Below are 255,976 nucleotides of genomic sequence, written 5' to 3' on the forward strand. Positions count from 1 at the left end.
TTTGTTGAGTATTGAAGAAGTTATGAACGTTTAAAGTTTACTCAGTTTCCGGCGAATTTTCTAGTTTTCGTTTGGACCAGTCAACTTTGAGGCTATTTTCCGGCTATCTCCAGTAGCCATTGGGCTTTCAAATAGGTATAATCTTATTCTACACTTTCCTATATTCATTTTGATATATTATGGGTCGAATTTGGTTAAGAAACAATTGAGTTATGAAACTTTAAAAATTGTCCAAACTTCTGACCAAGATCTTCGGAACACTTAACGAAGTTTTTAACGGAATGACCAAAATGATGGTTGGTGGACAATCTCAGGGACCACCTTTATCAATTTGAAATGTTAGGGACCAAAGTGATGAGTTATGCAAATTTCACTGACTATTTTAGTTATTTAGCCTATTTTTTATTGGGAGCAACTTCGAATGATATAATTAAATTAATATTTTGATACCATGTTATTAATTGTAAGATATATTCTAAAATCATAACAACAAGACATTAGGATCACAAATATAATGAATCGAATCAATATAAAATAGAGATGAACTAATTATATTGAGGTTAAATTGCCAAAATGATCCATAAGATTTGCATAACTCATCACTTTGGTCCCTGAGATTGTCCACCATCCATCATTTTGGTACTTCCGTTAAAAACTCCGTTAAGTGTCCCAGAGCTCTTGACCGCAAGTTTAGGCAATTTTCAAAGCTTCGTAACTCAATCATTTCTTAACCAAATTCGACCCATAATATATCAAAATGAAGATAGGAAAGTTTAGAATAAGATCATACCTATTTCAAAGCCCAATGGTTGCTGGAGATAGCCAGAATATAGCATCAAAGATGACTGGTCCGAGTGAAAAACTTGAAAACTCGCCGGAAACTGGGTAAATTTTAAATGTTCATAACTTCTTCAATACTCAATGAAATCAAGTGATTCAAAAATGAAAATCATACTTCTCAACGAGACGAAGAGAATGGTATATTTTTCAAAGGCTAAATTTCCGTGGTTTGGCCGAAAAATGGCTCGAAAGTGGCTGTCTTGGTCTCGAGTTAGCCACTATCAAGCCGTTTTCCGGCCAAACCACGACGATCTAGTAGTCGAAAAAGGTACCATTCTCTTTGTGTCATCGAGAAGTATGATTTTAATTTTTAAATCACTTGATCTCATTGAGTATTGAAGAAGTTATAAACGTTTATAGTTTACCTAGTTTCCAGCGAGTTTTCCAGTTTTCACTCGGACCAGTCAACTTGGAGGCTATTTTCTGGCGATCTTCGGCAACCATTGGGCTTCCAAATAGGTATAATCTTATTCTACACTTTCCTATATTCATTTTGATACATTATGGGTCGAATTTGGTTAAGAAACGATTGAGTTACGAAACTTTAAAAATTGTCCAAACTTCTGACCAAGATCTTCGGGACACTTAACGGAGTTTTTAACGGAAGGACCAAAATGATGGTTGGTGGACAATCTCAGGGACCACCTTTATCAATTTGAAATGTTAGGGACCAAAGTGATGAGTTATGTAAATTTCACGGACCATTTTAGCTATTTAGCCTATTTTTTACTGGGAGCAACTTCGAATGATATAATTAAATTAATATTTTGATACCATGTTATTAATTGTAAGATATATTCTAAAATCATAACAACAAGACATTAGGATCACAAATATAATGAATCGAATTAATATAAAATAGAGATGTGTTGTAGTCTATTTTTATCTAACAGAGAGACTAGGGTCGGCGGCACAGAGAGAGAGGAGAGGGATGTGTGTTTGTAGAATTGTAGGGGAATGTATGTGTTGTTATCCCTCCTACATTGTGCCTTTATTTATAGTAGTAAAGGGAGAGAAGATATTCCTTCTCCTCCAAGTAATACAAGTTGTAATAGGAAATGATAACTAGAATCAAATCTAATCTAGGATTTACACAATCACACTTATTCTAGGAATGTTTACAACACTCCCCCTTGTGTGTGCAAATACTTAAGGTAGATTCAGCATCATGCAGAAGTTGAGGAAGTCGACTCGTCGGCATTGATTCCAAGGAACAACGCTTATTCTCAATAAGGTAGGAACTTGCATAAGTAGTAAGTCTCACTAAAAAAACCCTAAGGCTATGGCAAAAACCCGAGTAGGGACAAAATCCATAGTCTAAGGAAAAATGCGTGAGAAATGCAAAGTCAAAAGAAACGTCTACAGGACGTCATCAGGGATATGACCAGCCCAATGTGGGTGCCTCGTTAAAACCTAGTTAGGTAGCAAAAACCTAGTGGGAAAAATGCTCCTAATCGTAGGGAAAAAGAGTACATTAAGATCAAGCAAGTATCCAGAAGATACTCCCCCTGAGTTTGACATAATTCCAAAGAGAAATAGCAAAGTTACAACTCAGAAAGTTTACGCATACCAATTCCATGAACAAGCTTCTGAAACGTCGCCTTCGGTAGTGATTTGGTGAAGAGGTCAGCCAGATTGTCTTGTGATCGGATTTGCGTGACTTCAATCTTCTGCTGCTCTTGTTGTTGATGTGTAAAGAAGAACTTCAGCGCAATATGCTTGGTGTTGTCTCATTTGATGTAACCCTTCTTGAGCTGTTCGATGCAAGCTGTGTTGTCTTAAAAATCGTCGTCGGGGCATTAACGGCGTGATGAAGATCACATGAGCTTCGAATATGGCCCATTACTGCTCTCAACCAAAAGCATTCCCGAGTTGCTTCATGTAAGGCGATAATTTCAGCATGGTTAGACGAAGTGGCAACTAAGGTCTGTTTAGTTGACCTCCAAGATATTGCGGTGCCTCTAACGGTAAAGACATAACCCATTTGAGAACGCGCCTTGTGCGGATCAGATAAGTATCCAACGTCGGCATAACCAACAAGGCGAGAGATGAGCATAGGGTGCGGTATCACTCGAGGATTCGTAGGGATAGAATAAGCCCAAATCCATAGTACCCTTAAGGTAACGGAATATGTCTTTCACGCCAGTCCAATGTCTGCGTGTTGGTGTATTGCTGTATCTTGCCAAAAGATTAACAGCGAAGGAGATGTCGGGTCTAGTGCATTGAGCTAAGTACAATAAAGCGCCTATCACACTTAGATAAGGAACTTCAGGTTCCAAAATCTCTTCATCATCCTCCTTTGGACAGAAGGGATCTCGCTTTGCATCTAGCGTACGAACGACCATAGGAGTACTTGAAGACTTCGCTTTATCCTCATTAAAATGGCGCAGCACCTTCTGGGTGTAGTTCGATTGATGTACTAAGATTCCATCCGAACAATGCTCTATCTCGAGACCGAGACAGTATCGAGTCTTACCTAGATCTTTCATCTCAAATTCCGACTTCAGGTGCGAAACAGTTCTCGCGAGCTCTTCAGGAGTTCCGATGAGATTCATGTCATCGACATATACTGCAACAATCGCAAATCCAGAATGTGACTTCTTAATGAACACACAAGGGCATAGTTCGTTGTTCATATATCCCTGACTAGTCAAATACTCACTCAGACGGTTATACCATATTCTTCCGGATTGTTTCAAACCGTATAGTGAACGCCTCAGCCAAATTGAGAGCGTGTTCCGGGGTTTTGAAATATTTGAACTAGTCAATGTAAGTCCTTCGGGAACTTTCATATAAATTTCCGTATCAAGATCCCCATAGAGATACGTGGTTACTACGTCCATCAGCTGCATATCCAGTTTTTCGGAAACTACCAAACTGATAAGGTATCGAAAAGTAATCACATCCATAACGGGTGAGTAAGTTTTGTCATAGTTAATCCCGAGGCGTTGTGATAAACCTTGTGCTACAAGACGAGCTTTGTAACGCACAATTTCGTTCTTCTCATTACGCTTCCGAACCCACTTGTAGCCAACGGGCTTCACATGTGGAGAAGTAGGAACTACAGGTCCAAACACCTTACGTTTCGCAAGTGAATCAAGTTCGACTTGGATTGCTTATTTCCAGTTTAACCAATCAGCTCTACGTCGACATTCATCAACGAAACGTAGTTCAATGTCATCACTCAACATGATCTCAGTAGCTACTGCAAATGCTAATGCATCGTCGACAATCATCTCATTTCTACGCCATACATCATCTAAGCTAGCATAATAGACCAAAATCTCACGATTCTCGGGATGAGGATTCGTCTATTCAAGGGCGCTTCCATAATCTAGAATTTCCTCATGAGTTGGGTAAAATGAGTAAGCGATGGTTGGATTCACGATAGGCTCTTCAGGACCTTGTGCCGTGGTTTTCCTATTTCGGGGGTGTGAATCCTTTAAACCAAGGGGTCTGCCACGCTTTTGTGTAGGGGCAGAGGATTGGCTAGCCGCTAATGTACGTGGATCACCAGAATTGGCATCCCGGGCTTCCAGGAGGGTAGTCTGTCGTACATTTGGTACATCTATCTTTGCAGGCGTATTCGCAGCTGGAATATGTGATCTTGTCACACGCGCTAGATCGGTGAAAGCATCTGGCATGCTCTGAGCTATGCTCTGGAGATCTAATATGCACTGCATTTCAGCTTCAGACTGAGCGGTGCGGGGATCTAAATGAGACAAAGTGGGAGTCGTCCACGATAATTCACGTCGTTCATTAGGAACGTTGACGTTCTTATCTCCCCCTAACGACAGGAAGATTGTCTCATAGAAGTGACAATCCGCAAAACGAGCGGTAAACAGATCGCCTGTCAAAGGTTCTAAGTAACGAAAAATCGAAGGAGAATCATATCCGACATAGATTCCCATCATTCGCTGAGGCCCCATTTTTGTACGTAAGGGCGGCGAGATCGGCACATAGATCGCACAACCAAAAACGCGCAGATGCAATATGTCGGGTTCGCATCCGGTGACCAACTGAAGGGCACTAAATGGTTGTGTCGCAACAGGCCTCAGGCGGACCAACTTTGCTGCGTGCAATATTGCATGGCCCCAAGAAGCGATCGGGAGCTTGGTACGTATGACCAACGATCGAGCAATCATTTGTAAACGCTTAATGAAAGCCTCTGCCAGGCCGTTCTGGGTGTGAACATGGGGTACAGGATGTTCAACTTGAACCCCAACCGACATGCAATAGTCATCAAAAGTTTTAGATGTGAATTCTCCAGCATTATCCAATCGAATAGATTTGATCGGATAATCAGGGTGGTGAGCCCTAAGCTTGATAACCTGAGCCAACAGTTTAGAGAATGCAGCATTCCTTGTGGACAACAAGCACACGTGTGACCAACGTGTAGAAGCGTCAACCAAAACCATAAAATATCTAAATGGTTCGCAGGGAGGTTAAATCGGTCCACAAATGTCCCCCTGAATCCGTTGTAGAAAAATGGGAGGATTCGAACGAATCTTGTCATAAGAAGGCTTAGTAATAAGCTTTCCCATAGAACATGTTTGACATGCAATTTCATGGATCGAACCTAAGGTTCAGGTTAGTGGATGCCTGTGTGAAGTTTTGAGGATACGGTGCATCGCTATTCGTTTAGGATGTCCCAAACGATCATGCCAAAGTGTAATTTCGTGCGCGGTCCATGTGGTAGGGCCGGCCACATAGTGGCATTCTATGGGGCGTATGGTCGTAGTATACAGACCACTCGGGTTACGCTCCATCTTCTCTAGAATACGCTTCTGGCCATATTCGGAGGAAGTTACACACAGAAATTCAACTCCGTTTTCTACGTGGGTTTCAGAGTGGTAATGGTTTTCTCTAATGTCCTTGAAACTTAGTAACGTTCTTCCGGAACGTGGAGAATAGAGTGCCTCAGTAATGGTCAAGATTGTACCATTGGACAACATTATACGTGCCTTACCGTATCCTTCGATCAGGTTGGATGTGCCTGAGAGGGTTGTCAGAGGTGCATTCTTAGGTACGAAGTTAGTGAAATAGATGCGTTCACGCAAAACAGTATGTGTGGTTGCACTATCTGCCATACAACTAACTTTCCCACTAGTCATACCTAGAATGAAAAATTAATTTGAATCGGTCACATGAATAAAAGTTTATAAAAACAAGTATCAATTCAAAGTAATTTCATTTATTCAAAAAAACTTAATATCCAAAATAAATCGCCAACTAATAATCCAAAACATAAAGGAAAATTGTTCAAAATCAACTAAAAAACAAGGTGGGGTCCGGCCACTAGGTGGAATTCGGCCCCAATTGTCTTATTTTAACTGAAAAATAAGTCTATGTCTAAGATTCTAATCTTCCATAGGAGTGGTATCCTCCTGAAAGTCAGAAACCTCCATCTTTGTAGTCTCTGGTTCGTCCACTTGCATGAAGTTTGATTCAAACTTCGTACGACGAGAATGATATTCATCTACAACCTTCTTGGGAGCACGGCAAATACGGGACCAATGGTCATTTGAACCACAACGATAGCACATATCGTCATTCATTGTGGCAGGTGCTTTGCCCTTATTCTTGAAGTTCGGGGCCTTGGGAGCGAGGTTTGGGCGCTTCGGGGCTTTGTTTCCTCCCTTGGATGGGCCTTGGCTCTGTTGACCTTGGTGGGATGGCTTCTGGCCGCCCTTACCACGCCTCTTTTGGCGTTTTGGGTGCTGATGAGTGCTATAATGTGCTTCAGGCACAACAGTAGCCCCAGTAGGTCGAGCTTGATGATTCTTCATCAACAGCTGGTTCTGCTTTTCAGCAAGAAGTAAAACAGAGATCAAATCCGAGAACTTAGTGAACTTCTGAGCTCTTTATTATTGCTGCATGACAATATTAGAAGCAGAGAAGGTCGAGTAGGTCTTCTCCAGGAGATCCTTTTCAGTCAAAGTTTCATTGCAAAACTTGAGAAGTGATCGGATTTGACAAACTTCAGAATTATATTCATTCACAGACTTAAAGTCTTGGAAGCGCAAGTGCTGCCAGTCGTGTCTTGCTTCAGGCAAGAATATGTCTTTTTGGTGATCGAAACGATAAGCCAAAGCGACCCATAATGCACGTGGATCCTCCTCAGCAAGGTACTCAGTTTGCAGAGCGTCATGAATATGTCTTCGGATGAAGATCATAGCAGTGGCTTTTTCAGCTTCGCCAACAGGTTTATCTGTTGCTTCTTCAATAGCAGGACGCAAGTTCTTTGCAGTGAGGTGGAGCTTCACATCTTGAACCCACTTGAGGTAGTTCCTCCCAGAGACCTCCAAAGCGGTGAAGTCGAGTTTGTTCAAATTCGACATGTTCATATCACAAAATAGATGGACAAGATGTGGTTAGTGTAATGGAGAAAAAAACAATCCATTCACATAGGAGTAGAACATACAGGTTCTAATAGACATGTATTGGTTTAAATTTGCATGAAAAACTTCGGGTTTCATGGGTGATATGTTTAAGTGAAAACTTCAGGTTTTCAAATAAGGCATGTTTATAAGAAACTTCGGGTTTCAAAGTAATTATGAACTTCAGGTTCATATATTCCTGCAGGCAAACACAAATATATATGCAAACAAATATGCAACAAATATTGTATGCAAAAATATTGTATAATGATAATTGAATTAATTTATGTAGTCTTCAGGGCCTAAAAACATAGGCAAAGCCCACATGTGGCTCATGGAGCTCACGGGGAGACATAGGCAAGGGGAATGGGCTGCTGTGTGCAGTACCAAAAAAAAAAAATTCTTGTCGGGCTGGGCCGCTGCAAGCAAGCCCAGAAAACAAAAAAATTTGTTTTTTTTTCTTTTGGCACGGGCTGGGCCGTGACATTGCAGAGCAACAGCAAGCCCAAAAGGGCGCTGATGCAGGCCGAGGGACAGGAGCCCACTGGGGCTCGAGTTTTTGGGATCAAACACCCCAGCGAGTGCTGGGTGTGTGTCGCCGGAGGAGAACACCGGACTTGGCGCTTCTGGCGTCGGTCGGGGTTTTGTGGAAGACTCGATTTGAGTCATGGTGACCATGGGGGTGAACGGAGATTTAAAAAATCTCGATATTCATTGCCAAAACCCTAGAAATTCGATTGTAATTTAAAAAAAAAATCGAATTTGCAGACAAAAAATTCGTCGGGGATGACTGCAGGTTGTCGGGGGTAACTGGGCATGGCTGCAGGCCATGTTGGTTGACGATTTCAAGGGTGGCGACGCCTGCTGGGCGTCGGGTCTGGGTGTTGGGCCTGGAGTTGTGGCTCCAGGATTGGTTCTCGGCTCGGGAAAAGCATGGGTTCGAAGAACCCTAATTCCCCAATCGCAAAAAAAAAATTTAATGCAATTATATTATATGCATGTATAATTCTAATGAATCACATATTTACGTTGATGCATATGCAAATAATAGTTTCAATGCATGTACATATGTAAGATTCAGTTCATTACAAATATCAAATTCACGTAATTGTAGCAATTTTGGTGATGAAGCATACACAATTTATGTAGAATCTAAAATACGTTAAATGTAAAGTTGGGTCATGCATCATGGTGAATGTTCATGCTATCAGGGCTTGCAAAATATCGAGTTAAAAACCGTTGTTTGGAAAGAACCTGATTGCGTGATGATATGGATGAACTGGTTTGATGCAGAAAAAAAAATCTCCAACGTCAGATTCCTAAGCGCAGCGGTAGGAGCGTGCTGATAACGTGTTGTAGTCTATTTTTATCTGACAGAGAGACTAGGGCCGGCGGCTGAGAGAGAGGAGAGGGATGTGTGTTTGTAGAATTGTAGGGGAATGTATGTGTTGTTATCCCTCCTACATTGTGCCTTTATTTATAGTAGTAAAGGGAGAGAAGATATTCCTTCTCCTCCAAGTAATACAAGTTGTAATAGGAAAGGATAACTAGAATCAAATCTAATCTAGGATTTACACAATCACACTTATTCTAGGAATGTTTACAACAAGATGAACTAATTATATTGAGGTTAAATCGTCAAAATGATCCATGAGATTTGCATAACTCATCACTTTGGTCCCTGAGATTGTCCACCATCCATCATTTTGGTACTTCCGTTAAAAACTCTGTTAAGTGTCCCAGAGCTCTTGACCGGAAGTTTGGGCAATTTTCAAAGCTTCGTAACTCAATCATTTCTTAACCAAATTCGACCCATAATATATCAAAATGAAGATAAGAAAGTGTAGAATAAGATCATACCTATTTTGAAGCCCAATGGTTCCTGGATATGGCCAGAATATAGCCTCAAAAATGACTGGTCCGAGTGAAAAACTTGAAAACTCGCCGGAAACTGGGTAAATTTTAAATGTTCATAACTTCTTCAATACTCAATGAAATCAAGTGATTCAAAAATGAAAAGCATACTCCTCAACGAGACGAAGATAATGGTATATTTTTCAAAGGCTAAATTACTGTGGTTTGGCCGGAAAATGGCTCGAAAGTGGCTATCTTGGTCTCTAGTTAGCCACTATCAAGCCGTTTTTCGGTCAAACCACGATGATCTAGTAGTAAAAAAAAGGTACCATTCTCTTTGTGTCGTCGAGAAGTATGATTTTAATTTTTAAATCACTTGATCTCATTGAGTATTGAAGAAGTTATAAACGTTTAAAGTTTACCTAGTTTCCAGTGAGTTTTCCAATTTTCGCTCGAACCAGTCAACTTGGAGGCTATTTTCCGGCCATCTCCGGCAACCATTGGGCTTCCAAATATGTATAATATTATTATAAACTTTCCTATCTTCATTTTGATATATTATGGGTCGAATTTGGTTAGGAACGATTGAGTTGTGAAGCTTTGAAAATTGCCCAAACTTCCGGCCAAGAGTTGTGGGACACTTAACGGAGTTTTTTACGGAATGACCAAAATGATGGAAGGTGGACAATCTCAGGGACCACTTTTATCGATTTGGAATATCAGAGACCAAAGTGATGAGTTATGCAAATCTTAGGGACCATTTTAGAGATTTACCCTTATATTGAACTTATCTGTAGACTACGGAAGACGTGACTCTAGCGGATTACAAAGAAATCAATGTATTCATAAGAATGTCTTCTACTCTCTCCAAACTACATGTTCTTGCTATGAATTGGGTTTAGCACATAATAGAACGATTATTGTGAAGCAGGGACAATCCTTATATAGTTGCTAGGATATCTTTTAATTAAGCCTACTACTAAATGAGAAATACTCTCTCACCATTATAAGTCTTTACTAAATGCGGATCACATAAAAGGATAATTAGATGTTAAGACTCTATTATTCTAATCATAGGTCACTTCGACAATCAAGTCATCTAAATAATAAGTTACTCAAGAATCAAGTGATTGATTGATAAGTAATTGATACTCACAATTATGTTTACATTAACTTGTTGTCTAACAATATGATTGTGGGTAATTGGTATTTAGAAGAGTAAAATTGTAAACCGTAAGCTAATGAAAAAATTAGATGGCTTCGATGGGTAAGAGGGTAAAAAAGTATATAACGTGAGAGAGTATCTTGAATTGAGTGTTTTGATTAAGACTTTATTCCTCAATATGAAGATAATATTTTATAGTTTAGTTCAACCATTTTTTATGGCAAAAAGAGTTAAATAGGGTAGCTGCCCTTAAGGGTGCGTTTGTTGTACTAGACTATTTCGGACTAGCTTCAGGGACTAAATTGGACTGGCTTAGACTAGACTAAGCTGGACTAGCTTAGTCAAGCGTTTGGTGCAGTGTCGGACTAAGAAATAGGATAATAACAAATTTTTATACAAATACAAAAAATCCAAATCCTAACATCCAAATTCTAGAAAAATCATAACTAGATGATCACCACTCCGGAAAAATCAAATCTTTCACTTGTATGTGCATGACCAAAAAATCAAATTGAAAACCTCAAATTACATTTTACAACCCAGAATTAAATCTTTCCAATGAATCAAGAGAACCCAAATACCCCATAGAACAGAAAATTCAACCCAGCAAAAACAGAATGTAGTCGGCAGTAAGCAAACCTCAAATTTGCATGTTTGAATTGAATTTGGGGATTTGAGTACTAGGTAAATTTGAATATGTCAAGCTCTCTTTCTTTGTCTAATTGCGAGGGCCCAGGCAAGCTCTGAGGAATCGAACGGCGACGAGAGCAGGACCTTCCCCAGAGGTTTGCAACACAAAAGTCATTGTTGGAGCTCTATGCAACTGCAATTTGGTCGGGTCGTCGAGAATATCGCCGTAGTTCTCTCGGATTTGAAACGAGGGAATGGTCTTGGTGTGGTGTTGTGATCTCGTTGGAGAGAGGACGCAACGCAGACGAAACAAGGTCTTCGCAGAGGGAGGATGCCAAGTGACGCAAATGAGACAAAGCAGGTCTTAGCAGTCCCGTGGTTTTCGTGTATAGGCCCCTAGTCCACACAAGTCTGGACTAGTCTCACTTAAGTTAGTCCCCAAGCCTACCAAATATGGGACAATAATCTTAGCTAGTCCAATCCCACTTAAGAAAGTGAAACAAACACACCCTAATAGTATACGTGGTCTCCGTCCATGCATGGGGTGCGTAGGACCAAAAATATATATTATTTTTGCAATATAACTCACCTCGAATCTTTTTTTTTTTTTTCATGAGATAGGACCAAAAATTTTACATATAAACATTGCCAGACATAATTTATATGAGGTCATAGGGGCCTATACAAAGTTCATCAAAATCTTTTATGAGGTTATGGGGCCTATAGTACTCGGTTTAGTGGTTTCTTCTTCACTTGTAAGTGAGAGGTCTAAAGTTCGATTATCGCTAAAGACGAATTTGAATCATATTATAGCTAGCCTACTCTCCCACCCATCGTTTGTTAAAAAAAAAAAATATATCATATTTTGATGTGCATCAATTTTTGCTGTATCAAGACAAAAATCATTTTACAAGGAAATTAATATTTGGACCTACAAAACAAAACAAGAATATCATTATATCTTCTCACTGGATGGCGGTCTTAAACCTCCAAAAAGTCCACTTTAGAAGGCCCTTTAGTCTCTATCAAAACCTCCAAGAAGGGTCGTTGAAAGGGTTAATTTTAATTCAGTGCTTAGCTAGCCTCTTTATCCTCCTACACTTAGCTCACATTCTGTGAGCAAAAACGTGATTAAAAGAGTGAACGAACCAGTTGCATATACCCTCTCGTCCATCCACGATGTCGTTTCCCGTAGTCGAATCATTGAAACCATTTAATTTTTCCCTCGAAAATGGATTGTTTTGTTTATTTCTATGTTCGTTCAATCAGAGAGTTCATCATCCTTCAACCTAAATCATTCATTCAGTAAAATTAATTAACAGATCACCAATACATATACACTTTCGTTTTCGGATGTGATTTATACACATTAATATTTTTTGTGTTGGAATCAATTATTCGTATTTTTGATATATATAAAAAACACCATCTTTGGACCAATTAAGTCCTAGATGCTGACTAAAATGAAGTAAAAGAAATGGGCGCCAACCAGTTCAGACTAAAGAGGGTTGCTCAAATGTCTTAAGAGACAAGAGCTCGTAGACTTTGCTCAAATGTCTTTTATATTTCTATTTATAAAGGGAATTGTTATTGGCACGCCAAAAATCTTATTTTACATTCTTCACTTTTTATAATTAGAAAGAAAAATACAATTGTAAAAAATGTAGAATGAAAATTTTGAAGTGCTAATAACAATTTCTTATATTAAATGCTAGATTAAAGAGCCGACGAGGTATGAACTCAGACAATAGTGCAAGGGCAATACTTATCTTCATTACTGTGGTAAAGGACCACTTGCACATATGTTTTAGATTTTTGTTTTTTTTTTTTTTTGAGAACCTCGGCGGTACGAGGGAAATTTATTGATAAGAAAAAAGAAGATACACCTAGACAGGGGGGACATAAACCTAACCCCTCATAAAACAAGAGAAAAGAAATACAAAAAAGGGGGGGACATGCACCTTACCCCTTTTGAGAAAGGAAATACAAAAGAGGGGGGGACATAAGCCCAAACCCCTCAATAAACCTAAAAGGTAATAACCTGCAAGACAAGCTGCAAAACAAAAGGGAATCCAAAAAGGTTAGGAAAAGAAAGGAGAACACACATCAAGAAGAGGAGACAAACCTGTAGGTTGGCATGCCCAAGAAATCTGAGTGTAGAGGAGGAAGGATCTCTATAGGGGGAGTGGAGTGCCAAACAAGTGAAGATGATAGAAGCCCTAAATTGGCTAATTTGTCAGTAACAACATTCCCTTCTCGAAAAATATGAGAGCAACGAAAAACCATGTTCTGCAAATGGAGTGTTTTAGATTTTTTAATTGGACTTTGTGAATCTTTCAGATTATGATAAATTAATTGAAGGAGTCCCAAGCGTTTACGAAAAGAGGGAGAGAGGGCCATAGATAGACGGACCAGGTTGAGCTAACGACTCTTACAACGATGACAACCAAATTAAATAAGTCGAGAAGCCAACCATGAAAAACAAGTGGAGTAAGCGACCACAGTTTTGCTTTCTCCTTTTTAAATTAAAAAAAAAATTAGTTGGTGATTTTGTCACGAAAATCCATTTTTTGGAGATTGAGAAAACTCATAGAAGCATTTCAACTTCTTAAGAAAGAGTCCCATAAATAAAATACAGAGATATAGAAAAATGAGAAACCAGATATATAAATTAACTAATTAAGGACGGTCAAAAAATAAAATGGGAATGTTAGCTGTCTTCTTATTGGATTTTTTCATTGTATCTTTTCGGTTTTGTAATGTTGTATGATTATTTAAAAGGAAAACTAATGAAAATGGCTTGAAAACTTTGAGTTTTAATGATAAGGACAAAATAAAGGGTAAAGTGAATAGTACCAGGATTGACTTTTTAGTGTAAAAATATGGTTTTTCGTTAAAGTGAACAGTACCAGGTGCTTTTCGTTAAAGTTCCCTTATTTAAATTGTTTATTTTTTAGGTCATCAAAAATTATTATTGCAAAAAATTTACCAAGTCTAGAACGTTTAGTCATATAAAAACTATTTAATAAATAAACAAATCAAGTTTCCCACTAAACACTTTTGACAATGTTAATTAGACGAGTAAACTATTTCTAATTTGGTTGCTATTTCAAAGTTGATATTTAAGAGTAATATGTAAACTAGACAATTTAAATCATCAAGCAATATTGCGTAATGAAAAAAAAAATTGAGAAAGAAAAACAAGAAGGTCAAAGTGCAAAAGTTGCTAACATCCCCGAAATAAAAGATAATAATTTACAAAAGCTGAGTATTTAGAATTTAAGGTTTAGGTGTTGATACTATTACTATATATCATCCCTGCTTCACACTTCCAATCCTTCGATTATTATCTATTACGAGAGTCGAACACTTTCGGCTCTAGTAACTAATTATTATGGTGTGTCTAAGAATTAGCATCCTTTTTATACATATACAAGTGATAATTCTATTTTGAACTACTTTAAAGAGAGATAAGAAAGTTTGAAACTTTAAATTCGGATGCAATAAATTGAAGATTAAGACACTAGCTAAGCACTATGGTAATCCACCATTTGCAAAGAAAAATAAATCCATGCAATTGAGTAGCATATATAATTCCAACAAAAAAAAACTTTTGGAATAAACTGACTTTTATATGCATGCACACCTCAACAACCATGCAAGAAAGGACAGCATATGCATACAACTAACTATGCAAGAACCAAGAAGTTAAGGAGACATGAGAATAATTCAGACATTACTTTCCAAATATGCTGAGATCACAACTGTTATTTTATTTTTGTTATTTTGTTTATTATGAACAATATTCAATACTAATACTCTAAAAATATGGAAAATAAGGACTCAAAATTCTGTAAATTAAATATAAAAACTGTAATCAATAAGAGAATCCACCGTTTGATTTATTTTATCTTACATCATAATCCATCAACATCTAAAGGTTTCTTTTATGTGAAATGTGTGTGAGAAGCATTTTAGGAAGCTAGGTCATGATATGCATACATATCATTATCAATGAATATGTGTTTTTGTGTATGATTTTTGTATACGCGTGAAACTCGTTTCACACTCGGTCCAAAATACCAAGCTCCTTTCTCCACCAACTTCTCTATATATCTCTAATTAGTAGAAAAAACTTTTAAGCATTTTACACAATGAAATCTTCTTGTGTCATGTTATCGTGTTTTATACCAATAATTTGAACCGTCAATTGAATAAATTTGTACCTCGACGTGTAATGTTAGATTAATATTCTAATAACTTGGCATATTAGGCCATCTTCATCGGCTAGAGTGTAGGTTTATGTATTAGCCTTCTAAAGTATCATATTTTAATGTGTAGTATTGTTTCCATCTCTAGCATTATACACTATTTGTTTTTTTAAGAGTAGAACGATATACTAACACTAAAGTTTGGGAGAATAAATTAGTTTCAAACTCCTCATTCAAGATATTCGAACTTAAAAACTATCAATCATAAGTGAAGAAGAATACAACCAGACTGTAATATTATGTGGTTCTAGCAAAAATACACAATATTACTTACTTGACAGAAAGATAGAAGAATAGATAACTAGGGCTCCACAAAATGCTTTGTCAAAGGGTTAAATGCAACCCGTTTGAGGCTACAAGATGACTATTTGTAGCCAGCCCTGTTTGTTGATTAGGATATAACCTTCTTGGAGAAAAAAATGCTTGTTTCCAGTTAAAAATGACCTATAGTCCTGAATTAGGGACATATAGCGTATACATGATTAACAAAAGCAAACTATAATTACTTGTACGTAAACATTATTAACAACAACAACAACAACAACAACAAAGCCTTTTCCCACTAAGTGGGGTCGGCTATATGAATCCTAGAACGCCATTGCGCTCGGTTTTGTGTCATGTCCTCCGTTAGATCCAAGTACTCTAAGTCTTTTCTTAGAGTCTCTTCCAAAGTTGTCCTAGGTCTTCCTCTACCCCTTCGGCCCTGAACCTCTGTCCCGTAGTCACATCTTCGAACCGGAGCGTCAGTCGGCCTTCTTTGCACATGTTCAAAATCACCGGAGCCGATTTTCTCTCATCTTTCCTACAATTTCGGCTACTCCTACTTTACCTCGGATATCCTCATTCCCAATCTTATCCTTTCTCGTGTGCCCACACATCCCACGAAGCATCCTCATCTCCGCTACACCCATTTTGTGTACGTGTTGATGCTTCACCACCCAACATTCTGTGCCATACAACATCGCTAGCCTTATTGCCGTCCTATAAAATTTTCCCTTGAGCTTCAGTGGCCTACGACGGTCACACAACACGCCGGATGCACTCTTTCCATCCAGCTCGTATTCTATGGTTGAGATCTCCATCTAATTCTCCGTTCTCTTGCAAGATAGATCCTAGGTAGCGAAAACGATCGCTTTTTGTGATCTTCGCTAGATTGCTCCGGTCATTAGTGTGGATAAGTATATAAATGGATAGAGATAGGAAAGCAAACACAAGATGTACGTGGTTCACCCAGATTGGCTACGTCCACGGAATAGAAGAGTTCTCATTAATTGTGAAGGGTTTACACAAGTACATAGGTTCAAGCTCTCATTTAGTGAGTACAAGTGAATGATTTAGTACAAATGACATTAGGAAATATTGTGGGAGAATGATCTCGTAATCACGAAACTTCTAAGTATCGGAGTGTGGTGTCGTCTTGACTTGCCTTATCTGTCTCATAGGTAGATGTGGCATCTTCTCTGGAAGTACTCTTCCTCCATCCAGGGGTGGTATCTTTAACTGGTGGAGATGCACAAGGTAATGTATCAATTTCACTTGAAGCTTACTTGTAGTTTCAGGCTTGGTCAAGCGCGATACAAACCATGTAGTAGGAGTCCCCCAAGTCGCCGAGCTAGGGGGTTTGCTGAAAGAGGTGACAGACAAGGTAAGCAATCAGAGCTCCGACTGATTGTTCACCTTCTCCCCATCTTGCAGCAGCATGAAGGATAAAGAGAAGAAAAATGAGAAGAGATGATATGAGATACTTTTGCTTTTGAAGAAGTAACTTTCCACAGGCTTATTCTTGAACTGAGCTGGAGGGTTTTCTGGTTTCCTCCAGAGTATAAGGCCGACTGAAGAATTTGAGGGTCAAAACAAGTCCATCAAATCTAGAGTACGTTCCACCCTGCTGATATGGGATACTTTTGCTTTTGACAGAGTAATGAATGTATCGGCACGTGTGCTGTTACGCTTGTCTCCACATGCTTCCTTGTATCCTTCGTACTTGCCCTATCTGTTCCTCAAGCAGATGCAGAATCTTCCCTGGAAACATAAGATGTTGAAGATGAGTACTCGAGAGCAATGCCAGGTAAGTAATCAGGTAAGGGGTTCCAGGCAGTCAGTTCCTGGCTGGAAGCTTGATTCCAAGTGCTGACTGATTGCTCTCTTTCTCCTTGTCTTGCAGGTAAAAACAAGGCCAAAAGAAAAGACAGGAAAAAAGCATGATATGGGATACTCTTGCTTTTAACCCTGATGATATGAGATATTCTTGCTCTAGTATAGCTTGTTTGCAGAGGTATTATCGGGGGGAAAGAAAGCTGAATATTTCGAAAGGCTTCGTTGGGAGTGCCCTCTCAGATATGATGAAGGGTTGAGCATTTTTGCAGGTCTGCCTGTCCGTTGGGGATGGAGGTCGACATATATAGGAGTCTCCCTAACAACAAGTAGTAATGCTATTCCTTTACCCTGCTTGGTCATAGCACGGTAGTGGGAGCTGCCAGTTTCACATGTTTTAACTCTGTCAGAGCACTTTGAAAAAGTGGTCTGTGGTATCTGGCTCTCGAGATTCGGAGAACGATGCCTCTTCGATTTTTGAGAAAGCAATCATGCTGGGGGTATGACTCTCGAGATTCGGAGAGCAGTGTCTCTTCGATTTTTGAGGAAGTAATCATGTTGGGAGTCTGGCTCTCGAGATTCGGAGGGTGGTGCCTCTTCGATTTTGGAGCAAGCAATCTTGTTGGGAGTGTTGTCTCGAATGTGAGTATAGGTTGGGCATGTTTGCTAGTCTACCTTGCCACGAAGCACAAAGGTTGACACACAGGGACTTTCTAATTATCCAGCAATGGTACTGTTCCTTTACCCTCTCTTCGATTTTGAGAAAGTAGTCATGTTGGGAGTCTGGCTCTCGAGATTCGGAGGACGGTGCCTCTTCGATTTTGGAGCAAGCAATCTTATTGGGAGTGTTTTCTCGAATGTGAGTAAAGGTTGGGCATGTTTGCTAGTCTACCTTGCCACGAAGCACAGAGGTTGACACACAGGGACTTTCCAATTATCCAGCAGTGGTACTGTTCCTTTACAGTTGTGGGTAATAATATGGTAGCTAGACCTTCAAAATTTATGTGTCTAAACTTTTGTTAGTGCTGTTTCTTTGCTATTCTTTTACCTTTCTTGGTCAGAGCGATGTAGTGGGAGCTGCAAGCTTCACGTGCTCAACTTTGGCAGAGAACTTTGGCAAAGTTATTTGTGGTACCCATGAGCTATTGTTGCGTGTGGGAAGTGGGTGATTGAACAGTAAGATTCATGTGCTTTCTACTTCACCAGAAGTCTTCGACAGAATGCCCATAATTTCTGCAAAGCTGAGTGTGCGTGTGACAGGTGTTGACAAGGCTAGAAAAGTAGGTGCCTCTTCGATTTCTGAGATCGGCCCTCGTGGTCTCTGAGCAGCCCAACTTTTGAGAAAGCGAGCGCCTCTTCGATTGATTCAGAGAACGATGCCTCATCAATTTTTGAGAAAGCAATCATGCTGGGGGTCTGGCTCTCGAGATTCGGGGAGCAGTGTCTCTTCGATTTTTGAGAAAGTAATCATGTTGGGAGTCTGGCTCTCGAGATTCGGAGGGCGGTGCCTCTTCGATTTTGGAGCAAGCAATCTTGTTGGGAGTGTTTTCTCGAATGTGAGTAAAGGTTGGGCATGTTTGCTAGTCTACCTTGCCACGAAGCACAGAGGTTGACACACAGGAACTTTCCAATTATCCAGCAATGGTACTGTTCCTTTACCCTCTCTTCGATTTTTAAGAAAGTAGTCATGTTGGGAGTCTGGCTCTCGAGATTCGGAGGACGGTGCCTCTTCGATTTTGGAGCAAGCAATCTTATTGGGAGTGTTTTCTCGAATGTGAGTAAAGGTTGGGCATGTTTGCTAGTCTACCTTGCCACGAAGCACAGAGGTTGACACACAGGGACTTTCCAATTATCCAGCAGTGGTACTGTTCCTTTACCCTTGTGGGTAATAATATGGTAGCTAGACCTTCAAAATTTATGGGTCTAAACTTTGTTAGTGCTGTTTCTTTGCTATTCTTTTACCCTTCTTGGTCAGAGCGATGTAGTGGGAGCTGCAAGCTTCACGTGCTCAACTTTGGCAGAGAACTTTGGCAAAGTTATCTGTGGTACCCATGAGCTATTGTTGCGTGTGGGAAGTGGGTGATTGAACAGTAAGATTCATGTGTTTTCTACTTCCCCAGAAGTCTTTGACAGAATGCCCATAATTTCCGCAAAACTGAGTGTGCGTGTGACAGGTGCTGACAAGGCTGGAAAAGGCTGGAAAAGTAGGTGCCTCTTCGATTTCTGATATCGGCCCTCGTGGTCTCTGGGGAGCCCAGCTTTTGAGAAAGCGAGCGCCTCTTCTATTTTTGAGATCGGCCTTCGTGGTCTTTGAGCAACCCAACTTTTGAGAAAGCAAACGCCTCTTCGATTTCTGAGATCAACCCTCGTGATCTCTAAGCAGCCCAGCTTTTGAGAAAGCAAACGCCTCTTCGATTTCTGAGCAGGCGCCTCTTCGATTTCTGAAGCTTCGTCGAGTGCAGATTTTTATAGGGGCTGGCATTAAGTTCCAAAGCACACTTGAATCTCCACCAGTAGAAGCTTCATTCTTGCACTTCTAAGATCTTGATTTGTCCGACCTCTTCTCTCTTCAACACCTTTGAAAATGTCTGGCCCCTCCGACCGTCGTTTTGACTTGAACCTTGTTGAAGAGGCAGCCCCGCCTTCTCCAGACAACATATGGCGCCCATCCTTCGTCTCCCCTACTGGTCCTCTTACCGTTGGGGATTCCGTGATGAAGAATGATATGACCGCTGCGGTGGTGGCCAGGAACCTTCTCACTCCCAAAGATAACAGACTACTTTCCAAACGGTCTGATGAGTTAGCTGTTAAGGATTCGCTGGCTCTCAGTGTTCAGTGTGCAGGTTCTGTGTCTAATATGGCCCAACGCCTATTTGCTCGAACCCGCCAAGTTGAATCATTGGCGGCTGAAGTGATGAGTCTCAAACAGGAGATTAGAGGGCTCAAGCATGAGAATAAACAGTTGCACCGGCTCGCACATGACTATGCTACAAACATGAAGAGGAAGCTTGACCAGATGAAGGAAACTGATGGTCAGGTTTTACTTGATCATCAGAGATTTGTGGGTTTGTTCCAAAGGCATTTATTGCCTTCGTCTTCTGGGGCTGTACCGCGTAATGAAGCTCCAAATGATCAACCTCTGATGCCTCCTCCTTCTAGGGTTCTGTCCAGTACTGAGGCTCCAAATGATCCCCCTCCGGTGCCTTCTCTTTCTGGGGCTCTACCGACTGCTGAGACTTCTCCTAAGCAACCTTTGTGAAGGCTCCCTCTTGTGTGCTTATTTTGACTCATGTATATGTACATATTTGTAGCTTATCGGGGATATCAATAAATAAGTTTTCCTTCATTTCAACGTATTGTGTTAAATACACCAAAGCCTTCTTCGCTAAGTTCTTTGAATTTTCTTTTGTTAAAGCTTGTATGTTGAAGCTTTCTGAGTGGAGCATGTAGGTTGGGGTAGTGTTCTCTTAATTTCCCGAATGAGGAAAACTTCTCGGTTGGAGACTTGGAAAATCCAAGTCACTGAGTGGGATCGGCTATATGAATCTTAGAACGCCATTGTGCTCGATCCTGTGTCATGTCCTTCGTTAGATCCAAGTACTCTAAGTCTTTTCTTAGAGTCTCTTCCAAAGTTTTCCTAGGTCTTCCTCTACCCCTTCGGCCCTGCACCTCTGTCCCATAGTCGCATCTTCTAATCGGAACGTCAGTAGGCCTTCTTTGCACATGTCCAAACCACCGTAACCGATTTTCTCTCATCTTTCCTTCAATTTCGGCTACTCCTACTTTACCCCGGATATCCTCATTCCTAATCTTATCCTTTCTCGTGTGCCCACACATCCAACGAAGCATCCTCATCTCCGCTACACCCATTTTGTGTACGTGTTGATGTTTCACCGCCCAACATTCTGTGCCATACAGCATCGCCGGCCTTATTGCCGTCCTATAAAATTTTCCCTTGAGCTTCAGTGGCATACGGCGGTCACACAACACGCCGGATGCACTCTTCCACTTCATCCATCCAGCTTGTATTCTATGGTTAAGATCTCCATCTAATTCTCCGTTCTTTTGCAAGATAGATCCTAGGTAACGAAAACGGTCGCTCTTTGGTATTTCTTGATCTCCGATCCTCACCCCTAACTCGTTTTGGCCTCCATTTGCACTGAACTTGCACTCCATATATTCTGTCTTTGATCGGCTTAGGCGAAGACCTTTAGATTCCAACACTTCTCTCCAAAGGTTAAGCTTTGCATTTACCCCTTCCTGAGTTTCATCTATCAACACTATATCGTCTGCGAAAAGCATACACCAAGGAATATCATCTTGAATATGTCGTGTTAACTCATCCATTACCAACGCAAAAAGGTAAGGACTTAAGGATGAGCCTTGATGTAATCCTACAGTTATGGGAAAGCTTTCGGTTTGTCCTTCATGAGTTCTTACGGCAGTCTTTGCTCCTTCATACATATCCTTTATAGCTTGGATATATGCTACTCGTACTCCTTTCTTCTCTAAAATCCTCCAAAGAATGTCTCTTGGGACCCTATCATACGCTTTTTCCAAATCTATAAAGACCATGTGTAAATCCTTTTTCCCATCTCTATATCTTTCCATCAATCTTCGTAAGAGATAGATTGCCTCCATGGTTGAGCGCCCTGGCATGAACCCGAATTGGTTGTCCGAAACCCGTGTCTCTTGCCTTAATCTATGCTCAATGACTCTCTCCCAGAGCTTCATTGTATGACTCATTAGCTTAATACCCCTATAGTTCATGCAATTTTGTACGTCGCCCTTATTCTTGTAGATAGGCACCAAAGTGCTCATTCGCCACTCATTTGGCATCTTCTTCGTTTTCAAAATCCTATTGAAAAGGTCAGTGAGCCATGTTATACCTGTCTCTCCCAAAAGTTTCCACACTTCGATTGGTATATCGTCTGGGCCTATTGCTTTTTTATGCTTCATCTTCTTCAAAGCTACAACCACTTCTTCCTTCCGGATTCGACGATAAAAAGAGTAGTTTCTACACTCTTCTGAGTTACTCAACTCCCCTAAAGAAGCACTCATTTCATGTCCTTCATTGAAAAGATTATGAAAATAACCTCTCCATCTGTCTTTAACCGCGTTCTCTGTAGCAAGAACCTTTCCATCCTCATCCTTGATGCACCTCACTTGGTTTAGGTCCCTTGTCTTCTTTTCCCTTGCTCTAGATAGTTTATAGATATCCAACTCTCCTTCTTTGGTATCTAGTCGTTTATACATATCGTCGTAAGCCGCTAACTTAGCTTCTCTGACAGCTTTCTTCGCCTCTTGCTTCGCTTTTCTATACCTTTCACCATTTTCATCAGTCCTCTCCTTGTATAAGGCTTTACAACATTCCTTTTTAGCCTTCACCTTTGTTTGTACCTCCTCATTCCACCACCAAGATTCCTTTTGGTGTGGGGCAAAGCCCTTGGACTCTCCTAATACCTCTTTTGCTACTTTTCGGATACAACTAGCCATGGAATCCCACATTTGGCTAGCTTCCCCCTCTCTATCCCACACACATTGGGTGATTACCTTCTCTTTGAAAATGGCTTGTTTTTCTTCTTTTAGATTCCACCATCTAGTCCTTGGGCACTTCCAAGTCTTGTTCTTTTGTCTTACTCTTTTGATATGTACATCCATCACCAACAAGCGATGTTGATTAGCCACGCTCTCTCCTGGTATAACTTTGCAATCCTTACAAGTTATACGATCCCCTTTCCTCATTAGAAGAAAATCTATTTGTGTTTTTGACGACCCACTCTTGTAGGTGATCACATGTTCTTCTCTCTTCTTAAAGAAGGTGTTGGCTAAGAAGAGATCATATGCCATTGCAAAATCCAAGATAGCTTCCCCATCCTCGTTTCTCTCCCCAAAACCATGGCCACCATGAAAACCTCCATAGTTGCCTGTCTCCCTGCCCACGTGTCCATTTAAATCTCCTCCTATAAATAACTTCTCCGTCTGAGCAATTCCTTGCACCAAGTCTCCAAGATCTTCCCAAAATTTCTCCTTCGAACTCGTATCCAACCCTACTTGAGGTGCGTACGCACTAATCACATTAATAAGTTCTTGTCCTATTACAATCTTGATTGTCATGATTCTATCTCCTACCCTCTTGACATCTACAACATCTTGTACCAAGGTCTTGTCCACGATGATGCCAACACCGTTTCTCGTTCTATTTGTGCCCGAATACCAAAGTTTAAACCCTGAGTTTTCTAGATCCTTTGCCTTACTACCAACCCACTTAGTTTCTTGTAGGCACATAATATTTATCCTTCTCCTCACCATAACTTCCACTACTTCCATAGATTTTCCCGTTAAGGTTCCTATATTCCACGTTCCTAAACGCATTTTGCTCTCTTGAACTCTACCCTTCTGTCCTAGCTTCTTCACCCTCCCCCGTCTAATAGGATCAAAGTACTTCTTTTGTGTGTCCCGGGTAAAGTTGATAGGAGCATATGCTCCCAAACAACTTTGAGTGGAGTCGTTCGAAAAGAAGTTTCTATGGCCCCCTTGCTCATTTAACACTGCATCCGGGTGCCGATGGAGATACAGCGACCCTTGCTCACTTATCACTGTGCTCAGGCCACACAGCGCGCCACTTACGGGTGACGCCCTAGCTTTAGCGCGATTTTGTTCTGGATTCATTTTCATAAGGATTCGACGTGATCATGGAGTGCCGGCTGTCGACTACCTGACGCCCTCCCCCTCCTCCTTTATCCGGGCTTGGGACCGGCCATGTAAGACATAGGCGGAGTTGTAAACATTATTAACAAAAGAAGTTAAAAACCTTGTGCTTGTTTGACCTTGAGTTTGCGAACCAGTGAATGCCACTTCTTAGTTCAAACTATTCTCCTTTGGTTGGCCGCTCCATAACATAAAAAAGCCAAGAACTATTTGAATATCTTTTTGAAGTAATGAACTATCTTTGACATTTTTGCTTGATTACTAGCACATGGGCCCCTGTGCCCTATGAAATTAAAAAACAAAATAGAAAAAAGGAAGATAATCGAATTATATGATTATTACGTAATACTCACCTAAGGTCATCGAGGTCATGTGAGGTCGTCTATTATTTAAATCCTTGGGTTAATTTGCCGGTAAATTAATTAATTAACCTTATATCATATTTGTTCCACCATAACAAAATAATAATCTCAATTAAAAAAAAAAAGAAAAAAACGGTTCATGCGTGAAACCCTTTCGTCTTCTTCCCCTACCGGTCTCTCTCCTCCATCCCCTCTCTCTCCCTCCTTCGTCTAAGCTTTTTGTGTGAGCAGCAGTACAAATGGATTGTGTGTTTACAATGGAAGTTTCTTTTCAAATTATTGATTGCAAATTTTATGGAAGAGGAATTTGAAACAGAACCTGTACCTTAGAATGACCTAGGGAAAGCACATAACATTCCATTCGTTCCTACAGAGGAGGATCTGGATAGTGAAGAATTTGAAAAAAAATGATGGAAGAACAATAGGTTCGAGCTGTGTAACCTATGTGGAAGATAATTATGAGAACAAAAGGCTGGTTGATGTCACCATCTTGCCTACTGTTAAGGATCCAATCGCATGGAAAGTGATATGCATGGTGTGACATTGAATGTTATGTTACATATTTTTCCTTGGTAAAAAATTTAGACAGAGAGGGAAGGCGATGAAGAGAGGGGGATGAAGGAGAGAGAGACGGGTAGGGTAAGAAGACGGAAGGGTTTAAATTTCTCTAATGTCATTATTATTATTATTGTTTTCCTTTTATACTTAGATTTCTTCTTTCTCGTTTGTGTAGGGCTCTATCCAAAAAAATTATTTTCAAACACTAATATTAGTAATCACAAGTTCACAACCTGTCATTTAGATTATATTATATATCAACCAACGAACTTGTTTCTATAATTTTAAACTTGCAATCTTATCCTAATTTTTTTTCTTCATTATATCCTATAAACATGTAGGTCTAAACAAAAGAAATAACTTCTTTCTTATTAGTTGTAACGTGTGATCTAAACATCTATGTTTCTTCTAAATTTATATCTTTTTCACAAGTTAATGTATACGGTTTATGAGACATAGGTTGAATTATATAATTATATTAAGGATAAATTCGGTTTTTATTTCTTATTTTTCTATTTCAATTATTGAAACTAGATTCTTTTTTTTTTCAATTTTTGATCTAGGTCATTTGACTTTTATCCATGTCATTATTTCAATAATAAGAAATTTACATATTAGCATATTTAAATTTTAGTATTAATAATTATTTCCATATATATATATTTAAGGTTAGAAACGTTACATTTGGTGTGTGTGTGTGTATGGCTAAATATTGTATCATATATTTCTATTTTTAATTTTTACACATTTTTTTAATATGTACCAAAATTTATTTTGAAGTTTTAATTTGTACCCATATATTTAATTTATTTTTATGTCAATACTTTTAAGCTTTTATTTATAGCAATAATTTTTAATCTTTTATTTATAGCAATAATGGTTTAATCTTTTATTTATACCCATAATTTATATATTATGTACCCATTTTTTTTATCAAAATTGGACTACTTTGTTATATGTAAAATGTACCTAATTTTTTATGTAAAATTTATTCACCCTTTTTATCTACAATGTACCCATATTTAAAAATAAAAATAAACCATTGTATTTTAAAAAATAGAAAATAAAAAATTGATCAGACTTCACACAATTCCAATTTGAGGAAACAAATTAAAAATCCCTATTTGCTATTAATCTTTGCATAATTTTATGAATTTTTTTCCTTCTAATTTTCGTTATTAAATTTCTTAATTAATATCTAAGATTTGATCAACCAGAACTAGATCCAAAGTTTTCCTTATAATAATTACATTTAAAAATTAAAATATAACTTGTACTTCATATAGTTGTCAAATTGTAACTTATTTAGTTGGTTGATGCAAGGGTGTCTTCGAGTGAGATAGATTTGAGCTGGTGAAGCTTTTTTTCTTTGAACAAATGATGTTATCTACACTAACGGGGTGGGGAGTGGGTAAGCTTCACAATAGGCTAGCGATAATATGATTCAAATTTATCTTTGATAAGAATCGAACATAAGACCTCTCACTTACAAATGAAAAAGAATATCATTAGACCGTAATACTAAGTGGCCGATGAAGCTTTTTAATCTTCTTGTTGAAGATGTCAATGTATGGTTCACATTAACAAATTATAAATAGTGATTATCATTTGAGGAAAAAAAACATGTATGAGAATATTGTGTGTATTTTACCTAGTAAATTAATAGAGATAAGAACACGAGAGATTACTTTTAAGAAAAGATCTTATTTTTGGGCAAATAAGAGGAAAAAATAGGATTTCCACTTCTACATCACATAGTAAAAGACGAAAATTATAAATGTATACAGGATATTAATATTTAATACTCAAAATGCTTTTTTGGTTCGCAGATTTTACAAATCTGGCTTTCGATGAAATCTTGTTTCCAAAACCATGGGCATGAATCAAGATTTAATAGAAAGTTGGCATGCTTACTATCTTTCACCAAAGAAAGAAAATTGGCATGCTAAACTTTAGGCCAATTATTGTAAGTTTAGTCATTTATGCACACATGTAATCATATAACGAAATGCCTCCTAAAAAAGCACTTCGATATTAAGATCCGTTAAACTTGCTAAATTCAATTGCTGTAAGTAGCGTTCGAGTCATTCCTCCTTACCAATACATCCAATCCATAATTACGTTGATAACCGTGCTATGTTATGCTCAACGCATCTATGACTTACAGTCCCAAAAATAACTCAAGCAGATAAAGACAAACAACCAACCAACCAATATAGAAATTAAAAAAAAAACTATTTTCTTACCAAAAATTAAAAGAATTTGTAAAAAAAAATAAAATCTAAAATCTAAAATTAATGAGAGAGCAAAGCAAGAAAGAAAGTGGTAGGAAAGAGACAAAAAGAGGTGCATTCCTTTGACTGTTTATTATATGCCATGTAAGTCCTACACGTGGTCGTCGCTTCGAACGCGTACGCCAGCCCACCTCCTATATAAACCCCGCCTATGCACTCGCTCCACCATTCAAATCAACCCACCAACAAATTAAAAACAAATATTTATTCAATCATTTTTTGTGAGTTTCCGGTTTTGCCCACAGAAGCCTCAGTCCCCGCTGTCCTTTCCTCTTCTCTCCTCCGCCGCTCGATCGCCGCCGGCGCATTTTAGCATCACCAACCGCGTCAACACATACGATGGACGTCCGAAGGCGATCGACGATGGATACACCTGCCACCAAGGCCAGAAGTGGGCCGATGAAGGTGAAAGTGGTGGACCACGAGGGCGACGTTGGTGTCGTCGGGGCCAAGGCCTCCGACGCGCTGCCGCTGCCGTTGTACCTGACTAACGCCGTCTTCTTCACTCTCTTCTTCTCCGTCGTCTACTTCCTCCTTACTCGTTGGCGCGAGAAGATCAGGACCTCGACGCCGCTCCACGTCGTGAACCTTTCCGAGATCGTCGCGATACTCGCGTTCGTCGCCTCCTTCATCTACTTGCTCGGATTCTTCGGGATCGATTTCGTGCAGTCGCTCATTCTCCGCCCCAGCAATGACGTCTGGGCCGCCGACGATGACGAGGAGGAGCACGAGCGCTTGATATTGAAGGACGACGCCCGGAAAGTGCCGTGTGGGGCCGGACTCGACTGCAGCCCAATTCCCCAAATTGCCCCTGTTGCTGCTGCCGCCCCCAAAGCTGTTGCACAGAAGGTGTTTGATAAAGAGGTAGTCCTCTCCACTCCCTGCGATTTCACCGCCCAGCCGTTGACGGAGGAAGATGAGGAGGTGGTCAAGTCCGTGGTGGCGGGAACCATCCCTTCCTACTCTCTGGAGTCAAAGCTCGGAGATTGCAGGAGGGCGGCGGCTATCAGGCGCGAGGCGCTTCAGAGGATCACAGGAAAGTCTCTGGGTGGTCTGCCATTGGAGGGGTTCGATTACGAGTCAATTCTGGGTCAGTGCTGCGAGATGCCAGTTGGGTATGTTCAGATTCCAGTTGGGATTGCTGGGCCTCTTATGCTCGATGGCAGAGAGTTTTCCGTACCAATGGCCACCACCGAAGGTTGCTTGGTTGCCAGCACCAACCGTGGCTTCAAAGCTATCAACTTGTCCGGCGGAGCCACCAGTGTGTTGCTGAGAGATGGGATGACCAGAGCACCTTGTGTGAGGTTCAACTCTGCTAAGAGAGCTGCCGAGTTGAAGTTCTACTTGGAAGAACCCAACAATTATGACACCTTGTCCACGGTTTTCAACAGGTAATTTCAACTTTTCTGTACTGATTTGTTTGATTACTTTGATGGGTTTGTTTCAGTAAAGCTTAAAGTTTGTTGCTTTTTATAATTTTTTGGGTTTTAAACTCTTAATTAATTCGGACTTGGGTTTGATTATTCAGGTCAAGCAGATTCGGTAGGCTTCAGACAATTAAGTGTGCCATTGCTGGGAAGAACTTGTACATGAGATTCACCTGCAGCACCGGTGATGCTATGGGGATGAACATGGTCTCCAAAGGTGTGCAAAACGTCTTGGATTTCCTCCAGAACGACTTCCCTGACATGGATGTGATTGGAATTTCCGGCAACTACTGCTCTGACAAGAAGCCCGCTGCGGTGAACTGGATTGAAGGCCGCGGAAAATCGGTGGTCTGTGAGGCTGTGATCAAGGGTGATGTGGTGCAGAAGGTGTTGAAAACCAATGTGGCGTCCCTGTGCGAGCTTAACATGCTCAAGAACCTTACTGGGTCTGCAATGGCTGGAGCCCTCGGTGGATTCAACGCACATGCCAGCAACATCGTCTCCGCCATCTACATCGCTACCGGCCAAGACCCAGCTCAGAATGTGGAGAGTTCTCACTGCATTACCATGATGGAACCCATCAATGATGGACAGGACCTTCACGTGTCTGTCACCATGCCTTCAATTGAGGTAATTTGATTGTCCCTTGATGTTTTTTACAGTGCTTGGGAATTGGAATATTGGGTTGTTCTTACATCGAGGTAATTTGATAGTACTAGTAAACATGAAGTCTTACATTGGTGTTTGATTATTTTGTCCAGGTTGGTACTGTTGGAGGTGGGACCCAACTTGCATCTCAATCAGCTTGTCTGAACCTTCTTGGAGTGAAGGGTGCTAACAGGGAGGCACCAGGATCAAACGCAAGATTGTTGGCCACTGTTGTGGCTGGTTCTGTTCTTGCTGGAGAGCTTTCTCTCATGTCTGCTATCTCAGCTGGACAGCTTGTGAATAGTCACATGAAATACAACAGATCAAGCAAAGATGTCTCAGCTGTTGCATCCGCTTAAGAACTTGAAGGGCTCTAACTTCTGAGGCTTGAAGAAGCCGAAGGTATGGCCGGAATATGTCTGAAAGAATAACGCTGACATGAATCAGTTGTTGATTTGGCATGGAGAGAAGAGGATAGGGAAATAATGAACAGAACAAACATACAGAAGGGCTTAGGAATGAAAGATTGTACTATTTGTATTTTTTTTTTCCTTTGTTTACCTTTTTTTTCTTTGTTAATCTGTAAGTTTTCATGCCTTGTATGGAACTCTTATGAGAAATTGTGTAAGATGATGATGAAAAGTTTTAGTAGCAATTTATATACTGCCGAAAGTTCTTCATATGGTGTCCACTTCTTTAATCTCTTCTGTTAAATTTCATACGGATTCAGATGCTAAAATTCAGAAAGAGAATTGTGTTCTTCATGTGAGTTGAAGTTTCTTGTGATGCTTGCTGGTGAAGTAAGACTTCTTGTTATTAACTCCCAGCCAAATGAACTCGTGACTCTTCCCGGCCCCAGGAGGTGTACTGTCGTGACTAAGCCTAAGCCATCAATTGGTTCATTTTTTTTTTAAAGAAAAAATGAACTCATGTAAGTTTTTTTTCTTTTGATTTTTTTAAGAAAATGACTTGCCTACACCCATCAGGACGCTAATATGATGTGTCGGACCTGTAATACAACGGTGTATTTTAACTTAGCGACCTCCGGAGGTGTATGCAAGTCTTTCTTCTGTTTATGCGATCTCTTTTATGATTGGTGTGTTATGTGCATTGCTATTTTCACGTGCTTGTTAAAAAAATGGTTTCTCTTTTTTGTGTTTGCTTTAATACGGATTTGGATCAACATCAATGACGATGATGCTTTCTGGTTGATTGTTATGTCTTTGTTTTCCCTCTATTTTTAGGCTGTCAACTATGCATGCATGTTGATTACTTTTTTTTGTTCAAATGCAGATGGCTTGTGAATAATCTTTTTTTTTTTACTACTAACTTTTTTAGGCTTTTTTCTTTTGAAGTATTCATTTTCTTTTGTCCAAAACGAGATTATAGTGGCATTTTAGGATTCATTCAGCCACCCCACTTAGTAAGATAAGGCTTTGTTGCTGTTGTTGTTCATTTTCTTTTGTCGGTTTAGCATACGGAGAGTACAAGACAGCAAATATTTTGAAGAACAAGGAGAGAGAGATTAGTGGCCTAATAATAATTTAGGTAACCAATAATCGAGATTAGCGGGGAAGCTCACATGTGTGGAGTCTTTGAGTATCTTGGAAGTTAGGATCTTCAAGGTTTAGTTTTGTGGTAGATTTTTATGCAATATTATATTTCAGCTGCATTATATTTATATATGAATCTTTGATGAAGCTTTCCTGGATCCAGATCATTGTTATGCTGCATATAATTTGCTTTTTCACTTTATGATGTGTTCGCATGTGTTCATGCTGAAGCCAACCTGAGTTCGAATGATTTTGTTCGATCTTCAATCTCCTGTTGTTGCAGGAATATAATTATAGTCTTTTGGTGAACTTTAGATGAAAGATCAGGTATGCAGCACTTGATTTTAGATAATAGTAAGGAGGAAGTGATTTTCGCTTACTTTTTTCTGGAGTTGATTTCACATTATTTTTGGCATCTCACATACTTTGCTTTAATATTTACTATTGGATTGAATAAGTCAAATGAAAATAGCGAACAAAATTAAAATAGAGTATAGAAAAGGTGGAAAAAAATGTGTTTTATCAAATTTCTTTTATTTTTTTATATTTTTTTATGTTTTCTCTTATTATATATCGCATTAGATTAAATATATCAAAAGAGAATTTAAGAATATAAACTCATTTTACTGGTAAGACAATCTTTTGCAATATTCTCATTTTTGTTGGCTTTTTGTGGAGATTTTGGGATTGAAACCTCTAAGACGTAGACTAGGATGCATGCATGCATCTATTTGCCTCCTCCCTGTGTATGAACACGAGGAAGAAAGAATCAAGTGACCAATTAGAATTAGAATTTGGTTACCAACAGCTGTCTGCACATGTTAGTCACTGTCAGTCCTTATTATACACACAAGACAATTGTCAGCCGCTAATACATTACGAGACTCGTCTGTGCATCAATAATGCGTGTAATGTTCATTGTTAGCATCATTTTAATAAGAGTAGTGCTATCTAAACACTAATTTTTACTTTTGATAAGTTAGTAGACGGTCTCTAGTTACTAATGTTTATTGTTTAAGACCTTATCACTTTTTAGATTTTGATTGAAGTTCCTAACATTAAAGTATTAATGAATTACATGTCACTTACATAATTTTTAAAAATAAAAATTGGTAATTGATTTAAGATTCTAATACTCACTGTCACATCCCAGCCTGGACTCCCACCACATCCTGGGCTCGACTCTACCGTAGCACGATATTGTCCGTTTTAGGCCTTAACCACGCCCTCACGGTTTTGTTTCTGGGAAGTTCTGGACTCCCACCACATCCTGGGCTCGACTCTACCGTAGCACGGTTTTGTTTCTGGGAAGTTTTGGACTCCCACCACATCCTGGGCTCGACTCTACCGTAGCACGATATTGTCTGTTTTAGGCCCTGACCATGCCCTCACGGTTTTGTTTCTGGGAAGTCACGCGAGCAGAACTTCCCAGTGGGTCATCCATCCTGGGAATGCTCTGGCCCATTTCTTGCTTAACTTCGGAGTTCCTACGGAACCCAAAGCCAGTGAGCTCCCAAAAGGTCTCGTGCCAGGTAAAGATGAAAATATACATATAAGGCTTACATGATCCACTCCCCTAGACGATGTGGGATGTTACACTCACACTCTTATTAAAAACTCCTAATTAATTTTCAATTCAAAACATTTCCAAAATTAAAAATAATAATAATTAGAATAAGTTTGTACCCATTAATTTTTGGGAAGTTTTATTTGAACCCATACTATCTCTTTCTACACCCAACTTACTTTTTACACCCATATTATTTTTAATTAAAGAATCAATCTCTCCTTAAACTCAAATTTACCATCTAAACTACCCTCACAAACTTAATTCAATATATAAAAATTCATCTTTACACCCATTTATAAAATAAAATCCGAAATAAGTGAATGAAGAATTAAGATTTTGTCATGGCAACAAATGGTTATAGATGAATTAATCAGCAGCATCAATTTGTATTTTAAACTTTTTTGACGTCAGTTTGGAGTGCAGTTGTTAGGAAATGATCTTCGCCAAGCTCTTAATAAAGTAGTCCAAGTAGCTAGCATGAATGTGATTCATGGAATTGAGTGATGAATTTGTAATTTAAGATTAAACAGTTCAGTAGCTGCTAGGTAAGCAATTGAGCTAGTACTTTTGGAATTTGAATCATGTAAAATTATGTGGACACCTTTGTGAAAGTAAATTTTAGTAGAACTTATATTATTTTCTTAAAGGATCATGGCAATAATTTTTATTTGAGCAATATATGCTGCTTTTACAAGCATACATAGTTGAATGAAGTAGAACTAAACAAATAGCGAGAAGAGAACTCATACTTTAAACATGCACTTGTAATGGCATGGAAAACATTTCGATGTGTTCAAAGCTTTTTGACTCTTTTGTTTCTTGTGGTGATATTGCTTGTAATTATTGCTCTTCCTGAATGAGTTAACATGAAGCTAGAGAGGAAACAAAAAGCAACCAAATTTGATTATTAAGTGATCGTAGGGTTTTATGGCAGCTCTTAGGAATTTAGTCATAATGAACGTAGAATAAAGATTGTGTGATGATAGAACTTGATTATTGAGTATGGGTTTATTGATAAATTTTAGTTTTATTCTTAATTTCATCTTGTACTTGATGGTAATTATGCAATAGGATAAAATAGACAATTCACATTTATAATTTAAGTTGGGGGTAGAAAGAGATTAGATGTGTTCAAATAAAATTTCCCTTAATTTTTTTATAAAAAGAATTTTCAATTTTCAATCTTAAATGTACCCATTCATATAATTTTTCAATTTTTTCTAATATTAAATGTACCTTTTCTTAAATATACCAATTTGTTATATCTAAAATGTACCATTTTTAAAATATAAAATGTACTCATTTTTTTAATATAAAATCCATTCAATTTTTAAACTTATATGGGTACATTCTATGTCGTTGATTTGAGAATGTATCCGTGTCAAGTTTAATGGAAGAAATTTAATAATGTTATTAAGCTTAATATCTATCAGCTTTTTTTATTTATTTTTATTTTAATTTTTTTGTGTTTTGCGTTTTTTGAAAAATGTACCCATGTTTTGGTACAATAATTTTGTTGGTTAGTTTTGATGAACGTACCCATATATATATATATTGGAGCCTTGTAATTTATTCTTAATATTTTTAATCCCATAAATCATGAGTTTTATTTAAAATCTCATTAATATAAACAACTACAAATTTTATTTATTAACTTGAAAATATAATAACCAACATGCAAACACATTATTACTTTAATGTCAAGGACTTCGATCGAAAACTGAAAACCACCAAGGTTTCAGTCAAAGAACGTTGGTAGTTAGAGACTGCATCCAAAGTGTCCCTTTTACTTTTTACCCCTTTCAATTTTCGGCTATCAGATTAGATGAAATGAAAAAGATCAATAGACAAACATTAACAAAATTGTGTGAGACATAAAAATAAGTACGTGAATAAAACTATCCTTCTAACCATTATTAAGTAGTGCAATAAGATTGTTGTTGGGATTGTTGGAAATGTCAGCCGTGGCTGCTGCGGGCGAGAAAGTTGACTTGATTAAATCATCGAAGTAGGTTGGCTTGCCAATTTAGACCAAAACCTAATTGCAGTTTGTTTATGCAGGCAATATATCGGCAACCACCGTTAAGGCATTGACTACAACTTCATCTACTCTGTGCCTTTCACTTTTTAAAATGATCAATCTTTCGTTTTCATTGTGCTTGCGTAGTGATGTTGCATTGTTACCTCTTTGTTAGGGACAAGTAATGAGACAAGAGGAGGACTTTAATTGCAGTCTGAACATATGGTTGCATATATATTCAGCATCTATATATTCAATATATATGGACTGGTCTATTCTGAGCTTATGGTGGTTGGTGAAGATTATAAAAATCTGCATTTCACATCTCAATTATTTGAAGTTCTGCATACGACTAGTACAGTACGTATATTGTTCAATCATCGCTTGACAGGTTGATCACGTCATTCGTTATTTTAAGATATAATTATTTTCGTATATGCAAGGATTTCTCCTCAAATACTTCATTTGCTTGGAAATTAGGTGTTTAATTACTAGCATCAGAAGAAGCTAGCCACACGAAAACCTAGATCTGATTTTATCATGTCTGATATGTGATCTTGTAGTTGGATCCTAAGATTTTTATGCTTATTTTCTTGTAAGTGATACCCACAAACAATTAGCATCACAGAACTAAATATCTTGAATCATTATCCTTTTATAAATATTGGAATCTGGAGGAATCAGTAGTGGGTTGCATGATGAACAGCTTCCAGTACTTGATCCATGAAAAGTGCTTTTATTATTTCTTCTGACAAATCATATATTAAAGTCAAGATTTACTAGGTTGGTGCATTTTAGACTCAAGAGGCAAGATTTGTTAGGTTGATATGCATAATAAATTGCACATGACATAAAATTATAGGCATTTTAACTAAAATAGTATTTTAAGATTGACATAACTCATCATTTTGGTCTTTGAGATTTGAAATCAACATGAGTTGTCCTTGAGTTTGTCTACTGTCAATCGTTTTGGTCATTCCATGAAAAATCTTTGTTAAATAAAGACTAAAATGATTGATGATGGACAAACTTAGAGACCAATTCTTTCGAATTTAAATCTTAGGGATCAAAGTAAAGAATTATGTCAATCTCAATGATCATTTTTAACAAAATCTCTCTTCAACTTTCACTCAAGTGTAGAGAACAGTAACTTTTATTAAACTGAACGCTCTTACAACCACCAATGTTTTTGTTACAAGCCTAAAACCTCTTTGTCAACCAAAAGATAGCGAAAAATCATTTTTGTCTTCTATCACAAAATAAAATTATAGACAACAAAGTAATTTTGCACAAACTAAATTCTACAGTTTTTTTAAAACTTCACCTATATGATCTTAACAAACTCTAATTTAAAAAATAAAGATAAAAATAAAAACTCATCATCTTTTCCACGTTCTCTCTTTCTTTCCGTCTCTCCTCAGTTTTTTTAGAACAGAAGATATTATCTACACTAAGAGAGTAAAATGGTGGACTAAGCCTTACATTAGGCTAGCAATAATGTAATTGAAAATCGCATTTGACAGAAACTAAACCTAGAACCTCTCATTCTCAATTTAAAAACAACATAAAAAAATATCCACCCGCAAAGTGTAGGGACATCAGCTAGTAGTAACTAATACAACCAGTAAAGCAACAAACCCAATAGCTCAATTAAATCTCACAAATAATTGGCACATGTCAGTTAGGATGATGCCATATGACATCATATTACTCATGAAATTATCTTTTTTTTTTTTTTAAGGGTAAGGCTGGTGGCAGGTAATCCTTGCGTGGCTGAGGCTGAGGGCACTATCTTGCCTTATGAGACTTTTAAACATTCGCTTAGTTTCTCCCTGTCTAGCAAGTTACATGCACCAAAAGATACATGCTATATGCAAATGTTGCTTTCCCGTAGTGATGAAAAATAAAATTACGTTTATACACTTTATGTGGGTTCGATTCTCATCGATATTTCTTCCTCCTAATAACTAATAATTTAACTCACTAACGTTGTGATTTATGGAAAAAAGAAAAAGAAAAAAAACTAGGTGCTATACATCCAATAATTAAAGGATAACTAATGAAACTAGTTTCAAAACTTTGAATCTTAACCAAAAACCAGATAATAAGTTTATTTAATGATTAGGACAAAGTACAACATCAAACCAACCCAATAAGACTAGCCCAAGGAATGAGTTTCCAGTTATACCCCAAACAGCAAACCCCTTCACGTCAGATCCTCTCTCTATTTCTCAATCTTTCCACCTAATCCCTATTTCTCGATTTTCATTCTCAATCTCTCTGCCTAAGTCAGAAAATAAATTTAATGTCATTAACTTGTGTAATAAATACCTCATTGGGATTTTTGATATCCACCTTGTTTCATGCTACAAATTGCATCTGCATTCGTGATTGATCACCGCACCGGCATATATCATACTTCCACAGTGGGTGGCTTAATGGATACGATCTGGTTTTTTGTTGATTCGCTTTTCGTTTGTAGTTATGGCATGTAATCTCTTTATTAATATATTTTGTCTCCGCTCCTACATTGTTCTACTCGAAAGCCTCATCCAATCCTTCATCGTTAAAAATGAAAAATTGTTGTGAACCGTGTGGTAGGAGGAAGAAAGGCACATGGAATGACATAAAATGTTAACCAAGACAAGGAAAAAGACAACCTATTTAAAATTATTTAGCTTTGTTTTCATGTTGTGTACGATTCCATCTGCATTTGTTCCGTATCCTTCCCATCACCTTTTCTATATCCTTATTCATCCCTCTTGTTTCATGTAAGTCTCTATTTCTAGCAAGAAAATAAAAACCAAAAACTAAAAATCTATGTTAGGTTTTAGTTTCATTTTCCTTACAGCTTAATTGACTTTACCCATCACATTTCCTATATTATTGAGATGGCCCACACTATTTCTAGAACTATAACAAAATAACCCACACTGTTTATGAAACTTAACCAAAATAACTCACATTATTTTTGGAATTAAAGCAAACTAACTCAAACTATTTCTGGAATTAAACAAAATAACCCACTCTATTTATGAAACTGAATCAAAATAACCCACATTATTTCTGAAACTATAATAAAATAACCCACATTATTTATGAAATTGAATCAAAATAAGGCACATTATTTTTGGAACTAAAACAAAATAACCCACACTGTTTATGAAATTGAACCAAAATAACTCATACTATTTATGGAACTATCGCAAACTAACCCACATTATTTCTAGAACTGTAATAAAATAACCCACACTATTTATGAAACTGAATCAAAATAACTCACACTAATTTTGAAACTATAACAAAACAACCCACACTATATATGAAACTAAATCAAAATAACCTACACTATTTCTGGAACTATAACAAAATAATCCACATTGTTTATGGAACTGAAATAAAATAACTCACACTATTTTGGAACTATCGCAAAATAACCCACACTATTTCTGGAACTATAACAAAATAAACCACACTATTTATAAAACTAAATAAAAATAACTCACACTATTTTTGGAATTATAACAAAATTACCCCCACTGTTTATGAAACTGAATCAAAATAACCCCCACTATTTATAAAACTGAATCAAAGTAACCCACACTATTTTTGGAACTATAAGGTACCGTTTGGTACGCAGACGGGACGGGATGGAACAAAATGGGATGGGATAGGACGGCACGGAGGTTCCGTGTTATGTTTGGTACGCGCAGGATGAAACGAGACGATTGTTCCGTTTTGCGTTTGGTTCCCGCTCGACGGAACTGAACCCAAAGATTGAATGAATAACTTACCCTTGTTCTGTCTGTTGTTTGGTACAATGTTTATGCGTGGGACGGGACAAGACTTTTTTTTTTTTTTTTGAACTTGTTCATATTTGAACACATATAACAATACCATGATTATCTTTTGGAGATTGTTGAAGAAGCAAAACGAAAAACAATGGCAGAGAATTTAGAGAGAGAAAGTGAATGACTAAAAATTGTATTCCTTGAACAATGAATGAATTACAGAGGGAGAGAGGTGTTTGTTATTTATACAAGTATTCTTTGCTTCACTCATAAGCTACTAACCAACTAACTTATCCCTACAATCCTAACAGAACTAATGTGCTGCAACAACATACATGGAGACCCATAAAACGAAAAGCAAAAAGCATTGGTAAGTAATAATAAACAGAAAAACTACACAAATCACAATCAGAAAAGTTTGCTTCTATTTCCCTTTCAAACCAGTTCTCCAAAGCTCTTTCATATTGCCTAAAGAACAAAGGTAATGTGGTTTGTTGATTCACATAGCCTTCAAAAAAGGAGCCATCGTACTCTTGATTGGGAGATATAGCAACAAAAAAGGAATCCCGGAAATACACAGGTACCCATTGAGCATGAGCATTGTATAATTGTATAGTCTACGAGTTCAAGTTGAGGCATATAAGCTCAGTAAACATGCAACTTCCACAAGATTTCTCAATTCATTCAGGCAAATTTTCAAACACAAATTGCCCACATGGAGCTGCAAAGATTTCTCAAATATGGTCAAGCCTCTAGCTGGAAATAAAATGCATGCAAGCCAGATTGTATTAGAAATTAAAGTTGGTATATGACCAATTCAGAACATCTGCCTCGTACAGAAAACCTAATTTCCCAACTTGGCTTATTTAATTCCTCAAATAAGGTTAAAAACCTTAAATTCTTCAAATAGATGAATAGACAAGAGAAATTAAAATGCAAGGTAGCTTATGAGGTGTCCATTATTTGGAAACTGCTGCAAGCCTTAGCAAGATCAAGTGCAGAAAGACTAATGGTCTATGAAGAGATGTACTAACCAAAACACCACAACTTGAGAAATTCGTTAACTTGAGCCCAGAATGGATTCAATATATAGGAGAAACAACCATTATGGATCAGATTTATGAAAACTAGGGGGCTAAGGTCACATCACACCAGATTCAAGATAGTAATAAAATGAAACCTTGCACATGGTCAAAAGTGCTTAATTTTAACATTTTAATACCTTTTCAAGAACTTAGAGCCTTCAAATTCTTCCATTTGACAATCTTTTGGCTGCCATGAAACCTTCTCATATGAAAAATCCGTGCGCTGTGTCATTCGGCAAGACCACATACTTGACAGTCATTACTTATAGCCATGCCCAGAATACAGCGGCTTCTTATGGTCCAATAACCCATTTTCCTTTCACATAATTGCAAACTGAAGCTATTATCAGATAAATAACAATCATTTCCCACAAACATTGAAATTTTCCATGGAAGAAAACGAAAAAGTAAAACCCAATCGAAAAAGCAAAATTAAAAGATCTATAGAGATCAAGATCGAACCTGGAAGATGCAGCGGCTACAGAAGAAGATCGAGATCGAACCTGGAGATGCAGCTGTTACGGGAGAAGATCGAGACCAAACCTGGAGATGCAGCTGCTATGGGAGAGGATGAGGGGGAAGGCTAAGGGAAAAGGCAGCGGCAGAGAAAAAAGATGGGACAAAGATAAAGAGGAACCGCCGCGAACTCCCCAGAACGTGGGTCTGTGGTGGAGGGAGTGTTGAGGTCGAGGAAGATGCAGCTGGGTTTGTGGTGGAGGAGAAGGAGGCTACCGAAGAGAGAGAGAGGGTAGAAGAGAGAAAGGATACGGAGAGAGAGAGGGAGTGTGATAGTGGAATTAAAGAAAAACAGTAAGGGTATTGTTGTCCAAAAAAATTATAATTTTGTGTTCTACTAGTGTGGAACGAGTCGTTTCAAAGGGAAGGTAGAACGAAAAAGTAATCAAATTTCGTTTCGCGGAACAGCGCGTTCCATTGTTTTTTGAGCACCAAATGTGAGGCGGAACAACTTGTCTCATTGCGTTCCGTCCCGTCCCACGTACCAAACGGTACCTAACAAATAATCCACACTATTTATGAAATTGAACCAAAGTAACCCACACTATTTCTGGAACTAAACCAAAATAGCCTACACTATTTAAAACTGAACCAAAATAACTCACTATTTCTAGAACTATAGCAAAATAACTCACACTATTTATGAAACTAAACCAAAATAACCCACATTATTTCTGGAACTATGGCAAAATAACCCATATTATTTGTGAAACTAAACCAAAATAATTCACATTTAAAAAAAAAAATTATATAATATAATTAATTCCAAAACAAACTTTGATTTGAATTGAGAAAGTTATTGAACTAGATATAAGAGTGATCTTAAAAATGACCAACAGCCGCGGAACCTCTGCAACCATATTCACTTTTTGACGAATTTGGTGAAGAAGATGCCAAATGTCTTGTATGACTGAAGCAAATCTCTAAGGAATCTAAACATGTTTCTTTATGGCCTGGACAATGATCTTGTAATCTCTTCGAATTAAAAGGAAATCACCCAGCTATAATAGTGTGACCATTTAAATTTCTAATTAGGAAACCCCAAGCTGCCTCACCATTAAAATTAGTTTTGACATTAACGCCAACAAACAGTAAAGACTTTTTCCAGCAAAGGGAAAAAACAATAAAGACTTTCTAAAATAATAAAGGAGAAACATTGTTCCATATTTGAATAACCCAAAAATGAAATCAGTTTGATTTTACTTCCCTTTTTCCTTCACCCATGTTCGGTTTTACTTCCCTTTCATGAGGAAGGGGGGATGACAAGAAGGAAAAGAAAAAAAAAAAAAAGACACACAAAAAATAAGAGAGAAGGAATTGGCTGATAGAATGACATACTTGTAAATAAAGAGAAGTTTACTTCTAACAGAAATGGTTGATAGGATGAGATTTCTGCTAGGGGCAAGGGTGGAAAAATTATTTATTTTGTTTTGGGCTTTTAATTCAGCCCATGTATGTTAAATGTTTGTGAGACACCCTAAAATCGATTAGTTTTGTCCTTACGATTAAATGTGAAACCTTTTTAATTAAATAATAGTATAGGATGATTTTTGGTTAAATTAAACTTAATCCAAACCCTTTTTATTATGGCTCCCAATAATTAAACCACGACCTAGCTATTCTTTTTCTTCTTACAGAGGAGATGGACTTACATCAAATGAGTTCATTGTTACTGTACTGTCCTAATCCATTAATCTAGACCATGTACAAGTCTCCTGTTACAGAGTGTTGCATTATTGGACTAATATGTCATGGTATCGATTGACTTGTTTCACATAAGTTGCCATTTTTATAGAAAAAGTAATGTATATCATGTACCATATTGCAGGTAGGGCAACATGTGAAAGTATTTCGTTATTGATAGTGTTGTCTAACGACTTTATGGATCTTGTTGTCGATGGATGAATACACGAACAACTAATCTTCTGCACAGAAAACGACCAAACAACTACAACAAATTTGGCTGGATTTTGTGGGGATTTTTAGCTCATCCGAGGGTGAGGTACTTGGTGCTATTGCATCAAACACAAAATCTGTAAGGCGACGTCTGTTGATTATTTTAATTATTTTTATTTTAAAGATTCAAAATTTATTTTTATTTTATTTTATTTATTTTTAATATTTAAGAGTTGTGTTTTATTTGAAGAGTCATAATCATTTTCTAAAAGGGTATGGGAAGTTCTTTAAATATGAAATCTCATACACAAAACAAATATGCTTAAAACTTTTCTGTCTCCCTCAATTCTCACATCTCTGTCAGTCTATTTACATTCATACTTCATAATTCTTGGGCAATTGATCACTACTTGGTAATCTCATTTGCCGTTGACGTGCATATCGAATCAGACATTCTGTGAGGCTTTGGGTTGTATCTTAGAGTTGTAGGCATTGCCATAACCTGCACTTAGGGAGGCGTCTACGACTTTAGGACAGCGACATCGCGCCTCTCTTTGGTTCACATGCCAAATTTTCTTATTCCTTTTTCCCAATTTAAATTTCATAAGTTTGATAGTGATTATACATTTGATTTGATATATTTGATCATATAAATAATTGATATATTTCTGCAATATATTTCACAATCTAAAGCTGTGATAATATAATTGCAAATTTTACATTCAGTTTTCACAATGCTCTGAAAGCCTAATAATTATAGTGTTTCATGCCGTTGAACTTTCTGGGAATGCGTCTTTGACTGTCTACATTTTTTTAAAAAAAATTATTGGGTCCTGTCGCTGAAAGCCTGGGAAGGCTAACCTTTCCCTTCTTTTCATTGTTTTTCTGACCGTGCCCTTCTTTCATTATTTTTTTACTTTTTGCATTTTTTATTTTTTATTTTATTCAATACAAAAACGTTTTTGGATACAGTTTCTAAAGGACACAGCTGATCAATTTAAAATAGGGAACTTTAACAAAAAGCATCCGGTACTGTTCACTTTAACGAAAAACCATATTTTTACACTAAAAAGTCAATCCAGGTACTATTCACTTTACCCTTTATTTTGTCCTTATCATTAAAACTCAAAGTTTTCAAGCCCTTTTCATTAGTTTTCCTTTTAAAATACCAGTTAATAACCCACAAAACCCAACGTGATCTGAAAAAAAAAAAAATTGCATACTGATATATATATATATATATTAATTGTTCCTTGGTCTTTATGTGTTAATCAAATCTGTTTGTTATATTTTATTTGTAATTGGATATTGACATATAACTTGCTCAGTGATAATCAAGTATGTTTGTTATATTTGATTTACAATTGAATATTGATATATTATTTGCTCTAAGGTGCTTTTATCAAATCTGTTTGTAGTTATTACTATTAATTGATGTAAGGATATTATACAATAGTATAGTTCATACTATATGTGTTGAAACCTTTGAGTGACAAACTTGTTTTAATTTCTACAGTGTTGTAGCAATCTTATTTCTCTCTCACTTATTAATGGCAAGTCTAGAAGAAGCCAATAGTGTTAAACCTGAAAAGTTTAGTGGGCATAATTTTCGTAGGTGACAAAAACAAGTGAAATATTGGTTAACTGTCTTAGAACTTGTATCCGCACTTGAAGAAACTCAATCAAACAAAGATTCCTCTTCTAAACTAACCCCTAACCTAATAGAATACCATTGTCATAACATAATCTTAAGTGCCCTTTCTGATCACCTCTATGATGTGTATCATGCTACTACATCCACCGCCAAAGAACTTTGGGAAACTTTAGAAGCGGAATATGGAATTGTAGATGCTGGGATGGATAGGTTCACGGTCTCAAACTTTAATGATTAAAAGATGGTTAATAATAAGTCTGTGGGGGAACAAATACATGAGTATCAAAAGCTATTAAGAGGTGTTGAAAAGAAAGGAACGAAGTTCAGTGAGGATTTTAAAGTCTCCTGCCTTATTGATAAATTGCCTCAATCTTGGAATGACTTTGCTAGAACCTTAAGGCATAAACAAGGAGAATTTACTTTGGTTCAAGTCATAAATTCAATTAGAATTGAAGAGAAACATAGGTCAAGCCAAAAGAAGGAAACGGAAAAACAAACAATTGTGAACTTAGTTGAGAATGACACCAACAAATATGGAAAAAAACAAAATCAAGTTCACCATAAATAATAAGAGGAATTTCAAACCTAGAAGAACAAATTTTAAATTTAAACCACCCAACCAAAATAAGAACTTTCACAAGACTAAGGATCAAGGGAGAGAGAAGGGGGTTTGCTTTGTTTGCAGAAGAACCAATCATAAGGCTAAGGATTGTTTCTACAAGAAGATTGAGGAGAACAAGTATAAGTCAAATCATAATGATCCAAAAGCCCAAGTGAATATGCTGATGGAGCAACAATCTTCTCAAACACATTTTAAGTATGATTCCTTTGTCAATTTTACTTATGAAAATAAGGATTGGTGGGTAGATTCTGAAGCTAACGTACATGTCTGTTTTGATTGTGAATTTTTTAAAACCTATCAGAAATCAGGTGGAGGACGTGTAACTCTAGGAAATGACTCAATTTCACAAGTGCTTGGAATTGGAGACATTGAACTAAAGATGACATCTGGAAAGGTCTTAACTTTGAAGGACGTGCGACATGTACCTGATATTAGAAGAAATTTAATTAGTGGATCATGCTTAGTAAAGCAAGGCTACAAAGTTGTAATGGAATCAAATAAGGTTGTAATAACCAAGAATAATGTATTTATTGGAAAAGGTTTTATCAGTGAAGGATTATTTAAGTTAAGTGTTTCTTCCGAGTGCAATAATATTCCAAAAGTTCTTAATGTTGAATCTAGTAATGTTTGGCATGGATGTTTGGGACATGTAAACTTGTTCAAAATTAAGAAAATGATGGATTTGGATCTAGTCCCAAAGTCAAACATGAATCTCAAGCATAAGTGTGAAATTTGTGTACAAGCAAAACAACCCAAGAAACCTTTTAAGTCCCTCAAAAGAAATACACAAATTTTAGAGCTTATACATAGTGAGGTTTGTGACTCAAATAGATTACCTATTAGAGCTGGTAATAAGTATTTTGTCACATTTATAGATGATTGTTTGAAGTATTGTTATATTTATTTTATAAGGACCAAGGATGAAGTCTTTGGTAAATTCAAGATTTACAAGACAGAAGTGGAAAATCAATTAGAGAAAATGATAAAGAGACTAAGGTATGATGGAGGTGGTGAGTACACTCTTACCGATCTTAGTGTTTTTTGTGAAGAGCAGGGTATTATACATGAAGTAACAGCACCCTATTCTCCACAATCAAATGGAGTTGCAGAAAGGAAGAATAGGACCTTATTGGACATAGTGAATGCAATGCTTTTGAGTTCTGGATTACCGGAAAATTTATAGAGGGAAGCAATTTTGAGTGCATGTTTTATATTAAATAGAGTAATCATTAAGGACAACACTACTACTCCATATGAAATGTGGAAAAAGAGAACACCAAATCTCCAAGTCTTGAAGGTGTGGGTGTGTTTGGCTAAAGTTGCAATCCCAGAACCTAAAAGAAAGAAGATAGGACCTAAAACCGTGGATACTGTTTTCTTAGGTTATGCTCATAATAGTAGTGTCAATAGATTTTTAGTCATCAACTCTAAAATAAATGAAATTTCGAATAACACTATATTGGAGTCTAGGGATGCAACATATTTTGAAGACATATTTCCTTTCAAGACTAGAATGCAAAAGCAAGTGGTAGATAGATCATGCACTAGTATTGACAAAGCCTCCACAAGTATTAGCCATCAAGTTTCAAATGAAGAAGAACCTTTAGCTGAACTTAGAAGGAGTAAGAGACCTATAGTGGAGAAGAACTTTGGTGATGATTTTTATACTTTTTTAATTGAAGGTGATCCAACAACATATAAGGAAGCCATGATCTCCGTCGATGCTTCATTTTGGATAGAAGCTATAAATAGTGAAGTTGAGTCTATTTTACAAAACAACACTTGGGTGTTAACAGGTTTATCACCCGGTACTACACCAATTGGTTGTAAGTGGGTATTTAGGAAGAAACTAAAGCCTGATGGAAGTATAGACAAGTACAAAGCTAGGCTAGTAGCCAAGGAATTCACTCAAAAGAAAGGAATTGATAATTTTGACACTTACTCTCCTGTGTCTAGGATTACTACAATTAGGATCCTTATAGCATTAGCTTCTATACACAATTTAGTAGTACATCAAATGGATGTTAAAACAACATTTTTGAATGGAGATTTAGATGAAGAAATTTACATGGAGCAACCCGAAGGATTTATAGTGAAAGGCAAAGAACATAAAGTGTGTAAGTTGGTTAAATCGTTATATGGACTCAAGCAAGCTCATAAGCAATAGCATGAGAAGTTTGATAAAGTCATTTTAGAATATAATTTTGAAATTAATGAGCATGAAAAGTGTGTCTACTATAAGGAATGCAATGGACAGTGTGTTATTTTATGTTTTTACGTTGATGATATATTACTATTTGGAACAAGTCTGGAAATTGTGAAAGATGTAAAGTCTTATCTATCAAGGAGATTTGATATGAAGGATCAAGGAGAAGCCAATATTATTTTGGGAATGAAAGTAGAAAGAACACAAGGAAGTTTTATTATAAACCAAGCTAGTTCAATTGAGAAAATGCTTAAGAAGTTCAATTTTTTTTCAATTGAAATCCTGTATCGACACCATATGAACCAAGTGTGTGCTTACTTAAAAATAGTGGTGAACCCGTGTGTCAATTTGAGTATTCTCAAATGATTGGGTCTTTGATGTATATAGCAAATAAAACTAGACCCGATTTAGCTTATGCGGTTAGAAGGCTAAGTATATACACTCATAATCCAAGTAAAGAACACTGTAATGCTTTAAGGCGAGTGTTTAAGTATCTAAGAGGAACTATGGATTATTCTATACACTATAAAGGATTTCCTTATGTAGTAGAAGGGTATAGTGATGCAAATTGGATCACCGATAGCTCCGAAGTGAAATCTACTTCAGGTTATGTATTTTTATTGAGAGGAGGAGCTATATCTTGGGGATCTAAGAAACAAACAATAATTTCTAGAAGTACAATGGAATCTGAACTCATAACTCTTGATACTGCATGTGTAGAGGCTGAATGGATTAAGAATTTTTTGCTTGATATCCCATTAGTGAGCAAGCCTATACCTGCCATCTCCATACATTGTGATAATAAGGTTGTGATAGATTTAGTGAGATAGACACATACAAATAAAAAATTAAATAGACATATTAATGTTAGATACAAATCTATGAGAAGCTTATTAAATAAAGAAGTTGTTTCTTTAGACTATGTGAAGTCGGACAAGAACATTGCCGATCAATTGACCAAAGGTCTATCTAGGAATGGAGTCATAGATTTGTCGAGGGGGATGAGCTTAAACCCATAAGGAAGTCACCTAGGGAAGAAACCCAACCTTTGTGATTGGAGATCCCATGAAGAAGGTTCAATGGGTAGAAACAATCCATATTGCGTGACTTATATTCCGGCACTCTAAAATAGGAGATTTGAAATAAAATCCCATGCGTATCCCTATGACATTGGTGCTGATGATATGTGATGTTAATGAAGGACATTGTCCTGAATGAGTTCCAAGGCGGGCAATCTCCCGCTGAGTACAGGTCACATGTACTCTTGGAGGACTCACCTAAGTGAGAGTGGTCGTGAGGCCGCGACTGTGAGAATTGGGTCGTTCTCTAAAAACACTCATGAGAATCAAGATTAAGCACATGGCCATTAATAATGCTAACCCGCGCTAAGTTTTTGATCAATACTATGTGTGTCATATGTTGTAATCTGAATTAGATGAATCTAGTTCAAGACTTAGTTCACTATGATTCCTTCAGATGAAAACTATGAATACTAAGTGTAGGTTCAAGTCCAAAAGACACCTACACTCATTGCATGGTATACAAATTGCCCAAACTTCCGTTTCTTCAATTGTGTCTATTTTATTCCTCATAGAGTTTTGAATCTTGTGGGGGATTGTTGATTATTTTAATTATTTTTATTTTAAAGATTCAAAACTTATTATTATTTTATTTTATTTATTTTTAATATTTAAGAGTTGTGTTTTATTTGAAGAGTCATAATCCTTTTCTAAAAGGGTATGAGAAGTTCTTTAAATATGAAACCTCAGACACAAAACAAATACGCTTAAAACTTTTCTGTCTCCCTCAATTCTCACATCTCTGTCAGTCTATTTACATTCATACTTCATAATTCATGGGCAATTGATCACTACTTGGTAATCCTGCCTGTCGTTGACGTGCAAATCGGATCAGACATCCTATGAGGCTTTGGGTTGTATCTTGGAGTTGTAGGCACCGCCATAACCTGCACGTAGGGAGGCGTCTACGACTTTAGGGCAGTGACATTGCGTCTCTCTTTGGTTCACAGGCCAGATTTTTTTATTCTTTTTTCCCAATTTAAATTTCATAAGTTTGATAGTGATTATACATTTGATTTGATATATTTGATTATATAAATAGTTGATATATTTCTGCAATATATTTCACAACTTCGTCATATGCGATTTACGTGTACACATATTTAAAGAAAATGAAATCAGGTTGCAGATACTTTAACTTCCTTTGGGACAGATAGTTATTTTTAGTACAAGAGGTCTACAGTTCTAGATATTGTAGCCTCTGACCATGCTCATGACATTTTGTTTTATCCTCGTTATCGTTTTCATTAATCGCCTTGTCTTTGTAGGTCTTGGCATAATCCCTGCTTGTTTCTTTATCATTTACTTGTATCTATATCTTCATCAAAAAAATATTCAGAAAACTAAAAAAACAAAAAAATCACTTGAAATAGGCACACTCTGGAAATTGAAAATCTAGAAACCCGCTCGAGCGGACAAAAGTTGTTATTATTTAATCAACTCATGCAAGTAGTAAAAACAAAAATAAAAAACTAAAACGAAATCGTTATCAAATGTTTCTTTAATTTCCATGAAATGGAATAGTAAGGTTGTCGGCAGCCCAAAAAACAAAACAAAAGTGGGTGAATACCGAATAATGTTGAGATGTGACATGCAGGCATGCAACAGAACAAAACGAAAGCTGAGGAAGAAGACAAATGGAGTGATAACATGGCCTTGCTCTTTCCATGTCTGTCTGTCTGTGTGCTATGCATATGCTATCAACTGGATCATCTTCCATCTTCGATATGTCTATTAATCTAATCTGCACTTTGATTCATGCTTATCTATATAATTACCAATCATTTAATTTAATTCAATTAGCGAGTCATGGGAGATCGTCATCATTTGTGCCCTTTACTTAATTTTAGCGGCCATTTGCTCCCTTATCTTAAAAGCTTTCTCATTATATGATGAAATTACAAAGATTCTTAAGTCCAAGGTTTAGGTTCCATCCAAGTTTTCACCCACAAAACCAATGAACAAGTATATAGAAAATATTGGGAGTTCTATTCAAAAAAAATATATATATATATTGGGAGTTCTATTTGTTCCCGTTAAAATAATAATTTCGGATGAGATCCAGTCGTTTGATATGTTATTGACTTAGATACAAGGTTTAAAGTTTCAATGAACTAAAAGATATCGTGTATTTGGCGCTTAGTACTCGATTATCCTTCCACAATATCGCTTTACAAAAAATTGCAATTTGCGTACAAACCTTTTATTTGTCATCGATGTGAAACTTTTTTTATCCTAGAGGATGATCATGTTTCCACCTAACTTAGCATGTTTTTACTTAATCGTTTAATTTTCCTTGGTTAAGAATCTAAGATAGTTAGATGTGTTTTCATTGCTTAAGATTCTCTCTTGCAATTATTTCATAGTTCTAGTGACGTTGCTTAGCCAATTTATGATTACCATGTGTTTAAAAAGTAAACTAGTAGTCCAACAGGAGCTTACCACGTAATAAAATGATTGCAGAAGAGAAACTTGGCCCACCTCCCAACCACCCATCCAAAGAGTTTGAGATCAAATATTCAGCACTTAAAATAGATATTGACTCTCTAATCTCAATAATTGACTAATAATTGACTGACATATGTTTATAAATTTAAATTTTCTTAATTTTGTTGTTATAAACTTAATATATGTTAGTTAATGATTGGGCCCGCATAGCGACCACCTTCATTTTGAGTGCAAAATATTTGATCTCAAAGTTTATAGTTGAAATGTCAAAGTTAATAGTTGCCAATAAAGTAGGTAGATAGGACATAATCTCATCTCACCTAGAAATTGAGTGTATACATTAAATTGACAATATGATGTTGAACAGATTTTGCAGTGTATATGAAATACGGATGATACACTATATATTAATATACAAGTGGTTGAGATATTTGTGTTTAAAAAAAACTTAAAACAATGGAATCTCCCTCCACTTATATAATGATATACGATGTATCATCCGTATTATGGACAGAGTGAAAATTTTCTCATGATGTTGAGTCGTTTATGAGTCCTCTTTTGCTTCTGCAAACTCATAAACTGTGCGGGGTATCTGATTAAAAACTCTACACCCTACAACCAACCAAACAAACTAACGACGCAGAATATTTCCAGTATGGAAGTGTTTTTAGGTATTCTCACTCATATCTCAGGCTACTACTTGTTTTCTTTCCATAAACCCAAAGCTTTTTGGTCACCTCTTCATCATCATATCAATCTATAGGTCCTTCAAATAATACCATAACTTATCTTGTATTTTTGGTGGCTCAAAGGGGCCAATAAAGGGGTGGTTCTATAAATAATTCACTAGAATTTTGATCAGAGCATTTTCAATGCTTGTCCTTATCCACCGTATAATTCTTACAATTAGGGACAATTGGCCTCCAATGCATCAGACTTTTAGTCTTTAAGTATATGACTCATCAGATACACGAGACAAGTTCTCACAAATAGGGACTGTATAGAGACATAAGTGGTGGAGCCCAATGGTTATCTTGAAAGGAAAATCAGGCCCACGCACGTGAAAGCTGCACCTCAGCCATTTCCCAACTCTCAATACTCGCGGGTACCCATTACTCACTGGACAGTTGTTGATGTAGTTGTAGGCGTGGATCTCGTAGCACATGCTACTTAGTTTTTTCCTTCTTATTTCTAACTATTGCAAATCAATGGTCGAGATTTAGTCTAGGTTTATTTATTTATTTATTTTATTTACTGTTGGAGATCAACGATTGGAATTGAAATAGATTATTACCGTTGGAATTCAATGATGGAGAAGAAGTCTAAGCCTAAATGTAGAAATATAAAAAAAGAAAACTAATGAAAATGGTTTGAAAACTTTGAATTTTAACGATAAAAACAAAATAAAGGATAAAGTGAATAGTACAAAGATTGACTTTTTAGTGTAAAAATATGGTTTTTCGTTAAAATGAACAGTACCGCAGACTTTTCGTTAAAACTTCCATATAAAAAAGGTAGATCCCTTCTCCATCGAAAGAAATGGTATAACATTTTCGCACATACACCTCATAAAATAAAGAATTAACCAAATTTGCCCGATGTAGAGGCAATCAAGAAAGCTGCACGAGTCAATATGTACCCAACAAATAAGTGGGCAAATACAACCGATCTTACTTGCCCAAGTAAAGAGCCACCGGTTTAGGTTACCGTTGGAAATCAATAATCCTCTTCAACCTGCCATCTTTAGAGCTAGTTTGGTATGTTGTGCTTTAAAAAAAAAATTGCTTCTGCTGTATTGTGAGAATAAACAGCTGTAAAATAAAGTTGTTGAGTATTTAGTAAACTTTTTTTTCTTCCTAAAAGTGCTTTTGATAAAAAAAAAAAAGTGTTTGAGTGCTTATTAAAATTTTATATAAATTGTTTTGAATATGTTAAATGAATAAAAATGATATGGTATTTAATGTGATATAATATTGTCAAAAACAATAATGTAGGGCAACGATTGTAATTTTGTAAAACATGTGATGGTATACTTGTCATTTAAAAATTTCATTAATGAGCACTAATTACTATGTTTTGAAAAAAAAACCACTTTTTTAGAAGCATGGTAGACCATGCTTTTGATTTTCTACTATCATTGACAACAATTATTATTATTATTATTATTATTTTTTACCAAAAACATTTAATATTCCAAATTTTTTAATAAACTGCTTTCTTTTAAAGCATCACAATTCCAAACTAGTTCTTATTGTGTATTGTTACCGTTGGAGGGGCTCAACGACTAATTTTGTTTTTTTTTTTTTTTTTTTTGGAAAACTGAATAATTTAGAAAATTCCACATATTGTACTCTAATTGGCAGACAATTACCAATTTCATACCATTACACTAATTGCATCAACTTCATCTACTAAACTCAAATTTAGGTTTTCTACTAAAGGGGATATTCCACTACGGACATAAAGATTCTCTTAAAGTCTCAAAATGAGTAATCCAAAGTGGTGGTGGAGACTCTAAAATATGGCCTTCAATTGGTGATGCTCTAAATAATTTCAAAAATATCACTCTCTAAAGTTTTTGTAAGAGCTCTTGTTGATCCTTGAAAACAACAATTTTGTACTCTTTCATTTAGGCCCTGTTTGGCACACCGTATAAGGCACCGGATAGTACTAATAATACAGTATATGGTGTTTGGTGCCGTTTGGATTAAATAGGCACCGGATTAAATAATCCGGGCCCACCTTTTTTACCCGGTGTTTACCTGCTTCGTTATACTGTCGAAATTCACTGTATTACTTAGTCGGCCTCGTCTCTTCCTTTCCGCTCGCTCTCGCTCTCCACTCGCGAACTCGAGCCACTCTTTCTCACCTTTCCTTGGCGTCATCGTCCTCCCTGTCACCTCCTCTCGCCATCGCCGTCCCCATCACCTTCTGCCATCGCCGTCGTCCTCCCCGTCACCTTCTCTAGCCATCGCCATCCCGTCGCCTTCTGTCATCGCCTGCAACTTCCGTCACCTGCAACTGTCGTCGCTTTCTTTCTGCCATTGCTTGCAATTGCCGTCGCCTTCTGTCATCGTCTTCCCTGTCACCTGCAACTGCCTTCGAGGAAGAAGAATAAGAGAGAGAAAGGGAGGGAGTTTGGGGGGTGCGGTGGAGAGATCTGGGTTTCATTATTTGGGATTCTTCGTAGTCGAGGAAGAAGAAGGGAGAGAGAGGGAGGGAGTTTGGGGGGCGCGAAGAGATCTGGGAACCAGATTTTCAGTTTTTTTTTTTTTTTTTTTAAGTTTAATTTTATTTTAAGTTTTCCTCCTATCCGATATAATACCAAATACTGTATAAATAATACGATTATTAATCCGATACTGCACCAAACGGCAGACTAATTTAGTCAGTACTGTCCGGTGACTATTTATCCTATCCGACAGAAATAGTCAGTACAATCCGAGCTGCCAAACGAGGCCTTAAAGTTATAAAGAAAGATGAAGTGCATGATGATTTTTGTTTTCTCCAAAGATAAATGAAGTCAATATTTAAACTTGTTTACATCATAAATGATACATCAAAATTATCGAGTACGGATTTGCTAAGACACTCATGCCGAAGCACGTGAACCAACCCCAAACAAATGGGGCCCACGACACAAGGTTGCTACATATTGGCTATCACATAAACAATGGGAGATGGCTCTCCAACTTACACAAGTGTCATCGCCACATTAAACCTTCAATCCACTATTGGTCAATTCCATGATGTTGACCCAACTTCATCTCTAGAAAGAGTAATGTTAGGAAGACCAAATTTACAGACTAAATTTGCAAACTAAATGACATGTCACAAATAAGAATAAGAATGTGTTCGGGCTTGACCAAAACGCAAGTTAGCCCACAAGGTTTAGTTTGACAAACTAAGCCCAAGAAAAGCTAAGGTGGAAAATCTAAACCCAAATCCAAACTCAAACTCAAACCTAAACGGTAACTTAGGCATCTTCAATGGAGAGGTCTAAAGGTCCAAAAACAAAAAAATGACTTAATTTACTAAAAAACTCAACTCTAACGGATGGTTGGGGTATAATCTATGGAGCTGCTATTTGGCCAAAGGAGAGCGTTAGGCTAGCCAACAATAACCCTCGGCTTAGCCTTTTTATGGGAGCCAGCTCCTAAATTGCAATAATTAATTCAAATTCAATGATTAGATTTAAAAACATACAACAGTGGTTTATAATTAAACTAACTAATAAATTTAAAGTATAAATTTAAAACCAATAAATTATAGAGGGGTCTATACTTAGCCGATTCAATTAAAGATGATATATGAGTATGATCTGACACTGTTTATTTAAAAATAATATTTTTAAAAACTATAGTCTAAACGGAACTATATTTAATCTTTTTTATTGAACATGACCTTATACATTTAGTAGGGAGTAGGGACAATCCCCACGTGCTCGTCATCAGCTGATATTCACGGCCACGCAAAAGTCGCTTGTACAAGTAAATGCTCCTTAGTTCAAGTCTTGTAATAGGCCACATTTTACCATTACGTCATTAGCTTCACAAGGTTGTACAAATAAAAGGTCATCATTATCGACTGATTAAAAGTCACAAATGGTCTTTACAATCCGTCTAATTTTATGATAATGTGCTAAAGTGACATACAAGTGGAATCCGTTACTCCAATAATACGATGTATGTGGATTATATTTTAGGTCAATTTCAATGATAATTTATAATAAAGATTTTTGTTGAATAAAACAAAAAGTTTTACATTGGTCATCTTATAAAATAAATCACAACTTATATCAAATGTTTATACTTCTAATGATATCAAGACATTTTGCATAAAGCCCCATAGTTATTGGTTGCACTAGTAATTAAATAGGAACGATATCAATGCTATGGGCATAAAATTTTAATGTCTTTATTATGAAAAATAGTCATCCAGCTCAATGATACACTGTTTTTTTTTTAATAGTTTAAACGATGCATTGCTATGTAGATAAAGTGTTGCACATAATAATAATAATATAGGGAGATTATATTCACATGCTCTAAGTTACTTCTTCCATGCCTTTTTAATTTTGTAATATTTTTCTATCAAATGTTAGTGGTGTGTAGAAAATATTAAAAAATTAAAAAGGTGTGTGAAAAGTAATTTGGGATGTGTGAATATAATCTCTCATAATATATTATTATATCCAATTGGAAATGAATCTTCTCCGGATTCCTTCCACCTAATTCTACTCATCAAACAATTCGGACCCTTGAAATTTGATCAAATGACTAAAGTTATTATAACTTTTAGAGTGGACCCTTGTTTGTAGCCGTTGGATCAAATTTCAAGAGCCCAAATTATTTGATAAGAATGATTAGCTGGAAGGGATCCGAAGATGATACATTTCCATTGATTGTAACACCATGACATGTTCTTTGAATTTTTTTATTCAACTCTCTCTATGGTTTTCACCGGATGTTTCAAAGCAAGTTTGTCTCTTCGAAGGATAGCTTCTCAGTCCCTGTAAGTGTTAGTATGATAAGGTCATATTTTTAGACCACATTTTATACCGCGTAAGATGTTGAATAGTTGGATTATTTCTTTAATGATTTAAATAATGAATATCAACAATCATGTCATGATCTGAAAAATATAATTTAAATATATGATTTCTCATCATAAGTCGGACAATTTCTTCATGACTTTGTTAAACTGACACAAAACGGAACGAAGTTAACTAGTTTCAGGTCAACACTTTAATGAATCTGGTTGTTATCGAGTAATCTGATAAATACATCTTAACGTTCAATCCAAATATACATGTGGATAACATGTTACACGATAAAAAAAATATTAATTAATAATTTTAAACTACTTAAAAAAATATTATAATTAATAACAGTAGTGTTGTACGACACATATCTCAGCCCGTCTCAATCTTAATTGCAAATTACACAAATTATTATTAATTAATTTACTAATTAAATCCAATGGATAACAAATTCCTAAAATCTTGCAAAAGAAGATATTGTTAATTTATGTCCCATTAACACTAAAACATAAAACGTATCAGTATGTTTCAAGTCAATATGGGTATATTTTAATTTAGTGAGTATACATTTTAAATTTGTATGAATACATTTTAATTTAGTTTAGGTATGTGTTAGTATGAGAATAAATTATTTGGGTACATGTCAATATTCTTTTAAGTTTTAGTTTGTACCCATAATTTTTAAATTTTAATATGTACTAATTTGTACCCATCTTTTTTTTGGTGAGTGTACCCATATTAATTATATGTATTGATTTTATGTTTTAAATATATCAGTAATTATTTCTAAAAATATATTAATAATTACGTGGGTATTGTTGTTGTCCTATCAGATTAGGAATGTAATTGTGTAAATCTTAGTGTATCTAGGAGTATCTTGTATATTCCCTTTAGTAGTTTAATTTCTATTAGAGATGTAATCCTATTAGGTTAAGGATTCTACCTATCCTACTACTATAAATAAAGGCATAAAGGATTGATACATTACACACCTTAGAATTAAATCTCTCTCTTTTCTCTTTGTGCTACCTGCCTCTCTCCCTTTCTGTCCTTTATACATTTCAGTCAAATAGGCCTACAACACGTTATTAGCACGCTTTTGCCAAAAACTAAGGAACTGAAGGATCGTAAAAGGAGGCTATCTTTTACAAATTCAAAGGCTTTCAATTGTTTTATGCCAATCAGGTTCTTCTAAAATAAATTAAGATATTTGAAAAAAACTTGAAGCATGAAAACATTCCCCATGATGCATGAACCCCTTATATTTATATTTTCCTTCCAATTATATATATGTTCATATATTTTTGTCAATATATATAATTGTTCATGAATTACGCATATAGAATCAAAATAAATTTAGAAGCAATTAGGGTTTTTTAACTAGAAAACTTCATTTTAATCCTTAAAAAATATGAGTTTTAGATTATAACCATATGTAAGATTAAAATCCAATTTTAGTCCCTAGCACATTTAATCATATCATTTATTAGTTGTATTTTGATGTTTTATTTTATCCTTTTATTTTTATTTTAATGTATTAATTACATTTAAATTTAATTTTTATTTCATTCATCATAATATATTTTAATGTCTACATTTGGGCAACTAATTTTTTTATAATATATATTCCGATAACAATTTTGTATGTTCTTTATTTAGGTACATTAATACATTTGAATATTTTGGTATATGTATCGGTACAAACATGTAGTTACATTGATTAAATATAATGCATTTCGGTCAATATAATGTATTTCGTTACATACACTTTGGTACACACATTTGAGTATCGACTTTTAAGTACATTAATTCAATTATTATATTTCGGTAAATACATTTAGGTACATACATTTTGGTATTGATATTTAGGTACATACATTTTCGGTATTGACATTTAGGTACATTAATTCAATATAATACACTTCGGTACATACATTTAGGTTTATTATAATATATTTCAGTAAAATCATGTAGGTACAAATATTTCGGTACAAAAAAGTTAATTTTATATATTTTGGCACAATCATTTTTTGAACACTTATGTATTTATATATTTTTGTATCACAATTTTTTTTAATATTTTCTCATTTACATTCATTTCTAATTAAAAAAAAAAACTAAATATGTGCATATTAATAAAATTAAAATTTAATATGGAGAGATTAAATAAAATTACACATTAAATAACAAAAATTGAATGTAAATTTTGATAAAAGTACATTCAAGGGATTAAATTGAATATTTAACCTAGCACCAGGTTTTTTTTTAAATTTTAATCTTTTGCAAGGATTAATGTTCAAAAACCCTGTTTTTTAACCCTAGAATTCGAAAAAAAAAAAACAAACAAAATTGGGAATTTTTTGCGGCACCACCGTGCTGGGCTTGACAAACCTTAGGATGGCATTGTTCCGACGCCCTGGACCTTGCATGCAGTCATTCTAGGCTTGCTACCTCTCTCGGATCCAACCAAGCTTCGGACTGAGTTGCCTGCTCCACAGGCCTCAAGACCCAGGTTCAAACCCGAGCCCAAACCTGCATACTTTAAGCCATGCTGGGCTTACCCATGTCTTGGCCCAATCTGCCAGCACAACTCGCAACTTGCTGGGCTGGTTCTTCATCTCGGCCTATGCCAGTAGCTTTGCTCATGGGCTTAGCCTTAGCCACGACCCGCAATACCATTAGCTAGCCCATGGGGCTGGGCTTGTCCTTGTGCATCTGCCCCGGTCCAAAACGCCAGCAGCCTTGTTGCTGGCCTTCCAAACCCTCGGCCCGTGGCCTATAGCCACGCATTGGGCTGCTCCTAGTAGCCACTCTAGCCCATTAAACCCTATAAAGCTTTTCCTTACTCACGGCACCCATGCCCACAGTATGTAAGCTATGGTTTTTCATACCCAATGCTAATGTTTGGCATTTTAAATAATTTTAACTTGCATGTTATAATTATTTTTGCTTTTACGATCAACCTCGAATGGTCTCAATCTATTGAATTAATTTAAGTGACCAGCAGTCCATTAATCTGACAATTAATCCAACATTATTGGCCTAAAGCTCATTTTTTGGCATTAATGATTCAATAAATTATTTCGTTTTCTTTGAACCGTTGACTGTCTTTCGTAGTCCCAAAGCACTCACACTTGGGTTCCTGAAGCAATCCACAAATCCATTACACTTTATTGTATATTGTGTTTCGTGTTATTGTAGGTACCTCTATATATGAACTAAACGTTCATAACTAAATCGAACATGTAGTTTCGAATTTAGTACCTTTGAAACCCAAAGTTTTCATTCAAAACTTACCACATGAAACCTATGGTTTTCATGCATAAATTAAATCAATACATGTCGAAAAAACCCGAATGTTCTACGATGTATGTCTATGGTTTTCCATATGACTAACCACGTTTTGTTGTAGCCTCTATTTAGGGACATGTCGAACTTAAAGAAACTTGATTTCACAGCTCTGGAAGTCTCCGAAAGAAACTACCTGAAGTGGATTCAAGACGTGAAGCTCCATCTTACTGCAAAGAGTCTTAGAGCTATCATTGAAGAACCAACCGACGATGCACCCATCGACGAAGCTCGAAAAGCTACTGCTATGATCTTCATCTGAAGACACATCCATGATGCACTGCAAACCGAGTACCTCGCAGAGGAGGATCCCCATACCTTCTGGCTCGCCTTGGATGATCGCTTTGATCACTAGAAAGACATCTTCTTGCCTGAAGCAAGACACGACTAGCAACATTTAAGTTTTGTAACCAGAAAGACAAATTCTAGCAACCATAACCAACGGAGATCCCTTCGTGGCCGTGGAAAAGGGCGGCAAGCCCCACCATAGGCCTAAGCTCCACCAAACAAAGGCCCATCTAAGGGAGGAAATTCAACCCAGAAGCGCCAACCTTTTGCCCTGAAGGCCCCAAACTTCAAGAAAAAGGGAAAAACTAACATTCAATCGGATTCCACTGAACTGGAAATGTGTTTTCGCTGTGGATCAAAGGATCATTGGTCACGCGTATGCCGAGCTACCCTTGAGGCCATTGCCATGTATCATTCTCGTCATGAGTCTAACTTTACGCATGTGCAACATCCTGAAGATGCTACCACATCCATGGAGGTTTCAAACTTTCAGAAGGCATCCCGTCCTATGGAAGAATAATTTTAGACATGTTTTAGGGTGTTTGACCCCTAATGGCCGAACACACTAGGAGTGGCCGCACATCCTTCCTAATTTTCTAGGTTTATGGTTTAATTTTGAACAATTTTTTTAAGTTCTTGTAATTATTTGTTTAGTTTGGTTTGTTTTGAATTTTGGATATTATTTGATGGATATTATTTCTCGAATTGATTAATTGAATGAATGGAATTATATTTATGCATGTGACCGATTCAATTAATTTATTTCTAGGTATGACTAGTGGGGAAGTTAGTTGTCTGGCTAATAGTGCAACCACACACACCATATTGCTTGAGAAACACTATTTTACTAACTTCATACCTAAGAATGCATCTCTGATAACCCTCTTAGGCCCATCCAACTTGATAGGAGGATACGAAAATGCCCGTATAATGTTGTCCAATGGTACTGAATTAACCATTAAAGAGGCACTCTATTCTCCATGTTTTGGAAGAACGTTGCTAGTTTTAGAGATATTCAAGATAATCAATATCATGTTGAAACCACTGAAGAGAGTGGTTCTGAATTTCTTTGTATCACTTCTTGCTTCATGGTGTTCGTTGATGCATCAACACAATGGTCACATGTTTGCTTATTGTCCACACGTAATATTGCATTTGTAAAACTCCTAGCACAAATTATTAAGTTTAGGGCTCACCACCCTAATTATTCAATCAAGTTGATTCGACTGGATAATGCTAGAGAGTTTACGTCACAAACCTTTTGATGTGAAATATTCTAACACTCAAATTAAAACCCTATAATTGTAGTATATGAAAGTATGGATCGTTTTAGGCCGGGGATTAGAAGGGCTGCTAATCTACACAAATTAAACTCTAAAACACTAAACTAGACTCAAAAACACAAAACTAGACTTAGAAACACTCCACCAGACACAAAAACTCTAAACACACTAAACAAGCTCTAAACAACACAATACTAGCAAACAGACTCAAAATAGACTCTAGGGAGTTATTTGGACGAAATTAAGACTAGTAAGACTCAAAACACTGAAGTGGACAAATTTGAACACGTTTCTAACTAATCTAACACACTTAATCATAAGCATTAACAAGGCATTCGTAACTATGAACTGCATGATACTCCTGCTAAGAATTCACTTAACACAATTGTGACTAGCAATCTCCACTACTTATAAATATAAGTTCATAACGATTAGGTGAAATTCCCTTATATTCTAGCATCAAGTCCCTGCATGCAAACTAAGTATGCATCCTTAACAAACACACAAGAATAAGTTCTCAATAACGTAGATAAGTAAATCACATTCATGTTTTACGAAACAATAACTAGATGTAATCAATTCATATAAAACATATGTCCATGGCTTCGAATTCAGCTCTAACTAAAAAGGAATTAGTTCCTCATGTTCATAATAATTGAAAAGCAAAGTAAAATAAACATGGAAACTAAACGAGGGAAGAAAAAACTTTGAAAGTCTCCAATGGTTGCAGGTGGCTTGAGGAACAACCCTCTTATTCTTCAATGGAAGCCATGCCAAAGTCTTATCTCCTCCAAGGCTGTGGCACAAGGCATGAATTTCTGATTTTAGGCTCTTATGTGTGTGTTCGAAAATAGAGGCAGAATTATGTATTTATAGGCTAGGGTTTGTGGCACCAATTCCTAAGAGGACAAGGATAGGGCTCGGCCCAATCCAAGAGGGAAAATGGTTAGGGTTTTGGCAGATTTTAGGGCTTCTAAAAGAAGAGGGTGCGGCACCTTTCTAGGGATTCTAGAAGGAATGTGTTGTGGCAGGTTCTTAAGCTTCTAGAAGAAGGAAGAGGCGCCACCTTTCTAATGGTTCTAGAAAGGATGGTGCGGCATAAGTTTAGGGCAGGGATAAGCTTTCTAGAAGGGATGCTTCTAGAAAGGGCTTCTAGAAATCATGGATAATGCTCATTCCTTCTAGCTGATTCCTCATCTTCCAAGTCTTGAATTAATTTCTCCATCTCTTTAGCACATTCCTAGACTCATTTGATCTTCAAAAACGTCAATTCCTTATGCTCCACATGCATGCAATCCATTCCAGCCCTAAAATGCTCCAAAATGCACTTTCTTGCCAACTTTTCCAATTGGACCTACAAACACACGAAAATAACTTAAAACACTCTAATAAGCAGAAAGTAACTAAATAAAGGCACAGTTATGTTGGTCCGCCTAAGGCCCACTGCTACCCAACCTTATTCACCGTTATAGTTGGTGACTAGATACAAGTCTGACGTTTCACAGGTATTTTTTACTCGCATGGGTTGTCTCCCAAGAAGCGCTTGCTTTAACGTTTTCCAGCTGGACGATACCTCCGTTTAAGCTTCAATAAGGCCCACGACCTGGAGGGGTATATCCTCCAAGGCATGCTCCTCTAAACACTTCATACTTTGGATCATTGAATGGAAAAAGATAGTGATCCTTCCTGATTGTGGTGTTTTGCTTCCTTAAGTCAATGTGAACTTTTCCCACTACCTTGAATTCGATTAGGTACCTGCACCAAAGAAGGTAACAACCTATTATTTGAAATGGGAATTAGAATTAGCGTAGATGGCTTCCCAATGTATTGCAATGAAATGGTAGCACTGTCAGCAGAAGCATAAGGGTTGCTCTCGACCAGATTTGATGGTTTGATGGTTGGGGCATGTTCCTTATGCTTTACTCCAATTCCCTCTTCGTTGGTGGTTCAAAATTCATCATTCTTAATTGGTGCTGAACGTTCTTGCCTTACAATGGCAAAATAAGAATGAACATCATTAGGATTCTCAATAGATTCAGGAATTTTAAAGTTAATCATATCGCCACCAAACGCCATTGTTAAGGCTCCCTTGGCCACATCAATCTTGGTTTGGGCTGTTTTCATGAAAGGTCGCCCCCAAGTAAGATTGGCGATGGTAGAGAGTGGGCTGAATCTTCCATGTCAAGCACATAGAAATATGCAGGAAAAATCAAGTGGTCTACCTGCACCAAAACATCCTCCAAAACTCCTTTCGGGTATGCATTAGATCGATTGGCTAATTTAATAATAACACCATCATTTTTAAGCATTCCTAAATTCATATATGCATAAACAGAATATGACATGACATTAATTGATTAACCTAAATCTAGCATAGCATGTTCAAACCTTGTATTACCAATTACACAAGGGATAGTGAAACTACCTGGATCTTTGCATTTAGGTGGCAGCTTTCTTTACACCATTGCAGAGACATTCTCACTCACATGTACCACCTTTTTCTCCCGAATCCATTTCCTTGTTGTACAAAGCTTCTTCAAAAACTTAGCGTACTTCGGGATTTGCTTTATAGCATCAAGAAGCGGGATATTGATGTGCACCTTCCTAAATGACTCAAGAATGTCTTTTTCATCCTCTTCTTTCTTGGTTTGCATAAATCTGCTAGGAAAGGGCACATTCAGTGGAATAGAACTAGAAAAACTCGAATTTGGAATTACCTTGATGGTTTGGGATGGTTTGGAGGCGGTAAGGATTTGTCCTCCCTTGCCGTGGGCCTTGCTTCCTATTCTTCCTCTTGCAGCAGCTTGTCATCCTCGTTGAGGCTTTGTTTGGCTGGTTTTTTTATGGTTTCCAAGCTCCTTACCACTTCTCAACGTGATAGCCTTGGTGGACTCAAAGGATTAGGCTAAGTTTCTGAAATCAAATTGGGACAAGGATTGTGTAACCAAAACCCAAGTGGAATGGGTTAAAACAATCAGAAACCATTAGGTTAGAAAGGTGTGGCACAGATTCCTACAAGGAAAGGGATAAATTTGGCCTAATTCAAGAGGGAAAAGGATTAGGGTTGCAGGTTCTAGAGCTTCTAGAAGAGCTTAAAGGATGCGGCACCTAAATAGGGGTTCTAGAAGGAATGAGGCACCACTTTTTTAGGAGATAAGGCTTCTAGAATCATATTTTTATGTGTCCAAGTCTGAAAATAATCCCCCCTTGCAGCTGGAATTAAGGCAAGAAAGGATTATGATAGGATAAAATAAGATAAGGTTAGTTTGGATAAGATAAGGTTGGATAAAGTTTTGGATAATATCCCCTTCTTCTGAACTGATTCCTTATCTTCTTTGTCTTGGATTTATTTTCTTTATCTTTTCAGCACATTCCTAACCTCTTGAACTTCAAATTCGTCCGTCCATCCATCTTGCTCCACTCATAAGCTATCCATTTTATGCCCAAAACTGCCTCAAAATGCTCCAAATTGCACTTTCTTGCCAATTTTGTTATTTGGACCTACAAACACACGAAAATAGTTTAAAACACTATAATAAACACAAACTAACTATGGAAATGCAAGGAAACAAACTAACTAAGTCGCATAAATATGCTCTTATTAACTATGCCCATGCGTGTTCATTAAGAAGTCACATTCCAGATTTGTAATCGTTGCAATTTATGTCATCGACATGAACCTCATCGGAACTTCCACTTAGCCTAAGGAAATTGCCACGCACTTGAAATCGAAATTTGAGATGAAAGATCTTGGGAAAACTCGATATTGTCTCGGCTTGGAGATCGAGCATTGTTCGAATGGAATCCTAGTACATCAATCGAACTACACCCATAAGGTGTTGCGACATTTTAATGAGGATAAAGCGAAGAATTAAATCTCTCTCTTTTCTCTCTGTGCCGCCGGCCCCTCTCCCTCTCTATCCTTATACAGTTCAGTCAAACAAACCTACAACAGATACATTATTTTTACTATAATTATGTGAAGAATTATATTACTCTACTGTTGATTTTTAAGTAATTGTTATATTGTAAAATATTATTTGAATTTGTTTAAATTTCATAATTTGTGAGATATTGAATGCATAAATGCAGGAGTTAAACTCCTTAAATAATGCTAGGGACTTTGAACAAATTATTTAATTAAATAAGTTTTTATTCTAACAATTTGGTTGACTAGGGACTGGAACCAAAATGACCCTTATATTAATCTCAACCTTTACTAGATATAATTGAATCCTTAAATTGAGGAAGGGATGAGATTCCATAAAAATGGCAATAAATGAATTACTATTATTCAAGTGCGTTTTTGACATAGAAATGAATTGAAAATGAATGTGAAAAACACTTAAATTAAGACTAAACTTTTTTAACAAATTAATTAAGATACTTGGAAGCACTTTAATTTAAAGTTGGAAAGTAACAAATATATAGTAATTATAATTTTCTCACTTCTTAACGGGTTGTGTCATTTTACTTGTTAATTTTAACGGGTAAATGACGCGTCCTATTAAGAATCCATTACCATAATGGGTATGGCACAACATGACCCGTTAAGATAACAAGTAATACACTAAAACGACACAAACATTGCAAACACGACCTGAACACGGAAAATTCCTGAAACGAAAGAGACAAGAACAACGTGCACAAACAAATATTTGTATTTGATGATTTTGGGTTACAATCTCTCTCTATTTTGATCCTCTGATTCGATCTCCGTAAGGTGTGTATTTGTGGATGTGCGATTGATCCAAAGGGCCGTTGGGCTTGATCTAAGGATGAACGTTCTTCAAGGGCCGTGGACTTGATCTTGAAGGTGGATTTGAGTGGATCTTCAAAGGGGCTTTTGGGCTTGATCTTTGAAAAACAGTGATGAACGGATCTCCAAGGGCTTTTGGGCTTGATCTTGAAGAACAGTGATGAACGGATCTTCAAGGGCTTTTGGGCTTGATCTTGAAGAACGGTTGGATGCGTGGATTTGTCGACGTTGTTGATCCAAAGGGCCGTTGGGGCTTGATCTTGGATGAATGGATGATGAACGATGGTGCTTTCTTCAAGGGCCGTCAGGGCTTGATCTTGAATTGGTGGATGGTTGATCCAAGGGCCGTCGGGGCTTGATCTTGGAAGAACGATGAACGAAGAACGAAGAACACTTTCTTCAAGGGCCGTCGGGGCTTGATCTTGAATTGGTGGATGATTGTTGATCCAAGGGCCGTCGAGGCTTGATCTTGGAAGAACGATGAACGAAGAACGAAGAACACTTTCTTCAAGGGCCGTCGGGGCTTGATCTTGAATTGGTGGATGATTGTTGATCCAAGGGCCGTCGAGGCTTGATCTTGGAAGAACGATGAACGAAGGACGAAGCACAGTTTCTTGATTCTTCGGGAACCTGGATGCTTGAGAGCTTCGGAGTTTCAGAGCTTCAGAGCTTCAAGGTGTAATATGAATTGGTCTCCCCCAATGAATGAAATGGGCTTGTATTTATAGAAATTTCCAAGGCCTAATTTTGAATATAATATTCCAGATGAAATAAGTCGTTTCTGCCAGGTGTTGACACGTGTCCTATTTGATGACTTTTCCAACTCATTTCAATTTTCGTTAAGTCACACGCTACGTGTAAAATTTAGGTAATACATGAGCGTTGACACTTTGATTTATCGGTCAACACTTATTTACCGAAATTTCGATGTCTACAAATGCCCCCACTTCAAGGCACGTCGTATACATGTGCTTGTCACGTGTAGGAGATGCGTTTTGAAGTCCCTTACTGTAGATGTCGATCCAAGGGCCGTTGAGGCTTGATCTTGAATTGGGCTGGAGATTTCTTCAAGGGCCGTTGAGGCTTGATCTTGAACTTTTGTTTGAAATTTCTTCAAGGGCCGTCGAGGCTTGATCTTGAATGTTGAAATTGGGCCACAAGGAGCTTCATGTGGTAGATGATATTTCGCTTTGGTAGTGGATGAATCGGCACATATTTTGTTGCGCTTGTTGAATTTCCACAGCTTTGATCTTGAACTGGGTTGGAGGATTTTCTGGATTCCTCCAAATGTTGATTTTCCACAGCTTGTTCTTGAACTGGATTTGATTCAAATATGGTGAACGCTTGATCTTGAATCGGACTTGTGATTTCCTCAAGGGCCGTCGAGGCTTGATCTTGAATTTGGCTGGAAACTTCTTCAAGGGCCGTTGAGGCTTGATTCTTGAAGGTTGACTCGAACACATGGCAAGCAGGCACGAGGTAAAGGTGACAACCTGTTTCTTTGTTCAATCTTTCTAATTCACACCTGAGCGGTTTGGTCAACGGTATGATCTTCAAGATTGATGGGCTTTTCTTCCAGTCGGTGACTTGATCTTTAAGGATTCGATTCAAGGGTGGTGAATCGACACGTGCAGCTCACAACGCCTAGTAAGCCGACCCAAGAATTTGAGGGTCAAAACAAGTTCACCGTCTTCAGGCAGATGCGGCATCTTCTTGAGTTCTTCATCTCAGACTCTTTCTGCTGAGTTGATTGTGCATGCTGCATTCTTCTCTGCTTGTTTCTTCAGGTAGATGTGGCAGCTTCTTGAGTTCCTCAGTTCGGACTCCTTCTGCTGAGTTGACTGTGCAGACTGCATTCTTCTCTGCTTGTTCCTTCTGCACCTTGTCTCCACATGCTGCAAGGTATCATTTTCACTTGCCTTATCTGTTCTCCAGGCAGATGTGGCAGCTTCTTTGAAAGTACAGCAGCAGTGGGAAACGAGTACTCGAGAGCAATGCTAGGTAGGCAATCAGGGAAGGGCTCCAAGCAGTTGGTTCCTTACCCGAGTTTGAGTGGAAGTTCCGGCATATTGTTTTCTTTATCCTTGTCTTTGTAAGTAAGAACAAGGACAAAGGAAAGGACAGGGAGAACGCATGATATGAGATACTCTTGCTTTCTACCCTAGTGATATGAGATACTTTTGCTTTGGTGTCATTTGTTTGCCGAGGTACCCCAAGGAATAAGGAACACTGAGTGACTCGAGAGGCTTCGTTGGGAAGGCATTCTCGGAGATGAAGAAAGGCTCTGTATGTCTGCCTTGCTATGGAAGGTGAAGGTGGACAGTTATAGGAAGTTCTTTAATACCTGTAGAGGTACTATTCTTTTACTCGTGTCGGCAACCGTTGGATGATTGAACAGTAAACTTCACGTGCTTTCTCCTTCACCCAAAAATCTTTCGACAAATTGTCCGTGTTGCGCAAAGTTGAGTGTGCATATGACAGGTGATGACACGGCTGAAAAAGACTGGCGCCTCTTCGATATCTGGGATTGGCGCTTCGACAAATTACCCGTGATTTCCGCAAAGCTGAGTTTACGTGTGACAGGTGCCGACGGGTCTGGAAAAGCAAGATGCTTTTTCGATTTCTGAGCTTGCCTCTTCGATTTTTGAATAGCCGCTTCGAATTCTGAGCTCGCCTCTTCGATCTCTGAAATCCCGTCGAGTGCTGATTTTTTATAGAGGCACGCTGTTCGTTTCAAAGCACACTTGAATTTTCACTTGTGAAAACTCCCTTCTTGCACTTCTAAGATCTTGATTTGTCCGATCTCTTCCTCCTTCAACACTTTGAAAATGTCTGGACCCTCCGACCATCGTTTTGACTTGAATCTTGGTGAAGAGGCAGTTCCGCCTTCTCCAGACAACATATGGCGCCCATCCTTCATATCCCCCACTGGTCCTCTTACCGTTGGGGATTCAGTGGTGAAGAATGATATGACCGCTGCGGTGGTGGCCCGGAACCTTGTCACTCCCAGAGATAACAGACTACTTTCCAAACGGTCTGATGAGTTGGCTGTTAAGGATTCTCTGGCTCTCAGTGTGCAGTGTGCAGGTTCTGTGTCCAACATGGCCCAACGCCTATTTGCTCGAACCCGTCAAGTTGAATCGTTGGCGGCTGAAGTGATGAGTCTCAAACAGGAGATTAGGGGGCTCAAGCATGAGAATAAACAGTTGCACAAGCTCGCACACAACTATGCCACAAACATGAAAAGGAAGATTGACCAGATGCAGGAATCTGATGGTCAGATTTTACTTGATCATCGGAGGTTTGTGGGTTTGTTCCAACAACATTTGCCTTCGTCTTCTAGGGCTGTACCGCGTAGTGAAGCTCCGAATGATCAACTTTTGGTTCCTCTTCTTCCTGGAGTTCCGCCGAGTGGCGAGGCTTCAAACAATCAACCTCCAGCGCTTCTCATTTCTGGAGCTCTGCCGAGTGGTGAGGTGGCACCTGATCGTCTTTGAAGATCCCCTCTTGTAAATTTGATTTGATTTGATTTTTTTTTTTTTTTTTTTTTTTTGTATGTACAATGCAAATTTATGTAAAAAATTCCAGAAATAAATAAATAAAAACGGAATTTATTTCTCTCGATGTTTTTTTTTTTTTTTTTTTTTTTTGCTATATACATACATATCATGCACATACATGTATATGTATATTTACATGGTGCAATCCGCACCATCCCACCTTCCTACTTGCTTTCCCCTTTTTTTATTCTTTAATTTTTTTTATTTTTTAGGTATGGTGCCAGATCAATCCAGATTTCCTTTTTATTTTCACATGGTGCCAGAGCACCAAAGACTCCACCATCCCTTCTTTATTCACGTGGTGCCAGACGCACCACCACCCTTTTTTTTTTTTTTTTTTTTTTTTTTTTGTATTTCTTTCTGTATAAATTAGGATGGTGGTTAGAGGAATTTGCAGGGAGCGGACGAAGACGGACGGAGAGCTGGAGTTTGAGGAAGCGCTTCTCGGCCGGCTAGTCGTTTGACAGCGGTCTTTGAAGTTGTTGGCTATCATGGTGGTCATAGTGACGAGCTCGAGGGAATCTCTCAAGACACCCTACTCTCCCAACGAGAGCCTCGCTGAAGATCTCTGCCCATCACGAGCTCCACCATCCGTCAATCAACATCGTCGTCAAAAGCCCAGCCACGAACTTCATTGTCCTGCAAGCTTCAGGGAGCACGACCATCCTCACTACCTGCTTCGACTTCAGCCTCCCTTTCTCAGTCGCTGGCTTCGCTGGCTCTACTAGCCCCGCCGCTTCGGTCAGCCCATATCCGCCGTCAGAGATGAGTAGCAAGAAAAGAGGACTTACAACTGCACGCAATCTGATTTATCTCTTCTTTGTTATAATCAAAGCTCTCCAGGAGCTTCCATGAGCATGGACTTCCCAGACGGACATCAAAGCTCTCGACTTGTTTCCCGGATGCAGTATATATCATATTTTCATTTCCCGGCCTGAAACGTAAGGATAAAATGGGATCCTCTCCTACCTCCATGATATCAATCGCATCTTTGCATCGCTTATCGAACCAGCAAACGCAGCCATCCTCGCCGGAGGTGGCGATGAGGCCGGGTGTAGCGGCTGAGGCGATGCAGCACGTGGCGGTGGCAAATAGACCCTGATCTCGTCGACGTGTGGCTGGTTTGGAGGCTCACTAGCTCCGGGTGTGCACACCATGTGTAGAGGTGGGGTTTGGGTGGAGTGAGGACGAAGGAGACTGGCGGAGACGAAGGCTTAGGGCCAAGTGAGGATGGGCAGAGAGCTGTTCTGCTGGTGCTATGGAGGGAGTAGTGGCTGAGAGTCCGCTTCAGCGACCCCGTGGAGAACTGCCACGATATCCCCCGCTTTAGCTGCGCTGCTATCAACTTTTCGATCAACTTTTACTGCAGATATATATATGGTGGTGACGGTGGTGGTGTTTCAGAATTTGGAAACTGCAACTGCAATCTTTGTGATAATTCAAGTGCAGCAATCGTAATTGCAATTCAATGGAAGAAGTATGCGCATGCAGCAGCAGCTGTTATACAACTACAGATACAAGATCATCTTTGTCATCTTCTTCGAACACGCACCTATACACCTTGTCATCGGCTCCCTTGTGTGTCCTTACTACGTGGACCAATCGGTATTTCGTGTGGCGGTGCTCGGACCCCCTGTTTGATAAAAGCAAGGCGGCGCCGCCCATCCGGAAGAGGCAGTTTGGGAGGAGCATCGCCCTCTCGTTGCCTTGGTAATAGTTTGGGGTGATGATCTCGGTGCTGACGACCACAGCGTGGGAGTTGGGATGCACCTGGAGGAGGTCGCGCGCCAAATCGATCGAAATGAGGCCGGCGATGCAGCCCATGCTGGAGAGTTTTAAGCTCTTGATGTTGCTTCGGAGCTTGTACTTGTTGATCACCATCGCCGAGAGCAACGGCGTCGGCGAGAAGAGGCTACAGTTAACAATGAGAATATCGATGTCTTTGGGCTTGAGCCCAGTCTTCTTGACGAGCTCTGCCTCGCCCCTAGCGGCCTCCATGGTGGGGTTGGGCGGAATGTAGTGAATCGCCGGAGGGAGGCATGTCTCATCCCCGAGGCCCGAGCGCTCGAGGATCCTCATCTGGAATTCGACGCTCTTGGGGTTGTCGCTGAGGTTGAGGCAGGAGTGCTCCATGAAGGTGGAGAAGGGGACGCGGCAGGTGACCGGAGGCTTGAAACAGGCGTAGTCGACGAGGTACTGGTAGCCGAGCTTGACATACTTGAGCTTGACGGAGTTGGAGAAGTCCTGCAAGATTGGAGGCATGGTGTTTGCTGGGTTCTTTTGTGGGTTTGAAGGATGATGCAGGTCCAATGACGAGGTTGCAAGCTTGCCGATGTTGTTGAGGAAGCGAATAAACTTGCAAATACACCACTGCTTGTACTGTCATTGCTGCTTGAGCTGTTGCTACCATTTCCCTTTCTACCTGCCACACCGGCACTGCTTCCACAACTTGAGTGGAATTTTCTGGCAACTCTCTTACTGGACTTTGTGTAGGCGGGGGAGATGACGAATTGGGCTTGGAGGCTGCCACTTGGGCCTGGATGGCCTCTTTTTGAGAAGCTTGCTGCTGATGGATATACATACATATATATATATATATTTGTATGTATATGTATGTAAAAGAAATCTTTTTTTTTTTTTTTTTTTTTTTTTTGTAAATACATAATAACATAAGTATTCATTTTTTTCTTTTTTTTTTTGTAATAAAATTGACTCTATTTAATAAAACATTTATTTTTTTATTTTTTTTATTTTGATGTGACTGAACTTGAAATTGAATATTCAAGCTGCCTACGTACCCTTCCAAAGAAAGAGATCAAGTCAAAACGTAGTTCAAATAGAGAGATTTTTTTTTTTTTGGTATTTTCTTTTGGTGCCGTTTGCAGTTTCAACTCGTGCAGACAATGAGCATTTGGTGCCGTGTTGCAATTTCAGCTTGTGCAGGCAAGGAGCGTTGGTGTTGCCTTTTATGCTCGTGCAGACCAGGAGCGTTGTGCCATGCAGTTTAGGCTCGTGCAGGCAAGGAGCCTTGTGTCTTGCAGTTTAGGCTCTTGCAGACAAGGAGCTTTGGTGCCGTGTTGCAGTTTCAGCTCGTGCAGGCAAGGAGCGTTGGTGTCGTTTGCAGTTTCAACTCGTGCAGACAATGAGCATTTGGTGCCGTGTTGCAGTTTCAGCTCGTGCAGGCAAGGAGCGTTGTTTCATGCAGTTTAGGCTCATGCGAACAAGGAGCATTGGTTCGTGCAGTTTAGGCTCGTGCGAACAAGGAGCATTGGTTCGTGCAGTTTAGGCTCGTGCGAACAAGGAGCATTGGTGAATTTGTCAAGCAATTTTGGAGAAGCGTTCCTCACAATCTTCATAGCAAGGAGCCTTGACCGAGTGATTGAAGAAGTCTTCGGGCAAGAAATCGCGCATTGTGATGGGGACGGACGATCTTCGTGTCGAAGTTTCATCATCTTCAACACGTTCACGTTGCTTTGGAGGTTGACCAGAGCTGCTTTGCCCCCTTTCCGATTGGCGAACATGTGGAGGAGACGTATGCTTCTTGTGCAATTTCTTAGGAGTGACTTGAGTCCATCCTTCAACTTTGCTTGTCTTGGAGGATGCCCCCAGCGGTTGAGGTGAAAACTTTGAGTCGGAAGAGCCAGAAGTGAAAGTGGTATAGTTTGACTTCACCACATCGTCAAGATCTAGCTCGATGATTCCTTTTTGAGCCAGCTTCATGATGAGATCTTTCAGCACGAAGCACTTTTCTGTCGGATGACTGATGAAGCGGTGGAATTTACAGTATCTTGGACTGTCGGTACGATTCATCTCTTCTGGCCGTCTGCACTCAGGCAAGCCGATCACCTTCTTTTCCAACAAGTCTTCTAACATGACAACCACATCAGAGTCGGGGAATGGATAAGTTTTCTCCTCAAGCTCCTTCAAAGTGCGTCTACGCATCTCTTGATCACGAAAGCCTTCGGCTTGAATCGCCTTGCCTCGTGTGGAGATTTTGACGGGAGCTGTGTTGACCGTCATCGCTTCCTTGGTGGGTTTCCATGCAGCCTTTTCCACCTTTGTCCCAAGAACTTTGTCGTTCTTGTAGTTGGCGTTTTTTCATGATGGGCGATGCTCAACTCCATGTCATGGGCGCGAGTGGCCAATTCCTCGAAGGTCCGCGGTTTAATGCCTTGAAGGATGTATTGCAAACCCCATTGCATGCCTTGGATGCACATCTCGATTGAAGAGGTTTCCGAGAGCCTGTCTTTACAGTCGAGGCTTAGAGTGCGCCATCTGTTGATGTAGTCAATGACTGGCTCGTCCTTCCACTGCTTTGTGCTCGTTAGCTCTAGCATGCTCACAGTGCGGCGAGTGCTGTAGAAGCGGTTGAGGAATTCCCGTTCTAATTGCTCCCAGCTGTTGATGGACTCAGGATCTAGGTCCGTGTACCACTCAAAGGCATTTCCTTTCAGCGAGCGCACAAACTGCTTGGCGAGGTAATCTCCCTCCGTCCCCGCGTTGTTGCAAGTTTCGACGAAATGTGCAACGTGCTGCTTTGGGTTTCCTTTTCCATCAAACTGCATGAACTTTGGTGGTTGATAACCCCTTGGCATCCTTAGGGTATCAATCTTCTTGGAATAGGGCTTCGAGTAGAACAAGGAGGTATGTGAGCTCCCTTCGTACTGTGCCTTGATGGTGTTGGTGATCATCTCCTGCAGCTGCTGGATAGAAAGAGATCCCATGAGTGCCGCTGCTTGGTCTGGCTCCGGCTTCCCATCGATTTTCTTCACCGGGGGTTCTTCGTCTCCGCCAGCTCCTCCCTTTAGTGGATCATCCTCTGGGTCGGGTTTATCGCCGTCCTGCGCCTCCAGTCGGTTGACTAGTGCTGCAATTTGCAAGTCTTTTTCTTCCACAGTTCGGGTTAGCCTTGCGATTGCTTCATTCATTTGAGCCAGCTGCTCATCGATTGAAGTTGCTCCAATGGTCATGACTTGCATGGCTGAACTGTCGCTTGAATCGGCATCGGAGAGCATGGATTCGGAGTATTTCCTTGGGCTTTCCCCCCTTGGTGCCCTTAGTGAGGCTAAGGTGATCAAAGGCTCGTGCCTTGGGTGTTTTTGTTCCCTTGGCAGAGTTGATGCAGAGGTGAAAGAGGCAGCAGAAGTAGCTTTTGCCATGCTTCGAGTCGTGATGCCCAAAGTGACACCAGTTGCGACGAGGACGCTTTTGTTCTTTGTGCCGGTTGGGGGAACAGTTTGAGCCTTCCTTGATGCCATTAATTTCGGAAGTGCGCTTGAATTTCCTGAACGGAGAAAGAGATGAGAGGCAGAGATGGTCCCACTGGGCGTGCCAATTTGTGAACACGGAAAATTCCTGAAACGAAAGAGACAAGAACAACGTGCACAAACAATAATTTGTATTTGATGATTTTGGGTTACAATCTCTCTCTATTTTGATCCTCTGATTCGATCTCCGTAAGGTGTGTATTTGTGGATGTGCGATTGATCCAAAGGGCCGTTGGGCTTGATCTAAGGATGAACGTTCTTCAAGGGCCGTGGACTTGATCTTGAAGGTGGATTTGAGTGGATCTTCAAAGGGGCTTTTGGGCTTGATCTTTGAAAAACAGTGATGAACGGATCTCCAAGGGCTTTTGGGCTTGATCTTGAAGAACAGTGATGAACGGATCTTCAAGGGCTTTTGGGCTTGATCTTGAAGAACGGTTGGATGCGTGGATTTGTCGACGTTGTTGATCCAAAGGGCCGTTGGGGCTTGATCTTGGATGAACGGATGATGAACGATGGTGCTTTCTTCAAGGGCCGTCGGGGCTTGATCTTGAATTGGTGGATGGTTGATCCAAGGGCCGTCGGGGCTTGATCTTGGAAGAACAATGAACGAAGAACGAAGAACACTTTCTTCAAGGGCCGTCGGGGCTTGATCTTGAATTGGTGGATGATTGTTGATCCAAGGGCCGTCGAGGCTTGATCTTGGAAGAACGATGAACGAAGAACGAAGAACACTTTCTTCAAGGGCCGTCGGGGCTTGATCTTGAATTGGTGGATGATTGTTGATCCAAGGGCCGTCGAGGCTTGATCTTGGAAGAACGATGAACGAAGAACGAAGAACAGTTTCTTGATTCTTCGGGAACCTGGATGCTTGAGAGCTTCGGAGTTTCAGAGCTTCAGAGCTTCAAGGTGTAATATGAATTGGTCTCCCCCAATGAATGAAATGGGCTTGTATTTATAGAAATTTCAAAGGCCTAATTTTGAATATAATATTCCAGATGAAATAAGTCGTTTCTGCCAGGTGTTGACACGTGTCCTATTTGATGACTTTTCCAACTCATTTCAATTTTCGTTGAGTCACACGCTACGTGTAAAATTTAGGTAATACATGAGCGTTGACACTTTGATTTATCGGTCAACACTTATTTACCGAAATTTCGATGTCTACAAGATACATTATTTTTACTATAATTATGTGAAGAATTATATTACTCTACTGTTGATTTTTAAGTAATTGTTATATTGTAAAATATTATTTGAATTTGTTTAAATTTCATAATTTGTGAGATATTGAATGCATAAATGCAGGAGTTAAACTCCTTAAATAATGCTAGGGACTTTGAACAAATTATTTAATTAAATAAGTTTTTATTCTAACAATTTGGTTGACTAGGGACTGGAACCAAAATGACCCTTATATTAATCTCAACCTTTACTAGATATAATTGAATCCTTAAATTGAGGAAGGGATGAGATTCCATAAAAATGGCAATAAATGAATTACTATTATTCAAGTGCGTTTTTGACATAGAAATGAATTGAAAATGAATGTGAAAAACACTTAAATTAAGACTAAACTTTTTTAACAAATTAATTAAGATACTTGGAAGCACTTTAATTTAAAGTTGGAAAGTAACAAATATATAGTAATTATAATTTTCTCACTTCTTAACGGGTTGTGTCATTTTACTTGTTAATTTTAACGGGTAAATGACGCGTCCTATTAAGAATCCATTACCATAATGGGTATGGCACAACATGACCCTTTAAGATAACAAGTAATACACTAAAACGACACAAACATTGCAAACACGACCTGTTCGCCACGCCACCCCACCATATAACCTCTCTTTTCTACTCTTCTTTTGGACATTTTTGGAAAGATTTCATATTCCTCGTGCATCTGTTCCTTTCTCATGATATATATATATATATATATATATGAGGATAGAGAATTAAGGGACAAATATTTTGACATTGTTTTTAAACCTTTAGATTGCAAAACATCCAAAGGTTCATATTCATTCATTAAATGACATGGATGCTTAAGTGGATTTTAACTAATATTAAACATAAAAATAAAATTAAAAAGGAAGAAACCCTAGTTTTAAGCGTGCAAACAAGAAAGGAGGTAGAACTCCATTGATTCGAAGTATTGTAACCTCCCTCTTTGTTGATGAGGTCTGCAACTTTCATAGGATTGGTATGAAATTTTGATGCCTTCTACAATGAATCAAGCTATTAGTCTCTTGAATCTTCATTACATAAGCAAAATGTACAAAACACTAAACCGTATATTATTGTTCATATATGTAGGGTGATTAAATTAGGTTTTGCAAAATCTTTTTAGTTTTGTTGATTTAGATCATTGATGATTTTTCTATTTTTTTAGCTTTTCGAATAAAACAAACAACTTGATTTCATTCGTCTGCACTTTTAATTTTTAATTTTTAAATTTTATTATTATAGCAGTTTCATTTCTGTTGAGTATTAATCTTATCCTTGGTATCACTTTTTTTTTTAAAATCATTCCTTTTTTGTTATTTATTACGGTTCATTTTGTATAAAATGAAAGAGGAGATTTCATCCAAGGCATTGCAAGGAGGGAGATTGTCACATCCCGGCCCGGGCCCCCATCATATCCCGGGCTCAACTCCACCGTAGCACGATATTATCCGCTTTGGCCCCCGACCACCCCCTTACGGTTTTGTTTCTGAGAATTCACATGAGAACTTCCCAGTAGGTCACCCATCACGGGATTGTTTTCGTGCGAACTAGCTTAACTTCAAAGTTCCGATGGAACCCGAAACCAGTGAGCTCCCAAAAGGTCTCGTGCTAGGAAGAGGTGGGCATGTACATATAAAGCTTAGAGGATCCATTCCCCTAGGTGATAAGGGATGTTACAATCCACTCTCCTTATGACTTCCTTGTCGGCACATTTCCGGTAAGGGATTGGCTAGGATACTAAATTGTCACATCCCGAGCCGGGCTCCCATCACATCCCAGGCTCGACTCCACCGTACCACGATATTGTCTGCTTTGGGCCCCGATCACCCCCTCACGGTTTTGTTTCTGGGAACTCATACGAGAACTTCTCAGTGGGTCACCCATCATGGGATTGCTCTTGTGCGAACTCGCTTAACTTTGGAGTTCTGATGGAACCCGAAGCCAGTGAGCTGTCAAAAGGCCTTGTGTTAGGAAGAGGTGGGCATGTACATATAAGGCTTAGATGATCCATTCCCCCGGGCGATGTGGGATGTTACAGAGATAGAGGTTACAATATTTTCATATATTTTTTTTATTTTCTACTTTTTTACACTAGGTTCGAAGTTTGATTATTGGTTTTTTCAATTTTATTGTATTAGAAATTAATTTTCAATTTAGATTAGTGTTTTTTATCAGTTATAATCCACATCATCATCCAAGTCATTTAATGTTTAAAACTCTCCACATCACTCTTAATCTAGACCGTTGAATGTTATAAAATCTAAAGGCTACAAGGAAGTGTAAAAATGAAAAAACCAATAATCAAACTTTGAACATGGTGTAAAAAAAATCAGAAAATAAGAAAAACAAAAACATGAAAAATACTTTAACCTCCATCTCCCTCCCAGCAATGCCTTAGATGATATCTCCTCTTTCATTTTATAAAAAAATGAACCCCAATAAATAACAAAAAATGAATGATTTCAAAAAAAAAAAAAAAAAAGGTGATACCAAGGATAGGATTAATAATCAGCAGAAATGAAACTGGTATAATAATAAAAAAAAATTGAAAGCGCAGACGAATGAAATCAAGTTGTTTGTTTGATTCAAAAAGCTAAAAAAAGTAGAAAAATCATCAATGACCTAAATCGACAAAACTAAAAAGATTTTGCAAAACCTAATTTAATCACCCTATATATCTGAACAATAATATACGGTTTAGGGTTTTGTACGTTTTGTTTACGTAATGAAGATTCAAAGACTAATAGCTTGATTCGTTGTAGAAGGCATCAAAATTTCATATCAATCCTATGAAAGTTGCAGACCCCATCAGCAAAGAGGGAGATGGAGGTTACAATACTTCGAATCAATGGAGTTCTACCTCCTTTCTTGTTTGCACTCTTAAAACTAGAGTTTCTTCATTTTTAATTTTATTTTTAATTACCTTCCATATTTTATGCTTTTTGAATTTTATTTTTATGTTTAATATTAGTTAAAATCCACTTAAGCATTCATGTCATTTAATGAATGAATATGAACATTTGGATGTTTTGTAATCTAAAGGTTTAAAAAATGTGTAAAAATATTTGTCAAAATGTTTATCCCTTGATCATGTCCCATATCTATACTATTATTAAGAGAACCCTCCTTGTCAACTTTTAACCACTTTTTTCCTATTTTGCCCTCACTTTTGATACACAATACTTACATAAGGAGAACAAAATAGTAATTTTGTATCTTTTGAAAAAATGACAATCATATCCCTATTTTTCCTAATTTACCCTCACTTTTGATACACAATATTTACATAAGGAGGACAAAATAATAATTATGTAATATTAAGATAAAATATGCACTTATTAAGAGAAATTGTCCCATCATCATTTTTTCATACTCTTTTTAAAATTTTAAAAACTAATCACACTCCTTAATAAAAAACAAAAAACAAAATAAAATTATTCACATACACAGAATGTGTGTTCATCGGTGTGTGTGTGTCTATATATATAAACATTCGGTCTCTAACCATTGATACTCATTAAATGAAACTTTATTTGGTTTTAAATTATGATCAAAGTCTGTTGACATTGACATTGTAAACGTCAACATTTTTGCATTTAAAACATGACACAATTTTGTTTTGTTTTGTTTTTTTTTTTATGTTTAATTATCGGTCAGATTTTATATCACCCGTTAAGTATAATTAATTCATTTACTTTCCGGATTTGATAAGATTAGTGAGGTCTAATCAATTCTTAATTATTTTGTAGGAAAAAAACAAACTATGATTAGTTAAACCAAAGAGTCTATTTAAAACCTATTTTGTGCAACTGAAGTCAGACTCGTCTTCCTGGTCGTCATCTTGTTCCTCTTTAGCTGGTGTCACATATTTGAAGGGGAAAAAAAAAATCAGTTTTTGAGTTATATAACTAGCTTCTTCATCAGTGGATTAATCAGGTTTGGCATAAATTAATGTCATCAGGCGGCGATCCTGATCCTGATGATGCACCAACCAACACAATTCCAGGCGCGTCATCCTCCGCCGCTAGCCGGCCTCGAGGCCGTCCTCGCGGAGCAAAGAGCAAGCCCAAGCCACCCATCATAATCACACAAGATACTCCAAACGCGCTCACATCTCATATTTTTGAAGTTTCCTCCGGTTCAGACATTGTTGACTCGGTGAAGACCTACGCCACCCGCCGTGGCCGAGGCGTTTGCGTGCTGAGCGGCAGCGGTGCCGTAACTAATGTCAACCTGCGCCAGCCAGCCACAGCAGTACTACCCTTAGGAAGTAGTAGTCCTGTCATGGCGATGCACGGTCGGTTTGAAATTCTATCTCTCACCGGCACGTGCCTGCCTCCGCCGGCCCCACCTGAAGCCAGTGGCTTGGCCTTATTTTTGGCTGGTGGGCAAGGACAGATTGTTGGAGGGAGTGTCGTAGGGCCCTTGAGGGCTTCAGGGCCTGTAATCTTGATTGTGGTTTCTTTTGCTAATGCAGCTTGTGATAGGTTGCCGCTGGAGGAGGAGGAGTAGGAGGCTCCACCGCCGCCATTGCAAGCGGCGGCTTTGCAATCTTTCGAAGTGACAGTCAGTGGCATTGGTGGGGATGATTATAGTTTGGGGGGCTTGAGAACTTTTCCTGGTGATGTGTGTGGTTAGAATAGTGGGAGTAGTTAGATCTTGTGCCTCAAAGGACAAGAATGCATGGATTGTTCTTCAACGAGTTCATCTAATCTGTAAATCCATGTTCATATTGTAAAATCCATGCAGCTGACATTGAATAATTAATTTCTCATCTTTAATTTTCTAATTCTGTGAGATTTATAGAAGCTTAATTTTCTATATAATGCATATAATGTTTCCATTGAACTATTTTTCTTTCTAAAATCTAAGTAACAAAAGCATTTCCCATCTGTTTTATTTTTGGAGAAGCTGCAGCATTGAACCTTGAAGTTCGGTCCTATAGGGGTTTTGGTTATTAAACTAAAAATATGTGATTGTTGATTCCTAAACTTGTTAATGCACGTGTTCAAAAAAAAAAAAAACTTGTTATCTTTTTGGGCTTTGTTAGAACTTCTGTCTTTTAATTGCCCTTAATCCTTTATTTATAGAGCCAAAGTCTAAAAACTAACGGTTCAATTTGTTTAATTTTTAACGCTCATTGTTGTTGTTGTTGTTGTTTAGATAATGGTGGTGTTTGGTGTGTTTAATTAAATCATTTTGAAAATATCTTGAAACCGGACAAGGTACATGCTACATGCACATGGCGCTTTACCGCAATGGTGAAAAACAATTGACGCTTATACATTTGAGTGCGGGGTTTGATCCCCACCATCTATCATTCTGATCCTTTCTTTAAAAAGATTAAAGACCACTTAACGGAGTTTTTTAATAGAATAACCAAAATAATGGATGGTGGAAAATCTCAGGAACCACTTCTATTGATTTTAAATCTTAGGGACCAAAGTTATGTGTTATGAAAATCTCAGGGATCATTTTGGCTAAAAAGCATAATATATATCATGTGTAAGTCTCTCTAAGCATAGCATTGCATTGTTGAACCGAAACATCATGATAGCTATGAACCCGTTTCATGTAAGTTGATTTCAAATCAAACTAACTTATAGAAGGTGATGTATGTCATGTACTATATTGTAGATAAGGCAACACGTGAAGGCATTTAGTTGTTGAAAGTATTGTCTAAACGACTTTCTGGACCTTGCCATCGATGGGTGAACACTCAAACAATTAATCTTCTGCAAAGAAAATGACCAAACTACACAATAGCAAACGCACAACAAAAAACACAGGAATTTATAGAGGTTCGGCAATGTGTCATTCCGTGATCCCACACCCTCCATAGACACAGGGGCACAAATTTTCATTAGAAGCAAATAACAAGTTTTGTTGACTAGAAAGTTCTCAAACTTTTAGGTTTTGATCTCTCTCACATTCTCCAAGTGTTTCCCTCGTATTTGTAATAATTTCTTTTAAGGTCCTATCATGTGTCATAGGCCCTAGTTATTTTTTACGCGTAATATGCGGGAGATTATCTATTTAAATTATATTTTGTATATCATATGACGTGGTTGTTGATGATTAAGTTATTATTTAAGTGTTTATTAACTTGTTTATTTTCTATTATTGGTAACACATTACATAATTTGCAAATTTGACGTAAAAACTTGGTTTACCTAACATTATCCTTTACAATATGAATCACAAAATATTCAAAAAACTAAAAAGAAACAAAAAAAATAATGTGAATTAGGCACTCTAGAAATTGAAAATCTAGACACTCAAGCGGACAAAAATGTACTCATCTTATAATAAGGTCATGTAATGAGTGAAAACAAAAATTAAAAATTAAAAACGAAACGGTAACCAAACGTTTGTTTAATTTACATGGAATGGAATAGTAAGGTTGTTCGCAGCAACAAAAATGGGTGAATAGACTGAATAATGGTGAGATATCTGCCAGGCATTCAATGAACAAAACGAAAGCTGATGAAGAAGATAAATGGAGTGATCACATGGCCTTGCTCTCTCCATGTCTGTCTGTCTGTGTGCTACGCGTATGCTATCATTGGCTCATCTTCCATCTTCCATCGATAAGTATTAATCTAATCTGCAATATGATTCGGGCTTATCTATATAATTAATTAATTAATTAACTTAATTAGTGAGGCAAACGTATGGGAGCAAGTCATCGTTTGTGCCCTTAATTCTAGCGGCCATTTGCCCCCTTTTCTTTAAGCGTTCACTTTATATGATGGCATTATAAAGATTCTTAGGTCCAAGTTTTAGGTTCCATCCAAGTTTTCACCACAAAACCAATGAACAAGTACATAGAAAATGTTGGGAGTTCTATTTGTTCCTGTTAAAAATAATAATTTCGGATGGGATCCAATCATTTAATATGTTATTGGTTTAGATACGAGGTTTAAAGCTTAAGTGATTGAAAATATTTCTTGTATTTGACATTCAATATTTAATTATCCAACCACATTATCGCTTGTATAAAAAGGTTCAATTACAAACAAACCTTTTATTTGTCATGGATTTGAATTTTCCTTTATCCTAGAGTGTGATCATGTTTCCACACCCAACATAGCATGTTTTTAATTAATCGTTTGATTTTCCTTGGGTTAGATAGCTAGATGTGTGTTTCATAGTTCTAATGACCAATTTAAAATTGCTACGTATTTAAAGCATGATCTAAGTTTGCCTCGTAATAAAATGGTTAAGAGGAACTTGACCCACCTCCACCCACCCACCCAAAGAATTTATAGTCGAATGTCAAGTCAATACCACTTGTTTGCTTCCCACTCCTTCAATATGACCATACAATATGAAAAACGTGTTATCTTTTCTCTTTCAAATATTAAAAATACAGTATAGGTAACAACTACTAAAAGTGTCAATTGCGAATAAAGTAGGACATATATCTCCTCTCACCTAGAAATTAGTATACATTAAATCGGCATGTGATGTTGAAATTGTCTATCAGAATTCTGTACATTCAATGCTTGTTCCTATTCACCGTTTAATTCCTACAATTAGAGTCAACTGGCCTCGAATACACTAGATTTTGAGTCCCTTAAATATAGAGACACATGATAGGATTTTTAGTATCTGCACGAATATGATTAAAATCACTTAAAATACTTACAAGAATACAAGATAACAGTACGTAATATAATTGCTCATGTAAGGTTGTTATCCCCAAAGATTGTTTGACTAATTTGTAATTAAATTAACTCTTAATTAATTATTAAAACAGATTTTTATCAAAGATTTGAGATTTTGGAATTTTAAAAGATTAAATTAACAATAAAAGAAATTTGAAAGTTTGAAAATAATGGCAACAAAAAGAAAAACGTTTTTAGAATTAAAATAATTATGAGAAAGACTAGGATTTAGCCGTCACCGTTAACAATCATATGCAATTCTATCAACTACTTATGAATTTCCACATACATGCTTTGAAGGTTAGGTTCTCCTAATGCATATTTTCCTCGTGATGTTCAAGCAAAAACGAATATCTAACATGTACTCCATCTGTGATGTTCAGATCAAATATAAACATGCAAGACTCCTTAAGTTTTGTGAAAACTCTTTGAAAAAAAACCATGTAACTCTTAAGAGTGTGATGTTCACCTGTGAACTTACAATTACTAATCACAAGAAGCCTTCCTCAATTTCAAGGTGATGTTCCAACATAAATTGAATCAAATTACTTGTCTAATTACCCTAATGGTGGCCAATCATTAAGTCAATTAGATAGTTTATACCGGTGATTAATAATTCAAAGCAAGCATGCATCCATTCACAAGCAAATTAATAAAATCACATATTCATGATAAGGCTTATTGTCTAACCCTAGCAAAATAAAATTAGTTACGCATACTCATAATAAATACTAGAGAAAATATTATTACTAAGAAAAAGATCGAAAACACCTTAAAGTTAAAGTCTGGAAATCTTCAAGAATCCTAGCCAATGTTCTTTTCTCGCAAATGCGTATAAAGGAACCCCCCTTATGGCCGGCTAAAAACCTTATTAGTAAGCATTCCAATTATCCCTAATAAAAGTCTTAGGGTTGAGTATTTATCAAATATAGCCAAAAATTAACTCTTAATTTCATAAATGTCACTTTTTATAAAAACTTTCAAATATATCCAAAATTTCACTTAAATAGACACAAATACCCTCAAATTTAACAATTAAATAAATTAAAGGCTTTTTAGCTACTATCGCCTCAAGTTCCGGTCCAACTTCACCTTCGCTTCTACACTCCAACACCACAACTGACACGCCCCGACCCTGATGTTCTCGGGACATCGGGATGGTCACGTGCTGGCCAACACCCGAAGGGTGACCAAAGCCATTTAATTTAAGTAAAAGTTATGAAATAAGCTAAAACAGGCAATAGGAACTAATAACATAATACTAAAGTTCAACTACTAATTAATAAAATTAAGGTCATACACATAATCTCAGAGCATACGTCTAAAACAGAGTACAAACATAATTTAAGATAGAGAAGTGCTATATTACAATAGATGTCGAAGCAAGGAAAATATAGCACTGGATCACTGGTAGGGAAATGCCTCGTAGCTTAAATCGTAATCCTCGTTCGTAAGTCCTGAAGGGGGCGCAAAACAAACTTGAGTGGACCAATTTGATATATATAATAAAGCAGTTATCAACATACTAACCAGGTTTTATGAAAACACATATATAATGATAAACATAGGTTTTCCGAAACCTAGTATACCGTGCAATGTCTCAAATCATAACTTGTATATATAATAATCTCTAGTGAATTGTCCGATAACCCCCAAGCCCTATGCCGGCTCCACGTCTCTGAGCTGACAGTCAGAGGAAAATACACTTCAAGCCCCATGCCGGCTTCCCATCCCTGTGCTAAATAGCCAGAGGAAACACACTCAAGGCCCTATGCCAACACCAAACCATCGCCCGGGACGGACCATAATCTATCCCTACGTCCCGTAGCGGAAAGGACCACTAGGTAAGTACAAAACCATTGAACATATATATATTGAAAAGCAACTTCATAGTATAAAGTCATCCATCACCTATACTATAAAGAGGTGTTCTAAACATGTCCTAAATATCATATCGTCATCCATCAGATATTCTATAAGAACACGGGTTATAGGAAAAATAGTAATAATTCAATTTAGCCTCAATAAGCATGTTATCACACAAAACATTTCATAAAACATAATCATTAAATCATACTTTTCATGTATGCATTTTTATTATTAAAACATGCTTTTGAAGGGGTCCACTCACCGTACATCGATGGTGCAAAGCTGTACCAAGAAAGAATAACGGAATCACCATTAACAATTGCACTTATTCACATAAAGGAGTACCTTTAGTCAAACTCTATTCAAACGATTGAATTTGGGAAAACGGACTTCAGAAACATGTCCATGACGTCGAAATTAGCCTATGAGAGGTTCTGAACGAAACCCCGAAAAGTCAATTGAAAAAGTCAACGTTGACCGTTGACCGGTCAAAGTCAAAGTCGAATTCAACGTCAAAGTCAACTCTGACAGTTAACCGATTCAACACTGACAGTTGACCGAGTCAACAGTCAAAGTCAACTGGTCAAAGGGTCAAAGTCAGACTGGGCTTAGATTGGGTTGGGCCGAATGGGCCCTAAGGGTTTGGGTTTGGGAAAGGGCTAAAAGCCCAATTTCTAATTGGCCCAAAGGCCTTAATTTCTAAAACAGAAATAAACAAAACCTAAAAAGGTTTTGGATTAGGTCAAGGGGCCACAAGCCCTAAAGGACACGGCTCGAAGGCCTTTGGGTCTTAACAATTAAATAAAAACAAATAAAAACAAAATAGGTTCAGGGAATTGGGCTAGGCTCACCACGGGCCTAAGGCCCGAGTGCCTTAGAAACGGCCTGAAAGGCCTGGGTGCGCCGGGCAAGAACACCGGAGCTTCTACAGCTCCGGCCGACCACAAACCATAACCCTAGACTCCGATCTAGGTACCAAAACGAAGTATAAAAGGAGGGGAGTGTTTTTATACCTTCATTTCGCCGTAGAACGGCCAGAGATGAACGGAAAGTTCCTCGACACTCTCGAGTTCGCCGGAGATGGGTGTGCCCTCACCCGAGTTGATTTCGTCCTAAAACCTCCATAATCACTCAATAAAACCCATTTAGACCACATTCCAACAAGATTCAAAGACGAAAAAGGAAGGATTCGAGGCTTACCTAACCGGAGAATAGAAAAATCTCGCCGAAGTTCCTTTCCGGGTTTCTGGGTTCGTCCTCGTAGCACGGGAAAGAGGGAGAGAGAAGGACGAAGAGATGATGACGATGATCTTCCTCAAGCACAAATGCTTCTGCGTACGTGCGTGCGCGATCTAGATGAAGAGAGGGAAAGAAATGAGAGATCCGAGAGGGAGAGAAAGGAAATACAGATAGAAGAAGAAGAAGATGGGGTTCACGGAGGGGGGGGCAGAGAGAGAAGTGAGATGAGTGATGGGGTGCTGCCAAGTGGCAGCTTGAGAAAAGAAAGGAATCCAAAGTTTTAAATCCTAATTGGTAGTCAAAATAGGACCAAAATGATAGATTCATAATATTTAGGGGATAATTACATAAATATATTTTATAAATGGGGGTGGGTGTTACAATCTACCTCCCTTATAAAAATTTCGTCCCCGAAATGACAACCTTAAGCAAATAAAAACGGATACTGACTCCTCATCAGATCTTTCGTTTCCCACATCGCTTCCTCAACAACGTGGTTCCTCCACAGCACCTTTACCAATGGAATAACCTTGTTCCTCAACACTTTATCCTGTCGATCAAGAATAGCCATTGGTTCTTCGACATAACTAACATCATGACTTACTTCCAGCGGCTCTAGTTGAATGATATGAGAAGAATCGATACATATTTCTGAAGCATAGAAACATGAAAAATATTGTGAATCAGAGACAACTCTGGTGGCAACTTCAATCTATAGGCAACTGCACCAATTCTCTTCGTAATCTGATAAGGACCAACGTATCGAGGACTCAACTTTCCTCGCTTACCAAAACGAACAATACCCTTCCAGGGAGACAACTTCAAGAAAACATAGTCACCAATCTTATCTCACGATCCCTAGAATGTTTGTCCAAGATGTTTTTCTGTCGGTCTTGAGCTGCCTTGAGGTTTCTCTTTATCAGTTGGATGTTCACATTGGTAGTGTCCATAATCTCTGGTCCCAACAATACTCGTTCGCCAGCCTCTGCCTAACACAACAGCGTCCGACACACTCTCCCATATAGAGTTTCATAAGGTGCCATACCAATACTCAAATGATAGTTGTTATTGTATGCAAACTCAACCAACAGCAGATAGTTATCCCAACTACCCTTCCACTAGAGAACAGACACTCTCAACATGTCCTCCAATGTTTGAATTGTCCTCTCAGACTGACTATCAGTCTGTGGATGATAGGCAGTACTGAACAGCAACTGAGTACCCATGGCAGTATTAAAAGCTTTCCAAAACCTGGAAGTAAATCTGGGATCTCTGTCTAAAACAATAAAGACAGGTACACCATGAAGTCTAACAATATTATCGATGAACAACTTCGATAATTTCTCCAGTGAATAGGTCTATCGAACATGCAAAAAGTGAGCGGTCTTAGTGAGTCGATCAACAATTACCCAAATGTCGTCCAATCTCGACTGTGTCCTCGGCAGACCATACACAAAATCCATGGTAATGTCTTCCCATTTCCACGCTGGTATCGGAAGATTCTGCATCAATCCTCCAGGTCTTTGCCTCTCAGCCTTCACTTGTTGACAAATGATGCATCTACTCACATAATCCGCCACATCCTGCTTCATTCCTAACCAGAAATAGAACAGACGGATATTGCGATATAATTTTGTGCTTCTCGAATGCATGGCATATGCTGACATGTGTGCTTCATCCAGAATTTCCCTTTTCACTGCTTCGTTATCATGAGGCATATACAATCTGTTTTCCCACATCAAGGCTTCATCCTTTCGGATAATAAAATGTTTCTCTTTTCCTTTTTCCATCAAAATCTTTATGTCGGCACATTCCTGATCAAGCTCTTGTGCTTCTAGGACCATATCCACCAAAACAGGTCTAACATGGAAATGTACCAACCAAGCTCCCTGTTCACCCGGTCTCACCGACAAACCCATTTCTCAAAGAGAAAAGAGTAGCGGAACATGAATAGCTTGAAGAGATGCAAGCTGTCTGTGATATTTCCGACTAAGTGCATCCGCCACTACATTGGCATGTCCGGGATGATATTCGATCGTGCAGTTATAGTCAGTGATAAGTTCCATCCATCTTCTCTGCCTCAAATTCAAGTCTCTCTGCGTAAAGATATACTTGAGGCTCTTATGATCAGTAAAGATGCGACACTTCTCATTGTACAAATAATGTCTCAAAATCTTCAAAGCGAACACCACTGCACCAAGTTCCAAATCATGAGTGGGGTAGTTTCTCTCGTGAATCTTGAGCTGTCTGGAAGCATAAGCAATGATTTTATCATGCTGCATCAGTACACAACCCAAACCTAACAGAGATGCATCTGTGTAGATCTCAAACTCACCGCTATCGTCTGGAAGAGTAAGAACGAGAGCTTGAGTGAGACATTGCTTTAGCTCCTGAAAACTCCGCTCACAATCTTCATCCCACTTAAACTCAACTTTCTTTCGAGTCAACTTATTCAAATGTAAGGCAATGGCTGAGAAACCTTTAACAAATCTTCGGTAATAGCCAGCCAGACCTAGAAAACTCTTCACTTCTGTAACATTCCTCGGTTGCTCCCACGTAGTTATTGCCGACACCTTCTGATGATCCACACTAATTCCCTCAACAGATACTACATGACCGAGAAAGCTGATTTGGTTTAGCCAGAACTGACACTTGCTAAACTTAGCATACAGCTGTTGACTTTTTAACCTTTCTAGCACCAACCTTAAGTGTTTCCTCTGCTCACCTACACTCTTGGAAAAGATCATAATATCGTCGATGAACACAATTACAAACCGGTCTAGATACGATCTGAAAACTCTGTTCATCAAATCCATAAAAGTTGCAGGTGCATTCGTCAATTCGAAAGGCATGATAACCTAGTGCGGAAGGCAGTCTTCGGTACATTTTCCTCCCAAATTAGGAGTTGATGATAACTTGAGTGAAGATCGATCTTAGAGAACACCTGAGCACCCTTCAGTTGGTCAAACAGGTTATCTATCCGAGGCAGAGGATAACGATTCTTCACCGTCACCCAATTTAGCTGCCGGTAATCGATGCAAAGTCTCATCGATCCATCATTCTTCTTAACAAATAAAACAAGAGCACCCTAGGGAGACATGTTAGGTTGGATGTAAACTTTATCCACTAACTCCTGAAGTTGAATCTTCAATTCCCTTAATTCCGTTGGTGCCATTCGATAAGGTGGTAAAAATATATGTCCCTGGAAGTAAATCGATGGTAAATTCAATTTCCCTAGCAGGCGGTAACCCTGGTAAATCCTCCGGAAAGACATCCGTAAATTGCTTCACCACTGGCACATCCTTAGGACGCAACGAAGGTTTATCCCTCGTCACTACATGGGCTAAGAATCCCAGGCATCCCCTACTCATCAATTTAGTTGCTTGTATAGCGGAAATAATACTACTAGGAAGGATTCGTCGCTCACCTGAAATATGATCGACGGTCGTCCAGGCCGATTAAACGTCACAGATTTCTCCCAAATGCGACATAAGCACGGTGCCTAGATAGCGAATCCATCCCCAAAATAACATCGAACTTCGCCAAGTTAAAAAGGACCAGATTAGCCTCCCTCATTTCCCCTTCCACTATTATCGGGCAACCTTTATACTCTCACTGAGCACAAAACAGATCTCCTTACGGCATTTGCACAAGCATATCATAACAAGAGGTGTAGGTGGTGCATTTAAATTCGGTGCAAATGATGAAGACACAAATGAAAAAGTAGCACCCGGATCAATTAGAACCATCACCCAATTACCACAAATAAGTAACATACCAGTAATAACTTGAGGATCCAGATCCGCTTCCTGCTGAGTCATGGCGTTGATACGTCCATGAAATTGACGTCCTACACCACCGTTACGGCTACCACGAGCCCTAAAACCTTGATTATTACGACCTACTTGATTCCCCTGAGAGCGGCTACTTGAAGCTGCACCAAACTGTTACGGCTGTCTCTGAGTGGAAAATTGAGTATTCTGACTTCCATTTCCACTCCCACCATAGTTCTGAGTGTGATTGTCGTTATAACTAGAACTCGGGTTACCTCCTCCACCATAACTCGGCACAGATGCATAACTCTAAGCAGGCTGTCCTGAAGGGAAAAATCTGGCAATATGCCCCGTGCCTCCACACATGTGACACGTAATCTATGATCTGAAGTGACTGAAAGATCACCTCCTAGATTCATTACCTAAACTCTCACTAGAAGAACCTGAACCCTGACCCTGACGTTTAAAGGAAGTGAGAGTGTCTAGGGCCAACAAAATTAGATGAGCTACCAGATTCCCTCACACTCCGAGATCGAAAACCACGACCTCTATGGTTCTGGTTCCGAGGTTGTTCCTGATATCTGGGTGGTTCCTGAAACTGTGCCTGCTCCTGGTTATGAGTCTCCCACCTAGATTGCTCAATTCTCAAACAGGTCTCGATCATTTCCTCGTAACTTCTATGCCTTATGGCTGCCACTCGTTCACGATAGTCTGGATTCAAGCAAATCAATAACTGAACCATCATCTCGTTCGGGTTTCCATAAGTCCCTGCATGATGTCTCGATAGGCGTCGAAAAGTATTATCCACCTCCATGATACTCAGAACGCCTTGACGAAACTCCAGAAATTGTTGTCTCATCCTCATCTGATAACTGGGACTCAGAAAATGGGCACTGAAAGCTTTCCGGAATGCTACCCAAGTCATCGTAGTACCTGGTGAACAAGATTGCTTCACTGTTTTCCACCAAATCTTAGCACCTCCCTTAAGAAAATAACCTGCAATCTCCGCCCACTCACCTGGTGGACATTTCATACCCTCCAGAGTGTCTTCCACCTGCTCTAACCATTCCTCGGCCTACGGACATGCTCCCACTACTCGAAGATCTGGAATACCATGACTGGTAGCAATCTCAATATAGGTGCGATTAGATCTATTAGTCAATTGCTCGATCCCTCCCCTTATACCAGAACGAGCTCGACGAGGTACATTCCCACCAGCGAGATCCATAATTCTGATAAGAAACAAGAAAAATTTAAAACAACTGGGAATTAAGGATATAATGAGAATTATAATTACCAAATGGTGGAAAGAAATCCTAAGTATGCTCTGAATGAATCATGCTCTGATACCAATCTGACACCACCCGACCCTAATGTTCTCGGAACATCGGGATGGTCACGTGCTGGCCGACACCCGAAAGGTGACGAAAGCCATTTAATTTAAGTAAAAGCTATGAAATAAGCTAAAACAGGCAATGGGAACTAATAACATAATACTAAAGTTCAACTACTAATTAATAAAATTAAGGTCATACACATAATCTCAGAGCATACGTCTAAAACAGAGTACAAATAGAATTTAAGATAGAGAAATGCTATATTACAATAGATGTCGAAGCAAGGGAAATATAGCACTGGATCACTGGTAGGGAAATGCCTCGTAGCTTAAATCGTAATCCTCGTTCGTAGGTCCTGAAGGGGGCCCAAAACAAATATGAGTGGACCAATTTGATATATATATATATATATATATATATATATATATATAAAATAAAACAGTTATCAACATACTAACCCCCAGGTTTTATGAAAACACATATATAATGATAAACATAGGTTTTCCGAAACCTAGTATGCCGTGCAATGTCTCAAATCATAACTTGTATATATAATAATCACTAGTGAATTGTCCGATAACCCTCAGGCCCTATGCCGGCTCCCCGTCTCTGAGCAGACAGTCAGAGGAAAATACACTTCAAGCCCCATGCCGGCTTCCCATCCCTGTGCTAAATAGCCAGAGGAAACACACTCAAGGCCCTATGCCAACACCAAACCATCGCCCGGGACGAACCATAATCTATCCCTACGTCCCGTAGCGGAAAGAACCACTAGGTAAGTACAAAACCATTGAACATATATATATTGAAAAGCAACTTCATAGTATAAAGTCATCCATCATCTATACTATAAAGAGGTGTCCTAAACATGTTCTAAATATCATATCGTCATCCATCAGATATTCTATAAGAACACGGGTTATAGGAAAAATAGTAATAATTCAAACTAGCCTCAATAAGCATGTTATCTCACAAAACATTTCATAAAACATAATCATTAAATCATACTTTTCATGTATGCATTTCTATTATTAAAACATGCTTTTGAAGGGGTCCACTCACCGTACACCGATGGTGCAAAGCTGTACCAAGAAGGAATAACGGAATCACCATTAATAATTGCACCTATTCACATAAAGGAGTACCTTTAGTCAAACTCTATTCAAACGATTGAATTTAGGAAAACGGACTTCAGAATTGGGTCTAGGACATCAAAATTAGCCTAGGAGAGGTCCTGAACAAAACCCCAAAAGTCAACTCAAAAGTCAACGTTGACTGGTCAAAGTCAACGTCAAAGTCAACTTTGACAATTGACCGAGTCAACTGGTCAAAAGGTCAAAGTCAGACTGAGCTTGGATTGGGTTGGGCCAAATGGGCCCTAAGGGTTTGGGTTTGGGAAAGGGCTGAAAGCCCAATTTCTAATTGGCCCAAAGGCCTTAATTTCTAAAACAAAAATAAACAAAACCTAAAAAGGTTTTGGGTTGGGTCAACGGGCCATAGGCCCTAAAAGAAACGGCCTGAAGGCCTTTGGGTCTTAACAATTAAATAAAAATAAAATGGGTTAAGGGAATTGGGCTAGGCTCACCACGGGCCTAAGGCCCGAGTGCCTTAGAAACGGCCTGAAAGGCCTGGGCGCGCCGGGGAAGAACACCGGAGCTTCTATAGCTCCGGCCGACCATAAACCACAACCCTAGACTCTGATCTAGGTACCAAAATGAAGTACAAGACGAGGGGAGTGTTTTTATACCTTCATTTCGCCATAGAACGGCCGGAGATGGACGGAAAGTTCCTCGACACTCCCGAGTTCGCCGGAGATGGGTGTGCCCTTACCCGAGTTGATTTCGTCCTAAAACCTCCACAATCACGCAATAAAACACATTTAGACCACATTCCAACAAGATTCTAAGACGAAAAAGGAAGGATTCGAGGCTTACCTAACCGGAGAATAGAAAAATCTTGCCGGAGTTCCTTTCCAACAAGATTCTAAGACAAAAAAGGAAGGATTCGAGTGCTTCTGCGTACATGCGTGCACGATCTAGATGAAGAGAGGGAAAGAAATGAGAGATCCAAGAGGGAGAGAAAGGAAATACAGAAAGAAGAATAAGAAGAAGATGGGGTTCACGGGGGGGGGGGAACAGAGATAGAAGTGTGAGGAATGATGGCGTGCTACCACGCGACAGCTTGAGAAAGGAAAGGAATCCAAAGTTTTGAATCCTGAATGGTAGTCAAAATAGGACCAAAATGATAGATTCATAATATTTAGGGGATAATTACATAAATATATTTTATAAATGGGGGTGGGTGTTACAACAACCTTATCCCCTTCGACCCCCTCATCACCGACATTGAGCGCCGTCGCGATTACCGTAAGTGAAAGTAGCAGAATTTCAATCATGCCTTCAACGCCTTTTTTCTTACTAATATCATTTTTAGTTTTAATTATAAAAATAGTTTTTGAAGTTAATCCACATGTCATTATATGATTGTATTTGTGAGACCCACGTGACGCCACATCATCACACTAACAGAGTAATTGACAATTTTTTCACAAAAAAAACTAAAATGATCACGATTGACAAATTCAAAGACTAAAATGATTCACGATAGACAAATTCAAGAACACTACTATTGATTATCATTAATTGTTAAGGACCAGATTAAGGAGTTATGTCAATGTCAAAAATCATTTTGGCTAAAAAGCCTTTAATATATTTGATTTTTAAATTTGAGGGTATTTGTGTCTATTTAGGTGGAATTTTGAATATATTTGAAAGATTTTATAAAAAGTGACATTTTTTAAATTAAAGATTATTTTTTGGCTGTATTTGATAAATACTCCTTAGGATTTGACTAGGAAACCAAATAATAATAAACTAAACTAGAAATAAATTAGGATAGGAAAATATGTACTATAATTGTCCAGCCACGTTTTGACCCTTAAACTTCTCCAAATCAGGCCCATGATAGTTTTTTTAAAGATTAGAACAATTTGAACACATCTCCATAAGGGGCCGAATTCAAAATAGGTCTTCTTGGGCTCCAAAACTTGCAATCAAGCCCAAAATGTCACTTTTCCAGCACTGCGCACTGCTCCTTCATTTTGTCTCCATAAAATAACCGTATGGTGGAAAATTTTGATATTTTGACACAATCAAGCTTAGTGACTCATAAACATCCTCCAACTAGTATTATTCCAAAATTCATCCATTTGATTGCGTTCCGCCCCAGAGGAAGTTGAAAGTCCTATATTGAAAATACACTTCAAAGTATCAAAATTCTTCCAAAATAATAACCAAAATAAACTAAGATTAGGGAAAAATATATGATATAAAAGTGACTCATCAACTCACTAGGTACTGAAGGCAAGTTCCTACAAATAGGGATTGTATAGAGACAAAAGTGGTTAAGCTCAAGGGGTATTTTGAGTGGGAAATCAGGCCCACGCATGTGAAAGTCGTACATCGGCCGTTTCTTAACTCTCACAATACTCACGAGTACCCATTCTCGCTAGACAGTTATTAATGCAGTTGTAGATGTGGGTCTTGTTTGCATCATAAATGATGCACCGATTACCTGATGAGGCATTCCTGCAGAAGCATGTGAACCAACCCTAAACAAGTGAGGGCCACAACACACGGCGGCTACTTATTGGCTATTCACAATGTAGGACTTTCAACTTCATCTTGAGCAAAAAGTGGCCAAATGAATGAATTTCGGAGTGGTTCCAATTGGAGGATGTTTGTTATTTTTTTAGCTTGATTGTGTCAAAGTTTTATATTTTTCTACCAAGTCGATAATTTATGGCTATGAAATAAAGGAATAGCGTGTAGTGTTGTCAAAGTGATGTTTTGGGCTTTTTGGCGTCCAAGATGATGTCTTTTTGGTTAAAGGCCTTCTGCAATTATGTTTGAGACATCTCTTTAATTGAAGTCATTTTCAGAACATCTCTTTAATCCAAGATGATGTCTTTTGGGTTTGCGGCCTTCTGCAATGTCAAACGGTACCTCCAAGTAAGGTTCTAAAAAACGATAAGCGCTAGTTGGGCGGCGGGCTAAGGCCTAGCACCTAGGCGGCTAAGCGGGGTCTAGGCAAGCGCCTAGATGAACTAAGCATATTTAATTAAATCTATTATATTTTGTGTAAATAAGTGTATGTTTATACTTAAAATATATATAATTTCATCATAAACTACAAAATAGAGTGACATATATATTATGAGCTAAAGAACTTTATGAAAACATGAGAAACAAACATATAATGTGTGTTCATTTAAGTATTTAACAAGTCTCCTACAATTTATTGGAAAAAATAAAATGCAAAATGAAAGTTATCTATTTTCTGTTTAAATGAGTCGCAACCTAAGCGGGTGCCTGGGCGAGCTAGGCAAGTGCCTATGCGGTCTAGGTGGGCACCTCAGCAGGTCTAGGTGTCATTTCTTAATTTTCAAATGCCTAGGCATTAATCGGAGCGGTGGCCAGCTGCCTAGCGCCTAGGCGGGGTCTAGGCGGTGGTAGGCGAGAATTTTTAGAACAATGCCTCCAAGTGTGTCTGAGTCGATAGCCATTTACTTTAAACTCGAAACATGTCTCCCCATTTTTAATAGCCACAGCTTCGTGTAGATAAACTTTAGTAGGGACCCTACCATCCAGATTTTAATTTTCCAGGGAACAACTTCAACCTTGAATTCAAAAACATGAACCTTCTGACTTGGTTGAAACTGTTTTCAAATAATTGTGCTATCGTGGAATGCTTTTGTTTTTTCTTTGTATTTCTTTGCACTCTCATATGCATCATTCCGGAGTTCTTCCAACTCATTCAACTGCAATTCTCATTTTTCCCCACATTCATCATACATATAATTAAACTCCTTAATAGCCCAATAAGCCTTATGTTCAAGCTCCATAGGTAGATGGCATGCCTTACCATAAATGAGCCGAAAGGGAGACATCTTAATCAGCATTTTAAATGTTGTTCTATAAGCCCATAAAGCATCATTCAACTTAAAGCTCTAGTCTTTGCGTGTGGCATTGACTGTTTTCTCTAAAATGCACTTAATCTTCCTGTTAGAAACTTCAACCTACCTAGAAGTTTGAGGGTGGTATGCAGTGGCCACCCGATGAGTAATCCCATATTTAAAAAGTAGTGCAGCAAACTGTTTATTTAAAAAGTGTTTTCCCCCATCATTTATAATCTCCCCAGGTGTCCCAAAACGTGGAAAAATAATGCCTTTGAAGAATTTCAGTACCACGAATCCTTGATTTGTTGGTGCTGAGATGGCCTCAACCCACTTAGAAACATATTCAATTGCCACCAATATGTACTAATTTCCATTGGATGATGGGAATGGTCCTATAAATTCAATGCCCCAAACATCAAATAATTCAACCACCAAAATACTTTGTTGTGGCATTTCATTCCTCTTAGACTGATTTCCCACTCGTTGGCATCTATCACAAGCATGGCCCCAAACATGGGCATCTTTGAAAATAGTAGGTTAATACATTGTAATATTTTAGCTGTTGTCTATTTTACCCCAAAATAACCACCATAAGCATGCTGATGCACAAACGTCAAAACATTTTCCTGTTCTTCTGCAGGAATGCACCTATGAATAATATGGTCTGGGTGATACTAGTATAAGTAAGGCTCGACCCAAAAATAATACTTAACGATAGCTAAAAAGTTTTTCTTTTGCTGGAAAGTCATATCTGGGTGCAAAATACCCTTAGCCAAATAATTTCCAGTATCTACAAATCACAGAGTACTGTTGCTAATGGCTATAAGCTGTTCATCAGGAAAACTCTCATTGAAGGGAAGTAAATCTTCCTTTACTGTGTTGGTGTTGACCAGCCTGGATAAATGATTAGCCACAACATTTTCGCTGTCATTTTTATCGCGAATTTCTAAAACAAATTATTTCATAAGCAAAACCCAACAAATTAACCTTGGCTTAACATCTTTTTTAGACAACAAATATTTCAATGCAACGCGGTCTATGTAAATTATAACCTTAGCCCCAACCAAGTAGAATCGAAACTTTTCCAATGCAAATACAACTGTTAGTAACTCTTTTTTAGTGGTTGCATAATTCAATTGCGAATCATTTAGGGTTCTGCTAACATAGTAGATCACTTGAGGAAGCTTATCTTTTCTCTATCCAAGAACTACCCCAATTGCATAATCAGAAGCATCACAAATTAACTCAAATGACAAACTCCAATTAAGTGCGACAATGATAGGAGCTGAAGTTAAGAGTGTCTTCAACTTGTTGAATGCCTCTAAACAATCTACATCAAAATTAAATGGGGCATCCTTTGCAAGAAGGTTGCACAAATGATGACTAGTCTCGGAGAATCCTTGATAAACTATCGATAAAATCCAACATGTCCCAAGAATGATCGAATGCTCTTCATTGTAGTGGGGGGCGGCAACTTAGCAATAACATCAATCTTCGCCTTGTCAACGTCAACTCCTTTATTTGAAACTAGGTGTCCCAAAACAATGCCTTACTTTACCATGAAGTAACACTTTTTCCAATTTAAAACTAAGTTTGTTTCTTGACACCTTTCAAGAACGTGAGATAAATTTTGTAGACAAAGATCAAAACAATCCCCAAAAACAGAGAAGTCATCCATGAATACTTCAACAATTTTTTCAACCAAGCCCGAAAATATGCTCATCATGCACCATTGAAATGTTGCGGCCGCATTACATAACCCAATAGACATTCTCCTATACGCAAAAGTAACAAAGGGACGAATGAAACTGTTTTTTCTTGATCCTCGGGTGCAATTGGAATCTGATTATACCCAGAATACCCATCTAGAAAACAATAAATGCATGCCTAACTAATCTTTCCAACATTTGATCAATGAAAGGCAATGAAAAATGGTCTTTTCTAGTCCTTACATTAGGCTTCCTGTAGTCCACACACATTCTCCAATCCCTAGTCAATAGTGTAAAAGCTAACTCATTATTATCATTTTTCACCACTGTAAGTCATGTACGCTTAGGCACAATTTGTGTAGGACTAACCCATTTACTGTCAGAAATTAGATAAATCATACATGCATTAAGGAGTTTCATTACTTCATTGCGCACCACTTCCTTCATAATAGGATTTAACCGTCTTTGAGTATCAACTACAGGCTTAACATGATCCTCCATCGATATTATGTGCATGCAAAATTATTGGACTTATGCCTTTAATATCAGCAATAGTCCACCTCAATGCATCTTGGTATTTTCTCAAAACACGCTGCAACTTTTCCTCTTGTGTACCTGTCAAATCTGAAGCAATAATAACTATCATCAGCTCCAAGATGTGCATATTTTAAATGTTCTGGCAATGGTTTTAGCTCCAGCTTTGGTGGCTGCAATTTAGAAGGCTTTAGGGGCATTTTTGGCTCTCTAAGGCTTTTGTAAACATGCCTCCAACATGGTAATTAGGCTGGTATGTTGTCCAATGTTGTCATATACTTGAAAATGTCCTCATTTTCTGTTTCTACTATATCTAAGCCATGTAAAACACTTAATAATGGATCAGATGACAATTTGGTCATAATTTCTGCACGAATAACACATTCTAACACATATGCCCGCACATACTCTTGATGGCCTTCTGGGCGTTTTGCAGCTTCAAATAGGCTAAAAACCACAGATTGGTCTTGAACCCTCAACGTTAAAGTGCTTGCTTCCACGTCAATCAATGTTCAGGCTGTAGCCATAAATGGTCTTCCCAAAATAATTGGTGTTTGCAAGTCTTCATTAGACTTGGCAGTTTTTGACACGACACGATGACACGACACGAAAACGACACGAAAATAATGGGTTTCGGGTCAACACGATAACTTATCGGGTCACTATCGGGTGACCCGTTAAGAAAAAAATTATTTTAATAATTTTAAAGTTTAATTACTAAAAGATTTATTATAAAATACAATAGTCATATTAATATATACAATATATTCTATATTAAATATATAGTTTTGTATTATTGTTCTATATAAATTATAAAAAAAATAAAAAAAAGTTTTAGTCATTATTTATTTTTATTATGAGAGTTCCTTATTATCATTACTAGGATAAATTTTACATAACATATTCTTGTCCAAAATTAAAATATACTGGTATAGTATTTGTATATGCAAGAACTAAGAAGACATACATACAAGTATGAAAAATGTGAAAGAATATATAAACACTCGTGATTTATCATTATTCCTCCAAGAATAGATAATTGTTACACTTATATTATCGTTTAGATTTTTAAAATCCTTCAAACCCTCATGAATAATGTTTTTTATTTGAGGGAAAAATTAATAAAATTAATAATAATTATTGTATAAGTGTAAAAAATGTAAAAATATATATATACAATCACTCATATATAAAAAAATGTAAATGCTTTAAATTAAAGATCAAATTTATTCATTACATTCTTATAGGGTCGAGGAGTGTATCTGTAAAAAATCATCAAAATTAGAGATAAAATAACCGTTAAATTGTGATTTTTCGTTTATAACCGCCGAAAACTTTTGTTCCATTACGTAATCTCTGAATGTTTGTTTTTTACGATTTTTTACATATGCGATCTCGGAATGTGTACAAATAAGTTTGACGGTTGGATCGTTGAAAAAAGTTTCATAGAATGCATATTGCGTCAAAACAGTAGATTAAGCAAACACTTAGAGTTAATATTATACTTCTATTAAGTATACACTAGTGTAAATACTTTAAATTAAAGATCAAATTTATCCATTACATTCTTATAGGGTCGAGGAGTGTATCTGTAAAAAATCATCAAAATCAAAGATAAAATGACCGTTAAATTGTGATTTTTCGTTTATAACCGCCGAAAACTTTTGTTCCATTACGTAATCTCTGAATGTTTGTTTTTTACGATTTTTTACGTATGCGATCTCGGAATGTGTACAAATAAGTTTGACGGTTGGATCGTTGAAAAAAGTTTCATAGAATGCATATTGCGTCAAAACGGTAGATTAAGCAAACACTTAAGAGTTAATATTATATTTCTATTAAGTATAAAATAAGTTTTTGTGGTATCCACTAGTGTAAATACTTTAAATTAAAGATCAAATTTATTCATTACATTCTTATAGGGTCGAGGAATGTATCTATAAAAAATCATCAAAATCGTAGCTAAAATAACCGTTAAATTGTGATTTTTCGTTTATAACCGTCGAAAACCTTTGTTCTGTTACGTAATCTCTGAACGTTTGTTTTTTATGTTCTTTTACGTATGCGATCTTGAAATGTGTACAAATAAGTTTGACGGTTGGATCGTTGAAAAAAGTTTTGTAGAATGCATATTGCGTCAAAACAGTACATTAAACAAACACTTAGAGTTAATATTATACTTCTATTAAGTATAAAATCAGTTTTTGTGGTATCCACTAGTGTAAATACTTTAAATTAAAGATCAAATTTATTCATTACATTCTTATAGGGTCGAGGAGTGTATCTGTAAAAAATCATCAAAATCGGAGCTAAAATAACCGTTAAATTGTGATTTTTCGTTTATAACCGTCGAAAACTTTTGTTCAGTTACGTAATCTCTGAATGTTTGTTTTTTATGATTTTTTACGTATGCGATCTCGAAATGTGTACAAATAAGTTTGATGGTTGGATCGTTGAAAAAAATTTTGTAGAATGCATATTGCATCAAAACAGTACATTAAACAAACACTTAGAGTTAATATTATACTTCTATTAAGTATAAAATAAGTTTTTGTGGTATCCACTAGTGTAAATACTTTAAATTAAAGATCAAATTTATTCATTACATTCTTATAGGGTCGAGGAGTATCTATAAAAAAATCATCAAAATCAGAGATAAAATAACCGTTAAATTGTGATTTTTCGTTTATAACCGTCGAAAACCTTTGTTCCGTTACGTAATCTCTGAATGTTTGTTTTTTATGATTTTTTACGTATGCGATCTTGAAATGTGTACAAATAAGTTTGACGGTTGGATTGTTGAAAAAAGTTTTGTAGAATGCATATTGCGTCAAAACAGTACATTAAACAAACACTTAGTGTTAATATTATACTTCTATTAAGTATAAAATCAGTTTTTGTGGTATCCACTAGTGTAAATACTTTAAATTAAAGATCAAATTTATTTATTACATTCTTATAGGGTCGAGGAGTGTATCTGTAAAAAATCATCAAAATCGGAGCTAAAATAACCGTTAAATTGTGATTTTTCGTTTATAACCGTCAAAAGCTTTTGTTCCGTTATGTAATCTCTGAATGTTTGTTTTTTTATGATTTTTTACGTATGCGATCTCGAAATGTGTACAAATAAGTTTGACGGTTGGATCGTTGGAAAACGTTTTGTAGAATGCATATTGCATCAAAACAGTACATTAAACAAACACTTAGAGTTAATATTATACTTCTACTAAGTATAAAATAAGTTTTTGTGGTATCCACTAGTGTAAATACTTTAAATTAAAGATCAAATTTATTCATTACATTCTTATAGGGTCGAGGAGTGTATCTATAAAAAATCATCAAAATCAGAGATAAAATAACCGTTAAATTGTGATTTTTCGTTTATAACCGTCGAAAACTTTTGTTCCATTACGTAATCTCTGAATGTTTGTTTTTTACGTATGCGATCTTGGAACGTGTACAAATAATTTTGACGGTTGGATCGTTGAAAAAAGCTTCGTAGAATGCATATTGCATCAAAACGGTAGATTAAACAAACACTTAGAGTTAATATTATATTTCTATTAAGTATAAAATAAGTTTTTGTGGTATCCACTAGTGTAAATACTTTAAATTAAAGATCAAATTTATTCATTACATTCTTATAGGGTCGAGGAGTGTTTTTGTAAAAAATCATCAAAATCGGAGCTCAAATTACCGTTAAATTGTGATTTTTCGTTTATAACCGTTGAAAGCTTTTGTTCCGTTACGTAATCTCTGATTGTTTATGTTTTACGATTTTTTACGTATGCGATCTCGAAATGTGTACAAATAAGTTTGACGGTTGGATCGTTGAAAAAAGTTTCGTAGAATGCATATTGCGTCAAAACGGTAGAATAAACAAACACTTAGAGTTAATATTATACTTCTATTAAGTATAAAATAAGTTTTTGTGGTATCCACTAGTGTAAATACTTTAAATTAAAGATCAAATTTATTCATTACATTCTTATAGGGTCGAGGAGTGTATTTGTAAAAAATCATCAAGATCGGAGCTAAAATAACCGTTAAATTGTGATTTTTCGTTTATAACCGTCAAAAACTTTTGTTCCGTTACGTAATCTCTGAATGTTTGTTTTTTAAAAGATTTTTTACGTATGCAATCTTGGAATGTGTACAAATAAGTTTGACGGTTGGATCGTTGAAAAAAGTTTTTGGACCGCCAGCAATAGATAATTTTGTAGTAGTGAAACCTTAAATTTATTTAACCGTCAATTGTTATTTACACTTTATTCTTCTGACTGAATTTCATTTTTAAAATTTTATTTTTTGAAAACATCATCTGGTGGATGTAAGAAAATGATATCACGTTTCGATATTTACGATTAACTGAAATATGAGTCAATGTCATATAATTTGTAGAAACTTTATAAACATCAAGCAATATTTTCACTAACCGTAGAACTCTAATCCAAACCATTCATCTACCTACACCCTCTAATAGATCTTGTTTTCAAAAAAGAAAATCTAAAAAAACGAAATTTGATGAGAACAATGAAGCATAAATGTAAACAACAATCAACGGTTAAATTTTGATCTATGATTTATATGATTATAGTGGCGAATTTCGAAGTTAAGCTCTTCATGAAAGTTATAAAGCTTGTCATTACGAGTGTTTATATATTTTTTTCTATATTTTTTTACACTTCTACATTAATTAAAAAACTATTAAAGACTTTAGGTAAGCGAAAATATACTTAAAACAAAATTGCGTTTTTATGTTTTGGATGTGATAATATGGAATGTATATACTTATTTAGTATTATGTTTTTCATTTGATTATTTATTGGTTTAAAATATATTTTCCTTAACGGGTAACGGGTCGGGTCATATTACCTGTTAATATTATCGGGTCGATTTCGGGTCGGGTCATTTTACCCGTTTATTTTAACGGGTGTTACACGACACGACCCGTTAAGATATCGGGTATGACACGAAAATGACACGAACACGGAAAACACGACACGAATGCCAAGTCTAGTCTTCATCCATGTCCAAAACCACAAAATCTATTGAAGATCTGATCATTAAATCATCAATGATTCGCTTTGGATAAGTAATAGAACGATCCGCTAGCTGTAGAATAACTGATGTAGGCTTTAGATATTCTTGTCCTAATCTCTGAAAAACAGAATAATGCATTAAATTAATACTAGCACCTAAATCAATTAATGCACATTTAAAATCAAAATATCCAATAGTACAAGAAATTGTAAAACTTCTTGGATCCTTCTTTGTAGGTGGCAGTTTGTGCTACAGAACTGCACTGCATTGTTCAGTAAGAACAACTTTTTCAAAATCAACCAGCTTCTTTTTGTGTGTGTAAACATCCTTCACAAATTTGGCATATGATGAAATGTTTTTTATTGCATCAAGTAATGGAAGGTTAATTTGAACTTTAGCTAAAGTCTGCATGAAATCCAGTAATTGCTAGTCATTTGCTTTAGGTTTCAAATGTTTTGAATATGGAATCGGTGCCTCTGGGTGTTTTTCTGGTGATGTACTGTGTTTGGCAGCCTGTTGTGATGTGCAGTAACAGATTATGCAAGCTTTGCTCAAGATACTGCAGAATTTTCTGCATATTTTGCAACAAATTATGCATACTTTTTTGCATAATTTTCTTCAGTTTTTGCATTTTCACAATTATCATAACTTTCACCACAATGCAACATTCTGACAACACTGCATTGTTCAGAACCTCGTGGATTAGGGACTGTTTGGCTAGGAAATTTCCCTTTCTCTCTTTCTGTGATGTGACTTGCTAACTAGCCAAATTGTTTTTCTAGATTTTGAATTAAAGCTTGTACATTCTGCATATTCTGATCATTTTGTATGTGTATGCTTTTGTAGACTATATAAACATTTGAAATGTATCCTCCAATGACTGTTTGGGCTGCACAACTGGCTGATGCTGCTGATTTCCTCCCCATTTCATACTTGGGTGATTCCTCCAACCTAGGTTATAAAAATTTGAATATGGGTCATTTCTGGTCATTTGGTAATTATTAAATGCTTTAACTTGCTCTGCTACAAGCTATGGATATGCATTCTTATGTGGGCATCTCAATTATTTAGTGTGGGTAAGTTACAAATGTTGCAAACTGCTGCAGTAAGTGGTTGTTGTTGCATAGGTGCACTGCTGCATAAGCAAGTCAAATCTTGCATCAAATTTTTTGTTCCATTAGAACCTCTTCAACTCTAACTCAGTAACTCTATTCGACTATCTCCTCTCCTTCTCGACTCGACACTTCAGACTTCACTCTTTAGTAAGTTGTTTTCTCTCTGCCACCATGTGATTCTTCCTCCAAATTCTTTTCTCCATTCGTGTTCAGCATTGTTTAACTTCCAACTCCTAACGGCACCCCCACTCATCAGAAGCACTGTTCTTCCTATTTTATGTAGGACAAACGGATTTGATACAAAAAAAAATTTATTTTGGTTTTGTTTACAGGTAGTAAAAACTAACATTTGCATGAGCCCAGCTTTTCCTAAATTTTATACCTGATTGATTTTCTTCTTAGTATATTGATCATGAAATTTTTTTTTCCTAGAATATTCTTGGAATGTTCCCTTGTTGACCTTTGTTGACTTTTCAGAAATTTAACCGGGACCCTTGTTAGGGTAATTCGACGTCCTGAATTTGTTTCTGACGTCTGTTTTCCCAAATTCAATTGTTATAATAGAGTTTTATTAATTGGACTCTTTATGTGCATAGGTGCAATTAATAGTGGCGTTTCCATTATTCCTTTTGGCATGGTTTTGCACCAACGGTGTACGGTGAGTGGACCCCTTCCAAAATGCATGTTTTAATAGTAGAAATGCATACATGAAAAGCATGATTTAATGATTACATTTTATGAAACATTTTATGAGATAACATGCTTATTAAGGCTAGTTTGAATTATTAGTATTTTTCCTATAACTCGTGTTCTTTATAGAATATCCGATGAATGACGATATAATATTTAGAACATGTTTCAAACACATCTTTATAGTATAGATGATGGATGACTTTATACTATGAAGTTGCTTTTCAAAAATATGTATGTTAATGGTTTTGTACTTACCTAGTGGTCCCTATTCCGCTACGGGGCGAGGGATAGATTTCGTCACGGGCGAGGTTACGGTGTTGGCATAGGGGCTGAAGAAATAATCTCTAGCTACGGGCTGAGAGACACAGGAAACTGGCAAGGGGCCTGAAGGTGATTTTCGTCTGGCAATTGGCACAGGGACGAGGAGCTGGCACGGGGCCTAGAGTGAGATTGGACATTCACTAGCGATTACTATATATACGAGATATGTTTTGAGACATTGCACGGCATGCTAGGTTTCGGAAAACCTATTTTGTTTATCATGTTATATGTGTTTTTCATAAAACTTGGGGGTTAGTATGTTGATAACTGTTTTATTGTATCTATATCAACTTGGTCCACTCATGTTTGTTTTATGCCCCTTCAGGACTTAGAACCGAGGCATACAATCTCAGCATCAAGGCACTTCCGCATCGGCATCTATGTGTCCTCTCGGTGTAGGACCCATTCTTTTATTCATTCAATTTTATATTATTTCTTTTAGCATTCTAGTTTGTTGTATTCTCTAAACACATTCCTCATTTGCAAATTAATTATATTTAAATTTCTTTTATCTTATTCATATTTTAGTTCTCATGCATTCAATAAATGGCTTTTGTCACCCTCGGGTGTCAGCCAGTACGTGCCTATCCTGATGTTCGGGGAATATCAAGATCGGGGCATGTCAGGTTGTGGCAGTATTAGGGCTAATTTTGATGTGGGGTTGAATTAATTTGAAATTTGAGGAGTTGGTGATTCGAGGTTGAGAGCTTCGAAGTGAGGGAGAAAAAGTAGAGTTGAGGGGGAAAGAGGAAGGATAAGAGATTTTGGCCGTTGGATTTCTATCAATGGATGAGATCCATCGGTCCAAAGGATCTCACAAAATTTATCCGAAGAGGATCTAAGTTCGTATTTATAATAGCTTAAGCCGATATAACATTAATAGAGAGAGAATGATATAATATGTCATTGATATATGGCTTAATAGAATTTTTATTGACTTTTGGCTAAATTACCTTTTTTTTTTTTTTTTTTTGGAGAACCTCGGCGGTACGAGGGAATTTTATTGACAAGAAAAAAGAAGTTACACCTAAACAGGGGGGGACATAAACCTAACCCCTCATAGAACAAGAGAAAAGAAATACAAGAGAAGGGGGGACATGCACCTTACCCCTTTTGTTTTGGCTAAATTACCTTAAAATTTAATGCCTTCAATATGAAAAGTGGGCATCCAATTCAATAATGCATTGCTATGTAGACAAAGTCTTACACATAAATGTTATTAAAAATAAAAACTAATGAAAAATCCAAAAAAAAAATATTTTTAATGAAAAATGACAAATAAAGGTGTAGTGAATAGTACCAGGGAAAGGTAAAAATGTGGTTTTTCGTTAAAAATGAACAGTACTATGAGTGTTTCGTTAAAACTCCCTTATTAAAAAGGATAATGCTAGGAAGATCAAATTTTTTAAACCAAATTTACAAACCAATGATGTGGTTGTTGATGATTGAATATTATTTAAGCGTTGATTAACGTGCTTATTTCATATTGCTAACACATCGTTTAGTTTGTAAATTTAGTTTAAAAGTTTGATCTCTCTAACATTATTCTATTAAAAAAAATCCAACTATTGATTGCTGCATGATGTGATATATAAAAAAATAATCTCTAGCATATTTTTATTACTACATATAGCTTACCAAAGGGAAAAATGTAAAACAAATAGTCATTTACTCATCAACTTGTCTCAAATTTGTGTGGTATTTGATTGTCTCCGGGGCCTACTTCAGCTTTCTCTCTATATATCTTTCTCTCTATGTATCTTTCTCCACCCCATGTAGTTTGTATTTAATCTAGTTTCTAATTACATTCCACTTGAGCTCACACGTTCGTAACGACAAGTACTATCCAAATATGCCAAGATATGGGGAAAACACGAAAGGATCTAAAACATCCACTTAAAGCTCCGCATAGCCCAACAGGGGCATTTTCGTCCTTTTACAAATTTCTAAAAAAAAATTATGTTGTATATACAAACACGTCGTAACTACGAGATACGAAATATAGATAGTCACATTCGGGGACGGAATTTCATACGAAGTGTATTCAACAATATATAGAGTGCTAATAAATAAAAAAACCCTTAAAAACATAAAAAGACAACAAAGAAAAAGTTGAGTAAATGGGAGTAAGAGATCAAACTGAGCGGTTCACTTACCTTCTTGGTTATCTTATGGGAAAAATCTTCTTGGTTCTCTTCTAGAGAAAATTATCATATATAATCTTAGCTCCTTTATTGAAGCCTAGAAAATTCTGCCTTCCAGTAGACGACTACAGAGAGCGTGCGAAGAGATTGAATCATTTTGCGTCAATAACTCTTAAGATGTGTTACGTTAATTGTTTCCTCTAATCTGCAAAGAGCCTGAAATCTGAAATTCCAGTAATTGTGCACATTTACAGATGTTCATAACAATTGAACAACTACAAATAAAACCATAAGCAAATAAAACATTTATTGGAATTCAGTCGAAATCATCAGAAGATCAAAATTATGCAAAAGAAACGAGCAGTTTTGGCATTGAAATTGAAGTACCTGTTGTGGCATAACTGCCCCAGCAAAATGAATTCTAAGAAGCACAAAAAACAGACGATGTGAGTGAGGGGTCTGTGCGTTGGAGTTGGTTTCTCCCTTTTGTATGAACAGTGGGGACTGAGTAACCCGTAGTGGCGCTCTAATCATGTGGTAGGTTGCGGTTTCTATCGTGCAAACTCTGCAACCGTACAGTTGCTTGTGGGGAGTCGCTGGTTTTAGAGTGGTTTCAATCTGGAGTGCTTCTCTATATTTTTTTTTTTTTTTTTTTTTGGAAAGAAAGAATGTGATCAGCATTTGTGGGTTAAGTAATCAAAGGGTCAGAATTAATCTAAAAGTATTGGTGCCTTTCATCTGAATCTTGTAACCTCTCATTCTTGATGTGCATATACATTGCTCGCAATTTATTTTGTGTGATAGAAAAGGCAATAAGATTAAAAAGAATGACCACGAGTACAATCCGTTTGAATACAATCAAATAGAAGAGCTCTATGAGCTGAACTCGGAATAGAATCATATCTAAATATTCTATTTTCCGAATTACGATTTTAACACTTTTATTTGTGTATTACGAATATAAGTTAAACCTTTTATATTGGGATAGTTTTGTGCTGTTTTTTTTGTGAAGTGAGCATTTTTGGCATCCAAGAAAGCTTCACCATTTTTATGCTCTCACTATATATATATAGATATAGATAATATAAGACCTCAGCTGCTAGCTCTCTCCTTTTCCCTCCACAAACACACTCCTCAAAACTCGTAACGCAATTCTCTAAAAACGGCATATCAGCAAAGATCGGTCTCTCTCTCTCTCTCTCTCTCTCTCTCTAAACACCCCCCATCTCATGAAACATTCGACCACAACCTTCTTCCTGTAGCAATAAAACAATGTCTCTTCCCATTTCATCCAATTCTTTGGGCACACTTCAGCCTTTCCCAATTCAACAGAGTAACATTACATTACTATTTTCTTAAGAAACCATTTCATTTCGCTACATTGAATACAACGTTGATCGAAAATTGTAAAAAGGGATCGAAGAATTTGGTAATCGAAAAGAACAGGAACTAGAGAGATTGGTATAGCTAGACAATGTCAACTTCCCAGAATGGAGAGCCGTCAAAGAAGGCGATAAAAACCCCAGGTGGTTCTGGTAGCTCTCAAGACAAAGCTAATTTGAGTGGCCAAACTGTTAAGTTTGCGCGAAGAACTTCAAGTGGACGGTATGTGAATCTGTCGAGAGAAGACCTTGATATGTCTGACGAATTATCCGGGGACTATATGAACTACACAGTTCATATTCCTCCCACCCCGGATAACCAGCCCATGGACACATCCGTAGCTGTCAAGGCAGAGGAGCAATATGTTTCAAATTCCTTGTTTACCGGAGGGTTCAATAGCGTGACTCGTGCGCATCTCATGGATAAGGTGATTGATTCAGAGGTGACTCATCCTCAGATGGCTGGAGCCAAAGGCTCTGCATGCATGATGCCTTCTTGTGATGGTAAAGTGATGAAGGATGAGAGAGGAGTTGATATAACCCCTTGTGATTGCCGGTATGAGCTACGATACTCAAATTAATTACTAGTTTTATTACTATGCTAATAAGATCTTAAAATCTTCGGGTACTAAAGCGAAGCTCAGAAATCCAAAACAAATAATATCAACTAGTACTTTTGGGTAGGATTTTCAGTCACTTTTTCTCCCCCTGTACTACTCCTATTATTACAATCAAGGGAGCAGAAAACGTGAAGTGAGTGCAGAAATCGGTTCCCTTTTGGACGAGGGCTAGATTTTGCGTTGTGTAATTTTAACGAGTCTTAAACGTCTATGTTTTTTTTTTATCGTGTTCGAATTGTGTTTTGTAGGTTCAAAATCTGTAGAGATTGTTATCTGGATGCACAGAACGACACTGGCCTTTGTCCGGGCTGCAAGGAGCAATACAAAGTAGGAGACGATTATGATGAGCCATCAGATTACAACAGTGGAACGCTGCAATTGCCTGGTCCTGACGGAAAAAGGGATAACATGTCTGTGATGAAGAGGAACCAAACGGGAGAATTTGATCACAATAGGTGGTTGTTTGAGACCAACGGGACGTATGGCATTGGCAATGCTTTCTATCCCAAAGATGACGGGTATGGTGATGGAGGTGGTGATTGTTTTGCAGGGGGCTCGCTGGATGCAGATGACAAGCCTTGGAAGCCCCTCAGCAGGGTATTGCCGATCCCAGCTGCCATTATCAGCCCCTACAGGTTCGTATATAAATTTTTTCGCTCAGTACATAGTTTTGTACATGTTGCATTTGTTCACGCAAACAAAAATGTGTTATGCATTAATCGTACTTTCGCAATAAAAAAAGCTTCGCGTAAGTAATAAAACAAAAGAACAATGTTAGATGACACAAGAAGAATGTAAGATGAAGTGATTATGTGTTCATATTCTATGATTATGCAATATAATTAAGATGACTTGACGAACAATTAATATATATTATGTGTTGATCATCGTCTTCTAGGTTACTGATCTTCGTTCGATTAATCGTGCTATGTTTGTTCCTGCATTGGAGAATAGTCAATCCAAACAACGATGCAAGATGGCTGTGGCTCATGTCGATTATCTGCGAAATATGGTTCGCCTTCGCTTGGATTCTTGATCAGACTCCTAAGTTTTTCCCCATTAATCGTCTGACCGATCTTGAAGTCCTCCACGACAAGTTTGACATGCCAACACCATCCAATCCAATGGGCCGGTCTGACCTCCCTGGCATTGACATCTTTGTATCCACTGCTGATCCTGACGTGGAGCCACCTCTCACCACTGCCAACACCATCCTTTCAATCCTAGCCGTTGATTACCCGGTTGAAAAGATAGCTTGCTACGTCTCTGATGATGGAGCTGCCCTCCTCACCTTCGAGGCAATGGCGGAGGCTGCTAGTTTCGCGGACTTGTGGGTCCCCTTCTGCCGGAAGCACAACATTGAGCCGAGGAATCCTGACAGTTACTTCGCGAGGAAAGTTGACCCAACAAAGAACAAGAGTAGTCTGGACTTTGTGAAGGATAGGAGGAAGATCAAGAGGGAGTATGATGAGTTCAAGGTGAGGATCAACGGGCTTCCCGATTCGATCAGGAGGCGGTCCGATGCTTTCCATGCCAGGGAGGAAATGAAGCAGTTGAAGCATATGAGGGAGAATGCAACTGACCCTCTGGAGCAAGTCAAAGTCACCAGGGCTACATGGATGGCTGATGGCACACACTGGCCTGGTGCTTGGGCTGTTCCTTCCCATGACCATGCCAAAGCTGACCATTCAGCAGTTCTTCAGGTAAACATTAGCTCGTCTCGAATTTGAATAAAACTATTTGCCCGTTTACCGATCACCTCTCAAATTCTTAATCATATAGCACAGAAGTGCAAACGATTTAGTAAATTAATACAACTCTAGCTGTTTGCTTGTGCGCACTTCACTATTTGGTCATGGCTTGAAAAGTTCATTTTGTAGTTCTTCATTCAAAAATCAACCTTAAAAAAATTCAACCTAATCGAAAATTGAATTAGATTGAATTTTTTAATAGGATACTCTCAATGATGACCGATTATCGGTTCATATCATGGGAATATTGTGGATTGAAGTCAAATGAATAATTAGCATAATATTAGCTTACTAACTCGTTAGCGCTTGAGTGTTGTCGATAAGCATCCGGTTAGTAAATGCGGCAGAAACAATATTACTCAAAACTTAGATGCTGCATTGTGGATAGGTGATGTTGAAGCCTCCTAGTCCTGACCCCCTATTGGGAAGTGCCGATGATGACAAGCTCATAGATTTCACAGATGTGGATATACGCCTCCCAATGTTTGTCTACATGTCGCGAGAAAAGCGGCCAGGCTATGATCCCAACAAGAAAGCTGGCGCCATGAATGCGCTGGTGAGAGCATCCGCCATCTTGTCGAACGGCCCTTTTATTCTCAACCTTGACTGTGATCACTACATCAACAACTGCAAAGCTATCCGTGAAGGGATGTGCTTCATGATGGACAGAGGCGGTGAAAACATCTGCTACATTCAGTTTCCTCAAAGATTCGATGGCATCGATCCCTCTGATCGCTATGCCAATCACAACACCGTGTTTTTCGATGGCACAATGCGCGCGCTTGATGGTTTGCAGGTACCTTAATCAATTCGAAGCTAAGAAAATTTCTATGGTACAAACTCATGTAACAAACGAACATTTTTTAAAGGTTCACTTTTCTATACTCGGATATGGAAATTGCGAACAGTTAGATTAGTGCGTATATGATACAAGTTCGTAACTTTGAGATTGAGTTACACACATTACATATATACAATCAGTGTGCATGAATCATGGGTTTGCAGGGTCCGCTGTATGTGGGAACCGGGACCATGTTCCGGCGTTTTGCGTTGTACGGTTTTGATCCACCAAATTCTAAGAAATTGCCAGTGAAGAAGGATGCCGTGAAACAAGGAGAGCCTTTGACACAGTCGAATACCCAACCTTTGACAGCCAATGACTTCGATCCAGATCTTGACACCAATCTACTTCCAAAGCGTTTTGGAAATTCGAAAATGCTGGCGGAATCCATACCAGTTGCTGAGTACCAAGGACGACCCCTAGCTGATCATCCTGCAGTGAAATTTGGACGGCCTCCTGGCATTCTCAGAGTTCCTCGTGATCCGCTCGATGCCACTGCTGTTGCTGAAGCTGTCTCGGCCATTTCTTGCTGGTACGTATATAATTAGCTAACAACTTGACGTGGCAGTTGATGTATCAGTTGAAATATGATGGATCAAAATAATTAAATCTAAGTACTAGCTATGCATTTGCTTCAAATTAACATTGCATGACAGGTACGAGGACAAGACCGAATGGGGAGACCATTTGGGGTGGATTTACGGGCCAGTGACAGAAGATGTGGTGACAGGGTACAAAATGCACAACCGAGGATGGCGTTCGGTGTACTGTGTTACCAAGCGTGATGCATTTCGAGGATCAGCGTCCATTAATCTCACTGATCGACTCCACCAAGTACTCCGTTGGGCAACAGGCTCTGTCGAAATTTTCTACTCTCGGAACAATGCCTTCCTCGCCTCATTGCGCCTCAAGTTCCTACAGCGTATTGCCTACATCAATCTCGGTGTCTACCCTTTCACCTCGATCTTTCTCGTCGTGTACTGCTTCCTGCCTGCGCTCTGTCTCTTCACAGGACAGTTCATCGTGGTGAATCTCAGCATCACGTTTTTGATCTACTTGCTAATCATCACCGTATGCCTCATTGCTCTGGCCATCCTGGAGGTGAAGTGGTCAGGGATCGAGTTGGAAGAGTGGTGGCGAAACGAGCAGTTTTGGCTCATCTCCGGAACCAGCTCTCACTTGGCTGCTGTTGTGGCAGGGCTTCTAAAAGTGATTGGAGGGATTGAAATTTACTCTACCTCGACTTCCAAGCCAGCTGGAGAGGACAACGATGATATATATGCTGACCTCTACCTTGTGAAGTGGACTTCCCTCATGATCCCTCCAATTGTGATTGGAATGGTGAACCTAATTGCCATTGCCGTTGCGATTTCAAGGGAGATTTATGCTCTGAATCCTGAGTGGGCGAAGCTGATCCGCGGTGTGTTCTTCAGCTTTTGGGTTTTGGCTCACTTGTATCCTTTTGCCAAGGGTTTGATGGGAAGAAGAAGGAAGACGCCTACCATTGTGTTTGTTTGGTCAGGTCTCATTGCCATTACACTTTCCTTGCTCTGGGTCGCCATTAACCCGCCAGCTCCTGGTGCTGCTGGCGTTGCAGGAGCCGGTTTCCAATTTCCGTGAGCTGGTCTGGCATTTTAATGACTTTGATTTTCATATCTTTGACACCACGTAAAAAGAAAAGAACACTTGGACGACGTAGCCGATCGGATTGGATTTAGAGTTTTAGGGTCAAGAAACTGTAGAAATATCAACTAGAAGGATTTACAGGTACCTTTCGATTTAGTCCTCCGCCGTTTGAGGGAGAAGATTGTTTTGTTCTAAGATTATACTTGGTGGTAAAACTATACGATAGTTTTACGGTTAGAATTGTTGTGTTGTGTGTATATACGTGTTAGATTATTGTTAATTAATTCCGAATTCTGTCCGTTGTAACATGTATTATAAAAATGTAATTTTTATTTGTAATTAGTATAAGATTCTTATTTGAATAGGAATTTGTATAACCCAATATATGGTAATATTTTTCACAAATCAATACAATGTGTTATAAATTTATGTTGCATCACTTGTCTATGTGTTCTCTATATGTATCTCTTTCTTCTTTTATTTCAATGACTGTTTGGTGGGCTGGTTGAGATCGGTTATGACTAATAAATTGAACTTGAGTTCAATTCGTTGTTTGTTGAGTCAAAATATGAGATGGACTAAACTGGACATGATGAGTTATAAATCCACAATAGATAAATTATCTTTGTACATGAGTTACAAGTCGTCCTACATATCTCTGTCAATCCAATTCCTAAAATCTAATCCCATCCACCTCACCGTACAGCCCTTAGAATTTTCCTATCTTCTATGTTGCATCAGCCCTTTTTCTTCTTCCTTGCTGTCCCATCGTCAACAAAAGAAAAAGGGCACACGTCCACCTTTTAGGTTTTGTCTTCTGTTGCCGTCATAATTCTATAGGCTTTTCAATTTCTTCTCTTGCTTCTCCCCCTTTTCTTATGGCGTCATTTCGGCCCAATTATCCATCTTACCCAGTTCCCTCCTACCAGCCCCATGCCACCAGTATCTCTTCTGCCAGCCCCTGGCTCACATCCCTGCCCCAGCAGCCTGCACAGCGGTTCAAGTTCGTCCCGTTCTCTACGTGGTCCAGCTTGGTTTTACAACTGTAACACCTCTCAACACACCCAACACGCTTGCCCGCATCGCTACAGCGTGTCTGATCAGGCACCACCCTCTGTTAGTGCCCAATTTTTACGGCAACCAGATTCCATTTGGTATCTGATACTGGTGCTACTCATCACATGACGTGTCAATCGTCTTTGGTTCTTCATATGCAGCCCTATGCCGGCCCCTCTACTGTCTATTTGAGTAATGGTGATACTATGAATATTACCCATACTAGTACCATCCCTATTTCTCTTAGTTCTTCTAATTTTAATTAGCGCAATACTTTTTATCTTCCTGACCTTCCTAAAATCTTTTGTCTATTGAGCGTTTACACAAGACAATTTAGTGCTATTTGTCTCTGTTTCTCATTTTTAATCAAATGTATGACTTACTTACTGATGTGTTACTATTTTAGAGCCCTGTAAAGATGAGCTTTATCCTCTGTCCTTGTCCTCCACAGTTTCTACCGTCCTTCAAGCCTATGCTGCTATCTCTACCACAACTTGGCATCAACGTCTTCTAGTCTCAATCCCACTGTCAAGGTCGATAAATCCTTTTGTACGAATTGTGCCCAGCAAGTTCACTCAATTACCTTTTTATTCCAATCATAACATTTGTGGTTCTTCCCTTTTTTATATTATTCATTCCGATATGTGGATGTCTCCGGTTACATCTGTCAGTGGTTTTCGTTGTAATGTACTTTTGATTGACGAATTTTCCCGTTATTCTTGGATTTATCTTATGAAACAAAAATATGAGGTCTTTGATCACTTTAAAAACTTTGTTTCCATAATTCAAAACATGTTTCATGCTACTATTATGGTACTCCAAAGTGACAATGGTGCTGAATATGTCAATCAATCCTTCTTTACCTTTTGTCATGAACATGACATTGAATAACGTTGTACTTGCAGCCACACTCCACAACAAAATGGCCTTGCCAAATGGCATTGCCACCCTTATTCGTTCCATTCTCCAGACAATCGGCTTACCTCACGCATTGTGCCTCTTACCTTATTAATATCCTTCCCACACCCATTTTAGATTGGATCACTCCTTATCGGGTTCTTTTGGTTATCTTCCCACTTATTCTCACCTTTGTGTTTTTGGTTGTCTTTGTTTTCCTCACTGTATTGTGATTTTGGTTGTCTTTGTTTTTCTCATCTTGAACCGTATGTTGCTCACGAGTTAGAGGATCGTTCTAAACCCTGTGTCTTTCTATATTAGAGTCCTCTAATCTACTTGTGTAAAAAATGTTGATATTCGTCATTGATTGTTCTGCAACATGTCGCTATATCTCCAATGTGATTGTTGATTATTTGCTTGAAGTTTTCACCATTGTTTTTGGAATTGGTTGATTATTAATACTTAATAATGTTTACTCGATTGAATAATGAGCTTAATCGAAATTGAGTTTTTTTGTTCTTTTTGTAAGTTGTTATCTCGTTATTCTGCTTCTTAGTCTGACACTGCACCAAACTCTTTACTAAGTCAATCCAGTTTAATCCTGAAGTTAATTCAATCCAAAATAATCAGGTGCAACAAACGCACTCTAAGCTTAATGTTGAAAAATTAACTCATGAGGAAGTAGAATTCTGTATGAAAAATATCCTCTGTTTTCATTGAAAAGAAAAGTATTTTAAAGGTCTTTTTTGTGTAAAAGGAATTACTTTTGCTGAATGTACAAGGATTGGGAGATTATGAGCCTAGATTTCAAGCCTTGGACCCAAGGCTCCTTTCATGGAGGGGGTATGGATATGATGCCAAGTGGCATCATCCTAACAGTACATGTGTCAATTGTTTGTAACAGATTTGGTTGAGCTATTGGGTTTGTAGTTTTATTAGTTATTACAAGGGTTTGTAGAAGAAAGGTTGGTGGTTGTAAAAGTCGTTCAGTTTAATAAAAGTTACTGTTCTTTACACTTGAGTGAAAGTGGAAGAGGGATCCTATCAGAAGCAACTTAATGAAACTATCAAGATTAACAATTACCGTTTTGAATTTTACATTTCGAAGCAGAGACATCAAGGTGTTATTTTCACAAACTAATCATGCGACTTCACATTATACAGAACAATTAAAAAGTTAGACGGCACACGTGATAAGTTTGAAACACTGCGATATTGGTGTCTCGTAATATATAATCACTCTTATAAAAGAGAATTGGTTTAAGCATATTCCTTTTCTCTTCTTGCACAACTCTTTTTATTTTATTCAATCAAATGGCTAAAAATAAATACAAGTGTGCTTTCATAAAAATAAAAAATAAAAAAACCAATCAACAATATGATAAATAGTTCAACCACTTATAAATGTATAAATATTCAAATATTTATACCTAAACGAAGCATTATTGAATTATGTATCAGTGTATAAATGCTCAAATATTTAGAGAAATATCTTTGTTAATTAGAGGGTATGAAATGTCAATGGTAACTAACCAACCATATTACCAGTAACATCGAACGTAATGGGTAGTTCTTACAATATGATAACGCGTGTTGTACATATGAACATATATAAATAGAATATTGGTAATACTATATAACGATGTTATAGTCACACCACGTAGACATGAAGAAAGTTATATGGTTATAACTTATAATATAATACCTCAGCAGCTAGCTCCCTCCTTTACCCTCCACAAACACACTCCTCAAAACTCGTAACGCGATTCTCTTAAAACGGCATATCAGCAACGACCCGGTCTCTCTCTCTCTCTAAAACCATCTGTTCATTCTAACTAATTGGAGTAAAAAAACACCTCCCCATCTCATGAGACATTCGATCACAGCCTTCTTCGTGTACCAATAACAATGTCTCCCACCATTTCATCCAGTTCTTTGGGCACACTTGTGCCTTTCCCAATTCACTGGAGGCATATTACATTAATATTTTCCTGAGAAACCATTTCGTTTCGCTACATTGTATACGACGGCGATCGAAAACTCTAAAAGGGGTTCGAAGAATTTGGTAATCGAAAAGAAAAGGAAGTAGAGAGATTGGTATAGCGAGACAATGGCAACTTCCCAGAATAAAGAACCGTCGAAGAAGGCGATAAAAAGCCCTGGGGGTTCTGGTAGCTCTCAAGGCAAAACTAATTCGAGTGGCCAAACTGTTAAGTTTGCGCGAAGAACTTCAAGTGGACGGTATGTGAGTCTGTCGAGAGAAGACCTTGATATGTCCGGGGAATTATCCGGGGACTATATGAACTACACAGTTCATATTCCACCCACCCCGGATAACCAGCCCATGGACACATCCGTGGCTGTCAAGGCAGAGGAGCAATATGTTTCGAATTCTTTATTTACCGGCGGGTTCAATAGCGTGACACGTGCACATCTCATGGACAAGGTGATTGATTCGGAGGTGACTCATCCTCAGATGGCTGGAGCCAAAGGCTCTGCATGCATGATGCCTGCTTGTGATGGTAAGGTGATGAAGGATGAGAGAGGAGTTGATATAACCCCTTGTGATTGCAGGTATGAGCTACGATACTCGAATTAATTACTAGTTTGATTACTATGCTTATAATATCTTGAGATCTTCGGGTACTAAGTGAAGCTCAGAAATCCAAAAAAAAAATATTTTCAACTAGTACTTTTGGATAGGATTTCCGCATTCACTTTTTCTTCGAATTGTGTTTTGTAGGTTCAAAATCTGCAGAGATTGCTATTTGGATGCACAGAAGGACACTGGCCTTTGTCCAGGCTGCAAGGAGCAATACAGAGTAGGAGACGAATATGATGAGCCATCGGATTACAACAGTGGAACGCTGCAATTGCCTGGTCCTGACGGAAAAAGGGATAACATGTCTGTGATGAAGAGGAACCAAACGGGAGAATTTGATCACAATAGGTGGTTGTTTGAGACCAAGGGGACTTATGGTGTTGGCAATGCTTTCAATCCCCAAGATGACGGGTATGGTGATGGCGGTGGTGATGGCTTCCCAGGGGGCTCGCTGGATGCAGATGACAAGCCCTGGAAGCCCCTCAGCAGGATATTGCCAATCCCTGCTGCCATTATCAGCCCCTACAGGTCAGCATAAAAATTCTTTCGCCCAGTACTTAGTTTGTAGATGTTGCATTTGTTCACGCAAACAAAACATGTTATGCATAAATCGTACTTCCGCAATAGAACAAGCTTCGCAAAAGTTATAAAACAATAAGAACATTGTAAGATGAAGTGATAATGTTCATTTTGTATTATTATGCACTATAATTAAGATGACTAACAATTAATATATATTTTATGCTGATCATCGTCTTGTAGGTTACTGATCTTCGTTAGATTAATCGTGCTATCATTCTTCCTGCATTGGAGAGTAGTCAATCCAAACAATGATGCAAGATGGCTGTGGCTCATGTCGATTATCTGCGAAATATGGTTCGCCTTCTCTTGGATTCTTGATCAGACTCCAAAGTTTTTCCCCATTAATCGTCAGACCGATCTTGAAGTCCTCCACGACAAGTTTGACATGCCATCACCATCCAATCCAACGGGCCGGTCTGACCTCCCTGGCATTGACTTCTATGTATCGACTGCTGATCCTGACAAAGAGCCACCTCTCACCACTGCCAATACCATCCTTTCAATCCTAGCCGTTGATTACCCGGTTGAAAAGATAGCATGCTACATCTCTGATGATGGAGGTGCCCTCCTCACCTTCGAGGCAATGGCGGAGGCTGCTAGTTTCGCGGACTTGTGGGTCCCCTTCTGCCGGAAGCACGACATTGAGCCGAGGAATCCTGAGAGTTACTTCGCGTTGAAAGTTGACCCAACAAAGAACAAGAGTAGTCTGGACTTTGTGAAGGATAGGAGGAAGATCAAGAGGGAGTATGATGAGTTCAAGGTGAGGATCAACGGGCTTCCGGATTCGATCAGGAGGCGGTCTGATGCTTTCCATGCCAGGGAGGAAATGAAGCAGTTGAAGAATATGAGGGAGAATGGAACTGACCCTCTGGAGCAAGTCAAAGTCCCCAAGGCTACATGGATGGCTGATGGCACACATTGGCCTGGTACTTGGGCTGTTCCTTCCCATGACCATGCCAAAGGTGACCATTCCGGAATTCTTCAGGTAACATTAGCTTCTCACGAATTCGAATAAACTATTTGCATGGTTACCGATTGCCTCTCAAATTCTCTATCATATAGCGCACAAGCGCTAACCATTTAGTAAGTTAATACAACTCTAACCATCGTTTGGGTGCACTCCACTATTCGGCTTGAACAGTTGATTTTGTATTTCTTCGTTCGAGATCCACAAAATTAATTCCACCTAATCGAAAATTGTTTTAAAAGGGCTAAACGATTTTCAACTAGAGTGAATTTTTTGTTAGGATAATCTCAATGATGACCTATGAACAGTTCATATCATGGGAATATTGTGGAATGGACTCAAACGAATAGTTAGCATTATATTAACTTACTGTCGCATTACTCAAAACTTTGATGCTGCATTGTGCATAGGTGATGTTGAAGCCTCCTAGTCCTGACTCACTATTGGGAAGTGCCGATGATGACAAGCTCATAGATTTCACAGATGTGGATATACGCCTCCCGATGTTTGTCTACATGTCGCGAGAAAAGCGGCCGGGCTATGATCACAACAAGAAAGCTGGCGCCATGAATGCGCTGGTGAGAGCATCCGCCATCTTGTCGAACGGCCCTTTCATTCTCAACCTTGACTGTGATCACTACATCAACAACTGCAAAGCTATCCGTGAAGGGATGTGCTTCATGATGGACAGAGGTGGTGAAAACATCTGCTACATTCAGTTTCCTCAGAGATTCGAAGGAATTGATCCCTCTGATCGCTATGCCAATCACAACACCGTGTTTTTCGACGGCAATATGCGTGCGCTTGATGGTTTGCAGGTACCTTAATCAATTCGAAACTAAGAAAATTTCTATGTTACAAACTCGTGTGACAGTTCGATTTGTGCGCATGTGATACAATTTGTAACTTGGAGATTAAGTTACACACATATTATGTACTTACAATCAGTATGCATGAATCATTGGTTTGCAGGGTCCGATGTATGTGGGAACCGGGACCATGTTCCGGCGTTTTGCCTTGTACGGTTTTGATCCACCAAATCCTGACAAGCTGCCGGTGAAGAAGGATACTGAGACACCAGGAGAGCCTTTGACACAGTCGACTACAGAACCTTTGACAGCCTGTGACTTTGACCCGGATCTTGACACCAATCTACTTCCCAAGCGTTTTGGAAATTCGACAATGCTGGCGGAATCCATACCAGTTGCTGAGTACCAAGGCCGACCCCTAGCTGATCATCCTGCAGTGAAATTTGGACGGCCTCCGGGCGTTCTCAGAGCTCCTCGTGATCCGCTCGATGCCACAAGTGTTGCTGAAGCCGTGTCTTCCATTTCTTGCTGGTATGTATATAACTAACTGACAACATGATGTGATCACTCAATAATTTAATCTTACTAGCAATGTATTTTTGCATCAAATTAACATTCCGTGACAGGTACGAGGACAAGACCGAATGGGGAGACCGTGTGGGGTGGATTTACGGGTCGGTGACAGAAGACGTGGTGACAGGGTACAGAATGCACAACCGAGGATGGCGCTCAGTGTACTGCGTTACCAAGCGTGATGCATTTCGAGGTTCAGCTCCCATTAATCTCACTGATCGACTCCACCAAGTGCTCCGTTGGGCAACAGGTTCTGTCGAAATTTTCTTCTCTCGGAACAATGCCTTCCTCGCTTCAATGCGCCTCAAATTACTACAGCGCCTTTCCTACGTCAATGTCGGTGTCTACCCTTTCACCTCGATATTTCTCATCGTGTACTGCTTCCTCCCAGCGCTCTCGCTCTTCACTGGACAGTTCATCGTGGCGAATCTCAACGTCACGTTTTTGATCTACTTGCTAACCATAACCATATGCCTCATTGCTCTGGCCCTCCTGGAGGTGAGGTGGTCGGGGGTCGCGTTGGAAGACTGGTGGCGAAACGAGCAGTTTTGGCTCATCTCCGGAACCAGCGCTCACTTGGCTGCTGTGGTGCAAGGGCTTCTAAAAGTGATGGCAGGGATTGAAATTTCCTTTACCTTGACAGCCAAGTCAGCTGGAGACGACAATGATGATATATATGCTGACCTCTACCTTGTGAAGTGGACTTCCCTCATGATCCCTCCAATTGTGATTGGAATGGTGAACATAATAGCCATTATCGTCGCATTTTCAAGGGAGGTTTATGCTCCGAATCCTCAGTGGGCGAGGTTTATCGGCGGTGCCTTCTTCAGCTTTTGGGTTTTGGCTCACTTGTATCCTTTTGCCAAGGGTTTGATGGGAAGAAGAAGGAAGACGCCTACCATTGTGTTTGTTTGGTCAGGTCTCATTGCCATTACACTTTCCTTGCTCTGGGTCGCCATTAACCCTCCAGCTCCTGGTGCTGTCGCTGGCGCTGCAGGAGGCGGGTTCCAATTTCCGTGAGCTGGTCTGGTTACTGAGTACATTTTAACGACTTTGATTTTCAAATCTTTGATATGAAAGTAAAATGAAAAGAAAAGAACACTTGAACTACGTAGCCTATCGGATTGGATTAGAGAGTTTTAGGGTCAAGAAACTGTAGAAATATAAACTAGAAGGATTCACAGGTACCTTTCGATTTCGTCCTCCGCCGTTTGAGGGAGAATGTTGTTTTGTTCTATGATTGTACTGGGCGGAGTTTGTATATCTTTTACTGGAGTTATGCTGAAATGTCTGTAAACTGACCGTATTTTTTCCTCTTGTAAACATTCACCGTGTGTCTGATATAATCAACCCGCGTCGTTCTGGTGTACAGGGCATGTAATGTACGGATTCAGAGGATATACGTAAGCAAAAGAGTAAAACTTTCATGTCACGAGTGCATCCATCTGTCGTTCATATCTCACTCGTCATTTGACTTAGCAGGCAACGAGTGAGAAATGCTAATCGAACATCGTTTCATTCCTTTATGTATAAAATCGGAAGGAGAATTCACTTCTAAGCTCTTATGTTTAAAACAGAAAGCGGGAAGCCGTAAAGTCGAGGATCAAATCTTTATAACAGGAGACCCAAAATGTTTGCATTACACGAGTCTCATCATTTTAACTATAACTGCTGACAACAATAATTATTGGTTGGTCGATCAGAGATCCGTCCAACTGCATAGGCTGGAGCTACAAGTGTAAGTATGAACAAACCAAAACTATCAGTATTCTATCTTCTCAAGACTAACCGTTGTTCACTGTACGTCTGGGACACATGATATTCGTCGCTACAGTTTAGAAATCTGACTGTTCAAATGGAACGCGCACAAACAACTGCCCGTTCAAGGTCACGACAGCAGATGTCTGATGTGGATCAATTCTCGACGGTAGGCTGACAACCTATAAAGAAAACCACTTTAATAATCCTGCAGCTATACTTTGATAGTGTCACACTACATAACAAAAGTTTGATTTGAACATGAAGGTGTGAGAATTTAACACAACCAGAAATCAGCCTGATGCTTACACTTAGGTATGAGACACAAAGAACCTCTAGGGAACGCTCCCGAAGCAAAAAGAAAAACAAAACTACTTTTTAAGGATTCTTTTTCCCTCCATATCTAATAACTATCGTCACTAACCCTAAACGTATTGTAGCTCCATCAACTGAACAGAAACAAATTGATACAACTGCAAGGGTAATCTATGCAAGAGTTCAGATAGGTTATCTATATGTCATTAATAATTAACATGAACTGTGTTAAGGTCCATTAAATATGACAGTACCACCGACTAAGTGGCTTAAACATGCTGCAAAAATTGCAAAGAACCACAGATGTAGGTAATATAGGGCTCGTTTGGTAACTAGGATTAGATTGGAGCGGATAAATCATAAAATTCAATGAATGTTGAGGGTCGAGGTGAATGATTTTCACTTGGAGGGGATTAAAATGGGATTAGGCATGAAGGAAATTCCCCCCTTCAAATTGGAAGGGATAAGTTTCCTTAATAAGCAATCCCCTTCTAATCCCCTCCAAATGAAAAATCATTAACCTCTTAACTTTAACATATCTTGAATTTTATGATTTATCCACTCCAGTCCTAGTTACGAAACGATCTCATAATTATAAAGTTATGCCAACCTTCTTAAAGGGTGTGACACCCCAAGGATTATCCAGTTGTGTTGGTTGACCAGATATAATCAAGCGTCCGGCTGGATCAGATTGCACATGCACCTGAATCATAATCATTGTTAATGACAAAAACACACAGAGAATATAACTAGCAGAATCAGTATATAATTTCTTGGAAACCGTAAAAGCAGCATGCCTATTTGAAACCCATGGAAAAGAGCTACCGACCTTAGCTATGAAACCAAAATGACAAACTTATAAACAACAATGATAACATAATTAGTTCATGGACTAACCTCCTCGCGCAGAAGCCCTGGAACTAAGGCATATACCTCAAAGCAGTCATTCTGTATACGGTCAAGTTTCAGTTCTAATTAGATTAATAAGTAGAAATATGTTAAGTCCGAACAGTGAGATGAGAGGAACATACAAATTTTTTCACATTAATCTTTACCCAATCTGCTGGGGGTCCAATATCAAATACCATTGTATCCATTCTGTAAACAAGGTGAAAACAAAAATGTTGAGCTGGAATAATATCAAAGGTACTCTTTATTATCACGGATTCACAGGAAAATCACTAGGGGACCAAGAGAAAGTAGTAACCGTGGTTTTGTAGCTTTCATGTCAGCAACTTGGATACCAGAATCCATATGAGATGGCTTTTTCCGCTTTAGTAAACCTGAGTTAACTAAACATTTTTAAGATAGAGAAGATCACTATGGCAGCAAAAATGTCAAAAATTTAAGCTCATCAGTCATCATACCAGAATTTTTTAGTTGCTTGTCACTTTTGGGCATGGTACTCAGGTGCTTATCCTAACACATGAACAAAAGAAATATCATCAGGGCGGGAAAATGGCCAAAGAAACAGAGAATAAAAACAAATAAACATAAAGAGGTTAAAATTTCTCCAGACCTTATTAATTGCATCTCCAACCTCACCATTATTACCATGATGGCGGTGAGAGTGCCAACCCTGCATGGCACGAGCTGCAGCATCCCTTAGCGCCCTGCCTGAACCTAAAGTCTGGCCGCCATCAGCCTGCATTCAAACCCAAGAAGATGACTTAACCAAGAAACAAAAGAACAAAAGAGAAAAAGAACCAAAATTCTGTGTCTGTGCAGGTCCAGTGCCAGAAACTAATATTACTCATGCAACATTGAGCATCATTTCCAATTCCTTATACAGAACCGCAGCTAGCAGCATATATGATCGGTTAAGTCTAATTACCCGATTCTCAACTCTAGTAGGCTCTGCAGGAAGAGGAAGTTCACCACCATTCAGTCTATCCCTTTCAAATTCAAGTAATGCCTGTAGAAAATAATAATTAGGGACTCCAAAACCCGCAGGTAAACAGACCAAACACAAAGACGACAATAAAAAGTAAAAACTCAAAAATTATATGTAGAGAATAACCTTCTCATAAAAATTTCGAAAAGTCCAAGAGACGGTAGTACAGGTTCTGTGCACCATGAAAAAAACAGCCATTGGAATGTAAGTTTATAAAAGAATAATAAACTCAAAACAAATGGAATTTCTGTTTGGTGAGTGGGTGGTGTGTTTTGTAATTATATACATAATAACTTTGGATAACCACCACAAAATAAGTTGCCTTCCTCTTTTATTTTATTTTCTGGGCCTGGTAAATCATTCAGATAGCTTAAAGAGAGATATCAAGTAAAGAAAAACAGTATTGCTTACTTTGGGGGATTGAATGATTCTCCAACCTGCCGCCACAACTTGCACGTAGTAACCTACACGTTCCCACAGAAACACTAAGCGGAGTAAACCAATAGAACAATATAGTAAAACCAGTCTACCAAAAGATAATCATTATGCAAGTGCATCAGCCAGCTTGCTTTCTCTCTCTTTCTTTCTCTTCTTCCTTTTTGATAAGTTTTCATATTTGCATAGAGAAACAAATAATGCAGTTGTTTGCTTTAGGTAACTAAGTGTATACACATACAAGAGAGGTCGGGTGAAGTAGGTGTGCCACCAAACTTGTGAATATAGTACCCTTGGCATAGGAATTTGTAATAATCCTTATATATGTGGAGTTGTGTTTTATGCTATTTAACCAATATGGGAATTCAGGGATTCTTTCTCAGCTGTGCATAATACTACCTAATCTACAAATCCTTATTCAAAACTATTCAGGATTCAGAGATAAAAAATCCCACACAAACCTTGTCGTAGCCACCAAGTTTGATCACAGCTCTCCATAACCTGATTTTAAGAAGAAACAACAAAGTGAACATCGAGCCAAAATGTTTTCTAACTAATTAATTTACGCAAATTCAACAGAGATATAATCACCAAGAATTTACTTGAGCAAATTTAATTCCTCTTTGTAGAACTTTGGGGCTTTGAATTCCAAGTTCTTCTCTTTATATAAATTTATCACCTCCTTCGTGAATGACGCTTGCTCCTCCTCAGTCCCTGACTCACCACCCTCATCAGCACCTGGATCCAAGAGAAAGGTTTTCTTTGGTTCTAAGCTCTTCATCCCAACCTTACGCCCAACATAAAATATGGGTTTCTGCAGTTGCTCGTTTATGTCAGTATGAAAAGAAAACTTTGTTTTGTTGCTCACCCCACCATTCAGTCGCTCAACTTTATCACCATCGTCATCAGATTCAGTCTCCATTTCGACTTGATTATCACAAGGCATATCAGGCTCCACCTTACTAACAACATTATCAGTTTCAGCACTGTTATGGGGTTCGCTGGAGGGGTTGGCCTTGATGTTCAACCCACCTATCAGTTTCTTCATACCAACCCCACTATCATGAGACATTTTATCAGTTTCCGCCTTACAAATAGCATTATCAGCTTCAGCACTGATGTGCAGTTCACTGGAGGGATTGACTTCGCTGCTCACCTTATCGGTCAGTTTCTCCATTGCAAACTCACTGTCAGAAGGCATATCAGGCTCCACCTTACGAGCTGCAATATCAGCTTCAGCTCTAATATTTGGTTCGCCAGAGGGGTTGGCCTCACTGCTCACCTCATCTATCAGTTTCTCCGTTGTAACCCCATTATCACGAGAAATATCGAGTTCCACCCTTCCAACAACATTACCAGTTTCAGCACTACTATCTGGTTCATTGGATGATTTGGCTTTGTTGCTTGCCCGTTCTATCAGTTTTTCTGTTGCAACTTCACTATCACAAGGCATACCAGGCTCCACCTTATGAGCAGCATTATCATCTTCAGCAATGATATTGGGGACCTCACTGGTCGCCCCATCTTTCAGTTTCTCTGGTTCAACCTCACTATCATGTGTATCAAGCTCCGCCTTACAAATAACATTATCAGTTTCAGCAGTCCTATCTGGCTCATCGGAGGATTTGCCCTTGTTGCTCTCCCCATCTATCAGATTTTCTGTTGCAACTTCACTATCACAAGGCATACCAGGCTCCACTGTAGAAACAATATTATCAATTTCATCACTGATACGTGTTTCGCTGAAGGGGTTGGCCTCACTGGTCGCCCCATCTGTAAGTTTCTCCATTGCAACCTCACTATCATGAGGCATATCAAGCTCCATCTCACAAGCAACATCATCAGTTTTATAACTTATATCTGCTTCATTGGAAGGGTTGGCCTCACTGCTTACCCCATCTTTCAGAGCTTTTTCTTCCTCAACACCATCACCTTCCTTTTCGATCTCTATGGGGTCCTCAGTGTGAGGCGACCCACCGTCACCAACAAGACTATCAGTCTTGTCACTGGCACCCAATTCAATAGACGGGTTAACTTTGCTGCCCAAATCATCCTTCAGTGCCTCCCCTTTCACACCACCACTCTCCTCACTCACAATCTTCACAGAAACCTCACTCTCACTATGCACACCAGAATCCACATTACTCGCAACCTTATCAGTTTCATTACCGGAATCCAGTTCATTGCACGGTTTGTCAGCAATGTTAGCATCTTCAGGAGTCTCAGGGATAGAGGGAACCGAATCAACTGCACCCGAAATGTCATCACCAGGCAATTCAACACCATTTTCATCAACGCTCTTCAGGGTCTCTATTTCTACACCATCAAAGGTCTTGGGGTTTGGTTCTTCTCCCCCTTCCACATGTGCAGGAACATGGGTACCTGCCCCCCTTTTGTTTTCTCCATCCTCCACCATTTTTCCCTCCTCTTTCTCTACATCCTCCATTTTTTTCCCTATATTTTTCTTTCCTTCTTCAAACATTCAAACAAAAACACACAAAATAAAATAAAAATCCAAACTTTAAACAAAATCCAACCTAATAAATACTCGGAAACAAAAGGAAAGCACGGATTTTGAAGAAAATGAAAACAAATAGAAAGTGGGAATGTTATGAAAAACAACAAAAACGAGTATCATATGTAATGGTTTAACCTCTGCTTGTATTATAACGAGGAGGGAGAAAAACAACAACTTGAAACGACGTGGAGAGAGGCTTACCCAGTTGCCGTTTTTTGGTGACAGGGATGGTGAAGTGGAGGTGGGTGCCGGAGTTGTGCCTTTTCTTCCTCTGGTGGTCTGCTGGTGATGGTTGATCTGACACTCTGGGCTGCCGGTTGCTTCTGCTGCTCTCTTTGCAAATGGTTTTTCCAATTTTAGGACTTCTTATCATTTTTTGACCAAAAACAAAAAGACTTGTTATTGTCCTCTCTTTTTTATCTTCTCACGTGTCAAGATGAGTAATTCTTTGCCTACCATTGATTGATTCTAGGCACCCTGTTTATTTCTCGTCACGTGCTTTAAAAATTTTTATTTTAAAAATGGAGTAACGTAGTTCTTTTTTTTTTTTTACTGTTTTTTAATTTTTTTTTTTTTAGTACATCGATCTTTTTACATTAAAAATATGGAAAGTTCAACTAAGCCACACAATGGACAGCCTAATTTGGTATTGGATTCGATATCCACAAGATTTGAATATAAGACATCTCACTTATAAGTGAAAAAAAATATCATCAGACCGTAGTACTGAGTAGTATTTATTTGTTTTTACTTAATTTTACTTCTTGATATGGTGTCAATGGTGTGGGGTGGGTACTTACGTTAGCTGATGGTGTGTTGGTTGAATTTCTTTTGGCATACAAGAGTCTTAACTCTTCAGTTTGATAAGATTTTGTTAATAACTTCTATGGGAGATTCTATCATGTGATTGGGATATTGGAGATTTTATCATGTGATTGGAATGTTATATAATTGTTTTTTTTTATACAGACTCTTTTAAGAGAAATGATCTCTATTTTTTTTAAATGAGGATTACTTATGAGACCCAATCCATATTGAATTTCAACGATCCAAATCATTCATTTTGTAAATCTCGATTTATAGATCATCCTTGCACATATTCAATTCAATTTGAAACTAGTTGTTTATTTAATTGTCACGATAAAATTTCAATGTTTCTTATAAAATAGTTTTCATCAATAAAGTGGACAATTCAGATTTGGCTAAAATTTTATAAGGTTGATCTATGAGGTGCAACTTAAAAATTCGATAGTTCAAATCGTTGAAGTTCGATATGATGTGAGCCCCACAACTAATCCCTATTTAAAAAAAAAGGGAATTCTTTCCCTTAAAGGTTATGTTTTTTTTATAAAGTGAGTCACGTGACGAGAGAGAGGTAGAGAGATGAGAATAAACACGTAGGTCATGATTGTGCCACAAATTTTGCCAACTTCTAGAAGTTGGCAAAAGTGATGATTTATATCTATAGAAGTTGGCAAAAGTGATGATTTATATCTTTCTCCTAACATGAGTCGTGCAACGAGAGAGACAAAAGAATATACTCATAGGTCGTGATTGTGCCTCAAATTTTGCCACCTTGCAGGAGTGGTCAAAAGTGATGGGGAAGTACCTATATCTTTCTTATAACCTAAGTCTCGTGATGGGAGAGAGATAGAGACAGGATAATATACTAATATGTTGTGATTGTGCCTTAAATTTTGCCACCTTTTAAGAGTTTGATGAGAATGCACTTATATTTATCTTATAACGTGAGTCGCATGATGAGAAAGATAAAGATAAGATAATATACTTATAGTTCTTGATTGTGGCTCAATTTTTACCAACTCTTAGGAGTGGACAAATTAAAAGAAAAGATCATCGAACCTGCCAAAAAAAGGCAACCTATGTTATTCTGTTATATTGTAGAATAAAAAAGAGTATTGGGTTCGACATAATAGATCCAAACCGTAATTTATGGCACTTACCATTTTGTTTTCTTTGGAATCTGCCTATACTAGAATATGTCATATTACTGTTTTTACACATGTTTTGTTTTCAATTATAACAACTCGATGATAGGCCCTTTTTCAATCCTTTTATTTTTTTTTTTAGCCTTTTGTTTATTGGTAAACTAGCCTCTTCGTGCATGTGAGAACACTTTTTATTGTCATTGGTGCTCTGCTTTTCTTAAAATATTTTATGTAAATCGAAACCACATGTCATATGATATCAAGGCTTTTTTATTAGGGAACTTTAACGAAAAGCATCCGGTACTGTTCATTTTAACGAAAAATCACATTTTTACACTAAAAAGTCAATCCTTGTACTATTCACTTTACCCTTTATTTTGTCCTTATCGTTAAAACTCAAAAATTTTGCAAATGACCGCCACACTGAGGGCATCCGCCCCTAGGCTTATACTAGCTCCGTCCTTGGGTATAACTCAAAATTTCTATTTAATTTTAAATATTTTTATATGATATTTGCTATGATTGAGATAAAGCATAAACAATTAGAAATATAATTGAAGAACAATGTGTTCCAACAATATTGTATATTGTATATGAAGGTGATTGGACTAAAAATTAAGTCATAGGTCCGAGTAATCAAGACCTTTGAATGGAGAGAGTTTTAGATTACCTGATGAGTAAAACATTAATATAATTCCAATTATTTTAGATTTTGTTGTTGTGATAACCATATTAATTATTTTCCAAATAATTGAAATTACTTGTGTAACAAACGATATTATCTACATTAAAGGGAAGGGGGCTAAGCCTCACAATGGGCTAGTAATAATGTAGGTCAAATTCGTCTTGGCGAGAATCGAACCAAAATCTCTCATTTACAACAAAAATGAATATCACTAAACCGTAATATTAAGTAAATGAATATAATCACTTTTAATTTGTGATTATTAATACAATCTGAATTAAGTTACGAAAGATTCGGAATGGTAGACTGTCGATTGGATCAAAATAAAATATCTCAAAGCCACCTAATTGGGATTGCATGCCAACATTCTGTTGTTGCTTATTTAAACGAGGATTCTATGCAATCTTTTGGATAAGGATTTTTTTTTTTTGGTCAGTAAAGTAAGGATGGGATTACATCAAGAGGTTTGCACGTCGTCCCTTATTAGCCTTGGGATAATTCACATGCAGAAAATGAGTTTCAGAGAGGTGGTGCAATCAAAGATGCGTCGACAACTGATTATCCAAGGCCTGTTTAGCATGAGGTTCTACAACGTGAATCCTTTTAACTCAATAAACAATTCAAAATTATCTCTACGAAAATGCTCGCTCTACGCGAAAATCACACTAAATATCCTAGCATTTTTCGCCAACATATTTTCAGTTCGAACAAGTAAACAACAATGTATAGACAATATGTGATATTTTCAGTTTAGACTAACAACCTGCAACATTTTTAGTTTGGACAAGTAAACAATAGTGTGTTGACAACCTGTGACATCTTCATTTTTGACTAACAACCTATGCCATCTTCAGTTTGGACTAACAATATTGGAGGGGTAGAACCAAACAATTCAGAAGCACCTTCAGTTCGGATATGTGAAAACACTTAGTTGGTTATCTATCTAAAGTCTTGGCGTACGAAGAATTCTTCATTCTTTCGTCTCAAAAGGCCATCTCATTAGCTTCGGCGAAGTGAGGTGTTCTCCCCTTACCCCTTGTTTGGCACAACGAAAGTCGAACTTATTAGTGAACTTTGCAGTGATCTAGTAACCTTGTTTTCAGGTTCTGAAGTCGAAGGCTGAGACGTTTTCCTTCTTGGACCATAATTGCTTCGGTACAGAGTCAGCAGTGCATCCGACACAACCATCACCTCCATTCTACTCGCCCAACCAAGCTCAGTTGTGAGTTGTCACACTCGTATTCACAAGAAGAACGTAGTTAGCTCATAGTTACTCAGTTTACACGCTACTGAGGCTTTGTAATTTCTAGGGCCAAAGCATAAAGGAAGACAAATGCCATTTTATATCCACTAATCCATTGTATATAACATACACTTGTTTTCAACTGTATGTAACGTCCCCTATAATCTGCATAAGAGTGTTTGGAACTGATTTTGCAAAGGGCCGCAATCGTATTTGAATAGACATAATTAGTCAAAACAAGAAAACTAGATTAATGAAAGAAAACTAATCCAATGACATTGGATGAGAAATAATTGAATGGCTCCGACTCCTAGTGGATGGACAAACTCTATAAAATCATCAAAACTGTCAAGTCTACTGCAGAAAATTGGAATTCAGATAAATTGATATTAATATTCAATTTCCTTTTAATCAACGGTTCATATTGCATGATGACAATCATTTACATCCAACGGTGAGGAGCGTTCGTGAAAGTGACGGAGTGACGTAGTTGATCAGAGCCTCAGGAACTGGGTCAGAATAGAATACGAACAGCCTAGCCTACCCAACCCTTCTCAAGCTCCCGCCCTTCTTTCGCCTTCATCATCACTTTCCTTGTACTCCCAATTTTTTATTCATATTTTTCCCAATTATTTCCTTCAATTCAATCAATTTGAATCCAAAACCCTAAATCTGAATTCCTGATACCACTAAAAATTGGACCAAGGTTCTAGGGTTTCTCTGCTATTCCGAAAACCCTAATTAAAACTTGCCATTTTTGTCTCTTACTCCACTGGCTAAAGCTAAAGGTTGAATATTGCTGAAGATCCACAAGAGTTCACTTTCTCAGCGGAATAAGACTATGAGAGTCTTTGTGAAAGTCTATATCTTTCTGGGTCAGTCTTTCTTTTTCATAGATTTTTTACATATTTGTTAGAATTTACTTGAAATTTCAATTTTTTTCCCGCTAAGATTGTAGATGAACTTATTTATGTATCAGTGATTCTGTATATGTATGTGTGTGTGTATCTATACATATACATAGATAATACCCATTTTATATTTCTACAGATTACAACAGTGTGAGGTTTGGGGCTTGAGATATTTCAATTGGAATTGATCTGAAACCGTTTGAAAATTTTGGCATGGATAACGAGGTGATTGAGTTTGATATTGGGCTGGGAGGAGGGGGAGGCCGGGATGGGGAAGATGATTTTGTAGACATTGAGCATCCTGTCGATGATGAGGAAATGGTTGATAGTCCTCTTCTGGGGAGTGGCACTGGCAGTGGCAGTGGTATTGTTTTCGGTGGTGGAGGGAGTGGTGAAATTTACTTTCCTGAGGGGGATCTCTTGGACCTCGAGCCATATGACGGCATGGAATTTGAGTCCGAAGAGGCTGCCAAGGCCTTTTACAATTCGTATGCACGGCGTGTTGGGTTCAGTACTCGTGTCAGCTCCTCACGTCGTTCCAGGCGCGATGGAGCAATCATACAGAGGCAGTTTGTTTGTGCTAAAGAGGGTTTCCGGAATTTGAATGAGAAGCGCACCAAGGATAGGGAGATTAAGCGCCCTCGGACTATCACTAGAGTAGGGTGCAAAGCATCCTTGTCTGTAAAGATGCAAGATTCGGGGAAATGGGTGGTGTCTGGTTTTGTTAAGGAGCATAATCATGAGTTGGTTCCGCCAGATCAGGTGCATTGTCTTCGGTCTCATAGGCAAATATCCGGTCCTGCCAAGACATTGATTGATACCTTGCAGGCTGCTGGAATGGGTCCCAGGAGGATTATGTCAGCGCTGATTAAGGAATATGGTGGGATAAGCAAAGTCGGATTTACAGAGGTGGATTGTAGGAATTACATGAGGAATAATCGCCATAAGAGCTTAGATGGGGACATTCAGATGCTTTTGGATTACTTGAGACAAATGCAAGCTGATAACCACAACTTTTTCTATGCTGTGCAGGGCGATGACGATCAGTCCATGGGAAATGTTATTTGGGCTGATCCAAAGGCAAGGATGAACTATAGTTATTTTGGTGATACTGTTACTTTTGACACTACCTACAGGTCTAACAGGTACCGTTTGCCCTTTGCACCTTTCACAGGGGTGAACCATCATGGTCAGCCTGTTTTGTTTGGTTGTGCCTTTCTGATAAATGAATCTGAAGCATCATTCGTTTGGCTGTTCAAAACATGGCTTATGGCAATGTCAGGCCGGCCCCCAGTGTCAATTACCACTGATCATGATCCTGTGATACAGTCAGCCATCACGCAGGTTTTCCCGCAGACCCGGCTCCGTTTCTGCAAATGGCACATCTTTAAGAAATGTCAGGAGAAGCTATCCCATGTGTTTCTTAAACATCCAACCTTTGAAGCAGACTTTCACAAGTGTGTTAATTTGACTGAGTCCATAGAAGAATTTGAGTCTTACTGGTTGTCTCTTGTTGATAGATACAACCTCAGAGATCATGAATGGATTCAAATGGTATACTCTGCTCGCAGGCAGTGGGTCCCTGTATATCTGCGGGACACTTTTTTTGCAGAAATGTCCATTACTCAGAGAAGCGACAGTATTAACTCATATTTTGATGGATATGTGAATGCTTCAACAAATTTGAATCAGTTCTTTAAGCTTTATGAGAAAGCTCTAGAGAGTCGAAATGAGAAGGAAGTGAAAGCAGATTTTGAAACTATGAACACTGCCCCAGTTTTGAAAACCCCATCTCCAATGGAAAAGCAAGCATCCGAGCTTTATACAAAAAAGATATTTATGAGGTTTCAAGAGGAGTTAGTTGGAACGCTAACTCTCACGGCATCTAAGGGTGATGATGATGGGGAGATCATCACATATCAAGTAGCAAAGTTTGGGGAGGACCATAAAGCATACTTTGTTAAGTTTAATGTTTTGGAGATGATGGCAGCTTGTAGTTGCCAGATGTTTGAGTTCTCAGGTCTTCTTTGCAGACATGTATTGGCAGTCTTTAGAGTGACCAATGTGCTGACTCTCCCATCCCATTACATATTGAAACGATGGACTAGAAATGCCAAGAGCAGTGTCATGTTAGAAGAACGTTCTAGTGATGTATATACCAATTATCTAGAATCTCATACTGTTCGGTTCAATACCCTACGTCACGAGGCCTTTAAATTTGTAGATGGAGCAAGGTCTTCAGAAACTTATGACATTGCAGTGGAAGCTTTGAAAGAAGCTGCAAAGAAAGTTGCTCATGCAACAAAGCATGAGGGGAAATCCATGGTCAATGGGCATGTCAGGGGGAACTTGGCTGGTGGGGCAAGTCAGGCAGCACGTTGTGCTAGTGGGGATCATGAAGGAAGTTCTGGCCAACACTTGTCTGAGGTTAGAGTCATTTTTCCGATTTTTTATTTATTTGATTACTTGTCTTAAGGCCTTAGCCTTTTTTTGTTACCTTTGATGGTGCGTTCCATGTTGACACAATCTTTCTTTGCTGATGTTTGTCTAATAGTTTGACTAATGAAATGGTGTTTGACTGTTTGCATATACGATTTGTTCAAGCCTGCTGTAACTTTGTTGTTATGGGTGTTATTGTGTAGGATGATATGGACAAAAAAATTCGAGAACTTACGAATGAGCTGGAGTGCGCAAATCGGAAATGTGAAGTTTATCGGGCTAACCTGCTTTCAGTTTTGAAAGATATAGAGGATCATAAGTCACAATTGTCAATTAAAGTACAAAACATTAAAATTGGCATGAAAGACGGCCTATAGAGGTGCAATACAGTCTCATGTACTTATCTTTTATTTTTTGACTGCTTTTTAGTCAGTGTACTTTCACAATGCTCTTTGGATAAGGCTGTTCCTTCACTTATGATGGGTGTAGAAATTGGAAATCTGTGAATGTTGTTCTATGTTGAAATAGAATTTATGTAGATGTATAATACTATGCATTTATAGTTGTAGAATCCAAAATCTATGCAGATACTTGATAGTTGGCCTTGTGTCTGACATCAATTGGAAAATAACCTCAACTTATGTGGGAAATTGGCAGGGTCCATGTTGTAGATCATGGATCTTGGCTGCGGATTTGACTCGATACAGGCTTGATACCTCATGTGTAAATCTTGTATTGGCAGATTTGTTAGACTTGTTTTCTTTTTATTATTAGTTAATAGTTATGTTATTTTAAACCGATTTATACTTTTCTGACATTTTATGGATTGTGAATCTTGTGATGTTCTAGTCTGCAACAGTAACTTTTCGGGAGGAAAAATCATTGTATGAATGCTTGCACAAGAAGACAGGCGTGAGAGCCGAAAGGTTCATCGGGGTATGGATGTTTAGCAATTGAAATTGTTTGGTAGCTGTTTTCTCATTGTGTGTGTATTTATATATTTTCATTTGTTGATTGGTTGCAGTCGAAGGTAATAATCAGATGTTATTTTCTGTGCCTGTCGAATAACACCTTCAATTCTAAGTTTTCGTATAAGCTTGTTGGTAAATTCATCCTTGATTTGACAAGTCATCTTCTACTCATCCTTGCAAATTGGCTGAACAGAACCTATTAACTGCGGTTTCTGTTAGGAAGGTTAATACAGTTTCACTGGAGTGTATCTGCACCAACACTTTGTTTACTTTTCGTGCTTCGATCTATAGGCTTTTGTTGCCCCGTTTCTTCGGTAGTGATTACATGTGTATACAATTTCGCTGGTTAAGCTTATTTGGAGTTTACTGATTCCCATTTTATTGGCATTGAAAGCAATACTGTGTAGTATGACACCGAAACTGAAAGCTTGAGTTCGGGTGACGGGGAAAGTGGGGATGTAATGTTATGTTCTTCCGAGCCTTTGTCGGAGCGAGTTATGTAATGTGATATTCTTGTGTTGTGTATACACTTTGTAGGATATGATTTTCCTAAGTAGAGTTCAATCTACGATTCGGATGATCGTCAGTCGTAATCGTCAATGGTAGTTAATTGTGAATTTATGCGGGACCACCCAATCAACGACTAACAATCCTTCACACGAGCGATTGATACTTTTCTGGCCCCAAGTGTTTTAGATTCTTGTGTGATTTGAGCACCTAACATATGACTGGCAAATTTAACTCTAGTTGTGTGAGTTGCTTTTCCATAACACACATCATAGCTGAAACTGAAAAAACAAATTGAAGAAATGGAAAGAATCGACCTTGTTGGAGTTGAGATGCTTTCAAGAAATCAAAATATGAGGATGAGGATTTTCCCCTCTAAAAATCTCGAGGGGGTTCGAACAATTTTGAGAGAGAATTTTGGATGAAGCCGTTATTTGGCCGGGCATTTAGGGTAAGTCACTAAAAAGTTGTCATGTTGACACGAGTGGAGCAAGGTTTGAGAGAGAGGTCCCAAGACAGGAACCCACTGACCCACTTTCCATGATGAAGTTTTTTCTCCTGTTTGAGAAGGAGAAACATATGGATCCCCTCTAGTCGTCATCCGACGTTCATGCGCCACAAAACACAAAATTAAGGACTCTTAGTTTCGACATGCCCCAACTTCGTACTAGCAGACACCTGAATGTGACAAAATCATTTTACGCTTGATGTCATGAGAGCCAAAATATTACAGGTTAATTCTATAAAAAATTCAACAAAATTTCTCCTGTTTTTATACAAATGACCGTCTTTTACCCTGCATGAAAATAACAAATCTGGGTGGGAGTGTGTCCCCAAGGGAAAAGGTTCCTTGCCGGATCATTTTCCTAGAGATTCAGGGGATCTTGTAATCATGTTCGTTCATTATACATCATATTGTTAGGTACTATTTATATTTAATTTTAAATTTAAAATAATTTCTGATCGCATGATGTACGATGAACGGATATGATTACGGGATCCCCTGATCCTTCGGAAAAGTAATGGGCGAGGATCCTTTTCCGTCCCCAAGGCCCACATGTGGCTCAGCTTGTGGTGGTACCGTTTAGGTTGTGCCGCGTGGAAGAGTTTACCCTCAAGATTGGCAATGGATACCCATGAATAGTCCAGCATCACCATCACCTCCTCAATTACACAGAACTAACAACTAATGCGTGCTCATGTAGGCCTAATGGGGTTTAAAATGAGAAAAGACTTATTTTTAGTTACGATTCCTGAACTTTTCATTAATTTTCACTTTAACCCTTATTTTTTATATTGACTCACTTTATTACATGCATTTTTCTTCCGTATCTTATTTTACCTCAATATTTTATATTGTCGCATTTTAATACCTGCACTCTTTCTTAATGTCATACTTTACCCTATTTCCTCAAATAAGTTAAAAAGAGCTGTTAATTGTGCTAACATGGCATGGACAATTTAGCCTTTTCAACTATGTTAGTGCGAACAATGAGTGCATGGATGTGGGTTAAACTCAAACTAGGGTTTGATGTCTTCATATTAAGAAACAGAAAGCAGAGGAAAACAATAGAGGTAGAGATTCTCCCTAAGAATCTTTACAACAGGATCTGAAAACATTGAAATTGATTCGCGAATCTTGAAATGCAACCTTCTCTTCTTATACCTCAACCTTTTCTTCTGATGTTTTATTATTTTAATTTGGAGAAATCAATTCTTAGTTTGAGTTTAACCCATCTCTCATTTGTTGGAGTATACCCGAAAAGCAATTGACGTGGCAACACGTAATTGGTTATTCGTGGCAACCCAATGTCTAGTCATCGACGAAAAAGGCAAATGAGAAAATTCGTCAATCGAGCACGTGGCCTAATAGCGGATTAGGAAAGTTCGTTGTTGATTAGGATGAGTCCAAGGAATACCTTGAATTGTAGGAACAATATTGCAAATAAGTTCCAATCCTAAGATACGTACCCTACGAATCTTAAGTCTTAAACTATGTTCCTAGCCATAAGATGATTGATAGGACTATTGAACGTCTGCAAATTTCGGTTTATGTCGTATTTAGTAGTAAGTCTCAGACTAAGCATGTGGTGACATGGAATAGACATAAAGGCGACTATAAGATTGTGTTCACTGAACATTGACCAACCATAGAAGTGCATAATTGGAAGGTTACCTACTTGTCAATTGTATCACAATTATGAGTTGTGGATGCAACTAGTTCTTATACCTGAGGCATCATTAGTTATCTCATGTTAGTAAATGTGATATTTGGCCTCACCTTGAAGCTCTTAAACGATAACAGACCCTTTAGTGTGAGAATCATGATCATATGCATTAATATGGAATATGTGAATGCACAACAAGGAATCTACCACCTTTTATGTAATCATGAAGGAAGATATTGTTGAAGCCCCTCAACGATCTATCTCCATAAATCTTTGGTCAAAACAACGTACATGATTCTATGTAGAGTTTGACAATAGTTCCATACTCTATAATATATGGTCGGAATATAGTAGACTAAGGAACATAATTGCATTGTAACATAACTAAGGTTCTAAATATTTGTTGTATAAATTCAAACATATTCTAACTAATCTAGGTAGTCGATAATCACTGCTAGATGTTACTATTCGGTTTGTGGATATTCCTACAAGGTTGAATTAGAATGATTTCTAATTATGTAAAATTAGATTATTAAATTAACCAAATTATCCACTGCCAACATTAGTGCAAACTTACAAGGTCACACACAATATCATGATATTGAAAGATAAAATTGGTGAATACTGAATTTAATAAAATTTGTTTATATTATATGTTTTAATTTATATTTGATTAATTGGTTGGAACTTCTATTTGTCATTAGTTGTTTGAACTAAAATAAAATAAGGACTCATTCTAAAAGAAATACCAGATTAATTCAATAAATAAAATATGAGAGAAGCGGCCTAATGCTCAGTTGCAAAGGGCGGTGCGGCAAGCCCAAGAAAAGGTCTGCTAGGGCTTACGCGCACATGTGGTGTTTAGGAAGAGCGCATATGGTAAAGTGGAACACGAATGAATAGTCCATATGGTAAAGTGAGACAATATAGATAAAATGTTGAAAATGAATCCCATATTGATAAGAGGAAGGACATTGTATGTGCTTATATATAGTTGGGCTAGTCCTCATATTGCCAACTGGTTTTATGGTGGAACCTCAACTTCTTCATGGTATCAGAGCAGGTTGTCTCACGTGTGAAGCCCAATTGCCATGCGTGCTCCACGTCACCTGAGTTGTGTTGTCCACGTGTTAGGCTTAAAAATTCACCAAACGTGAGGGGTGTGTTGAAAATGAATTCCACATTGATGAGAGGAAAAACCTTGCATGTGCTTATAAATAGTTGGGTTACCCCTAATAGATTATAAGTTCAATATATGTACATGATAGTCAAGAACTTTTTATACAAGTGAAGAAAAGCCGCTAGATCGTAATATTAAACGACTTTTTATATAATTTTAAAATAGCATTTTGAAAAACCCTACTCATGAATCCATGTAAAAAAAGAAGAAGAAGGGTATATCACTAGAGTGAAGTGTTGATTTAGTTCTTGAACTATCACGTTAGTGAAAATTAGGTTTCTGAATTATTTTTTCGGTAAAATAAGTTCCTAAATTTATTAGAAGATGCTAATTTCATCCTTACTACTCTATTCAAAGCTATTTTATCCAATTTTTCGTCAACTTAAGTCAATTGACACACTTTAGAGTGTAATACCGTCATTTTCTCGCCTATAAGCATTTAACATTTCATATAAGTTGCGAATCTAACGTCTAATTTACTCTCTGAAGTTAACTTACACTATTTCTTATGAAAACCACCAATTTACCCTCCAAAGTTAACTTCATACATTATTTATTTATGAAAAACTACCAATTTACCCTGCAATATGTATCATATGCAAGTAAATCGACTTAAATTGACAGAAAATTGAATATAAATATAGTAGCTTCTAAACAAAATTGTTTAAGAACTTAATTTTTTACTTAGGTGATGATTTAAAGATTAAATTAGCAGCACACCCATATAGTGATTCAATAGGGTCGGGTTTTGCTTCGAAAGTCGTTTCAATTCATCCAAATAAAAGGGGGAGAGCGTGTACCCGGGCCTCTCCATCACTCTCAACTCTCAAGTCTCAAGAAACACAATCGCCGGAGGACGACGGCGATCGGGACTTGCCTTTGATTTTGACGAAGGCCCACTACTCCTTCCAAGTAGCAGAACTCGATAGCAGTTTCGGGTAAGTCTCAGTTGCACACTACATATAATTTTGCTTCAATTTGTTCATCTTCCTCCAGATTTCTCTGCATTTTTTTTGAAGCCCAATGATTTAAAAATCAAATTTATGTGTAAATTGATCAGTGTGGGCGTGGACACCCAATTAGTTGCAGGCTTTCCGCTTCCTAAAGGCTAAAGCATCTTTCTTTTAACTACCCAACTGCTTATTTTCACCAAATTTACAGTTTCTTCTCTGTGCTGTGAAACAGTTTTCGGGTTGGTGTTAACTGGTAAAGATTTTACTTTTCCTGTTTTAGTAACTGTAATGTTAATGATGTTGGTTGAAGGCAATTTCAAAGTTTGGGACTGTTTATAGAGTGTTTTGAAGTTTCCTGATCGCTGGGGAAAAAAACAAAAAAAAACCATGCTTAAGAGTAAATTGATTAAATTCTGACAAAAAATGGTTGATTTTATAATTTTACATATGTGTGTGTGTGTATATCCAGCTTTAATACCGCATCCGTGCACTGACAGTTGAAAACTAGCTTGAATTCTAAGTGGAGCTGTTATTGACACTAAAAATTTCACAATGCACTCCCACCTAGTGAAAGAAAATAATAGAGTGAGCCAGGGAGGAGTGCTAATAACAATTCCCAACTTCTAAATACGTTAAGGTTGCAAATTCAGGCCGGTGGGGCCTTTTTACAGCCAATATAAATTTTACTATGCAATCGTGGCATTTTCTACTGAATAAAGCTAATGACTTTCTTGTAAGAATTTTTTTAGTGATGGAAAACTTTTGCAATGTCCGGATGAGTCTGGTCATGATGATGGCGGTGAGGATTATCATTTAATTTTGGTGAAACTGCACTGATCGTAGCAGAATACAGTGCTTTAGTTTTAGTTTGAAGTTTTGAACCTTGTTTTGTGTGAGTTACCTGCCGTGTTTAACCATAGACTTTGCTGGAACCATTTCTGACTCTTTTTCTTCCTTCTTGATTACAGATAAATTTAGAAGTTACATGAGTGGCATCAGACAAAGGACCCTCGGGGGTGGGGGTCAGCATGTTCTGGACTATCTAAAACGAATGCAGGCAGACAATCCTACTTTCTTTTACGCAGTTCAGGGTGATAGTGATCACTCTAGTGGTAATATATTTTGGGTGGACGCAACAGCCAGGTTGAACTATACATATTTTGGAGATGCCGTTATATTTGACACTTCGTACAGGACAAACCGCTATAGGGTGCCGTTTGCCTCATTCTCTGGATTTAATCATCATGGCCAGCCGGTGTTGTTTGGCTGTGCGTTAATTCTCAATGAGTCTGAGTCTTCCTTCGTATGGGTATTTCAAACTTGGCTCCATGCAATGGCTGGATGCCTCCCTGTCTCTTTGACCACTGATCCAGATAGGCACATGCAAGTTGCAGTTGCGCAAGTTCTTCCTCAAACCCGCCATCGCTTCTGTAAGTGGGCCATATTTAAAGAAACGCAAGAGAAGCTGGATCAGTTGTATCATTCTCATCCTACTTTCGAAACTGAATTTAAGAAGTGCATCAATGAGAGCGAGACAATTGATGAGTTTGAGTCACATTGGCAATCATTGCTTGGAAGATACTACATCATGGATAATGAGTGGCTTCAGTCCATGTACAATGCTAGGCAACAGTGGGTCCCAGTTTACATGAAGGACACCTTTTTTGGAGAGTTTGCTGTAAATGAGGGAAGTGAAAGGTTAGCCTTGTTTTTTGATGGGTTTGTGAATGTATCCACTACCATGCAGGTTTTGCTTAAGCAGTATGAGAAAGCTTTAGTTAGTTGGCATGAGATGGAACTAAAAGCAGATTATGACACTACTAGTACCATGCCAGTTCTGAAGACACCATCTCCTATGGAAAAACAAGCTGCAAACCTCTATACGAGGAGAGTATTTAAGAAGTTCCAGGAGGAGTTGGTTGAGACCATGGCAAATCCTGCAACCAAAATTAATGACTCAGGAACTGTTGCCACCTATCGAGTGGCCAAATTTGGGGAAGACCACAAGGCACATGCTGTTAGCTTCAATTCCTTTGAGATGAAAGCTAGTTGTAGTTGTCAAATGTTTGAATATTCGGGGATAATCTGTAGGCACATACTAGCAGTTTTTAGAGCAAAGAATGTTCTAACACTTCCTCCTCAATATGTATTGAAGCGATGGACAAGAAATGCCAAGAGTGGAGCTGGCGGAGCTATGCTGGATGAACGTGCTTCTGAATCACCAAGGAATTCTCGAGAATCGGTAACAGTTGGGTATAACAATTTACGTCAGGAAGCAATCAAATATGTAGAAGAGGGAGCAAAATCTATCCACATATACAATGTAGCGATGAATGCTCTACAGGAAGCTGCTAAGAAAGTTGCTGCTACAAAGAATAAAGGTTCTGGAGCTACACAGGGTAGTTCCCTGGCCAATGGAGGTAGCCAAGAAATTCATGCGACTGAAGCAAATGAAATGGCAGGGTATCAACCAACGGTAAATCTTGCACTTCAAAATCTGGTCTGTGCTAATATTGACATTAACCATTGTTGTTGTTGGTGGTGTTGTTCTGGTTATAATTATTGTTTTTTACGAGAATATCTTCCTCCCTCTCACACACACTGGGGTCATTTGGGAAGTTTCTGAACATGGAATAGAATAATGTTAAGTGTAAAATCTTGTATTGCCTCTCAGGATTCTGGAAATTGTGGATATATTTTCTGAATTATTTGCTTATTCAGTAGTGTAGGTGCATGTAGGTATTGAACTCTACAAATCAAGTTATAATGCATCTTTGCGTGTTCCCTGGTTACAAACTTCCAAACGTGGCAGTTCATCATGTTGATTCATGTCTGTAGCCAGAGAGGCCCAGATTTGAATTATGATACTTAGAATCTGATCATGACATATATGCTGCTTGTGTTTTCAGTATGATAGTGATATACCACGCCATTATTTCTGTTTACTAGTTATTTTCATCAGGATGAAAAGGAAAAGAAAATCCGCGAATTGTCTGCTGAGTTGGAGAACACCAACCAACGCTGTGAAGTTTATCGAGCAAATCTGCTTGCTGTTCTACGAGATATGGAAGAGCAGAAGATGAAGCTTTCAGTGAAGGTTCAAAGTGCAAGGCTAAGTATGAAGGAGTGACTACTATTTGCAGGTGAAGCCCCGCCATTCTGTCTTCCCTTCTCAAGACCCTGCTGGTTCGACCACTGTCTTCTTTTTATCATCCGGCCTGCCAGGAGTCACTTGGAGAGAGCGGGAAGATGGATTTAGAGGCCGGTTGCCCTTGGGTGTGGGCAGTATTTGCATCTGAAACTCTCTCTTACTCGTGCACCCTAGAATTGTTTGAGAATTGTTGAGATTTCGTTGGATGGACCGTGCACCGAATATCTGCCATTAGCTGCGGAAAAAAGATCATTCATTAACATCTTAGCCACGGGTTAGCATCCTCTAATGTCATGCCAGGAAGCTGTAACATTAGATCTTAACCGTCTTTAGTCATTTGTGACAGTTATTAGTTAATTTGTGACAAATTCTTGCTTTATTTTGATTTCGGATAATTAATAATCCACTTCAAATTTAACTTTGAAACCCTTTTTCTTTTTGTACTGTTTTCAATTTAAACCTTCCACAATAGTAGAGGGACGAACAAAGGGAGAAATTAAAGTTGAAAAACGAATAAAGATAATTTGGAATAAAAAAAATGAAAGTGAAAGGTGGGAAGGATAGAAGCAAGGCTTCCACAACACAATAAGAATTTCCGTACACTACTGCCTTTAGTTAGCAAGTGGCGACGTTTGAGTTTGAGTCCATTGCTTCCTTGTTAACCCTTCCATTCGAGTAGCGAATTATTCTGATTTCTGACTTCCTTTGCGTTTACTAACAATTATAATAAAAAATAAAATAAAAAGTATGTTAGTCTCATATCACCAGTGTTTGAAATTTCTTCGACACGGTCGATATTTCCAAGTTAAAAATGAAAAAATCAGAGAAAGATATGAAAAGGAGGGTGAAGTCTAAACTTCACTTCATATTGAAGAAACTCTTGAATTTCAACTAAAATTGATAGATTTCGTCGTTATTTTCGATATATAGGTTAAATATCGTAGAAACTCTTATATTTCGTCTAAACCAGTGTTTGACATTACCAAAAGTTTCATTTTAAATTTTCATCATTTCCATGGAAAGCAACCGATATCGATTATATTGATATATCTATCGATATTTTCATAAATTTGCATATCGATATTTTAAACATTGCATGTTAATACCTATAAATATTCTAGCACTAGGTGCTGCGAGGCATATTACATTGGATTTTGAACATTGAAAATGAAATTTGAGTTTGATAACTTTTGTAAATGCTTACTTAATTATAAGCGAGAAGTTTTAGGTTTGCATATTGAAAATGACGAGCTTAGCTTCAACTTTTACAAAGATGTTCACAAGACCCGTAACTATGGAAATCACAGTGACCACGCCACCTGTGACAGTTGTTCTACTTGTCCACATTTCTTCTGCTTCTTTTTGCTTTGTCTTTATAAAGATAAAAATAAAGAAGCTTCCATAGAAATCCATGCTTCTGCTTCTTTTGAAGTTTCTGAAAGAAAGAGCATTCCTTGATACTCTAGGATGATTAAGTGGAAAACCATTTACAAGTTTCCTATTCTCAAGCACCAATATTTAAATCTTTAAGATGAAGATAAATCACAGTTTCACGTGTGTGCATATTTTGTCTTTTAATCGTTTTAACAAACTACTTTATATATGTGTCAGACTGTGATTTATTGATAAAGAGAAATGATTCTTTACATATAAGGAGTGGATGAGTGTTCTTATAATAATATTGTTAGGGTTTTAAGTCAATAATCTCCATTACTAGGAATGCTAATCTTAATCCAATAATTTAGGCAATAGCCAAAAACAGCATCCTTCCACAGAACCAGATTCCAAAGGGAATGCTTTCTTTGATCCCTCCCTCTAAGTCCCAACTCACCCTAATTATTTGATCAAGGTGACCAATTTGTTATTCTCCACTTGTGAAATTTAAGCAAAGAATCTTTACCTTAGCCACAAAACTGTTGAAAACCCCCCTTTTTTAATCTCCATATAACTATATAAGCATCCCTAACTTAGAAACTTGAGATTTACCAAGAAAATTTGGAGAAAAAAAAAATGAAGATTGACAAGGAAATCTCTCACCCCATCCACCTAAAACACAAGCTAAAGATCGAATACACTGAGATCCCGTTCCACTGCGACGGGTGCAAAGAAGCCGGAATTGGCCTCAAATACAAGTGCCAGCAATGTGAATTTGATTTGCACAAGGCATGCGCTGTGGCTTCTCCAACCATCACCCATCCCTTCTACAACAAATGTGAGTTTCAGTTTCTTTACAGCCCACCGGGCGCTGCAAGGAGAGTGTGTGATGCGTGTAGGAAGGATGTTCTAGGGTTTGTGTACCACTGCAGGAGGTGTGGTTTTGATCTGCACCCTTGTTGCGCAAACCTCCCACAAGTCCTGGATGACGGGGAGCGCAACTTTTACTTGTACCTCAAGTTATCGAGCGCTTGTCATCAGTGTGGAGGCAAGGGGCATGGTTGGTGTTATAGGTCAGAATGCAAGACGTATAATCTTCATGTGTCATGTGTGAAGGAGCTGCTTGTGGAGAGCTGGCAAGCCAAGTATCTCAATGTGGACAAGAACAAGGTTAGGGAAATGCAGACGAGGATCCCGAGCCTGAAGGGGACGCTGAAAAGCCACCACGGCGGAGGGAGAGGTGGGAAGGTCAGAAAGTGTTGCGAGATAGCTGGTGGCGCTGTTCGCGTCATTGTCTCTGCCATACTCGGAGATCCTACTGCCCTAATAGGCGCCGCTGTTGGCGGTTTCATATCCAAGTAGAAAAGTGCAGAAAATGGAAAACAAGTACATGTTTAGTATGTCACGTAACATGTTATATCTGTTCGTCATGTTGTTCTGTTTTACTTATTACTTTGTTACATGTTAAGTTTACGTACTGTGTGAATGATTAGGACTGTGCCCTCCAAATCTGCATATTTCATTATCTGTAAAAAATAAAAACGTATGTTTAGATTTGAATTGTTTTTATCTTTACACAAGCGACATTCTATATTAAATTCGTCTAAATTAGGATAGAGATTAAACATAAGTGCAGAAGAGAGAGCATGCCGCTCTAGCCAACTTGATTAATTTCAGGTCTGCAAATTGTCTTTTCTTAGTCCAATATATTAACGTCCGGAACTAAAAAAGGGAGCTTGAAAAGTTTGGAAGGACTCCTACATTCAAGTGACAATAGTGATATTAGGGGAGCATGAATCAAACACAAAACTTCGAATTGAGAGATGAATATTTTTAACACTTTAAATTACACGTCTGATCTTGTTTTTTTTTTAACATTGTTAAAATCTAGAAAAACTTGCTCATTCGGACCGTGTTGAATGCCAAATTTTCCCTTATTTCAGAATATTAAACCTCGTTAATTTGCCTTTGAAATTCCTGACGCCTTCTGCAATGACCTCTTCTGGTTCTAGTTCGAGAGGAAACGGCACTCAATGTTGCTCAGAAGTTTCCTATAAACACAAAAGAAGACCAAAAACGTTTTGGGCTTTTAGGGATTTGATTGATTAATATTTCCTGCAGAAAAGATTGACCTTTTTAAGACATTATAATGTTCTGGAATTTTGACTTCTGAAAAGTATCTGTTCTAACTCGTTTACGTTCAGCGACCAAATCCGTTCGGTTTAATTCCTGGTAATTAAGATCTAAAATATAGATATTATTTTGATATTTTTATTAAAATTTCTGTGTTTTTGGACTATCGATATTTTAGACTTTGATAGAAATTCTATGTGGTACTAAGTCACGCATGTATCTTACTATGCAATGTATAAAGTGTAAAATAATGTACTAATTCATTATATATAAATGATTATGGTGTGTTTAAACTTCTTTCATTAATTACTACATATTTTCTACACTCACAATATTTGTCAGCTCGCTATATAATCAACTTAAATCAGTTAAATCCATCATGCAATGCATTTCCTTCCAATTTTTTGTGATAAATTAATAGATAATTGATTAAATAAACATCCTGCAAAGTTTCAATAAAAATTTCCAAGTTTTTCTTACAACTTTCGTGGTTTTTATTTAATTTTTATCAATATCGATAATATCCCGATATTTCCATCGAAATTTCTATGTTTTTGGACTACCGATATTTTCGATATCATCGATATTTTAGACCTTGCTGGTAACACAAGAAAAGGAAGAACATTGATAAATACGAACCACACAAATAGAAACATTGTACGATGAACATAAGGTCAAAGCCCCAGTTTTAGATGGAAAATTGAAATTCCCTTTTCTTTAATTTTGGTAATTTCCTATCAGATTCCTTGGTCAACAAATGTATGTATATATATATATGTGTATATACACACACACATACATGCTACAATATACAGAAGTAGAAAGCAAAGAAAAAAGAAGCTTACTTTGATCATCTTCTGCAGATAACGTGCATCTGTTTCCTCTCGGCTTTCGTTAGCTCAATCTTCGTGTTACCTCGCCCGATTTGTAAATCAAAATCGACGAGAAAATGAGGTGCTCGAAAAGAATGTTAATTACCTTCCTAGTTGCCTCTTTTGCCATAATGCTGCATTATGCTGCCATAGGCGCCGCAGCAGCGGAAGGAGCCAAGCCGAAAGATTTCCCTTTTCTTATATTTGATGAAAAAACTGACCAAAATACCTTCCACTTTACACAACATTCTTCAATTGATAAAGGGGCGCTTCAGTTAACCCCAGACAGCTTGAACCCGCAAGACTCCAAAGAAAACAAGTCTGGTCGGATTATGTACCAGAGACCTTACAGACTATGGCTTTCTGACATCTACAACGATGATGATGTTGTGGCCTCCTTCAACTCAACTTTCCTCATCAACGTCTACCGCGAGAAAGACTGGGACGCTGGTGAGGGGTTAGCTTTTCTTATAGCTTCGGATATTCATGTACCTGAACAGAGTCAAGGGCAGTGGCTAGGCCTCACGAATTCCAGCACCGATGGTAAAGCCACAAACCACTTCGTTGCTGTTGAATTCGACACGGAGAAGCAAGATTTCGATCCTGATGCCAACCACATTGGACTCAACATCAACTCTGTAAAATCAAACAAGACTGTTTCTCTCAAGCCTTTGGGCATTGAGATATCGCCAGAGACACCCACCAACTACAGTGTTTGGGTGGATTACAATGGTAGGTCCAAAGTCCTCGAAGTCTACATGGCTAAAGACTCTCTAACCAACCCGGCAACCAAGCCTCTGACACCACTTCTAAGGGAGACAATAAATTTGAGGGAGTATCTCAAAAAGGAGTCCTACTTCGGATTTGCTGGTTCCACGGGCACCTCAGCAGTTCAGCTAAACTGCGTTTTGAAATGGGATCTGAAGGTGGAGGAATTTCACCCTAGAAAAGATTTGACTTGGTTGAAAATTGCTGTCGGGGTTGGTGTCCCAGTAACAAGTTTGCTACTAGTCTCTGCAGTTTGGCTGGGAGTTGGATATTCAAACAAAAGGAAAAGAACCAGGATTGAGGAGTCCAGTGTTCTAGGGAAACTGAAGAGGTTGCCAGGGATGCCTAGGGAGTTCAAGTACAAGGAGCTCAAGGAGGCTACCAATAATTTCCATGAGAGCATGAGACTGGGGCAAGGCGGATTTGGCATTGTTTACAGAGGATCTCTGCGTGATAAAGATCATGCAAATACCAACTCCTCTGCAGAAATTGCTGTCAAGAAATTCTCTCGGGACAACATCAAAGGCAAAGACGATTTCATGGCTGAGCTCACCATAATTCACCGCCTTCGCCACAAACATCTTGTCCGATTAGTGGGTATGTAATTTTCAAGTTTTAACTACTTTTCCTAAATTTTTGTTGCATATGCAGCTCAATCAATGATTCAATATGAATGAAAACCATGTTCTAATACAAGTATTGCCATACAGGATGGTGCTATGAGAAAGGGAAACTTCTTTTAGTCTACGATTTCATGCCAAATGGCAGTGTTGATAAACACCTCTACGAAGCTTCCAGCCAGAATACACTGAATTGGAAACACCGATGCAAGATCCTAGCTGGTGTGGCATCAGCATTGCATTACCTGCAAAATGAGTACGACCAAAAAGTGGTGCACCGTGACCTCAAGGCCAGCAACATCATGCTTGACTCAGACTTCAATGCCCGCCTGGGAGACTTTGGCCTTGCCCGAGCCTTGGATCAAGAGAGGAACTCATATGCTGAACTAGAACTAGCTGGAGTCCCGGGCACCATGGGCTATGTTGCTCCAGAGTGCTTCCACACAGGGAAGGCTACTCCAGAATCTGATGTGTTCGGTTTTGGGGCAGTGGTGCTTGAAATTGTATGTGGTAGAAGTCCTGGGATTAAGATTCTTCGTGAACACCAGCAGTATTCGCTGGTCGATTGGGTGTGGATGTTGCATCGAGAAGGGCGTATTGAAGAAGCAGTAGATGAGCGGCTCAAAAACGATTATGTGTTTGATGAAGCAATTAAGCTTCTACTTCTCGGGTTGGCATGTTCACATCCGATTGCCAGAGAGAGGCCTCAAACACAGGCGGTTTGCCAGATCATATCTGGAACCATGCCGGCCCCTAGTGTACCTCCATTCAAGCCCGCTTTCACGTGGTCTTCCATGGCTACTGCCTACAGCAGCACTGAGACCGTGAGTACACTTTCTAACATCATTCTTTCTAGCATTACAGTGTCTTCCTCAATCACGGAAGAACATTGAATTTAACAGCATTGCAATGGCTTCAGCTCATCCCTAGACTAGTTTTTAAAGTCCTAGGAAGGCAAGGTTAACCAGCCATAGCAAGTGTTCTTACTGTATATAGCATCCTCTTGCATTAAGATTGGAGGATTTTTAAATAAGAATACCTCATAAGATTCTGTTTATCGATCCTGCTAATTGTGCTAAGAATTTTTTAAAGATTCTATTTAACAAGCCTGCTAATTGTGCTAGATTTTACATAAGTCCATTGGTTAGAATACCTCATGATATTCTATTTAAAGAGCCTTGTAATTGTGCTAACAATTTTTTAAAGATTCTAACTGAAATCAATAAAATTGCAGCATCAATTGTTCCTTCAGAACCTTAAACTCTCTCAATTAATCTCATCAATAGTGTTATACCCGGGAGATTAGGTAATTTTCAGCCAAAGCTGCAAAAAAAGTTGTTAACCGAGGACCGGTTTCATCAATCGTGCAGAAATAAAACTATGGCCTAATGTTGTAGCTTTCGGTTCCTAAACGAAGAAATGAAAAAACATATGAAGTTCTAACAGATGGCACTTGATAGAAGAAAGACTATATATTGAACCATATTTAAGTTCAATTCACCTAATATATTGAAAATGCAATGCCAAACTAAGCTACAACACAAGAAAACGAAAATCAAAGGATAGAAAAATCAAACTCTAGTACCTTGAGCCTATTCTTCAAACCAAACCAAACTTCGTTACGAACTTGTTTTGATTACAGTTCAGCATTTCACTCAAGCTACAATCAGTTGTAGTCTGTTTCAAAAGCTTGTGTCGCCGCTCCACTCTTTTCTTCAAACCATGGCGGAAGAAGTCAGGATAATCAGCGACTTCATTAATTCGTCTCCCCATTACCTCTACCAAGTACCTGATTCTCGGCTCTAAAGAGTTGTGGATGCTTTTGATCAGAATGCGTGGATAACCAGACACCAAAGCCGTTATCTGGCCATCTTCAAATCCACTTCTCTTTAAATATTCGAAATTGGGTCTCAGAATCTTGTCCACGTCTCTACATAACACTTCTGGAAAGTTCATTACCACTGTCTGAAGACCCTGCTCTGTGAGGCCTACTGATTTCAAAAACTCTGCTGTAGGGCGCAATCTTTTGTCAATGCTATAACCCATGATAAACGGATTCTTTACCAGTACTTTTCCAATCATCCCTTCTCTGGAAAGGCCAAGATTAGCAAGAAATTTTACAATTTCAGACAGCTTTGCTTCAATGCTGTAGCTGATGAGCCTCGGATTGAGCAAAATCATTTTTCCAAGTTGCTTTTGGGGAATTCCCAGTGCCTCAAAGAAGCCCAAAAGCGGACAAAGCTTCTCTTCCACACTGTGGGACAGAATGTGTGGGAATTTGGCAATGGAAGACGCAACTTCATGCGGTTTGGCACCAAGCGTGGTAAGGCACTCAACCGTAGGAATAAGCTTCTCATGGAGAGCCAAAGTAAGTATCTTGGGGCACTTTGAAACAACAAAGGGCAGCTTTCTCTCCTGAATGCCAATACTCTTCAAATAAGCCCAATTCTCGGAGGATCTTTCTGCTTGCGCATTCTGGAGACTCGCACTTTTTGAGCATATCCTGAATGCTCTTATCATCAAAACCTTTATCCCGGAAGAACCACATGATACCAGAACTACCATTTTGGGTAGTGCTGGTTTCCATTATCCCCCTAAAACATATGAAACACATCAAGCCCAAGCTACATTTACAGGTTCATATAAACCCAGAAAACCTAATGTTGTAGTGAAATAAGTAAAAATCAACATTCAATAGTGGGTCTGGCTACAGTACGAACACTAACTCAATACGAACACCTGAAAATATCATCGTCATGGCCCGGTGTGTAGCACCACTTCAAGTTCAAGGGTATACTACACCATCTGATTGGTCTAATACACCGTCTGATGGATCATTTTATAGGTGTTCGTACTTAATACGTGTTTATAATGTAAATAAACCGCATTAAGCAAAGGACCATGATGAAAATAAACAAATTCAGTGGATGGGAAGTCATAGAAACTAACAAACTAAACACTGCCATAGAATAATACTATCAAATTATTAATGCACAGACACGGGTTAGGCCAGTTGGCCAGGACAGTGTGCCCGCGGTCTGGCACTCAGAGTTCGAAACCCCTGTACCATAGAATTCAATCAAACAAGCATTCTTTCTCGGCTGAATTTAGCAAATATATACATATATATACACACACATACAGTGAGAGTCACATACATAGCTATGATTCAATCAGTTTCAGCAAAAGGGAATAGCAAAAGAGAGACACTTTGCAGTTATTCCGGCAGCCACCGATAATTCACAGGCAGCGGCAGTGAGGAATTAACAAGGAGAAAGCCAAAGCCTTATTTGTTGGTTTTACCTCTCTCCCCCCATTTCAAGCAGTGGAGAAATGAAATTCCTCATTTACCCTCGATGTATTCTAAAATAACAAATATATCCTCGCTAGCACAGTCTCTCTCGGTTCGAATTAAAACCCCCAAAACCACTCTCTCTTAAACCCTAACCAGAAACTCAAAAGATCGTAACTTTATCGATCAGAAATCTCTGTGGGGCCATGCCATCGTTTCAGGATCGGGTTTCCAAGCACATATTTGCTGCAGTTTCTAATCCATTTCGCCAATCAACGAGCTTGTCGACGAAGCTGCATCGTTTTAGCACCACCGCCGATCGTGGCGGTGAAATGGAAGCAGCATCAGAGCAACAGCCGCCGGATCCCATACCCAATAGGCCCTTGAGAGGCCAAAGACTATCAAATCCCCAAACTTCCAATCTCCAATTCCTCAACAAAAACTCACCCATTTCAGAGAGAAGGAGAGAGAGCCCTTCTTCTCCGCCATTGCAGGACAGCAGCTTTCTTGAAAAGCTGAAGCTGGGACTCGACAAGTCGAAGAGGGAGGAGCCGCAGGAAGTTCCCGAGCCGCCGCAGCCGCCGGAAGAAGCGGACCAGATATTCAAGAAGATGAAGGAGACGGGTCTGATTCCGAATGCGGTGGCAATGCTTGACGGGCTATGCAAAGATGGTCTGGTCCAGGAGGCCATGAAGCTTTTTGGGTCGATGCGCGAAAAGGGTACGATTCCTGAGGTTGTTATATACACTGCTGTGGTTGATGGCTTTTGCAAAGCACAGAAGTTCGAAGATGCTAAGAGGATTTTCAGGAAGATGCAGAGCAATGGGATTGTTCCTAATGCTTTTAGTTACACTGTGTTGATACAAGGGTTGTATAGAGCTAATAATTTGGAGGATGCTGCTGAATTTTGTAGCGAAATGCTGGAAGCCGGTCACTCGCCCAATGTAGCTACTTTTGTCGGGTTGATTGATGCGGTTTGTAAGGAAAAGGATATGGAAGAAGCTGAGAGTGTTATTGGGAAGTTGAAGCAGAAGGGGTATATGGTTAATGAGAAGGCTGTTAAAGAGTTTTTGGACAAAAAGGCACCATTTTCGCCGAGGGTTTGGGAAGCTATCTTTGGGAAGAATAAGTCACAGAGAATGTTCTGAATTCTCTTTGTTATTAGAAGCAAAAGAAATTGTAAGTTTTGCTGTTCTGCTGTTGATCATTTTAGATTGAGTTTCATTGACTTTGTTAAAAGTGTGTTGCCCCATTGTATGAGGGGCGGCATGAGACCCTTGGAAATTCCCTCTGTCGATAATGATCCCGATTCCTTGGGCTTTATATGGTTTTCTAGGTTCTGTTAGCATAAATGTTTTTTATTTTATTGTATTTTCTTACAGTTTACATTTGCCATGGTAATTATCATGGCACGTCCCATTAGTTAAACACTACTTCTTTCAGCGCAGAGTAGGATATTATGGGATTCTTCTTGCCGACGGAACAATAGGGCCGGAGTCAGGAGATGGCGGTGCTAGTGCTAGTTGTGTGTTCACACATTGTGATAGAGGTAGTACATGTGGGTAATGCCTAGAGGAGAAGACAAAGATTGCGACAGCAGTAGTAAGTTTATATCAGTAGCAGAGCAACAATAGCAGTAACACATTTCTGGGTTAGAGTTAGGAATTAGGTAAATCGATGACTTGAAGATTAGCTTCCATGGAGTGGAGGTAGTGAAGCTAAGGGTGTGACTAAGGTCGTGATCGTGGAATTGGTAGCGCTCCTAGTTGACTTACCTTCATGAATGGCTGTGATCTCCATATTCTGAATGGGTGAAACATAAAACTGACCTGTTGAATTTGCTACGTTATTTGAAGCATTGTGAAGATTGACACGGTTCTGCATAGGTGTCTAGAGGATAGTTCCCCTCTGTAAAGGCTACAGCTTTTGATAAGTGATCCTAATAAATTGGTGCAGTTTTCTCGTTTGTGATAGAGTTGCAACGGTACAGGGTGGTAGACTTTTTTTTTTAAATTTGTGGAAGCTCGATCGTAGATGGACATACAAAGTTCTACTGACTCTCATTTACTTGTGTGGTATTTTTTTTCAATCTGTCAAAACAAAGATTGTTCCTTTGTGACCGAAAAGTCACGGGTTCAAGTCATGGAAATAGCTTTTTTGCAAAGTAAGGGTAAGGTTTCGTACGATGACACCCACCCCGGCAATCATCGCAAAGCTGGGAGCTTTGTTGGCTTGGGATTGTCAATTTATCTGAGTGCAAGATACATTTTCCTACGGGGCAGTTAAAACTTATGTCAGGAAGCTCGATAGTGAACCGTGATACTATGGTTTGTAAACATTGGAAAGTTCTGGATAATTTCCGAGTGATATAGTATGTTGGTATCTATTTGTTGCCGTGTATCAAACTAAATGTTGGTATCCATTTTCGGTAAGTTGGTTATTGTACAAGTATGTAGCTAAGCAATTAAGGGTGGGCATAGGCCGGCCGGCCGGGCTGGGCTGGGCCTAATTATGAAGTAACCGGATCCTATCCGCTTTAAACTCTTAAGGGGACGGGGCATGGGCCGGTTTTGGACGGGTTCACGAGTCCAACTCTTTTTTTTTTCTCCTTTCAAAAATACATTTTTATCAAATGGAGCTGCAGCTGCTGCACCGCAGTGCACAACAGCAGCACAGATTACACTTACACTAATATGAGTATTGAAGGCTTGAAGCAGAGATTGTGCACAACACGGATTAATATAATCCCAAACCCATTTGCCCACTCCTAAAGCAATATTCTTTAGAAGAAAAAAAATTACTTTTAATGTATCGAAAATGTCAGCCAAAGGGGGCTTTGAGGGGGAACGAAAGGTGCAGTCGCACAGAGCCCCGAATTTGAAGGGCCCCGAAAAATTTGTCATCTAAATCTATTATTTATATGTAATAATGTTCTATATTTAAAAATTACTTTTATTATGTAATAACATTCTATATTTAAAAATTGTTTTTGTTAGCACTTTAAAATTTCATTGTGCACTCCTTATAAGAGTATTGTTTTCCTTTCTAACACCTTAAAAATGGTTTTTTTCAATTTTATTATAAATAATGTTATATATTCAAGTGAAACTTTAAGTTTGATTTTTTTAAGTTTTTTTTTCCTTGTTTGGTTGTTTAAGATTGTACTGCTTTTGATTATTTAGTGAACGTTATATTTGTAGCTCTTTTTACTTATTATTAATGACATTTGTAAACATGCAACCAGTGAGTCCTAAACTTTGTTTTGATTTAAGTGATTGTTTTCTAGCGTTATACATTGTCCTACCTTTTTTTAAAACTATCTTAAGGAGGAGCCCTTTCATAAAATTCGTACAGGGCTTCCAAAATCTCAGAGACAGCCTTGTCAGCATGGCATCTTACAAATTAATTATGTAATATCATGTGAGAAAGCATGAGAATGCATAATAGATCTTGTTTTAGGGTTTTGGAGAGTTTGAATTTAGGGCAATGGGGTTCAAGGTTTGCATGAATCATTCATGCAGAACAGCCAATACACACGGATAAAAGAAAGGTTGATCTTTGCAGTTCAACGGATTTGCCAGCTCCAAGTGCAGGTAATTTGTTAGCCCTCTTAGATTTTGCTTACCAAGTTTTAATTTTTCAACCATTTTTAAGTTGTGATTTTTTCAATGATGTGTTTTATGGTGTTTGAGTTTGGAGACTTTGGACCCAGGTGCTTCTAGACATCTTGAAAAAACGCTAGGAAGGAGGTTGTTATTAATGATTAGACCAACAATTATCCACATTCTCTAAATAGGATTTCACCCAATATGAAGTAAACCCAATACTTAGAATTGTATACCTCTCAGACAATTGAAAAAATTGATATCACCTTTGCATTTGTATGTTATCAATGTAAAGATTATTCTTTTGATCATTTAGATGTCACAGTTTTTATAATCAATGCTTTGGTTAGCTATAAATCCACACACCAGTTTCATAAAATTTGTTTTCTGCCAACATATTAATTTTGCTCAATGATAATGCCATAATTGGAATATTTTTTATAAAAATGATGTAATGGGTTATTCTGAAATTCCGAACTTTAGGTGATGATTGAACTCATACATGACTGCTACATGATTAACCACAGGTTGGTGTTCCTTGAGAACTTGGTGCGGAGAAATGCAAGCATGTTACAGCGTATTATGGGAATATTACTACTACTTTTGTTTTCCCTTTCTGTAAATGATGCTAGATTTTAACTGAGACTAGATTGTATCAGACAAAAGCATTGTTTTGCAATCACATTCTGTATTTTGATTTTCCAGTCTTGGAATTTATATTCAGGTTCATATAACTGCTTTCTAGAAGTGTGATAGCGATTTTACCACTTGTAAAACAAGGGTTAAACCATAGAAAATTCTTGCAAGAGAACAAGTGTTTGTAGTATAGAATGACTCAAGCAAGGTCAATCTCCTAAGGGACTGATATAAACAATTTACGAGTTTTTGTGTATTTAACTTATTTAACTCTAAGAACTATACTAATTTGACGAAACTAAATACTACTGGATGTGACTTAAACAAATATCTAAAATGGGAATTGGCTTATAGGAATAGTGATTCAACTAAACAAAACAAGTAAATGAGGAAATTCAAGATAAAATAAATTATTGAAGAAAAATAGATTGACAATATGCTAGAGTTCAACCTTTACCAACAACACTCCTACGTAGCTATTCAAATTGCTTAAATAATTGAAAACACACATGCTTTGAAGGTTGGATTTTCCTTGTGTATGTTTTACTTGTGACATTCAAGCTAAAACGCATACCACTACATGCAACTTATCCATGACATTTGGATTAAATATAAACATGAGTGATTCATTAATCTTGGTGAAAATCCTTTTGTTAAATCATGTAATCCCTAAGAGCATGATATTTACCTTAGGAGAGTACAATCCTCAATCACAAGAAGCACAACCAATTTTAACGTGACATTCGTTCAAAATTGCATCCGATAACTTTTCTAAGCATCTTAATGGTAATCAAGCATCAAGGTACATAGATAGTTTAATTCAGTGATTGAAAATATCAAAGCAAGCATGTAACAACACTTAAGCAATTTGAAAGATAAATCTACATATTCATGTTGCGGCTCATGGCCTCACTCTAGCGAAAAGAAATTAGTTACACATACTTGTATTAATACATAAGAAATTATCCATGAAAAAAAACAAAGAAAGAGACAACCCTTTTTTTTACAAAGAAGCTATCTGCCCTTCTCCTCCTTCCATGTGGAGCTGCGGCTCCCTTATGTTTCTGCCATCTTCTTCTCCCTGCAACTCTCTCCTTTTTCCTCTCCTTCTTTTCTGCTCTCTTATGTCCGTGTTCCCCCCTCTCTTCTCTCCCGCTGCTTTTGTCCTTTCAACCAAAATCAGCTATATGCTTTTTTTTTAGGAAAACTAATGAAAATGGTTTGAAAACTTTGAGTTTTAATGATAAGGACAAAATAAATGGTAAAGTGAATAGTACCATGATTGACTTTTTAATGTAAAAATATGTTTTTTCGTTAAAGTAAACAGTACCGGGTGCTTTTCGTTAAAGTTCTTTTTTTTTTTTTTCCCAGCCACAAAAGCCCAATGGAAGACAAGTCAAATTTCTACTTCGGTAGTGGGATTGGTAAGGCAAAGCACAAAGTGCCATGTCTCTTTCTTTTTTCTCCACTTGCCGTGTCCCCTCTTGCTTTTATTCTTTTTTTTTTAAATTTATTTCTTCTCTTTCTTTCCCACTTTTTGTTCCACTTCCGTGTGCCATCTCCTTTATCTTTCTTTCTTGCTTTCTGTTGCCTTTAAACAATAAGGCAATGATTTTTCAAAACACCACCCGTGGAGACAATCTCCACTTCCATTTCTTTTGTTTGTTTTTATTATTTCATTTTCTCCATTTTGCTTGAAATTGATCCTAAAGCAAATTTAACTGCACACTAACACAAGGTAAGGTAAAATGCAATTATTTTAACACAAAAACATCACAAAGACTCTAGAAATGGATGGTATAAATGCATGAAATATATGAGTGATCAAAGTGCTTCTATGTATTTTCGGAAGCATTTGGACTTGGATAGGAACTTCAAACATGTTTCAAATAAATGCATTTCTAGCAAAAGTGCTTCCTATAGAAGGGGTTCCAAACTAAAAAGCCCTTTGTTTCATTGCAAATTGAAGAATTGGTTTTGGATTTCAGGTCAAGCTCTTTGAGTACATTAGGAAGAAGTACGTGATTCTCTTTTTTAACCCATTGCACTTCACATTTGTTTGTCCTGCAGTTAAGTATGTTTTCACAATCAGCATTTCTGCATACAAATTTGTAATCTTTATTAGATGCTTATCTATCTTAATCTGATTGATTTGCTAAAATTTGTGCCCCTACCTTGCAGAAATCACTGCTTTCAGCAACCACCATGCTGAGTTTGCAGAGTTCAACATAGAAATCTTGCATTTTTCAGTTGACACTGTGGTATGTTGCCCTGCTCCCCATTATCTTCAGTACCACATAAAGGGGTTGCAATTTTGCATCCATAGAGTAATTTGTTTTGAAATCCCAAATTGAATGAATTTTGTGTTATATATCTCTCGACAGTTTTCCAGGAAATCCCGTCCCGATTCTCCCTATTCGAAGAAAATTCTTCAACTGGCTTTGATTTCAGGGTAACGTATGGTTTTCATTCCCGCTGCATCGCACGGGGCATTTCTTGCTAGTTATTCACTATATTTCCTTCTTTCTTTGTTTCTTGGGTGAGTGAAAATTGAATATTTCCAGGTCAAAATGCAATTCAGCCTTCAAACTCGTAATGTATTTTTCGTATTTCATTTATTTGTGTATGCATCTTGCTTTTGCTTCATTCCTTTTTTTTTTCCTTTAGCTTGTGGCGCGACGTATAATTTTTTTTCCTTAATTTTGTAATGTTCCTAGTACGACGTGTTTATTGTTTTAAAACATAATGTACATGTTATTAATTTTTGTTTGGGCATTAAAAAACAAAGAACACAGATAAATTGAGCGAATACAGAAAATACTCAATGGGTACCTAAGTATTATACTCAGTTCAATTATTGCATCGCTATATTTCTTCCATAAACATTAATTACATCTGAGGACAGAGTGTGAGGTCTAATTCCCCTCTCTGCAATATTGCTTGGGTAAAAACCATTTCGACAAAAAAAAAAAAAAACTTGGAAAAAACCAGCAACCACGACCAGGCTCCCCTTGATCTCTCTTCCTTCACTGTACTCTTCTTATTGGGTCGATGCCTCTTGAAATCAAGTCTACTGAATGGGAAGGACCTTGCTTTTCAAAATCGGAGTCGACCAAAACCAGCAAGTGGGTCACGTTGATGCTACACTGACATGCCGGGTGTTGGTTAGTCCTTGTCGAGATTAAATTACTCTGGATGCCCTGCTGGCCAAAAAAATGAAACCAGTAGATGGAGCAACAAACTGTGTGCTGGCCACTACCATAAAGCGCGTAGTAGTATTATTAATTATAAAATATTTTTTTAAGTATTTGAAAGTGATTAATCCTTTTCTCTCCAAATTTTTTAAAGTATATGATCTGCTTTAGAAGGACTCGGTTGACTGTGTCCTCCACTAGCACCGGGCAACTTCCTTGCTTCAGGAGGAGCTGGATTCATTCTTAATTTCACCTTTCTTTCTTTCTTAATTTCACACTAAGGGGATATTTTATACTAATCATACCATGGGGATGCGGGAGTATGAACCCAAAACATAGTGAGTTGAAGAGAAATTTCTTAACCATAAAGGCAATCCACCACTTGTTTTTCTCGTAATCAGGCTAAATCCTAGTTCACCGAAGCCAATTTGGGAGGTGTGCGTTGTCTATATCAAGGTTCACTCTTTCATTTTCAAATGTTTTAGTTTGCTTTTAACTTTAATTGAAGAGTCGTGTATATTTTGTAAGCTGATGTGACATTTTGGATTAATAAGTGCTACGGTGACCCACCAGGTGTAGGTTAGCTGTCTTTGTCAAGATTAAGTTTCATTGGATGATCTGCTGATCAAAGATGAAACTAGTGGATGGAAAAAAGAAGAGTAATGCTAGGAAGACTAAATTTGCAAACAAAATAATGTGTCACAAATAAAAAAGAAGCACGTTAATCTACGTTTAAGTAGTAATCTAATCATCAACTTTCATGTCATTTAGTTTGCAAAATTTAGTCTATAAATTTAGTTTCTTAGTATTATAAAAAAAAATATGTAGGGATGACTTGTGAGTTGTGAATTGTAAGCTTTAATGAAAGTTGTGAACCCATGAGGATATGCCCTTTTTTTGTCTTTCTTCTTATGTGTGAATACATTGAATTTTTATTCGGGCCAAGTTAAGGTGCTTGAGTTGGGTAATTTCATTTATCCCTTTTTGTATTCGACATCTCCATCAAACTGTCGGGAGCATATATAACTTTATAACTTTGTGTAAGTCAGGTCAACTAGTACAATTGCTGAACTCAAACTGATCTAGCCTCTGGGGCAACTACTCTCTCCTCCCTTGCTTGCTTTTCATTCCCAATTTCTACCTCTGTATGTCTTTTGCTTAGTTTAGTGCCTAGATAGATAGAGAAAGAGAGAGAGATGGTGGATCCTGACTCGCTAACTTGGGTCATGACATATAATTTCAGGCAGAGTTTTGGACTCTCTTATGACCTCTTGATAGCCTTGAAAATAGAGATGACAAATTAACTCGTTGAATTATTAATGAATAACTATTAAGACCCGTTTAGTTTGATTTTTATAATAACATGGTGGTGAACTTGATAGTTGTAATGATTGTGTAATACCTTATAGTGATATCAAACTAAATGAGTCTGAAACTCTTAATGATTTTTCATTAATAGTCTAACGACTTGATTTGTCACTTGTGCTCCGAAAGACAGATACCAAATCTTCAATCTCCATTGACGAACAACTATATACTTTTTCTTTAAAAAGAAAGATAACTAGTGACAAGCTACGATTACTCTTTCGGACCCGAATATGCTATAAGAATTTCACCCTACCTGCCATGATTTTGTAGTATAAAATTCACTTTTTTTTTTCCTTCTGAAAATTATAAAAATGTCCTCAATCAAAATTGCTTGGAAATTTCTTGAAAGAAATTAGTGACTAACTGGAAAATTCAAAACCGTGTAGGCAAAGTGCGCAAGGGAGGGCCCCAGCCCATGTGGCCTTTTTATACTTTTGCAACTATTCATCTATTACTCATTGCTTTTCCTGAAGTGACTTTGGAACTCTGTGCATCTAGTCAAAAGCCAATTCGAGGAAATTCTGAACTACTCTCTCTCGGAATTTTAACGAAAAGCACCCGGTACTATTCATTTTAACGAAAAACCACATTTTTACACTAAAAAGTCAATCCTGATACTATTCACTTTATCCTTTATTTTGTCCTTATCATTAAAACTCAAAGTTTTCAAACCATTTTCATTAGTTTTTCATTCATTAAATCCTTCATTAAATCCTCCTTAATTCTGTTCTACTCTCTCTCAGTCTAGCTTTATTGGATCCTCCTTGGTTCTGAACCACTCTTTCTCTCTCGCTTGCTTTACTGGATCCTCATTAATTCTGAACCTCTCTCTCTCTCTCTCTCTCTCTCTTTATTCACAATTAATCTCTCTGCAACTACTACTTGCTGGATCTGAAAACTAGAGGTTGTGGATATGGCTTCTTCTTCTTCTTCTTGTTTTTCATCCGCTGCTGCTCTTGCTGATGCTGATGATACAAAAAAGTAAATGTTTTGGATATTATTTTGAAGGTGGAGAAAACAAACAAGCCCTTGTCGGAGGTTAGTCAATGTTTATTGATGTATTCTGTTTAAGGCTCTCTCTGTATAATTTGCTAATTAGTTTTTGTTAATTCCTTCGCTGGTGACCTGTCACCGGATGTCACTTTGTTTTGTTTGCATCTTTATCAATTGTCTTTCTTTTGACGTTTGGATTCAACGGTTCTCTTAACACAGGTTCTGAAAAAGCTTCGGTACAAAAGATTGGAAGAGAGAGCAAATGGAAAAAGCTTCAAGTAAATTCTGAACTAGTCTCTCTCTCCCCCCTCTTGCATCCTCTTAATTCGGTGCAACGTCGTAGTATTATTTCTCTCTAATTAACAATTAATCTCTCTGCAACTATGTCTTTTTGCTGGATCTGGAAATTAGATGTTATGGACATTGCTTCTTCTTCATCACCCGCTGCTGATAACCCCCCACGTCGAGAAAAGTATGATGTGTTTATCAGTTTCAGAGGCGAGGACACCCGCCTTGGTATTACCAGCCATCTACATGCTGCCTTACTTCAGAAGAAAATTGAAACCTACATCGATGACAAACTTAAGAGAGGAGAAGAAATCGGACCTGCCCTTCTAGAAGCAATCGAGAAATCCACCATTTCGGTGATCATTTTCTCACAAAACTATGCTTCTTCCACATGGTGTTTGGATGAGCTTGTGCATATACTAAAATGCAACAACAAAGAAGGCCGGATGGTTATACCCGTATTCTACGACATCGATCCATCTGATGTACGAAAACAGCACGGGAGTTATGCAGATGCATTTGCTGAACTTGAAAAACGATTCGCTAACAGTATCGACAAGGTGCACAAGTGGAGGGATGCTTTGACGACTGCAGCCAATCTATCTGGGTTTGATTATTCAAACAAATCCGGGTAACTTCCTCATTCTTTAACTTGTCTAAAGTTATAAATTTTCTTTAAACTTGTGACAGTTTGATTTGTGCTAAGATTTGGTAAAGCGTATTTAAGACTAACTATTGCTTTTCTACCTAATCATATACGTCTATACTCCAGGACGGAGGCAAATCTAATTCAGAAAGTTGTCGATCATATTTGGGCCAAAATGTGTTGCGAATCATCCTGCGATTTAAAGGGTTTTGTTGGAATTGAAAGCCGCATCGAGCAGATTGAATCGCTGTTAGGCATTCATTTACCGGACGCTTGCATCACTGTAGGTATTTGGGGCATGGGTAGTATTGGCAAGACCACCCTTGCCGAGGCTGTATTTCGCAGACACTCTTCTAAATTCGAAGCTTCTTGTTTTCTTAAGAATGTTAGGGAGAACTCAGAACAAGCAGGTGGACTATATCACTTGGAAAAAACACTTTTTAAGGAGATATTAAAGGAAGAAGTTTCTTTGCCCGTAGGGTCAACTTTTCAAGAAAGGCTCAGTCGTACAAAGGTCCTCATTGTTCTAGATGACGTGAGTGATTCATTGCAAATGGATCGTTTAGCTGGCGATCATCTCCGGTATGGCAGTGGAAGTAGAATCATTATCACAAGTAGAGATAGGGGCAAACTTGGGCTAACTGGTGAAGAGGCTAAGATCTACAAGGTCGAGGGATTAAAATCGGATGACGCTCTTCAGCTCTTCTGTTTGCGTGCTTTCAAGAATAACGGTGCTTGTAGAACAGATTTTAAGGAGTTGGCAAAAGAGGTGGTTGCTTATGCTGGACGCCTTCCTTTAGCTCTTACAGTTCTGGGGTCGTTGTTCTTCAATTGCAAGAGCAAAGAAGAATGGGAAGATGAATTCAACAAATTGAAACGATTTCCCTGTGAAGATATCCAGAAAGTGTTGAGAATAAGTTATGATAAATTGGGAGACAATGAAAAGGATATTTTTCTGGATATAGCATGTTTTCATAAAGGGAAGTCTGTGGTTAAGGTAAAACGAATGTTAGATGTTCGTGGATTCTTTGCGACATCTGGAATTAGAATTCTCATTGAGATGTCTCTCATATCAATTGATTCAAATTGGGGAATGGAAACCATAGAGATGCATGATTTGCTACAAGAAATGGGAAGGAAAATTGTTCAAGAACAAGGTATTAAAGATCCGGTAAACAGAGTAGGTTGTTCAATGATGAGGATGTCTATCGTGTATTGAGGAGTAACAAGGTAAGAGCCAAATGCATTCAATTTTTTTCTTTTCTTTTTTTTAGAAAATAAAAATTACAAACTTGAGATGATAACACAACAAAGTAAAACTAATTTATAATAAAGAAGTGAGATTGTTAAAAGATGAATTTGATTGAATATTTATTGTGTTAGGAAGTGTTTGGAATATGAACAAATGTTTGTTTATTTAGACAAGTAGAGGAGGATACAATTATGTTGGATATTTGACTAGACTAAGACACTTGTACATGATTACCATCGCAAATACTCTTTGTTCCAAATGTGTGTTACATTTTAATATGTTTAATTGTTTATATTCACATTTAAACTTTCTTCTTATTCTTAGGAAACTCCATATGTTGAAGCCATACGGGTTAATTGGTATTATCATCAAATGCGACCATTGAAACATGCAGACTTCAAAAAGATGTCTAACCTAATAATGCTAATTGTGAATGGTGCCTCCGATTTGCTCGCTTCTCTAGACCTTCCTGATTCTCTTCGTTATCTTTACTGGTGGAATTATTCATTGAAATCTTTGTCGTCAAATTTTTGTCTGGAAAATCTAGTTGAGCTTCATATGCCACGTGGCAAAGTTAAGAAGCTTTGGAAAGAAGAGCAGGTATATTATATTATATGCCTATTTTAATTCTTGTATAAAATCTAGTGTAGAAATTATATTAATTCTTTATATTTCTATTTCATTTGTTGCAGATACTTGTCAACTTACAAGTTATCAATTTGGAGTATTGTGCATATCTAACTGAATTTCCAAATCTCTCTGGGAGTATAAAAATTGCGGAGATAAATCTCAGGGGCTGTAGAAGATTGGTTGAAATTCCTTCGTATTTTCAACATCTTGACAAGCTTACTCGTCTTAATCTTGGAGACTGCACCAGTATCAAGTATCTTCCAAAGATGCCAAGAAGTGTTCAATACTTGGATTTACAATGCACTGGTATAAAGGAGTTGCCTAAATCAGTTTGGTCTAACGAAAATATTTCTTACTTGAATTTAAGGCAATGCGAAGACCTTAAGAAACTTCCAAGCAGCAGGTGTAAGTTGAAAAATCTCGATCTCCATGGGTGCTTTAAATTTGAAAACTTTCCAGAGATTTTGGAGCCAACGGAACATTTGAAGTTCTTAAGTTTAAGTCAAACAGCAGTTACAGAGCTACCCTCATCAATCTGCAAGTTGAAATATCTTGAGAGTCTTGATCTCAGCAATTGCTCTAGATTTTCCAAATTCACTGAAATCTTGAAGCCAATGGAACATTTGAAGTCCTTAAGTTTAATTGGAACAGCAGTTACAGAGCTACCCTCATCAATCTGCGAGTTGAAATATCTTGAGAGTCTTCGTCTCAACAACTGATCTAGATTTTCCAAATTCCCTGAAATCTTGAAGCCAATGGAACATTTGGTGTCTCTTAATTTGGGGGGGACAGCTGTCGAAATGCTTCCTTCGTCTATTGGAAATCTAAAGAGGCTTCAAGATTTAGACCTTAGAGGCTGCGATCAACTTAAGGATGTCCCAACAAGTATCTACAGTTTAACCAATCTTAAACGTCTCAACTTTAATGGCTTTTGGAGACTTGAAAAATTGCCTTCCAGCTCTGTCGGTTTTCTCTCTTTAGAAGAACTAGATCTCAGCTTCAGCGGTATATTGAAAATACCAAAGCTCCCAGTGCTATGTAATGTTAAAGCTCGAGGCTGCTGGCAAATGAAGATGATGATCATGGGTCTGAAGTCAGTGGAACTGAAGATGATTCAAGTGATGAGTCTGAAGCAAATTAAAGTGATTAGGAAATTTTTTAAAGGCAAATTTGTACTTTGATAGCTCACTTGTCTGACCAAGAAATAAGACAACAAATAGGCAAGGCTTTTCTTATTATCTTTAAAACTTGATTTACCTTTATATCATAAACATAGACATTAATTAACACACCATGCCATGGCAAAGTAAAAATCTCACAACCAAGCGTGATAGTTTGAACATTCAACAAGACAAAAATATGCGATTGCTCAATGGCTGAACTGCAATGAGCAAAAAATATGAATGGCCCAATTGGACTAACACCGACAAAACTCAGTGTTCCTGTTTGCACCAAACAAAGATCAACGAAACAAATTTTATTAGAGAGGGTAAAAAATTACAGCAAATTAAGGCTGAAAAGAGAAAGGCACAGCCCCAGTTTAATAATACAATCATCGAATTTGTAACAACGATAAAACTATAGGCTTCAATAGGATTAGGAACATTCCAAAATTAAGGAGAAAAATTATACGTCGCACTACAAGCTGAAGGAAGAAAAGAATGAAGAAAAAGCGAGATGAATACACAAAGAAATGAAATACAAGATACATTACAAGTTCGATGGCTGAACTGCATTTTGACCCGGAAATATTCAATTTTCTCTCTTGCATCCAAGATTTCTATCTTCAAGTCTCTGGGATATTTGTTATGATTTGACACTTTCCAGGAAGTAACATGCACACATAACTTTGCTGCTCAAGATGAGAAAATTGGGGAAACATTAAAGTTCTAAGTACCTTTTTATCAGCTTCAGTTGCTTCTTTGAACTTTCAGTTCAGTGAGTTAACCTCCTCTGTACTCAGCTGATCTACAAGATGTTTCTTCAATTCTGGTACTCTGGGTTTCCGCTAATTGGCCTGCTGCTTTTCCTCAGCATGAGAAGGAGCAACTGTCTTCGGTGGCCTTCCTCCAGCTGGGGATGCCATGTGCCGAGCACCAGGACCAGGCATCAGTTGCTGTTGTTGAAAGCCTTTTAAAGTGAAAAATAAGAAACCATTCTCCATCAAAGGAAGACAACAACAACAACAACAACAAAGCCTTTTCCCACTAAGTGGGGTCGGCTATATGAATCCTAGAACGCCATTGCGCTCGGTTTTGTGTCATGTCCTCCGTTAGATCCAAGTACTCTAAGTCTTTTCTTAGAGTCTCTTCCAAAGTTGTCCTAGGTCTTCCTCTACCCCTTCGACCCTGAACCTCTGTCCCGTAGTCACATCTTCGAACCGGAGCGTCAGTCGGCCTTCTTTGCACATGTTCAAAATCACCGGAGCCGATTTTCTCTCATATTTCCTACAATTTCGGCTACTCCTACTTTACCTCGGATATCTTCATTCCCAATCTTATCCTTTCTCGTGTGCCCACACATCCCACGAAGCATCCTCATCTCCGTTACACCCATTTTGTGTACGTGTTGATGCTTCACCACCCAACATTCTGTGCCATACAACATCGCTAGCCTTATTGCCGTCCTATAAAATTTTCCCTTGAGCTTCAGTGGCCTACGACGGTCACACAACACGCCGGATGCACTCTTTCCATCCAGCTCGTATTCTATGGTTGAGATCTCCATCTAATTCTCCGTTCTCTTGCAAGATAGATCCTAGATAGCGAAAACGATCGCTTTTTGTGATCTTCGCTAGATTGCTCCGGTCATTAGTGTGGATAAGTATATAAATGGATAGAGATAGGAAAGCAAACACAAGATGTACGTGGTTCACCCAGATTGGCTACGTCCACGGAATAGAAGAGTTCTCATTAATTGTGAAGGGTTTACACAAGTACATAGGTTCAAGCTCTCATTTAGTGAGTACAAGTGAATGATTTAGTACAAATGACATTAGGAAATATTGTGGGAGAATGATCTCGTAATCACGAAACTTCTAAGTATCGGAGTGTGGTGTCGTCTTGACTTGCCTTATCTGTCTCATAGGTAGATGTGGCATCTTCTCTGGAAGTACTCTTCCTCCATCCAGGGGTGGTATCTTTAACTGGTGGAGATGCACAAGGTAATGTATCAATTTCACTTGAAGCTTACTTGTAGTTTCAGGCTTGGTCAAGCGCGATACAAACCATGTAGTAGGAGTCCCCCAAGTCGCCGAGCTAGGGGGTCTGCTGAAAGAGGTGACAGACAAAGTAAGCAATCAGAGCTCCGACTGATTGTTCACCTTCTCCCCATCTTGCAGCAGCATGAAGGATAAAGAGAAGAAAAATGAGAAGAGATGATATGAGATACTTTTGCTTTTGAAGAAGTAACTTTCCACATGCTTATTCTTGAACTGAGCTGGAGGGTTTTCTGGTTTCCTCCAGAGTATAAGGCCGACTGAAGAATTTGAGGGTCAAAACAAGTCCATCAAATCTAGAGTACGTTCCACCCTGCTGATATGGGATACTTTTGCTTTTGACAGAGTAATGAATGTATTGGCACGTGTGCTGTTACGCTTGTCTCCACATGCTTCCTTGTATCCTTCGCACTTGCCCTATCTGTTCCTCAAGCAGATGCGGAATCTTCCCTGGAAACATAAGATGTTGAAGATGAGTACTCGAGAGCAATGCTAGGTAAGTAATCAGGTAAGGGGTTCCAGGCAGTCAGTTCCTGGCTGGAAGCTTGATTCCAAGTGCTGACTGATTGCTCTCTTTCTCCTTGTCTTGCAGGTAAAAACAAGGCCAAAAGAAAAGACAGGGAAAAAGCATGATATGGGATACTCTTGCTTTTAACCCTGATGATATGAGATATTCTTGCTCTAGTATAGCTTGTTTGCAGAGGTATTATCGGGGGGAAAGAAAGCTGAATATTTCGAAAGACTTCGTTGGGAGTGCCCTCTCAGATATGATGAAGGGTTGAGCATTTTTGCAGGTCTGCCTGTCCGTTGGGGATGGAGGTCGACATATATAGGAGTCTCCCTAACAACAAGTAGTAATGCTATTCCTTTACCCTGCTTGGTCATAGCACGGTAGTGGGAGCTGCCAGTTTCACATGTTTTAACTCTGTCAGAGCACTTTGAAAAAGTGGTCTGTGGTATCTGGCTCTCGAGATTCGGAGAACGATGCCTCTTCGATTTTTGAGAAAGCAATCATGCTGGGGGTATGACTCTCGAGATTCGGAGAGCAGTGTCTCTTCGATTTTTGAGGAAGTAATCATGTTGGGAGTCTGGCTCTCGAGATTCGGAGGGTGGTGCCTCTTCGATTTTGGAGCAAGCAATCTTGTTGGGAGTGTTGTCTCGAATGTGAGTAAAGGTTGGGCATGTTTGCTAGTCTACCTTGCCACGAAGCACAAAGGTTGACACACAGGGACTTTCCAATTATCCAGCAATGGTACTGTTCCTTTACCCTCTCTTCGATTTTGAGAAAGTAGTCATGTTGGGAGTCTGGCTCTCGAGATTCGGAGGACGGTGCCTCTTCGATTTTGGAGCAAGCAATCTTATTGGGAGTGTTTTCTCGAATGTGAGTAAAGGTTGGGCATGTTTGCTAGTCTACCTTGCCACGAAGCACAGAGGTTGATACACAGGGACTTTCCAATTATCCAGCAGTGGTACTGTTCCTTTACAGTTGTGGGTAATAATATGGTAGCTAGACCTTCAAAATTTGTGTCTAAACTTTTGTTAGTGCTGTTTCTTTGCTATTCTTTGCTATTCTTTTACCTTTCTTGATCAGAGCGATGTAGTGGGAGCTGCAAGCTTCACGTGCTCAACTTTGGCAGAGAACTTTGGCAAAGTTATTTGTGGTACCCATGAGCTATTGTTGCGTGTGGGAAGTGGGTGATTGAACAGTAAGATTCATGTGCTTTCTACTTCACCAGAAGTCTTCGACAGAATGCCCATAATTTCTGCAAAGCTGAGTGTGCGTGTGACAGGTGCTGACAAGGCTAGAAAAGTAGGTGCCTCTTCGATTTCTGAGATCGGCCCTCGTGGTCTCTGAGCAGCCCAGCTTTTGAGAAAGCGAGCGCCTCTTCGATTGATTCGGAGAACGATGCCTCATCGATTTTTGAGAAAGCAATCATGCTGGGGGTCTGGCTCTCGAGATTCGGGGAGCAGTGTCTCTTCGATTTTTGAGAAAGTAATCATGTTGGGAGTCTGGCTCTCGAGATTCGGAGGGCGGTGCCTCTTCGATTTTGGAGCAAGCAATCTTGTTGGGAGTGTTTTCTCGAATGTGAGTAAAGGTTGGGCATGTTTGCTAGTCTACCTTGCCACGAAGCACAGAGGTTGACACACAGGGACTTTCCAATTATCCAGCAATGGTACTGTTCCTTTACCCTCTCTTCGATTTTTAAGAAAGTAGTCATGTTGGGAGTCTGGCTCCCGAGATTCGGAGGACGGTGCCTCTTCGATTTTGGAGCAAGCAATCTTATTGGGAGTGTTTTCTCGAATGTGAGTAAAGGTTGGGCATGTTTGCTAGTCTACCTTGCCACGAAGCACAGAGGTTGACACACAGGGACTTTCCAATTATCCAGCAGTGGTACTGTTCCTTTACCCTTGTGGGTAATAATATGGTAGCTAGACCTTCAAAATTTATGGGTCTAAACTTTGTTAGTGCTGTTTCTTTGCTATTCTTTTACCCTTCTTGGTCAGAGCGATGTAGTGGGAGCTGCAAGCTTCACGTGCTCAACTTTGGCAGAGTTATTTGTGGTACCCATGAGCTATTGTTGCGTGTGGGAAGTGGGTGATTGAACAGTAAGATTCATGTGTTTTCTACTTCCCCAGAAGTCTTTGACAGAATGCCCATAATTTCCGCAAAACTGAGTGTGCGTGTGACAGGTGCTGGCAAGGCTGGAAAAGGCTGGAAAAGTAGGTGCCTCTTCGATTTCTGAGATCGGCCCTCGTGGTCTCTGGGGAGCCCAGCTTTTGAGAAAGCGAGCGCCTCTTCGATTTTTGAGATCGGCCTTCGTGGTATTTGAGCAGCCCAACTTTTGAGAAAGCAAACGCCTCTTCGATTTCTGAGATCAACCCTCGTGATCTCTAAGCAGCCCAGCTTTTGAGAAAGCAAACGCCTCTTCGATTTCTGAGCAGGCGCCTCTTCGATTTCTGAAGCTTCGTCGAGTGCAGATTTTTATAGGGGCTGGCATTAAGTTCCAAAGCACACTTGAATCTCCACCAGTAGAAGCTTCATTCTTGCACTTCTAAGATCTTGATTTGTCCGACCTCTTCTCTCTTCAACACCTTTGAAAATGTCTGGCCCCTCCGACCGTCGTTTTGACTTGAACCTTGTTGAAGAGGCAGCCCCGCCTTCTCCAGACAACATATGGCGCCCATCCTTCGTCTCCCCTACTGGTCCTCTTACCGTTGGGGATTCCGTGATGAATAATGATATGACCGCTGCGGTGGTGGCCAGGAACCTTCTCACTCCCAAAGATAACAGACTACTTTCCAAACGGTCTGATGAGTTAGCTGTTAAGGATTCGCTGGCTCTCAGTGTTCAGTGTGCAGGTTCTGTGTCTAATATGGCCCAACGCCTATTTGCTCGAACCCGCCAAGTTGAATCATTGGCGGCTGAAGTGATGAGTCTCAAACAGGAGATTAGAGGGCTCAAGCATGAGAATAAACAGTTGCACCGGCTCGCACATGACTATGCTACAAACATGAAGAGGAAGCTTGACCAGATGAAGGAAACTGATGGTCAGGTTTTACTTGATCATCAGAGATTTGTGGGTTTGTTCCAAAGGCATTTATTGCCTTCGTCTTCTGGGGCTGTACCGCGTAATGAAGCTCCAAATGATCAACCTCTGATGCCTCCTCCTTCTAGGGTTCTGTCCAGTACTGAGGCTCCAAATGATCCCCCTCCGGTGCCTTCTCTTTCTGGGGCTCTACCGACTGCTGAGACTTCTCCTAAGCAACCTTTGTGAAGGCTCCCTCTTGTGTGCTTATTTTGACTCATGTATATGTACATATTTGTAGCTTATCGGGGATATCAATAAATAAGCTTTCCTTCATTTCAACGTATTGTGTTAAATACACCAAAGCCTTCTTCGCTAAGTTCTTTGAATTTTCTTTTGTTAAAGCTTGTATGTTGAAGCTTTCTGAGTGGAGCATGTAGGTTGGGATAGTGTTCCCTTAATTTCCCAAGTGAGGAAAACTTCTCGGTTGGAGACTTGGAAAATCCAAGTCACTGAGTGGGATCGGCTATATGAATCTTAGAACACCATTGTGCTCGATCCTGTGTCATGTCCTTCGTTAGATCCAAGTACTCTAAGTCTTTTCTTAGAGTCTCTTCCAAAGTTTTCCTAGGTCTTCCTCTACCCCTTCGGCCCTGAACCTCTGTCTCATAGTCGCATCTTCTAATCGGAACGTCAGTAGGTCTTCTTTGCACATGTCCAAACCACCGTAACCGATTTTCTCTCATATTTCCTTCAATTTCGGCTACTCCTACTTTACCCCGGATATCCTCATTCCTAATCTTATCCTTTCTCGTGTGCCCACACATCCAACGAAGCATCCTCATCTCCGCTACACCCATTTTGTGTACGTGTTGATGTTTCACCGCCCAACATTCTGTGCCATACAGCATCGCCGGCCTTATTGCCGTCCTATAAAATTTTCCCTTGAGCTTCAGTGGCATACGGCGGTCACACAACACGCCGGATGCACTCTTCCACTTCATCCATCCAGCTTGTATTCTATGGTTGAGATCTCCATCTAATTCTCCGTTCTTTTGCAAGATAGATCCTAGGTAACGAAAACGGTCGCTCTTTGGTATTTCTTGATCTCCGATCCTCACCCCTAACTCGTTTTGGCCTCCATTTGCACTGAACTTGCACTCCATATATTCTGTCTTTGATCGGCTTAGGCGAAGACCCTTAGAGTCTCTTCCAAAGTTTTCCTAGGTCTTCCTCTACCCCTTCGGCCCTGAACCTCTGTCCCATAGTCGCATCTTCTAATCGGATGGTTTGTTTGTCGATGAATACCAGAAGTAGGTCTCCAGGCTACATTGCCAGCATTGGAGTAATTATTTGAAGGTTGAAAAAAATGGGATAAATCAAACATAACATTGCTTGGTAGCGCTGCTGGAAGAGGGCGTCCATCCCTAAACCGCTCCATCAAAGATAATGTGGCATGATGGGTATTCATTCTATCAATTTAATAGTATATATTTATGGATGTTTGTATGTCAATTGGCCAGCAAAAGATTACTCCCAATCACAAATAAAATTTTGTATCTACAAAATATCTATGGCATGTGTAAGTTTTTACCTCAAAATACGAACACATCATGCAAAGAATGAACATCCAGCAGCAAAGCATCTCGTAGAAAAATATGCTTCATTGAGCCTGTTATGTTCAGCAATTCAAGCTAATGAGAAAGTGCATTCATATAATCAATATTTAACATAATATGCCCCTGGTTATCATTTTATACGGAAATTCCTTAAGCAAAACAAGTATGCAGCTTCAAGAACCTATTTGTCGATATGATCCCGACCCAAGAACATTTCCCCTGTATGCGACAATCCTAACTACTCCATAGTCATCTTCTTATGCTGCAGGTTTTCACTACTGCACAATTCTACTGTAATAAACAATCCTTGATCAATCCTTGGGTCATATAACACATTTCTAAAGTCTGCTTACCACCTCAGTTCGAACGGATACACCAGAAGGTATATTAATGACCTCATAACATAACTCTCTCAACCTCACTAACTGTAGTATCTATTCCGCATTTATACTAACACGAAATAAAAATCTCAGCTTAGATAAGAGAATTAAGACATCCCGAACTCACATTTACCACCTCAACTACAATTAGACTACAAATTCAAAATCAATCTGATTCGGAACACAGTTCCACAACCATCAAGTCCCAATCAACCACTACAATTAAAAAAATATAATCATACACACATACATCCAATTATACATATATACACAAGCACATACATATATATATATAGAGTGAGAGAGAGAGAGAGTACCTGCGCAAGGACCTGTTTGGGGAGACCAGAGCCCTGGAAGAAATCGACGGCTTCATTGCCACTAATCCGGCCATCGCGGTCCAAATTGGCCCGTCGGAAATACGCGTCGAAGAGATCCACATGCGCCGATTGGTTCTGCGTCGACGCCATCGCCACGGTCGGATTGCGATTCGCGGAAGATCAGACCATGGAATCAATCGAGAGCGCCTCGCTCTCAAGCTGCCGTACGCGCGAGGAGCGGAGGAAGAATCAGAAAACCACGAATTCGGAGGACCAGGATTTGGTTGCCTTTCTTCTCCGATTCGGAAGAAAATCAGAAGACGACGGAGACACTGAGAGATGCCGATAGTTTGAGTTAGAAAAACGATTGTCGTTAATCAATTTTTTGTAACAAAAATGGTACTGTATTTGTTGTGATATTTCAAAATTGCCACTGGTCTTCATAAGCCCGGCCCATTAGGTACTACCACAACAAATACAATTTAGAAATCATAGTTGGTTAGCAAGTTTATGTTTTCGATTTGTCAACTTGTACAAAGTGGGGAAACAAAAACGTGCACATATAGAAAGGTACAAATTAATGCGAGATTGAGAAGGAAGCTACAATTTAGAAATCAGAGCCATTTGTTTGTCAGATATTTGATATGTTATAGTATCAAATTGTAAATCGCAACTATATATTTAGATAATTCGTCTAGAGAGAAAACCTAATTGATAATCTATACACACCTATATAGATTAACTACTCTTATCATGGCCAACAAGTAGCTTATGTCCAAGACGATGTTGTGTTCGCGTTTCGTCGATTTCACGTATTCTTCTTCTTTAAGGAGACGATCCATGATTAGTGTTCTAATATGATTATAAACCCTTTAAATAACTTCATTAGGTGGTACATGCATTTTGATTTATCCCTTCTGTGATCGCCTCAGTTTCGCTATTTAATTAGTCCCTGAAACTTCTTGCATTGCATGATGTGCATGGAAATGTCTATTAAATAAAAGAAGTTTTAACGAAACACTCCAGGTATTGTTTACTTTTAACGAAAAACCACATTTTTATCTTTTCCTGGTACTATTCACTACACCTTTATTTGTCATTTTTCATTAAAACTAAAGTTTTTTTTGAACTTTTCGTTAGTTTTCCATTAAACAAAACATTGGGGATCTTTGAAGTAGTACTATGTTTCGTATCAAAATCAAAGTACCGTCCTAATAATTGATGTAATTAGTAAACATTGACACATAATGTAATGCATTCTTAATTGGAGCTACAACCTCGTCTAGTTTCCATTTTTTTTATAAGTGTATATGTTAGTTTGGTGTATGTCGTCGGCCACTCTAGATTGAAGTGTGCAACTCTATTGTGGGAGCTTCTTTTGTTCTCAATTATAGCAAATGTCTCAATCATCGAGATGAATTTCTTGAATTTTATCAAGTACATGTCGATTTATGTGCTCCTAATTATTTTTTAGCATGAATAGTTGCACCTTCTTATTTGCAAATATTAAGAACAATTGCGCACATGTGCGTAAACTGTAGATTATGAATACATACATAACTAGAATTCTAATTGGATATTTGGTGTTACACCATAAATAATAAAGTTGAGAGCATTTTTTTAGTATACCAAAAACACCATATGATACAACAAGTATCATTTTCCGGAATACATATAATAAGTTACTATTAAAAGATAACTCTTGATTTGGTTAATATGAAAAGAAAAGGAAATTAGGGTATATTATTTTATATTAATATGAATATTACTTAATTATTTTGTCAGACATTTATCCATTAGCTGGTCGTGATTGGACTGAATAGTTGGCTCAATTAGGGGTGGGCAAACGGGCTCTGGACCCGCAGGTAGGGATGGGTATTGGCGGTTTGGAGCGGGTACGGGGCGGGTCCGTATTCTTTTTTATACAAAACGGGGCGGGACGGGACGGGTCCAAGTAAACAAAGGGGCGGGCCGGTTCCAATTTTCTGCAGTAGCGGGCCCCCGGCCCGAACCGTTTGCAAACCTCACATACTCTCAAATCTCTTTCACACACTCAAATCTCACAAACGCACACACATCTCAGCTTTCTGGAAGATTCACCCAAGTCCTCCCGAGTCCCTCCCTGCCGATCTCTCTCTCTCTTTCAGTCTTCCCTATCGATCTCTCTCTCCCAGAGTCCTCCCTATCCATTCGTCGATTCTCCCGAGTCCTCCCTCTCGATCTTTCTCTCACAGAGCCTTCCCTATCGATCTCTCTCTCCCAGAGTCCTCCTTCTCGATTCGTTGAGTCTCCCGAGTCCTCCTTAATGCTGTTCTACAATCTCTCAGTCTAGCTTTATTGGATCCTCCTTAGTTCTGAACCACTCTCTCTCTCTCTCGCTTGCTTTACTGGATCCTCCTTAATTCTGAACCACTCTCTCTCTCTCTATTCACAATTAAATTAATCTCTCTGCAACTACTACTTGCTGGATCTGAAAACTAGAGGTTGTGGATATGGCTTCTTCTTCTTCTTGTTTTTCATCCGCTGCTGCTCCTGCTGATGCTGATGATACAAAAAAGTAAATGTTTTGGATATTATTTTGAAGGTGGAGAAAACAAACAAGCCCTTGTCAGAGGTTAGTCAGTGTTTATTGATGTATTCTGTTTAAGGCTCTCTCTGTATTTTTTGTCATTTCTTTTCTTTTTACATAAGTTTAGGTGTTATGCTGCCATATAATTTGCTAATTAGTTTTTGTTAATTCCTTCGCTGGTGACCTGTCACCGGATGTCACTTTGTTTTGTTTGCATCTTTATCAATTGTCTTTCTTTTGACGTTTGGATTCAACGGTTCTCTTAACACAGGTTCTGAAAAAGCTTCGGTACAAAAGATTGGAAGAGAGAGCAAATGGAAAAAGAAAACAAGGAAGAGAACAGGAGAAAGAGGTCTCAAGTTGATTTTGCATCCTTTTTCGCATAGGCCTCTTCCTTTTTGTGTGGTGTTTTTTGGTATATGCATAATCTGATTTGTTTTTTCACTGGATGAAACATAACCAAAACATCACTCGCAGGAATCGATCAGAAGACGATGATGATACCGATTGTGAGGGGAGCAAAGCAAGGAGAAAAGGTTTGCATTATATCATTTTATGGTTTTCAAATACTAGTAGCTTTACATGCTGAGATGACGTTGTTCATATTAAGATTGCAAATATATGAATATCTTTCTTTAAATTATAGTGTTTTTAAAGATAATAGGTCCTATCATGTGCCCCATTTTCCACTTTCGTATCTCTCACTCGTTGATTTCTAGCCTTTGAAATTTTGTGCATGTAGTCAAAAGCCAATTCAAGTAAATTCTGAACTAGTCTCTCCCTCTCCCCCTCTTGCATCCTCTTAATTCGGTGCAACGTCGTAGTATTATTTCTCTCTAATTAATAATTAATCTCTCTGCAACTATGTCTTTTTGCTGGATCTGGAAATTAGATGTTATGGACATTGCTTCTTCTTCATCATCCGCTGCTGATAACCCCCCACGTCGAGAAAAGTATGATGTGTTTATCAGTTTCAGAGGCGAGGACACCCGCCTTGGTATTACCAGCCATCTACATGCTGCCTTACTTCAGAAGAAAATTGAAACCTACATCGATGACAAACTTCAGAGTGGAGAAGAAATCGGACCTGCCCTTCTAGAAGCAATCGAGAAATCCACCATTTCGGTGATCATTTTCTCACAAAACTATGCTTCTTCCACATGGTGTTTGGATGAGCTTGTGCATATACTAAAATGCAACAACAAAGAAGGCCGGATGGTTATACCCGTATTCTACGACATCGATCCATCTGATGTACGAAAACAGCACGGGAGTTATGCAGATGCATTTGCTGAACTTGAAAAACGATTCGCTAACAGTATAGACAAGGTGCACAAGTGGAGGGATGCTTTGACGACTGCAGCCAATCTATCTGGGTTTGATTATTCAAACAAATCCGGGTAACTTACTCATTCTTTAACTTGTCTAAAGTTATAAATTTTCTTTAAACTTGTGACAGTTTGATTTGTGCTCAGATTTGGTAAAGCGTATTTAAGACTAACTATTGCTTTTCTACCTAATCATATACGTCTATACTCCAGGACGGAGGCAAATCTAATTCAGAGAGTTGTCGATCATATTTGGGCCAAAATGTGTCGCGAATCATCCTGCGATTTAAAGGGTTTTGTTGGAATTGAAAGCCGCATCGAGCAGATTGAATTGCTGTTAGGCATTCATTTACCGGACGCTTGCTTCACTGTAGGTATTTGGGGCATGGGTGGTATTGGCAAGACCACCCTTGCCGAGGCTGTATTTCGCAGACACTCTTCTAAATTCGAAGCTTCTTGTTTTCTTAAGAATGTTAGGGAGAACTCAGAACAAGCAGGTGGACTAGATCACTTGGAAAAAACACTTTTTAAGGAGATATTAAAGGAAGAAGTTTCTTTGCCCGTAGGGTCAACTTTTCAAGAAAGGCTCAGTCGTACAAAGGTCCTCATTGTTCTAGATGACGTGAGTGATTCATTGCAAATGGATCGTTTAGCTGGCGATCATCTCCGGTATGGCAGTGGAAGTAGAATCATTATCACAAGTAGAGATAGGGGCAAACTTGGGCTAACTGGTGAAGAGGCTAAGATCTACAAGGTCGAGGTATTAAAATCGAATGACGCTCTTCAGCTCTTCTGTTTACGTGCTTTCAAGAATAATGGTGCTTGTAGAACAGATTTTAAGGAGTTGGCAAAAGAGGTGGTTGCTTATGCTGGATACGTTCCTTTAGCTCTTACAGTTCTGGGGTCGTTGTTCTTCAATTGCAAGAGCAAAGAAGAATGGGAAGATGAATTCAACAAATTGAAACGATTTCCCTGTGAAGATATCCTGAAAGTGTTGAGAATAAGTTATGATAAATTGGGAGACAATGAAAAGGATATTTTTCTGGATATAGCATGTTTTCATAAAGGGAAGTCTCTGGTTGAGGTAAAACGAATGTTAGATGTTCGTGGATTCTTTGCGCCATCTGGAATTAGAATTCTCATTGAGATGTCTCTCATATCATTTGATTCAAATTGGGGAATGGAAACCATAGAGATGCACGATTTGCTACAAGAAATGGGAAGGAAAATTGTTCAAGAACAAGGTATTAAAGATCCCGGTAAACAGAGTAGGTTGTTCAATGATGAGGATGTCTATCGTGTATTGAGGAGTAACAAGGTAAGAGCCAAATGCATTCAATTTTTTTCCTTTCTTTTTTTTAGAAAATAAAAATTACAAACTTGAGATGATAACACAACAAAGTAAAACTAATTTATAATAAAGAAGTGAGATTGTTAAAAGATGAATTTGATTGAATATTTATTGTGTTAGGAAGTGTTTGGAATATGAACAAATGATTGTTTATTTAGACAAGTAGAGCAGGATACAATTATTTTGGATATTTGACTCGACTAAGACACTTGTACATGATTACCATCGCAAATACTCTTTGTTCCAAATGTGTGTTACATTTTAATATGTTTAATTGTTTATATTCACATTTAAACTTTCTTCTTATTCTTAGGAAACTCCAAATGTTGAAGCCATACAAGTTAATTGGTATAATCTTCAAGAGCGACCATTGAAACATGCAGACTTCAAAAAGTTGTCTAACCTAATAATGCTAATTGTGAATGGTGGCTTCAAATTGACCGCTTCTCTAGACCTTCCCGATTCTCTTCGTTATCTTGAGTGGTGGTATTATCCAGTGGAATCTTTGCTGTTGAATTTTTGTTTGGAAAATCTAGTTGAGCTTCATATGCCTTATAGCAGAGTTAAGAAGCTTTGGAAAGAAGAGCAGGTATATTATATTATATGCCTATTTTAATTCTTGTATAAAATAAAGTGTAGAAATTATATTAATTCTTTATATTTCTATTTCATTTGTTGCAGATACTTGTCAACTTACAAGTGATTGATTTGGGGGACTGTTCAAATCTAACTGAAGTTCCAAATCTCTCTGGGAGTCTAAAAATTGTGAAGATAAATCTCTGGGCCTGTGGAAGTTTGGTTGAAATTCCTTCGTATTTTCAACATCTTGACAAGCTTACTCATCTTAATCTTAGAAACTGCAAGAGTCTCAAGTATCTTCCAGAGATGCCAGGAAGTCTTCAATACTTAAATTTAGAATACAGTGGTATAAAGGAGTTGCCTGAATCAGTTTGGTCTAACAAAAATATTTCTTACTTGAATTTAAGGGCATGCAAAGACCTTCAGAATAATCCAAGCAGCAGGTGTAAGTTGAAAAATCTCGTGGAACTTGGTCTTGATTATTGCTTTAAATTTGAAAACTTCCCAGAGATTTTGGAGCCAATGGAACATTTGAAGTCCTTAAGTTTAATTCAAACAGCAATTACAGAGCTACCCTCATCAATCTGTAAGTTGAAATATCTTGAGAGTCTTGATCTCACCAGGTGCTATAGATTTTCCAAATTCCCTGAAATCTTGAAGCCAATGGAACATTTGGTGTCTCTTTGTTTGGAAGAGACAGCTGTCGAAATGCTTCCTTCGTCTATTGGAAATCTAAATGGGCTTCAAGATTTAAACCTTAGTCTCTGCTATCAACTTAAGGATGTCCCAACAAGTATCTACAGTTTAACCAATCTTAAACGTCTCAACTTTCCATACTGTAGGAGACTTGAAAAATTGCCTTCCAGCTCTGTCGGTTTTCTCTCTTTAGAAAAACTAGATCTCAGCTACAGCCGTATATTGGAAATACCAGCAAGCATCAAACAAGCTTCTCGGTTGTCTATACTCTACTTATTCAACTGCGAGCGGCTTCAATCTATACCAGAGCTCCCAGTGCTATGTAATGTTAGAGCTGAAGGCTGCAGGTCGCTGAAGATAGTGTCAAGTTCAAGGACAGCACTCAGAAAAGGTTGGGATAAACCTAATTATCGTTACAGAGTTTTTATTAATTGCCCAAAATTGGATAATAATTCAAGGAGCAACATAATGGATGAAGCACAGATTACAATTATGCGAATGGAAACTGTTGCGCCATTTAAGGACTATGTGTTGCCTTATAATCCCTGGCCTCAGATTAACATTGCATGTCCAGGAAAAGAAATTCCAAATTGGTTCAGCTATCAAAATGAGGGATCTTCAGTAGACATCGAGCTTTCTCCATATTGGTTTCGAACAGGTTTATTTGGTTTCGCTCTCTCTGTTGTTCTTTCTGGGTTTATTTGGTATCCCCGCCGGAGGGTAAGAGCTAATTTCATTGTCAAATTCATGGGTGAAAGCCATGAACTGTTCAGTTCTAAGTACATTATCCCAGACTCCTATGACGGCCAACATCACGTGCATGTGTGGAATGAGGCCTTTAGAAGTGAGGAGGTAGGAAAAAACTGCTCCCCTGATATTTACAAACTTGCCAAAGAGGCCTCTGTTGTCTTCTGCCTGGTGGATCGTGAAGGACGAACTGCTTCTGCTTCCTCTGTGAAGGTGGAAAGCTGTGGTATATGCCCATTGTATGCCGAAGATGCTGAGAAATTCAAAATTGGTCATGTGTTCATGTCGAGGGGACCAAAAGTAGAAGAAGAAACAAGACAAGATGATTCCAAAGGTGGTGGATCAGGAGATGAGCCTCAAGTTAGTGGATCAAGTCATGAGTCTGAAGCAAATGAAAGTGATGATCATGGGTCTGAAGTCGGTGGAACCGAAGATGATTCAAGTGATGATCATGGGTCTGAAGTTGGTGCAACCGAAGATGATTCAAGTGACGATCATGGGTCTGAATTCAGTGGAACTGAAGATGATTGGGACTTTTAATCCAACAATCTTAAGCATCATTATCCAATGGAATTAGGAAAAACTTTTAAGGCAAATTTGTACTTTGATAGCTCACTTATCTGACCAAGAAATAAGACAACAAATAGGCAAGGCTTTTATTATTTTGGTATTGTTTATGCTTTATACATTAAAGCGCTAGTTATGGACAAGTGTATAATAGCCTATTTGTTATCTTTAAAACTTGATTTACCTTTATATCATAAACATAGACATTAATTAACACACCATGCCAGGGCAAAGTAAAAATCTCACAACCAAGAGCAATAGTTTGAACATTCAACAAGACAAAAATATGCGATTGCTCAATGGCTGAACTGCAATGAGCAAAAAATATGAATGGCCCAATTGGACTAACACCGGCAAAACTCAGTGTTCCTGTTTGCACCAAACAAAGATCAACGAAACAAATTTTATTAGAGAGGGTAAAATATTACAGCAAATTAAGGCTGAAAAAAGAAAGGCACAGCCCCAGTTTAATAATACAATCATCGAATTTGTAACAACGATAAAACTATAGGCTCTTTGCTTCAATAGGATTACGAACATTCCAAAATTAAGGAGAAAAATTATACGTCGCACTACAAGCTAAAGGAAGAAAAGAATGAAGAAAAAGCGAGATGAATACACAAAGAAATGAAATACAAGATACATTACAAGTTCGATGGCTGAACTGCATTTTGACCTGGAAATATTCAATTTTCTCTCTTGCATCCAAGATTTCTATCTTCAAGTCTCTGGGATATTTGTTATGATTTGACACTTACCAGGAAGTAACATGCACACATGACTTTGCTGCTCAAGATGAGAAAATTGGGGAAACATTAAAGTTCTAAGTACCTTTTTATCAGCTTCAGTTGCTTCTTTGAACTTTCAGTTCAGTGAGTTAACCTCCTCTGTACTCAGTTGATCTACAAGATGTTTCTTCAATTCTGGTACTCTGGGTTTCCGCTAATTGGCCTGCTGCTTTTCCTCAGCATGAGAAGGAGCAACTGTCTTCGGTGGCCTTCCCCCAGCTGGGGGTGCCATGTGCCGAGCACCAGGACCAGGCATCAGTTGCTGTTGTTGAAAGCCTTTTAAAGTGAAAAATAAGAAACCATTCTCCATCAAAGGAAGACATGTTTCAAAAAATAAAAGTGATTTGTTTGTGGATGAATACCAGAAGCAGGTCTCCAGGCTACATTGCCAGCATTGGAGTAATTATTTGAAGGTTGAAAAAAATGGGATAAATCAAACATAATATTGCTTGGTAGCACTGCTGGAAGAGGGCGTCCCTCCCTAAACTGCTCCATCAAAGAGAATGCGGCATGATGGGTAGTCATTCTATCAATTTAATAGTATATATTTATGGATGTTCGTATGTCAATTGGCCAGCACAAGATTACTACCAATCACAAATAAAATTTTGTATCTACAAAATACCTATGGCATGTGTAAGTTTTTACATCAAAATACGAACACATCATGCAAAGAATGAACATCCAGCAGCAAAGCATCTCGTAGAAAAATGTGCTTGATTGAGCCTGTTATGTTCAGCAATTCAAGCTAATGAGAAAGTGCATTCATATAATCAATATTTAACATAATATGCCCCTGGTTATCATTTTATACGGAAATTCCTTCAGCAAAACAAGTATACAGCTTCAAGAACCTATTTGTCGATATGATCCCGACCCAAGAACATTTCCTCTGTATGCGACAATCCTAACTACTCCATAGTCATCTTATGCTGCAGGTTTTCACTACTGCAAAATTCTACTGTAATAAACAATCCTTGATCAATCCTTGGGTCATATAACACATTTCTAAAGTCTGCTTACCATCTCAGGTCGAACGGATGCACCAGAAGGTATATTAATGACCTCATAACATAACTCTCTCAACCTCACTAACTGTAGTATCAATTCCGTATTTATACTAACACGAAATAAAAATCTCAGCTTAGATAGACATCCCGAACTCACATTTACCACTTCAACTACAATTAGACTACAAATTCAAAATCAATCTGATTCGGAACACAGTTCCACCACCATCAAGTCCCAATCAACCACTACAATTACAAAAATATAATCATACACACATACATCCAATTATACATATATACACAAGCACATGCATATATATATATATATAGAGAGAGAGAGAGAGAGAGAGTACCTGCGCAAGGACCTGTTTGGGGAGACCAGAGCCCTGGAAGAAAGCGACGGCTTCATTGCCACTAATCCGGCCATCGCGGTCCAAATCGGCCCGTCGGAAATACGCGTCGAAGAGATCCACATGCGCCGATTGGTTCTGCGTCGACGCCATCGCCACCGTCGGATTGCGATTCGCGAAAGATCAGACCATGGAATCAATCGAGAGCGCCTCGCTCTCAAGCTGCCGTACGCGTGAGGAGCGGAGGAAGAATCAGAAAACCACGAATTCGGAGGACCAGGATTTGGTTGCCTTTCTTCTCCGATTCGGAGGAAAATCAGAAGACGACGGAGACACGGAGAGATGCCGATAGTTTGAGTTAGAAAAACGATTGTCGTTAATCCATTTTTGTTACAAAAAATGGTACTGCATTTGTTGTGATATTTCAAAATTGCCACTGGTCCTCATGAGCCCGGCCCATTAGGTACTACCACAACAAATACAATTTAGAAATCAAAGTTGGTTAACAAGTTTATGTTTTCGATTTGTCAACTTGTACAAAGTGGGGAAACAAAAAACGTGCACGTATAGAAAGGTACAAATTAATGCGAGATTGAGAAGGAAGCTACAATTTAGAAATCCGGGTCATTTATTTGTCAGATATTTGATATGTTATATTATCAAATTGTAAATCGCAACTATATATTTAGACATCGTTTTGTAAATTCGTCTAGAGAGGAAACCTAATTGATAATCTATACACACCCATATAGATTAACTACTTTTATCATGGCCAACAAGTAGCTTATGTCCACGACGATGTTGTGTTTGCGTTTCGTCGGTTTCACGTTCTCTTCTTCTTTAAGGAGACGATTAATGATTAGTGTTCTAAAATATGATTATAAACCCTTTAAATAACTTCATTAGTTGGTACAATTAAGGCATTGTGATTGATCCCTTCTATGATCGCCTCAGTTTCGCTATTTAATTAGTCCCTGAAACTTCTTGCATTACATGATGTGCATGGAAAGGTCTATTAAATAAATGAAGTTTTAACGAAACATTCCAGGTATTTTTTACTTTTAACGAAAAATCACATTTTTATATTTTTCTAGTACTATTCACTACACATTTATTTGTCATTTTTCATTAAAACTAAAGTTTTTTTGAACTTTTCGTTAGTTTTCCTTTAAACAAAAAATTGGGGATCTTTGAAGTAGTACTATGTTTCGAATCAAAATCAAAGTACCGGCCTAATAATTAATGTAATTAGTAAACATTGACACATAATGTAATGCATTCTTAATTGGAGCTACAACCTTGTCTAGTTTCCATTTTTTTTTATAAGTGTATATGTTAGTTTGGTGTATGTCTTTGGCCACTCTGGATTGAAGTGTGCAACTCCGTTGTGTGAGCTTCTTTTGTTCTCAGTTATTGCAAATGTCTCAATCACCGAGATGAATTTCTCGAATTTTATCAAGTACATGTCGATTTATTTGCTCCTAACTATTTTTTAGCAGGAATAGTTGCACCTTCTTATTTGCAAATATTAAGAACAATTGCACACTTGTGCGTAAACTGTAGGTTATGAATACAAACATAACCGGAATTCTAATTGAATATTTGGTGTTACAACATAAATAATAAAATTTAGCATTTTTTCAATATACCAAAAACACCATCTGATACAACAAGTATCATTTTCCGGAATACATTTAACAAGTTACTATTAAAAGATAACTCTTGATTTGGTTAATATGAAAAGAAAAGGAAATTAGGGTATATTATTTTATATTAATATGAATATTACTTAATTATTTTGTCAGACATTTATCCTTTAGTTGGTCGTGATTGGACTGAACAGTTGGCTCCAACTGGTGTAGCAGCTAATGGGAGACCTGGATTGCATACGGCGCTTCCCCAATGCCCACTTCCACCGCCATTTATGTCCCCTGGCCTCTCCACCTCCTCCGTCTTCATCACCGCCGGGAAAAACCCTCCTCCTATTCTCTCCCACATCAAACACCCAAACCAGAACAATCAACACCAAAATTGCCAGTGCTGGGTACAGGAAGAAGGGGAAGATGAAGATGGCAGAGATCTGACTCTCAGACCTCATTTCTTGCTAGTATATACATATATATACACACACATACAGTGAGAGTCGCATACGTACCTATGATTCAATCAGTTTCAGCAAAAGGGAATAGCAAAAGAGAGACACTTTGCAGTTGTTCCGGCAGCCGCCGATAATTCACAGGCAGCGGCAGTGAGGAATCAACAAGGAGAAAGCCAAAGCCTTATCTGTTGGTTTTACCTCTCTCTCCCCATTTCAAGCAGTGGAGAAAAGACGAAATTCCTCATTTACCCTCGTTGTCTTCTCAAATAACAAATATATCCTCGCGAGCACGGTCTCTCTCGGTTCGAATTGAAACCCCAAAACCACTCTCTTAAACCCTAACCAGAAACTCAAAAGATAACTTTATCAATCAGAAATCTCTGTGGGGCCATGCCATCGTTTCAGGATCGGGTTTCCAAGCCCATATTTTCTGCAGTTTCTAATCCATTTCGCCAATCAACGAGCTTGTCGACGAAGAGCACCACCACCGATCGTGGCGGTGAAATGGAAGCAGCATCAGAGCAACAGCCGCCGGATCCCATACCCAATAGGCCCTTGAGAGGCCAAAGACTATCAAATCGCCAAACCTCCAATCTCCAATTCCTCAACAAAGACTCACCCATTTCGGCGAGAAGGGGAGAGAGCCCTTCTTCTCCGCCATTGCAGGACAGCAGCTTTCTCGAAAAGCTGAAGCTGGGTCTCGACAAGTCAAAGAGGGAGGAGCCTCAGGAAGTTCCCGAGCCGCCACAGGCGGCGGAAGAAGCGGACCAGATATTCAAGAAGATGAAGGAGACGGGTCTGATTCCGAATGCGGTGGCAATGCTTGATGGGCTATGCAAAAGACGGGCTGGTCCAGGAGGCCATGAAGCTTTTTGGGTCGATGCGCGAAAAGGGTTCGATTCCTGAGGTTGTTATATACACTGCTGTGGATGATGGGTTTTGCAAAGCGCAGAAGTGTGAAGATGCTAAGAGGATTTTCAGGAAGATGCAGAGCAATGGGATTGTTCCTAATGCTTTTAGTTACACTGTGTTGATACAGGGGTTGTATAGAGCTAATAATTTGGAGGATGCTGCTGAATTTTGCAGCGAAATGTTGGAAGCCGGTCACTCGCCCAATGTAGCTACTTTTGTCGGGTTGATTGATGTGATTTGTAAGGAAAAGGATATGGAAGAAGCTGAGAGTGTTATTGGGAAGTTGAAGCAGAAGGGGTATTTGGTTAATGAGAAGGCTGTTAAAGAGTTTTTGGACAAAAAGGCGCCATTTTCGCCGAGGTAGTGAAGATTAGCTTCTTCCATCGAGGTAGGAATTAGGTAAATCGATGACTTGAAGATTACTGCTGTGGATACCAACAATAGCAGTAACACATTTCTAGGTTGGAGTTAGGAATTAGGTAAATCGATGACTTGAAGATTAGCTTCCATGGAGGTAGTGAAGCTAAGGGTGTGACTAAGGTCGTGATCGTGGAATTAGTAGCGCTCCTAGTTGACTTACCTTCATGAATGGCTGTGATCTCCATATTCTGAATAGGTGAAACATAAAACTGACCTGTTGAATTTGCTACGTTATTAATTGAAGCATTGTGAAGATTGACACGGTTCTGCATAGGTGTCTAGAGGACAGTTCCCCTCTGTAAAGGCTACAGCTTTTGATAAGTGATCCTAATAAATTGGTGCAGTTTTCTCGTTTGTGATAGAGTTGCAACGGTACGGGGTGGTAGACTTTTTTTTTTTTTTTAAATTTGTGGAAGCTCGATCGTAGATGGACGTACAAAGTTCTACTGACTCTCATTTACTTGTGTGGTATTTTTTTTCAATCTGTCAAAACAAAGATTGTTCCTTTGTGACCGAAAAGTCACGGGTTCAAGTTATGGAAATAGCTTATTTGCAAAGTAAGGGTAAGGCTTCGTACGATGACACCCACCGCCGGCAATCTTTGCAAAGCCGGGAGCTTTGTTGGCTTGGGATTGTCCATTTATCTGAGTGCAAGATACATTTTCCTACGGAGCCAGTTAAAACTTATGTCAGGAAGCTCGATAGTGAACTGTGATACTATGGTTTGTAAACATTGGAAAGTTCTGGATAATTTCCGAGTTGCCGTGTATCAAACTAAATGTTGGTATCCATTTTCGGTAAGTTGGTTATTGTACAAGTATGTAGCTAAGCAATTAAGGGTGGGCATAGGCCGGCCGGGCCGGGCTGGGCTGGGCCTAATTATGAAGGAACCGGATCCTATCCGCTTTAAACTCTAAGGGGACGGGGCATGGGCCGGTTTTGGACGGGTTCACGGATTCAACTCTATTTTTTTTCTCCTTTCAAAAATTCTTTTTTATCAAATGGAGCTGCAGCCGCTGCACCGCAGTGCACAACAGCAGCACAGATTACACTTACACTTATAGGAGTATTGAAGGCTTGAAGCAAAGATTGTGCACAACAACACGTATTAATATAATCCCAAACCCATTTGCCCACTCCTAAAGCAATATTCTTTAGAAAAAAAATTACTTTTAATGTATTGAAAATGTCAGCCAAAGGGGGCGTTGAGGGGGAACGAAAGGTGCAGTCGCACAGGGCCCTGAATTTGAAGGGCCCCCAAAATTTTTGTCATCTAAATCTATTATTTATATGTAATAATGTTCTATAATTAAAATTGCTTTTGTTATGTAATAATGTTCTATATTTAAAAATTGTTTTTGTTAGCACTTTAAAATTTCTTTGTGCACTCCTTATAAGAGTATTGTTTTCCTTTCTAACACCTTAAAAATGGTATTCTTTTTTTTTCAATTTTATTATAAATAATGTTACATATTCAAGTGAAACTTTAAGTTAGAATTTTTTAAGTTTTTTTCCCTTGTTTGGTTGTTTAAGATTGTACTGCTTTTGATTATTTAGTGAACGTTATATTTGTAGCTCTTTTTACTTATTATTAATAAAATTTGTAAACATGCAACCAGTGAGTGCTAAACTTTGTTTTGATTTAAGTGATTGTTTTCTAGTGTTATACATTGTCCTACCTTTTTTTTTAAACTATCAAGGAGGAGCCTTTCATAAAATTCGTACAGGGCTTTCAAATCTCAGAGACCGCCCTTTCAGTATGGCATCTTATAAATTAATTATGTACTATCATGTGAGAAAGCATGAGAATGCGTAATAGATCTTATTGTAGATAAGTTTTTCTCGTTGTTTGGGTACGCAAAAGGCTCCCAAGCTTGTAGAATATAAAGATCATTGTTCACATTCTATGTTGCCACAATTATACTCTCGGTGGTATTAAATTTTGGCCAACTCAACAACGCAAAGCCTTTGTGGAGGGAAGGAGTAGTAGTGTGCGTATGCGCCAATTGGACAACCTCAAAACATGCAACCGCGTATGGCAAAAGCCGAAGGCGAATTGGGGGTTGGCGACTTTGCGTTCTCTCTTGGTCGGTTATTGTTTATTTCTCCAAGAGTTGCAAATTGTGAAGAAGAGATGCATCATACATCTCCTCTTGAAACCCACTTTTTGGATTAGCTCCCAATTAATTTAAATGCCAAGCACCAATCACCAAACCACACCCGCCCCCCCCCCCCAAAACACAAAATTCCCTGTTATCTATAAGATCTTTGTGATTTGGTCGGCTTTTATTTATTCATATCGTATGCTAGATTTTAAGGTAGTGGTAGTATGTGGTCAATCGACTCGTTCCTAAGGATAAGGACCAGAGGGAACTGTCCCATCAAGGGTGGGGTTACATGTAGCATGTTTCGTTTAACCTCATATTTCAATTGATGTGATAGCATTTCATTTCGTATCAACAAGTTTGATGTGCAAGTTTGTAGTCTCTTGTGTGAGAGTTTGTTGTTTTAATTTTGTTTTATTGTGATGATTTTTGGTTTAAATAAATTTGCTCGTATTTTATGAACGAATTAGTATTGATCCTTTGTGACTGCAGAAATACCTTATAATACAGTCGATACTAATTTGTTGGTAAAATCGGACCAAACTTATTCAGAAAAAAAAATTAAATAAAAAAAAACACATAAAAGGCCCCACGATTGTTGCTTTGTGCATGTGAAAACAAGATATATATATATATATATAGGGATGCTACAACTTGGGGTTAATGCAACTAAATTAACATTAGAAACATCTGCTTTGTAACTTGTTAAGTTGTTTTATGTGTATACATTTCAAGATTACAACTAATGAGCTTTTTCTTAATATTGTTTGTGAAGGACTTCCTAATTGATCATGTGCAGATAATCATTGACTAACCTAGACTAACATCGAAACTAGTTGAACCTGAGTTAAGGAGCTGATTACGGAGTCATTTGAGCTTTCGTTTTGGTTTTGTGTGTATTTTTGTTAGGTATTAAAACAGAGGGACTAGCCTCGATTTTGAATACCAGATATAGGACTTCGTGCATCAACAAATTCTTTAGAAGTAACGTCAGGGAGACCAAATAAATTATATGACGTGATTGTTGATACTTAGATTATTACTTAAGTGTTCATTAACATGTTTATTTCTAATTGGTAACACATCACATGTTTTACAAATTTAGTTTAAAAAGTTAATCTACCTAACATTATAAATACTTGAAATTCCGTTTCTGATTAATTTTCTAATATTCGGGAAAATTTTAGATAAGGGTGTCTCATCATAGCATTTGTAATACAACTCTCACAAAGCATAGGACTCTGTATTTGATTTTACCCGACCCCACATTAGTTCTATCCAAGGAAGAAAATATCGGTGATATCGGAAATATCGGTAGTCCGAAAACACGGAAATATCGATGGAAATATCGGTAAAATATCGATATCGATAAAAATTACATGGAAACCACGGAAATTGTAAGAAAAACTTGGAAATTTTTATTGAAACTTTGCAGGATGTTTATTTAGTCAATTATCTATTAGTTTATCACAAAAAATTGGAAGGAAATGCATTGCATGATGGATTTAACTGATTTAAGTTGATTATATAGCAAGCTGGCAAACATTGTAAGTGTAGAAAATATGTAGTAATTAATAAAATAAGTTTAAACACACCATAATCATTTATATATAATGAATTAGTACAATATTTTACACTTTATACATTGTATGGTAAGATACATGAGTGACTTAGCATCACATAGAATGAACGTGGTGAGTAGTTCAAAAGTAGATACTTGAAAAGAAATTAATCAAATTTTAGTATGATGTAATTATTTGGACTTGATTTAAAATAGAAATTTATCATATATAATATATGTAACTGAAAAAAAAATAATCAAATTTTAATATGATGTAATTATTTGGATTTGATTTAAAATAGAAATTTATCATATATAATATATGTAACTGAAAAAAAAATAATCAAATTTTAATATGATGTAATTATTTGGACTTGATTTAAAATAGAAATTTATCATATAGAATATATGTAACTGAAAAAAAAATTAATCAAATTTTAATATGATGTAATTATTTGGACTTGATTTCTCTTTATACATATATTCTTCTTCCTATTTTCTAGTATTTCAGTTTAGTAAGTAATTTTAAATTTCGGAGACGAAATTCTTTTAAGAGGGGTAGATTGTTACACCCACCCCCAATTTAAATTGTATTTTCATTTATCTTACTTTTAAAATTATTTTTTGATCTTAATAGGTGTGCCCAGGGCCCACCTTGCTTTTGTGTCACCATCTCTCTTTTCTCTCAGATCTCTCTTTTCCCTCACTCTCTCATCTCTACCGTGCTCTCTCTCTGCACTCTCTCTGCACTCTCTGCACTCTCTCCTTCTCCCCGTGAACCAACCCACACGCCACACCCTCACTTTCACACCACTTAAACGGCGACACCCCCTCATCGCTCTCTGCACTCTCTCCTTCTCCCCGTGAACAACCCTCATTCTCCCTCTTCGCCCTCTCTGCACTCTCTGCACTCTCTCCTTCTCCCCGTGAACAACCCACACCCTCACTTCCACACCACATCAACGGCGACACCACCTCATCGCCATCTCCGTCTCTACGTCTCTGTCTCTGCCTCGGTCTCTCCGTCTCCGTCTCTCCCTCAGTCTCTCCGTCTTCGTCTCTGCCTCGGTCTCTCCGTCTCCGTCTCTCCCTCGGTCTCTCCGTCTCCATCTCTGCCTCGGTCTCTCCGTCTCCGTCTCTGCCTCGGTCTCTCCGTCTCCGTCTCTCCCTCGGTCTCTCCGTCTTCGTCTCTCCCGCGATCTGGATCCTTCTTCTTCGATCTGGTTTCTGGATCCTTCTTCTTCGATCGGGTTTCTGGATCCATCTTCTTCGATATGGTTTCTGGATCCCTTTCTCACCTCCGCCGGCGGCGACGACGACGACAAATATCGCGATAATATCGCTAATATCGGTAATATCGCGATATTACCGATATTATCGCGATATTTTACCGATATTTTATTTTTACTAAAAAAAATATCGCCGGATCAAAAAAACGATATTATCGGCGCCGATAATATCGATTTTTAAATCCTTGGTTCTATCCAATAGGATGAATTTTCGCTCACCACCCTCAAGACGTTCATTACCTTATTTATCATCGTTTGATTAGTTTAAATTTTAAAATTTGTATATATTCACTACACAAATATCGAAATTTAAAATCATCTAACAGTAATAAATAAAGTGATGATCATCTTATATATTTAATTTAAACTCATGAGTTGGAATTTATGCAGATGTGTTGTTTGATAAGTAAATGATGAATCTAAAAAGGTATATTAAGAAGTCGGGTAATGCTAAGGAAACTAAATTTGTAGACAAAATTTACAAACTAAATAATGTGTCACCAATAAGAATGAACATGTTTATCAATGTTTACGCAATAATTCAGTCATCAACTTTCATGTAATTTAGTTTACAATATTTTATCTACAATTTTGATCTCCTTAGCATTACTCTAACAAGTCTATACAGCGGTATGAAGGCTAGACAAATAGTAATCAATGCCATTAACAATGGAATAGGACCCCATCCAGATTGGGGAACCAAATGATCAATCAATCGTGTTCATTCATCGTACATCGTACGGTTAGAAATTATTTTAAATTTTTTATTTAAAATTAAATATAAACATAACCTAATTAAAATTGACCGTACAATGTACAATAAACGGTTGTGATTGATTGATCCTCCAAATCCCTCAAAAAAATTCCGGAGAGGATCCTCGTCCATTAACAATTGAGCCTGCATTTGCATCCTTAACCGGACATTAATTAAATCACAAGAAAACCATTATCCGCGCTTCAAACAACTTTCCCATAAATCAAAACAAAACCATTACGTATTGTTTGATCCAATTTTTAAGTATATACTAATTACTATTGAATATAATTAGATACAAGTTGTACTTGTTTAAGTAGTAAAATTATGTTTAATTAAAGACTATAACGATGTGGGGTCGGCACCGGCCCTCCTCCTCCGCCACCTTCAAAGTCATTGACTTGACCTACTATATAAAAAATGAAAAAAGTTTTCTACTTTAACAAAAAAAATCATATTTTTACATTAAAAAGTCAATCCTAGTACTATTCACTTTACCCTTTATTTTGTTTTTATCGTTAAAACTCAAAGTTTTCAAACAATTTTCATTAGTTTTTCTTATAAAAAGGGGGTTTTATAACTTGAATCCTTGAAAAAAATTGAAATTTAAAATAAACTTGATGTTAGATTACATATTGATTATAGTTCCCCTTAATTCAAAATAATTAATGTATATTTTATTCAATGTCTCCCATTAAATATTTAAATTTATTAATATACACATTTTAATATATTTTTTGATCAAACAAAAGTTTTTTTTAATTTATTAATTATATTTAACATTCTTCAAACTTGAAAAACTCAATGTTAGTACCGAAATTTTATTATATTGAATTAATGTATTTAAATGTTAGTGCCGAAATATATTATATTAAACTAAGGTACCTAAATGTATGTACCAAAATGTTTGTACCCAAATATATTATATTAAACTAATGTACCGAAATGTATTATATTAAATTAATATACCTAAATGTTTGTATCGAAATGTATGTACTGAAATATGTGTACCTAAATGTATGCATCAAAATGTATTATAATGAATTTAATGTACATATATGAAGAAGACAAAGTATATCGAAATATATTGTAAAATAAAAATTAATTTATTTAAATATTTACAACAAAATATATTACGATGAATGAAATGAAAATTATAATTATAATGAAATAAGGTTAATACATTAAAATTAGGAAGAAAAAGAGAAATAATTAAAACATCAAAAATATAATTAATAAATTAGATGATTACTGTATCAAGGGACTAAAATTAGATTTTGATTTTACTTATGGTTTTAATCTAAAAATCATATTTGCCAAGAATTAAAATGAAGTTTCCTAATATAAATATCACGTTTATATCGAAATAAAATAACACAATTGAAAAAGTCAAAACCAAGAAAATAATACTATATTTTTATAAGACAACGAAAAATAACACTCAAAAACTTTCTTCCTATATAAACAGCTACATATGGGGTTCTTCCATATCACTCACACATTTAACAGCCTCATTGCACTCACACAAACAACACAAAATATCAAATTCTGGCACTTGGGTTTTCAGAATTTTGCTTGAAGATCTTGTTTTTGTTTCCGATACGAGCTCGAAGATTGCCGGAAATGATATGTCTAATGGCTTCTCAGTCCCATTTGGGCATGGCAGTAATACTTTTCTACACATGTTTCTGGATCCCATTTCACCAGATGAAGAAGTTTCTGGGCAGATTATTTTTTGGCGTGATATTTTTCGCTCATTTCCAGCAGCAGGAAGAGGAGTGTACGAGTCTTCCAGTGGCTAGGTTCCAGGACTTGCAGGCTCATGGTACCAAAAGGTGTGGACAAGTTTTGGAGAAGACATGTTCAGTTTGCTTGGTGGATTTTGAGGAGGAGGATTTGGTGAGCCAATTGGGAAAATGTGGACATGTTTTCCACGTTGATTGCATTGAGAGGTGGATTGAGAGCAGTCACTTTACCTGCCCAGTTTGCAGGTCACTGTTCTTCAATGTCAAAACTTGTCATGCAAAACTGGATGAGGAAGTTAATATCTCTTCCTCCTACATTAATGGTGGTTTTTCTTGGTATTATTAGTTATTTGATTTTGATTAATTAAGTAATTAGTAGTTCTTTGTTTGAAGAGAGGATCTGGGGATGTAAAGGGAGGCAATCATGTAATTGGCTGTTAATTATAAGAATACATTTCTAATTTCATGTAAAAATACATATAGATATTTATCATTTATAAGACAGTGCAGAAGAAATAAAAAACCAGTAAGCAACATCAAGCATTAATCAAGCAAATGCAGTTTCTGTTTGTAGAGGGAAATGAACCCTAAATTTATCATAACTTTATCTCGTCGATTCATCTTTCCTACCACTTGGATAAACTACCAATACCTTTTTGTTGTTTTAAAATGTAAAGAAGGATTAAGCAAGATTAGCTCATCGACAATGGTCAAGTGTGAGGAGTCGACCATTCCTTGTAGGGGTGAGAACCATTACACATGGAAAACCCCTTGCCCTCCTTCCCTACCACTTTGACTAAGTCCGATGAGTTATTTTTATTTAAACGATAATTTTATTTAATCTAAACTACATAAATAAATATTTAAGCTTCGAGCACACTGCTCAACTAACTTAACTAAGCACAAGTCTACAACTATAACTGCAAGGATACTTAAATAAAAAGTATGAGCACACTGCTCAAACTTTCAATAATTCAATTCATATACTCATTGTTGCTTGTTTGATTTTTTTTCTAAATGTAATATTGGCAATAAAAATTAGTTTGGCAATTGATTAGGCATCTGACGCTTTATGTTTTGTTGAGGTCAACGAGAACACGAGGCACATATCTTAATTTGTTCAATTAAATTTTGAAAAATCGAAGAATCTTTCAGCAACCAAATAATCCATTGAAATTATCGGATTAAATCAATTTAATATTTTCTATGATTAGATGCAGATGGAAACTATCTAACATTTTTAAGGGATATATATTGCTTTAATCTTCAGCTGGTGCTGGGAGTTTAAAAGAAAGTTCCAACGGAAAAGAAACTAACAACAGTTTACATTTTTAACAACATGACTTGTGACTCAAGTAATTATAAACGCTCTACTTAAAAACATTTATCTTAACTGTGCGATCAAATGTAAGCAAGGGAAAAATACTTTTATGATTTGTTTGGTATGTTATAAAAAAATTGCTTAATTGGCATTGCAATAACTTTCTTAAGCACACTTTGTGTTATTAGTAACGTTATGTGTAGTCCATTTTGACAAATACATCAGTTTACTAAGTTTCTTTGTACATTCATGTAGCCATTGGTATATTGAAATGGTCCCCGTGTTTTATCCTCTAGTCAATTTGGTTCTCGTATTGTCAATTGGTCATCATTGAAAAGTCATCTCTATAAAAAATCATTGTAGTTGAAACATTTAGTTATCAACTTGGAAACAATTACAGTGTTATCGATAAGCAGTAAAATTTTATAATGAAAATCAAATGATTAAATGGTTTCCGATTGAAAAATGATTTTCACATATTTTTTTTTTTCGTTACACATTTATGCAAGACAAAATTTACGATTTGAAATATTATGGGTTTTTTTTTTTTTTTTTTTTTGCAAGAGAATTTATTATGGGCATTTTGGGCCTCAGAAATTGGTTGTCAGCCCAACCTGGACTTTTGCCTCGCTTTTTCCTGAGACCAGCGGGAGAGAATAATAAAAGCTTAGAGCTGGGTTTTGGTGAAATCTTCAAGCTTTGAAGCAGGGCAAGCAATCGATCGCCACAGAGAACGCAGCCATGGTAATTCTAACTCATCTCTCAAATCTTGCAATGTACCGATTAGTTGTTTTCCCTTTTCACGTCCTCAAATTTCAATTTCCTAGATTGGGTTGCAAGAAATTAGAATTTTCAGATCTGGGTCCAATTAGCAATCGATCATTACTAAACTGGATTCTTTTCGTGTTTCGATTTGTTTTGTGATGAAAAAATTATGGCTTTTTATAGTTGTATAAAAGTACAATGTGATCCATCTTTGCCATGCCATTACTCAAAACGATGCAATATTTGTCGGAATTTGTATTTCAGTAAGAAATTTGTGATTTGGACTGGGGTTAAATTGATTAAATTTTATTTGGGTTTTTAGTTTAGTTGCTGATCTGATAATGGTTTATGTTGTTAGATTCAATTTGTGCTTCTAATAAGCAGACAAGGAAAAGTGAGGTTGACAAAATGGTATTCTCCTTATACCCAAAAGGAAAGAAGTAAGGTATTGTCGATAAATCTCATCTAGTTTTTTGGGTTGTTTAATCGTCGCTAGAATTTATAATTCCAAGAAGAATGGCAACATGAACACCTTTAGATTCTTGTTATGAGAATGGCTTACGATTCTCACATTGTTATCACCGTGTGTGTATTAATCTTGCATTTTGATAAGGTTCTCCGTGAGCTCAGTGGAGTAATTCTTGCGCGAGGTCCCAAACTCTGTAATTTTGTGGATTGGAGAGGATACAAAGTTGTTTATAAAAGGTGATGCAGAGAGATGTGATTTTGTTTTTGCTCTTCTAGGGGTAGAATTATTAGTGAGTGGCCTGTCTTAGACTTCCGCTACTGAATTTCTGTGAACGTGTTTTGCAGATATGCCAGTCTGTATTTCTGCATGTGTATTGATCAAGAAGATAACGAATTAGAGGTCCTTGAAATGATTCATCATTATGTTGAGATTCTCGACCGATACTTTGGCAGTGTGAGTGATTGCATTATATTCTTCATTTCATTTTGATAAAGGATGTTGTTGTACCGTGTACTAATAATATGTTTATACTTACAGGTCTGTGAATTGGATTTGATATTTAACTTCCACAAGGTATGGGTTTAGTGCTTGTCTAAGAGTCGCCTTTTCTGTTTTTCGGAATTGCATTACAAAGGAGTTGGTTTTTACTGTTTTTGTCCACATGTTTGCCATACCAATGCTAAAATTTGCCAGAGTCCTCATATGACATTTTTCTGATTTATGTTGATATCTGGCTTGATCGTTTGCTACTGTTCAACATGGTAGGCCTACTATATACTGGATGAAATTTTGATTGCCGGTGAACTTCAAGAATCGAGCAAGAAAACAGTTGCACGATTGATAGCTGCACAGGTATAGGTTATTCTTAGATCGGTGCCATTTGTTGTCAAATATTTCCGTCCTCGCTAATTGCATCATATATCTTGGTTCTAGGATTCTTTGGTGGAGACTGCAAAAGAGCAGGCTAGTTCGATAAGTAATATAATCGCGCAGGCAACCAAGTAATGGAGAACAAGCATATGGTCACCCTTTGTATCAATACACATTGAAGTGTTTCTGTATTAATATTGTTCTTGTTATCGTTATTTTGAAATTTTTTTGTAATAACTGATGTGCGTTTTTGGTTACGTATGCAGTTTAAGGATTGTACAATGAAATGTTCTCCGATTCGTCGTTGATTATATGTCTTGTGTGGATGGTTTATTCATAGCTTCTGTTCGAGGCATTTTTTGTGCTTTTTAGAGATGAACATTCTTACATTCTTCCCAAAATCCATCCCAATTGTTTTTTTACTAGAGATAGAGGAAAAATATGTACATTTCTTTTGCATCGCTTGTCGACAAACTAAAAACGAAATGTTTACCAAAGGCCCCAAAATTTCACAGTACTTGTGTTTAGGGTCTCCCTCAGACAATGGTATGCATTGACAGGGTCACTGTGATATGCTAGTGGCTGAAGTACGAAGGCCAACGTTTCACATGTTTCCTTGGGTTGAAAACTTGAAGGTAAATGGAGTCCAATATATAATTAAACATGAACTTCAGGGTTTATGGCATGCATTCATATTAACATCATATCTAAGTTGTATTAATTTCAATCTAATTAACATTTATTCGCGGTTAAATATGCTCGCTCGTTGTAAGTTCTACTTCTCTGTTGGTTTCCTATACAACTTACTGCACCCATCCCAGACACGAACTCACTTATCCGTTTCTTTCCGCCTGAAAGATTTGAATTTCATGCTCCGAAGGAGAGGTTTGCTGTACAGGAAGACTGGGGGAAAAGACCTTGTCCTGCAAAGTCGAAAGTAAACATATGAGAGTGTAATAACAACCAGATACCATACGTTCGATGTCTGTAATGCGAGGACTGCAGTGACGGCTTAACAAAAAATTATACTAAATCAGAAGCAAGTAAGCAAAAACGTAATCTATGTAAGAGAAATTAAACAGACCTTTAGAAAATATCCAAATCCGCTAAATTTACAAGGACTCCATCATCTTCCCACGTTATATCCTTGGCCTTTGGATCTCTTTCAATAGGTTGAAGAGGCGCTTCTAATGGCGGAGGGCTCTGCAGATAGAAAACATACAATTTCGAGACGTAATTGACAGGAAAACTAGAACTTAATTGCCTTCATCAGATTACTAAGAATTCAAATCCTGGATGGGCTCTCTCCATCGCTATTGGTATTTAGAAACCGGTTTTTCAATTTATCATCAAACAATGATGGATGTATCCCTACCATGCAACGAATCAAAGGCCAATTAATTCCACGGAAGAAAGGATGTTGCTTGATTTCATTTGCACCAGTATTGGATCCTAAACGTGCGTCTGGGTCTCTCTGCAACAATGCATTTATCAACTGCCGTGCTGCAAGGCTAACCTGGAACATCAAGTAATGTTAGCGGGTGCACAATTAGCTCGAAGCTTCAAATAATGACTATACAAACGCAATATTAAAACTTCATCCATCTTTAGACCGCAAGGTCCAAAATGACAGAATAGATGCACAGTTCAATCTTAGATATACCGGAATACTGCCTGGAAACGTGAGATCTTTGTGCAGGATGTTGGTGAACGTCCTCTGCCTATTTTTACCCCTGAAAGGTGTACGGCCATACAGCATCTCATACAACAAAATACCTGAATTCCAAACATAAACAAAAGCATTAGTGATAAAATGTACTGCAGCTCTACAAAGAAAGTAGGAGCTACCCAGTAGGGCGGGAAGAACTCCATGATAACATGATTGGAAATTTTTATTATATGCACACTTTTGAATACCAAAGTAATTTTCAAAGTAGTGGTACTTGAAAAATTGATTCCTTCATAAGCATTAGTAAGAATTTCGGTGAAATTTAATGCTTACCAAGAGCCCACCAATCAATAGCACTGCTGTGGCCTGCACCAGTAATAATTTCCTGAAATCAAGCACCTTAAGAACTTTGAAAATATATAGGCAGACAAAACAATTATCATTACTGTAGTCTGTAACAATATAGCTGACCAGATTTGTAGTAATACAAGTATTTCAGAACATGACATACAAAATGTCAGCGCCAGTTAGCATGGTTCGAAGCACATGCATACATTTTACTGTTGATGAAAAGATCATGATGTGTTTTGATCCTGAGTTCCATGTAGTGACTACGCATGAAAATGTTTTCTGAGGTGTTAACCAATATTATAGAACCATACGAAAACAAGGCATGCCCCTCTATCTAATACGCTAATAAAAATATTGAAAGTAGGATGACCTAAAACCATAATGGAAAGGGATCACCGTACAGGAGCAATGTACTCTTCAGTTCCAACAAATGAATTTGATTGTGTGACTGGTTCTGCAACAAATGTTGGTGGTGGTTGACTCCTCGATCTTCTTCTCTTGTTAGGCGATTGATGCCTTATAATCTGTGCAATGGAAAAAACTATATAATAACAAATAAGAAGAGTACGTCTGTAAAGAGAGAAGCGAGGATTGTGATTTTGTACCAGGGGTTTACATGATGTCATAAACGACAAATCAAAATCTGTTAAGACAATATGCCCATCCTTATGGAGTAAAATATTTTCAGGCTTAAGGTCGCGATATACTATTCCTGTAAGAAGCCACAGGCATAGTCAGCAAAAAAGCAAGAGGACTGAGATGTCCATCATAAATGACACCAATATGTTATAATCAGTCAATCCTGGGTTGGATTCCCGTGCTTCAAATGCTAATCCTTATACTCAGGGAATAACTCACATTACATCTGATTATAGTTTGTGTCAGGAAAATTAACTAAACAGTATATGTTAACCACAGGATTTGGGAAGAACACCAATAAGTTCACGAGGTTTTCTTCCCATTTTTTATTAGACTAGAAAACAATTAGAAAGAATATTGAATAGAGAAGTGGAGCACAGAAAATGTTCATATCATTTAATCAAAATACCTAGACAGTGAAGATATTCCAATGCAATAACCACCTCTGCCGCATAGAACCTGGCATATAATGAAAGTTAAAACAATAATCTTTTGAGAATACATCTACTTTATAGATGGTTAAAACATTGACTGTAGAAAGTCTGCAATCAACCTAATAGTAAAAAGTCTGCAATTCATATGTACCAAACATCAATTTCTGCTTCACATGACCAGAGGTCCACCGTCCACAACAATGAATAAAAGTGTTAGCTACCAGCGGTTGTGGACACGGTTATGCCCAAGGGTAGCCCTGTCTCCACCCATCTTTTGAAATCTACCTTAACAGAATTGGGGTGCATATGGTTTCGTCACATTTTAAACCTAAGTAGGGCTTTAGCCTGCTGAAAATTTTGTTCCATGACTGGTACCAGTTCGTAAGAGGAAATTGAAATTATAATAAATCTTTTCCATCAACCAAATAGTACAATGCATCTCTTACAAAACATGGATCATTATCTTCTGCAGCTTAACTTTCGATCCTTAGTTATATCACAAACAAATCCAATAGTTATCATTAACTTTCATCATTAGCAAAATAGAAAGCATACACAACCGCATTTGGATTCGTGTTGAATGTCAATCAACACAAAGCACAGCATCTCTCCCTAGAAATTACTGAACTGTAGTTGAATTCCACACAAGCAAGAGTTTAAAGTAGCAAAATCAGATTAATGTTTTCCTATCATTAAATCCAATCAATAGTGGGTAAAGTGGTAGCTTTAATTTGGTACCAAGAGATGTTAAGAGTACAAAAGTAAAAGTACCTCGCAGATTCCTCCTTAAATAATTTCATCGGCTGCTTGTCAAGTAAAGCAAATAACTCTCCACCACTGCAAAAGTCTGATATCAAACAAACGTGTGTGGAAGTCTGAGGAGATGAAAAAAAAATCAGTATACTTGAACTTATACCATTAGTCAGCAAATTAGAAACTTTCAAGCTGCATAAATGAAGCTTGAAGACAATTAACCAACTTATTACAACTCTCTTTGAACCCTGTTTTGTCTTCTTTTCCATAGGAATTATAGAGCCAACACCAACGTAGTCAAAAGTCAAATGCAGTCCATAAACGATTGTAGATTTGAGACACAGAGTCCAGATATCTATTTTTACTTGTCAAGCTTGCCAAGCATATGACAGGTCATGGCTGGATTACTTGTATAACAGACACCAATTCGAGAATAGTAGAAATATCATGTTGTATGTGTGATAATCCCCTTGAAGAAATACTGATATGTTATTAAACTTGGCCTTGTAAGTTCGATGAACTGTATAAGTTGGCCCTCCAACTAAAAAGAGAAATCCAATCTCCTCTTTCATTTATTTGAATTCTACAAGAATAATTCCTTTGTAAAACATGTACAATCATTAGAAGGAACAGTGTCTGTCTGTCCTCTAATGTTGTTGCAACATAGGTTTAGCTTTTCGGGGTTAAGATAGCATTCACTAACAAGAAGATATATTTGATTTAGATAATATAGAGGATTGAACTGACTCCCAATCAGATATGTCTATGCTTATTAGTGCACATGCATATGCATGCATGGATGTATCCAAAATATTCACATGCAGAATTACCTCAAATGAGGTGTACAGTGTGGGAAGAAAAGGATGGTCGAGTAGCGAAATTATCTCCCTCTCAATGCATGCTCGGTGAACCTGTAATATAAAATAGCAATATGTGACCCTCAGAATAAATAAAGATGTTATACTGGTTATGCACAAACAAACATGGGCATCCATATGTGTATGTGTGAAAATACCACACATGTGCAATCAAGAGCCAGACATGCAAAGGCGCACAAGTGACACATTCATGCACAAAATTGCAAAGCTCCTTTTCTGGACACCGCTGAGATGTATGCTTATTCACTGCTGAAGAATGCAGCTGTTCACTTATGTGTTCATACCTTGTTACGGTTCAACATTATTGACTTCTCCATTGCCTTCATAGCATACAGTTCACCTGTACCTTGTAGTTCCACCAAATGTACACTGCAAAAATACCATAGTAACGTAACTGAAAATTAGAGATCCAGAAGCTAGATAATGAATATTTTTTTGTATGCACTGTATAAACAATTGCCTAATAACCTGAATATAAATACAATTTTAGACGAAGAAATGACAACAATAACCGTAGCTGAACACCACTCAATTACATACATCATCAACGGTGAATAAATTGCACTACCTTCCAGTATCACCGCATCCCAATGGTTTTATGGGCTTAAAATGATGTAGACCAATTTTTTCACCGCGAGCAGTAATCTATAGAAAATGAATAAGATTATTAAAAAGACATTAGTGATGGAGACAGCTTATACAAAAACTTGTGAAGCTCATAAACACTATATCTTGATTCTCAACACCATCAAGAAGTAACTGTAACTTGTGGTGGCCTAGAGACTACAGAAACTAAAATACATGTCAACACCACCACAATGCAACTCAATGGTAAATAAGAAAGCTAAAACATCTGAATGCTGAATATAAGTAATAGCGATGTTAGTCAAAACACTACAAGTAATATCACTTGACAATTAAATTTAAATTGCCTGTATGTCTATCTACCTCAGCTAAAAGAGAAAGAAAGTTATAAATATGAATCCGGATAGCCAGTTTAAGAAAGTTATAAATATGAATCCAGATAGCCAGTTTAAGTAGACTAATAAAATTCTTAACCTAGAGTACATGAAGTTTAACACAAAAATATTATTTGAAAAATGGATTGATACCTCCCGTATTGCTGTCCAAGAAGGATTTTCCCTTTTGTGAGGCCTTGGGAAGACAGGCTGAGAATGAATTGCCCATAAATCTTCTGGTTTCTAAATAATTGATATAATATAAAAGTTGCATCAGCTATAGTTCCAAATTACAGCCATAAAGATATTAGATCCCATCATTGCATAAAAGATGTAGCAACCAAAAATGAAATGAAGTGTAAAATTATTAAAATCACAGATATTTTACATTATTTTTCAATACCAATTATTAACCCAATCTGAATCTGAAATATCTCAATAGAATATATTTAAATGTTTATTTAGTTTAGAAAATACAACCGATCAACTCATTGGACATTTTAACTCAGCGCAAAAAGAGTACCTTACCAAGTTGGCATCAGGAAGTTCTCGAACAGCCTCATCAACATTGTGTGCTGTAGCTTTGACCTGATAATATAGAAAAAAACACTTAAACATCAGCAGTAGTACATGAAAAAGGTATTAAATATACATCAATGAGACCAGTGATAAGACTATGCCAAACATGGATTGAAAATGTGCTGATGTGAGATCATAGAACGAAAGGTTCATCAGTTTTAAAAGCATCTATTTATTGCTCATCTTGTCCATGATAACAAATGCCCAAAACCGTAAGTATTTTCTTTCTAAAATGCAGTGTATGTTGAAAAGTGAAAACAAGTTTATTACCTAGCAATCTACTTCTCCTTTTTTATCTCTCTCAATTAATTGGGCCATATGCTGAATGATCAGGCTATTGAAATATATATTCAATTTCTAGCCAACTTCCAAAACAATTGGCATTGCTTTGAAAAGATATTCTTCTGACTATTTAGAACTGTCACATTAGGAAGGCATCAGCATCATGACTACAACAGTACATAAATAATTAAGTTCTATAGACAGCATTCAAATAATAGGAAAATAATTACCAATTTAGAACCTTCTAGCTCTGTGGTCTCTGATAGGCGATTTCGCAGAGGTTCCACATGACCACTCCCATCCAGTTGGACACCAATGAAATATTGAAGTTCACCCTATAAAAATTAAAATCAACTCAACCAAAATAAGGTATGCAGGAGAATTTGATCAGAAACAAGTTTGAACCTACAATAAGAATCACAAAGTTACCTTCTGGTCACGCATGGGCTGCAAATGAAATAAATTCCAAAACTTTTTTCCTGCAATTCAAGAAATGATAACCATTAGGAAACGAAGATGTAACGCAAAACCTCCAAAACAAACGAAGCAAGTTAAACAGAAAAAGAATTTATACACCACATGGCACTTGGCAATCAAATGTCATTTATATTCTTGTCTTCCAGCCGGCATGAACCAGCAATTCAATTAACTGGCATTATAGATATGTACAGCATCAGAAATTCCAAGGCTGCTTACCACTCTTTGTATAGTTGATCAACTGTACAGTAATTTCCCTTTGTTCTCTAATGGCATCTCTTATCTTTGCGACAGTAGCTTGATCTGTTTCAGGTCCCTGGAGAAAACTATGAAACAGATAAAGAAGATTAAATTCCTATTGCCATCTCTAATAAAGTTTCTCATACAAATGAACAATATACTAGATAGGGGGAATAGATAGCAACAATGACAAGTAAGTCTTAATTCTAATTTCATACGATTCATATTAGATAGGGGAAATTGGACTAAGAGTCTAAGTTACCTAATTGATAATTATAAATGGATAACAAGAATACAATATAACATGCTTAAGTTAAACAGCAGGAAGTAAATGACCTTGTTAAGAAAAATGCATAAATAGAGTACACTTCCTACCGACAATTTCTTCCCAAAATTTCTTCACGGGTATATTCTGTCAGTTCTAAGAAGCTATCAGATGCAAATATCTGCACAGAAAAGAGTCAAAAGACTATTAAACTCATTTTCAAATATAACATGCACCATGCTTAAACCATACATTTTAATTCGAGTAATTTTTCAGTGAAAACCTTGATGCTTCTTAAGTGCATAATAAAGGAAAATGCGAACTGAATCTTCCTTGGGAATAGTAGTATTAATGACAGTGAGCAATCTTGTTCCGGCACGCATTACCAGTACAGGAAAGCAAGCAAGTAAAATGAACTAACTCTATTATCACCTATCATATGCAGTGATCCGCAGTCTGCAGCTAGATATCTTAGAAAAAGAACTACACACCTCAAATGCTCTCTTATATGCTTGAAATTGAGTTTGGCTTGCAAGATGCAATATAAGTTGGATAGAGAAACTACAAGAAAATTGTAGATCAAATTTCAAAAAGTTGGTGCTAGAAAACAACAAATCAACAACTGAACTTACTCTGTGTGAGTAAAAATCATTAGTTATGGCTCTAAGTAGTTACATGAGGTTGTATAATGTGGGATCCTCAGCATAGTGCATTCATGTGGTAGTGCAACATCAATTTAGAGAGGTGGAAAATGAAAATTGGAATATATTTAAATAAGAGTGAGACTGGAAGAAAGTTGCATATTAAAAATAATTATTCTTACAATGGGGCAATCTGGAATTCTAGGATCACTAATCACAAAGTTCTTTTCAATGCGTTCCAATGTGGTTGCCAAGTCAATTCCTTGGCGTATATCCCTTTCTCTTTCAGTACCATCCCAATTGTCAGAGGGCTCTATATCTGTGGTCATCAAAACCTCCGGTTCAATAATAGGTTCTTTTTCATGCCTGCTTGCAGAGCTTAGAGACCGTGTTTTAAATCTGCAAGAGAACATCAAACACCTGATCAAATGGTGGTCAAACTAACTTTAAATGTAACTTTTAAATATTGAAATACGGGGAATATAGCATTAAACACTGGTGAACAATTACAATTTGGATTTGAAAATAGAATGTACTCACCCAATAGAGGAAGTGCGTCCTGACTTTCGAGATATTTTGCCAGCATCAATAGGAGAGCTCATGCTGCGAAATTTATCGCCTTTCACATCCGATTGAGGAGTTTGTCTACCAGGTGTACTCATACTTGCAGTTGCAGCAGATTTAGGCAGAACATAATCAGCGTTGAGGCTGTCCTGCTCCTCATGAATGCTGGCAGTGTCATGACTCACATCCTGGATGTGAGAACGTGGATGTCTTACTGTTTGGACAACTTCCGTAATGGAGCCTAACGCCGTCTCCTTCTGGCGAGCTGATCCATAAACAACACAATTCCATTAGAAATGAAGTAAGACAACCATTTAAAACTCCGAAAATTAACCAATTTAGCTTACAATCATAGCGGATTAGCGACTTCGGCAATCCATTCGGCCTCAGTGCCCTGTCATTCACCCCTTCTGTGTACTTGCTGACCTCAACCTGCATTCTGCAAAATCAATAACTGTTTATGTTTACTAGAATGCTCAAAATTCTTCGAAAGAAAAAAAAAAACTAACTAACTAACTAACTTGCATTAAAATCAATACGTAGCATTCAAAATAAAAAATAAATCATAAAATTCAGAAGTTTGGGGACTGACCCAATAAATTTGATGGTGTTTCCTTTCTCATCTTTGATTGGGGTAATGGTGAGAAGATTCCAGAAGGGAGTTCCATCTTTCTTGTAGTTGAAGAGCCTACCGCAGTAGCTTTTCCCGGTCTTGACTGCGTCTCGGATTTTCGCCACTTCGTTCCGGTCCGTTTCCGGTCCCTGAAGAAATCGGCTGCACCCAAAACATCACAATTTTAGGGCACCAATTTGTTTCCTTTCTTTTCGATCTCTTCTTCTTGGCGAAGGTGGAGCCACACATTGTGGTTAATTGAAACTCGGACCAGAAATTTTGACCGAAATTGAACGAAACCCTAAAATTACAGAAGGGGATGAACTGAACTGAACTGAAAGGAGTGCGGTTGCGCGGTAATTATGTCCTGATTTCAACTCACTGTGTATTTATAGCAGCTGTTTGGTTTAGCCTAAAACGACGGCGGGGGTGCAAGAAATAAATGACAGTAACCCAAAATAAAATGTTGGTTTTATCTACGCACCACTCTCAATTTCAGCAGTCGAATTGAATACATTAAACATGATCAAATAATAAAAATTAATAAATTATATGTAGAAGATAAAAATAGTGTGTAGGTAGCACCACTGGAAAAGAATCATAGAAGGACCCTTTATCATCACCACCACTAATTATAGGATAACTCATTATGACATGTTACGTTGTCAAATTACCATCTATTGAAACAAAAACAATATGTCTAAGAAATGGTCCAAATTGATACTCAGACATGCATATCAAACTATATTACCGCATAATTATCAACGTCACCATACATTGAAGTTGTTTAAATTAACAATTTAACAACATAACATGTTAGACTGTGTGATCGTATAATTTTCCAACACATCTAGGCAAACCAAAATATGCTAAAAATTAGTAACATACCAGTTCCTGCCAATGACCTCCTTCGAAGAGTACCCAGTCATCCCAAAGAAGCCACTACTAGCATACATAATTGGGCAATCAGGTTTTGTGGCATCAGAAACAACAAAAGTCTGCTGAAGTGTTGACAGAGCTGCCTTCAACTCATTAGATACCCTAGGAATATTTCCCATCTCACCCCCATAATTTGAGTCCTCAGAACTCCTTGCAGATGAATCAAATCTCCCCGATGAAGTTTTCCTTCCAGATACGCCCGTGAAGCTTCCTTCTCCAATGTCTGATGATTTCACGACCACCCCCCACTCAGCTGTTCTTGCTGCTATTGTTTCCTTCTCTGTGATAATCTGGTTGTTGCCGGAATTGGAAGCATACCCTCCATTTGAACCAGTGGCAGAAGTGCTTTTAAGATCAGCCGAAGCCTGATCAGTTCCGAATGCCATCCACTTGTTGATGGAATCCCTTCTACCAGCTGGAGCAGAAGTGCTTCCTGATCCACTTTCCACAATATCAGCAGCTTGCTTGTTGCTAGGGTTTGCTCCAACATCTTTCAGATTCAAGACCTCCATTGGAAACAGAAAATCCACCACCTGTCATCATTTAATTTAAATTTTCAAAAATTGTTGGAGAATGGTCCATACCAAATTTGTAAATGTAATCATTAAAACATATCGCTTAACTCAGATTTTATAAATTTCACAAACCAATAAAAAAAAATATTAACAAATAGAATGTTAAATTACATATGTTGCTCAAGCTAAGAACGTAATCTATAAGCTCGTTTCTCACAAACAGCGTCAAAGCGTTCAAACTTCAGCAAAGTACTCCGCAGCTAAAGTTCATCAAGAATTTGCTATTTTTCAAGCGCAGAGTGCAGTGGAAAACAATCAAACATCACTCATCATTCATCAATTACCATAATTCAAAGTACTAGAGATTAGCAGGCAAAGAAATTAACTGAAAAATGAAACTTTGCATGGAAGGACCTGCTCGAAAATCGAGTTTGATGTCTCAGAATATAAAGTTTTCACTGAGCTTTGACGGCAATGAAGGCAGCCATGCCCAGTTCCAACAAATCGACAAAAATGGCAGATTTCATAAGAACCACCAGTCCTGATGAATTACATAATCTGTTCCTCTGCGATCGTCTCTACCGTACGGTATCAGATATAATGTAAAAACTAAAAAGGTTTGTACTTGTGGTAGGTTTTTTTTTCTATATATGGGGCTGGTGCATTGCTGCAAAGATGGGAAAAGAGATAGAGAGGAAGATAAAGCTCTTGTCCTGAGGTTATTGCTCAATAAATATGACCCCCAAATTTCCCAAACCGTATCAAACGTGCATATGGTGAGATATTGGAAAGCTGCTTTTCATCACAACTTTTGTTTTTAACTGTGTAACACTAATACCGTCACGCGATATTATTACTTCACTCATATTTTTTAGGGAGTTTTAACAAAACACTGCTGGTACTGTTCACTTTTAATATAAAAAAACCACATTTTTACCTTTAACTGGCACTATTCACTATACCTTTAAAAATGACTTTTCGTTAAAAGAGAAATTTTTTTGAACTTTTCGTTAGTTTTTCTTATTTTTTAATCATTAATACTCACACCGTTATTTACTATTACCAATTCAGTCGTATCATAACACATGTATTTTTTATGGGAAACCTTTTTTCTCCGTTTATGCACCTTTGTTTGTTTCTAGTCTTTGAAATTTATGATCCTTATTTCTTCCATATGAGAAGAATAAAGACGTTCAGGAATCACTTCCTTGTTTATTAATAATATAATCCTTCCATAAAATATCAGTTATATCGTAAGATGTGGATTAACAATACTTTGTCACAACATGAACAGTTTGGATATGTGTAAGACTGTGTAGAGACCATAGGTTTTTTCCCATTTATCCAATCATTTTTCTACATGTAAGTTGATTTGTCACATTTGATTTGCCTTCCTTGTGGGATAAAGACTATAAATGCGCGGAGACCTCAATGATAAATGCAGATGGGAACAGGCTAGATGAGAGGTGAAGAAATATGGGGCCAGAAAAGACCAATATTGAGGTATTATATATAGTTGAGGATAGGATAGTGTTATCCATACATTCTTTTTTTTAACTTATCACACATTTTCCGTTAATTTATGTATTTTGATCTTTTTCAATTATTTGATCCGACAGCCGAAAACTGAAAAAGACGTGTAAAAAATTAAAAAAATGTGTAGATAGTACCATTCAGAAGATATACAGATTTCGCCACAGATTTCGCCATCACTTTTATAAATTTGTTTGTAGTCTTGCTTGCTCATGTACAAAATGTGTGGCATCAGAGAATGCTTGCTACGCCAACTAGCCAAGGACCACACTATAACAAAGGGGCTTGCAAGCTTCCACGCACCCACAAATACACGTATGCGAGTCCACTCTATGAATCGGATTAGGAGAAAAAGTAAATCATTTTAGCACTGACGTTTTCTCTTTCTGCACTTATTTCTTTGTTTTGTCTCTTATTCTTTTTTGAATTTATTAAATCTAACTACTAGAAAAGAAAATGAGTGTAGGGAAAAAGAAAGCGAGTATATTGTTTTCCATAAGAAAATAACATTTTTGTACGCGCACGTCTCAACTCTTCACATGATTTATATCTCATATTAAGAGTGAGATACAACATGAGGATATAAAACCGTTTTAGGAAAGGAAAAAAAATTGGATATAATGGGATATCTCTCTTTTCTTTATGTATTATAACGTGAGTGGATCACATGATGAGCTGGGCTGGTCTTGAGATTTCAGAGGTCATGTGCGAAAGTGAATTGAAGGTCCTAAAAAGTACTGAGAAATTTTTTTTTGTTCAAAAAAAAAAAACTTTAGTTTTCAATTGAACTTCTGTAAATTCTAATAAGACAAACAAATTTAACAAATCAACAAGTGGATAGGTGGCGTATTGTTTTTCCTTAACTATTTAGAGGGTCGGGATTCGAATTTTCATGTTATTGTGTGGAATTTTTATTATTTTGTGGAAGCTTATGCATTTAAAAAAAAATAAACTGAAAAAAAGATGGACACAAGTTTCGAACCCATCCCCTAGGCCGATGTAAAGAAGCAATAATACCACTTGCATTAAGACTCAAGTTTACAATATTCTACACATACTTCTATATATACGTATATGCATGCAAAGTTGAAAAATCAGGGGCCTTTCCAATTTGGAGGCCTTGTGCGGTGACACCACTTACACTCCCTCAAAACCGGCTCCGATGATGAGAAATATAAAGATAACAGTATGGTCGATTACATGAAAGAATATCTCTCATTTCATTTATTTTTCTGTCATATCAATCCTTACCCACAAACTCGGCTCAATGTGACTTGGAACTAATAAGTCATCGCAGCTATATTAATTAGTTTGATTACAAATTTCCATCCAAATTGGTGTTGCCTAGACTTATTGTTTGTCAAGGAATTGACTAATGACTAGGGAAATATAGCTTAGGAATTAATACATTGAATTCACATCCAATCAAATGTCAAAGAAATTACAAAAATAAAGTTTCTTATGAAGTTGATTAGAACAGTGTATTTTTTCTTCTACATTTGCAATTTAGATTAATTTAGTGTACTCCTTTGAATCCGTCCTAAAAATTAGTGCATGATTACTTTTTAGAGTGAAGTAAGTTCTTATGTTCCCCAAGTTTTATTAAATTAAAAAATTTATAAAGTAACAACGAAATTCAAATGATTGTATATACACCAAATAAAAATTAGATTCAGATATGAGTTCATGTTGACATTATTGATATCTCGGTTGTTTGAAATCTATAAGTCTAGCAACTCATGTCGTGGCTATTGATGAATGCAGGATTTAGAAGAAGGTTTCATTTGATTTATCGAGATATTTTTAATATGACCACAACTACTTTTACGTTACAATACAAATTTAACCATACTATAAAATACGTATTTGTTTATAAAAATAAAATTACTATCTACATATTATAATAAATAAATTAATAACATCACATTAATTATCGTCGAGCCGACCACGTTTGATGTTTTTTTAGCCAACTCTCCACAAGTTTTCCATCAAATTTGCTTTGTCACGAAGATGAAACAAGAACAGCAAAACTTCATGTAGTGTACTGTGCCTGGAATGGAAGGTCCATGTCACGTGGGGCAGCGACGAGACACGTGGCAGCGTTTGCAGCCGTATGAGCACCCAAGGATCACGTGGACACGTGTCGTAATGTCGGTCGGGAGAGCTATCATGGATTTTGTGGTGGCTGTAAGGGGCCTCATCCACCACCCGCTAGGGTTGGCGTGGGAGGGTCCATTCCAACTCCAGCAACAAACAATCTCAAGGAAATATTTCCCCTCCCTCTCGCTCTCAGTAGTAATTGAGTTTATGGGCCTGGGCACGGTTCGGTACCGAGGTGGTACCGAAACCTCTTATTAATTAATTACGAATTCATGATTAGTAAATAAGGAAAACTAATGATAAAGGTTTGAAAACTTTGAGTTTTAACGATAAGGAAAAAATAAAGGGTAAAGTGAATAGTGCCATGATTGACTTTTTAGTGTAAAAATGTGATTTTCCGTTAAAGTGAACAGTACCACGGACTTTTTGTTAAAACTCCTTAGTAAATATGTAGAAAGAGACTGATTTCTCATGTCAAACATTCAAGCATGTTATGTTGTTGAATCTTAATGCATTCAATCATGCTCAGAATTGTTCTATAAGAACATATACATTTAAAGGTGTCAAACAAATAGGCCAACGTCAGCTCGTTAAATTAAGGCATCATCAGCCCAATCCGTTTAAAAGCGGCCCTAGCTTATAACAAGTGCTAGGTCTAGATTATGCCCAACAGGTCGACCCAACATGTTTACTAAGTGGGCCAACTCAAGTACGACTCAAACATGCATACTCCAACTTGAAACTGAGATGTCCATTTGACACTTTGTTAAAGCTCAAAAAGTAGAATAATTAGCCCTTGGTAGGCTTGGAATTGAAACTAAAATGAAATAGACTCAGGATTTAAGTGGTTCACCCCAAAACAGGACTACATCCTCTGTGTTGCTCATATTATATTGATTTCAAAGTTTACAAATAGCGCTCGGCTAAATACTAGAATTCTATGTCCCTTAAGTTGTCTAACCCCCTTACAAGAGGTTCCCACCCCCTTATATAGGCCCTCCATGAACTCAGAAAGCCTTGGGCTCACCTAGTCTTATTTTTCAAGCATTTAATTTGACACCTATATCAACTAGCGTGCTGACAACCTTTTTGACCATCAGTCGATATTCAGCAGTGAAAAGACACTTGCTCAGTCGGAATTGCACGCCCTTCAAGATCAATGTGTGTTGAGCAACCTACCCGATCTTGATTAGTCAACCATGTCACTCCAAGTAGCAGCCCAACCGCCTTTACGTCTCGTCATAGACTTCTGACATGTGCCTTGAGTGGTGCTTGAGTAGGTCTACTCCTAAAGATTTGTACCATAAAGTTGTCGCTCTTCCCATGTGTCTTGGGAGTCGGAAAGTACTTTATGTTGGTCAGTCGGACTACGCTAGTGAGTGGTCCCCCTCTTTAATTTTGTTGAGCCTTGGGCTTCTTATTCTTCTTTGGGCTTTTAACTTTTATTGGGCCTTTCGTGGCCTTTTTCCTAGCTTGCACTATTTTTAGTGTTGAAAAGGGCCCTGCATTAACAAACCTCTATACACACCAGACAGAGTGGTATTCCTTAGTATGGCTTGTATCGCACAGAGGTTTTGAGTTTAAATCCCTTTTTTTTTAGTATCGCTTGTATCGTAAAAAAAAAAAGGAAAAAAGAAAGAAAGAGGAAGCATTTTTTGCCCAAATATTCTACGTAGTTATAGTGTGAATCCAAACCGTTGATTAGGTGGTACATTTTATAGTTAGGTTCTTAATTACTTTATTCAGCCTTTGCCAATATGGCAAAAGAATCACAGAGCATAAATTAACTAGAATGCAGGAAGAAGGCCTTGCTCCACCAAAAAGAGGCAATGCAATCATCAAACATCTCTTGGATACTCTTAAACTTGAACCCTAGACCCTAGACTCTCCATCTTTGAGATGTTCAACTCATAATAATGTGGCCTTCCTAGTTGCTCAAACCTAAAAATTCTCACGTAAAATTCGATTAAAAATCATTGATATAACTGATGGGCATAGCGTGTGACACTTTTTTTTTTTTTTGGGGAATTAGGAGCATAAAAAATGGATCGGCCCATAGTAGGAACCGATAAATTATGCTTAATTAATTGTAGCTGGTAAAAATATCAAACCTTGTGGGGATAGGCAAGGAAGGATATCTTGTAGATAATAAGGAACCCAACTCAGTGTTGTTCATAACCGTTGAGCTACAAATATATCTGCCATGAGCACTTTCATGCTCATAAACTAACATGTGACAGAGTGCAACATCATCAATATGAACATATCCCATCCTTCCATGCCACTTAAATTTCTCTGTTTCCCCTGCTTGATTGTTCAAACAAATAACCGTGTAATGTGCTTATAATCGAAGTTAAGTAAACGAAGAACTAGCGCGAAAAATCACGAAGATAAATCTGTAGCAGTAGTAGTACCTTTAAGCAGGCCAAGAACATCTGATGCAGTAGAACACAACTCAGGTGGCAAACAAGGCCCGATCACGAAGGAGGGTAGGACAGTAACCATATCAATCCCATTTTCTTTGCAGAAATACATTGAGCTTAAGAAATGTAATAGCACAGATCAATAAAATTCGGCATTACTTTGCTTTGCAGCTAGGTATTAGTATATATGAGAAGGGATGCATTCAAAGTTACGCTGAATTCGCCGAACAAATCTGTATTGGTTAGACTACACACTACAGTTAGCAAACAATCTGTACCAACGCAAAATTCTTAACAAGGACAGAGGGAGAGTATTGTTAACTAGACCTGAAGAGTCACCCAGAGTTCGACAGAGCTCCAAGATGACTCATCCATTGGTACATTGGAGGCGAAATCCCCATCTGGTCTCACCCTTACAGCTGCAGAAGACGAGGTGAGAACTACGCGCCTTAGAGACGGATTTTTCGTACACGAACGCGACACGTTCAATGTGCCCTCAACAGGCGGTTCCAGGATTTCTGTCTGTGTATGCATGACATGAGTGAAGGACAATACTCTTGTAGAAGGCTATTAATTTTAGGCAAAACGTTATCTTGTCCCGCATGCTTTGTGTTAGACTATCAATCTCAGCTATTAGTATCCCGAAACTTTGTTTAAATGTATGATCTGTATTGATGGTGTGACAACATAACATGTTATATATTTGACGAGAAAAAGTTAAACATGCAATGTGCCTTGGGATCAGACGAAGGTTTTAAAACAGGGGAAGCAGAGTGGAAAACGCCATGGCACCCAAAAATTGCATCATCAAAGCTGCCTTCTTCCATCAAATCTGCCTTCACCAATCTTAGTTTTTCCTTAGTTCCTTCTAGCCTCCACAAATGCGCCAATTTCTTCTTGTTTTCCTTTGAACTCATGGAGAAAACTGATAGAGATATTATGTATAACTATGAGATTGTGACACTTGGCATAAGATTAGCTAGGTAGTTAGATTAGTTATGATCTTGTGTTCTCTATAAATACCTTGTAAGATTGCTTATTCTCTAAGAAATACAATATTGAAGAATTACATTCCTTCTCTCTCTCTCTCTGAACTTCTCTTTCTATAAAATCTCTATCCTTCTCTCTGATTAACATGGTATCACTCGCTGCCATGGCTACCGCCTCTTCGATCCGTCAATCCGCTTCCGCTATTGTTCATGCTAATTGATGCATTGTCGTGTCACAGCTGAATTGTGCTGTGTTCTTCTCGGATCTCTTCTTTTTTCAAGCTTCTAGGGTTTCGACGCTCTGCGATTTCTGATCGGAACTCTCTTTTCGTTGTCTTGTGTGTTTCTGCACTCCAGGTGTTTGTGTTTTTGCCGCTGAGAGGTATCTTTCTTTCTATCCGATTCTGTGCCTTGTTTCTTGAATCATGGTTACTGCTAGTCAATTGCAACTGCTCCAGTCTCCAATTACTGCACTTATTTCATCGCTTCCTACTTCGGTGAATATTAAACTTGATGATTCCAATTACCTCAATTGGCAATTTCAAATGCAATTATTACTCGAAAGTAATGGTATCATGGGATTTGTTGATGGCTCCATCCCGTGTCCTTCTCGATGTGTTTCTCCCTCTGGTTCCTCTGGTGTGGATTTGTCAAATTCATCATCTTCTGCTGCTTCTGATGAGTATTTGGTTTGGATGAAGCATGATCGGGCTCTTATGCAGTTAATCACTGCCACTTTATCTCCAGTAGCTATGTCCTGTGCTATTGGTAGTGTCAGTTCTCGTGATCTTTGGACTCGATTAAGGGAACAATTCTCTACTGTTTCTCGCACTAGTATTTTTCAATTGAAGTCCAACTTACAAAACATTAAGAAAGGAACTTATACTGTGGCTCAGTACCTCCAAAAGATCAAAGTTGCCAGGGATTATCTTACTGCTGCGGGTGTTTCCTTTGCTGATGAAGATATCGTGATTTTGGCTTTGAATGGGTTGCCTCATGAGTATAATACATTCCGCACTGTTATTCGAGGCCGAGAACAGGTTATTTCTCTCAAAGAATTTCGGTCTCAGTTGCTTGCAGAAGAGGCTATTTTTGATTCCAGTACACCTGCACCATTTTTAGCTGCAATGGTTGCTACAAATTCCTCCCTGGCACCTAAAGGCTCCTCTCCGTCTTTTTCCCATGGCTCCGGACAGTCTCAGTTTGTTCCCAGGGGCTTTAAGCAGTTTAATCAGTATAAGAACAAAGGCAAGGGCAAGTTTCATCCAGGTGCTAGAAACTTTAATCACAGACCATTTTCTCAACCTCAAACTCATGTGTTTCCAACTTCAGCTCCGGGGGTCCTTGGTCAAGCTCCACACTCTTCTTATGCTCCTTCTGCTCCATCACTTGTTACATGTCAGCTATGTAATAGTGATGGTCATACAGCCCCATTTTGTGATTCTCCGTCTCCTGCTCGATCGCAATGTCACATCTGTGGCAAAACCAATCATGTCACCTGGTTTTGTTTTTACAATGAGAAAGGACCGAACTACATTGGTTCTGCCTCTCACTTTTCTCCTATGCCTGGACAGCAATATTCTCCTATGCCTGGACAGCAATATGGTTCACATCCTGGTCAGCAATTTGCTTCACATACTGGACAGCAATATGGCTATTCTCAGAGTTCCGGTCCTGCTTATCCTGTGCCACAATACTCGCAGCCATCTCTGCAAGCTATGCATACTGCCCTGGCTCCATCATCACAACCTTCTGCTTCACCGTCCACTCCTCAAGTGTGGCTTACTGATTCAGGTGCCACCAATCACATGACTGCAGATTTGCACAACTTGTCATTGGCTTCACCATATCCATTCAATGAAACCATTCAAACGGCTAATGGTGAAGGTTTGAAAGTATCCCATATTGGTAGTACTGTGTTTAACACTTCTGTGCAGCCTATTCGGTTAAATTCTGTGTTATATGTTCCTAAACTATCACAGAATCTACTTTCTGTTCACAAGCTCTGTCTAGATAACAACTGCTATCTTATCTTCGATGCTTTTTGCTTCTGGATACAGGACAAAGCCACAGGGAGGATCCTCTTCCGCGGGCTGTGCAGTAATGGACTGTATCCCATTCATTCCTTTGCTAATACCACTCTTGGTGTACCTCCTCCAAAGCTACAAGCTAAAGCTTTTCTTGGACAACTTGTCAATTCTTCTATATGGCATCATAGATTGGGTCATCCCTCTAATTCCATTGTTTCTTTAATGTTGCATAAGTCCAACATTACTTGTGCCAAAGATTCTGTCCCTCTTGTGTGTCAAAGTTGTTTAGAAGGTAAATTTTGTAAGCTGCCATTTTCCACGTCTGTCAACAAGTCTGTCATTCCTTTTCAGGTTGTGCATAGTGACCTTTGGGGTCCTGCACCTTGTACATCAGTTGATGGATATCGGTATTATGTTACCTTTATCGATGAATGTACTCGATACACATGGATATTTCCCCTCATTAATAAATCAGATCTTTGTGCCACCTTTATTGCTTTCTATGCCTATGTGTTAAATCAGTTTTCTACCACTGTGAAGATTTTCCAGAGTGATGGGGGAGGTGAGTTTTGTAGTACTAAATTTCAGTCCTTTTTAGTTGACAAAGGCATTTCCCATCAAAAATCCTGTCCATATACCCCGGAACAAAATGGCTTGGCTGAGCGCAAACATCGGCATATCATTGAAACCACCATTACTTTGCTTAGCAATGCTCAGATTCCTTCTTCTTTTTGGAGCTTTGCTTGTCAAACAGCCACTTACCTTATCAATAGAATGCCTACTCCTTTACTATCCAATAAGTCTCCTTTTGAGTTACTATATGGGAGTGTTCCAGTGCTTTCTCACTTGAAAATTTTTGGGTGTACCTGTTATCCTCTCCTTAAACCTTACAATAGCACCAAATTACAACCCAAAACTACTAAGTGTGTCTTTTTAGGGTATGCTTCCAAGTTCAAAGGTTTTTTGTGTTATGAGGTGGCTAGACAGCGCATCTATGTATCAAGGCATGTGTTTTTCTGTGAACAAGAGTTTCCTTTTCCAGCATTATTGACATCATCGAAACTGGATAGTACTTCATTGCCCCCATCCTCGGTATCTTTCCCACTCCCTGTTGTTACATCCAACAATGTGCTTGTTTCCCCTGTTTCTACTCCCTCTTCTTCATCTCCACATGTCCCCGAGTCCATTTCATCTTCCATGCATTCCATACCATCTTCATTGTCACCCTCATCTAGTTCCACTTTCCCTGTTCCCTCTCAGTCCATTACTGCTGCAGAAAGTGACAGTCTTGCGATCCTTGTGGCACCTGTCCATAGTCCTGAGACTCTTCCAGTGGTATTGTCCGTTCCCCCTTTGAACTTACATTCCATGCAAACGAGAAGTAAAAGTGGGATCATCAAACGGAAGGCATTTTTCTCTACTCTACAGTCATCTCATACCACAGATCTGTCTCTGATTGAACCTACTTCTCACAAGTCAGCTCTTCAATGTCCAGTTTGGTTGGCTGCTATGACAGAAGAGATTGATGCTCTTCATACTCAGAAGACTTGGAGCTTGGTGTCTTTGCCTTCCAACAAGAATTTGGTTGGTTGTAAATGGGTGTTCAAAATTAAGAAACATTCTGATGGTACTATAGCTCGACATAAGGCTCGGTTGGTTGCTAAAGGGTTTAGTCAAGAACCTGGGATTGATTATACTGAGACTTTCAGTCCCGTTGTTAAACCCACAACAGTGCGGATGGTGTTGGCCTTAGCTGCTCATTTCAATTGGCCTCTCCGGCAGTTGGATGTCAAAAATGCCTTTTTACATGGCATTTTGCAAGATGAAGTCTATATGGTGCAACCTCCAGGTTTTGAAGACCCTACTTATCCTAATTTGGTTTGCAAACTCCATAAATCTCTTTATGGTTTGAAACAAGCTCCCCGAGCCTGGAATGAGCGATTCACTGCATTTCTTCCTCCGTTGGGGTTCACTACTACGTATTCTGATTCTTCTTTGTTTGTGAAGGCTGTTGGATCCACATTGGTTATTTTGTTGCTCTATGTGGATGACATTATCATCACTGGCAATGACTCCCTGGCTATTCAACAGGTTATTCAGTCCTTGACTTCTGAATTTGATCTCAAAGACCTCGGTTCTTTGCACTATTTTTTGGGAATTCAAATTTCTCGTACTGCCAATGGGTTGTTTCTTTCTTAGCACAAGTATGTCCATGATCTGTTGGTTAAAACAGAAATGGTTGACTCTAAGCCCTGTGATACACCCTGCCTGCCTTCTCATCGGCTTCTTAAAGATGATGGTGAACCGTATAACAATCCTACACAGTATAGGAGTGTTGTGGGTGCTCTGCAATACTTAACCTTTACCCGACCCGATATTGCCTTCTCTGTTCATCAGGTGTGTCAGTTTATGCAGTGTCCTATGGTTTCCCACTATACTGCCGTCAAACGGATTCTTCGGTATCTTAAAGGTACCATGACATATGGCTTGTCTTATTCCAGTTCTGCTTTAGACATTAAAGCTTTTAGTGATGCCGATTGGGCCGGGGATCCCAATGATAGGCGTTCCACAACTGGGTTCGTTGTTTATCTCGGCAGTAATCCTATTTCTTGGTCTTCTAAGAAGCAACAAACTGTCTCCAAATCGTCCACAGAGGCAGAATATCGGGCCTTATCTTCCACGGCTGCAGAGCTTGATTGGATTAAGCAACTCCTCAGTTTTTTGCAGATTCCCATATCTTCTGTTCCTGTGTTGTTTTGTGATAATATGTCGGCCATTGCTTTATCTTTCAATCCCGTTCAACATCAACGCACCAAGCATATCGAAGTTGATGTTCACTTTGTTCGCGAACGCATTGCTCAGCATCAGCTTCATGTTCAGTTTGTCTCTTCCAAGGAACAGTTTGCTGACATTTTGACTAAGGGGTTGAGTGCTTCATTGTTTCACACACATTGTAACAATCTCATGCTCGGTTCCTCCAAGCATGAGTTTGCGGGGGGATGATAGAGATATTATGTATAACTATGAGATTGTGACACTTGGCATAAGATTAGCTAGGTAGTTAGATTAGTTATGATCTTGTGTTCTCTATAAATACCTTGTAAGATTGCTTATTCTCTAAGAAATACAATATTGAAGAATTACATTCCTTCTCTCTCTCTCTCTGAACTTCTCTTTCTATAAAATCTCTATCCTTCTCTCTGATTAACAAAAACCACATAGGTTTTGTGTCAAAAAAACAAATCCAATGCTACTTCAAGCAGATTGACTTGGGGGTTACGGTACCTACCTGAATCTCTTACAGACCCCGTTACATGATAGTCGGACAAGAGAAGCCACTTTATAAGCCAGGATGCTAGAAATCCAGAAGCCCCCGTAACGCAAACTTTGCCTTTAGAATCGAGTTTTCAATCCATCTCTGTTCAAATTTAGCAGTGTTTTAGTCCAATTGCATTCCAGGCCACTAGGTTTTATAAGGAACGTATAAATGTAGACACTGTAAATATACATGCTATGTGCATTGGGATTTCTCACGAAGAAATGTTTAGGTAAGCCATCCTATGCCATGAGGGAAATGAATTTTAGCTTGAGCTATGGTTAGAAGTAGGCAAGTCATGCAAAAGTGATGAAGTCCGATGCCATACACCGCCAATGTGACGCCCGTCCATATCACAAGCGTTATATGAAGAAAAACTTACACTTATATGATTTGCACAACACATGGTGGTAATTGTACACCTTCTATGTAAGTCCTCTTCCACAACAGCAAATCTCTAAATTGTCACTAGGTCCGCTTTAACTCCAAAAATTATTTTGTGGACCTGACCTCACATTGTCATTGAGACCAAACTCATCTACCCAATAAGGCAATATCGAAGCCTCATTGCTCTGAGGCCCATGTTTCTAGGGGCACTTTCTTTTTAGATTAAAGATGAAAATGAAATTTAAACTCGAAAGACGAAATTCAAACTCAAAATCTCTTTTGAATATTAGGGAGAGAAATACTATTACACTAAATGCTAGCTGTTTCTAGTGACACCTTTTAAGTTGATTAGTCAATGAAATTAAATTCATTTATTTAGCTTTCCAAATTCTTTACCTTTGATGACCATTTTGTCTCACAGTAGATATTATGAGCTTTGTTAGGCAATATGGTAAGTCCAAATTTCATGAATGATGGCTGTTGCCATTATACTATATGTAGATACGGCATTGAATTTCTTGAAAAGAAACACGGTGTTAAAAAAACTAATGCAAACACCACTTGATTACTCTTTCTTCTTGTCATTCTCTAATCAACTAAAGCGGGAAATTCGAACTTGAGATTTCTTCTAATATTGGGAAGACAAAGTCACTGGACATATTGTAAGAAATGTGAACTGAAATCATTACAAATCTTGATGTTCCTGCGTTCCAATTTATAACTTCTATGTGTTTACTATGACAAACGGAATTGGAAAAAAAAAAAGGGTCTAGATTTCACCTCAAACCCCATAATTAAATACCTAAAAATTAGGATGAGATTAACTACAAGTACCAGTTGATTCAATTTATATTTATTTTTAGCTTTCTCGATTAGTGTTTTGCTCACGTAAAAATAAATAAAAAATCAATAATTTCAATTAAATCCCCTTTTTATAGAAAAAAAAATAATTCCAATTAAATTGCGCCTAATGTAAGTACTACTTCCTATTCTCATTTGGTTTTGGTTTTGAGGCAATCACAATATATACAAGTGGAAGATTGTCTTGATGAATACGGCATTCTATTTCGACCTGCTAAATTTCGAATCCATACATTTTCCTCTCCACATATGGATTGGAGTAAAATATCAAAAGAGGGAACAAATAAAACAAGCAGCAAAAGGCCAAGCCACCGTCTTCTTGTTCTTTCTTCTCACTAACTCTATCTCACTCCTTCCAATTCAAATTAAATCCAAGACATTTCCTTTCTCCATTGAATAACTCACATATAAATAAACCAAAAGTAAGGCATTTTCCTTGCATTGATTTGATGCCCTACCCGCCGGTTTAAAACGGACATCCCAATAACCCCAAACCCAACAAACCAATCTGAAAATATATAAAAAGTTCCAATTTTTGTCTGAAAAATCTGGTTTCCGCCGACGATGGACACCGGCGGCAACTCTCTAGTGTCGGGTCCCGACGGAGTGAAGAGGAAGGTGAGCTATTTCTACGACCCAGAAGTGGGAAATTACTATTATGGGCAGGGACACCCGATGAAGCCCCACCGGATTCGGATGACCCACGCCCTCCTCGCGCACTATGGCCTCCTCCAGAACATGCAGGTCCTCAAACCCTACCCGGCCCGCGACCGCGACCTCTGCCGCTTCCACGCCGACGATTACGTGGCGTTCCTCCGGAACATCACCCCCGAAACGCAGCAGGACCAGCTGCGGCAGCTCAAGCGGTTCAATGTCGGCGAGGACTGCCCTGTCTTTGATGGGTTGTACTCGTTTTGCCAGACATATGCTGGTGGGTCGGTCGGCGGCGCTGTGAAGCTCAACCATGGGATTTGTGATATTTCTATTAATTGGGCTGGTGGTTTGCACCATGCTAAGAAGTGTGAGGCTTCTGGATTTTGCTATGTGAATGACATTGTTCTTGCAATTTTGGAACTTCTTAAGCAGCATGAGGTTAGCTAATTTGATTGCATAGTGTTCAAGTTTGAACTTTTTTTGTGTTTGGATTGTTGGGTTTGTTATGTTTTGTATGATCTCTGAATTGGGTTCTCAAAAATGTTAATTGCATAGTTAAAGTCTGAATTTTTTAAGTTGGGTTTGTATTGTGTAATCTCTGAAATGGGTTACTGAAATTGTTAATGTTTTGCCTGAACAGCGCGTTTTGTATGTGGACATTGATATCCACCATGGAGATGGTGTTGAGGAGGCGTTTTACACGACTGACAGGGTCATGACGGTTTCATTTCACAAGTTTGGGGATTATTTTCCTGGCACGGGGGACATTCGTGATATTGGTTACGGGAAAGGGAAGTATTACTCCCTTAATGTTCCGTTGGATGATGGGATTGATGATGAGAGCTACCATTACTTGTTCAAGCCCATCATTGGGAAGGTGATGGAAATTTTTAACCCTGGGGCTGTGGTTCTCCAGTGTGGTGCTGATTCCTTATCTGGGGACAGGCTTGGTTGCTTCAATCTTTCCATCAAAGGCCACGCCGAGTGTGTTAGATATATGAGATCCTTCAATGTCCCGCTCTTGCTTCTAGGTGGCGGTGGCTATACCATTCGCAATGTTGCTCGTTGTTGGTGCTACGAGGTATACTTCTCATATTCTGTTTTACCTTTTAATGTTTCCAAAGTATTTCACTTATGATATAATTGTGCACATATAGCATGATTTTTATTGCAAGTTATAATCTCTTGCCATTTAGCATGTTAATGTTTTGTGATTGCATAATACGACCATAGTGCCTGGCAGATGACTACTCTTTAATACACTGTTGTAAATGTGAGATGCGTAGTTTCACAGCATCTGTATGTGGTGCATCTAATTTTTGTTTAGTCTTGAGTCTATGGAATTTGTTTGTTTTTGATATGTTGTTTGTAATACAGACAGGAGTAGCACTTGGAGCAGAAATTGAGGACAAAATGCCACAGCACGAGTATTATGAGTATTTCGGTCCGGATTATACTCTTCATGTTGCCCCGAGCAATATGGAAAATAAGAATTCTCACATGTTACTAGAAGAAATACGGTCAAAGCTTCTTGAAAACCTCTCCAGGCTGCAGCATGCACCCAGTGTCCAGTTTCAGGAAAGACCTCCTGATACTGAGCTTCCGGAGGTATGTTTCTGCAACTAATCATTTTCTCTGCTAATTTAATTTTCCATCTTCTGTATTCATCAAAACATAATAATCATCTGACTGAAATTATTTCTTCTGATTTGACATGATACAGCTAAAGTGCATGACCTTTTCTTCTGTCTAAAGTCTAAATTAGTAACTTGTAATAGACAACTTCTTGTTCTCAAGATTTCTAATAACATAAGCTAACTGGTGCCTGCATTTACTCCAAAGCCACATTGTTCCTGAGCAGAAGATCCAAATTTCTGTCTTTTTCTTCCATGTATTTGCTATCAAGCTTACATTTTGACATTCCTATGTTTTCCACTTCCTTCCTGTAATATGATAGTTCTTGTTCCATAACTGGTAGAATACTTGATGGAAGTCTCATAGACTTTTTTAATGAGTATAGTGATGATCCAAAAGGAAAAGTTGTGTATCTAAATAGCAGCAAAGCTCCATTCTGACTTTTATTAATCTATGTATAAAGAATGTTGCTTGCTAGTTCAAATCTATCTAATTTCAGTTGTTATTTGTACTCAATATTTAACGTTGTTATATGGTCTTGTATTCAATGTTTTAATATTATTCTTTGTGAAATTCTTTCAGGAGAATGAGGAACAGGATGACCCAGACGAGAGGTGGGATCCAGATTCTGATATGGAGGTTGATGATGAACGGTACTTCAATTTATTCTCCTAATTTGCTCTCATTATCTAGCACTTTCGTCTTTGCAATTTACTGATTTATGGTTTATACAGTAAGCCTTTACCAAGCAGAGTAAAGAAAGAGATCGTTGAACCTGAAGTTAAGGATCCGGTACGTCACAAATCATCTCTCGAGCTCAACTTTTTTTTGGGTGTGGAATCATTTAGACTATAATTCACTGTATTTGGCTGCCAATTCATTTGTCTATTCTTAAACACTACAACAACAACAAAGCCTTTTCCCACTAAGTGGGGTCGGCTATATTCTTAAACACTACTGCATTAAATTTCATGTATAGTAAAACTGTGCTCATTGTCTGATAATGGACAAGTGGTTATATTGTTTGTTCATGGCAAAAAAACAGAAACATATTGATGAAAGGCTAAAAGATGAAAGTTACAGGAAAAACCAAATCTCCTATGTACACAAGTTAAATAGTCCCTCTGGAGTTTACCTTCCATTCGTTTAGATGATGCAATGAACCAACTCAATATGCACCATTCTTGACGGCTCCAACCTTAAACTTACTTAAACCTGGATTTGACTAGAATCTATTCAAACCATCCAAATCATATATAAAGAGGAAGCTTGTCTCTTCATAGTGTTCCGTTGCTCCCCTCTATTATCCTGTCTCTTGTTTATTGTTACGTGAAGCCTACATTGGTGATTAGTGATGTTCCCTTTCTTTCTTACGAGAATATAATGTTTCCAGCTATGGTATCTACTGCTGTTTATGATTATATGTTTATATCCTGCACGTAGCATTACTTTCTTACGATGTGCTCATTTCCTTTGCTGTGCCGCATTTTAAAACTTACATAAACATGGATGATAACCTATTTGTTATGTTTATTTGCCTCAACATTATCTAATTCTGGTTGTTGTGGCACACTGGAGATCCAGAAAGGGACCTCGGAGAACGCTCGAAGCTCAAGCTATGATCCAGCAGTAGATGAGATAATAACAGGCGCAAAGGTGAAATTAACACATAAGTCCATCAGAATCAGGTTCCTCTTTCATAAGAAAACCCTCCCACTAATGGTTTTCTCTGTGACATTGATATTTGCAGGCTTTGGATATGGGATCTGGATCAGTGGATGAACCAACTGTGAAAGTTGAACAAGACACTATGAATAAGCCTGCGGACTAGATATAAACGTTATCACAATCAAATTTATTTAGGGTTTTTTTATCACAAGCAAAGTCATTCAAACTTAACCGTCCATCGATTTGTGAAGTTGGTAATTTATTTGAGCAGTAGCATTTCATGTATCTTAGCATTTCTTGTATTTATAAGAATTCAACCCTTGTTTAAACTATCATGGATAAGTACCCAAATTTGGCCTCTTGTACATGTTTTTTTTTCTTTTTCTTTTTTTTCTCTCAATGTTTTGAACTATTAAAAGTTAAATTGGATGGCATGGAACTGTCGTTATACTGTTGTATCCCAAAACCGAATTCTTTGGTCGGAACCCTAAAACCGTGCTTATTTCAGGAATCGTAAGTTCAATCGGTAGTCCACTGCCCCTGATTTTGGTGCTCCAAAATCCAATTTTCCTCTTTCATTTGGGAAGAAGATGGGATTATAAATTTAGGATGTCGTATGATGTTCATACCTGCGTTATCCTGAATGATTGGGCATAGGTGACCGATGTTTTTGAAAAGTTTGGATGTCAGAAATTAGGATTATAATCTGCTAAACTCATTTCTTTACTCAAAAGAATTTTCATTTTTCATTAACAAACGATAACCTATACGGTATTGCAGTAAAACCAGTAACTATATTACAAGGGAAAATGGTAAAAGGAAAACCCCAATTTGACGGTTTCTCTTCCAATAACTTTGTATATGTTCCTGTGTCCATCAGTTGTATTTAGATTTGTAGTTGTTCAGGCAGAACCAACTCTGAGCCCTTTTCAGCAATCGAGCATCGACTGGAAGACTTGCTGAGTGTTCAGTATCAGTATCAGTATCAGAACCATCTATACAGAGTGAACTTTCAATTTCACACAGGTCACTTGCATTAGATGTCCTTTCAGCTGAACCACCACTTGAAGATATCCCATTTGCAGTGGGGAAAGCACTTCAGGTTGTTGAATGCTACTAGTGTTTCCCTTTTTGAGTTTCTTAGTCTTCCCGATTACTTTTCTCCTCGTCTGTCCAGATGTAATCCACGAAGATAACCCCACAGCTCCAAGTAGCAGCAGCACAATACGATAATCTTGTGTCAATTCAAAAAGCAACAGACTCCTGCAAGACTAGCACCCATTCCAACCTGAAAATGGAATCTCTCCGATTGTCAACTCCATCCAGATTTTGGGATACCTTCAGAATTTAGCAGACAAATACCAGAAAGAGAAATAATATATTCACCGAGAAAAGTTTGGACTTTTCAAGTTTACCATGGAGAATGATATTATGTACACTCCATGTCAATTGCCAAAAGACCATTCGACACTTTAGAACTAATACAATTGCAGGAAACACATTCTACTTCTAAAAAGAAAGGTATCTGCCCCTGAAGGTAATGGCCATAGGTTTCTGGATAATAACATTCAAATGTGACTTTTGTTCTCAGAAATTATCAAAAATAGGAAAACAAAAACATTATTTCAATTTTGAAGGTAAACTATCGTCTAAATATGAAAATGACATAGAACAGTACCAGGCTGTATGCTTGCGGTGATGCTACTTCCAATATGGAAAAGATGAAGTATAGGATTGGACTGACAACTGCAGAACTGATGAATTTTCCATATGTCATTCCTGTTGCTGCACCAGTTAAAAGTGATGGAGCATAGTAGCCTCCAACTAATCCAGAGGCTCGACACAATGAGGATGCACCTATCTTGACCACTACCAACTGAAGAAACTGATCAGCTGAGAGGCCCTTTTCAAGTGGTCGAGATTCCAGCAAAATGTCAACATTCTCGAAACCCTGATAAAGAATTTCAGGATATGCCAATGCCATCAACCCAATAGCCAAGCCATCCTAATTGTGAAGATTGTCAACAAGTACCAACATGTATGATGTGCACTTTGATAAGGTTAACGAAACCAAGCCACATAGGACACCCAGCAATAGATATAGCGGAAGCTCTGAAAATGATACAAATACGTCTCATTATTAAAACCGCAGCTTTAAACAATGACTTGAACATCAACCTCTAGATATACTAAAGGTATGCCTGAAAAATTCATCCCAGTAGAGTGAATAAACTAGTGTTGTAACACAATCATATATGCTCAACTACCCAAATAATGTGAAAATTCAGAAACCATATTCAGTAAAGGCAAATCACATTACCAGGAGCAAGTAAATACTCTGAGATTCCGTGCTGATGCCATAGTCAATTGCAGAAATTATTTAAATAAAAGAACCATTTTTTGTTCACTCGGCACATAAGTTTTTATATATATCATTTTGAAGAATCAACAGATAATTGATAGTGTACCAGCAGGTGAGCGGAAATCATAGTATGGGACCTTAAAGGCTGGTTCAGAACAAAGACCAGCTTCTGAAACTACAGAAGCTATCACAGCACTAAGTATGACCATAGAAGTGGCATTCACAAGTGAAATGGATGAGGAATTAGGTGGTGATGGACTCTATGGGAAAGCAACAACCGGAAACAGCAGCATTAAACCCTGTCAAAACAGAACAACAATTACAATGAGGGCATATATGTATTGATAATGGCAGCATAGATATACAGAAAACTGAATACCAACCAGAAGCAATTCCAGCAGCCACATGAGAGAGCCTTCTTTGTGAACTTTTATCAAACACAGCACCAATACCCTTGGCTATAGAAGTTCCAATCTCAACGCTAGGACCTCAGGACCTAACGAGTTCCCAGTCCCAAGTGTGACACAAGCAGCAATTGCCTTGACAAAAGGACACGATACTGCCTCGAGACCATCAAAAAACCGAAATAGGCATTCCCATTTTCACTAATAAATTCTCTCCTTTTTCTCCTCCTTGCTCATTGCCATTGTTATCTTGTGAACCATCCTCAAGAGCATCTCGAAACAAGTTTATTATGGCAACAATCAAACTGTTAAGGGTAATAGAGGATCATCGTATCACAGTGCACTCAAGGCACCAGATTAGTGCTTACCATAGTGGTTAAGTAATTAGTAGATAAGACTGTTATGTAAGATTGGTGACTAGGCAATAGACAGTTATTTATATGTCGATATCCTTTTGTATGGTGCATTGTGAAAGTTAATGAGAATCATTCTTCACATATTCATTCTATCTCTACAAATTCTCTCTCTCTCTCTCTCTCTCTCTTGATTACTGCACAAACCTCCAGAAGCTGGAACCAGAATCACCTGCTTCTACGTATCTCCCATGTACTCCTTTCTCAGCCACGAAGCTCCCCGTTGCGGCATCCGACCCCAGAACACATCACGTATCTCATGAACCTTCCCATTCGTGCCAAAATCTCAGAAAAGCTCAAAACTTTACGTATAAGCAAGCAAGAAAAAAGCAAAGAAAAAATGGGTAATGAGTGACGGAACCTGAGGTTCCGACCCAAATTGGAAATGGGGGAGTAGCCCGACTCCTTATAAAAGCTCAAAACTTTGCAAACAAGCAAGCAAGAAAAGGAAAAATGGACAATTGAGTAATGGATAAAAATCAAACATACAGAGTAGTTGAAGAGGACGACGCCGATTCCGGTGAGCAGACCCACCAAGCTCGACGACAGCACTTTCGTCCAGTTCCCTCGGCCACGGCCTTGTGCTCTGTTTTCATCTTCCCCTTCTTCTGCTTTGTCATCGTCATCGTCATCGTTTTGTTGTTTTTGTTGCTGGGTTTGTTGGTTTTGAGGGAGGGAGAAAGGAGGTCTGAGAGTCAGATCTCTGCCATCTTCATCTTCCCCTTCTTCGTGTACCCAGCACTGGCATTTTTGGTGTTAATTGTTCTTGTTTGGGTGTTTGATGTGGGAGAGAATAGGAGGAGGGTTTTTCCCGGCGGTGATGAAGACGGAGGAGGTGGGGAGGCCAGGGGACATAAATGGCGGTGGAAGTGGGCGTTGGGGAAGCGCCGTAAGCAGTCCAGGACTCCCATTAGCTGCTGCTACACCAGTTGAGCCAACTGTTCAGTCCAATCACGACCAGCTAATGGATAAATGTCTCACAAAATAATTCAGTAATATTCATATTAATATAAAATAATATACGCTATTTTCCTTTTCTTTTCATATTAACCAAATCAAGAGTTATCTTTTAATAGTAAGTTATTAAATATAGTCCATGATTGGAAAACTACACTTGATGTATCAGATCGTGTTTTCGGTATGCTGAAACATAAATTGACATGTACTTGATAAAATTTGAGAAATTCGTCTCAGTGATTGAGACATTTTTGCTACAACTAAGAACAAAAGAAGCTCCCACAACTGAGTTGCCCACTTCAATCTAGAGTGGCCGACGACATACGCCAAACTAACATATACACTTACAAAAAAATGGAAACTAGACAAGGTTGTAGCTCCAATAAAGAATGCATTACATTATGTGTCAATGTTTACTAATTACATCAATTATTAGGTCGGTTCTTTGATTTTGATCTGAAACATGGTACTACTTCAAAGATCCCTAATGTTTTATTTAATAGACCTTTCCATGCACATCATGTAATGCAAGAAGTTTCAGGGACTAATTAAATAGCGAAAATGAGGTGATCACAAAAGGGATCAATCAAAATGCCTTAATTGTACCAACTAATGAAGTTATTTGAAGGGTTTATAATCATATTTAGAATGCTAATCATTGATCGTCTCCTTAAAAAAAAAAGGATGTGAAACCAACGAAATGTGAACACAACACCGTCGTGGACATGAGCTGTTTGTTGGCCATGATAAGAGTAGTTAATCTATATGGGTGTGTATAGATTATCAATTAAGTTTCTTCTTTAGACGGAGATCGATGTCTAAATGTACATCTACGATTTACAATCTCACAATTTAATATGTCAAATATCCGACAAACAAATAACTCTGATTTCTAAATTGTAGCTTCCTTCTCAATCTCTCATTAATTTGCACCTTTCTATATGTGCACCTTCTCAATCTCTCATTAAGTTGACAAATCGAAAACATAAATAGATTAACTTGCAAACCAACTCTGATTTCTAAATTGTATTTGTTGTAGTAGTGCCTAATGGGCCGGGCTCATGAGGACCAGTGGCAATTTTGAAATATCACAACAAATACAGTACCATTTTTGTCACAAAAAATCGAAACGAAAAATGGATTAACGACAATCGTTTTTCTAACTCAAACCATCGGCATCTCTCAATGTCTCCGTCGTCTTCTGATTTTCCTCCGAATCGGAGAAGAAAGGCAACCAAATCATGGTCCTCCGAATTCGTGGTTTTCTGATTCTTCCCGGTGCTCCTTATTGTTATGAACCCAATTTGTAATTGAGGTTTATGCTTTTAGTAAAGAGTCAAATTAGTTGTAATTGAGGGTTTTTACTGATTATTAGGGGAATTTGATAGAAATGCCAGCTGCAGTCACACTTCATATATAAGAGCACCTACTCTTTGGTTTGAAAGGAGAACAGAATTTTACAAAACAAATCAATACAAAAATATTGGAGCTCTGCTCCTTTTATCTTCCTCCTTCCTTCTCTTCTATGTGCAATAGTAAAGGTTTGAGTTAGGGTTTGAGATTTGGGTTCTAACATATGCGTACTGCAGCCTGAGCGCGAGGCGCTCTCGATTGATTCCATGGTCTGATCTTCCGCGAATCGCAATCGGACGGTGGCGATGGCGTCGACGCAGAACCAATCGGCGCATGTGGATCTCTTCGATGCGTATTTCCGACGGGCCGATTTGGACCCCGATGGCCGGATTAGTGGCAATGAAGCCGTCGCTTTCTTCCAGTGCTCTGGTCACCCAAACAGGTCCTTTGCGCAGGTACTCTCTCTCTCTCTCTCTATATATATATATGTATATGCTTGAGTATATATGTATAATTGGATGTGTGTGTATGATTATATTTGTGTTTCGAATCAGATTGATTTTGAATTTGTAGTCTAATTGTAGTACTGTGAACTCGGGATGTCTTAATTCTCTAATCTAAGCTGAGATTTTTATTTAGTAGAAAATAAGTAGATGATGAATTTATCTAGTGTTAGTATAAATGCGGAACTGATGTATCCGTTTGACCTGAGGTGGTAAGCAGACTTTAGAAATGTGTTATATGTCCCAAGGATTGATCGAGGATTGTTTATTACAGTAGAATTGTGCAGTAGTGAAAACCTGCAGCATAAGATGACTATGGAGTAGTTAGGATTGTCGCATACAGGGGAAATGTTCTTGGGTTAGGATCATATCGACAAATAGGTTCTTGAAGCTGTATACTTGTTTTGCTGAAGGAAATTCCGTATAAAATGATAACCAGGGGCATATTATGTTAAATATTGATTATATGAATGCACTTTCTCATTAGCTTGAATTGTTGAACATAACAGGCTTAATCAAGCATATTTTTCTGCGAGATGCCTTGCTGCTGGATGTTCATTCGTTGCATGATGTGTTCGTATTTTGATGTAAAAACTTACATATGCCATAGATATTTTGTAGATATAAAATTTAATTTGTGATTGGGAGTAATCTTTTGCGGGCCAATTGACATACGAACATCCATAAATATATACTATTAAATTGAGTCATGTCTAAATGTGCAGTCTAGATTGATAGAATGACTACCCATCATGCCACATTATCTTTGATGGAGCGGTTTAGGGAGGGACGCCCTCTTCCAGCAGTGCTACCAAGCAATGTTATGCTTGATTTATCCAATATTTGTCAACCTGCAAATAATTACTCCAATGCTGGCAATGTAGCCTGGAGACCTGCTTCTGGTATTCATCCATAAACAAATCACTTATTTTTTGAAACATGTCTTCCTTTGATGTAGAATAGTTTCTTATTTTTCACTTTAAAAGGCTTTCAACAACAGCAACTGATGCCTGGTCCTGGTGCTCGGCACATGGCACCCCCAGCTGGAGGAAGGCCACCGAAGACAGTTGCTCCTTCTCATGCTGAGGAAAAGCAGCAGGCCAATTAGTGGAAACCCAGAGTACCAGAATTGGAGAAACATCTTTTAAAGCAACTGAGTACAGAGGAGGTTAACTCACTGAACATAAAGTTCAAAGAAGCAACCGAAGCTGATAAAAAAGGTACTTAGAACTTTAATGTTTACCCAATTTTCTCATCTTGAGCAGCAAAGTTATGTGTGCATGTTACTTCCTGATAAGTGTCGAATCATAACAAATATCCCAGAGACTTGAAGAAAGAAATCTTGGATGCTAGAGAGAAAATTGAATATTTCCGGGTCAAAATGCAGTTCAGCCATCGAACTTGTAATGTATCTTTTGTATTTCATTTCTTTGTGTATGCATCTCGCTTTTTCTTCATTATTTTCTTCCTTTAGCTTGTAGCGCGACGTATAATTTTCCCCCTTAATTTTGGAATGTTCCTAGTCCTATCGAAGCAAAGAGCCCTATAGTTTTATCGTTGTTACAAATTCGGTGATTGTATTATTAAACTGGGTCTGTGCCTTTCTTTTTTCAGCCTTAATTTGCTGTAATTTTTTTACCCTCTCTAATAAAATTTGTTTCCCTGATCTTTGTTTGGTGCAAACAAGAACATTGAGTTTTGCCGGTGTTAGTCCAATCGGGCCATTCATATTTTTGGCTCATTGCAGTTCAGCCATTGAACAATCGCATATTTTTGTCGTGTTGAATGTTCAAACTATCGCCCTTGGTTGTGAGATTTTTACTTTGCCCTGGCATGGTGTGTTAATTAATGTCTATGTTTATGATATAAAGGTAAATCAAGTTTTAAAGATAACAAATAGGCTATTATACACTTCCATAACTAGCGCTTTATAATGTATAAAGCATAAACAATACCAAAATAATAAAGTCCTTGCCTAGTTGTTGTCTTATTTCTTGGTCAGACAAGTGAGCTATCAAAGTACAAATTTGCCTTAAAAAGTTTTTCCTAATCACTTTCATTTGCTTCAGACTCATCACTTGATCCACCACCTTTGGAATCATCATCTTGTCTTGTTTCTTCGGCATACAATTTGAATTTCTCAGCATCTTCGGCATACAATGGGCATATACCACAGCTTTCCACCTTCATTCTCCTCGGGCAGAAGAAGATAACAGAGGCCTCTTTGGCAAGTTTGTAAACATCAGGGGAGCAGTTTTTTCCTACCTCTTCACTTCTAAAGGCCTCATTCCACACATGCACGTGATGTTGGTCAACACTGTCGTCGTATCTTATGCCTGGGATAATGTACTCAGAACTGAACAGTTCATGGCTTTCACCCATGAATTTGACAATGAAATTAGCTTTTACCCTCGAGGGATAATTCGTCATATTTGAAACCCAAGAAACAACAAGAGAGAGAGCGAAACCAAATAAACCTGTTCGAAACCAATCTGGACAAAGCTCGATGTCTACTGAAGATCCCTCATTTTGATAGCTGAACCAATTTGGAATTTCTTTTCCTGGACATGCAATCTTAATCTGAGGCCAGGGATTATGAGGCGCCTTCCTCGCCATTCGCATAATTGTAATCTGTGCTTCATCCATTATGTTGCTCCTTGAATTATTATCCAATTCTGGGCAATTAGTAAAAACTCTGAAACAATAATGAGGTTTATCCCAACCTTGTGTGAGTGCTGTCCTTGAACTTGACACTTTCTTCAGCGACGTGCAGCCTTCAGCACTAACATTACATAGCGCTGGGAGCTCTGGTATAGATTGAAGCTGATCGCACGAAAATAAGTCGAGTACAGACAACCGAGAAGCTTGTTTGATGCTTGCTGGTATTTCCAATATACCGCTGAAGCTGAGATCTAGTTCTTCTAAAGAGAGAAAACCGACAGAGCTGGAAGGCAATTTTTCAAGTCTATGACAACCATAAAAGCTGAGACGTTTAAGATTGGTTAAACTGTAGATACTTGTTGGGACATCCTTAAGTTGCTTGCAGAAAATAAGGTCTAAATCTTGAAGCCTATTTAGATTTCCAATAGACGAAGGAAGCATTTCGACAGCTGTCCGCCCCAAATTAAGAGACACCAAATGTTCCATTGGCTTCAAGATTTCAGGGAATTTGGAAAATCTAGAGCACCAGGAGAGATCAAGACTCTCAAGACATTTCAACTTACAGATTGATGAGGATAGCTCTGTAACTGCTGTTCCCCTTAAACTTAAGGACTTCAACTGTTCCATTGGCTCCCAAATCTCTGGGAGGTTTTCAACGTTATAGCACATATCAAGATTGAGTTTCTTGAGATTTCCTGGCATCTCTGGAAGATACTTGAGACTGCAGCCTCCAAGATGAAGATGAGTAAGCTTGTCAAGATGTTGAAAGTACGAAGGAATTTCAACCAAACTTTTACACCAACTGAGATTTATCTTCACAATTTTTAGACTCCCAGAGAGATTTGGAACTTCAGTTAGATTACTAGAGAAAGACAGATCGATAACTTGTAAGTTGACAAGTATCTGCAACAAATTAAATAGAAATATAAAGAATTAATATAATTTCTACACTTGACATTATACAAGAATTAAAGTAGGCATATAACATAATATACCTGTTCTTCTTTCCAAAGCTTCTTAACTTCGCTATGTGGCATATGAAGCTCAACTAGATTTTCCGGAGTAAAATTTGATGGCAAAGATTCTAGTGGATATCCTTTCCATTCAAGATAACGAAGAGAATTGGGAAAGTCTAGAGAATTGGGAAGGTCTAGAGAATTGGGAAGGTCTAGAAGGTCTGGAGAATTGGGAAGGTCTAGATAACCGGTGAATACGTCGCCACCACCCACAATTAGCATTATTAGGTTAGACATCTTTTTGAAGCCTACATGTTTCAATGATCGCTCTTGAAGATTAAACGACTCTATGGCTTCAACATTTGGAGTTTCCTGAGAATAAAAAGAAAGTTTAAATGTGAATATATATGTTTTCAACATGTTAAAATGTAACGCACATTTGGAACAAAGAGTATTGGCAATGGTAATCATGTACAAGTGTCTTAGTCTAGTCAAATATCCAACATAATTGCATCCTCCTCTACTTGTCTAAATAAACAAACATTTGTTCATATTCCAAACACTTCCTAACACAATAAATATTCAATCAAATTCATCTTTTAACAATCTCACTTCTTTATTATAAATTAGTTTTACTTTGTTCTGTTATCATCTCAAGTTTGTAATTTTTATTTTCTAAAAAAATGAAAAGAAAAAAAATTGAATGCATTTGGCTCTTACCGTGATACTGCTCAATACACAACAGACATCCTCATCATTGAACAACCTACTCCGTTTACCAGGATCTTTAATACCTTGTTCTTGAACAATTTTCCATCCCATTTCTTGTAGCAAATCGTGCATCTCTATGGTTTCCCTTCCCATTTCTGAATCAATTGATATGAGAGACATCTCAATGAGAATTCTAATTCCAGATGTCGCAAAGAATCCACGAACTTCTAACATTCGTTTTACCTCAACCACAGACTTCCCTTTATGAAAACATGCTATATCCAGAAATATCTCCTTTTCATTTTCTCTCAATCTATCATAACTTATTCTCAACACTTTATGAATATCTTCATTGGGAAATCGTTTCAATTTGTTGAATTCATCTTCCCATTCTTCTTTGCTCTTGCAATTGAAGAACAAGGACCCCAGAACTGTAAGAGCTAAAGGAACGCCTTTGGCATAAGCCACCACCTTTTCTGCCAACTCCTTATAATCTGTCCTACGCGTACTGTTATTCTTGAAAGCACGCAAACAGAAGAGCTCAAGAGCGTCATCTGGTTTTAGTACCTCAACCTCATAGATATTATCCTCATCAACAGTTTTCCCAAATATGCCCCTATCTCTAGTTGTGATAATGATTCTACTTCCAGTGCCATACTGAAGACGATCGCCAGCTAAACGTTCCATTTGCATTGAACTACTCACATCATCAAGAACAATGAGAACCTTTGTGCGGCTGAGCCTTTTTCGAACACCAGGTGCTCCTATGGATAGACCTTCTTCCTTTAATATCTCCTTAAGAAGTGTTTTTTCCAAGTGATCTAGTCCATCTGCTTTTTCTGAGTTCTCCCTAACATTCTTAACAAAACAAGAAGCTTCGAATTTAGACGAGAGTTTGTGAAATATAGTTTCAGCAAGGGTGGTCTTGCCAATACCACCCATGCCCCAAATACCGACAGTGATGCAAGCATCCGATGAATGAATGCCTAATAGCGATTCGACCTGCTCGATGCGGCTTTCAATTCCAACAAAGCCCTTTAAATCGCAGGATGATGCAAAACACAATTTGGTCCAAATATCTTCAACAACTTTCTTAACTAAATCAGCATCCGTCCTGGCATATATATGTAGGAAAGTAATAGTTAGTCTTAAATATTTATACCTTACAAAATCTTAGCACAATAAAATCATCACAAGTTTAAAGAAAATTTATAATTTTATACAAGTTAAAAGAATTGGTTAGTTACCCATAATCTTTTGAAACAAACCCAGATATATTTGCTACATTCTTCAAAGCATCCCTCCACTTGTGCACCTTGTCGATGCTGTTCTGGAAACGTTGTTCAAGTTGAGCAAATGCAACCTTATAACTCCTCCGTTGTTTTCGTACATGCGATGGAAGGGTCTCGTAAAAAATGGGTATAACCAACTGGCCATGTTTTCGCTCGCATTCTAGGATATGCACAAGCTCATCCAAACACCACGTGGAAGAAGCGTAGTCTTTCGATAAAATGATCACCGAAATCACTGATTCCTTGATTGCTTTGAGAAGGGCAGGCTCGATTTTATCTCCTCTCTTAAGCTCGTTATCAATAAAGGTCGTGATTTTTTTCTCACGTAAGGCAGCGTGGAGGTGGCTGGTGAAAGTACGGCGGGTGTCCTCACCTCTGAAACTAATAAACACATCATACTTTTTTGTATCATCAGCATCAGCAGGAGCAGCAGTGGATGAAGAAGAAGAAGCGATATCCACAACATCTAGTTTTCAGATCCAGCAAGAAGATGTAGTTGCAGAGAGATTAATTGTTAATTAAAGAGAGATAATATTATGACGTTGCAGGAATTAAGGAGAATTTACTTAGAATTGGCCTTTGAGTAGATGCACAAAGTTTCAATGGGTGAGAGATGAACGAAAGTAAAAAATGGGGCATAGGCACATATTTTCTTTAAAAAATATACTTCAAAGAAAGATATTCATATATTTGCAATCTTAATATGAACAGCGTCATCTCAGCATGTAAAACTACTAGTATTTGAAAACCATAAAATGATATAAATGCAAACCTTTTCTCCTTGCTTTGCTCCCCTCACAATCGGTATCATCATCGTCTCCTGATCGATTCCTGTAAGTGATGTTTTCGTTATGTTTCGTACAGTTAATCAGATTACCAAAAAAGGACGCAAAAAATAAACTTGAGACCTCTTTCTTCTGTTCTCTTCCTTCTTTTCTATTTCCATTTGCTCTTTCTCCTTCAATCTTTCGTAATTAAGTTTTTCAGAACATCTGTAAAGAGAACCGTTTAATCCAAACGTCAAAAGGAAGACAATTGATAAAGATGCAAACAAAACAAAGTGACATCCAGTCACTAGCCAAGAAATTAACAACATACATAACAAAAATTAATTAGCAATTTAAATGCCATCACAACATAACACCAAAACTTATTAATTAAAAATAAATGACAAAAAAAATACAGTAAGAGCCTTAAACAGTATCAATAAACACCAACTAACCTCTGACAAGTTACCAATTTGACAAGGGCTTGTTTATTTTCTCCACCTTCAAAATAATATCCAAAACATTTACTTTTTTGTATCAGCAGCGGATGAAGAAGAAGAAGAAGAAGCCATATCCATAACCTCTAGTTTTCAGATCCAGGAAGTAACTGTTGCAGAGAGATTAATTGTGAATAGAGTAGAAAGAGAGACTGGTTCAAAATTTAGGAGGATCCAATAAAGCAAAGCAAGAGAGAGAGAGGGTAGTTAAGAATTGAGGAGGATCTAATGAAACGAGAGAGAGGGGGAGACTAGTTCCGAATTTACTTGAATTGGCTTTTGAGTAAATGCACATAGTTCCAAATGCTCTTCCGGAAAAGCAATGAGTAAGAGATGGAACAGTTGCAAACGCATAAGAAAGGGCACAAGGGATGGGACCTCTCTTTACGCGGTTTGCGTACATGGTTTTGCATTTTCCTAGTTAATTAGTTTCCAATTTCTTGGAAGAAAATTTTCCAAGCATTTTCGATTGCGACATTTTGTTAATTTTTTATTTTGAAAAAAAAAAGTGAATCTTACACTACAATATCATGGCGGGCAGGGCAAAGTTTCCTATAATCTCTCCAAGCTTGGAAGAGATGGGTAGTTGTGGCTTACTGTCAGTTGTCTCTTATTTTTCAAAAAAATATATATAGTTATTCATGGATGGAGATTGAATAAGATTTGGTATCTGTTTTTCCAAGCACATGTGACAAATCAAGTTATTGGAGTCTCAGACTCATTTAGTTTGATAGTATCATAAGGTATTACACAATCATTAAAACTATCTATCTTACCATTATGTTATGTTAAAGGTCAAACTAAACGAATTTTAATAATTATATAATAATAATTTAATGAATTAATTTGCCATTTCTACTTCCAAAGCTTTCGAATTGGCTTTTGACTAAAGCTTTTGAATTTAGGTGACGCACTTAGTGGTCCATCATTGCTTGTAATTAAAAACAAGCACTTTCTCATTCAATTGATATATTTACACGTTTTACGTACAAATTTTTAAAATACCCAATTAATGGGACAAAGATTGTCTGCCCTTCTAGTTGTGGTGTCCTTCCATGCCCTCATATTTTGTGCGGTCACGGTTAAGCCACGTTAATATTTTATATTAATTTTTTAATGAGATAATAAGACAAAAAACAATAAAAATATAAAATATTGACATGGTTTAACCGTGGCCGCACAAAATAGGAGGGCATGGAAGGGCACCACAACTAGGAGGGCAGACAATCCTTGTCCCAATTATTGACCAATTTATTTTACGTAGAATTTTTAATATTTTCAATTAGAGACCACTTTCTTTTAAGAAATTTCCAAACACTTTCATCTAGTACATTTTTACAAAGGAAAACTAACGAAAAAGGCTTGAAAACTTTAAGTTTTAATTATAAGGACAAAATAAAAGTAAAGTGAATAGTAACATGATTGATTTTTTAGTGTAAAAATGTGATTTTTCGTTAAAGTGAACAGTACCGAGAACTTTTCGTTAAAATTCCATTTTTATAATTCTTAAAAAACAAAAACAAGTCAATTGCACACTAAAAAAATCATAGAGCGCTAAGAATATGGTCCTTTATTATTAGAATATTGCCTAAGATTTGGTAAAAACGTGTTCATTTTTATTGATGACACATCATTTAATTTTCAAATTTTATTTCCAAATTCAATCTCTATAACATTACCCTTCTTTTAAATATGCTTAATTAAAAGAAAATTTTGTCCAAAAACATTTACTGTAAGACACCTTTCAATAAAAGTACATGCACGTTCCAAGAAAATCATCAGAGATTACTCACAAGAAAAACATAGAAAAATATAAAGAGGAAATTGCGCAAGCACTTTCAGAAGAAAAGTTTATAATACCATCCCTAGTGGAGGACATAAAGAAAGAAAGGTGAAATTAAGAAAGAATCCAGCTCCTCCACATGCGAGGAAGTTTCCTAGTGCAAGTGGAGGACACATTCAGCGAATATTCAACTTAGTAAATGTGTAATAATCAAATTTAATGGTAAAATAGTCATAAAAGGGGCACATAGGATGGGGTCTGCCTTTACGCGCTTATTCTTTTTAGACATAGCCAAATAAAAAAAAAATTATATACCACTGAAGAGTGAAGAGTCACTAAAACGGTTATTGTAATTTGTAAGTCAATCACACACTTTTAATTATGTCATAAAATCTCATGGTAATTATGTCATTTTCCTTTGTCAAAATGGTAATTATACATTGACTTTTGTACAATGAACAGCTTTATAAGCCACTGACTAGAATTAAAACCCATTTTTCTCTGTTTTTTTTTTCTTAAAAAATAAAGGTTTGTTGTAGACCTATTTAATTAAATTATACTAAGGGGTAGAGAGAGGGGGGCGGTAGCAAGAGAGAGAAGAGATATTTAATTATGAGATATGTGTTGTATTATTTTATTGTGCCTTTATTTATTGATTACAACTCTTAATAAGTAATCAACTCCTAAAAGGAATACTAGAGATACTAAAATAAAAGAATTTTGGCGTTATGTGCTTGGTGTTGTCTCCCTTGATGTATCCCTTTTTTAACTGCTCGATACATGTTGCATTATCTTCAAAGATCGTCATAGGAAGTCAACGACGGAAGTAAGACCACTAGTGCTTCAAATATGTTCCATGATTGCTCTCAACCAAAAACACTCACACGATGCTTCAGGGCGAGAATCTCAACATAGTTCGAAGAAGTCGCAATTAGCGTTTGTTTGGAAAATCCCACATGGTTTTGAATTTTCCTTGATTAGTATGTCACCAATTTCTTTCAAGAAATTTCCAAACAATTTCCAAGCAATTTTGATTGAGAACATTTCTATAATTTCCAAAAAAAAAATATGTGAATTCCACACTACAAAATTATAGAGAGCTGAGAATATAGTTGTTCACCAATGGAGATTGAACAAGATTTGGAATGTATTTCCAAGCACAAGTGACAAATCAACTCATTAAATTATTAATGAAAAATCTTTAGAGTCACGGACTCATTTTGTTTGATTTCATCATAAGATATACACAATCATTACAACTATTAATCTCTCTATCATATTATAATTAAATCAAACTAAACGAATCTTAATAGTTAAAAAAAACTAATGAAAAAAATTTCAAAACTTTGAATTTTAACCAAACTATCTTACAGACAGCAACTCTGTCTATAATCATTCTGCAGTTGTTTTATATATGCAGGACGTCGTTTCTTGGAAGATTATGAATTTATTCATATTGGTTTAGTCACTGGATTTTTTTTTTTTTGACAAATAGTCACTGGAATTTAATTTGTCTGTTTTACCGCCGTGTAGCATTTGGGTATAGCCTCGTCAAGGATGCGGACATATGCCTTTGGAAAATAATATTTTCCTAAAAAAATAGTATTTAATGGAAAAGGTATTGTATAGAGGGGAGATATTAATGCATCGGACCGTTGGATTGGCTTTTGGTGTTGTCGAGGAAAACTAGCGGTTGATAATTGAGGAGGAAGATATCTCGAGGCCACAAAAGAAAATGACAAATGCAGTGGGATGAGAGAGAGAGAGAGATAGAATAACTGTAATGTCAGTGGTGAGTGGTGTGACAAAGCCAAAGCAGCAGATTCATGCCCGAGGCGGGTAGTACGGTGTTGACGGTGGCATTGATCTGTGACCTAGAGAACTACGATCTCGTTCCCGCCGATAACTTGTCTTACAATATTTAATCTAAGAAATAATCAATATTTAGTTTAAAAATTAAGCGTGTGTTCAGTTTTAAAAATAATTTTAATGTTTATGTTCAGTTTTAAAAATTATGTAGTATCCGTATTCAATTTTAGAAATAACTAGAAAATTACCCGCGAACTGCTATGGGTTCTGATTCTGTAATGCATTTTCAATTGCATTAAAACGCCAAGGGCATATAACTAAACATCTCAAAATGCCAAGGGACCAACTTCTGCCTCCAACGATCCAAATTCCTGAAATTCCCCAACATAGTAACTCCATTAACAATCTATTCATGTTCTTTGTTTTATTCAGTCTAAAAATTGAAATCTAATTGAAGCAGAGGCCAAATAAAACACAAAACACACACACAGCAGCATTCAAGCATGGCATTTTAATACGGCAGTGTTGTTTTTCTGCCTAAACTATTGAACCAAATAGGCAGCTTTGTTTTTTGCCTAAACCATTTAACCAAAACAGAACAAAAATTAAGGAGGATACAATAAAGCGAGAGAGAGAGAGAGAGAGAGAGAGAGAAATTCAGAATTAAGGAGGATCTAATGAAACAGAAAAGAGAGAGGGGGAGAGGGAGACTAGTTCAGATTTTACTTCTTTTGACTAGATGCACAAATTTCCAAAGTCTCTTCTGAAAAAGCAATGAGTAATAGACCACCAGTTACTAAAGCATGAAAAGGTGCACATGGGATGGGGCCCTCCTTTTACGCGCTTTGTTCACACGGTTTTGAATTTTCCTTGATTAGTATGTCACCAATTTCTTTCAAGAAATTTCCAAATAATTTCCAAGCAGTTTTGATTGAGGACATACCTAGAATTTCCAAAAGAAAATATGTGAATTCCACACTGCAAGATTATAGAGGGCTGGGAATACAGTCCATCACCAATGGAGATTGAACAGGATTTGGAATCAATATTTCCGAGTACAAGTGACAAATCAACTCATTAAATTATTAATGAAAAATCTTTAGAGTCACACACTCATTTTGCTTGATTTCACTGTAAGATGTTACACAATAGGTACAACTATTAATCTCTCTACCATATTATAGTCAAATCAAATTAAACGAATCTTAATAGTTAAAGAAAACTAAAGAAAAAGATTTCAAAATTTTGAAATTTAACCAAATTATCTCACAGGCAGCAGCTCTGTCTATAATTATGCTGCAATTGTTTTATATATGCACGACGTCGTTTCTTGGAAGATTATGGATTTATTCATATTGATTTGGTCACTGGAATTTTTAATTTTGGACAAATAGTCACTGGAATTTAATTTGTCTGTTTTACCGCAATGTAGCGTTTGGGTAGAGCCTCGTCAAGGATGTGGACACATGCCTCTGGAAAATCCATGGAAAATGATATTTTCCTAAAAGAATACTATTTAATGGAAAAGGTATTGTATGAGATATTAATGCACGGGACCGTTGGATTGGCTTTTGGTGTTGTCGAGGAAAACGAGCGGTTGGTAATTGAGGAGGAAGAGAGAGAGAGAGAGAGAGTAATTGTAATGTCAGTGGTGAGTGAGAGTTGAATAGTTATAAAAGTATATGAAGGGGCACATGGGATGGGGCCATCCCTTTACGCTCTTTACGTTCACGGTTGCAAAGTTTTCCAGTTAGTCAGTGATCAATTTCTTTCGAGAAATTTCCAAACGATTTCCAAGCAACTTCTATTAAGGATATTTTTATAATTTTCAAAAGAAATTAATGAATTTTACACTACAAAATCATAAAGAGCCAAGCATATAGTTGTTCATCAATTGAGATTGAACAAGATTTGGAATCTTTCTTTCCAAGCACAAGTGCAAATCAATTCATTGAATTATATAGTTTCATCCAATTTAGTTTGATTTCATTATAAGATATACATGATCATTACAATTATCAATCTTACTACCATATTATAATGAAATCAAACTAAACGGATCTTAATAGTTATCCATTAATAAATATTCAACTGGTCAGTTTGTCACTTCTATTTCCAGTGCTATCGAAAGGTCCTAAGAAAGTCCAGAACTCCGCCTAAATATATGTGCCTTGGCCAAAGTAGGAGAGTCATGATTCCCTTTGAATCCTCTTTGCGAGGATCCTAGGGATCAATCAATCTTAGTTGCTCATCACATATCCTGCAGCTGAAAATTATTATGCCATATAGAAAGAATTAAAAATTCAAATGATTTCTTGTTGCAGGATGTGTGGTGAGTGGCTAGGATTGATTGATCCAGGATCCTCACAATCAAGATCTGGAGGGGATCCTGATCATTCAACTTTGATCAGCAGACCATCTAATGAAAAGGATCCTCTTTGTAAGAATCCTAGGGATCCTTACATTCTATCCATTCATTGTGCATCGTGCGACCACCTTTTGTTAGATATTGTTTATGTTTAATTTAAAAAAAAATTCAAAATAATTTATGACCGCACAATTTAAGAAGAACAGATAGAATGCTATGGATCCTCACATGGGATGGGGCCCTCTCTTTACGCACTTTGACCTCACGGTTTTGAATTTTCCTTGATTAGTATGTCACCAATTTCTTTCAAGAAATTTCCAAACAATTTCCAAGCAATTTCAATTGAAGATATCTTTATAATTTCCAAAAGAAAATATGTGAATTCCACACTACAAAATCTTAGAGGGCTGAGCATATAGTTGTTCACCAACGGAGATTGAACAAGATATGAAATCCATATTTCCAAGCACAAGTGATGAATCAGCTCATTAAATTATTAATGAAAAATCTTTAGAATCACACTCATTTAGTTTGATTTCATCCAAAGATATTACACGATCTTTACAACCATCAATCTCTCTACCATATTATAGTCAAATCAAACTAAATGAATCTTAACATTTAAAGAAAACTGATGAAAAAGACTTCAAAACTTTGAATTTTAACCAAATTATCTCATAGGGAGCAACTGTCTATAATTATTCTGCTGTCTATAGTTTCATCCAAATACAAATACACTGGAATAATTCATATTGGTTTAGTAAGTGGATTTTTTTTTTTTTGACAAATAGTCACTGGAATTTAATTTGTAAGTTTTACCGCCGGGTAGCGTTTGGCAAAGCCTCGTCAAGGATGCAGACAAGTGCCTCTGGAAAATCCATGGAAAATAATATTTTCCTAAAATAATAGTATTTAATGGAAAAGATATTGTATAGGAGAGAGAGGGGAGATATTGTATAGGAAAAGATATTGGCTTTTGGTGTTGTCGAGGAAAACAAGCGGTTGGTAATCGAGGAGGAAGATATATCGAGGCCACAAAAGAAAATGACAAATGCAGTGGTGAGTGGCGTGACAAAGCCAGAGCACCAGATTCATGCCCGAGGCGGGTAGTTCGGCGTCGACGGTGGCATTGATCTATAAGCTGGAGAGCTACGATCTCGTTCCCGCCGATAACTCGTCTTACCATATTTAGTCTAATAATCAATGCACCCTAATTGTGTTTAGTTTAAAAATAAGCGTGGGTTCAGTTTTAAAAATAATGTTAATGTTTATCTTCAGTTCCAAAAATTGTGTAATACCCGTATTCAATTTCAGAGATAACTATAAATTGCCCGCGCGCTGCTGCAGGTTCTAATTGCGTAATGCATTTTCAATTGCATTAAAATGCCAAGGGCATATAACTATACACCTCAAAATGTCAAGGGACCAACTTCTGCCTCCAACGATCCAAATTCCTGAAATTCCCAAACATAGTAAATCCATTAACAATCTATTCATGTTCTTTGTTTTATTCAGTCTAAAGATTGAAATCTAATTGAAGCAGAAACCAAATAAAACACAAAATACACACACACACGCAGACAAAACACATAACACACACACACACGCAAAGGAGCATTCAAGCATGGCATTTTAGTAGGGCAATGCTTTTTGTTTAAACTATTGAACCAAATAGGCAGCTTTGTTTTTGCCTTCACCATTGAACCGAAACAGAACAAATTTACTACAAAAATCCCAATTTTTTTCTACTTTCGAATGAATCAAGCATGCCATTTCAAAACCAATGTAACTTTTGTCCACATTGCCCAAACCATTGAACCAAAAGAGGACAAATTCAAGGCAAAAATGCCATTTTTTCCTACTTTTGAATGAATCGAGCATGTCATTTTAAGACTTTGTATAAAAATTATATAAACCAATTAAAAATGCCATTTTTTCCTACTTTTGAATGAATCGAGCATGTCATTTTAAGACTTTGTATAAAAGATTATATAAACCAATTAAAAATCCCATTTTTTCCTACATCAAGCATGCCATTTCAAAACCAATGTAACTTTTGTTCTCAAAACAAATTCACATAACACACAGACACAAACATCCACTCAAATTGCAATTTGAAAACAAAGGTAACTTTTGTTCTTAAACCCAAGAACCACATATGCATGCCAAAATCACAAACCTTATTTTCCAGATATAGCGGTCAAAATCTAAATGAAGGAAAGTCTACCTTCTCAAGGTGTAATTCTTCACTAGTTATTGCACCATCCCTAATCATCTGCACAGGGCACACTGCAATGCCTGCCAACCATTGCAGGTTCCACAGTTCCTGCACTTCAAGACTGCAGTTAAGAAATTATCCAACTTCAATACACTATGAACCTAGTAATGTCATCAAGTACACCAAGAAAAAAATTCACAACTCATATATATATATTTTTTTGCACCTAATTTGGCAGCTTAGAGAGCAACCATCAATAGTGCCATGACTTTGGAAATTTACACATAAAACGTTCTAAATTGTTGTGTGCAAATTACTTCTTAATCATAGAGAATAGTGCCTAGCACAATAAAAGTAGTGTACTACAAAATAATAGAAAGGCAACACTTTTACACACTAATATATATAATTTTCATTTTCTATATAGTTTAGCATGTTTTTTGTTAGATGATTGAGCTACACACACATACGCATATGTACATGGATATATACAACATAGAAAATAAACACAACTAAGATAAGGACCACCATCAAAATTGAACAGATAACGAAAATTACCTTTGACATATCTCCTTCTTTCCCATCTCTAATGCTATGTCATAAGTCCCTAAAGAAGCAACTGCCTGAAACACGAAGAAAAATAGAAACTCATAATATAGCCATAGCAGACAACCCCAGAAAAAGACAGAAAGAAATAAAATCATTCAGATTTTGTATAATGTTAGTGTCTCAAGTAGTCTTTACATATTCATTCATATTATTCATGTATTAAAGCGCTTTAAGCAGAACGGCAGTGTAGTATTTAGAATTTATATTCAAATGATCATTGAGGAATTTTTACAAATGAATCTCCCACTATTCTACTTTAAAAACCACATACTTAAAACCAAGTGAAAATTGCGTTGTTTTTATAAAACATTGAAAAACATATGAACTGATGCCCAACTTTGATTAATCTGACATTAATAGTTGACTAATTCAACATTCAGAGTTGATAAGAGAGTATATAACAACATTGGAAAACATATGAACATGCCCACCTATTATCATATCCGACATTGCAGTTGATTAATGTCACATAAATTTGCATCAAAAGAACCCATAAATTTGACTAAGAATTCTCCAAAACCCACAATTTAAATGAAAAAACCCGCAAATTTAAACAAAAAATTCTACAAAATCATGAAAAATTTGATAAATTCCAATTACATTAATCACAAATTTGATCATACATATATACATATATATATATAAAATAAATTGATGCGTTCAATGGGCATGAACTTATCAGAAATTATGAAACCGATTGAACACGTTTAGTGTTATGTCTGCAATTAAACAATGAGCATGAAAATGACTAACAGGGGTAAGACAAACTGCTCGTTTCATCCAATATTTAGAAAATAATTGACAATTTTCAAGGTCAAATTAATAAGGAAAATCAATACAACAACAACAACAAAACCTTTTCCCACTAAGCGGGGTCGGCTATATGAATTCTAGAATGCCATTGCGCTCGGTTTTGTGTCATGTCCTCCGTTAGATCCAAGTACTCTAAGTCTTTTCTTAGGGTCTCTTCCAAAGTTTTCCTAGGTCTTCCTCTACCCCTTCGGCCTTGAACCTCTGTCCCGTAGTCACATCTTCAAACCGGAGTCAGTAGGCCTTCTTTGTGTTGGAAATGTGCCCTAAAGCCAATCATGTGATGATACTTTACGGACATTTCACATGTTAAACTAATCTAGTTTTACATATAAAGGGCATACATTATTGTTTGAGCCGTCTCATATAAATATTATATGCTTAAACGATAAAGTCCAAGGAATATGTGATTGGGAGAATGCAATCTAATGAAGTTAGATTCATGAGACCATTCTTTCGTAGACACATCCTAAACGTTCCTGATCATAGGATTGTCAATTGGGCGTTGACAGTCCGTTAAGATCAGTACGTACTATGTCTTCTCTCAGGGAGAGTGATTAGTCTCGAGTCATTGGTGTGTGTGACATCAAGACAAGTACGTAGGTGCTCAATAGAGAATGAGTTCACTGAACGTGATCAACGAAGAGTTCTTATATTCCATGTCACATGAGAACTCATGGTTGGGATAATGCAAAGTAGTCCTTTGACCTGAGGCATCACAGTTGTCTTGTGGTTAAGTCCTTGATCTTTGATTATGTCAAAGTCACCCCCTCGGGGTGTCCACGGCATCGTTGGGGTTAATCCACTTAGCTATGGAGATAAGTGAATGCGCAACAAGGGATCTTTAACCTTCAAACAGTTGAGGGAGAATACTCTATGATATGATTTGGAATCTCTGGCCATAGTATGAATGAGATTAGGGAATGCGTTCCAAATCACATTCAAGGAAATCATATAAGCACACGAATCACATTGGATAGTAGACATGAATAAATAAACTATCATACCAAACAATGTGGTCAAGAGTATTAGATTAGAGAAGGACCGTATTGCATTTGTAATCCCAAACTGAATAGGTTCTCTATCCTCTTCTGATTAGCTTGGGTAACCATGATATGCTGCTAGGTGTCACTCATGGTTTGTGGAAGCCCTAAACGTGTGTAATCACTAAAGGGAGAATTGAAAATAGTTTCAATTCACAATCGATGTAAAATGGTTTTAATCGCCCACTACCTCGCTAAAAGGAACCTAATGGATCGCACACCATAAAAGGTGGAGATTGAAGATTAAACGGAAATGAGTAAGAATGATTAAATGGTTTAATCATTTATTTATGGCAAGGATTAATTAATATGTTAATTAATCAAACGAATAAGTTCGTTAAAGACTTCGGGATAGTTTTGGACCTTAAGGCCCAATGGGCTTCGAACGTCAAGCCCATTAACTTAAGTTGTATGACAATTTAATGAATGAAGATTCATTAAAGCCCAAAAGCCCAAAATCCCCTAAATGGCAAGCCATAGTGTGATGAATTAGGGTTTTGGTTATTTAGGTCACTTAAAGAAGTGACTATATAAATGACTTTATAACTAAATATTCATTAAGTGATTAAGGGTTTATTTTGGGGGAAAATTGGTGAGAATTGTCTCTCCATTTTCTCTCTAAAGAGGCCAACACCTTGGAGGGTACATCTAGCAATCCTACTACTCCAAGGTCACTCATTTCTTCTACAATCAAACCTTGGTGAAGAGACTTAGAGGTTCCCTATTTTGGAAACTTGGAGAAACCTATTTTTCCATCCAAATCCATGGATCTAAGAAGCAAGGAATGAAGGCCCTATCTCTTTGGGTGATTAGTCTTTGCTTATGCAAAGAGGAATCTACAAAGGTAATAATTTCAACTCACTTTGTTTTGAGTTGATTAATGGTTCACCAATCTACTAGGCTTTGAATTTCATGGTAATGTTTTGTTTTTTGAGTGCATACAAGCATGATTCCGCCTTTAATTGTTAATTGCATGCTATATGATGTTGTTCAAATGAACATGTTTTTCAAAATAAATCCTTCACTTTGCACATGTCTAAACCACCGTAACCGATTTTCTCTCCTCTTTCCTTTAATTTCGGCTACTCCTACTTTATCTCGGATATCCTCATTCCTAATTTTATCATTTCTCGTGTGCTCACACATCCAACGAAGCATCATCTCCACTACACTTATGTGTTGATGCTTCACCGCCCAACATTCTGTGCCATACAGCATCGCCGGCCTTATTGCCGTCCTACAAAATTTTCCCTTGAGCTTCAGTGGCCTACGACGGTCACACAACACGCCGGACGCACTCTTCCACTTCATCCATCCAGCTTGTATTCTATGGGTGAGATCTCCATCAAATTCTCCGTTCTTTTGCAAGATAGATCCTAGGTAGCAAAAACGGTCGCTCTTTGGTATTTCCTGATCTCCGATCCTCACCCCTAACTCATTTTGGCCTCCGTTTGCATTGAACTTGCACTCCATATATTCTGTCTTTGATCGGCTTAGGCGAAGACCTTTAGATTCCAACTCTTCTCTCTAAAGGTTAAGCTTCGCGTTTACCCCTTCCTGCGTTTCATCTATCAACACTATATCGTTTGCGAAAATCATACACCAAAGAATATCATCTTAAATATGTCCTGTTAACTCATCCATTACCAACGCAAAAAGGTAAGGACTTACGAATTGTTGATAAAAAAAAAGGTCGTACCCAGTGCACAAGGTTCCCGCTTTACGCAGGATCTGGGAGAGATGAATGTCGACTAGCCTTACCCCCATTTATGAAGAGGCTGCTCCCAAGTCTCGAACCCGAGACTTACGGATTGTTGATAATTAAATAAAATCGATTGTTTCAACTGCCCATTCTGACGAAGCAGCAGTAGTTCGACATATTGATTCTGATGAAAATTATCATATATCAGTGGTGCAAATTAGCAAGGTAATAGTGCATTCAGACTTAAATTCACCAGTTTCATAACCTTCTCGATCAGTACCTTCACCTTCACCGTCAGTACCTGCACCTTCTCCATCCCCTCCTCCTTCATCACCTACTTCATCAACTCTCAATATCACCAAAATTCTAAATGACTATCCAGACTTCATACTAATTTTTTTATTTGGCCTAAAATAGGAAAACAAACCCAAAACAGAAGATGTACATAACTTTAGACATGAATATTTCAAGATATGAATTTGAGGCCTACAACACATCATTAGAGAGGACTAAATTTAAGATCAATAGGATAAAAAGACATGCATTTTTATATTTTCATGCATATACTTCTTGTACTCAATGCATTTCCAGAGGAGAAGGGAAGGATACTATCTCTTTATCTATTATCTTCCAAAATAATAGCATATCTCTGGCTTTTTCCTTGCACGAATTGTAGCCCCTCATCAATTTAAGATATCTACTGACCTTCAATTTCACCTACAAAGAATAAAAGAGTCGACAGTTCAGTATAAACACTACAAACGCCATATGATGAAATCTAAACCCAAAGGGTACAGATTTAGAGAGAAAATAAGGACAGAGATAGATATGGTGAGGACCTTGGGCGATGAGGCGATTGACGGCTTCGTTGGGGAAGACCTCAGAAGAGGGACAATGCTGTCGAAATCTTACATGAACAATCCTAGGCGGAGCAAATCTTTCAAAACCAACCCCATCCTTCCCTCCCTCTCCCTGCAATTCCCACTTCTCCTATACCCAAAATTCAGCATCACCACTCAACCCTGTCTCTTTCTCTCTCTGGAATACCTACGCCTACTCCCTCTATCTGCAACACGTCCCGTCAACCTCTCGAAACCATCCCTTTGATGTCATCACACCAATCACATCCCTTTAAATGCACAATTACAAAATTACCCCCAAGTTCTATAGCTCGGTCCGTTCGATCTGGATTGAAAATAGGCAAAAGAGTAATTTTAATGCTTTCAGTGAATCCTATCCCCAAGGGCCGAACCCACGTGACAGCCCACATCAGGCCCAAACGACAACAAACCTTCACCTGCCTATTTTTTTGTGAAGAAAGGCCCAAATGTAAAAACCCAGTGGCAATGTAGTAAATAAACTGAAATCTTCAATTCAAATAACTTGTCATACCATATTTAGTTTAAGAAATAATCAATGGACGCTAATTGTGTTTAGTTTCAAAAATAGGCTTGTGTTCAGTTTTATAAATAATTTTAGTGTTCGTGTTCAGCTTTAGAAATTGTGTACTATTCGTATTCATTTTCAGAGATAATGTAGTACTCGTGTTTAATTTCAAAAATAATTAATACTCAGTTTTTAGAAATAGTGATCAATTTTCAGAAATAGTGTTCAATTTCATAAATAGTGTAGTACCGTTCAGTTTAAAAAATAGTGTTTTTATATTTTGTTTTTATTATATTAAAAGTCTGTTTTTTATATTAAAATTTAAATCATTTTCATTAACACAAAGTTACAGGACGATTTTTTGTTGAAGAGGAAATTGTAACAATGGTCCATCAACTTTAACTTAATTGGAGTAATGGTCTCTCAATTAAAAATGTATTATCATTGATCTTTTAACTCCTCAAAATGTACATCTATAGTCATTTTCTTTAACTCTGTTAGAACTTCCGTCAAAATGAGTCATGTGCCACGCACATGAGGCTGAATCGAGGGGCAAATCAAATGAGAAAAATTGTAACAATGGTCCCTCAACTTTAACCCAACTGAAGAAATGGTCCCTCAACTTAACCCAATTAATAGTCCCTCAACTATAATCCAATTATAGCAATGGTCATTCAAATATAACTCATTTTGAAGGAATTCTGACAGAGTTAACAAAAAGGACCATAGTCGCATGTTTTGATGAGTTAAGGGACAAATGATAATGAATATTTAGTTGAGAGACAATTGCTACAAATTTATCTTTAAAAATAAACTTAGTCCAAACCATTCTCATTAAAGCTCCCATAGTCCAAGCCATTTCCTAGGCTATCGAGAGGTCATAAGAAAGTCCAGATATTGGCTTGAATATATGTGCCTTGGCCAAAGTAACAAAGTTATGATTAGGGTTGGTTTGATATGGGATGTCGAATCCCGAACTGATCATTTTCGATACGGGAGTCTGAAAACCAACCCTGATTCGAAATTTCGGTATTCCTGAATTTTGGAATTCTCGAAATGTTTTATGTATTTCGGGACTGGATTTTGGGCCTTACGTTTTAGAAAAACTAATAAAAATGGCTTGAAAACTTTGAGTTTTAACGATAAAGACAAAATAAATGGTAAAATGAATAGTATCATGTTTGACTTTTTAGTGTAAAAATGTGGTTTTGCGTTAAAATGAACAGTACCGCGGATTTTTCGTTAAAACTCCCTTAGGTTTTTGGGCTGAAACTTGAGATTTTGGACTTGTGGGTAGAAATTTGGACTTTGGCCTAAAATTTTGTCAGCCCAATTTCATATCAATTGAAATTTGAGCTTTTTACCTTGTACCAATCTGAAAGTTCATACCAACTAAAATACCAATTCATGAATAGATGTAGAGAAAAATAAAGGATGAGAGACTACACAGTTGTTGAGAAAAATAAGGGATGGCATGCCAACAACAATAATATATGAACAGATGTAGAGACGGGGTCTCGGACTTAATGTGGAAAAGTTCAAGATTAAGGGAAAAATCACCCGTCAAACTCAATGAATAAGCAACGCGCACGCACACACACACAAAACACACAACACACACATACAAAACACAGAACACAAAATTATCTACCCTAGTCTCGGACTCTGTATCGACTTCAATGTAAAAGACTATACACCATATTTTCCCTTCGCTTCAAAATATGGATCTTAAGTTTAAACAACTGAACTCTTAACTCCAAAGCAACAGGCAAGCAAGCCTGCAAAGCTTAACCATGTTTCTAGGCTAACAATGGTATTCAA

The 255,976-nt window shown here is 37.8% G+C and overlaps 21 protein-coding genes, 5 long non-coding RNA genes and 4 pseudogenes across 47 annotated transcripts; 18 read left to right on the top strand and 12 right to left on the bottom strand.

Moving 5' to 3' along the window:
* Positions 1-27,498: 27,498 nt before the first annotated feature.
* LOC103410649 (3-hydroxy-3-methylglutaryl-coenzyme A reductase 1-like) lies at positions 27,499-29,593 on the top strand. The gene is given in 3 exon segments (NM_001328773.1): positions 27,499-28,550; positions 28,688-29,216; positions 29,348-29,593. Coding segments are annotated over 3 exon segments (1,827 nt in total).
* A 9,623-nt stretch (positions 29,594-39,216) lies between these two features.
* On the bottom strand, positions 39,217-40,027 carry LOC103410648 (uncharacterized). Its single transcript, XR_525380.4, has 2 exons — positions 39,716-40,027; positions 39,217-39,593 (listed from the first exon to the last, which is right to left on the bottom strand). It is a non-coding gene; the product is annotated as an uncharacterized lncRNA (long non-coding RNA).
* A 29,346-nt stretch (positions 40,028-69,373) lies between these two features.
* On the bottom strand, positions 69,374-70,970 carry LOC139196472 (3-ketoacyl-CoA synthase 5-like). The gene has a single exon (XM_070822496.1). The coding sequence runs from the start codon at positions 70,714-70,716 to the stop codon at positions 69,955-69,957; it is 762 nt and encodes a 253-aa protein (XP_070678597.1). The 5' UTR covers positions 70,717-70,970; the 3' UTR covers positions 69,374-69,954.
* A 7,774-nt stretch (positions 70,971-78,744) lies between these two features.
* Positions 78,745-79,734, top strand: LOC103442691 (AT-hook motif nuclear-localized protein 25-like). The gene has a single exon (XM_008381510.4). It carries the CDS (start codon positions 78,897-78,899, stop codon positions 79,455-79,457), a length of 561 nt encoding a protein of 186 aa, XP_008379732.4. The 5' UTR covers positions 78,745-78,896; the 3' UTR covers positions 79,458-79,734.
* Positions 79,735-108,583: 28,849 nt separating this feature from the next.
* Positions 108,584-114,005, top strand: LOC103445301 (cellulose synthase-like protein D4). Its single transcript, XM_008384291.4, has 6 exons — positions 108,584-109,287; positions 109,600-109,986; positions 110,250-111,054; positions 111,491-111,898; positions 112,108-112,475; positions 112,600-114,005. Exons 1-6 carry the CDS (start codon positions 108,824-108,826, stop codon positions 113,561-113,563), a joined length of 3,396 nt encoding a protein of 1,131 aa, XP_008382513.3. The 5' UTR covers positions 108,584-108,823; the 3' UTR covers positions 113,564-114,005.
* A 395-nt stretch (positions 114,006-114,400) lies between these two features.
* LOC139195936 (uncharacterized) lies at positions 114,401-115,274 on the top strand. The gene is made up of 2 exons (XR_011581017.1): positions 114,401-114,823; positions 115,032-115,274. It is a non-coding gene; the product is annotated as an uncharacterized lncRNA (long non-coding RNA).
* Positions 115,275-117,363: 2,089 nt separating this feature from the next.
* On the top strand, positions 117,364-122,378 carry LOC114824863 (cellulose synthase-like protein D4). Its single transcript, XM_029102318.2, has 6 exons — positions 117,364-118,096; positions 118,266-118,652; positions 118,887-119,691; positions 120,084-120,491; positions 120,646-121,013; positions 121,109-122,378. The coding sequence occupies exons 1-6, from the start codon at positions 117,633-117,635 to the stop codon at positions 122,073-122,075; spliced, it is 3,399 nt and encodes a 1,132-aa protein (XP_028958151.2). The 5' UTR covers positions 117,364-117,632; the 3' UTR covers positions 122,076-122,378.
* A 268-nt stretch (positions 122,379-122,646) lies between these two features.
* Positions 122,647-128,365, bottom strand: LOC103445302 (AT-rich interactive domain-containing protein 3-like). Of its 2 annotated transcripts, none has more exons than XM_029102320.2 (13): positions 128,177-128,365; positions 126,060-127,929; positions 125,919-125,958; positions 125,434-125,486; positions 125,149-125,194; positions 124,963-125,043; positions 124,648-124,773; positions 124,496-124,547; positions 124,336-124,411; positions 124,160-124,226; positions 124,026-124,076; positions 123,739-123,831; positions 122,647-122,995 (listed from the first exon to the last, which is right to left on the bottom strand). In XM_029102320.2, the coding sequence occupies exons 1-13, from the start codon at positions 128,346-128,348 to the stop codon at positions 122,891-122,893; spliced, it is 2,832 nt and encodes a 943-aa protein (XP_028958153.2). In that variant the 5' UTR covers positions 128,349-128,365; the 3' UTR covers positions 122,647-122,890. The 2 variants fall into 2 exon arrangements, with proteins under 2 accessions (XP_028958153.2, XP_028958152.2); XM_029102319.2 differs by having other exon boundaries at positions 124,336-124,420.
* A 4,003-nt stretch (positions 128,366-132,368) lies between these two features.
* Positions 132,369-136,790, top strand: LOC114824864 (protein FAR1-RELATED SEQUENCE 5-like). 2 transcript variants are annotated; one of them, XR_003773303.2, is made up of 5 exons: positions 132,369-132,727; positions 132,903-135,190; positions 135,406-135,581; positions 136,052-136,138; positions 136,227-136,790. XR_003773303.2 is itself a non-coding variant. In XM_029102322.2 (4 exons), exons 2-3 carry the CDS (start codon positions 132,977-132,979, stop codon positions 135,577-135,579), a joined length of 2,388 nt encoding a protein of 795 aa, XP_028958155.2. In that variant the 5' UTR covers positions 132,369-132,727; positions 132,903-132,976; the 3' UTR covers positions 135,580-135,581; positions 136,052-136,297. The 2 variants fall into 2 exon arrangements, 1 of the variants encoding a protein (XP_028958155.2); XM_029102322.2 differs by having other exon boundaries at positions 136,052-136,297.
* Positions 136,791-140,766: 3,976 nt separating this feature from the next.
* On the top strand, positions 140,767-144,558 carry LOC114824865 (protein FAR1-RELATED SEQUENCE 9-like). 3 transcript variants are annotated; one of them, XM_070822497.1, is made up of 4 exons: positions 140,829-140,966; positions 141,118-141,234; positions 141,950-143,457; positions 143,944-144,558. In XM_070822497.1, the coding sequence occupies exons 3-4, from the start codon at positions 141,967-141,969 to the stop codon at positions 144,109-144,111; spliced, it is 1,659 nt and encodes a 552-aa protein (XP_070678598.1). In that variant the 5' UTR covers positions 140,829-140,966; positions 141,118-141,234; positions 141,950-141,966; the 3' UTR covers positions 144,112-144,558. The 3 variants fall into 3 exon arrangements, with proteins under 3 accessions (XP_028958157.1, XP_028958156.1, XP_070678598.1); XM_029102324.2 differs by lacking the exon at positions 141,118-141,234 and having other exon boundaries at positions 140,767-140,966; positions 143,931-144,558; XM_029102323.2 differs by lacking the exon at positions 141,118-141,234 and having other exon boundaries at positions 140,767-140,966.
* A 1,485-nt stretch (positions 144,559-146,043) lies between these two features.
* On the top strand, positions 146,044-147,066 carry LOC114824866 (protein VACUOLELESS GAMETOPHYTES-like). Its single transcript, XM_029102325.2, has one exon. It carries the CDS (start codon positions 146,143-146,145, stop codon positions 146,866-146,868), a length of 726 nt encoding a protein of 241 aa, XP_028958158.2. The 5' UTR covers positions 146,044-146,142; the 3' UTR covers positions 146,869-147,066.
* Positions 147,067-148,452: 1,386 nt separating this feature from the next.
* On the top strand, positions 148,453-150,956 carry LOC103445503 (probable L-type lectin-domain containing receptor kinase S.5). Its single transcript, XM_029102326.2, has 2 exons — positions 148,453-149,876; positions 149,990-150,956. Exons 1-2 carry the CDS (start codon positions 148,589-148,591, stop codon positions 150,790-150,792), a joined length of 2,091 nt encoding a protein of 696 aa, XP_028958159.2. The 5' UTR covers positions 148,453-148,588; the 3' UTR covers positions 150,793-150,956.
* A 396-nt stretch (positions 150,957-151,352) lies between these two features.
* On the bottom strand, positions 151,353-153,204 carry LOC114824867 (transcription termination factor MTERF6, chloroplastic/mitochondrial-like; annotated as a pseudogene).
* Positions 153,205-153,302: 98 nt separating this feature from the next.
* Positions 153,303-155,157, top strand: LOC103445308 (pentatricopeptide repeat-containing protein At4g38150). 2 transcript variants are annotated; one of them, XM_029102329.2, is made up of 2 exons: positions 153,303-154,370; positions 154,635-155,157. In XM_029102329.2, the coding sequence occupies exon 1, from the start codon at positions 153,398-153,400 to the stop codon at positions 154,337-154,339; it is 942 nt and encodes a 313-aa protein (XP_028958162.1). In that variant the 5' UTR covers positions 153,303-153,397; the 3' UTR covers positions 154,340-154,370; positions 154,635-155,157. The 2 variants fall into 2 exon arrangements, with proteins under 2 accessions (XP_028958162.1, XP_028958163.1); XM_029102330.2 differs by having other exon boundaries at positions 154,640-155,157.
* A 4,147-nt stretch (positions 155,158-159,304) lies between these two features.
* LOC139195714 (uncharacterized) lies at positions 159,305-160,151 on the top strand. The gene is made up of 3 exons (XR_011580554.1): positions 159,305-159,449; positions 159,614-159,693; positions 159,817-160,151. It is a non-coding gene; the product is annotated as an uncharacterized lncRNA (long non-coding RNA).
* Positions 160,152-162,451: 2,300 nt separating this feature from the next.
* On the top strand, positions 162,452-182,795 carry LOC139187736 (disease resistance protein RUN1-like). Of its 3 annotated transcripts, XM_070821023.1 has the most exons (7): positions 176,919-177,477; positions 177,704-177,784; positions 177,910-177,968; positions 178,325-178,832; positions 178,974-180,078; positions 180,425-180,700; positions 180,793-182,795. In XM_070821023.1, the coding sequence occupies exons 2-7, from the start codon at positions 177,747-177,749 to the stop codon at positions 182,671-182,673; spliced, it is 3,867 nt and encodes a 1,288-aa protein (XP_070677124.1). In that variant the 5' UTR covers positions 176,919-177,477; positions 177,704-177,746; the 3' UTR covers positions 182,674-182,795. The 3 variants fall into 3 exon arrangements, with proteins under 3 accessions (XP_070677125.1, XP_070677126.1, XP_070677124.1); XM_070821024.1 differs by lacking the exons at positions 176,919-177,477; positions 177,704-177,784; positions 177,910-177,968 and adding exons at positions 162,452-163,032; positions 163,207-163,265; XM_070821025.1 differs by lacking the exons at positions 176,919-177,477; positions 177,704-177,784; positions 177,910-177,968 and adding exons at positions 162,852-163,032; positions 163,207-163,280.
* Positions 163,234-167,041, top strand: LOC103440950 (disease resistance protein Roq1-like). Its single transcript, XM_070821026.1, has 4 exons — positions 163,234-163,906; positions 164,048-165,151; positions 165,498-165,773; positions 165,866-167,041. Exons 1-2 carry the CDS (start codon positions 163,371-163,373, stop codon positions 165,138-165,140), a joined length of 1,629 nt encoding a protein of 542 aa, XP_070677127.1. The 5' UTR covers positions 163,234-163,370; the 3' UTR covers positions 165,141-165,151; positions 165,498-165,773; positions 165,866-167,041.
* A 131-nt stretch (positions 182,796-182,926) lies between the features above and the next one.
* Positions 182,927-185,239, bottom strand: LOC139195712 (uncharacterized). Of its 5 annotated transcripts, none has more exons than XR_011580553.1 (3): positions 184,852-185,208; positions 183,532-183,764; positions 182,927-183,069 (listed from the first exon to the last, which is right to left on the bottom strand). XR_011580553.1 is itself a non-coding variant. In XM_070821027.1 (3 exons), exons 1-3 carry the CDS (start codon positions 184,999-185,001, stop codon positions 183,643-183,645), a joined length of 396 nt encoding a protein of 131 aa, XP_070677128.1. In that variant the 5' UTR covers positions 185,002-185,239; the 3' UTR covers positions 183,086-183,642. The 5 variants fall into 5 exon arrangements, 3 of the variants coding, with proteins under 3 accessions (XP_070677128.1, XP_070677129.1, XP_070677130.1); XM_070821027.1 differs by lacking the exon at positions 182,927-183,069 and adding an exon at positions 183,851-183,974 and having other exon boundaries at positions 183,086-183,764; positions 184,852-185,239; XM_070821028.1 differs by lacking the exon at positions 182,927-183,069 and adding an exon at positions 183,851-183,974 and having other exon boundaries at positions 183,086-183,750; positions 184,852-185,210.
* A 1,229-nt stretch (positions 185,240-186,468) lies between these two features.
* Positions 186,469-187,145, bottom strand: LOC139195715 (uncharacterized). Its single transcript, XR_011580556.1, has 2 exons — positions 187,004-187,145; positions 186,469-186,888 (listed from the first exon to the last, which is right to left on the bottom strand). It is a non-coding gene; the product is annotated as an uncharacterized lncRNA (long non-coding RNA).
* Positions 187,146-187,193: 48 nt separating this feature from the next.
* On the top strand, positions 187,194-188,839 carry LOC103419991 (pentatricopeptide repeat-containing protein At4g38150-like; annotated as a pseudogene).
* Positions 188,840-192,661: 3,822 nt separating this feature from the next.
* On the bottom strand, positions 192,662-194,119 carry LOC139196176 (uncharacterized). Its single transcript, XM_070821844.1, has 2 exons — positions 194,052-194,119; positions 192,662-193,286 (listed from the first exon to the last, which is right to left on the bottom strand). The coding sequence occupies exons 1-2, from the start codon at positions 194,117-194,119 to the stop codon at positions 192,662-192,664; spliced, it is 693 nt and encodes a 230-aa protein (XP_070677945.1).
* A 1,491-nt stretch (positions 194,120-195,610) lies between these two features.
* Positions 195,611-196,078, top strand: LOC139196177 (RING-H2 finger protein ATL18-like). The gene has a single exon (XM_070821845.1). The coding sequence runs from the start codon at positions 195,611-195,613 to the stop codon at positions 196,076-196,078; it is 468 nt and encodes a 155-aa protein (XP_070677946.1).
* Positions 196,079-197,651: 1,573 nt separating this feature from the next.
* On the top strand, positions 197,652-199,468 carry LOC103428060 (AP-1 complex subunit sigma-1). The gene is made up of 7 exons (XM_008366150.4): positions 197,652-197,797; positions 198,177-198,263; positions 198,432-198,523; positions 198,632-198,740; positions 198,825-198,860; positions 199,053-199,139; positions 199,221-199,468. Exons 1-7 carry the CDS (start codon positions 197,795-197,797, stop codon positions 199,290-199,292), a joined length of 486 nt encoding a protein of 161 aa, XP_008364372.1. The 5' UTR covers positions 197,652-197,794; the 3' UTR covers positions 199,293-199,468.
* A 318-nt stretch (positions 199,469-199,786) lies between these two features.
* On the bottom strand, positions 199,787-210,699 carry LOC103428062 (phototropin-2-like). 4 transcript variants are annotated; one of them, XM_070822498.1, is made up of 24 exons: positions 210,370-210,699; positions 209,390-209,973; positions 208,481-208,663; positions 208,236-208,327; positions 207,865-208,153; positions 207,507-207,723; positions 206,794-206,864; positions 206,398-206,504; positions 206,131-206,180; positions 205,932-206,036; positions 205,369-205,428; positions 204,994-205,083; positions 204,450-204,526; positions 204,166-204,250; positions 203,834-203,914; positions 203,022-203,125; positions 202,226-202,275; positions 201,783-201,889; positions 201,579-201,701; positions 201,160-201,211; positions 200,821-200,933; positions 200,533-200,673; positions 200,242-200,360; positions 199,787-200,080 (listed from the first exon to the last, which is right to left on the bottom strand). In XM_070822498.1, the coding sequence occupies exons 2-23, from the start codon at positions 209,950-209,952 to the stop codon at positions 200,244-200,246; spliced, it is 2,877 nt and encodes a 958-aa protein (XP_070678599.1). In that variant the 5' UTR covers positions 209,953-209,973; positions 210,370-210,699; the 3' UTR covers positions 199,787-200,080; positions 200,242-200,243. The 4 variants fall into 4 exon arrangements, with proteins under 4 accessions (XP_070678599.1, XP_008364375.3, XP_070678601.1 ...); XM_008366153.4 differs by having other exon boundaries at positions 210,342-210,686; XM_070822500.1 differs by having other exon boundaries at positions 210,127-210,600.
* A 4,672-nt stretch (positions 210,700-215,371) lies between these two features.
* Positions 215,372-222,437, bottom strand: LOC103420016 (tetraketide alpha-pyrone reductase 1-like; annotated as a pseudogene).
* Positions 222,438-223,766: 1,329 nt separating this feature from the next.
* LOC103428059 (histone deacetylase 19) lies at positions 223,767-227,910 on the top strand. Of its 2 annotated transcripts, none has more exons than XM_070821030.1 (7): positions 223,767-224,686; positions 224,889-225,329; positions 225,626-225,856; positions 226,466-226,536; positions 226,618-226,675; positions 227,462-227,539; positions 227,634-227,910. In XM_070821030.1, the coding sequence occupies exons 1-7, from the start codon at positions 224,159-224,161 to the stop codon at positions 227,712-227,714; spliced, it is 1,488 nt and encodes a 495-aa protein (XP_070677131.1). In that variant the 5' UTR covers positions 223,767-224,158; the 3' UTR covers positions 227,715-227,910. The 2 variants fall into 2 exon arrangements, with proteins under 2 accessions (XP_070677131.1, XP_070677132.1); XM_070821031.1 differs by having other exon boundaries at positions 227,468-227,539.
* Positions 227,911-228,244: 334 nt separating this feature from the next.
* On the bottom strand, positions 228,245-230,560 carry LOC103419989 (chloride channel protein CLC-e-like; annotated as a pseudogene).
* A 209-nt stretch (positions 230,561-230,769) lies between these two features.
* LOC139195717 (uncharacterized) lies at positions 230,770-231,658 on the bottom strand. The gene is made up of 2 exons (XR_011580557.1): positions 231,220-231,658; positions 230,770-230,995 (listed from the first exon to the last, which is right to left on the bottom strand). It is a non-coding gene; the product is annotated as an uncharacterized lncRNA (long non-coding RNA).
* Positions 231,659-233,105: 1,447 nt separating this feature from the next.
* Positions 233,106-235,832, top strand: LOC103419956 (uncharacterized). Of its 7 annotated transcripts, none has more exons than XM_070821034.1 (4): positions 233,106-233,228; positions 233,277-233,495; positions 234,274-234,445; positions 234,530-235,211. In XM_070821034.1, the coding sequence occupies exons 2-4, from the start codon at positions 233,346-233,348 to the stop codon at positions 234,649-234,651; spliced, it is 444 nt and encodes a 147-aa protein (XP_070677135.1). In that variant the 5' UTR covers positions 233,106-233,228; positions 233,277-233,345; the 3' UTR covers positions 234,652-235,211. The 7 variants fall into 7 exon arrangements, 3 of the variants coding, with proteins under 3 accessions (XP_070677135.1, XP_070677134.1, XP_070677136.1); XR_011580560.1 differs by adding an exon at positions 235,613-235,832 and having other exon boundaries at positions 233,194-233,495; positions 234,530-234,763; XR_011580562.1 differs by adding an exon at positions 235,613-235,832 and having other exon boundaries at positions 233,194-233,495; positions 234,544-234,763.
* LOC103408892 (disease resistance protein RPV1-like) lies at positions 235,456-240,811 on the bottom strand. The gene is made up of 7 exons (XM_070821032.1): positions 240,386-240,811; positions 240,072-240,155; positions 239,936-239,994; positions 239,119-239,629; positions 237,881-238,985; positions 237,200-237,532; positions 235,456-237,107 (listed from the first exon to the last, which is right to left on the bottom strand). Exons 2-7 carry the CDS (start codon positions 240,107-240,109, stop codon positions 235,590-235,592), a joined length of 3,564 nt encoding a protein of 1,187 aa, XP_070677133.1. The 5' UTR covers positions 240,110-240,155; positions 240,386-240,811; the 3' UTR covers positions 235,456-235,589.
* Between the last annotated feature and the right edge of the window lie 15,165 nt (positions 240,812-255,976).

This window comes from Malus domestica, chromosome 05, assembly GCF_042453785.1.
Source record: "Malus domestica chromosome 05, GDT2T_hap1".
Classification (NCBI taxonomy): domain Eukaryota; kingdom Viridiplantae; phylum Streptophyta; class Magnoliopsida; order Rosales; family Rosaceae; genus Malus; species Malus domestica.

Bases quoted from the DNA above. Each gene is read 5' to 3' on its own strand.
- LOC139196472 (XM_070822496.1), bottom strand. From the start codon at position 70,716: ATGCCTCCAATCTTGCAGGACTTCTCCAACTCCGTCAAGCTCAAGTAT.
- LOC103442691 (XM_008381510.4), top strand. From the start codon at position 78,897: ATGTCATCAGGCGGCGATCCTGATCCTGATGATGCACCAACCAACACA.
- LOC103445301 (XM_008384291.4), top strand. From the start codon at position 108,824: ATGTCAACTTCCCAGAATGGAGAGCCGTCAAAGAAGGCGATAAAAACC. The intron at 109,987-110,249 runs GTTCGTATATAA...ATCGTCTTCTAG, and splicing joins GCCATTATCAGCCCCTACAG to GTTACTGATCTTCGTTCGAT. The intron at 111,899-112,107 runs GTACCTTAATCA...ATGGGTTTGCAG, and splicing joins GCGCGCTTGATGGTTTGCAG to GGTCCGCTGTATGTGGGAAC.
- LOC114824863 (XM_029102318.2), top strand. From the start codon at position 117,633: ATGGCAACTTCCCAGAATAAAGAACCGTCGAAGAAGGCGATAAAAAGC. The intron at 119,692-120,083 runs GTAACATTAGCT...CATTGTGCATAG, and splicing joins ACCATTCCGGAATTCTTCAG to GTGATGTTGAAGCCTCCTAG. The intron at 121,014-121,108 runs GTATGTATATAA...ATTCCGTGACAG, and splicing joins GTGTCTTCCATTTCTTGCTG to GTACGAGGACAAGACCGAAT.
- LOC103445302 (XM_029102319.2), bottom strand. From the start codon at position 128,348: ATGATAAGAAGTCCTAAAATTGGAAAAACCATTTGCAAAGAGAGCAGC. The intron at 124,774-124,962 runs GTAATTAGACTT...GTTTGAATGCAG, and splicing joins CTACTAGAGTTGAGAATCGG to GCTGATGGCGGCCAGACTTT. The intron at 122,996-123,738 runs GTTGGCATAACT...TTTTCTTTATAG, and splicing joins GTGTCACACCCTTTAAGAAG to GTTGTCAGCCTACCGTCGAG.
- LOC114824864 (XM_029102322.2), top strand. From the start codon at position 132,977: ATGGATAACGAGGTGATTGAGTTTGATATTGGGCTGGGAGGAGGGGGA. The intron at 135,191-135,405 runs GTTAGAGTCATT...GTTATTGTGTAG, and splicing joins CTGGCCAACACTTGTCTGAG to GATGATATGGACAAAAAAAT.
- LOC114824865 (XM_029102323.2), top strand. From the start codon at position 141,967: ATGAGTGGCATCAGACAAAGGACCCTCGGGGGTGGGGGTCAGCATGTT. The intron at 143,458-143,943 runs GTAAATCTTGCA...TATTTTCATCAG, and splicing joins TGGCAGGGTATCAACCAACG to GATGAAAAGGAAAAGAAAAT.
- LOC114824866 (XM_029102325.2), top strand. From the start codon at position 146,143: ATGAAGATTGACAAGGAAATCTCTCACCCCATCCACCTAAAACACAAG.
- LOC103445503 (XM_029102326.2), top strand. From the start codon at position 148,589: ATGAGGTGCTCGAAAAGAATGTTAATTACCTTCCTAGTTGCCTCTTTT. The intron at 149,877-149,989 runs GTATGTAATTTT...ATTGCCATACAG, and splicing joins ACATCTTGTCCGATTAGTGG to GATGGTGCTATGAGAAAGGG.
- LOC103445308 (XM_029102329.2), top strand. From the start codon at position 153,398: ATGCCATCGTTTCAGGATCGGGTTTCCAAGCACATATTTGCTGCAGTT.
- LOC103440950 (XM_070821026.1), top strand. From the start codon at position 163,371: ATGTCTTTTTGCTGGATCTGGAAATTAGATGTTATGGACATTGCTTCT. The intron at 163,907-164,047 runs GTAACTTCCTCA...TCTATACTCCAG, and splicing joins GATTATTCAAACAAATCCGG to GACGGAGGCAAATCTAATTC.
- LOC139187736 (XM_070821023.1), top strand. From the start codon at position 177,747: ATGGAAAAAGAAAACAAGGAAGAGAACAGGAGAAAGAG. The intron at 177,785-177,909 runs GTCTCAAGTTGA...CATCACTCGCAG, and splicing joins GAAGAGAACAGGAGAAAGAG to GAATCGATCAGAAGACGATG. The intron at 180,079-180,424 runs GTAAGAGCCAAA...TCTTATTCTTAG, and splicing joins GTGTATTGAGGAGTAACAAG to GAAACTCCAAATGTTGAAGC.
- LOC139195712 (XM_070821027.1), bottom strand. From the start codon at position 185,001: ATGGCGTCGACGCAGAACCAATCGGCGCATGTGGATCTCTTCGACGCG. The intron at 183,975-184,851 runs GTACTCTCTCTC...TTGATGGAGCAG, and splicing joins CCAAACAGGTCCTTGCGCAG to TTTAGGGAGGGACGCCCTCT. The intron at 183,765-183,850 runs GTATTCATCCAC...TCACTTTAAAAG, and splicing joins AGCCTGGAGACCTGCTTCTG to GCTTTCAACAACAGCAACTG.
- LOC139196176 (XM_070821844.1), bottom strand. From the start codon at position 194,119: ATGGACGAGGATCCTCTCCGGAATTTTTTTGAGGGATTTGGAGGATCA. The intron at 193,287-194,051 runs GTACATTGTACG...TACCGATATTAG, and splicing joins ATCAATCACAACCGTTTATT to CGATATTATCGCGATATTTG.
- LOC139196177 (XM_070821845.1), top strand. From the start codon at position 195,611: ATGATATGTCTAATGGCTTCTCAGTCCCATTTGGGCATGGCAGTAATA.
- LOC103428060 (XM_008366150.4), top strand. The intron at 198,861-199,052 runs GTATGGGTTTAG...TCAACATGGTAG, and splicing joins TGATATTTAACTTCCACAAG to GCCTACTATATACTGGATGA. The intron at 199,140-199,220 runs GTATAGGTTATT...TCTTGGTTCTAG, and splicing joins CACGATTGATAGCTGCACAG to GATTCTTTGGTGGAGACTGC.
- LOC103428062 (XM_070822498.1), bottom strand. From the start codon at position 209,952: ATGGAGGTCTTGAATCTGAAAGATGTTGGAGCAAACCCTAGCAACAAG. The intron at 208,154-208,235 runs GTAAGCTAAATT...TTTATGGATCAG, and splicing joins GTCGCTAATCCGCTATGATT to CTCGCCAGAAGGAGACGGCG. The intron at 204,527-204,993 runs GTATCAATCCAT...CATTTTCTATAG, and splicing joins CTTGGACAGCAATACGGGAG to ATTACTGCTCGCGGTGAAAA.
- LOC103428059 (XM_070821030.1), top strand. From the start codon at position 224,159: ATGGACACCGGCGGCAACTCTCTAGTGTCGGGTCCCGACGGAGTGAAG. The intron at 224,687-224,888 runs GTTAGCTAATTT...TTGCCTGAACAG, and splicing joins AACTTCTTAAGCAGCATGAG to CGCGTTTTGTATGTGGACAT. The intron at 225,330-225,625 runs GTATACTTCTCA...TTTGTAATACAG, and splicing joins CTCGTTGTTGGTGCTACGAG to ACAGGAGTAGCACTTGGAGC.
- LOC103419956 (XM_070821034.1), top strand. From the start codon at position 233,346: ATGGCGTCGACGCAGAACCAATCGGCGCATGTGGATCTCTTCGATGCG. The intron at 233,496-234,273 runs GTACTCTCTCTC...TGTGCAGTCTAG, and splicing joins CAAACAGGTCCTTTGCGCAG to ATTGATAGAATGACTACCCA. The intron at 234,446-234,529 runs GTATTCATCCAT...TCACTTTAAAAG, and splicing joins AGCCTGGAGACCTGCTTCTG to GCTTTCAACAACAGCAACTG.
- LOC103408892 (XM_070821032.1), bottom strand. From the start codon at position 240,109: ATGGAAATAGAAAAGAAGGAAGAGAACAGAAGAAAGAG. The intron at 239,995-240,071 runs GTCTCAAGTTTA...CATCACTTACAG, and splicing joins GAAGAGAACAGAAGAAAGAG to GAATCGATCAGGAGACGATG. The intron at 237,108-237,199 runs GTATATTATGTT...AATTTGTTGCAG, and splicing joins AGCTTTGGAAAGAAGAACAG to ATACTTGTCAACTTACAAGT.